Source organism: Lepidochelys kempii, chromosome 5 (assembly GCF_965140285.1).
Source record: "Lepidochelys kempii isolate rLepKem1 chromosome 5, rLepKem1.hap1, whole genome shotgun sequence".
NCBI lineage: Eukaryota > Metazoa > Chordata > Testudines > Cheloniidae > Lepidochelys > Lepidochelys kempii.
Genome location: NC_136384.1, coordinates 25,518,443 through 25,806,800, shown reverse-complemented (window position 1 = coordinate 25,806,800; position 288,358 = coordinate 25,518,443). Strand labels below are relative to the sequence as shown.

The 288,358-nt window shown below is 42.1% G+C and overlaps 5 protein-coding genes and 1 long non-coding RNA gene across 22 annotated transcripts; 5 read left to right on the top strand and 1 right to left on the bottom strand.

The window, feature by feature from the left end:
- The first annotated feature begins 18,198 nt into the window (after positions 1–18,198).
- RANBP3L (RAN binding protein 3 like) lies at positions 18,199–74,893 on the top strand. Of its 3 annotated transcripts, XR_012158866.2 has the most exons (16): positions 18,199–18,833; positions 35,581–35,639; positions 35,912–35,948; positions 37,008–37,082; positions 38,458–38,532; positions 39,801–39,869; positions 40,489–40,634; positions 41,211–41,314; positions 50,245–50,329; positions 51,338–51,440; positions 53,129–53,259; positions 54,259–54,379; positions 54,977–55,119; positions 58,414–58,609; positions 62,599–62,717; positions 74,243–74,893. XR_012158866.2 is itself a non-coding variant. In XM_073343767.2 (15 exons), exons 1-15 carry the CDS (start codon positions 18,566–18,568, stop codon positions 74,284–74,286), a joined length of 1,656 nt encoding a protein of 551 aa, XP_073199868.1. In that variant the 5' UTR covers positions 18,199–18,565; the 3' UTR covers positions 74,287–74,893. The 3 variants fall into 3 exon arrangements, 2 of the variants coding, with proteins under 2 accessions (XP_073199868.1, XP_073199870.1); XM_073343767.2 differs by lacking the exon at positions 62,599–62,717; XM_073343769.2 differs by lacking the exons at positions 35,581–35,639; positions 35,912–35,948; positions 37,008–37,082; positions 62,599–62,717.
- A 21,775-nt stretch (positions 74,894–96,668) lies between these two features.
- Positions 96,669–160,378, top strand: NADK2 (NAD kinase 2, mitochondrial). Of its 6 annotated transcripts, none has more exons than XM_073343761.2 (12): positions 96,669–96,739; positions 116,400–116,488; positions 117,446–117,534; positions 119,537–119,618; positions 132,792–132,875; positions 136,333–136,469; positions 137,745–137,823; positions 144,149–144,292; positions 146,164–146,219; positions 146,310–146,363; positions 146,855–146,978; positions 157,061–160,378. In XM_073343761.2, the coding sequence occupies exons 1-12, from the start codon at positions 96,728–96,730 to the stop codon at positions 157,197–157,199; spliced, it is 1,089 nt and encodes a 362-aa protein (XP_073199862.1). In that variant the 5' UTR covers positions 96,669–96,727; the 3' UTR covers positions 157,200–160,378. The 6 variants fall into 6 exon arrangements, with proteins under 6 accessions (XP_073199862.1, XP_073199859.2, XP_073199858.2 ...); XM_073343758.2 differs by lacking the exon at positions 96,669–96,739 and adding an exon at positions 96,768–97,440 and having other exon boundaries at positions 144,197–144,292; XM_073343757.2 differs by lacking the exon at positions 96,669–96,739 and adding an exon at positions 96,768–97,440.
- Positions 160,379–164,416: 4,038 nt separating this feature from the next.
- On the bottom strand, positions 164,417–186,892 carry SKP2 (S-phase kinase associated protein 2). Of its 3 annotated transcripts, XM_073343765.2 has the most exons (11): positions 186,679–186,686; positions 184,386–184,645; positions 182,884–182,995; positions 182,046–182,189; positions 181,339–181,473; positions 178,987–179,085; positions 175,037–175,164; positions 173,349–173,400; positions 170,368–170,475; positions 169,766–169,800; positions 166,594–166,664 (listed from the first exon to the last, which is right to left on the bottom strand). In XM_073343765.2, exons 1-10 carry the CDS (start codon positions 186,684–186,686, stop codon positions 169,782–169,784), a joined length of 1,065 nt encoding a protein of 354 aa, XP_073199866.2. In that variant the 3' UTR covers positions 166,594–166,664; positions 169,766–169,781. The 3 variants fall into 3 exon arrangements, with proteins under 3 accessions (XP_073199867.2, XP_073199865.2, XP_073199866.2); XM_073343766.2 differs by lacking the exons at positions 169,766–169,800; positions 186,679–186,686 and adding an exon at positions 186,740–186,892 and having other exon boundaries at positions 164,417–166,664; XM_073343764.2 differs by lacking the exon at positions 169,766–169,800 and having other exon boundaries at positions 164,417–166,664.
- LOC140911210 (uncharacterized) lies at positions 167,758–180,902 on the top strand. Of its 2 annotated transcripts, XR_012158865.2 has the most exons (5): positions 167,758–171,186; positions 172,434–172,580; positions 175,645–175,788; positions 176,521–176,904; positions 179,757–180,902. It is a non-coding gene; the product is annotated as an uncharacterized LOC140911210 (long non-coding RNA). The 2 variants fall into 2 exon arrangements; XR_013635765.1 differs by lacking the exon at positions 172,434–172,580 and having other exon boundaries at positions 167,763–171,186.
- Positions 186,893–186,953: 61 nt separating the features above from the next.
- LMBRD2 (LMBR1 domain containing 2) lies at positions 186,954–243,532 on the top strand. Of its 3 annotated transcripts, XM_073343754.2 has the most exons (18): positions 186,955–187,239; positions 203,736–203,965; positions 204,526–204,626; positions 208,713–208,808; positions 209,806–209,973; positions 211,588–211,798; positions 214,868–214,942; positions 215,816–215,929; positions 223,341–223,524; positions 225,187–225,368; positions 226,392–226,525; positions 226,775–226,880; positions 229,997–230,094; positions 231,153–231,256; positions 232,334–232,380; positions 233,959–234,064; positions 236,378–236,513; positions 239,285–243,532. In XM_073343754.2, the coding sequence occupies exons 2-18, from the start codon at positions 203,792–203,794 to the stop codon at positions 239,343–239,345; spliced, it is 2,097 nt and encodes a 698-aa protein (XP_073199855.1). In that variant the 5' UTR covers positions 186,955–187,239; positions 203,736–203,791; the 3' UTR covers positions 239,346–243,532. The 3 variants fall into 3 exon arrangements, with proteins under 3 accessions (XP_073199856.1, XP_073199855.1, XP_073199857.1); XM_073343755.2 differs by lacking the exon at positions 208,713–208,808 and having other exon boundaries at positions 186,954–187,239; XM_073343756.1 differs by lacking the exons at positions 186,955–187,239; positions 203,736–203,965; positions 204,526–204,626 and adding an exon at positions 206,387–206,471.
- Positions 243,533–268,586: 25,054 nt separating this feature from the next.
- Positions 268,587–288,085, top strand: CAPSL (calcyphosine like). 5 transcript variants are annotated; one of them, XM_073343753.2, is made up of 5 exons: positions 268,587–268,664; positions 272,785–272,921; positions 274,435–274,612; positions 275,453–275,662; positions 279,837–281,768. In XM_073343753.2, exons 2-5 carry the CDS (start codon positions 272,785–272,787, stop codon positions 279,936–279,938), a joined length of 627 nt encoding a protein of 208 aa, XP_073199854.1. In that variant the 5' UTR covers positions 268,587–268,664; the 3' UTR covers positions 279,939–281,768. The 5 variants fall into 5 exon arrangements, with proteins under 5 accessions (XP_073199854.1, XP_073199853.1, XP_073199850.1 ...); XM_073343752.2 differs by having other exon boundaries at positions 268,604–268,697; XM_073343749.1 differs by lacking the exons at positions 268,587–268,664; positions 279,837–281,768 and adding exons at positions 271,856–271,963; positions 287,598–288,085.
- Positions 288,086–288,358: the final 273 nt, after the last annotated feature.

Here is a 288,358-nt window from a genome sequence, read left to right as displayed (position 1 = left end):
TTTAAAACTAAGGCCAAAATACTTGGACTTTCAGACAAAAGTGGACAGATAGTTCTGTGCAGATTGGTGGTTGGATATGGCCCTAAACAAATTTGTTAGGAGAATGTTACATTTGTAACACGCTAGTAGCATTTCCCTGAAACACCACACCCTGTTAGTAGGAATTGGTCTGCTACAAAAGGTTTAAGTGGGTTTTGTTGACTCTTTGGCAGGTGGCTATTACCTGACCCAGAAACAGTATATAAAGGGAAGTGAGAGAGGATCTAGGGTATGGGCTGAGCAATCATGACATAGGAATCCTAGACACAGCAAGCCTTGTAGAAGTCTTAAGTTGAACTTTATCTTATTAACTTCTTTTTTAACAAAGCCAAGCCCCGGGAAGGGGGTTATTTGTTGAGTTTGCACAGTGTGGCATCTAATTGTGTTTTGGGTTATTAAGATGTTTTCTTAAATTATGCAACATAATAATACATAGCTCTTAAATAGTACTTTCCATTGATAGGTCTCAAATCACTTTACAAAAGAGGTAAGTGTATCTCCATTTTACAGATGGGGAAATTGAAACATAAAGAGATGAAATAAGTTGCCTAAGACCACCCAGCAAGCTAGTAGCAGAGCTGGGAGTAGATCCTGGGTCTCCTGAGTAGAGCCGGTCAAGAATCTTGTGATGAAATTGTTTTTCATAGGAAGATATCAATTTGTCAAAACCAGAAATGGTACAGTGTTGACAGACTTCCTCCCCAAACCTGCCTGGCTTCCTGCCAGCTTGCTTGGAGCGTTCCTGGGGACCCCAGGCTTCCAGGGTCCATGGATTTGAGGTAGCTTTGCCTTGCTTACTGCTGCAAAGTCAGGGACCACAGAGTTTCCAGGCTCCTTGCTGTGAAGCCAGCAGCCTAGAAACCCTGAGATCCCCAGCACCAGCCAGGGTTCCAGGTTCTCCACTCTGTATGGCAGGGAACTCTCCACAATCCCGCCCTGGGTTTTCTGGGATGAAGGCAGCTGGCTGCTCCATTTTGTTTTGAAAATATTGAACCAAAAGGGCAGGGGGAGGTGTCCCAAAACTAAAAATTTCAAAATTTTCTTTCTACAGGAAATTTTGAAAATTAGTTAGTTATTTCCAAATACAAGCAAACACTTTTTTTTTTTAAAAAAATATCAGAATTTCTTGTGGGCTGGAAACTAAGTTTCGAACAGCTCTGGTCCTCTTTTTCAGTCCGTTTTCTGTTCACTAGGTTGCACTGCCATAATTTGCACAATTTCAAAACTCATAGTAGAAACCGTAATGATGGTAATAAATCATGAACAGACACAGCTGATGCACTTAGCATTCCTGTTCTGTTGCCTGAAGAGTCCTTCCTGACAGTGTCAGCTCTTCTGGGCTCACTGACTGGATTGTGGAATTGACCACACAAAAATTACAGAACCAGATAAAGTAGCTAAATGTGTAGAATTAAAAGTTGTTACATTGTGTTGTTTTTTCTGATGTCCAACATGTCCTTCCATCCTTGATCACAAAAAAAATTGGTGTTTAGAATAGCAGAGAATGTTGTCAAAATATGGCAATTTGAAGGAATGATATTTCAGGATGTCTGGTCAGATTCATCCCTGATGTAATTAGGGGGAAACTCACTTAAAGTCAAAAGAGTTGTGCCAAGTGAACTGATCTGAATTGACTTGTAGATTTGAAGAACTAAAGCTAAAGACCTGAATCCAGGCTTAGATAGCTAAACAAGTTGTTTGCTTTTTTCCCCCAAGGCTGCTGAACACCTAAAGTTTCTATTGATTTAATCGGTAACTGTGGGTACATGTTTAGCACCTCTGAAAACTAGATCTCAGATATTTCTGTGCTTTGGTCTCAATATAGGTGCCTAACTTTTGTCCAAAATTTTCTAAAGGATCCCGACCCAGCCCCTAAATTTGCACCTGCACCTTGCACTGACAGTTACTTGTGCATACAATTTAGTAGCTTCTATAACCCAGGGAAGTATTTTAAATACACAAATGAAAGATGCTGCATGTATATACTTGCAGCCACGTATTGAGAAATTAAAATCTTTGAAAAACTGTGGTCCTAAAATGAAACACACATGCCCCAAACTCTTTCACGCTAATAAAAGAATACTAATAATGGATTGTATTTCTGTAGTGTCTTTCATATGAAACCTCAGAGTGCTTAGCAGGTGATACCTTAACTGATATAAAATTCATCCTGATTGGGCAGTGTCTCTCCATCTCAAATGGCAGCACTGGAATAGAAAGCAATTGTATACGTCCTGCATGAGCAAGATGCCTGGGAAGCGTAGTCAGTCAGTGACAGTCCTAAGGGTTCAGTCAGTTCAGCTTCTAGATCTGTTTACCACTTGTATTGGCAAAATGCCAATAGGCCTCCAAATCTGTAGCAACCACTAGCTCTTGTTTTGCATCATGTGTATGTGTTTGTCCTGGAATCCCAGAGGGCAGAGTAAAGCAGCAGCTCCTGTGACTCTCTCCAGTTGGTAGTGCCAAATATTGCCCTCTCTGCTTTCAACAGGCTTCCTCAAGCCTTTTGCCTCCCTACAGCCTCTGGCATGCTGCTGTGCTAAGTGACCCAGGGCCAGCAGGGCTCAGAGCCTATCTCTCTTCCTCCTACGTGACTTTGCCCATGTTCGGAAATATATCCTGTTTCAAGCCCTGGGGCTGCTGCCTGTATCCAGTAAATCGGCTTTCCTTGTGTACTCAGGCAGTTACTGGAGATGGCAGTAATGTGCATTTTCCTTCCACAAACCCCTCCTCCTCCTTTTCCCCATTCAATGCCTGACTGTGTTGTAATCCCTAGCTGTAGTCTTCTTAGCCCTTGGGGGCAGATGGAATGAGAACATGTTGTAAGTGTTAGTGATTTATCAGGCACAGATTGTTACCCATCTGAGCTTTCCCTCCATTCCAGCTGCCCTGCCACATAGTTAAACAGACAAGCATGTCACGGAGCTGGCACACGGACATGGCCTATATTCCCCCTCTTAAATCAGGGATTGGGATTGGGAAAAAAGTGTAGGAGCAGGGGGAAGAACTGGTCAAATCCATCACTACACAGGGTCTGCACTGAGAGGAGAGTGCATACAGGATTATAGGAAGTTATTGGCAGTAGACAGTAACCACAGGAGCAAACTACACTGCAACCAGCCTGATACAAATGCCTGGGCGGATGGTTGGGACACATGTTGCTTGGAACTAGAGAGGGGTTTAAACCAAAACTTCAGATACAAACTTTGGTGGTTTGGATCTAGAAAATGGAACAATTTTATCTTGGCTGCAGGGTGGCGTTATTATTGATCTTACATCATGTAGGACAGAATATTATGTTGCTATATGATATGAAAATTTTGAGCTTATAAAGTGTTGGTGTTATAAGAGCACCCAGAGCATGGGAAAGATGCCTGTTGGCTGACTGATTAATATCTCTGCAAATAAAATTTTAAAAAAGGACTTTCACATTAAGTAGTAAATTACTCTGCACATAAGGATGGCAGAATGTGGCCCTGAATAAACAAATAAAAAGTGAGAGCATCATGTTGACATACACCAAATCTGCCCTGTTCCCTGAAACCTCTTGGTGTTGTCCTGCACCAATGAGGAAGAGGCCAACAGGGGTAGTGCTAATGACCACAAGACTCACATTGCCACTTCTGCAATCCTTTGTTTGAACACTTTTAGCATATGCTTAGTTTTGTTATAACTGAATGTTACTAAATTGTTATGGCTACACATAAGTTATAAGTTCTTTGGGCCAAGGATCGTGATTATTTTCTCTGGAAAGCACTTGGCATTATTTGGGTGCTGTAGAAATAATTAATTTGATTTGTTATATAATTAAAAGGCTATAGTGCAATTAACTTCTTTGTTCCTCAGTTTTATTTTATATTTCTCTTCCATGTTGTTTCTTTACATTATTTGGTTCTGTTAAGTGGAACAGTAAAGAGATTCCGTTTTTCTTTTTAAATTCAGGAAAAGTGATGGTCCTCTGCCTTTGCAGAGGAAAAAAGCACGAGGGCTCAGGGCCTGATCACTTTGGGTTAAAATCCACCCCTGTGCAGAGGGCAAGCACAAAGCCCTCTTATGAGGATTTGTGTGGGCCTTTGGTGCATAGTTTTCGTGCTGGCCCTCTACACGGGGTAGATTTCCCCCTGTGTCCTATGTTCATACATTCCAAGGCCAGAAGGGACCATTGTGGTAATCTAATCTGACCTCCTCTATAACGAAGGCCTTAGAACTTCCCCCAAATCATTCCTTTTGAACTAGGGTATATCTTTTAAAATAAATCCAATCTTCATTTTAAAAACTGCCAGTGACAGAGAATCCACCATGACCCTTAGTACATTGTTCCAATAGTTAATTGTCCTCACTGTTAAAGATTTACACCTTGTTTCCAGTCTGAATTTGTCTAGCTTCAACTTCCAGTCATTGGGTTGTGTTATACCTTTGACTGCTAGATTGAAGAGTCCATTATCAAATGTGTTCTCCAAGTAGGTACTTATAGACTGTGATCAACTTTAACTTTCTCTTTAAGGTAAATAGCTTGAGTTCCTTTAGTCTGTCTCTATATGGCATGTTTTCTACTCCTTTAATCATTCCCAGGCCTCTTCTCTGAACCCTCTCCAATTTACCAACACCCTTCTTGAATTGTGGGTGTCAGAACTGGACATGGTATTCCTAGTGGTTGCACCCATGCCAAATACAGAGGTAAAATAACCTCTCTACTTCTCCTTGAGATTCCCCTTCTATGCATCCAAGGATTGCATAAGGGCTTTTTGGCCACAGCATTGCCCTGGGAGCTCATGCTCAGCTGACTAGCCACCATGACACCCCTTCCCAAAACTTTTTCAGAGATACTGCTTCCCTGAATAGAGTCCCCAGTGCTGTAAGTATGGCTATATTCTTTGTTTCTAAAATGTGTACATTTATATTTAGCCATATTAAAATGCATGTTGTTTGCATGTGCCCAGTTTTCCAAATGATCCAGAGCTCTCTGTAACCTGTAGTCTTCATTATTTACCCTCCTCCAATCTTTGTGTTGTCTGCAAACTCTATCAGTGATTATTTTATGCGGATACAAATGATAAACAGTGCAGGGCTGATCCACTGATACCTCTGCGCCCCCGTAGAAGCACACTGATTCCATCAGTTAAGCAGTTTTTAATCAATTTAATGTGTGCCATGTTAATTTTGTCATTCTAGCTTTACAATCAAAATATCCTGTTTTACCAAGTCAAAAACCTATCAGATGTTTAAGTATATTACATCAACACTATTACCTTTATCAATCTTGTAATCTCATAAAAATCAAGTTAGTTTGACAGGATCTATTTTCCATAAATCTAACTTGACTGGCATTTCTAATTCTTTATTAGTGAAGTCCTGTGTCAGCTGCTCCATGCTCTAAGCTGGAATCGATGTCCAATTGACAAATCTGTCACTATCTGTTATAATGTTAAGGCTATAATACTATTTAAAAACATCCTTCTCTGCTGAGTTATTTCTGATAGTGGTGTTGAATGTTTTAAAAATTAAACTGAAATTAAAGATGATCTGCTCATCTAAAAAATCCAAAATAAATATGAGCCTCCCCCAGCCAGGGCTCTCAAATGTACAGGATTTGCATGATTGTCCATCTTTCATGCGAATCAGGGAGGCTGTTCTGGCATACTGCCAAAGCAGGCATCATGCTATGGACAAGAGAGCTCCTCTTCATCTACATACATTGTAACCTAGTTAAAAGTGCATTGAGCTAGAGACCATCAGTTCTAGTCTCGTCTCTATTGACTCCTGTTTATATGTCTGTACCTTCAGTCATTATGATTAAAAGCAAGGCCTCATACCTTACCCTAGAAGCCATTATAATTTCTCCATTTTACAAATAAGTGAAAGGTAGCACAAGATTACTTCAAGAAGAACTGGGAACTTAATATGGCAAACCCAAAATTTATCTGCATAGCACACTGACCTTCAGAATGAATGTGCCAAATCCACTGGCTTGGTTCTCCTGTCTCTAGCCACTGTTCTTGCTACTAGATTAAAATCCCGTTCTAGAGCCAGGAATAGAGAACCCAAGATCTGATCTCTAACACTGTACAGATGTCTAGCAAAGAATTATATAACCACTGGTAACATGTGTGTCACATCCTTCTCTAGGGGTTGTTCCAAATAAAGAATAACAGTTATTCCTTTAGATCAGGTGGTAGGGGATCTGAGTTGTATATCTGTAGGTTGGGAGGAGGATGTTACACCTACTGATGAACTATGAGTGTGTGTGTGGGGGGGGGTCCTTGTGGATGTAAATGGTGGACATCTTCTTTCTTTCTTAAAAAAAGATTTATTACATTCACACAGTGGAAAAAATATTCTTAAAACTTGTTTTGATTGTTTTTAGCTATCTTTCAATTATGGCACAATGCACAACAAAACACAGGTGGTCCATGTTTAGTTCGTTGTGACAAATTTTCATTGCTTGTGTCACATGTTGCCATGTTTAGAGGTTGAGAGAGATGCCCCATAGGTCATCAGCAGAGATTAAACCAAGGATTTTCAGCACCAAATTGTAGCCCTTTGCCACTTGAATTAAAAGAGCAACTGCATTTGTTGGTAGCAGTAGTAGATTCTTATTCTCTGTTGGAACAAGTCACTAGAGGCGGATACAACACGTGCAACCAGGGTATTAAAGTAAGATTTTTGTTGTTGTTGAATAGATAACATAATCAGGTTATGAGGGCATTCTACCCATTTACTTCAACTGAGGTTGTGTAGGCTTACTAAGGGTAGCATTCAGCTCATTAATTGTCTGGTCCAAAGCCTATTGAAGTCCGTGTGAAATCTTTACTGGGGTTTGCATAAATCCCTCAATGTTGACTTCTATACAGAAAGTTGTTTACTCGGAATGGCACAGCTGGGTATGAATGCTGTCTGCCAGCATTGTAGAGTAGCTTCTTTGGAAATCACTTTTATAAAGTATGTTACAAAACAGACTTTGAGCATATAACACATAATTACAAACAAGTTTGTATCTGGCAAATTGTTCAGAGTGAGGAAACCCACAACGTTTAGTTTGCATTATATCAAAATTAATAATAGAGCTGTTTGAGTAATATTCGTTAAATTAAGACTTCTGTGGGTAAAATATTCAACCAGGAGGTGCTGGGAGGGATGGCGAGGAGCAGGGATGGGGCACGCTTGGGGATGGGGGGTGGGAAGAGGTAGGACGAGGTGGAGCAAGAGTGGGAAGAGGCAGGGTGAAGATGGGACCTTGGGGGAAACGGTGGAGTGGGTGGCGGGGGCGGGAAGAGGCAGGGTAGGGTGGGGATTTGGGGGAGTGGGGACGGAGCGGGGATGGGAAGAGGCGGGGAGGGGATGGGCCTGGAGTGGAGGTGGGGGTTGAGCACTCCCCTGGGTAGAGTGGAAGTCCGCGCCTATGAGGAGGGATATTCAGATTTGGGGTTTGGGTTTATGAACTTTTCTATATTCAATTTTAACATGAAGTTTATGAAAACTACATAAAATAAGTTGTATAAGAAACAAACCTCTAGCCTTTCAATAGTCTGCCTTCAAGGAATGCTGTTAAATCATGCTTCTAGAGCATTCGTAACAAAACAGTCTGCAATCATGGTACATGAACTCTGACTGCGCCATCTAGCCATTTGCTGCTTCTGTTAAACATGACCTGCAGAAAAATTGGACTTATGCTATATTTTGTTTCTTTATGATAGATTTAAAAAAAATACCCATTATGTGAAATACATTAGAAATGCAGGTATCTGTCTTGGCTATAAGGTTCTATGCTGAATGATATCTCATGACTGGTGATAGCACAAGAGATAACAGATAAGCTGAGTTGGCTCACAGAATTCTCATTAAAGTCAAGGACTACACAACAGCTTTGTATTGTAATACAGCATCACTGATGACTTTTCATTTTATTATAAATTCAAAACTCTTTAAAGGAAACATGTTTTGTGCCATTCCTCACAGTGTGTGTATAAATCCAGGGCCAGAATCTGGAAACCACCCCAGGTTATAGGAGTTCCCACAATCTAGACCATGAACATCTCCTCTTCTTCGGGCATCACATCATTCACTATAATCTGCTGTCAGGTGTCAGGGTGCATGGGGGAGCACACATAACATTCAAATACCACTGTTTATTTACCTCTGCTAGGAAATAATTAACCATTATCAATCCCATTTTTGCTCAACTCACATATTGCATCATACAAATATCAGAAAACAGCCTAATGAACTATGAGTGTATGTGGGGCAGTCCCTGTGGGTGTAACTCTGGACTGTCTTCTGTCTGCTGAATAACCTGAATAGCCCCAATATCCTTCCTTCCCTCTCCCTCACAATCTTTCTGCTGTCGTCCCCCTCCCAGTTCTGTCCTCCTCTTTCTCCCCTGCGGTTTTCCTTCTTCCCACTCCATCCCTTTCTTTTATCTACTGTTTTCGCCTGCCAGTTCCCTCCCCCGCACTGTATAATATTTCTATGATGCAATATGTGAATTTAGCAATGAAATAAAATAAAAGCAATAGAACTAATAAGCTGTGTACCAGGTCACTCTGATCCCTTTGCCTTTCACCCACCCTTTTGTTTGTTTTTTGTCTTTTTAGATTGTAAAATCCAAAAACGGCTTTCAAGCATGCCTCTTCGGTGCCTCTTTAGCTTGCTTTGTGTTTGTGTGGCGCCTAGCATAGTGGGGGTCCCAATCCCAGCTGAAGCCTTTGGAACCTATTGCAATATTCATAGTAACGGTCAAGCAGTAAGAAGAGGTTGGCAGAGAGAGAGAGAGAGGTTGACAATGAACACGCAAACAACTGAGAAGCAGAGCACACAATGTCTGAATTTACCCTTTGTTACACCCTGTCGATTTAGAGTGGCACAGGTATAACTGAGGACAAATTTGGCAGACTAATTTTTAGCAATACAGAAGAGAACATAAAAACTACAGGCCAAGTACAGTCAGTTTGACATTGACATTCTGGGGTTATTACATTTTCTCCAGTGTGAAATTACCTTTCTAACTGTAAATGAGTTACATTCTACTTTCATCAGGAACCATAACATTCAAAAACCCATAGGAGAACACTTCAATCTCCCTGGTCACTCAATAACAGACCTAAAAGTGGCAATTCGTCAACAAAAAAACTTCAAAACCAGACTCCAACGTGAAACTGCAGAACTGGAATTAATTTGCAAACTGGACACCATCACATTAGGCCTGAATAAAGACTGGGAGTGGTTGGGTCATTACAAAACCTAAACCTAATTTCCCCAATACTAATTTCCCCCTACTGTTACTCACACCTTCTTGTCAACTGTCTTTAATGGGCCACTCTCATTACCACTTCAAAAGTTATTTTTCCTCCCTTGGTATCCTGTTGTTAATCGATTGACTCATTAGACTGACCTCACACTTGGTAATGCAACTCACATCTTTTCATGTATTTATACCTGCTCCTGTGTTTTCCACTCCATGCATCTGATGAAGTGGGTTCTAGCCCACGAAAGCTTATGCCCAAATAAATTTGTTAGTCTCTAAGGTGCCACAAGGACTCCTCATTGTTTTTGCTGATACAGACTAACACGGCTACCACTCTGAAACCTATAAACAAATACATTCGTAATGAAATATGACACTGTAGAGAATCCTGCCTGCGTTGGATTTTTATTACACTTGAAACTCAGCACAGGTTCATTGAAAGCTTTCCTAAATTTGTGATTCTTCTGAGCAAATTTGGGTCCAATTTTAAATGAATCTGGGACCATTTATAGTTTTACATCAAAATCAGGTGCAATTCTTGGCTTTGCCTGATTGCAACAAGACACTGTTTCACCTGAGTTTGGCTTTGAAACATGTAGGGTTTTTTTTAACCAAAATCTCAATTATCAAAATATAATTATGGACGAATGAATTGATGTCACCTCAGGACAGGATGCAGAGTTTAAGTTTCTTGACACCTTAAATGACTGCTTCTTACATAGATCATAGAAGGTTAGGGTTGGAAGGGACCTCAGGAGGTCATCTAGTCCAACCCCCAGCTTGAAGCAGGACCAATCCCCAATTTTTGCCCCAGACGCCTAAATTGCCCCCTCAAGGATTGAACTCACAACCCTGGGTTTAGCAGGCCAATGCTCAAACCACTGAGCTATCCCTTGGAGCAGCTGGTCCTGGAACCCAGCAGAGGAGAGGCAATTCTTGATTTATTCCTAAGTGGAGCACAGGATCTGGTCCAAGAGGTGATATAGCTGGACTGCTTGGTAATAGGGACCATAATATAATTACATTTAATATCCCTGGGGCAAGAAAAACACCACAGTGGCCCAACACTGTGGCATTTAATTTCAGAAAGGGGAACTACACAAAAATGAGGAAGTTAGTTAAGCAGAAATTAAAGGGTACAGTGCCAAAAGTGAAATCTCTGCAAGCTGCGTGGAAACTTTTTAAAGACACCATAATCTAGGCTCAACTTAAATGTATACCCCAAATTAAAAAAACATAGTAAGAGAACCAAAAAAGAGCCACCGTAGCTAAACAACAAAGTAAAAGAAGCAGTGAGAGGCAAAAAGGCATCCTTTAAAAGGTGGAAGTTAAATCCTAGCGAGAAAAATAGAAAGGAGCATAAACACTGGCAAATGAAGTGTAAAAATACAATTAGGAAGGCCCAAAAAGAATTTGAGGAACAGTTAGCCAAAGGTTCAAAAAGTAATAGCAATTTTTTTTAAGTACATCAGAAGCAGGAAGCCTGCTAAACCATCAGTGGGGCCACTAGACGATCGAGGTGCTAAAGGAGCACTCAAGGATGACAAGGCCATTGCGGAGAAAGTAAATGAATTCTTTGCATCGGTCTTCACGGCTGAGGATGTGAGGGAGATTCCCAAACCTGAGCCATTCTTTTTAGGTGACAGATCTGAGGAACTGTCCCAGATTGAGGTATCATTAGAGGAGGTTTTGGAACAAATTGATAAATTAAACAACAATAAGTCACCAGAACCAGATGGTATTCACCCAAGAGTTCTGAAGGAACTCAAATGTGAAATTGCAGAACTATAAACTGTAATCTGTAACCTATCATTTAAATCAGCTTCTTGTACCAGATGACTGGAGGATAGCTAATTTGACACCATTTTTTAAAAAGGGCTCCAGAGGTGATCCTGGCAATTACAGGCCTGTAAGCCTCACTTCACTACCAGGCAAACTGGTTGAAACTATAGTAAAGAACAATATTGTCAGACATATAGATGAATGTAATTTGTTGAGGAAGAGTCAACACGGTTTTAGTAAAGGGAAATCATGCTTCACCAATCTACTAAAATTCTTTAAGGGGGTCAACAAGCATGTGGACCAAGGGGATCCAGTGGATATAGTGTACTTAGATTTTCAGAAAGCCTTTGACAAGGACCTTCACCAAAGGCTCTTACACAAAGTAAGCTGTCATGGGATAAGAAGGAAGGCGCTCTCATGGATTGGTAACTGGTTAAAAGATAGGAAACAAAGATAGGTATAAATGGTCGGTTTTCAGAAGGGAGATAGGTAAATAGTGGTGTCCCCCAGGGGTTTGTTCTGGGACTAGTCCTATTCAACATATTCATAAATGATCTGGAAAAGGGGTTAAACAGTGAGGTGGCAAAATTTGTAGATGATACAAAATTACGAAAGATAGTTAAGACCCAGGCAGACTGCAAAGAACTACAAAAGGATCTCTGAAAACTGGGTGACTAGGCAACAAAATGGCAGATGAAATTTAATGTTGATAAATGCAAAGTAATGCACATTGGAAAGCATAATCCCAACTATACATATAAAATGATGGGGTCTAAATTAGCTTACTACTCAAGAAAGAGATCTTGGAGTCCTGGTGGATAGTTCTCTGAAAACATCATCTCAATGTGCAGCGGCACTCAAAAAAGCAAACAGAACGCTGGAAATAATTAAGAAAGGGATAGATAATAAGACAGAAAATATCATGTTGCCTCTATATAAATCCATGGTATGCCCATATCTTGAATACTATGTGCAGATGTGGTCGCCATCGGCACCAACTTTTCCCAGCGCCAGTGGGTGCTCACCCCTGCCCCGCCCCCATTCCAACGCCTTCCCCAAAGTCCCCGCCCCAACTCTGTCACCTCCCAGCCCCTATTGGACTCCTTCCCCAAATCCCCATCCCAGCCCCTCCTCTTCCCCTGAGCGCGCCTCATTGCCCCTCATCTCCCCTCCCTCCCAGCACTTGCTACCACAAAACACAAGTACTGGGAGCTAGGTGGAGAAGCGGGACGCGGCGTGCTCATGGGAGGAGGCAGAGGCAGAGCGGAGGTGGAGGCGAGCTGGGGTGGGGCAGGTAGCTGCCAGTGAGTGCAGAGCACCCACCAATTTTTCCCCGTGGGTGCTCCAGCCCCGGAGCACCCACAGAGTCAGCGCCTATGGTGGTTGCCGCATCTCAAAAAAGATATATTGGAATTGGAAAAAGTTCAGAAAAGGACAACAAAAATGATTGGGGTATGGAAAGGCTTCCGTATGAGGAGAGATTAATAAGACTGGGACTTTTCAGCTTGGAAAAGAGACATCTAAGGAGAGGTCTATAAAATCATGACTGGTGTAGAGAAAGTAGATAAGGAAGTTTTGTTTACTACTTCTCATAACACAAAAACTAGGGGTTACCAAATGAAATTAATAGGCAGCAGGTTTAGAACAAATAAAAGGAAGTATTTCTTCACACAATGCACAGTCAACCTGTGGAACACCTTGCCAGAGAATGTTGTGAAGGCCAAGACCATAACGGGGTTCAAAAAAGAACTAGATAAATACATAGAGGATAGGTCCATCAATGGCTATTAGCCAGGATGAGCAGGGATGGTATCCCTAGCCTCTGTTTGCCAGAAGCTGGGAATGAGCGACAGGGGATGGATCACTTGATGATTACCTGTTCTGTTCATTCCCTCTGTGGTACCTGGCACTGGCCACTCTTGGAAGACAGGATACTGGGCTAGATGGACCTTTGGTCTGACCAAGTAGGGCTGTCTTTATGATGTGGTTTGGAACTGAAGAAAGTGTTTTCCCAAACTAGTTTCAGAGTAACAGCCGTGTTAGTCTGTATTCGCAAAAAGAAAAGGAGTACTTGTGGCACCTTAGAGACTAACCAATTTATTTGAGCTCATGCTCAAATGAGCTCAAATAAATTGGTTAGTCTCTAAGGTGCCACAAGTACTCCTTTTCTTTTTCCCAAACTAGTAATGGGCCCAATCCACAAAGTTCATAGCTGGATTTGTATCTAGAGCCCCAAACTTTTCCGATGCTTTGGGATGCTTGGATTCAAGATTTCCCATCTCTAGTACCAACACTGGTAAAGAAAATCCCTCACACTGCACCCAGCTCTAAGAATGGACACTTTTATTTTACTTGGCCAAATTTAGTATTTGTATATTAGTACATTGTAAACCCCAGTTCAAATAATTATGTAAATAATCATTGCATACATTGGGGAAGACTGTTTATAAAGCAACTGAAATGTACAGAGCAAGAGCTGAACTGACACTGAGGGAGGAACAGAATGTTCAGAATCATAAGGGATGACCTCATAAAAGTTTAGAAGCTCTGCATGACCTCAGCTGCCCTGCACAACCTTAGTTGATTTCAGAATTCAGAATGATATTACTCTTTCTTCTTAGAGACTATAGTAGTTTCCTATGACCATTTTTTCAAAAGAAGACACTAATGTTGGGTGTCCAGTTTGAGATACCATCCTTAGGCCTAATTTTCAGAAGTACTGAGCACCCACATCTCCATTTGACATCATTAGGAGCTGATGTCTCAGATTGAACATCCTGACAACTAAGGCACACAAAAACTAACTAGTTCAATCAATCTTATAATCTGAACTGCTAACATTGAGCTAAAGGTAAATAATAATCCCTCACTCTCACAAAGTGTTTTTCATCAGTAGATCTACAAGCATTTTACAAAGGTCAGTATCATTATTCTCATTTTACAGATGGGGAAAATGAGGCACAGAGAGGTGAAGTGACTTGTCCAAGGTCACACAGCAGACCAGTGGCAGAGCTAGGAAAAGAATGCAAGTCCCAGTCAGTGCTCTGTCCAGTAGGCCACACTGCCTTCACTGTTGAACTGTGACTGCATTGCTATTAAGTGAGGTTTTCAATTGAGCTAAATTAGAAAAACTCTCTTATGAAGAGAGATTGAAAAGGTCAGAATTGTTTACCATAGAGAGGACATGGCAAAAGTATACAAAATAATGAATGGTATAATAGGTAAGGTAGATTAGGAGCTTCTGTTTCCCCTGTCTCATAACAGAAACAAGGGGACATTCGAGGAAACTGAGAAGTGGCAGATCCAAACTGCTAAAAAGAAACACTTTATCATATAACTCATAATTAGATTGTGGACCTTGTTGCAACAGGATGTCACTGAGGCCGAGAATGTAGCAAGGGTCAAAGAAGGATTGAACATTTATATGTATAACAAGAATATCCAGTAATAATGGTTAATGTCAACAAAAAAAGTACTGGAAATCTCATGTTTCAGATTCTAGCTATTAGGGATTCGGACAAAACCTTTGTGTGTATGTGGGGAGGGGGAAGGGCAGATTACCCCACATTTACCTGCTGTTTGTTTTCTTGCACCTTCCTTTGAAGCATCTGGTGCTGGCCACTGTCAGAGACAGGGCACTGGACTAACTGGACCATGGATCTGAGCCAGTCTGGCAATTTCTGTGTTTCTGTGGTCTCTTACAAATGGACAAGGTTAAAAAAAAAGAGAGATGGGAAGTAAGTTAGTGTGCAGTGAGGTTACTCCATGCCACATGGGAAGTATACAGGGTATTGACCCCAATACAGATCATCAGCAGGACCTTCCGTACTAAAGCACAGACCTCTACCACTGGCACTAAAAGAGTAACTCTCTTAGTTAGCAGTTGTTATTCTTTATGTGATCTAGCCACTAGCAGGGGACACAACCCAGACTTTACAAATGTGTTGCATAGTGTATTTTGAAGGAGCCGGCCATTGGTGCATTTTTATGGTCAAACTGTAGTTTGATCATTTGAATGCCCTGGCACACATTATTCAAGCATGGGAATAATCACAACTCTTGGTTGTTTTACATGTTTCCTTTACTTTCCCTTTATAAGTCAGTATATATTGAAAAAACAAATAAGGAATTCTATGCCAAGAGCTATGTTGATCCAAAGAGATGGTTGCTAACCAAAATGCACAAGTTCTGCAGGCACATTAAAGAGAAAATATGTCCTTCTAGTGATTAAAACATCAGTTAAGTAGTGCATACTTATGGATTTAAGGAGTTCAGCATAAAATCATAAATACTATTTTTATGATTTATATTTTTCAGAGCCCACTACACATCAAATTCTGTTCTACCCCAGGTCGCCAGTGCTACAGTGACTTCTTGTGCCCTTGTTGCCAAGAAGGCTAATGCATTTTGGACTGTATAAGTAGGAGCATTGCCAGCAGATTGAGGGACGTGATCATTCCCCTCTATTCAGCATTGGTGAGGCCTCATCTGGAGTACTGTGTCCAGTTTTGGGCCCCACGCTACAAGAAGGATGTGGAAAAATTGGAAAGAGTCCAGGGAAGGGCAACAAAAATTATTAGCGGGCTGGAGCACATGACTTATGAGGAGAGGCTGAGGGAACTGGGTTTATTTAGTCTGCAGAAGAGAAGAATGAGGGGGGATTTGATAGCTTCTTTCAACTACCTGAAAGGGGGTTCCAAAGAGGATGGATCTAGACTGTTCTCAGTAGTAGCAGATGACAGAACAAGGAGTAATGGTCTCAAGTTGCAGTGGGGGAGGTTTAGGTTGGATATTAGGAAAAACTTTTTCACTAGGAGGGTGGTGAAGCACTGGAAGGGGTTACCTAGGGAGGTGGTGGAATCTCCTTCCTTAGAGGTTTTTAAGGTCAGGCTTGACAAAGCCCTGGCTGGGATGATTTAGTAGGGGATTGGTCCTGCTTCGAGCAGGGGGTTGGACTAGATGACCTCCTGAGGTCCCTTCCAACCCTGATATTCTATGATTCTATGACTCCATGTGAGGCATAGAAGATTTCAAACTGATGCATATTCCAGGGAGGAAGAACTTTTCTAATTTAATTTCTTAGTCTGCTCTCTTCTTGACACTGCCCCTTTAAAATGTCCTCTTTTGCACTCCACATCAGTCGCAAGTTAAATCATGCCTGAGATTACCACATATCCTGCTTGGTGGTGGTGCTTATTCTTCAGAGAGAGATTGCTGAGACTATTCAGCTCTGTGCAGCACAGAGGTGCCCATGAAATTAAAGACTGTATAGGCAGCTGTGCTTTTTACTGTTTGCTACTTTTACTGTGCAGTTTTCACAGCTTGTTTCTGTGGTTTATTACTGCTTCAGGAGTCCAATGTTAGTCTGTACTGTCCTTGCAGAACTCAAACTCACCTGTCAGTATTGTAGAAACACCTAATTGGTTAGACATTTCTATGTGTGCTTATACATAAGGGAGGGTTCCTAGATGACATAAGAAAGAATTAACTGAGATCCCATGTTTATCCAAATGTTTAGCTGTCTCTCTGTCTGGTGACATTGTAAATTGGTTCTTCTGACTGCCATAAATTCCTGCTTTGACCATAATATTATATACTATCACAGACCACTCAGATATATGCCATAAAAAGCAACTCTCTTTGTCTTTAGCTGACAGTTCTTTGTTCTAGTGAATAGGATAGATAGCATCTTTGTGCCATAAAAGCTAACCTTCTGTCTTACTTTAATCTTAGTGAGGAGGTGAAATACCTCTAGGATTCATTGTTTTATCATTATAAGATAGGTCATGATCCCCTCTAATGTGGCTGCACTGTGAGAAAAGGGAATAATACACAACTTGTGTAAGAGCCACCTAGAAAAGTAGTCCCTAGGTTTGTGGGAGCACACAAGCTAATATTTTGTAAGCAAAAGGGCCAAATCTTGCAGCCTTTGGTGACCGCAGTAGTCATTAGTCACAGAAGTAGTTTCTTTGGGCCATTCAGTGGTGATATGTAGCATGGTGTAAGTCAGACTCTCTTATACTTGGTTAGATTCCCTGAGACATACTTACAACCATTTATCAATGTGTAAGGGAATCCAAGTTAGTGTAACTTACATCTTTTGCAGGCTGTTTGGAGTGTAGGTTCGAGCAGTGTGTGGCTATTTTAACTTTCACATTCTTATACTCTCCCGTTAGTTACTTGCCTGCTGCATTCCTTTCTTCTAGCCCCTTAGCAGGCATATTACATCAGTTTAGATTCCGTTACATTCAGAGGGTCAAAGTTAGACTCAGTGGGACAAGTTCTGAGGTGATGTGAGGGAAGATGTAAATTACACCTTTGTAAGTGGGTGTGAAACTAAGTAAGTGTGAGCACCAGGGGGTCTTGGTGTAACATACATGTTGTAGGGGCTGGAAGAAGGTATGAATTACACAAGTGAGGCTCTTAATAGACTTCTTTAGACTCTCCTTTGTAGTTGGCCATTTTAATAGGACTACCTGCATGAGTAAAAATACTTGCATGAGTAAGAGTTGCAGGATTATGCCCATAATGATTCTGCATATCTTCAAGTTTTTATAACATGCATGCTATTCTTTATAATTTTCTAAAAATTACTGAAAAGGAAGAATAATATAATTGGAGATGTATTCCTGATTTAGATTGGGACTATGCACTTTCCTTACTCAGCTGAGCAAAGTTGAGAAGAATGTTGATATATTCCCCTAATTGAAGGAAGAACACTGTTTTTGTTTCCTTTTATAAAAGAACACCCACTAGAAACCTTTGCAATCGTACAACATGCAAATCATGCAGTTTTCTCTATGTTCTGCTTGGAACTGCATTTCTTTTGATGAATGGCAGATATATAAACTTTCATCAAATCTCTCTTTCACACACACTTACCCTCACACACCTAGTGTTAATTGCTAATTTGCTCTACTGTTGTCATTAAAACGAGGTAATCAGGGTTTATGTATGAAGCTGTTCTGCCTCTGAGGATCCAATGACTAGAAAAACACAGAATCTTTTGAAACCATTCTCTATCCCCTTTTTGGTAAGTGCTATGCAATGTGACTTTAGCGTCATTCACTGCCCACCCCATTATGTTAATCTTTCTGGCTTTACATAATCTCCCAAAGACCAGCCTGTGCTAGGAACTCTACACTTAGCTGTCAGAGACAGTAACACAAGAGCGTGCTCAGTAAAGGCTTGCTTTATTTGATCTACAACATTTTGTGCAGGAGCAATGTTCTTTGAATCTGGTGTAACTGCTTTAACAAGGTGTTACTTTTGAATTTCTGCATTAGAAGCTCATGTCAACAGTAAAATGCAAAGCAGGAATTGGTAGCAGTTAGACAGCTATTTGGAAAACATAGTTTCTATGCAGGATTTTAAACTACTGAAATTAGGTTTGGGGTTTTTTTATCTTCAAAAGAAGAGCTAGTAAGACTAAACCACAAGTTCTGGGCCAGATAAACTGAAGCTTACTGTATTTTTTTTTTTTAAACTGTAAGGACCGTAAGTATGAGACACCAAGAAGTTCCTGCTAGTGAAGCAAATGCATTATATACAGGGATAGGACCTTCATGTACAGGTAACAATATTACAGTCAGCTCTGTGCATCACATGAAGGACAAACCTTACCTCACCAAAAGAAGAGGATGTCCCAGTGATATTTGGACTGTGAACCAAGCTACTGGTACCAGTACTCATGTGCATAAACAAACCATCAGCAATCAGTTCCCCAGCTTGGGTAACAGCGAATTAAACTGCAGCGATGAATGCTACACAGGTAGGTTTTGTATGACTAATGTTTTGTATATGTGTGCTCCCACAGCAAACATATTTTTGATGAATGGGATAGTTGTAGGCATAAAGGCCAAACTCTGTTCTTAGTTATATGCATGCTGTCCCAGCAATATTAATGGGGTTGCAAAGGTGTAAATGAAGACTGAATTTGGTCTGAAATGCTTTTCATCCTAAACTCTTAAAATTATGATTCTACCTGCAGGGATCTGTGGTTTGTGCTTCCTGCTGAGTTAAAAAAGACTGCATGTTCAAGTGTTGCATTTTGAAATCCCAGAGGTGTCCCGGGTCTAGATTTTGCTATAAATTTTAATTCCAGTTAGTCTCTTTGTTCCTAAGGATGCTGAGTTCTGTGTCATTGAAACTTTTGCGGCTTTCAGAAAGGCCTGGCCTAGCATAGCTCGTGGAAGTGGCACTTGCTCCTATGGCTGTACTAAATGCTATGTCCTATGCTGAGCACTTTGGCAATAAGAGCAGGGCTGTCTCATTTAGGCTCACCAAAGAGCCCCAAATGGAGGAGCAGGAAGAGGAAGTATTTGAAAGTGATTTATCTGAAATTATTAACAGCAGCTCAAAAGGAGGAAGGACACTATCAAGAAACAGTTTCTGCATAATTGACCAATAAAAATACGAGTGTGTGATTAGTACAAACTATTGCTAAACCAAGAGCTGGTCTAGTGCACTAAGAACAGTGCTAGGAGTAAGGCACTTCTGAGGTCTAATCCTGGTTCTGCCACTGATTTAGTTTATAGTTCTGGACAAATTACTTAGGCCCTAATCCAGCAAAACATTTAAGCAGGTGCTTAATGTTAACTACAAGTGGTCCCATTTATTCACATGCTTAAAATTAAGTATATACTTATTTGCTTTGCTGGATCGAAGCCTTAACTTCACTATGTCTGTTTCTCCATAAGTAAAATGAGGAAACTAACACTTAATTAGGATGTGGTGATGTTGAATATTTGTATGCTAATTGTTATGACCCTTCCTAAACTGACCGCTGCATGGGCTGGAGTGTTAGGTTATATATAATAATAGTGAGCATGGGGATGTCAGAGAGTCTCGAGTGTTTATTAAGCAATTCTTTGTTCTTGGCACAGTCTCACTGGTTTAGTGGCACAGTTACTGCTGGCATAGCAGCTCTGCTTAAATTACATTATTGTGATGTGACTTCCAAAAATACTTACGACACGCACTTGTTTGAAAGGAGGCATAATGTTTTTTCACAAACTGTAGTCTTTGAGGTTTTAAAAAGTCTTTGTTAAGCCTATCCAATGCTCACATTGTGGTTGGAACTGTGCTGGCCAGTGCTGTATACATAATGTATCTATGTGCTGGGTTTGTAAACATCACAGGGACCAGGCTTCTAGCCAAGTTATTATGACCAGTGTGAACAAGGATATTTTTAGAAAAAATCCTTCATAGATCTATGCTATAAAAGCATGCTCAAGGCATGGGATAATAAATAGCACCATTTGGGTAACTTCAATTCCTATTCCACTGCACAGATGGTGCTTGAGCCCTATAGTAACAAAAGTTGTGGCTAGTACAGGATTAATGTAAGGGTGAATATGGCCTAACAAGTAATGGCCCAATCCCGCAAAGTCTTGGTCACATGATTGTCAGCAGTGAGATTATTCATGTGAGTATAAGCTATTTGTGTGATGAAGGATTTGCAATCTCGGACCCTAATAACATAGGAAAGATATTATAAAAGTGTGATTCTAAGAAGCGTTATTTGGCCCTAGTTAGCTGAACATGCTCTGTCCTTTTCTTTTTCCTAAATACATTGGAAATGGAATCTAGGTTTCCTGAGCAAGCTTGAATCATTGTTGATCTGAGTAGGGCTGTGTAACTCCCTATCTCATTCCAGTCACAACTTTTCCCACAAGTTGTATCTATATCATGCAATTTGAAACTGAGGTTGACAATGTATATTTGCCTTTTATATAGTGTCTTTGATCAGCACATTGTATGGTATACAGGAATCTCTTCACTGAAATGTAGGGTATGTCTACACTACAATAAAACACCCACGGTTGGCCTCTGTCAACTGATTTTGGCTTGTGGGCTTGAGCTGCGGAGCTATAAATTGCAGTTAAATTGCAGTATAGACAATTAGGTTCAGGCTCAAGGACTCTGCCCCCTCACAGAGTCCCAGAGGTCAGGCACTAGCCTGAGCCTGAATGTCTGCACTGGGATTTTGCAGGAATTTTACAGCCCTGTAGCCCGAATGAGCCTGAGTCAGCTGACACGGGCCAGCTGTGAGTGTTTAATTGCAGTGTAGACTAGTGTAGTTTGGACTAGAGCTGGTTGAAACCTGAAATTTCTGTTCTGCTGGAAATTCCGGCACTTAAAAATTTTCTGTCATCCCAATTTGAAACAAAAAGTCAACATTTTTCACAAAACAGAAATTCTGAAAAAATTGTTTTGGAAATATTGAAACAGCCTTATTGAAATGTTTTAATAAGGTTGACGTGCTTTGTTTTGACTATCATTTTTACTTAAAAGTCAAATGATATGATTGAAACAAAGCACTTTGACCTTAAAAAAATGAAGTGCTTTGACTTTGTTGAAACAAAATATTTGTTTTCATGGAAAATACATTCCTGCTAAATGTTTAGATTTTGTCAAATCAGCATTTCTTTTTATGGAAAACTGTTTTGTTGGAAAAATTTTGACCAGATCTATTGTGGACATCTCATTAAGACATCAAGTTTGAATATTGTGCATTACCAACTAAACTACCAAAACCACGTCCTGTTGCACCTTTCAGTGTCCTTGGATGTCTGCTATCCAAGCACTTGTCAGACCTACTTCTGCTTAGCTTGTGAAGTCTGACAGGACCACAGTTTGATGATGTGATATGGCTGGAAGATAGTCCCTTCTAGGACTGCAGAGTCAAATTTACCTCCATGCTACTACTCTAACCTGTTTTATATTTCATGGTTTTGCTTTTTTTGTGACTGATAAAGGGAATACAGTAGGTGTAGAGTATTTGAACTTTAATAAAGCGTTTCTTTGTGTCACAAAATCTTAATAGAAAAATATATTTAAATTAGCTGGGAGAGAGTTGCTATCGTATATGGATTTAAAACTGGCTGTGTATCAAGATGGAGGGGGACTATTTTAATTTTTCTGGGATGTGATCCTGTAGGTTTCACTTCTGAGGACTCTCACCTCCTTTTAAATTGAAGTCAATAGAGTCAAGGACATTAAGGCCAAGATTTTTTTTTTAAACATTGGAGTCTAAACTTAGAGTCCCAGGTCCATACTTAGGTTTCTAAATAACTGGTCTCATTTTCATAAGTTTTGAGCAACCAGCAGTTTCCAGTGACTTCATTGGGAGTTTATGGTTGCTCAGAAATTAAAAAACAGACTTGTTATTCAGGAACATACATAGAAATTTAGGCCCCTAACTGTAGGCTACTATTTTTTTAAAGTCTTTGTCTAAAAGTCTTGCAGGAGGTGCTCTGCATTTTACAGATTTAAACTACTGTTTTTCCTGTATCTCTAATTTCGTCCCATGTAATGTTCCTCACTTGAGTTTTGGCAATGAAAACTAGGATTATGCACTTCAAAGGGATAGGAAGGGACCTGAGAGCTTGGCTGAAATCCTTGCTGCACACCCACTTGCCTGAGAGCACATGTAAATTTTAAATTGTGATGTTTAATCAGATCTATAAAATGTAAACCACACTTCGCCCAGCATGTTTTGTCCTGTTTTTAGCCATAAGGCTTCATTGATTTTTGGCTGAAATGTATCTATAGGAATGTAGACAGTTGTTTCTTTGTATCCAAAAGTAATGTGCTAAGAAGCAGTTTTAGAACTGAAACAAAATAAGTTTATATAGAAAAACATCACGCTGGTTTTGCACTATCGTGTGTTTTTTGGTCTGCTTCTGTAATTTATGCATCTGAAGGGAGTTACTTTTTTTCTGATAATAGACAATAGTGAAGGATGGAAATATCAGTACGTAGCTTAACTCTGATGTGTGCTTTTCTGAGACAAATTTAGAGCCAAATCCTCAGCTAGTGTAAAGTTAATGTAGTTCCTTTGACTTCACTGGAGCTATTTCAATTTATAATAGATCAGAATCTGTCCTATATTTTAGACCATATTTGTTTTATTCTGTTCTTAGCATTAATAGTTTTGAATATCCTGCATGACAATAATATTGTAATGCTTTTTAAATGTGATCAATTACTCTAAATTTTACAAATTTTAATAAATGGTAGGGCAAACCTATCTGTCTGTCTATTTATGTCTCCTGTGAGTGTCCATCACTGTAATATCCAAGTACCTTTGAAGAGGTAATAACCAAAATGACAATAAGCGAGGTATCTAATTTTCCTCTCTGCTTCTCCCAAGACATTCACAAGATAGCTAAATAGTATATCACTTGAAATAATATGTCTGCAGAATATTAGCATTAAAACTTTGCAAAACATGCCACATATACTCTAATTTTACTTCTTGAATGTTGTTTCCTAGGAGCTAGAAAACATAAAATCCCAAACCTGATTTACAATAGCTGTACTTTTCTTTCAGGTTTACAGTATTTCATCTAAGTGCTTTGGCTGCTTGTTTATGAGGGTTAGCAATCAAATTATTATCACTACGTTTTGAAGTTTAGTAACCCATTAAGGTGAATATAGTCACATATCTCCTGAATGTTGACACTGTTTCTGTCTGAAAACTCAGCAAAACAGAAACATATTGACATTAAGAAAAAGGCAGTCTTCACAATCATAAGGTGGAGCTGAATGGTGAGGGCAATTGTGGGGATTCCATTTATTTTTAGAAAAAGTATGTGGACAAGGCCATATTATACTATACTTAACAGTACACTATGCAGATTGTACTGCAGCGCTGACGGGCCTAACTTGGTTCAGACAATTTTCTGGTTACAGTGTCTGTGGTTTGATGCTAAAAGTGGCAAACAAAAATGTCCCACTGCTATTAAATGTCTTTTTGCGCTAGAGAACATTTAAACTGGTTCTGATTTTTTTCCTCTAAGGAGTCATCATACAGTTAAATAGTTTTTACAGTAGCTCATGTAAGTATTGCTGTACTAATTTCTGCAAATAATAATCAAATGTTAGTGAAAACATGATACAATATAAGTGGAGCGCATAAGCTTGCTAATACTATACAACACTGTACCAAAATATATAAGGGTAGAAATTATATTCACAGACATTGATATTCTCATTTAATAGTTTTTGTGTTTAAAAACTGGTGCTTTCTGCATTTCACTGAGCCCTTATAAAGACCAAAATTCTGAATGAGAAAGAATAAAAAATCCAAGGAAGATGTCAGGCAGCAGGATTCCACTTACTTGTAAAGAGCCACATCACAAAATATATACAATATAGGGGAAAGACTTCTAACAGTAGCAAAGGCTGTGGCAGATCGTGATGGATTTGCTGGCCATTTTAAGGCCTCTCAATTTGTGAACTGGGTGAAAGACAGCAGTGAAAATTTGAGATACTTGCCTTACAACAGGGTCAGTAGCACAACATCAGCAAAACAGCCTGGAAAAGACTGGCCAGCTGTGTGGGGAAACTTTTAAAATACAGATTTTTCCAGTTTTAGCCTAATTTTGAATATTCATTCTGTAAGGTGTAGCCAGTATCTAGCATTCATGTTCGCTTTCCTGGAAGATTAATAATGACTACTAACATTTTACTTTCTTCAAATTTGACTGGCTGGCTCCTGAATAATATTTGTCATGCAAACTGTAGTACAAAAGCTAGGTGTTGGTACATCCCTAGTAAAGTAGGGAGAACCTAATTGGTCTAAGTAATTCTTCCACTCTACTCCGCGCTGATTAGGCCTCCGCTGGAGTATTGTGTCCAGTTCTGGATGCCATATTTCAGGAAACATATGTGGACAAACTGGTGAAAGTCCAGAGAAGAGCAATACAAATTATTAAATATGTACAAAAATATGACCTATAAAGGAAGATTGAAGAAATTGGGTTTGTTTAGTCTGGAGAAGAGAATACTGAGGGTGGACATAGCAGTTTTCAAGAACATAAAAAGTTGTTACAAGGAGGAGGGAGAAAAAATGTTCTTATTAACCTCTGAGGATAGGACAAGGAATAATGGGCTTAAATTGTGGCAAGGGATGTTTAGGTTGGACATTAGGAAAAGCTTCCTAGCTGTCAGGATAGATAAGCACTGGAATAAATTGCCTGGGGAGGTTATGGCATCTCTGTCACTGGAGATTTTTAAGAGCAGGCTAGACAAACACCTGTCAGGGCTGGTCCAGATAATACTTAATCCTGCCTTGAGTGCAGGGGACTGGATAAGAAGACCTCTTGAGGACCTTTCCAGTAGGGTTGCCAATTTTGGTTGGATGTATTCCTGGAGGTTTCTTTGCATGACATAATCTTTAATTAAAGATTAATCTTTAATTCCTGGTGACTCCAGGTCAATCCTGGAGGGTTGGCATTGGCAACCCTACTTTCCAGTCCTATGATTCTATGTCAGAATTAACTGGTTTCTTGGTTTTCTAATTCACCCAAAATGGAACATTAGCAAGTGGGATGGACTGGAATGGAATGCAGAACTCTGTATGTGAAAATCAATTATTTACTTCCTTTATTTAAGAGAGACAAGATAGGTGAGGTAATATCTTTTACTGGACCAACTTCTGTTGGTGAAAGACAAGCTTTAAAGTTTCACAGAGTTCTTCTTTAGCTTGAAAGCTTGTCTCTTTTGACCAACAGAAGTCAGTCCAGTAAAAGATATTACCTCACGCACCTTGTCTGTCTAAAATCCTTGTTCCAATATGGCTACAACAGCACTCATTAACATAAGGCAGCCAGCACTGATTTATAATTACAGTCAAAGTTGGCAAAGAAAATACAGATTTTGAACTACCCAAAAAAACAGAACTGACGTTTTCAAATGCAGATGCCTAAATTTAGGAATCTTAATCCATGTTAAAATTGGCCTCATTTTCAGAATTGCTGTGCACTCACAGATGCTACTGAAGTCAGTGGAGGCTACTACAGTACAACATACAGGAGATACAGGCACTTCTGTTTAGGTGTATAAATATATATTTAGATACCTAACTTTAGGTATCCACATTTCAAACTGTTGTTTTTAAAAAAGTTTTCAAACAGCTGCAGAAATGTGAATCTCAGGACACTGAAGGTAAAACAATTTTTTAAATATTTTCAGATCCAAAAAACCCCCCAAATTAATTTTGCAAACTGCAAAGAGAAAACAATTTGTAACTGTTGTCTTTTTTCCATGAACCCATCTCTCATCCTTTGTTTTTTAGGTTTTTCTCATGCTTTGGGATGTCTGAAGCCAGGGCACTGACAGCAACCTTGGTCTTTGCTTCTGACCAAGAACCTGAGCTGGACTTAAGTTCAGGCCTCCCTCCAATCTGTCCTCCGAGGCCACGGATCATTTACCTGTCCTCAGGACAATATGCAACAGTAATCCCAAACCAGCCAAAAACTTCCTTAAATTAAAAACCAAAAAACTTCAACTTTGGGAAAACAGAAAATCAATAGAAATAAAAGTAACCCTTACAGTTTTGCAGGTTGAAATTACCACACACCTAGCTGGGTAAACAGACTTTTTCACATTACGGGTAGACTTAATGTAGCCTTAATTTTACATCCTGGATTCAGCTATATCCTTGTTGTCTTTCTGCTTAATGCTTCCTGTGCTCACTCAGCATCCAGCAGTCATGTTTTTCCAAGTCTGATCTTCTTTTCTCCCCCGAAACAAATTTTAAAAACACGATCTCTATTTGTGCACGTGCAGTTGATAGAACCTATTACCTGCATGCAGAGGTGACAGTGCTTAAACAAATGTACGACAAGTGCAAGACCAGGTTGAAGTCTGAAAATATAGTCTGTATACTGTAAGTACAATATTACCCAACATTTCCCAGCATCCTCTTTTCGTCATCCTATTTTGGTTGTTTTGTTTAAGGAAGTAAAAGCCACAGAGATTTTTTTCATAATGTGACCTACGTTTCATTTTTAACATTTCAGTGCTTTCTAGAAGTGATGAAATAAATGACTGATTTAAAAAAAATCATGAATAAGAATTTATATTGCACAATCCTTCATCAAAAGTGAGACTCTTTAAAAACTGCCATAGGGAAAAATACTCCTCGGAGACCCACACCGCCAGTCTCAGCTCTAATATTCCGCCCTCGTGTATGTGCACAGAACTCAAATGTCAGCTCAAATATTCTGCTTTCCCCTATATGTGCAGAACTCAGAGCTCATGTAGGGAAGAGCAGAGGGATGGTGCTGGGAGCCATGATCTGAGCAGATGGAAGAGAACAGAATATTGTGGCTAGGATCCATGCTCTACACACATAGGGAAGAGTAAGTTTTAGACCAGATATCTGAATCCCTCATATGTAAGGGAGAACAGAATATCAGATCCAGGTTTCAATTCCTCACATGTAAGCAGTATATTGGAACCAAGATTGGCCATCCAGCTGATTCACAAATGAGTTAACCAGGCAATTCTAATACTTGCCGTAGGGCATGGGATCATCCTACAACTCTCAAGGCAGGAGACATTAGGCCAGGTCTTTTCTAATTCAGCAGCTTCAGGGGATTTGTAGAAAGGGAAAAGGAGTCTAGTGGGGATTATTTATGGGCAGGCACTCCTTCTCGTGGCTGAGAGTGGTGGATTATTCCTGTCCTAGTATTCAGAGGCAACTCCTTTGGCAAGCTTCTGCGGTGACTTTTTTTTCCCCAACAGCTTCCTTCACCCAAAATTAGTTGAACTGCTCAGGACTGGAGCAACCTGGTTTTATCCAGCCTCTCACCAGACTCTGTCTGTGTGTCCTCCTCCCTGTAATGAGGAGGTGGGCTGCCAATCCTACCCCTCCCCTTTCTTGGCCTTTACTCATTGTCTGTGTGTATGTCCGTGACTACTGCTGCTAATGACAAAGGGCCACCTCTTCCTTGGGACACTATGCCAGTCACTGTGCCTGTTTGTATGCCCCCTGCTGATGCTAAAGAAACAAAGAAGCTGTCCATCTCTTCCCTCTTCCTTTCCCAGCATGCAGCAGCACTGACAGTGTCAACCCTGTTCAGCAATGCAGAAACCACAAATTAAGCCAAGACCTTTATAATTAACATAGTCATTTGAGTGTGCAAATTCCCCAGTGTTACTGGCTGTACAGCACTGATTAGTTAGGTCTGCATCACTCATTCCTAGTTAGGATGTCTGTACAATATTTTTATTTAAACATGCTAGAAATTTAAAAAGTTTATTATAATTTGATACATAGGATTTTATTTTTTACAAAGATTACTAATGGGTTCACTCCAGGAGAATGCTGCATGGCCTGAACACCCACAATACCCACACTACTGGGGATACACGGGGTTTTCCCCTGTTTTTGGTAGCAGCAGCATAGATCCCTGAAAATGACATGACTTGATCCAGGTGGTATCAGTAACCTCTCATTAAATGCTCTGAGAAGAGCTCTTTCCTCAGGCACAGGAGTTAATGGTGATTCTATTTTCTAAAACAGAATACACCTATTAATGTCTTAATGAGCACTATTATATCCTAGCTCCACAATTTTCTGCCATAAACCAACCAATTGTAAATCTTTCCTCAGTAATTCCCAGTTTAGAATTGTTATTTCAATAACAAAAAGTTAATAGTGTTCTGGCAAAGGGTTTTCTAACTCCTGCAGCCTTCTAGCTCTAGCCAGGGTGACTCAGTGATAGCTGATGTGGAATCAGCGAGTTCCTTTCTCAATTCTTTCTTTGCTAATGCAATATGCTACAGGCTTTAAAATGGTAAATGTATCTTAAAAATATTGTGCTGAATTTTACATTTTAAGAGGTAACTTGAAAGTGTCCTTTAGTATTTAAGCTCGAACCTTAATAAATGGGGGGTTGGGGAGGTAGGGAAGAGAGAAAAATAGTTTGTATTTAATAAATGAATATCTCAATGAACTACTGTTGTTTATATCAGTGGTTCTCAACCAGGTACATGTATCCCTGGGGGTACACAGAAGTCTTCCAGGGGGTACATCAACTCATCTACAACAAGGAATCTGGTGGCACCTTAAAGACTAACAGATTTATTTGGGCATAAGCTTTCATGGGTAAAAAAACCCACTTCTTCAGATGCAACTCATCTAGATATTTGCCTGGTTTTACAACAGGCTTCATAAAAAGCGCTAGTGAACTCAGGACAAACTAAAAGTTCATACAGACAATGACTTGTTTATACTGCTCTGTGTACTACACTCTGAAATGTAAGTACAATATTTATATTCCAGTCGATTTATTTTATAATTATATGGTAAAGTGAGAAAGTAAGCAATTTTTCAGTAATAGTATGCTGTGACACTTGTATTTTTATGTCTGATTTTGTAAGCAAATAGTTTTTAAGTGAGGTGAAACTTGGGATATGCAAGACAAATCAGATGCCTGAAAGGGGTATGGTAGTCTGGAAAGGTTGAGAGCTACTTCCCCCTCTGCTGGATAGAATTGGAATTGCTCATCTAAGTGCTGCAGCATTTGTCTTTTGCTGCTATCAGCTAACAGATTTTCCTTTAGCTGAAGTTGTAGGGGATTGTGCTTGTGGAGCCAAAGCTCTCTTCGTGCTCTCACTGTGAAAGTCTATGGTGGGCAATATAGTGACAACCATGAAATCTTTGGTGATCGCAGATGTGTCAGCATTTCATTGCCAGAAATACTGATGTGACTAAATTCAGCTCTTGGGTAAGCAGGAGTCAAAATAAGACTAAGGACTGCAAGATGGGCGACAATATTTGTAAATTACTTTGAAAATTTAAAGAATAACTATAGTAACACTCACTATTAATTATTACAATTATTACCTTGTTTTTAAATTACTACCAGTTCATTTCAGTGATAAATAATCAGTTTCATGTTTTTGCACCTGGTTTCTGTGAGCAATACTTATTTACATGGGTAATTTAACAATTGTTCAAACATTTTATTACTAAATGTTAAACTTTTTAATGCAGGGGTGGCCAAACTTACTGACCCTCCGAGCCACATATGACAATCTTCAGAAGTTCGAGAGTCAGGGTGCATGTACCGGGGCTCGGGGCTTCAGTCCCACAGGAGGACCTGCCAGGACTCAGGACTTCAGCCCTGCAGGGAGGGGGGTTTTAGGCCTTCAGCCCTGTGAGAGGTGCCTGCTCAGGGCTTCAGCCCCGCTCCTGCTGAAGTCCCGAGCCCCAGCAGGCACGCCCTGCTGGGCTGAAGCCCTGAGTCCCTCTTCTGCTGGGCAGAAGCCAGAAGCAATGTGTGTGTGGGGAGGCGTGACCTCCCCCCAATTTGTCAGGGTTTGCTGGCCTCGCTTGGTTACATGGTGCAATTGGGCCCCATCACTGCTCTGCAGCTGCTGGAGCCAGCATGCTGGGAGCTGTGGCTATGGGGAGAGGCAGCGGCAAACAGCTGGGAGCTGCAGGGATAGCTGCTGCTTCTCCCCATGGAGCTAAAGCAGCAGCCCCTCCCTGCAGCTCCTAGCTGTTTGCCAGGGCCTCTCCACAAGGGAGCTAACACCTGGGGGCTGCAGGGAGGGGCTACTGAGAGTAAGGGGGAGGTCTGGGGGGGCGTGACTTAAGCTGTTGGGGGGAGGTGAATCTTTAAATTATGCCCCTCCCCCCCTCAGCAGACACCAATTGTCTCTGGCAGAAACCCCTAGCCCAACACCCCAGCGGAGGGTGGCAGAAGCCCTGAGCTTCCCGCCCCTCCAGTCTGGTAGGTAGAGAAGGGGGGCGGGGGCTCTGTGAGCTGCTTTTTAACTGTAAAAGTTGGTTTGGCCACCCCTGCTCAAATGGAAGGCTTATTATACCATTAAGGGACTTTTGATTGTGCAATTAGAACAGTTTGACCACCAATGGGTATGCAAACCAAGATAAAGATGTCACTCTTATGTTTGCAGAACTCTGGGGGAGGGTAGATATTTTAATGTGTTGATCCTGTGGGAAGTCCCAGTTATAAAAATCACAACTTTTGTGAGGTTTCAGCCATCTCAATGGTTTTTAAATGGTGAGTGGCAAGTAGGGTGATCAGATACTCTGATTTTATAGGGATAGTCCCGATATGCGAGGCTTTGTCTTACATAGGTGCCTATTACCCTGATCCCTTGTCCCGATTTTACATTTGCTATCTGGTCACCCCTATGGCAAGACGCCAAATGACTGGAGTGGGCCAAATTTTGCCTCTTTCTTTGCAATTACATCGGGCCTTTCATTACTGAAAGCAAGGGTTTTTTTCAGTCTGCTTGCTGCACTGGGGTGGTATAAAGGCCTGAGCTTGAGTAATTGATCCCAGGCAAATCGCGGGTGAAAGGAGTTGCAGAACTGGGGTCTTGAGTCCACTGGTTGAAATAACTAGAAAATGTTGGGGGCGGGGGAATGAAAATGGGGATCTATTAAGAATAGACTACAACTCAAATCAGCTTGTCCCCACTGCACAGCCCCTTCTTCCTGGAAAGGGAAGACGAAAGGTCCTGAACCAGTAAATGACCAGGTTCTATTTGAAAACAGTGGCTGCATGGCTAGCCTGGCGCTGCAGAGAAGCAACCCCAGAAACTGTGTACAGAGCCACATGCAGAACAGACTGTGACTGCCAGATATCACACTGGATGCAGCTGTGTGTGGGACTGATTGGGGGGCAGGGGGGGACAGCAGCAATTGGGCAGGGAGCCAGTGCAGAGGGGCCCCGATCAGAGACACTCTGCTAAAACTGATCCTGGCCTGGAAACCTGTAAGCCCCTATTTGCTTGAATAGAGACTGGACTGGAGAGGGCATCCCAGGCACTAGGCCTGAAGAGTCCCAACTCTCTATTGGGCTTCCCCAGGGACCCAAACAAGAACCGCTATTGCTCACTTTGAACTGTAACTTTTTAAGCCTCTGTACCTAGGGTGTTTGCACCTTTCCTTTTCTTGCCAGCCCTGGTACATTACCTTTCACTAGGCCAATGCCTACCAAGTCTAGCTGCTGAAGCACATAAAGCATTTGCCTCCAAGTCACTGACATGTTACTGGCACGGTAGGGGCTTGACGTTCTCCAGCACTGAGCAGCCCCCCTAATTACAGAATGCAGAAGAATGGACAATAAAACTGTGGTAGTGGTGCCACGTAGAGTTGCCAACTTTCTAATTGCACAAAACCCAAACACCCTTGCCCTGCCACCTGCCCTTCCCCTTCTCTGAGGCCCGGCCCCCACTCACTCCAGCCCTCCCCCCATCGCTTGCTCTCCCCCACCCTCACTCACATTCACCAGGCTGAGGCAGGAGGTTGGGGTGCAGGTGTGGGTGTGGGCTGCAGCTGGGCGGCGCTTAACGCAGGCAGCTCCTGGTTGGTGGCACAGCAGGGCTGTCAGGCTCCCTGCCTGTCCTGGCTCCTCACTGCTCCTGGAATCGGCCGCCATGTCCAGCTCCAAGGTGGAGGCTTGGCCAGGCGGCTCTGCATGGTGCGCGCTGCCCGCGCCCACAGGCGCCGCCCCCGCAGCTCCCATTGGCCGAGGAAGCAGTGCCTGTGCACCCCTTAGTACAAGGACCGCAATTGTCCCAAACACTTGTGGGAGGTTTCAAGGGTGGAGTAAACCCTCCCCCCTACACCCCTATGTTATAGCCAGAAACAGTTTGGCTATAAACTAGACAAACACTGGACATGAAGATAACAAACAAAAGAAAGGGTTAGGAAAAGGGGGAACAAAGGTTAAACCAAATAAAAATAATGTGAGTTATATTAGGTATAGTGTCTCATTCAAATCATTCTTAAAAACTGACTTCTGAAGATAACAAAAATTGAGTATTTGCACTTAAAAACAAACAACAAACCTCCCAGTGCTTTTGAACCATCAAGAATTATATATATCTTAATTCAGTGACTATGCACGCTCATTTCTGTAACTCATGTACTTTTTCCTCCTTCTCCTTCCTAGTGTATATTAAATATTCATATGTCTGTCATGGTCATCATTTTAGTTCCAATCCGGCAAACACTTACACACATGCTTAACTTTACTCGCATGAGTAGTCACATTGAAGTCAGAGCCTTCGACTGTGAGCTCTTCAGGGCAGGGATGTGTTTTCTGTGTATTTTCTATGAAGCACATAGCTGTCACTACAAATACTGATCCATAATAATGTAGAAAATCTTATAAACTTGAATCTGTTAGATTAGAGACAGATAGCACAGGAAGTGGGGATTATGGGAGGACTTGAATGAGAGCAAGGATATTTGGCAGAGAGGAATAGAGATGACTTTCCAATGATACAGAAGAGCTCCAAAAAAAAGGCACCCAGGTGAGAGTGGGAGGAAGCAAAGGATGGTGAGAAGAGTAGGCAGGGTGAAAGGACAAAGGGCTAGATTCAAAGCCACTGAAGTCAATGGAAGTATTTCATTGACTTCAGTGGACTTTGGATCTGGTCCATAATGATGAATGATAGGAAATATGAGAGATGTTGTAGGCTGGGGCAAACCAGCATGTAGTCTTGAAAGTTATGACAAGGAGTTTGAATTTTATGTGGGAAGAGATCCTGAGCCTGTGGAGAGACTCAAGGAGGGAGAGGTGTGACCTGGCCAAAGTGGTTGCAGGGGAGCATTTTTTAAGCTACTGAATGCTGGATGAAATTTAGAGATGTTTTAGACAGGAACTCAGCTACTACAGGGATGAGGCTAATTGATGTTGCTAAAGGAGTTGGCGGATGTGATTGCAGAGCCATTGGCCATTGTCTTTGAAAACTCATGGCGAGCGGGGGAAGTCCCGGACGACTGGAAAAAGGCTAATGTAGTGCCCATCTTTAAAAAAGGGAAGAAGGAGGATCCTGGGAACTACAGGCCAGTCAGCCTCACCTCAGTGCCTGGAAAAATCATGGAGCAGGTCCTCGAGGAATCAATTCTGAAGCACTTAGAGGAGAGGAAAGTGATCAGGAACAGTCAGCATGGATTCACCAAGGGCAAGTCATGCCTGACTAATCTAATTGCCTTCTATGACAAGATAACTGGCTCTGTGGATGAAGGGAAAGCAGTGGACGTATTGTTCCTTGACTTTAGCAAAGCTTTTGACACGGTCTCCCACAGTATTCTTGCCAGCAAACTAAAGAAGTATGGGCTGGATGAATGGACTATAAGGTGGATAGAAAGCTGGCTAGATTGTCGGGCTCAACAGGTAGTGATCAATGGCTCTATGTCTAGTTGGCAGCTGGTATCAAGTGGAGTGCCCCAAGGGTCGGTCCTGGGGCCGGTTTTGTTCAATATCTTCATAAATGATCTGGAGGATGGTGTGGATTGCACCCTCAGCAAGTTTGCAGATGACACTAAACTGGGAGGAGAGGTAGATACGCTGGAGGATAGGGATAGGATACAGAGAGACCTAGACAAATTGGAGGATTGGGCCAAAAGAAATCTGATGAGGTTCAACAAGGACAAGTGCAGAGTCCTGCACTTAGGACGGAAGAACCCAATGCACCGCTACAGACTAGGGACCGAATGGCTAGGCAGCAGTTCTGCAGAAAAGGACCTAGGGGTTACAGTGGACGAGAAGCTGGATATGAGTCAACAGTGTGCCCTTGTTGCCAAGAAGGCCAATGGCATTTTGGGATGTATAAGTAGGGGCATTGCCAGCAGATCGAGGGACGTGATCGTTCCCCTCTATTCGACACTGGTGAGGCCTCATCTGGAGTACTGTGTCCAGTTTTGGGCCCCACACCACAAGAAGGATGTGGAAAAATTGGAAAGAATCCAGCGGAGGGCAACAAAAATGATTAGGGGACTGGAACACATGACTTTTGAGGAGAGGCTGAGGGAACGGGATGTTTAGTCTGCGGAAGAGAAGAATGAGGGGGGATTTGATAGCTGCTTTCAACTACCTGAAAGGGGGTTCCAAAGAGGATGGATCTAGACTGTTCTCAGTGGTAGCTGATGACCGAACGAGGAGTAATGGTCTCAAGTTGCAGTGGGGGAGGTTTAGGTTGGATATTAGGAAAAACTTTTCCACTAGGAGGGTGGTGAAACACTGGAATGCGTTACCTAGGTAGATGGTGGAATCTCCTTCCTTAGAAGTTTTTAAGGTCAGGCTTGACAAAGCCCTGGCTGGGATGATTTAGTTGGGGATTGGTCCTGCTTTGAGCAGGGGGTTGGACTTGATGACCTCCTGAGGTCCCTTCCAACCCTGATATTCTATGATTCTGTGATTCTAATTGGTCTGATCCTGCACCCACTAAAGTCAAAGCAACATCCCCATTAACTTCAGTGGGTGTAATATCAAGCCTTATATGAGAAGGTGGGGTGTAATAAGGTACTGTTTACCAAGGACTAAGCAAAAACTGAGTAAGGACATTAGTATTTGGCCCAAAATATTATCTGTTTAATCTATCTAGCATTCTTATTGAAATGAAGAGAGAATTTTGGGTGTGCTTAGAAATAGACTTAATGCCATAGTATGTAAAGTATTTGGGAATCTTGCTGTATGAAAAGCATTATTTTTGGTCTAAAAGAAGCTTAAAAATATGGGGCCGAATCCTGCAGCCCTAACTAGGTACAATTCACAGTAGGCTTAATGGGAGTTTTGTTTGAGTAAGGACTGCAGGACCAAGCCCTGTATTTTTAGAAGATGAGAAATACCTTGATTTAAAATTTTCAGTGGATTCCAGTTTAGTTTTAAATGCAGCATTAGGATAAATAGTTTAATTCACATGTTCTAAAAGTGACCTCTTTCCTTTTCCAGAGACATCAGTTATTGCTCAGCCCATATTTGTTTTTGAAAAGAAAGAACGACCTTTTAAGGTAACACTTAAGCTTCTTCCTTTTGCTTTTGTCATAAAGCAGCCAGAAAATCAGGAAATAAAGGGCCTGATTGTGGAGCCTTGACTCCACGAGGGGGAAGTATTTCACAGCCCGGGCGCCAGCTTGAGCCCAAACATCTACATTGCAATTTTATAGCCCCGAAGCCCGGAGTCCCATGAGCCTGGGTCAGCTGACACGGGCCTGCCACAGCTCTTTTACTGCAGTATAGACATATCTATTGATATGTTTTGTTTTGTTTTTCTTCCCCCCAGAGGCCTGCAGAAGACCTGGTTTACAAGGCTGAGAATGGTAATTGCATAATTAAAACCCTTTATAATAAACTTGTTATAAAGGGTGTATTTATTTGTAAGTGCTAAGTCCATTGCATGCATTAGTAGTGATTAGAATTTCACTTTGTATGTAACAGGGCAATTTACCATGGGTGGATTAAGACTATATATGGGGCACAGAGTCACCACTTTTGTCCTCCTTTGTCACACACACACCCCATCCAAATTTCAGCTCCCCTGCAGCACTGACACAACTATTAGATTTTGAATGATCTCTTCACTTCCTTCAGGTCTTGTTATAAGGTGACCCCATAGAGGGAAGAGTGCTGTGGATCCAGAGTCCTATTTCAGCCGTCTCTTTAAAATCAGTTGAGTGCCATACAGCCTGATGCAGAGTGAAAAAAGGGCTGATCCAAAGCCCAGTGAAGTCAGTGGGAGTGGAACTGATCTCAGTGGGCTTTGGATCAGGCCATTACTGAGGCATCAAGAGCCCCTTCCATAAGTAGATTCTGCTAGAGCCTTGCAACCTGACCCAAACCCAGTGATATCCAACTACAAGTGTCGGGTTTGGGTCAGGTTGCATCTAAAAACAGGCCAAAACCTCTCAGGTCAAGTTGAGTGTAGTCAACTGTGAGCACCTCCTCCTGTCCATGAGGTCAGCACAGTGGGTCGTGCCACTGGGTTGCAGTGCCTCTCACTCTGCAGCACACGCAGCACAGCAAGGCAGCAATGGCCGGCAGGATGAGGCATGCAGCCCCTGCTGCACCGACCCCATGGGCAGGAGGCAGCCGGAGACTATTTGCAGACATGAGATGTGGGGAATGGGAAGCCCCCAGCAGGCCAAGCCCCAGGGACGAGGCAGTCACACTGAGTCAGGGTCAGGGGGAAGTGTTGGGTTGGGTTGGATCTAAAAATGACTCAACACTCTTGGGTTAGGTTGGGTTGTCTGTAGTCAGGTTGGGTCCAGGTCAGGCTTTAATATGAGACCTTTAATATTAGAATTCTGTACTGCAATAATTTACTGAAATCTGTTGGAAAATTTGATTTTACAGTACATGATATGTTATGTTTCTCGTAGATTTCATTGGTTCCAGGAAACGGGCAAGGTCTTCATCTTTTACTTTCCAAACGTCTGACTCGCAGTTCTACATGGGTATGGCATTTAGATCAATTACATTATAATTGTAATTATATTTTCTAGATTGATAAGCTAGAAAAAATATTTTTCTCGTTATTCAGATACACATTTTGGTTTGAAGTGATCACTCTCTTGTTACAGTATGTATGGTAACACCCATTGTTTCATGTTCTCTATGTATATAAATCTCCCCACTGTATTTTCCACTGAATGCATCCAATGAAGTGAGCTGTAGCTCACGAAAGCTTATGCTCAAATAAATTTGTTAGTCTCTAAGGTACCACAAGTACTCCTTTTTCTTTTTGTGAATACAGACTAACACAGCTGCTACTCTGAAACCCTGTCATTTTGGTTTGAATAATTCCAAGTCAGATAAACTTTTAAACTTCAAGGTTAGTCTGCAAGTAATGCTCAGTGAGGAATTGCACCTTCCTAAGTCTGAAAAAATATTGGTTTTAAATTAGCAGAGGGCCCCAGGTCCATGTACGAGTTATTTCCACATAAGGCTGTGGAAAGTCCATGTGTCTCAATCATGAGTTTCCCTGGAATTTTTTGACTAGGTCCAGGGAAAGCAGGATTTCCTACCCTGTGGAAGATGTTCATGGTTCAACCCCAGGAGGACCCATGGAATTGAAAAGCCATGCTGACAAGGGCTTTCCCCTCCAACCAGTTATCATCCGACTTGGAAACCCCTTCAAGGTGGTAGGGTTATTTCCACAATATTGAGGGGAACACACACACAAGTCACTGCAGACCCCTGTGTACTGAGCATGTGCAGTAGAAATTCTATTTTAAAATGTGTCATATGCTTTCTTCAAAATTTGGGCCTTAATGTAGGTAAATAATATTAACCCATTTCGTTAAAAGAGTACAGTTAATCTAACTTTATCTACCCTGAAAATTACATCTAGATCATTCCTACATCTACTTAGACCTGAACAGCTCCATACAAAAAAAAAAAAAAAAGACTGGTTATAACATGACCAGAATTTGTGTGTCAGAATTTTGCTATAATAACCCCCTTCGCCTGTGCCTGTACTATATTTTTCCCACCTTTGTGTTCAGTATCATTGGTGTTAGCAACACTAGGAGTACCAGTGTAGACTAGTCTCTGGCACTTGAACAACCATGACATCTAGCTCTAATTTGAGAAGATCTAGATGATGGGATGGTCAAAAATGCTGGCACCTGCCAGCTTTTTCTCTATGCTGAAGCTGCACTAGTGCTAGCAGTGGTTGGAAATTCGAAGTCTACACTACAAAGCCTTAGTAGTTGCCTGATACAGGTAGAGTCTGCTCATCCGTGACAAATACATTTTGCTAACATGAAAAATCCATATTCAGGTACTGTGCTTTGACCAAAGGATCATTTCAGTCTCTTATGTTTTCAGATACAGCAATCTCTCGGAAAAGAGTGAGATCATCTTCCTGTACTATCCTTCCTACCTTTCCTCCATCACAGCCAGGTAATTAAAAATATTATTCAGTAAATATTCACATAAAATCAAAAATCGGTAAAATAACAAAATAAAACAGCTCTTTTTGTGGGACTGAGCTAACTGGGCTGGGCCAAGTCAGTATGTGAATGTGAGAAAGGAACTTTGCGATGTTCAACAAGATGTGTTGGTGATTCAGTAGGTGGCATTCATTTCTGTCAATGTTGCACTAATGTCTCCTTGTGCTAGGGAATACTCTGCACATGGGAGAGCTGCTGTTTGGATGGGATGCAAGCAGCCTATGCCATATGCTCCTCTGGGTTGTGCAGAGTCTACTCACTGTTGCAACTCAGATGTTTTTGAGATTTACAAAGGCTTGTAGCAAGTAGGTGGAAGGTTATATTAACCTATAAAATATTATGTCAAATATTATGGACAGTAAACACAGAATGGAGTTGAAGAAATGGTGTGAGCTAGATGTGCTCGGACTAAAACAGTGATTCACATATTTATCCATACAGACACACCATTTTCCATTCTGGGAACACCCTGCATTCTAGCCAAGATTTAGCAGGGATCACCGTCTCATTTATCAATAAGGGAAGGGCAGGGCGGTCACAAACCCTGACACCTGTTTATAACTCCCAGATTGAAAACCTTTGGATTAAAGTAATTGTTGATGAGGGGTTTCCAAATAATCTGGTAAGTGTACAAAATTGGTATAGCAGCAAACTAGAATCATCTTGGAATGGAATGGGGGAGTTCATATATGGATTATGAGACATGTAATTTTGTAGCACGCTATTGATGGGACAAGGCTGGCAGCCCTTCTGAACATTTCTGGGTAGCATTTGGAAACCATATAAAAGCAGCGGTGCCACACATGGACCATCATTACACTTATCATGGTGGTCATCACTACCAGCACATGCTGGATCTCCAGCATTTACCATCATGCTCTTGGGTCTCTTTTTTTCCTGATCTGAAAGGATATTCTGACTTGGTGACATTATCATGCCTGTGAGCTGTAAAACTAAAGGACAGTTTTGTGGTTAAAGTAGTGGCTGACACCCAGGATGTCTGGGTTCAATTCCTGGCTCTGTCTTAGAGTTCCTGGGGAAGTCACTCTCCCTGTGCCTAAATTTCCCCTGCCATAAAATGGGGATCATATTTTCCTTCCTTGAAGAGGTGGTGTGAAATAAATTTAATGTTTGTGAGATGCTCAGATACTGCAGTGATGGGGGCTACAGAAATGCATATAAACAATTAAGCACTGTGGATAAACAATTCTTTTGCAGTAAAGAATAACATATTCATGACCTCAGCTCTTCTCCAGAGAAACCATGACATCACAAGAACAGAAAAAGGTAACTATTTGTTAATATCGCAATATTTATTAGTTGTTGATCCACAGTGTCCTCAACACTATACAGAGCAGGTAAAATATAGACAGTCCCTGTCCCGGCCAGTTTACTCTCTACAGCTGATATTCACCCCCCTGTGCAGAAGGCCTATATTATAAGCCTGTAAACCACTTAATTCCACTTAAAGCCCTATTTTGAAAACTTAAGTGGTTCATGGGTCATGTTTAGGGCCACTGCTCAGGAATGAATATCATCCTGAATAAAAATTTCTGATACATAATGTTAACAAGAACTGAACTTTGCTCCCAGTGAAGGCAAGGCAAAACTCCTGTTGACTTCCATGGGTGCAGGATCAAGCTTCATATAATCAGAAGATGGATTTATCACAATCAGTGCAGATTTATTTTATTAAATATTACATCACTCCTTTATTTGGCAGGGTTTTTAGAAGGGACTTAAAATAGGAAAGGGAGGCAGGTATTAACAATAACACTTAAATACAATTAATTTAAAACTCCACCACACATCCACATTATGAGTCAGAAAAAGCAAGACCAAAATTTGTTGTTTAAATGTAAAGGAAAGATTGTATATATTAATCTTTTCTTTTGTATTTTGCAAGGACTCTCATCACCAGTTCAGCAGTGGACTGTCATAAGACCTGCCGTTTTACAGCCACCACAGTCTCAGATATGTGAGGAAAGAAGGCAGATGTGCACTGAAAATACACTGGCATCTTCCAAAGCTAAAGAGAAAGCAAATATTCAGGTAAAATGTAACTTCAATGTCAAATATACATGTCTGGGTTTTTTCCCATGTGCCTGAGCTTTAATAATATTTCACTGAAATTAAGTATTTTACAGGGAAGTCTTCAGTATTAGTTTAATTCTGTTCCCATTGAAGTCAACAGGAGTTTTGCTTTTGACTTCAGTGGAGCAATTGTGCCAATGCTGAGCGCTTTGAAAAATCCAGCCCTTGCTAAACTGCCCATATGGCTGCTTGATGAGTGTGCAGATGCTGTAAACTTGTAATTCAACCTGAATTTAGGGTAGAGGGTTGGGAAAACTTTTTACTTTCTAAGGAATTTTTTTAAAAATCTGGCTAGGAATTGCACTGGCTTGCTTCACACAATAAATATGGGCCTGTCTCTGCAAACCACCACATGAATTATCTTAACTCATGCAAGTGGACCCATCATGCATGGACTTACTCTTGTCAGTAATACTTTCTCACATGCATTTAGCTTTGCAGGCCCTAATTTCTGGTAAAACTATTTATAGTGCAAGATGAGCCACAATTAATTTTTTCCAACATTTCTGAATTGATCATATTAATTATTTCCAGTTGTCTGAAGAGAGCTCTCGTTGCCCAGCAGAGAATTCAGCAAGTTCTGAGACAACAGTGAGGCCATCTATCTCCATGCACCTTACTAGCCCTAAAACAGTAGGGTAAGTTAGTTAAAGTGTTGTGAGTTTTTTAATGCGTACCTAGAGAATAGCAAGTGTTTGGTTTTGTCCTCTAGCTTGTTGCTCTATGTGTGTCTGTGTAGCTGTTAGGTGAAAAAATGCACACATCGGCCAAAAAGGAAAAGAAGGCTTATGGGCAGATTATAACTTGAACTTTTCCTTACACCTCTGGATGAGTTACCTGGACTTGAAGGGTATGTCTACCCTGTAGTGTAAGCCCAGGGTTAGTGGGATTCAAGTCAGCTGACCTGGAGAACCCAGGGCTTGAGTGTCTACACTGGATGACCTTGTAAACTGGAGTAATAGTAATAAGATGAAATTTAATAATGAAAAGTGCAAGGTCATAAATTTAAGGATTAATAACAAGAATTTCTGTTATAAACTGGCGACACATCACTTGGAAGTAACAGAGGAGGAAAGGACCTCGGAGTATTGGTCGGTCACAGGATGACTACAAGCCACCAATGTGATATGGCTGTCAAAAAAGCTAATGCGGTCTTGGGATGCATCAGGTGAGATATTTCCAGTAGAGATAAGGAGGTGTTAGTACCATTATACAAGGCACTGGTGAGACCTCATCTGGAATATTGTGTGCAGTTCTGGTCTCCCATGTTTAAGAAGGATGAATTCAAACTGGAACAGGTACAGAGAAGGGCTACTAGGATGATCCGAGGAATGGAAAACCTGTTTTATGAAAGGAGATTCAGTGAGCTTGACTTGTTTAGCCTAACTAAAAGAAGGCTGAGAGGAGATATGATTGCTATCTATAAATATATCAGAGGGATAAATACCATGGAGGGAGAAGAATGATTTAAGCTCAGTACCAATGTGGACACAAGAACAAATGGATATAAACTGGCCATCAGGAAGTTCAGACTTGAAATTAGACGAAGGTTTCTAACCATCAGAGAAATGAAGTTCTGGAACAGCCTTCCAGTGGAAGCAGTGGGGGCAAACAACATATCTGGCTTCAAGACAAAGCTTCATAAGTTTATGGAGGAGATGATATGATGGGATAGCCTAATTCTGGCAATTTACTGATCTTCCACTACTAGCGGTAGATATACCCAATGGCCTGTGATGGATGTTAGATGGGATGGGATCTGAATTACTTCAGAGAATTCTTTCCTGGGTGTCTGGCTGGTGAGTCTTGCTCACATGCTCAGGGTTTAGCTGATTGCCATATTTGGGTTCGGGAAGGAATTTTCCCCCAGGGCAGATTGGCAGAGGCCCTGTGTTTTGTTTTTTTTTGCCTTCCTCTGCATGGGGCGCAGGTCACTTGCTGGAGGATTCTCTGCACCTTGAAGTCTTTAAACCATGATTTGAGGACTTCAATAGCTCAGACTTAAGTTAGGGGTTTGTGACAGGATTGGTGGGTGAGATTCCGTGACCTGCGTTGTGCAGGAGGTCAGACTAGATGATCATAATGGTCCCTTCTGACCTTAAAGTCTATGATTCTAACCCTACCTTAAGGATTTTCTAACCTGGGCTTCAGTTTGGGGCTCTGGCATCCACAATGCAGCATATAGACCTGAGTCAAACCATCCGTATCCCAGGCTCCCTAGTGCCCTCCTGAAATGTGGCCACTCTAGCTTGTTGTCCATGGTGCACTGTGGGAAAACTTTACTGCCCACCCTGCATGTTACAGGAAGGTTGAACAGCCCACCAACACAGCCAGCTGAGCAACATTTCAAGAAGTTGTCTGGCTTGCACTTTCACTCTTGAGACAGTAAACAGGCAGAGCTTCCATGAGGCACTAGTGGACATTTCAGCAACGTTTTCTGACCCACCAAACGCACGAGATGGACCAGGAGGAAGAGGTGAACCATTTCCCCCTGAATGGACCTATGACAGCAAGGGGCCACTGAACGCTAAGCCAGAAAGTGCACTTACCACAGCTGGAGCTAGATGCACCCAGGCAACAGCATTCAGGGATGCTCTGTGCTCCTACGTTATGGGCTTCCATAGCCCGATGGAAGAGCGGGGATAGTACCTCTATGAACCTGCTTGTGGGAGTTAAGGGGCTAATTGATTTGGGGGTTCACTGCATGGGGAAGGGTGCGAACTTGATCGTCATGCAATGTACTTATGAATGACATGCTGAATTATGAATTGGGGATAGAATGGGGGATGATTCACAGTATAGATTCACATCAGGAAGTTATTGATGTGTGACTTGCTGTACCTAACTGTATAGAGGAATAGCATTTGTGTAGCAATTCCTAATTGTTCCTGATCATGTGTTTAGCTTTGTTATTTCAAATCATGATTGTATGATGAAATGCAGTATAGCAATAAACTTTCCTGATGACATAAAAGGCTTTACTTATAAATGTGTTAAAACAGTGCAACAGTCACCCACTGCCATTAAAACACCGAAACACTGACAAAAAAACATTTCCAAAACAAACAAATGAAGTGTATGAACCAGTGCAAACACAACAGAATCACCCTACCACTGCATGTCCCCTGGCTTCTGTTCTCCTTTCTCTTCTTTCCTTGTTTTCTGTGCACTTGGTGCCGAGGCGGAGGTATCAGTGGGAGAGGGGGCAAGATGGAGAGCTGTATGGTGTTTAGCTGTCCTGCCCAACTGTTTTTGGGGCCTGATTGCATGAGTCACCCAGATGTGGAGTTTTCCAAGTTGTTTCTGGACTGAGAATACATCGCAGAGGAATCAGGCGATGGTGTGGGAGAGGCAGCAGGAACCGATAATCTTGCAGCCCTGACTGAGATGACCTGCTCAAACAGTTCTCTCTGCTGAGCTCTATGCTCCTCCCTTAGCTGCTATTCCTGTTCCAGGAACTGTGAAGCAAGTGCCTACTCTTTTGTTAAAACCCTGTCCTCAAGCTGTGTGGTAAGCCTCAGCCTTTCCTCCTGCCTCTTGGCATGCCTCTTCTCCAATATTAAGACCCTCTGCTTCTGGTACTGGACCTGCTGGTTGGCCCACTCAAGAACTTCGTCCAAGTTCACCATGGAAACGCTCCTCTTGGAACAGTCTGTGAAGGTACGTTGGGCCAGGCTCGTACTGCACTGAGGTTGATCTGTGGAGATATAGCAGCCAGTAGAGGTCAAGGGGCCTGCAATAGGACAAGACACTGAAGGTTATTGTCTCAAATAGCTCACTGGAGGAGCACAGAATTAATGCTTGTGGAATTTCAAGGACATAAAATGTTACATTCAAAACTGAACTGCAATATATTGTGAAAGGGATGCTTCAGTCCACAGAATGTCCCTGGGCACAGCCCGGTTAATCGCAGTTACAGTAGTACACAGATAATGGTATGTTAAAAATTCCAAGTTGCTTTTGTTTTACAAAAAATTCCTAACTACTTGTGTTGGGGGTGGGAGGCCGGTCAGTGGCCTCGCAACAAAAGGTTTTTTCTATCATTTCAGGTCTTTCACATTTTGGATGACATAACTGTGAGGCAAACCCAAACTAGAGCTGCTCACTCAGCTGCCCCTCCAATGGAGCTGAACTGTGTCACCGCTCAGGCATGCAATAACTTAGCTTCACTGATTTACTTTTCCAGCAGTGAATCAACCATCAGGCATGCAGTAGCAACCTCTCCCTGAACTGAGCCTGGGTCAGATGACCTCCAGGCTCAGGTATTTCTCCAACCCCGCCAGATCATTCTGTGAAATAGCACTATCTGGCCAGGAAACACACTGCAAGGAAGCAGGAGATCAGACTCTCGAGGCCAGGAAACACACTGCAAGGAAGCAGGAGATCAGACTCTCGAGACTCCCAGCCGGCTCTTGATCCTGTTCCTGCCCCAGCCTTGCCTGAGCCCTGCTCCTAGACCTTGCCCTACTCTGATCTTGCCCTGTTACAAACACGCTCCAGCCTTGCCTCCACCTCTTGACTTTCCTTGGTCTCTGACTATCCGGCTTTGACCTTTGGCCTGTGTCTCCACCCTGGCTATGGTACTGACTTGGTTTGTCTCTGGTCTCTGACCACCCGGCTTCAACCCCTGGCTTGCACCTGGACTTTTGCTCTGGTACTGATTCTGGCTTGTCTACAGCCTCTGATCTTGGTTCTGGCCCTGGCTTGTCCCTGGATCTTGATTCCAGTGTCACCCTTGGCCCAGGCCCAACACTACATCCTGCTTTGACCTCACTCCGACCACTAGGCCTGACTACTGGAAGGTAGTGCTTGACAATAACTAACTGTTCTTGTGGTGCCCTATTGACAAAGGGAGATGTTATTCTAAGCTGCTATTGAAAAACCTGCAGTGTATGCATCCGAAGTATTCAAACGAAAAGTGACTGAACATCATATCTGTGAGTGGAGTGGGTTGGTCAGCTACTGAGGTGGCCCTGGAAAATACGTCTTTCTCTGCAATGTGACTACTGATCTGGAGTTCCTGCTTCAGGAAAAGTTTGCAGCTATCAGCATTTGGGAGTGGGTCAGAATCCATGAGGGAATCAACAGGATGCTGTGTTAGCTTCCACGTGGCTTAGAGAGCATCACAGCCTTCCCCCTCCCTGCCCCCTGCACTTTTCTGAACAAAAATTCAAACCCTGGTCATACTTGGGACAAATGATTTTGTCCCCTATGGACTACCTCTCACTGAAATGGGATAGTTTTGGAAGTGAAACACGCTTCCCCAAACACACACACAGAGTTCAGTGTTCCCAGGCAGCTCCACAGACTGTTGAGTGATTATAGAGCAGCAAACTTAAAGGCATGGCAATGTAATGTTGTTTTTAAGAAACAGGAATGGCCCTAGCAAAAATCTGTGCCTTTCTGGTAAAAATACACTTTAAAGATGTTCTTTACTATTGGCATTTCCCAGTCGCCATGTTGAATTCCACATGGTGGCAGGGAGTGGGGATGCCAAGGCGCTAGGATACAATCCACCAGTAGTGGATAGATGCTGCTAGCTGGGGAGTCTTATAACTTTTGCATTAGTTCTTAAAGTGGAAATCCCTCTGATTCTGTAGCAGTACATTTTAAATTGGAGGCAGAAACTTTCCAGGCTCAGGGGCAGCTTCTGTCCCTCCCATGTCTGCTGCAGGCTCGGCAGTGAGCTGTTCCATGTGGGGACAAAAAACAGCTCCTCTGAGTATGGACCCAGAATTTGCTGCTGATCCTGTTCTAAAGCATGATCTGGGACTGGTTTCAGCAAGAAAATTACTTCATGGTCCTCACTTGATCATAGAATCATAGAATATCAGGCTTGGAAGGGACCTCAGGAGGTCATCTAGTCCAACCCCCTGCTCAAAGCAGGACCAATCCCCAACTAAATCATCCCAGCCAGGGCTTTGTCAAGCCTGACCTTAAAAACTTCTAAGGAAGGAGATTCCACCACCTACCTAGGTAACGCATTCCAGTGTTTCACCACCCTCCTAGTGAAAAAGTTTTTCCTAATATCCAACCTAAACCTCCCCCACTGCAACTTGAGACCATTACTCCTCGTTCGGTCATCAGCTACCACTGAGAACAGTCTAGATCCATCCTCTTTGGAACCCCCTTTCAGGTAGTTGAAAGCAGTTATCAAATCCACCCTCATTCTTCTCTTCCGCAGACTAAACAATCCCAGTTCCCTCAGCCTCTCCTCAAAAGTCATGTGTTCCAGTCCCCTAATCATTTTTGTTGCCCTCCGCTGGACTCTTTCCAATTTTTCCACATCCTTGTAGTGTGGGGCCCAAAACTGGACACAGTACTCCAGATGAGGCCTCACCAATGTCAAATAGAGGGGGACAATCATGTCCCTCGATCTGCTGGCAATCCTCCTACTTATACATCCCAAAATGCCATTGGCCTTCTTGGCAACAAGGGCACACTGTTGACTCATATCCAGCTTCTCGTCCACTGTAACCCCTAGGTCCTTTTCTGCAGAACTGCTGCCTATCCATTCAGTCCCTAGGCTGTAGCGGTGCATGGGAGTCTTCCATCCTAAGTGTCGGACTGTACACTTGTCCTTGTTGAACCTCATCAGATTTCTTTTGGCCCAGTCCTCTAATTTGTCTAGGGCCCTCTGTATCCTATCCCTACCCTCCAGCATATCTACCTCTCCTCCCAGTTTAGTGTCATCTGCAAACTTGCTGAGGGTGCAATCCCCAACATCCCATCAGTCCCCATTCTGGATTCTGAGGCCAGCAGGGCACCATCCTGGCTGACCAGGTCATCATGCACCACGGTTGACTCTGTATTGGGTGCAGTGCCCAGCACCCAGTCAAAGGCCTCATAAAATGGGCACAATATTGGCAAGTTGTCTGAGGTGCGGTTCTGGTCCCTGGTCCACTGGTACTAGCTTTTGAGCAACCTAATCTGTTCCCCGTATTGGTCAGTGATCCAGTAAATTTGCAAAGCTGCCATCTTGTTTGCTATCTTCACGTATGCATGATCATTCCTGGTATTTTTACTGAAGGTCACAGTTTTACTCGCCTCACACCAGATATTCACCAAAGTCTGGGTACATTCCCATGACCATGAAGCTGCCTGCTTTGCAAAAGGCTTGTTCTGTTGAGTCTCCATTGCAAACACAGAAGCCTCTCGAACAGTGTGTTTTCAGCTTAGAATCATAGAACCACAGGGTTAGAAGGGACCACAAGGGTCATCTAGTCTAACCCCCTACCAAGATGCAACATTTGTTGTGCCTAAGCCATCCAAGACAGATGGCTATTCAGTCTCCGTTTGAAAACCTCTAGTGAAGGAGCTTCCGCAACCTCCCTAGGCAGTCTGGTCCATTGTCCTACTGTTCTTACAGTTAGGAAGTTTTTCCTGAGATTTTAATCTAAATCTGCTATGCTGTAGTTTGAACCCATTGCCTCTTGCCTGACCTCTATGGCACAAGAGAACAACTTTTCTCCAGCCTTGTTATGGCAGCCTTTCAAGTATTTGAAGACTGCTATCATATCCCCCCTTAATCTTCTCCTTTCCACACTAAACATACCCAGTTCCTTCAGCCTTGTTCATATGGCTTGATTCCATCCCTTTTATCATCTTTGTCGCTCGCCACTGGATTCTTTCCAGTTTCTCTGCATCCTTTCTATAAATTGGTGTTCAAAACTGGACACAGGACTCCACCTGAGGCCTAACCAGTGCTGAGTAGAGTGATACTATCACCTCCCGTGACTGCTCTGTTGATGCAACCAAAAATTGCATTTGCTTTTTTTTGTAACAGCATCACATTGCTGACTCACTTTGAGGTTGTTATCCACCACAACTCCCAGATCCTTCTTAGCAGTGATGCTGACAAGCCATATCCCCTATTCTGTATTTGTGCACTTGGTTTTTCTTCCCTCAGTGTAGCAAACTTACATTTGTCTTTGCTGAATTTCATTTTGTTGTCTACAGCCCAGTTCTCCAATTTATCAAGATCCCTCTGAATTTTAGCTCTATCCTCCAAAGTATTGGCAAACCCCCTTAACTTTGTCATCTGCTAATTTGATCAGTCTGTTCTCTACACCTACATCCAGCTCATTAATAAAGATGCTAAACAACACTCTACCCAGAACAGATCCCTGTGGAACCCCACTTGAACCCTCCCTCCAATGTGACATCATTCCATTAATAGTTATTCTTTGTTTGTGGTTGTATAACCAATTATGTATACACTTAATGGTAGTTCCACCAAGCCCACATTTCTGCAGCTTATTTTTCAGAATATCATGTAGAACTGTGTCAAAAGCCTTGCTAAAGTCCAGGTATATTATGTCCACCGCATTCCCCCTATCCACCAAACCAGTTACCCTGTCAAAGAAGGCAATCAAACTAGTTTGACTTGATTTGTTTCTTAGTAAATCCATGCTGTCTGCTTGTGATTACCCCTTCATCCTCCAGATATTCACTAATTGAATGTTTTATACATTTCTCTAGTAGCTTCTCAGGTACTGAAGTCAGCCTGACTGGTCTACAGTTCCCCGGCTCCTCTTTTCCCCCCTTTTTAAAGATGGGCACTACATTAGCCCATCTCCAGTCTTCCGGGACCTCTCTTGTCATCCATGAGTTTGCAAATATTGCCAGTGGCTCCAAGATTTCTACACTAATTCGTTCAGTACCCTGGGGGTGAACAGCATCAGGCCCGTTGACTTGAATTCATTCAAATTGGTCAAAAGATCTCTGACATGTTCTTTACTTATCCTGATCTGCATCTCTTCCTTTTAGTGGTTAGAAGAAAATGACTCACTGAGCTCTTGCTGTACGCCAAGTGGGGGCGTCCATTTTCAACTGAGTCTATTAGAGATTTTTGCAATAGAGAGGACAAAAGAAGATGGCCTGTGGGATTATGGGATACTTTTGGCAGACTCCCAGGACCCAAGTTAAGCAGGGCTGCATCTATACTTCAAAGCAATAGGGCTTGGCTTGACACTGGCTTCGACCCTCCATCCCTGCAGGGTCCTAGAACCCTAGGTCTAAGCCTGAGTCTGAGAGATTTGTGTGTAGACAGAAGGAGGATTTGGGCTCAACCCAGAGTCTGAACCCACGCTTACATTGCAGCATTGACATAACCTATATCTAGGTATGCTGAAGTAAGCTTTGCGCCTGCCCGTCTGTGTTCCCCAAGCAGATGGACAAGGAGTAGATGAAGATAGGGGAGAGGGTGGATCTGGTGGCTGGCACAGCTAAGCCGACACAGCGAGGGTAGCAGTTTGCTGGAGTAAGAGGAAGTAGGGAGAGAAGTGTGCCTCTTTGATGCAGGATTCTTTCCCTATACTGCTCCTGGGGTGCTGCAACAGTGGCTTGTGGCTTTGCCACTATCTAGGCTTTAAGGAACAATCTCATTATTCTACATGAAATACAAAGCATCTCCCTAAATTCCTTTAATGAAGTATTCTCTGTGGTTCCCAGTAGGCCAATATTTTTGCTTTAATGTAGGATTTGGAAAGGTAAATGTATGCAGTTATAGATGTTATATTTGCATCTCTTACAAAGTCTAATTGATATTTTTCACATATTCCTCTAGAAATCAGCCAGTTGAAGATGTAACTTTTTTAAACAACAGAAATTCTACTTTTGTGTTTGGAGAAAACATGGTAGAGAGAGTTTTGGTAAGATTTGTAAATATTGAAATTTTTCTTTTTTCTTGTTTCTAAAAAAGTTGGCATTTGAATGCTGAGGTCACATTTTCAAAGATGGTCACCTAAATTGTGACCACAACATTTGTCTTATGTTCATACAAAGCCCCAAGTCCTGCAGATGCTTATGCACATGAGTCATCTCTTTGAAGTCAAGTCATGTGAGTAAAGTTAAACATGTATTGCTGTTCACAGGATTGGTCCAAAATGAGTAATTATATATGTTGGTGCTCATCTGCAAAGGCAGTTAGTTGTTGGGTATGCTCGGCTGGCTTGTGCGCACATTTCATGGGCACAACTTAGGTGGCCCAAATTTTAGATTTGGCCCTTCAGTAGGAAAATCAATTCTAGTAATTTTCTGTTATAGCACAAACCATTTTAGACTTTTTAACATTCAGAGCTGTAGGCTTTCTCCCCTCTGACTCCCAAGAAAATATTTGATTAGCAGTATTCAGATATACAGGAGATGTGAACAATGAGAAAACTGTAACTCTAAACAGCTAAATGTAATAGTTTAAAATATCTCAGAGTGATTATTTCTAAATTCTGCAATGCCTTTTTTAAATTTTTGGTATATATGGTGGTCCAGTAAAATGAGGAATTAATTTGGAAAGATATCTGGTAAACTTCTCCACTTCTATTATCAGATCACCTTAAACTTAAATGGAAAGAAGCTTATTCTCCTAGCCCAGAGTCTTTCTTAAGAAGAGACTGCAGTTCCTGCTTAATGAAGGCTTTTATAATAATGGACAAAGTTCCACTATTGACTGAAATACCAAACGCTTGTTTATTTATATCCTATGTCAGTATTTGTATGTAGGAGTAAAGTTTGCATGTTAACCTATTATTTCAACTAATCTTCACCCCTGCTGTGTATTTTATGATTCAATATATTCCTGATCTTTCAGCTTGCTGCTAATGTCAAACATATAAACGTTACAATTTCTTAATCTGTTTTTCCTTGTTTCTTCAATTTTTTAGAGCCCTCAAAAATCTCCCAAGCTGCATAATGAAACTGATCTATGCAAGAGAGAAATAACATCCACAGATGCCAAAACTTTTCATACTGGTTATTCACATACAAGTAAGCATTACTAGTTAGCAAACAAATACAGTGAGACTCTACCAATAGGTCAATTTCAGTGCATCATAGAGGACATCAAATTAGTGGTGGTCAGTAATTATAATCTATTTACTTTAAATAGTTAAAAGTTTAAAGGTTTCAGAGTAACAGCCGTGTTAGTCTGTATTCGCAAAAAGAAAAGGAGGACTTGTGGCACCTTAGAGACTAACCAATTTATTTGAGCATAAGCTTTCGTGAGCTACAGCTCACTTCCTCAGATGCATATCGTGGAAACTGCAGCAGGCTTTATATATACACAGAGAATATGAAACAATACCTATTCCCACCCCACTGTCCTGCTGGTAATAGCTTATCTAAAGTGATTTCCAGCACAAATCCAGGTTTTCTCACCCTCCACCCCCCCACACAAATTCACTCTCCTGCTGGTGATAGCCCATCCAAAGTGACAACTCTTTACACAATGTGCATGACAATCAAGCTGGGCTATTTCCTGCATAAATCCAGGTTTCAGAGTAACAGCCGTGTTAGTCTGTATTTGCAAAAAGAAAAGGAGGACTTGTGGCACCTTAGAGACTAACCAATTTATTAGAGCATAAGCTTTCGTGAGCTACAGCTCACTTCGTGAGCTGTAGCTCACGAAAGCTTATGCTCTAATAAATTGGTTAGTCTCTAAGGTGCCACAAGTCCTCCTTTTCTTTTTGCATAAATCCAGGTTCTCACATCCCCCCCACCCCCATACACACACAAACTCACTCTCCTGCTGGTAATAGCTCATCCAAACTGACCACTCTTCAAGTTAAAATCCAAGTTAAACCAGAACATCTGGGGGGGGGGGGTAGGAAAAAACAAGAGGAAACAGGCTACCTTGCATAATGACTTAGCCACTCCCAGTCTCTATTTAAGCCTAAATTAATAGTATCCAATTTGCAAATGAATTCCAATTCAGCAGTTTCTCGCTGGAGTCTGGATTTGAAGTTTTTTTGTTTTAAGATAGCGACCTTAAACCTTTAAAAGTTTAAAGTTATCCAGTCATTAGTATACTATTGGGATGCGCACCATAAATTTAAGTGTCCAGAAAGCAACTGCCATTTGGTTTGTGACTCAAAACTAGAGCTAGATTATCATCATAGCGAATGATTTATTATTTGATTAATTTAGACTATTTTTTATTTGTAAGTTTTCCTTGAATAGCCTTAGAGTTTTACAAATTTATTTGTTATCCAAAACTGTGTGATGAATACTTTGTGAACACATTTCAGCCTATAGCTTGTTTATGAACAAGTCACTTCAGCTACAATTTTAGCTAGTTATTCATGTTATTTCCTGCTAAATATTCACACCGCTCTTATTACCATTATGATTTATGGGACTTATGTTTTTCATGACTATGACTTTGAGCAGCAATATCTCAAAATAAATTTGATTTGGAAACTCAACTATTAACTAGTTAGGGCTTGATCCTGCTAGTTGTTCCTTGTGGACAGACCAATGTGCCTATACAGAAATGCTGGATCGTGGTCTTATTCTTTAAAAAATATACTGGAATGCCTGAAGTTTATTAAAATGTTAACTGATATCTAGCACTAAGACGAATGTACAAAGACCTAGACCATACAAATAGTCATACTGTTGACATATTCCCGCTGTAGAAGTTTTAGAATTTTCTATTGTTTTTATTTCTCCTTTAGAAACATTTTTTGCAAAGAAGTCAACACTAATTGAATCAGCTGCAGCTTACATTTCCAAACCAGCACAGAAATATTTGTTAGATAAAGTTGAAGTTATAACAGGGGAAGAAGCAGAACATAACGTGTTGCAGGTATATTTTCCTAAAAACTGCATGATGAGCCTTTCTGCTTATGTTTAGAAAGCACATTATGGTCTACTGTAACTTATAATTCCATGAATATGTATGTACTACTACTTGTTGGACAACTGTATATGTTTTTTTTCCTTTTTTTAAAATATGCTTCTGTTAACTAATTTCTTTTCAAGCTGATGTGTAGCTTTTCATTGTATATTCTCTGTGCTGAATATAGAGAGCTCTTTCAACCTCCAAAATCATGCTCCAAAGCCTCATTCTGCTATTGTCTGTTATAACTGTCTTCACAATAAGTCAGTGTTCCCTAACACCAATAAATAAAACCCCAAATTATAAGTACTCTTAAAGTTACTTTATAAACACAAAGGCTTGATTTTTTTTTTAACTAAGGAATTATCAAAGTAAGTGGTTTTATAATAAAACTAAGGTACATTGTAGTAATTTTAGGCCAGCAGGATAAATCTTGCTACTCGAGATTCTTAAAACTCTTTATTTTCTTGGAAAATTAACACTTGCATATATTACAAAAATCTAAAAATGGAAAGAAACACAATTGTAAGATTGTTTGAATCCACTCTCCCATCCATATGTGGGAAATTTGTATATGGATGGGTCATTAGCTTCAGTTTATGACAGTACTGGTACAATGGGTTGCATGAAACTTCTGATATCAGTGATGTCATAGGATGATGCATTCTAGGACATCTTCAGGAAATACAGAGATGTTGGTGGATTTCACAGAGAAGGATTAAAATAGAAAAGGTAAAAGTGAAATGTATTTCTATGCTAAACGTTCCCCATACCCTGATTAGTAGAGGTACTCAACATAAATCTGGGGTTAGTGCAGTTTTCATTTCACTTTTAAAATTGGTCTTAATTTTATGCAAACTGTAAAGTAAAAAGTTATAGCACAGAGACATCAAACGTATAAATTGCATTCTCCGGCACAACAGAATTCAAATCTGTTGACGCTTTCCATAACATTTTCCCCTTTAGATCAGTTGCAAGCTTTTTGTATTTAATAAACTCTCTCTATCCTGGACTGAAAGAGGAAGAGGATCCCTGAGGCTTAATGACACTTCAAGCAATAAACATGGAACATTACACTCAAGGCTAGGTAAAAATTAGTTCCACTTCTTAATCATGCTCTCAATTGCTATAGTCAATTGGATATCACATCATTGTAATCCTGCAACCAGGTTTGTTTATATCTATATCCAGTTGCTCAAAGCCTCTTCATTATTACTCTATAAAGTTAGCTGCCTTCTAAACATCCCTAGGCACTGCAGCTTTTGTGAGCTGCAGGTACTCACAGATGTCACTAAGCACTATGTATTCTGCTTCCAGATTTCTTTAGCACTTGTTCTGTCTTTTCTGACGTGGCTTTTCCAGAGGCGCTGCTTCTTCCAAGTGACTTATGGGATGTTCTGTTTATTGAGCAGTAGTTTCTTACACTTTATTGTGTAGTTTTGAAAGATTGTTTCATTATATCATATGGCAAAAAGTATAAAATATTGAGAGAAACTTTAAAAATATCAAATCATAATAAAGAAATTTAAACCCCCCACCTCTTTCAAAATGTTAGGTTATAAATCCCCTGAAATGCAAAGTTAATAGAAATATGATTTTTTAGCAGTACTGAATAAATCCGCTGCAACAACAGGGAGGTTTCAATCACCATGTAATGTCTAATATGTAAGCATTCCTGTTTTAGTTATGCGAAATCAAGGCAGTTTGAGACTGATTCTCAACACCAAACTCTGGACTCAGATGGCGATAGAAAGAGTAAATCGCAAGAGTTTGTGCATCACTGCGACAGACCTAGAAGACCATTCTGTTAAAGTATTTCTAATACAGGTAAGAAAAAATTGAAAAAGGACAAGTATCTAGAACTTGGCAATTTAGCTCAGATTCCTTGTTCTAGCAAGCCTCCTTCTGGTAAAAAGTGTAAGGCTATAACATGTACAGAATTACCATTGAGGTCAATTGCTGTTTTTTGTGCAAAAAGCTGAAGGTCTGATATGGCCCAAGGAGATAACCAGATCACTGTATTACACAGCCAGCAGGGATCACTAAAGCAATGGTATACAAGTTGTTCCCAAACTGTGGTCTGTGGACTATCAGTGATCTGTGGAACTGGCTACTCCATGAAGCTAAATAACATTAAAAGATGCCTAAAATATATCAACACACTTTCCTGATTTTTCCTTCTGCATCAAAACAATTGCTATAGTTGCCACAGGGATATTATTCAAAGTGATCATTGTGGTTTATGGTGGGTCCATGCAATCATGACTAGAAGGGCAGGTGGTCCACAAGGGTCGCCCAGTGGCCTGTCTTCCGACAGTGGGAAGTACCACAAGCTTTACAGGGAATGTTCAGAACAGGGCAATTATCGAGTGATCCACCCCCAGTTGTTCAGTCCCAGCTTCTGTCAGTCAGAGGCTTCAGGACACCCAGGGCATGGGGTTACATCCCTGGCGAACTTGACTAAGAGCCATTGATGGACCTATCCTCCATGAACTTATCTCATTCTTTTTTGAACCCAGTTATAGTTTTGGCATTCACGCTATCCCCTGGTAATGGTTGACTATGCATTGTGTGAAGAAGTATTTCCTTATGTTTGTTTACTAGGCAGCAGGTTTAATTTCATTGGGTGACTCCTCATCCTTTTCTTATGTGAAGGGGTAAGTAACACTTCCTTATTCACTTTCTCCAGACCATTTTTGGTTTTATAGGCCTCTATCATATCTCCCCTTTAGTCATCTCTTTTCTAAGATGAACAGTCCCAGTTTTTTAATCTCTCCTTATAAGGAAGCTTTTCCATACTAGGGTGACCAGATGTCCCGATTTTATAGGGACAGTCCTGATTTTTTGAGTCTTTTTCTTATATCAGCTCCTATTACCCCCCACCTCTTGTCCCAATTTTTCACACTTGCTGTCTGGTCACCCTATTCCAATACCCCTAGTCATTTTTGTTGCTCTTTTCTAATACTAATATATCTTTTTTTGAGATGTGCTGACCAGAACTACATGCAGTATTCAAGGTGTGGGCATACTATGGATTTATAGAGTGGCGCTATGATATTTCCTGTCTCACTCACTATCTCTTTCCCAAGGGTTCCCAACATTCTGTTCGCTTTCTTGTCTGCTGCTGCACATTGAGCAGCTTTTTTCAGAGAACTATCCAAGATGACTCCAAGGTTTCTTTCTTCAGTGGTAACAGCTAATTTAGACCCCATCATTTTGTACGTATAGATGAGAGTTTTTCCCAATGTGCACTACTTTTGCACTTATCAACATTGAATTTCATCTGCCATTTTGTTGCCCAGTCATCCAATTTTGTGAGATCTCTTTGTAACTCTTCAGTCAGTTTTAGACTTAACTCTCTTGTTGTGTAATTTTATATCTTCTCCTTTGCCACATCACTGTTTACCTCCTTTTCCAGATCATTTATTAATATGTTGAACAGCGCAGGTCCCAGTACAGATCCTGCTGTTTATCTCTTTACATTGTGAAAACTGACCATTTATTCCTACACTTTGTTTTCTATATTTTAACCAGTTACTGATCCATGGGAGGACCTTCTCTTATCCCATGACTTCTTACTTTACTTAAGAGCCTTTGGTGTGGACCTTGTCAAAAGCTTTCTGAAAGTCCAAGTACACTATATCAACTGGATCATCCATGTCCACATGCTTGTTGACACCCTCAAAGAAGTCTAATAGATTGATGAGGCACGACTTCCCTTTACAAAAGCCACGTTGACTCTTCTCCAACAAATAATGTTCATCTGTGTGTCTGATATTTCTGTTCTTTACTATAGTTTCAACCAATTGCTTGCTATTAAAGTTAGTCTGTAATTGCCAGGATCAGCTCTGGACCTTTTTTAAAAATTGTCATTATATTAGCTATCCTCCATTCATCTGATATAGAGGCTGACTTAAGTGATAGGTTATGTACCCCAGTAAGCAGATCTGCACTTTCATATTTGAGTTCCTTTAGAACTCTTGGATGAATATCATCTGATAATGAATATTATCAATTTGTTCCCAAACCTCCTCTATTGACATCTCAATCTAGGACAGTTCCTCAGATATGCCTAAAAAGAATGGCTCACCCATGGCTCAGGTTCAAAGATATATGACAATTTGAGAACCAATGAAAAAGGCAGCTGCTTGAGTCTAATCTACAACATTTGCAACCCTAGGCTGACTTTGTCCCTGAAAAGCTGCGTATTCCTGTGATGACAAATTACTCAGTTTACAGCTGAGTTAATTTCTGCTGAAACACCAACTCTGAATTGCACTCAAGGGCTTTCTATTGTGCATGGCTATAGTGAAAGGAAAGTTTTTGGCTGCTGCAGATGTGAGCAGCATGGAAGAATAGCCAGATACTCTACTGCTTCACAACTCTTGCAGTCACTTACACCTGTGCAAAGTGAGTATAAATTGGATATAAAACTACCAAATCAGACTAGTATCTTTCTACTCCGAATTTTTACAGGTGTAAATGAATCCACATGGTGCAAAGCAGTGGAGTATCAGGCCCCAGAAGATCATGTGCTTTCAACTACCCTCTGGTAATGATTTCCTTCCAACTTTACCAGCTGAGTTCATGGCACCTTTTCATTTGTTAATCAGAGAAAACTTATCTTTGGTTATTAATTCTGTTTTTACTTACTTCTAACCAGAAATATTACTAGGAATTTTCACAGTCCATATATGTTTTATTATTGTCAGAAGTACATTTTGTTACGGAGGAGTTGCACAGAGTCGAGACTATTAAGTATTCAATAAAAGAGTTATTCACTAGATGAATCATAATTTTTGTTTTAAGGTTGCATCCATTATATCAATAAGGAAAACAACCAACAATTATTTTTTAACAAATTCTAAAACACAGACCATTAAGACAAACTTAATATTATTTGTATTTAAGTTGATTTTCTCAAAAAGTTACTAAATTGGAATCTTACATGCATTCTTTTGACTCTGAAGGACAATAAGTGTCTGATGAAGGGATTTTAGCTCTTTTCAGTCCTTTTGAAATCTCTCCCTTTTACATCTGCACTTCAGTGGTTGGTTGGTATGCAGTCAGAGTTATTTTGCAGTTATTTTTCAATGGTTGTATGCACTTTATTTTCTACAGGCAAGTTCAAAAGATACTGAGTACCTGTCTGCAGCAATACATCACCGTCTTGTTGCACTGCGAAGCTTTGCTGAGCAAGAATTGGATGCAAATCAGGTTGACACAGAGCCAGAAACAGCCTTTCATTCATTAAATTGTGATAGTGATGATGATGAAGAAGATGAAACAATAACACAAGTGAGCAGCAATGAATCAGGTAAGTAGCGTTTTTCCTGGGGCTTTTGTGCTCCTTTGAACTTCTCTTGGTGCCCTGAGAATCCCATTTCTACTCCCTTTTATTAACCTCTACTTTCCAACCAAGTGCCTATGTTATGGTGACCATCTCTCCAGCACTGAAGTAAGGTTTTAATATTTTGACAGGCTTGTGTCAACAGTGCCAAATTCTTTTAAAACAAATAATCAGAGTAGTCTTTTGACACAGGAATGAGTGTCAGAATATCTGGGTTAAAAATTTTCAAGCTTAAAGTTAAGGCTCCTAAACCCAGACTTGGATATCTCAGTTGAAGTAGTCTGTAGTGCTGAGCTCAATTTACACTTACTTCATTGGAAGTTGAGTCCACTTATACCAGTTCTGCATACAGCTTATGGTAGTTAGTCTACCTGAACCATAAAAATGGTCATTAGAACCAAACTTACGTAACGGCTGATTTCTTTTAAACACCAACCTATGCTGACAGACTGTAACAGTCATTTATGAATGGTAAAACTGGTTGACAATGCAAGTACCAGGAGATTTTATATTGTTACAGGACATTAACAACTTTGATAAAGTGATAGATTCGGTCTACCAGGAGATTTGTGGGGCTAGACAGCCTGCCCAGGTTTAATCTGCTTTCACCAGTGGAATGAAGACTACAACCCCCACTGGTGAAGAGTCCACCTAAAGCAGGGTGGATTGGAGCAGGATGCTCACAAATCCCACTCCAGTGGCAGTTAGCATAGCCCATAAAGTGGCTGGGGTCAACTGTGGAGAAGTCAAGGGACTCTAGAGATACAGTGGCCAGAGCTGAAAGTTGCCTTTCCTTAGTGGAAGGCAGGCACTATGCTGCCCAAGTGGGGAGATTCACCCCAGGAGAGCTGCCATTGTGCATGTAGGGGTTGTAAATTGCATTTACGTCCTCTCTCAGGAGGAATACGGCAGTGATGTTTGAATTATCATCAGCCACATGACACTTCTCCTTCCAGTGGAGCTGCAGGCTGTTCCCTTTTTAGTTGTTAAAAGAACTCTTCAGCAAGGATCATATCACATACAAATAACAGTTTTGAGTGACTGTTTACTTTAGGAAACAAACATACATTTTTTCCTGTTAGCAAGAATATGACAGTTTACAATACTTTTCCCATAATCATTTGTTGTATCTCTATAATATTCAGTTCACAGAACAACACGTCATTATTATAAAACAAAACTTTTTTCCAAGTATCCATTTGCAAATATTATTCCATTAAACAAATGGGGAAAATGTTAGTTTTGGGGTTTTTTTTTTTTACATTAATACATTTGGTATACAGAATTAATTTAAATGAGTGTCAGGCTTTAGAATTGGTAAAATAATTGAAAATATTAACATTAAGCCCTTTTCCAAATGACTTAACATGACAACTCACTTGTTATCCCCAAATAGTCAAACCCCCTCTGTGTTCTTCCAAAAATAGTCTCCATTGGCTTTAAGAAGAGTTTCCGTTAATTTGAAAATGTCATGTGAAGCTGGATTCCTTTCCAGAATCATTGACAATAAGGACTTCTAGTTCTTGCACAGAGCCAAGGTGAAAGGTAATGTCAAAAATGTATAGGAGAGTGGATTTACATTCAAAGACTTCTGATGCAGAAGCTGAGATAGCAGGTGACAAATAGAATCTGAGATCTGTGTTTTAGGAGCACAAAAATAAGAGAACAATATCCTTCTGCTGGTTACTCCTGGATCCTTAATCCAAACCTCTGTCTTTCATGTACAAGTGATCATTGACAGTAGTACTCACAGTCCCTTTCAGCAAATCTTTGGATGGCCTCTAGCATTTACTGCTTTACCTTCATCTCTCCTTTTATCCTTATACCCATTAGATCTTCATCTTGCATAGGTTTTGCCTTCCAGTATTCTGTTCCCACTTTACACTCACACAGTCACATCTAGTCATGCAACCCAATCTTGCAGCACACTCACCCCTGGAACTCCATTTCTAAAATGATTCATGATGCCCTGCTCTCTCACAAGCAGTTAGTATTTGGCTCACTTGTGGCTCTTCTGGTTGAAATACACAGTAAGCAGTTTCTTTTAACAATGTGTAGAAAACTGAGGATTGCATAAAGTATTGCTTTCGAAAACTGGTAGGCTAGATGCTCAAAGTGCAGTGAATTCTCAAAATTTCCCTTTATCTTTCTCTTAAAGTTTTTTCTGATCTGCAGAATACAAGGTTCTCCATCACTGGCTACACGCAGATACAAACTGGCTTTGTATCTGGGTGTACAAACTGGTTTTGTTTACATACTTGGGTCCTCATTCTGGGCTCACGGATTCATAGATTTTAAGGCCAGGAGGAATCAGTGTAGCCATCTGGTCTGAGTTCCTGTATAACTCAGGCCAAAGAACCTCACCCAGTAATCTCTGCATCAAGCCGATGACTGCTGTTTGAGCTATGTTTTTTAAAAAGATATTCAGTCTTAATGTAAAGACTAAGTGATGGAGAATCCACCATGTCCCTAGGTAAGCTGTCACAATAGTTCTTCCCTGTTCATATCTCTTCTTCTCATCAGGCAGAGGGAGGAACTGACTTGGGGGTCTCCCATATCCTGGATGAGTAACCTAAACACTGGGCTAATGGCTATAGCTAGGGCCCTACCAAATTCACGGTCTGTTTGGGTCAATTTCACGGTCATAGGATTTAAAAAATCATAAATTTCATGATTTCAGCGTTGTAACTGTAACTCCAAAAAGGAGTTGTGCGGTGGTCGGAAGAGTATTGTAGTGTGGGTTGTGGTATTGCTACCCTTACTTCTGCGCTGCTGCCGGCAGCAGTGCTGTCTTCAGAGCTGGGCAGCTAGCGAGTGGTGGCTGCTGGCCGGGAGCCCAGCTCTGAAGTCAGAGCTGCTGCCAGCAGCAACGCAGAAGTAAGGGTGACATGGTATGGTATTGTCACCCTTATTTCTATACTGCTGCTGGTGGGGTGCTGCCTTCAGAGCTGGGCAGCCAGACAGTGGTGGCTCTGGATGAGGGCACAGCTCTGGAGGCAGCACAGAAGGGTGGCAATATTGTGACACACACCCCCTTCCTAAAATAACCTTGCAACTCCCCCACAACGCCCTTTTGGGTCAGGACCCCCAATTTGAGAAACACTGGTCTCCCCCATGAAATCGGAATAGTATAGGGTAAAAGCACACAAAAGACCAGATTTAATGGGGGGAGAACAGATTTCATGATCTGTGACGTGTTTTTCATGGCCGTGAATTTAGTAGGGCCCTAGTTATACGGGAGTCGTTATCCTCATTCTCCTCTGCTTTGTGTGGCATTAGGCAGGCGTCTAAGCCAGTCTTGCAAGAAATGGCTTAAGTGTTTAAGCCACCCAGCTCTAAGAGAGGGGTTCCTGGCTGCGGATTTTAAGCAGAGATGGGTACCTACCTGCAGCCTGGACTTAGGTGCAGAACTCCCTGAGAGGGGCAGGGCTTAGGACACACCCTCTCAGAGGCATCTCCTATTGGCTTGCTTAGGTGACTCCCTGCCTCGCTGGCAGGCTTTTGTGGATTGCAGTCTTAGATAAATATTTCTCCAGGATCCTAGTCTCGTCACTCAGGCTTTGTGGATCCTAGGGATTTTCTAGGCACCTAAAAATTAGGCATTGCAGTGCTCAGCATCATAGTGCCTAAACCCCTTCGTGAATTCAGGCCTGGGAGTAGTAGCAGGCCCCCTAGAGTGTAATTATCTCATCAGCTTGTGGAAACTACCATTAATCTGTGAGAAGCAGGGGGCCAGGGATCCTGAGGATTTTAGAAAAAATGGTTCTTGATGAAGTGTCGTAGTTAGAGCTGTTAGGCCAAAATAAGACACTGTGAGATAGAATATTCACATCCTAGAATCTCACATCTGATGCTTTCAGAAGAGAGGATGAAATCCCAGTGATTCCTTGCTGGGGGGCCTTAGAAGGGATGCTTCCCTTCACTTCCATCATTCCTTTCTTCCTTGACCCCCACAGAAGTCTATTTGTGAGGATCCAGATCTACAAAGGAGAAGAGATAGGTATGGGGAATATACCTGTGGGGCTGGGGAGACAGATGCTACCATCAGATGATGGCAGGAGTCAAAAGCTTACAGGTAAGTAAAAAACATGGAGACCTGGAAGAAGGGTCAGAATCTGATGGGGAACATGGGCTGTTTATAGCAGGGATAAGAAAGGGACAAGAGACAACATAGTGGGGAAATCAAATCAGTATCTTAGATATCTGTATACTAATGTGAGAAGTATGGGGAATAAGCAGGGAGAACTCAAAATGCTAGTAAATAAACACAACTACGACATCGTTGGCATCACAGAATTAATACGCATGACTAAAATACTGGTATAGAATGGTACAGCTTGCTCAGGAATGACAGGCTGGGAAAAAAGGGAGGAGGTGTTGCCTTATATATTAAAAATGTATACACTTGGACTGAGGTTAAGATGGAAACAGGAGACAGACTTGTTGAAAGTCTCTGGGTAAGGATAAAAGGGGTAAAAAACAAGGGTGATGTCATAGTAGGGGTCTACTGCAGACCACCTACCCAGGAAGAAGAGGTGGATGAGGCTTTTTTTAAACAACAAACAAAAATCATCCAAAGCACAGGACTTGGTGGTGATGAGGGATTTCAACTACCCAGACATCTGTTGGGAAAATAACACCGCAGGGCACAGATTATCCAACAAGTTCTTGGAATGTATTGGAGACAATTCTTTATTTCAGAAGGTGGAGAAAGCTACTAGGGGAGAGGCTGTTCCAGCTTTGATTTTGACAAATAGGAACTGGTTGAGAATTTGAAAGTGGAAGGCAGCTTGGGTGAAAGTGATCATGAAATGGTAGAGCTGATGCTTCTAAGGAATGGTAGGAGGGAGAACAGCAAAATAAAGATAATAGATTTCAAGAAGGCAGACTTCAGCAAACTCAGGAACTTGGTAGGTAAGAGCCCATGGGAAGCAAATCTAAGGAGAAAATAATTGAAGATGGTTGGCTGTTTTTCAAAGAGATATTATTAAGGGTACAAGAGCAAACTATCCCACTGTGTAGGAAAGATAGGAAATACGGCAAGAGACCACCCTGGCTTAACCAGGAGATCTTCAATGATCTAAAAATCAAAAAAGAGTCCTACAAAAAGTGGAAACTACGTCAAATTACAAAGGATCAATTTAAACAAATAACACAAGTATGTAGGGCCAAAATTAGAAAGGCCAAAGCACAAAACAAGATTAAACTAGTTTGAGACGTAAAGGGTAACAAGAAAACATTCTACAAATACATTAATAGCAAAAGGAAGACCAAGGACAGAGTAGGCCAATTACTCAATGAGGGGAGGGAAACAATAACAAAATATGTGGAAATGGCAGAAGTGCTAAATGACTTCTTTGTTTCATTTTTCATCAAAAAGTTTAGAAGCAATTGGACATCTAACATAGTGAATACCAGTGAAAATTAGGTTGGCTCAAAGGTTAAAATAGGAAAAGAACAAGTTAAATGCCTTCAAGTCACCAGGGCCTTATGAAATACATCCTAGAATACTCAAGAAGCTGACTGAGGAGATGTGAGCCATTAGTGATTATCTTGAAAAAGTCATGGAAGACAGCTTCTTGCTGAAAAACACTACACGGTGGAATTCTTGATCCGGTCCTTCCTGCATTAAAACTGCTCCCACACCATGCTCGAACGCATCTGTGGTTACTAGGAACGGTTTGTCAAAGTCTGAGACCCTTAGCACAGGGTCAGACCTGAGTGTTGCTTTAAGCTGGTTAAAGGCCTTCTGACACTCTTCGGTCCACTGAACGGCATTTGGCTGTTTCTTTTTGGTTAGGTCTGTCAGTGGGGCGGTGATTTGGCTGTATTGTGGTACAAATCGCCTGTAATATCTGGCCAAACCTAAGAAGGATTGGACCTGTTCCTTTGACTTTGGGACAGGCCACTTTTGGATAGCATCCACTTTGGCCTGTAGGGGGTTGATAGTTCCTTGAGCCACCTGGTTTCCAAGGTAAGTCACTCTGTTTAGGCTTATTTGACACTTCTTAGCCTTAACAGTTAGTCCTGCCTCCCTTATACGCTCGAAGACTTTTTGTAGATGTTCCAGGTGTTCTGCCCAGGAATCCGAAAATATGGCCACATCGTCAAGGTAGGCGACTGCATATTCTCCCAATCCCGCTGGGAGACCATCTACAAGTCTTTGGAAGGTGGCGGGTGCATTCCGCAGCCCAAAAGGGAGTACATTAAATTGATACAGCCCGACATGTGTGGTGAAGGCTAACCTTTCCTTGGTGGATTCATCTAGCGGTACCTGCCAGTACCCCTTGGTTAAGTCCAAGGTAGAGATGAACTGGGCCCGTCCCAGTTTCTCTAATAGTTCATCTGTGTGTGGCATTGGATAGTTGTCTAGGCGAGTTACAGCGTTTAGCTTATGGTAGTCCACGCAGAAACATATCTCCCCATCTGGTTTGGGAACTAGAACCACTGGAGATGCCCATGCACTGCCAGATGGGTGGATTACCCCCATCTATAGCATATCCTGGATCTCCTGTTTTAAAGCAGTTTTAGCTTGAGGAGACACCTGGTAAGGTTGGACTTTAATTGAGTGAGCATTACCTGTGTCAATGGAGTGGTATGCCCGTTCAGTCAGTCCTGGGGCGGTTGAGAATGTCGGCGCGTAGCTAGTGCGTAGCTCCTTGATCTGCTGTTGCTGCATATGCCCAAGGGTCATGGAGAGGTTCACCTCTTCCACGCCACCAGCACTTTTCTCTTCGTAGTAGACACGTTCAGGCCACTCAGCGTCATCTCCTCCCTGGGCTGTAAACTGACAAACCTTTAATTCTCTGGAATAAAAGGGCTTTAGAGAATTAATATGGTACACCTTAGGCTTTCGGTTGGAGGTGGGGAATGCTATGAGATAATTAACAGCTCCCAGGCGCTCCTGGACCGTGAATGGCCCTTCCCACGACGCTTCCATTTTATGGGCCTGGAGCGCCTTTAAGACCATGACCTGGTCCCCTGCTTTGAAGGAACACTCTCTGGCATGTTTATCATACCAGGCTTTTTGCTCTTTTTGAGCATCCTGTAGGTTTTCTTTAGCAAGGGCTAAAGAGGTTCAGAGGGTGTTTTGTAGGTTGTTTACAAAGTCCAGAATGTTAGTTCCTGGAGAAGGTATAAACCCCTCCCATTGCTGCTTCGCCAACTGTAATGGCCCCTTAACCTCACGGCCATATACAAGTTCAAATGGGGAAAACCCTAAACTGGGATGTGGTACAGCTCTGTAGGCAAAGAGCAACTGCTGCATCACTAGGTCCCAGTCATTGGAGTGCTCATTTACAAATTTACATATCATGGCCCCCAAAGGCCCATTAAATTTCTCCACCAGGCTATTTGTTTGATGATGGTAAGGGTTGGGAACCAAGTGATTCACCCCATGAGCTTCCCAAAGGCTTTCCATAGTTCCTGCCAGGAAATTAGTTCCTGCATCTGTGAGGATGTCGGAGGGCCAACCTACCCTGGCAAAAATGTCTGCTAGTGCCTGGCACACACTTTTAGTCCTGGTGTTGCTTAGAGCTATTGCTTCCAGCCATCAGGTGGCAAAATCCATGAAAGTCCATATGTACTGCTTTCCTCTGGGTGTCTTTTTTGGAAAAGGACCCAGAATATCCACAGCTACTCGCTGAAATGGAACCTCAGTGATGGGGAGTGGCTGGAGAGGGGCTATGACCTGGTCTTGGGGTTTTCCTACTCTTTGGCATACCTCCACAAGATAGGACACAGGTAGAAACATCCTTGCGCATTCCCTCCCAGTGGAATGACCTCCCCAAACAGTCTTTGGCCCCTGTTCACCCCAGCATGGCCACTAGGATGATCGTGGGCTAAGCTCAAGAGCTTTACCCGGTACTTAGTTGGAACTACCAACTGTCTCTGAGGATGCCAGTCTTCCTGGTGTCCACCAGAAAGAGTTTCCTTGTATAAAAGTCCTCTTTCTACAACAAACCTGGATCGATTAGAAGAGCTGAGAGGCGGTGGGTTGCTCCATGCTAATGTCCAAGCTCTCTGGAGGCTTTCATCTGCTTCCTGTTGGGTCTGAAACTGTTCCCCTGATGCTGGAGACATCAGTTCCTCATTGGATTGTGGACCTAGGCTTGGTCCCTCTGGAAGCGATGTAGGGGATGGGGCTGTTTCTGTTGACTGTGAACTGCTCTCCGCTGGTGCACTATGTTGGTGGTCAGGCTCCAGCTGAGCCTCTTGTGTAGAGTTATCGGCTGCTGCCGGTTCAGGTTTGGTGGTGCAAGTATGGGATTCAGTGCTGGCAACGGGTCTGGTGCTGGTTGTTCCGCCGGTGCTGGTTCTGGGGCTGGCTCTGTCTGGGTCTCTGGGACTGGATCCACTACTGCTCTTGCAGACGTTGGCATGGGGTCTGGTTCCATCACCTCTGACCGGGTCCTGGTAGAAGTTTCCGGAACAGAGGTAGGCGTGACGGCTTGCTTAGCCTGGCTGCGAGTGACCATTTCCACCCTCTTGGCCAATCATGTGAAGCTAGCCAAGTCTTCCCCCAACAGCATGGGGATGGGATAATCATCATAGACTGCAAAAGTCCACATTCCTGACCAGCCCTTGTACTGGACAGGCAACTTGGTTGTAGGCAAACTGAAAGAGTTGGACTTGAAGGGTTGAATTGTCACTTGGATCTCTGGGTCAATTAAATTGGGGTCCACTAAGGAAGCATGGATAGCCGACACTTGTGCTCCGGTGTCCCTCCACGCGGTGACCTTCTTCCCGCCCACTCTCAGAGTTTCCCTCCGCTCTGAGGGTATCTGGGAGGTATCTGGGCCTGAGGACCTCTGGTGTGATTCCGGTGCAATGAACTGTAATCTGTTGGGGTTCTTGGGGCAGTTGGCCTTTACATGCCCCAGCTCATTACGTTTAAAACATTGTCCAGCTGACGAGTCACTGGGGTGAAGTGGGTTGCTGGAGAACGGTGTGGCAGAACGATAAGGTGTCTGGAGCATTCCTTGGTGTGTAGTTGGGGCCTTGGTCTGTCCCCGGTAGTAGGGTGTGGTCTGAGGGTGTCCCTTCTTGTATCCACTCCAACTGCGACCAGGGTTGTTCCTCTCTCTTCCCTCCACCCCTTTTGTTCCGGCTTGCCCCACCTCTCTGGCGCTCTGGGACTGCTCGTATATATCAGCATAAGAAGCAAGACTTTCTGCTGAGTCCATTTCCTTATCCCATAAACACTGTTTTTTATTTCCTCCTTGGACGTATTCAGGAATTGCTCCTAAGCTATCAAATCACACATTCCGTCAAAGCTAGTAACATCCCTTCCTTGCACTCATTTATCTAACAGATCCTTCATCTGGTTTAAATAAGCCACATTACTTAGTCCAGGCCCTCTCTTAAGGGTTTTCTTAGCTTCTTAACCCTTTACAAGTGAAAGGGTTTTTCCTCTGGCCAGGAGGGATTTAAAGGTGTTTACCCTTCCCTTTATATGTATGACAACCCTGGACTGCTTTCTCAGTGACGGGCACTCCGCCTTCCTCCCTTCCTGAGGAGATGATGTCTTCATCTGCAGTGCAGGAGCTGGTCTCAACCTCCTCCACACTTGGAAGCATGCTGCTTTCACCTGCTGCAGAGGAATCAAAGAGACTTTCTCCCTTTTCCTTCAGCAGTTCCTGGGACTTCACTCTTTCCCTCTGGGGTCTCACCATAATATTCCTTCTTGCTGCAAGCAAACACCTTAACAGCTTGAGCTATATGGAAAAAAATCATTCCCACTAAGTATGTCAATTGAGAGACCTTCTATTACCCCCACAGTCGAAACACTTTCCAAATTTTCCCACGCCAATGAATTCTAGCCAGTGGCACAGGGAATCTGGTTCCACCCTGTGATGTTGTTGACATAATCTGGGACCGTATAGATCATTGTTGTAACCAAGGTCCTGTAGTGGCACCAAATCTTGTATAAAGGGGGTCAAATGAAGTGTCTTAGACAAGGTTATGATTTGCTGGTTATGATTATGCTATCTGTTTGCATGTATCATTTTTGTATTTAAAGATATAAGTATTGGCTCTATACTGTCTGTATTTCAAATTTATGCTATGCTTCTGGGTGACACCCCAGACAAGTTGGTGTCCGCTTTGCCTAGCCTGCTTGATGGCCCATTAAGGACCTTCAGCTATACAACTGACCCATTGAGAGAAGGCAGACACGCCTTGTGACTCAGCAAGGATGCAGGGACATGCCTATGGACAGAACTCTGAAGGTTTTTCCATCCCATGTGATGGACAGCTTGTCTTTGGGACAAAGAAAGAAAGACCACATGGCAAGAGAATATAAAAAGCTGCTGCAGCTCCTCCATCTTGTCTTCAATCCTGCTTCATACCTCTGGAGGGACTGTGCTATACTGAAGCTTTGAACCAAGAACTGAAAGACCTATCCCAGCTGTGGATGTACTCCAGAGACTTGATTTGAACCTGGAGTTTATTCTATCACTGCTGCAAGCCTGAACCAAGAACTTTGCCATTGCTGTATGTAATTGATTCCATTTAACCAATTCTAGCTCTCATCTATATCTTTTTCCTTTTATGAATAAACCTTTAGATTTTAGATTCTAAAGGATTGGCAATAGCGTGATTTGTGGGTAAGATCTGATTTGTATATTGACCTGGGTCTGGGGCTTGGTCCTTTGGGATCAAGAGAACCTTTTTTCTTTTACTGGAGTATTGGTTGTCATAACCATTTGTCCCCATAACGAGTTGCACTGGTGGTGATACTGGGAAACTGGAGTGTCTAAGGGAATTGCTTGTGTGACTTTTGTGGTTAGCCAGTGGGGTAAAACCAAAGTCTCTGTTTGGCTGGTTTGATTCACCTTGGTGTGCATAGAAACCCCAGCCTCAGGCTGTAACTGCCCTGCTTTAAGCAATTTGTCCTGAATTGGCACTCTCAGCTGGGTCCCTCCAGAGCCAAGAATCGTTACACACCCACATCTACAATTTCTGCCATTTGACCAGGTAATACATAGAGTGTAGCACCAAACACCAGATTAACCAGAGAAATCTGTGCCCCTGTATGCTTCCACCCTAAGTATTCCGTGTCATTAATTCTGACAACATTAATGTGCTCCATGTCTGATTCTGCAGAGGCTAGTCTCACAAAACCAATATGATAAATCTCAGGTGCCTGAAACATTCCTGTCTTGAGAAGTATTAACTATTTGTTGCCTGCTTCCTCCCAGCACAGGGCATTTATTCCTCAGGCGATCAGTAGCATTACAGTGATAGTACCTTTTGGGCTCTTCTGGTTTCACAGGAGATTTGAGATAGGGATTGGCAGAATGATTTTGGGGAGGTGAGTGCCCAACCTCCCAGCCACCCTCCTTTTTTCCAGGGGTAAAACAGGAACACTGCTTTCTACAAAGTTTAATCCCCTCTTCCTGTGGTTTAGTCTCTATAGATGCCTGGGTCTTCTCAAAGGCAACAGCTAGAGACGCCATCTCATCCACAGTTTTCACATTTTTGTCCCATAGACACTGTTTCACTTCATCTTTACATATGCTTAGGAAGTGCTCCTAAACAACAAGGTCAAATATTTCTTCAAAGCTTTCAACCCCTTTTCCCCCTCACCCATTTTCCCATCAGATCTTTCATGCTGTTTACATATTCCCCATTACTCATACCGGCATTTTTCTTAAGTTTCCTAAATTTTACCCTATATGTTCCAGGGATAATCTGGAACTGTTCCTTTGAATTTACAATAATTTAAAGCATCCTGAGCTTGCACTTCATTGAATATATTCAGCGCTTTACCAGTTAACTTTGCAGGCAAAGAGGGGATTTTCTTGTCCTCAGGAATCTCTTTAATCACACACAGCCTCTCAAGTGCCTATACACAAATGCAAGAAGCCTGGGAAACAAGCAGGGAGAACTGGAAGTCCTGGCACAGTCAAGGAATTATGATGTGATTGGAATAACAGAGACTTGGTGGGATAACACACATGACTGGAGTACTGTCATGGATGGATATAAACTGTTCAGGAAGGACAGGCAGGGCAGAAAAGGTGGGGGAGCTGCACTGTATGTAAGTGAGCAGTATGACTGCTCAGAGTTCAAGTATGAAACTGCAGAAAAACCTGAGTGTCTCTAGATTAAGTTTAGAAGTGTGAGCAACAACTCGTGGTGGGAGTCTGCTATAGATCACCGGACCAAAATGAGGTGGACGAGACTTTCTTCCGGCAACTCACGGAAGTTACTAGATCGCAGGCCCTGGTTCTCATGGGAGACTTCAATCACCCTGATACCTGCTGGGAGAGCAATACAGCAGTGCACAGACAATCCAGGAAGTTTTTGGAAAATGTAGGGGACAATTTCCTGGTGCAAGTGCTGGAGGAACCAACTAGGGGCAGAGCTCTTCTTGACCTGCTGCTCACAAACCGGGAAGAATTAATAGGGGAAGCTAAAGTGGATGGGAACCCGGGAGGCAGTGACCATGAGATGGTTGAGTTCAGGATCTTGACACAGGGAAGAAAGGAGAGCAGCAGAATACGGACCCTGGACTTCAGAAAAGCAGACTTTGACTCCCTCAGGGAACTGATGCGCAGGATCCCCTGGGAGAATAACGTGAGGGGAAAAGGAGTCCAGGAGAGCTGGCTGTACTTTAAAGAATCCTTATTGAGGTTACATGGACAAACCATCCCGATGTGTCGAAAGAATAGTAAATATGGCAGGCGACCAGCTTGGCTTAACAGTGAAATCCTTGCTGATCTTAAACATAAAAAAGAAGCTTACAAGAAGTGGAAGATTGGACAAATGACCAGAGATGAGTATAAAAATATTGCTTGGGCATGCAGGAGTGAAATCAGGAAGGCCAAATCACATCTGGAGTTGCAGCTAGGAAGAGATGTTAAGAGTAACAAGAAGGGTTTCTTCAGGTATGTTAGCAACAAGAAGAAAGTCAAGGAAAGTGTAGGCCCCTTACTGAATGAGGGAGGCAACCTAGTGACAGAGGATGTGGAAGAAGCTAATGTGCTCAATGCTTTTTTTGCCTCTGTCTTCACGAACAAGGTCAGCTCCCAGACTACTGCCCTGGGCAGCACAGCATGGGGAGGAGGTGACCAGCCCTCTGTGGAGAAAGAAGTGGTTAGGGACTATTTAGAAAAGCTGGACGTGCACATGTCCATGGGGCTGGATGTGCTGCATCTGAGAGTGCTAAAGGAGTTGGTGGATGTGATTGCAGAGCCATTGGCCATTATCTTTGAAAACTCATGGCGATTGGGGGAAGTCCCGGACGACTGGAAAAAGGCTAATTTAGTGCCCATCTTTAAAAAAGGGAAGGAGGAGGATCCTGGGAACTACAGGCCAGTCAGCCTCACCTCAGTCCCTGGAAAAATCATGGAGCAGGTCCTCAACGAATCAATTCTGAAGCACTTAGAGAAGAGGAAAGTGATCAGGAACAGTCAGCATGGATTCACCAAGGGCAAGTCATGCCTGACTAATCTAATTGCCTTCTATGACGAGCTAACTGGTTCTGTGGATGAGGGGAAAGCAGTGGACGTGTTGTTCCTTGACTTTAGCAAAGCTTTTGACATGGTCTCCCACAGTATTCTTGCCAGCAAGTTAAAGAAGTATGGGCTGGATGAATGGACTATAAGATGGATAGAAAGTTGGCTAGATTGTCGGGCTCAACGCGTAGTGATCAATGGCTCCATGTCTAGTTGGCAGCGGGTATCAAGTGGAGTGCCCCAAGGATCGGTCCTCGGGCCAGTTTTGTTCAATATCTTCATAAATGATCTGGAGGATGGCGTGGATTGCACCCTCAGCAAGTTTGCAGATGACACTGGGAGGAGAGGTAGATACGCTTGAGGATAGGGATAGGATAAAGAGGGCCCTAGACAAATTGGAGGATTGGGCCAAAAGAAATCTGATGAGGTTCAACAAGGACAAGTGTAGAGTCCGGCACTTAGGACGGAAGAATCCCATGCACTGCTACAGACTAGGGACCGAATGGCTCGGCAGCAGTTCTGCAGAAAAGGACCTAGGGATTACAGTGGACGAGAAGCTGGATATGAGTCAACAGTGTGCCCTTGTTGCCAAGAAGGCCAATGGCATTTTGGGATGTATATGTACGGGCATTACCAGCAGATCAAGGGACGTGATTGTTTCCCTCTATTTGACATTGGTGAGGCCTCATTTGGAGTACTGTGTCCAGCTTTGGCCCCCACACTATAAGAAGGATGTGGAAAAATTGGAAAGAGTCCAGCGGAGGGCAACAAAAATTATTAGGGGACTGGAACACATGACTTATGAGGAGAGTCTGAGGGAACTGGGATTGTTTAGTGTGCGGAAGAGAAGAATGAGGGGGGATTTGATAGCTGCTTTCAACTACCTGAAAGGGGGTTCCAAAGAGGATGGATCTAGACTGTCCTCAGTGGTAGCTGATGACCGAACGAGGAATAATGGTCTCAAGTTGCAGTGGGGGAGGTTTAGGTTGGATATTAGGAAAAACTTTTTCACTAGGAGGGTGGTGAAACACTGGAATGCGTTACCTAGGTAGGTGGTGGAATCTCCTTCCTTAGATATTTTTAAGGCTCAGGCTTGACAAAGCCCTGGCTGGGATGATTTAGTTGGAGATTGGCCCTGCTTTGAGCAGGGGGTTGGACTAGATGACCTCCTGAGGTCCCTTCCAACCCTGATATTCTGTGATTCTATGATTCTGTAACATTGTCTGTCTCTTTGTATGCAGGACACAATTGTTCCTATTTATGGATTTTTGGAGAGGTGGGAATCAGTGATGAGGAAGGGTTCTGGTTCTCCAGCAAGGCCAGTTGGTGTCTCCGCTCTTTTACCTTTTCTCAGCTGCTTTGGCTTGCAGTTCTAAGGCCTGCTGGTGTGCTTACTCCTCAGCTTGATTCTGAGCCCCTATTTCCCATTCCCTTAGCTCCAAGATTTGCTGATGTACTTTCTCTCACCTGCAGTCTGAACAGCTCTAACTGTGCAACCTGGACTGTGGGACTGCTGAGCCCTCCAAACCCAGCAGCCTGGGTTGTCTCTCAGAGTGTGATGTTAATATTAAACTGCAAGCCTCTGACAGGCACTGCACTTACACAGCCATCCACAGGCAGGGACACATCCAACTGAGTTACATGAATGATCTACCAGCCAGTCATGAACCAGCAATGGAGAGGCCCCAGGCATTTCCCCCAGCTCCCCAGCCTTGCATCCCAGAACTGTACTATCTTGCACTGGTCAGAAGCCTGGCCAGCATAAGCTTATTACCTTGTTCACCACTCCCTCAGTGTTGAATGGATTTACACTAGCCTTTGTAGTCTGAACTGAGATTTCCCAAACACTTCACCCAAAACCACGCTGTTTTAGGTAAAATATAAAATCAATTTATTAAATACAGAAGAATAGATTTTAAGTGATTATAAGTATTAGGCATAGAGATCAGAGTGAGTAGTCACACTGATTTACCTAAAAAGGTGTGTATGGCTGTTCCAGGGTTAGCTAGTTAAATTATATGTATATAACCAATGAATATATCATATCCAGACTTTAACCTATTATTCTGTTATGAAATACTGATTTGATTTAGAATGAATATACTGAAATAACCAGATATATTTAATTCTATTTCAGATCATTCTAGATGGATCCGCAGACAGCCTGTTGTTTGCTCATGACAGTTACCTATGATTACAGCAATACAGTTGGTAGCTCATCTTGCTGAAAATTGTAAACCATCTCAGCAATTCTTGGAGTAAGGAAATCCTATGCATTCACATTCTATGATTTTTCAAGCAAAGATTAACTTTCAGGTCAACATAAGTTTAATATAGCAGAAATGGACTTCAGAAGCACTTTAAGGATTCCAATCTTCATTCCTTGTGCTGGAATGGGGATGACAGGATGGCCTCCAGTATTCAAGAAACATTACAAAGCCTTCAGATTTGAAATTAATCATATATAGAGACATTAATAATGTGATGGATTTTATATCTAATCAAAGTTCATTCATCATATTGATGGATAGAATTGTTTAACCATCAAATAGTGATATTTCTAAAAGAAGATATATTTATTGATTGTTGTGTAATGTCTGTCGATAAAAAGATGCATATTATGAAAACTTTAAATATAGTTTCATTGGAAAGAGCCATTGTAACTGATAACATTCAAGGTTCTATGCTGCAGTCCGTATTCATGCAGAACTCCTTGTGTATGAGAGTTTCATATGAGTGAAGTCTACGGAAACTAACCTTTAATTAAACAAGATCTTTGTTTTGAAAATATCTCATATTGTTGATTGGAGTTAGGATATCTTTTTTAAAATGGTAAGAGACAGGGGTCAGATTCTGCTCCCACTACAGTAAGTGAGAGTTTTGTCACCAACTATAGTTGGATCACAATCAGGCCTCAAGTTTTAGGAGGCATCTGAAAATTCAACTGTAATATGTTTGGGCACATCTGTTTGCACACATTAAACTCCCTTTGCCTATACAAAATAAGTAATTGCACAGATAATTGCCTATTTTTCATGTGCAAATGGATGCACATACAATATTTCTGGAGACTGGCTACAACTTTTGCCTTAAACCAGTGAACTAAACTACAGTTAAATATAATAACTTTATTATTAAGTATTGGTATTCCTGAACATTGGTATTGGTATTATTAAGTATTGGTATACCTGAATATTGGTATTCCTGAATTGCTTCCTTTGATGATAAAAAGAAAAGGAGTACTTGTGGCACCTTAGAGACTAACCAATTTATATGAGCATAAGCTTTCGTGAGCTACAGCTCACTTCATCGGATGCATACCGTGGAAACTGCAGAAGACATTATATACATACAGAGACCATGAAACAATACCTCCTCCCACCCCACTGTCCTGCTGGTAATAGCTTATCTAAAGTGATCATCAAGGTGGGCCATTTCCAGCACAAATCCAGGTTTTCTCACCCCCCCCACTCCCATACACACACAAACTCACTCTCCTGCTGGTAATACAGGAGAGTGAGTTTGTGTGTGTATGGGGGTGGGGGAGTGAGAAAACCTGGATTTGTGCTGGAAATGGCCCACCTTGATTATCATGCACATTGTAGGGAGAGTGGTCACTTTGGATAAGCTATTACCAGCAGGAGAGTGAGTTTGTGTGTGTGGTTTTTGGAGGGGGGTGAGGGGGTGAGAGAACCTGGATTTGTGCAGGAAATGGCCCACCTTGATTATCATACACATTGTGAAGAGAGTGGTCACTTTGGATGGGCTATTAGCAGCAGGAGAGTGAGTTTGTGGGGGGGGGGGTGAGAAAACCTGGATTTGTGCTGGAAATGGCCCAACTTGATGATCACTTTAGATAAGCTATTACCAGCAGGACAGTGGGGTGGGAGGAGGTATTGTTTCATGGTCTCTGTGTGTATATAATGTCTTCTGCAGTTTCCACGGTATGCATCTGATGAAGTGAAGCTGTAGCTCACGAAAACTCATGCTCAAATAAATTGGTTAGTCGCTAAGGTGCCACAAGTACTCCTTTTCTTTTTGCGAATACAGACTAACACGGCTGTTACTCTGAATCCTTTGATGATGGAAGTCTACCAGCCATCCTGACACATACAATAATCCAACCAGTATTAAAGAAACCATCACTTGATGATAGCAACTCCACCAACTACTGCCCATTGTCTAACCTCTTTTTCTAACTAAACTGATTGAGAAACTAGAAGAATACCTGATCCCTCTCAGGCCACTGCATGTTAAAAAGACAGCATTTGATGCATAGGTGCTCTCTGCTCTTCTTGCCAACAGACAAAGGAAAAACCCAGACCTTACTATATCATTTAATACCATTGATTACCATGTATTTGTTTCCTACCACCGACAGTTGCAGATGTGAAGAAAATGCCCTGAAATGGCTCAAGTCTCTTTTTAGACTAAACGCTGAGGCTTGTTATGGCTTCTCCATCTGAAAAGATGTCACCCGCGGAGTCCACTCAAGGCTCAGTCTTCCCGTTTCATTAAACATCTGTATGAAGTAGTTGGGAGAAGTTGTGAAATATGGGTTTAGGTGCCAGTGCACCATGAACATTCAGCTCCACTTTTTAAAAAAATCATAAACAGCACAATCTCCCAGAATTCTCAGTGCCTCACCAAAATTAGCACCTGCAGGAAGAGCAGTTGGCTAAAACTGAATCTGGGCAAAGCTGAGGTGATGCTAATAGGAAAAGGGAAATGCCACTGTAAGGACATCTGCCCTCAAATTAAGTTAGGCCACTGCTTTGGGATCCTTTTGGATCCAATTTTATTGATGTCAAATAGCCATAAAAACAAAAAATGCTCTTTTTTTATCTGTGACTGACTGTGACCCTGCCGATCAGTTTTACACCTGTCAATGGAGATCACTGTATTACTGACCTCCAGATTTTATTATTGCAACTCATATCTAGGAACAAAGCTACACATTCTGAAAAAACTTCAACTGCTATAAAAGGCAGCAACCCATGTACTTAGCAACAGGTCATGGTGAGAATGTTGGCCAGGCACTCCCACTCTCTGAACTGGTTTTCAATTGAATGCAGAGTTTGATTCAAGATCTATCCGGATAGCTAGATCCTGTTCTTTGGAGAGTTTTGACTATCTCAAAGATTTGCAGCCATGACTTCCCACAACAACTATGTTCTTTTACAACCACAAAACAGTCAACAAAGGAAGGCTCAGGAGTGAGATAGAAGCTGGCCCAAGATGTGTTCCCAGAAGATATACAAAGAAGTTTGTGATCATTCAGAATTAAATGAATAACCTGTCTCTTGTGAGTTTGCTTTCTGCCCTCTGAAAGTCTACACACTCACATGCGCGCACACACTTGATAACTAATTGAGCTACATCTCCTTTGAACTGGAAAGGAAGAAAGAGGTGTTGTTTCTATTTTTAACTACTTTGGAGATGTTCAGATATAATGGTGATGGGGCCATATAAACACATAGGTAGAATTAAAAACATATTCATGGTGAGTTTTTAATTTTGAGGTCTTTTTACATTAAATTATTTGTGCTATTTTAGTATTGTTGCAATACATACTTTTTAAAAGTAACCTATTACTATGAAATACTTTAACTCAGTATTGAGAAAGTATTTGAGTTTATTGCAGCAAATAATAAAACAATATTATAGTCAAACATTTACTGATAACTTGCATTTTCAGTCTAACTAGATGTCGTCTTCTGTGTCCCAACTATAGCTCTAAATAAAAATAAATATTTTTTTTAAAAAGGAAAGCTGTCCCTTTTATTTTTTTATTCAGGGTCAATAGGGGCCAACTTATTTCAGTTCTGAAAAAAGTCAGTGCATAGCTTGTGCAGACAAAACTTCCATTGAAGCCAATGAAATATTTGAACATACAAGGAATGCAGAAGTGGACCCTTAATAATTAACTCAGTTACAATTTTCAAAAGAAGCTGGAAGCTAACATTTCCTGGAAAAAGAACAAATATATGAGTAGTCAACATTAAAGATTATCTGCTTCTGGTAGATTGATAGGCAATCTGATAAAAATTGTTTGATGGACAGCGTGGCCCAAGTGATTAGTAATGGAATTTAGAGCCTTTCACCTTCAAGTCAGCAGGCTGAATCCCTACCTCAATCTTGTTACCATTTTATGTCTTTCAGTGACCTATTTAAAATGAGTTTATAGTTCAGTGCACGTCCTAGTGAACATGAGTGCACATCACCAAATCACCATCACATTAGTCACTAATTTTTCACTGCTACTGGCAAGCTATGCAGAGTGGCCAAGGACTGAAACCATTTGGGGACTGAATCCCCTTTCCCCTTGAGGTAGTTTTTCTGTGACTTAAAATTGAGGCATGTTGGCAGGGAAGATTGGGAAAGTTTGGACTGCTACTCCCTCTCCTGTACCAGTTCTCTTGCTAAAAAATGCGGCCTTCAGAGCTATGTTATCTTTCACAAACACTACAGTCACTTGAAAAATTAACTGTAACTATTTCAATGTATCTATATTATTTTTAATTTTGTAGTCAGTGAAGTTAATTGACCTTCGTGCTGAAGACGTTTCCCTTTGTATAAGCATTGATTGTCAAGGAGAGAAAACAGACCTGGGCTCTGAGGAAGTTAATTAAACTAAACTAAGACTTGCTCCAGGGGAAATCTGGACCGGAGACGTGCCATCTCTCTGAGGCCTTCATGCTCTCAATATTTTTTTTCTTCATATTAAAAGTTTTGGCCTTCTGCATGCTTTTTGTTGTTTGACTAAGCAACCTTCTTTGGAATCTGTGAAGTAAACTCTGTGGGCCAATTTCTGTCCTGATTTTCAACTCATGTAGCCACGCTGACTTCACTGGAACTGCATGTAATGTAAATCAGGACAGAATTTGGCCACAAGAATTCAATTCCTATCTATGCCAATTAGTGGGGACAGAGCATAGGACTCTGCTTTCTAGGTAGGGGTTTCTAATGTGAGTCTGGAGCTTCTTCAAGATTATTATAGTAGTAAATTGAAAAATGTCTGTGGTTTGAATGACCTTGAATACTGCAGTAATAGAAATAGGATGAAATTTAATAGTGCAGGATGCAATATCATGCATGTAGGGATTAAACAAGAATTTTTGCTATAAGCTTGAGATGTTTTAGTTGGAAATGACAGAGGGGGAGAAAGACCTGTGTGTATTGGTCAATCACAAGATGACTACAAGCCGCCAAAGTTATGTGGCTGCAAAAAAGCCTAATGCAATCCTAGGATGGATCAGATGAGGTATTTCCAGTAGAGATGGGGAAGTGTTATTACCATTATACAAGGCAGTGGTGAGACCTCATCTGGAACACTGTGTACAGTTCTGGTCCCCCTTGTTTAAGAAAATGAACTGAAACTGGAACAGGGGCAGAGAAGGGCTGCTAGGATGATCAGAGGAATGGAAAACCAACCTTATGAGAAGAGCCATAAGGAGCTTGGCTTGTTTAGCTTAATCAAATGAAGGCTGAGGAGAAAGATGACTGTTCTCTAGAGATACATCAGAGGAATAAACACCAGGGAAGGAGAAGAGTTATTTAAGGTAAGGGTCAATGTTGACACAAGAATAAATGGATATAAAATGGATGTCAATAAATTTAGGCTTGAAATTAGACAGAAGTTTCTAACCATCAGAGGAGTGAAGTTCAGGAATAGCCTTCCAAGTGGAGTAGTGAAGGCAAAAAACCTAACTAACACAGGACAGAGCATTTGATGTCCATTGTTTCACAACCTCCCTCCTTTTATTTACTTAAATTTGATTATTATTTTTCCTTTTCTTTCTCTAGTTATTTAGTTTATTATTTTCCTATTTTTCAGACAGTTGTGCTTCAAAAAAGGGGGTTCCCTGCCAATGTATGTTCTGCTAGACTTTTGGTTTAGCTCTCAGGCACTCCAGGTTACGGTGAAGACCTTGGTGTTTAAACCCCAACAGACCTGCAAAGTCCTTTCCCCATAGCGACAGGCATTCTAGCTGCTTCCAGTGTTTCAGAGACATCCATGTTCCGTCAAAGTGCAAAGTCTGCAAGGGGTCCAAAGGCAGGTCTTGAAAGGACAGAGAGGCTATGTTGAAGCTCTTTGTGACAGAATGTATCAACCCTGCACTGGGCAAACGAGGGCTGACCATGCCCCCTTATTCCTGCTGTGCATGCTCCAGGTGGAAGAGACTGATAAAAGGAGGCAGCCCTGCTAAGTTGGGGCTGGCGGCGGAGGAGGAAGGACATGTGTTGTAGGCTCCTGCCAAGGAACCATCAACTCTCCAGGCCGTAGAGACCATGGACCTAGACTATGCTGTGGACAACCAGCCGACCACAGAGACCGACTGGGATGCCGAGCCGCTGCCAGCCGAGGAGATGCCCAAGATGGGCTTTTTGGTAGAAAGTGACCCAGGGGATGTGTTAGGAGCCAGTGCCTGAACTGGGGCCCTAGAGCGAGTATTTGCCTTGCTTTGCCCCACCCTAGGAGCTATGGACTGCATGGTTGCTCTGCCCTGTCAGGGGTCCTGAAATACCCTAACTGTGATTGTTTGACCCAACAAGGAATCCGGACAAGCATGTGGCGGGGAGTATCAACCCTGCACTGAGCAAACAGGGGTGCCCCGCTCAACAGAGGCAGAAGCAGGAGCCCCCATGACACTTCTCTTAATGGAACCCTCTCTATCTCCAGTGAGGTCTGCCCTCCCCCCTTACCTTGGCCTCAATATCTCAGGTCGCTCTAGTGGCCATTGGAACGCCAGCAGCTGCTCCACAAATGAAGATAATGGAAAGAAAGAAGCCTCTTTCTCCTACTAAGGAATATAAGCAAAGGGGTAGATCACCTCATAAATCTGAGTCGGAGAGTCCTTGCTTCCTGTAAGGAATACTACTGAGGCTCTGGCTCAAATTGGTACCAAGGCATCAGTGTTGCCTAAGAAGACTCGATCAGAGAAGTCTACCAGGCAGCACAAAGAAGCATCTACCTTGCTACCACCTAATATATTGAGGCACCAAGATCCAGCCAGTGCTTCCACACTTGCCTCCGTACTGTTCCCATCTCAGAGCCATAAATATCATCCAAACTGGCACTGGAATTCCTCTTCAGTATTATCATCTTCATCATGTTCTGAGCTCAGAGATATCATCCAGATCACCCAGTATCATCCAGAGCCTCTCCATTCCCACATGCTCTCCAGATATGTGCCGATTCCTGTGCCAGACCCCAGTATCAACTCAGGATTCTGCTTCAGACTATCACAGTCCTCCAGCCCTCCCCAGATTTCTCTTCCGGAGGACCTTCTTATATCAGAGGAACCAGAGTCCCCTCTCCTAAAGAGCTCCACAGAAGCCCCTTGTTTGAGAGCTTATTCCTTCACTCTCCCACTTCCCTGGTCTTTCTCGCATGAACAGAAAGCAACAATACCTGAAGTCCAAAGGTGCAAACAATTCAATGTTTATTGGGGTGAACTTCCAGCAAGCTTAAATCCGAGTTCCTTTTTCCTTATTTTTGAATCCCAACTTACTTCCCGTTTGCCCCTAATTTATATAGTAATATTCTTAGCTATACCTTAACCAATCAGTCTATTGAAATTTACCAACCAATCCTAACATATTGTAACATAATTAGCTAACCAATTATATCCCACCACCTTAGTTTACACCCAGCAAAATTAATTATACAACAGACAGAAACAATCACACAACCAGACAGACACTATGCCAATAAACAATAGCAAAGTGGGAACTAAAATGACAAAACAATACAAAAGTGAGGATTTCACAACTACATCGATAAAGACATAAGGGTTTCCTAGCTGTGTCTATTGATAAGTGAGTTCTTACCAGACACAAAACTATCAAACTAGATTTCCTTTTACAGCTTCTAGGCTCTTCCCTTTCTCTGGAGGTGATAAAGCGGACCACCTTCCTATCAGCCCCCTATTGACTAGTTTGAAATGTGAGGATGTGACCGTGTGCTTCCCAGCTTATGGCTGCCTCTGCTGCTTAGCCAAAAGCATTGGCCTAAGAACAGGGCCTCAGACTGTCACAGTGAGAGAAGGCCCTTACCCAGATTCTTTCTTGTATACCTCTATTACTAGCTAAATGATAAACATATACCTAAATTCTTAAAGTACAGGCCTTTACAGGCAGGCCTGAATATCTATATCCTAACACCCCTTCCACAGTAACACTGTAACAACTGCAGCCTGAACCCTCTCGCATTGGACCAAGGTTAGAAACTCCACCCTCAGTACCAGCATCAATACCTGAGGCACTCCATTTTAGCCCAGAGAAGAATACTTATTCTTCTGGCTCTGATGTCTTGGTACAAAACTCTGCTTTGGTATCATACCATCTGAGCCTACATACTGAAGAAAAACACCTAGTCCTCAAGGTTATGAATACCCTTAGGGAGTCTTCCCCTATCCACCTCCTCAGTGTGCTTACTGGAATACCAAGTGACACCTCAGCAAGCAGTTTTATACAGTACCAGCCAGAAAAAAACCCCAACAGCCGCTGGTAATGCATCATTCACAAGCACCAATAGACCATCCTCTAGTACTGTACACCACCTTGGTACCAGAAGAGATACAAGATGAATAAGAGCCACAAACTAAGGAAAGCTCTCCCCTATCAGCCAAGTCCCCCTCCTTCTCATATGAGGCAGTAATGCCACCACCAGCAACTTATGCTGATGACTTCAGGACCTTCCAGATCCTAATGAAACGCATAGTGGAATCCCTCCAAATCCCATTAGAAGAGGTCCAGGAATCTCAATGCTCCCTGGTTTACGTTTTCAGTATCACCTCCCAGGATAAAATAATTTTACCAGTTAATGAGGCTCTGTTATCACCTACATGTACTTTATGGCAAACACCTGCCACTATTCTGTCCATCTGCTAGTGGCAGATAAAAAATATCATATTCCAACCAAGTACTTCTTTTCCCATTCTGCCCCCAATGATTGTAGATGTGATTAATGAAAGAAATTGCCATGCTTATGCCAGACCCTCTCCTTCTGACAAGGAGTCCAAATGCTTAGACCGCCTGGGTAAGAAGAGTTACCTCTTGGTGGCTCTTTAATTTCAAGTTGCAAATTATCAGGCCTTGATGACTAAGAACATAAGAATGGCCCTACTGGGTAAGACCATGGGTCCATTTAGCCCAGTATCCTGTCTTCCGACAGTGGACAGTGCCCTGTGCCCCAGAGGGAATGAACAGAACAGGTAATCATCAAGTGATCCATCCCCTGTCGCTCATTCCCAGCTTCTGGCAAACAGAGGCTAGGGACACCATTCCTGCCCATCCTGGCCAATAGCCATTGATGGACTTATCCTCCATGAATTTATCTAGTTCTTTTTTGAACCCTGTTATGGTCTTGGCCTTCACAACAGCCTCTGGCAAGGAGTTCCACAGGTTGACTGTGCATTGTGTGAAGAAATACTTCCTTTTATTTGTTTTAAACCTTCTGCCTATTAATTTCATTTGGTGACCCCTAGTTTTTGTGTTATGAGAAGTAGTAAACAACACTTTCTTATCTTCTTTCTCTACACCAGTCATGATTTTATAGACCTCAATCAGATCTCCCCTTAGCCATCTCTTTTCCAAGCTGAAACGTCCCAGTCTTATTAATCTCTCCTCATACAGAAGCCTTTCCATACCCCTAATCATTTTTGTTGTCCTTTTCTGAATCTTTTCCAATTCCAATATATCTTTTTTGAGATGCGGCAACCACATCTGCACACAGTATTCAAGATGTGGGCATACCATGGATTTACATAGAGGCAACATGATATTTTCTGTCCTATTATCTATCTCTTTCTTAATTATTCCCAGCATTCTTTTCAATTTTTTGACTGCCGCTGCACATTGTGTGGATGTTTTCAGAGAACTATCCATAATGACTTCAAGATCTCTTTCTAAATATGATGTCAACAGTTATTCAAAGTTCACACACTTTATTGAATATCTCCCACAAATTCAAGCCCTAATTTTGGAGGGTCAGTTAATTGTGAAAGATTCTCTGAAGGCAGCTCTTGATGCCACTGACAGCTTCTAGATCCCTAGCCACTGCTGTGGTCATGCAGTGAACATCTTGGCTACAGTCTTCTGGACTTCCTAGAGGTACAGAATACTGTTGAAGACATCCCCTTTGAAGGAACTAAGCTAGTCATTCCCAATTTTTTTTCTTGTGCCCCCCTTACCTAGTTCGTGCCCCCCAGAGCCATGGTTGGGAGCCTTGGGAAAACTGGTGCCAGGAGCGGGGCTGCAGCCTAGAGTGGGGCTGGGAGTGGAACTGTGGCTGGGAGTGGGGCCATGGTCAGGGCCAGGGCTGCAGCTGGGGCTGCAGTTAGGGCTGGGAGCCAGGGGCTGAGGTCAGGGCTGGAAATTGGAGGCCACGGCTGGGAGTGGGCCCACGACTGGGGCCAGGAGCCGGGGGCCACGGCCAGGAGCGGAGCCACAGCTGCAGCTGGGGCTGCAGCTGGGTCAGGAGCAGACCTAGGGACAGAGTGGCTCTCCCCACCCCAATGGGGGCTAGTCCAGGCCCAGCAGCACTCCGCCGAACATTCCTCCATGGCCCACAGTTTGGGAACCACTGGCCTAAGCTCTTCAGTGCAGACACAAACTTCTTGCTCCACACCCTTAAGGATTTAAGAGTAATGCTCAGGCCTTCATGAGCCTGCAATAAAGAGATGATTTAGCAGGTCCCAAACTGCACAGTTTTGCAGATCATTCCAACACCCTGCAAGAGACACTTCCCAGATCTTCAGAGCCTCCAAGGATACCTAGACCTCCGAAAACAGAACAGACCTCCTTTCCTATCACTCTGTCTGCACCTCCTTCAAGAGACCATCTTGACACTTAAGTCAAGATCCTGAGCAGCCTATTTCCCTGTATCATCATGCCCCTACCACCAGGCAACCCCCCCTTTTTCTCTGCAGCTCCCAGCTATTCCTCCTGCCTCTCCCTACCCGGCACAGATCCCCTACAGGGAGGGGGCCCGGCCACACCATGTGACCAAGCAATCGGGCGACCAGGGGGTGGGGGAGGAATATGACTCCACATGCTCCCACCCCCCACGCATTGCCTCTGCCTGGAAGCAGATAAGGTATGTTTGGTAAATGTTCCATGTTGATTCAGAACTACCACATATAAAGATGTAAATTCCAAATAAGAGGTATTGTAAGAGCAAAAGTGGATAATTTATGCTTAATACATTTTCACAACTAGTCATGTGAAGCCGGCATAGTACATTGACCAATGAGATAAGTAAGATTATGCTAAATCCTATGAATCAGAGAAAGTTTGGCCTTTCAGCCAAACACAGGATTGGGGACTATGTCAGCAGTTCTGAGTTTCATTCCTTCTTCTGCTGTAGACTTCCTTGGTGATGTTGGGCAAGCCATTTAACTCTTTGCCTCAGTTTCCCATGTAAAATGGGAATAATGTCACAGTTGTGAGTTTTAATTTAGAAACGTGTTTTGAGAATGTTTAAATTTATTCAAGTTTATATAAGTGTAAAGTAATATTATTATTTCTATAAATTCAAAGGGCCCAATACTTGATTTTCTAGCTCTAGAATACTTCCCATGACTCAAAAAAAATAAAAGTGCACCATTATACACAAGCATATACCCGCAACAATAGCTTAAGTTAGATCACCTTGCAGTAGGGAAAACATCACCAAACAAGTTGAAAATAGTCCAAAAGGACTATGTAACATTATGTGAATCATCAAGTCCTACAGGAATAATAAATCAAATGTCACAAAGGATCCTAAAGCAGGTACCATTTGGAAAAGAACCATGGAATATCTTACCTGTTCATTACCACTCTTATATCCAGTTGGTCCAATAAACGATATTATCTCACCCACTTGTCTCTCTAATAAAAATGTATACAAGGATTCCCCTGGGTGCTCTTAGAATGGGGAAATGTCTTAGCTCTCTTTGTAAGATGTAAAGGCAGCTCATATCTTGATTACTACAACATGTTTTTTTCTGGCTTGACAAATGCAATCTTGTCCTGCTCCTACCCATTCAGTGTTGCTGGCGTGACCCGAGGTGGGGAGGCAGCCCAGGCTATGTGGAGGGGGTCATAGCATGGCCTGGGGGCAGCCTGGGGCACAGCAGGGAGAAGGTTGTTGAAAAGACTGGGGTATAAGATCTGAGGCCTTCTTCTGCAGTAAAATCAGCAGCCCTGAGCTAAGTTGCAGAGAGTCACATCCTCAGTTTCTATCTAAATTTCACCAAAACAATGTAATATCAGGCTGTTAAGAAGGCACTGTTACTATATCAGAGGATTTCTGTATGATTTTTAATTTTGTATAGTTTAAAGATCCCAAAGTAATGTTAATTAGAAGGCCTTTTCTTTTTCCTTTCTCTGTGAGCAGTTTGCAAGGCCAAACTGCTCAGCACATCCTGGGACAGAGGGTCTGTTCTCAGAAGAGATAAGACTTTGCAAAAATAACTGTTCCTCGGAACAGCACACAGAGATTCCCACCCTTCTCGCGTTCTTTATCTTGCTTGTTATGTATGTTATATGGTAAGGGGGTTAAGCAGTTTCGTTACACCCTAAGAGTTGTTAAAGTCAGAAGAGATATATGTTGAAATAAAGCTCGAGAATGCATGTGAATGGATGTTGTGTGTAAATAGAAGATGAATGGTTAGGAGTGCCAGCCTAAGAGTTACCACTTCAGTATCGACTGGCCGAAGAATGCGCTAAGTGGAGATAACCGGATGAACCCCGGAGCGAAGACTGAAATCCACCCAACAGTCTCAAGGATGGGAGAGCCGAAGAACAAGATAACATCTGGCAGCATGGAGCCGTCAGGGATGTGCCATCTGCTGGATTGATTCAGCAACAGCATGATGAAGCCATCTCCACAGACTGGCATATGAATAAACTCCTATAAAAACAGACCCTAAAGACTAAGGACTTTGAGTCTGGTTCTGCAACCACCCTCCAGAAGCATCAGATGCGCATCTATCAAAGACTCGGCTCCACCCCCATGCCCAGGTTACCTGGCCAGTAACTTGGCATGAGCAACCTCTAGGCTGGTAACTATAACAACTTTGCAGAACTTGTACGTGTATGTGTGTGGGAGTGAATGGAATGTAGTAAATATGACTTTTTACTTGCTTTGCTTCTTTTGGTATTTTGTGTGAGTACATGGGATAGAATATTTATGATTACTTGTTTATTGTGCCTCTTTTTGTATTCACAATAAATGTGGCATTTTGCCTTATCCTCTTTTAAAAGATCCTGTTGGGTTTTATTTTATTGGTATAACAGCACTCCTGTTCTAATAGTACCCACTGTGACTTTATTGATGTAAACTGTGACTGTATAGATCATTGTTGCAACCACGGTCCTATAGTTGCACCAAATCTTGTACAAAGGAGATCAAGTAAGAAAGGTTGTAATTTGAAAAGATTGTAATTTGCTGGTTATGATTATGTTGTCTATATGTGTATATCATTTTTGTATGTGAAGTTATGAATATGGGCTATGTACTTATATCTAAATGTGTCTGATTCTAAGTAGCATTAGTGAAGCATTTGGTCAACTTCTTGAGAAAGGACTATTCAGATTAAGTGCCCAATTAAGAAACACCTGACAATGGACCTTGGGAGATTCCAATCCACATATGAGGAGCCTTCCTGGGAACATTCAAGGTAGCATGTGAGCAATGCCTGTAAAGAACTGAGTCATGCAGGGACTTGTGACTTGCCCATGTGACTCTAAACTCCATCTTGCTTCTGTGATTTTCCACAGTAAGAACAAAGGGGCCTTTCACATGGCAGAGGATATAAAAGGCCCTGGAAACCCCTCCATTTTGTCTTCAATCCTGTTTCTTATCTCTGGAGGAACTTTGATACAAACTGAAGCTCTGAACAACGGACTGAATGACCCATCCAAGCTCTGGATGTACTCCAAAGACTTTACTTAAGCCAGCAGTTTATTCCATCACTGCTACAAGCCTGAACCAAGAACTTGGCCATTACTGTATGTAATTGATTCCATTTAACCAATTTTAACTATCATCTATATTTCTTTCTTTTTATGAATAAACCTTTAAAGGATTAGCAACAGCGTGATTTGTGGGTAAGATCTAACTGGTGTATTGACCTGGGTCTGGGGCTTTGTCCTTTGGGATCGGGAGAACCTTTTTTCTTTTACTGGGGTATAGGTTTTCATAGCCATTCATCCCCATAAGGAGCGGTGCTGGTGGTGATACTGGGAAACTGGAGTGTTTGAGGGAATTACTTGATGACTTGTGGTTAGCCACTGGAGTGAAACTGAAGTCCTTTCTATTTGGCTGGTTTGGTGTGCCTTAATAGTGAAGGAACCCCAGCCTTGGGCTCTGACTGCCCTGCTCGGAGCAATTTGTCCTGAATTGATACTCTCAGTTGTGTCCTGCTGAAGGCCACTTTGTTACACCCACCATCACCAGATAAAGAAACAGACCTTAAGATGTTTAAAGAAAATGTTGCTTGATAGCATTCTGTCTGGCAAGAAACCACTTATCAAGTTATGACAGTGAAATCTATACTTGTCTATTGTTTTGCCTTTATGGCCCTGGTTTCTCTATTGTTTATCTGTATAGTCTCCAGGCTGGATTTGATTTAAATCATAATTTAAATCACTAGTCAGGAAGACTCTATTTAATCATGGATTTCTACATAAAAGTGCATTCTTGTTGGTTGTTATAACCCTAATACATATTCTTCACAACTCAGAGATAGATGTAGGTTTCATTTTTAGAAGGTACACACCATACATTTTTAAAGTGATTTATTTTGAAAGCTTTTCAGATTAGTTTTACAGCTATATCAGAAAATGAATGTTTGTTTGGTTATTTCATTTACCAAAGGTAATTGAAGCAGACAGTTTACCTCCCAATGACTTCAGAAATATCTCCAATTCAACAGGTTAATCATTAATATTTGGAGAATTTTCTTGCCATCCTGTATTAGGAGGAGAACATCACCAGACAGACATTTAAATTGTTGTATTTAACTAAAACAACAATGTTATGTATTCTGGATTTTTTTCTTCAACAGCAAACATATAATATTTTAACAAAACAAGCATATGATTTTTTGAATTTAGTTAAACATTCAAACTTTTTAAAATCAGGTTTGTTTTTGTTAAAATTGTTTTTAATTAAAATAGTTAAATGAATTTTTAAAAAAAACAACAAAAATTAAATCAACCATGTCAGCCAGGTCAACATGAGAAACTTAAAATATTGGCTTCTGCAGCTAACTCAGTTGTCTTCACCTTCATTTTCCTGTTTGTTTATAATCTGGAAAAGAAAAACAAGCTTTCCTGCTTTTTCAGGTCCCAAATGGTTTCTCAATTTGGAATTTTAGTCCAAAGGAAAAAAATATTCTTTCTACCCAGAAGAAGAAGCTACTGCTGTTAAAAGTGAGATTATCACTTCAACAGTCTCTGAATCCAAGTGCTAAAGTGACTTCCACCAGTTCACTGGTATGACTTTCTTTTAAAACATAATCAGCAAACCTATATTTCTTGAATGGTTCACCCTTAGCCCTGAAGTTTATTATAGTTGGCATTATGGAGGGATGATTGCTGGATGTCCATGTCATAGGCAACTCCTCTTCTTCAGCAATTAAGGTTTGACCCTGGTACCAAGTATTGAGAATATTTGCAAGAAAATGAGCTGGATATAGTGCTTGTCCCATTCGTTTTTTTAAGGCTTGTAATTTAACTTTGTCATTGCATATTTCTCTTTTTAAGATCTCACTCATTTCCTTCCAAATTTCAACACCGTCAGCAATAAAACAGCTATTTCCCTGCGTTTTGTTCAAGGCTACAGAAATAGGCTTCAGGGTACTCGGCATGTGTTCAACATTTCTCTTAAGCCCAATGTTGAGAACCTTGGCTGTGGTAGTGCCATATATTTTTTCATGATTTTGTTCACAAACTGTCATCAGATTAGACCAGTTCTTGATCTAGCGCTCAAAACGGTCCACTACTGAGTTCCATCACACATCTTCTGGGAGTGTTAGCTTGGTTCTTCCCACTTTTTTCAGAGCAGCTGCGGCAAAGTGGTTGTTACAGAAGTATTTTGCAATTTCAACATTAGCCTTTATTTCTGGAACACTGAAGTCTTTGGCTAAGAGGTGCATCAAATGAGCACTGCAACCGTATCTTATCGCTTGGGACTCTCTGCTAAATAATTTCTTCTCATCTTGGATATATTTTCAGCATTGTCTGTGACCAAGCTGTGTACTAGACATTTGAATTTTTTTCACAGTTTGTTATAGCTTTTACTGATACTTCTTGTAAGTATTCTGCTGTGTGTGCATTTTCTGATGTATCAATTGTTTCTGTAAGGAAGACATTCCCTTCTTCTGTTGTCACACAAGCACATACAACAGGATCGCTGTGGACATTACTCCACCCATCAAAACTCACGTTAACAATTTTACCCTCTAGACCTTTTGCACACTGCTCAATTTCTCTTTCATAAAAACACTTTATCTGGCAAGTTGCCTGTGACATCTGCTCTGTTGGGTGGACTGTATCCTGGTCTTAATGACCAAACCATGTTAATGAAGTGTGGGTTCTTAATCATACAGAAAGGAGAGTTTGTTGAATATACAAACCGGGCAATTTTATCATCAATTACCTCCTTTTGTAATCTGCTGGTTCTTACCACAAACTTATCCATGGTTATTTCTGGATGATGGAGATTTTTTTTTTCTTTTTGCTACAGGTGATATACTGTGGCTATGTGACATACATGATGTGACTGAAACATTATCATTGGCAGATAACTCTGAAACTATAGAAAATGATAGTGATCTTGAAAGTGTGATAGTCTTCAGAAGCCTGTATGTTGACGATGGATTCTCCTAAACAAAATAAGTCAATGCGGTTATTTAATTATTATTACCATACTGCTCATTTAATATTACTCATTGCATTAACTGACACTCAGTACTACTCTAAAGGTGAAATTGTAAAAGGAAGAGCTGCCTATTTCAGCTATTTATTTTTTATCACAACTGCATCTAAAATGATAGTACCATACAGTAACAACTATATTTTTTCCTCAAACATGAGAATTCAAGAATAGTCCAGAATGAAGACAGGCAGTCCTTAAGAAAGAAGTATGAAATAAAAAAGTTTACCAACCTGAAGATCCGGCATGTTCAGACAGGTTCCTTTCATCATCTTCAACACAGCTTCCTCCTGAGAAGGATCACTTCTCATGATGTTGTTTCATTTGGGCAACCAGGTCTTGCATTTCTTTGTTGCACATTTTGCATGCATGCCTGTCTTACCCACAGGTAGAGGAACTTCATTAAAATATTCCCAAACTGGGTTTTTTTTTATGGCCTGCTGCCATTATAGGTTTTCCCTTCTAGTGAGAGAATGGTGTGGAAGATCTCAAATCAATGAAGGCTACGCTCAGAAAGACCTCAAGACTTCTGGAATATGCTGCTCAAACAGCTTCACTTTTGTTTCTACTGCCTGTCCCTCCCTTCTCACATTTATCTCCAGACTTCTCCTTGTCCAGATCTATTCTGACCCCAACAATCTTCTATTCATTGAACTTTTTGAAACTTTGCACTTTTAGAGAGAGGTAAGGGATTGACTCTCTGTACACAGATTTGCAGAGGGACAATAGAGTTGAGGTCTGTTATTTCTCACCTCTATATATTTATTTATTTAAAACCTTTTTTCTGTTAACAAGCATGTTATCTCTGGAGACACAAATCCAGTTTGAGAACTGCAAAACTAAGCATCTCTGATGGTATCTTCTACCATCACTGAGTCATAGATTCATAGATATTTAGGTCAGAAGGGACCATTATGATCATCTAGTCTGACCTCCTGCACAACGCAGGCCACAGAATTTCACCTACCACTCCTGCAAAAAACCTCACACCTATATCTGTGCTATTGAAGTCCTCAAATCGTAGTTTAAAGACTTCAAGGAGCAGAGAATCCTCCAACAAGTGACCCATGCCCCATGCTACAGAGGAAGGCGAAAAACCTCCAGGGCCTCTTCCAATCTGCCCTGGAGGAAAATTCCTTTCCGACCTCAAATAGGGCGATCAGCTAAACCCTGAGCATATGGGCAAGATTCATCAGCCAGATACTACAGAAAATTCTTTCCTGGGTAACTCGGATCCCACCCCATCTAATATCCCGTCACAGGCCATTGGGCCTATTTACCATGATCCCACTGGGTAGCTAGAAAGATTAACCTAAATAATCTATACAGAAGCCCCTGGAACCCCCCAAAATTGGGTCCCTAATCCATGAACTATTGGAACTCATTTACAAAACTTTTCTTAAATATTACATGACTATATTGTCTCATACTATAGAATTAGTATAATCCCTATTCCATGATAAACTACATTATAGCTCAAAGATATCTCAATTAAAACTATCTTTAGATAGGCTTTTCTCTTCAAGCATTTTATCAAAAAAACTTTTTTTTTTTAAATCATTGATTTTTAATCCACCCTGACGGTCTCTGTCTGATTCTTTAATTGATTCTGTCTGTTGCATAACTAATTTTGCAAGATTGGAACCAACTCAGGTGGTGGGGCATGACTGGTAAACAAGTGTTTCACAGTGTTAGGATATAGATATTCATGCCTGTCTGTAAAGGCCTATACTCTAAGAATTTAGGTGTATTCTTATCACTTGGCTAATTATAGAGGTATAAAAGAATCAAAATCACTATCTGCTGGTGTAAGGGCCTTCTCTTACTGTGACAGTCTGAGGCCCTGTTCTTAGGCTAAGGCCTTTGGCTAAGCAGCAGAGGCAGCCATAAGCTGGGAAGCGAACAGTCACATCCTCACATTCCAAACTAGTCACATTGAAATAAGGTGCTATTGGGCTGTTAGGCACTATCAGGACAGGATTGTATTCCTATCACCTCCAGAGAAAGGGAAGTGCCTAGAAAATGTAAAAGGAAACTTAGTTTGATAGCATCCTGTCTGGCAAGAACTCACTTATCAATAGCTGGGATGTGAAACCCTCACTTCTGTATTGTCTTGTCATTATAGTTTCCACTTTGCTATTGTTTGTCTGTATAATCTCTGTCTGGTCCTGTGATTGTTCCTGTCTGCTGTATAATTAATTTTGCTGGGTGTAAACTAATTAAGGTGGTGGGATATAATTGGTTACATAATCATGTTACAATATGTTAGGATTGGTTAGTTAAATTTCAGGAAAATGATTGGTTAAGGTATAGCTAAGCAGAACTCAAGTTTTACTATATAATCTGTAGTCAATGAGGAAGTGACTGGGTGGGGGTGGGCATGGGCATGGGGGTAAGGGAGATGGGAACAGGGAATGGGGGTAAGAAAATTGGAATCATGTTTTGCTAAAGGGGGAAATGGGAACAGGGAATGGGAGTAAGGAAGTTGGAATCATGTTTGGCTAAGGGTAGGAATGGGAACAGGGACACAGGTGTAAGGCTCTGTGGTGTCAGAGCTGGGAAGGAGGATACTAAGGAAGGAAACTGGAATCATGCTTGCTGGAAGTTCACCCCAATAAACATCGAATTGTTTGCACCTTTGGACTTCGGGTATTGTTGCTCTCTGTTCATGCGAGAAGGACCAGGGAAGTAAGTGTGTGAAGGACTAAGCCCCCTAACACACTATGTTAGGACTGGTTAAAGAATTATTTCATAATACTTTAGTAAAAATAATCAGATCACATACAGATCGTCAGGACTCAAGTTTCAGTATAAAAATTGACAGGAACATCAGCCACACTATCAGAGGCTCGTATACCTGCACATCCACCAATGTGATATATGCCATCATGTGCCAGCAATGCCCCTCTGCCATGTACATTGGTCAAACTGGACAGTCTCTACGTAAAAGAATAAATGGACACAAATCAGATGTCAAGAATTATTTCATAAACCAGTCGGAGAACACTTCAATCTCTCTGGTCACGCAATCACAGACATGAAGGTCGCTATCTTAAAACAAAAAAACTTCAAATCCAGACTCCAGCGAGAAACTGCTGAATTGGAATTCATTTGCAAATTGGATACTATTAATTTAGGCTTAAATAGAGACTGGGAGTGGCTAAGTCATTATGCAAGGTAGCCTATTTCCTCTTGTTTTTTCCTACCCCCCCCCCCCCGCCCAGATGTTCTGGTTTAACTTGGATTTAAACTTGGAGAGTGGTCAGTTTTGAAGGGGTTTTACCAGCAGGAGAGTGAGTTTGTGTGTGTATGGGGGTGGGGGGGATGTGAGAGAACCTGGATTTGTGCTGGAAATGGCCCACCTTAATTATGCACATTGTAGGGAGAATGGTCACTTTGGATGAGCTATTACCAGCAGGCTAGTGAGTTTGTGTGTGTGGTTTTTGGGAGGGGGGTGAGGGGGTGAGAGAACCTGGATTTGTGCAGGAAATGGCCCAACTTTATTATCATGCACATTGTGTAAAGAGTTGTCACTTTGGATGGGCTATCACCAGCAGGAGAGTGAATTTGTGTGGGGGGGTGGAGGGTGAGAAAACCTGGATTTGTGCTGGAAATGGCCCACCTGATGATCACTTTAGATAAGCTATTACCAACTGGACAGTGGGGTGGGAGGAGGTATTTTTTCATATTCTCTGTGTGTATATATAAAGTCTGCTACAGTTTCCATGGCATGCATCCGATGAAGTGAGCTGTAGCTCACGAAAGCTCATGCTCAAATAAATTGGTTAGTCTCTAAGGTGCCACAAGTACTCCTTTTCTTTTCACTATAAAAATTGGGGTCCAAGAAGAAATGGAAGAAGAACCTAACTCCAGAACACAGTCCAACATCAAAGCTGCCAAACACCAAAGCTGTTCCAAAACGCTGCCAACTATATACTGTTCAGAAGCTGGAGTCCTGGACTACCTGATCCTGACTGGCCACCAGGAAAAGTTTGTTAGCCTTATTGGGAGTGGTGAGCACTGTACATTTAGCATGTGTATTCTGTCAATCAATTGTTAATAAATATAGGTTAAGGATATTATTGTGTAAGACTCTTACACTTGGAAAAGGCCCTGCAGTCCGTAAAGCCCAAAGCCCACTGGAATGGGTGTTAGCCCGGAGCCCATGGAGGGGTAAAGTTGGGTCCCTTACTTCCTAAGTACCCAAAAGAGAGGAGGGGGAGTGAAAGCCCTAAATTGTGTGTGTAACAGGGGTAGCCTGGGGCACAGTGCGGGGTGGGAGGGCAGACTGGGGCACAGCAGGGTAGGATTGTGGCACAGCCCCAGGGGATGTAACTGGGGCACAGTAGGAGGGGGATTGTTGCATGGCCCGGGGGGAGAGGAGGGCTGACTGGAGCACAGCAGGGCTGTGTGGCCATAGGCAGTGTCTTTATGAGTTAGTGGGGGGGAGCTCAATCCCCTGCCCCACTCCAGGCCCTGCCCCCACTCCACCCCATTCTGCCCCCTCTCTTGAGCACACCCTGCCCTCACTCCTCCCACAAGCTGCTAAACAGCTGATCTGCAGCAGATGGAAGGTGCTGGGAGGGATGGGAAGGAGCTGATTGGTGGGGCTGCCGGTAGATGCTGAGCTGCCTGTGGTTATGGCACAGGCCAGGGGAGGCAGCCTGGGCTTTGTGGACGGGGTTGTGCGTGTGGCAAGACCTGGGGTGGGGGGTCAGTCTGGGCTTTGCCAATGGGGTTGTGGCAAGATGGGGGGGGGAGGGTCAGTCTGGGTTTTGTGGGGAGATGAGATGTGTCAAGACCTGGGGCGGGGGGAGAGCATGTTCAGCCAAGAGCACAGTAGGGAGGTCCTGGCACAGGTCAGGGGCAGCCTGGGGCACAGCAGGGATCATGGCCCTCAGGGCAATTTACGGGCAGTTTACGGTACACAATTGGGGTCGTGGCGTAGCAGTCGGCGGCCCAAGGTACTCAAGGGGTGGGTGTCACAGCGCACAGCAAGGTTTCACTGGGGATACGGGGGGGTTGTGATGCAGTATGGCAAGGTGGGGTGGGCATGGGGGTTTGTGGCATGGGGGGCACCATGGGGTGTGCAGGGGATTCATCAGAGGGTGTGTGTATATATATATATATATATATACACACACATATATAGGTTTTTAGCTAGTGCTAGTCAGAGCCCGCCCGTAGCACGATGCTGGGGTGACACGGTGCTCTCTGTGTACTCTGCCTCACGTCTCGCAGACAGGGAGGCTGCCCTGGACAGGTGGCAGTTTGACAGCCCAGCGTTCCCTGCCTCCAGTCAACAACTCCCCTCAGGAGGGGCGCCCCGCCCCCTCCGAGCCAGTTCTAACTGGCTCTGTGATGGCAGTCACTCTCCAGCTCGCGCACCCAACTTCTCAGTTCGAATCCAATCGCTATCTCTTGACCCCTCCCAGGCTCGCTGGGCTTCAGGACAGGCTGGTGCCAGGAGGGGGAAGCGCATGCGCACCCCTCAGTAATCCCAACAGGACGGAGAGACAATCTGTAGGGGTTGACGTAGATAAGCACCCCACGGCCTTTTCCTCCCGCCCTTCCTCGGTTTGGCGTTCTTTTCTTCCTGATTGGTTGAAATGCGCTGTTCGTCCTGTCAGCAGCCGGGAAAAGTTTCCCCCTATTGGTTTGATTGAGTCGGGCGCATGCGCAGTCCATAGTATGTTTTGGTGGGTGAGTATGTCTCTCTGTCCTAGCCCTTGTGTTGGGCGCGTGCGCTGTCTGTTCCGTGAGCTGGGTCTCTAGGCTGGCGCGCACGTACCATGTGTGTTTAGCGCTTAGGAGGCGGCGGGCTCTGGTTTGCCGGATCTGTCTCCGCCCCCCTCGAAGAGCTGCGCGGTTGGAGCGGCCAGGGGTGGGCTCCCGGCCATTACGGGTCCGGGGGTAGTGAAGCCCGGGCTATGACCTGCTACCCGGGCTTCCTGTGCGGCTGCCGCTGCGCAGCCAGCCGGGCGGCCGCCCTGCGCTCCCTGCTGAAATACCAAGCAGCGCCTGCGGCTTCGTCTCTCCTGGCCGGGCTGCCGCTGCCCGGCGGGCTTCAGCGGCGCCTCCTCACGTGCAGCCGGCTGAGCCGGGCCGAGTCCTTGCTCCCCTCCTTCGCCGCCGCCGGGTTCCCGCCCCAGGGGCTCCTCCAGCAAGAGCGCTCAGGCTCGCCTGGACCCCGACCCTTCGCGCTGGGCCCGCAGAACTCTTCTGGGTTCGCCCTGTCGTGGCTGGATCAGCGGCGGGGGAGGAGCGCGGGGAGCGCGCGGCTCGCTTGTGGCGGGGGGTTCCGCCCCTCCCGGGTCGTGGTGGTGGCCAAGACCACCAGATACGAGTTCGAGCAGCAGCGCTACCGCTACGCGGGGCTCTCGGAGGAAGATCTCAAACAGCTGGTGAGTGCGGCACAGCTCATTACCCCCAGCCAGGCGGGTACCCTCGCCCCTACGGTCCTCAGCGGGCAGGATGCCCACCTAGGGTAATCTCAGCCGCTGCCACCTGCTCCAGCTTCACCCGTTCAGGGAAACAGGCCAGATTAGCCCCTGATAAAGCTCACTTTTCAGGAAGCACAGGCAGGTCTATAGGCACCTAGAGTCAAATAAATGTGAGATCCTTAACACTAAATAAACTTTCAACAACATTGCCTTGGCTCCAGCCCCACAGGTGGGGGTAAGGAGGTGCACTGTTACCATTCAGTTTGAGAGAAACAAGGTGGATGAGGTAATATCTTTTATTTGACCAAATTCTGTTTGTGAAAGAGGCAGGCTTTCTATCTCTGTGAAGCTCAAAAACTTGCCTAAAGAAAAGGAGTACTTGTGGTACCTTAGAGACTAATCAATTTATTTGAGCATAAGCTTTCGTGAGCTGCAGCTCACTTGATCGGATGCATAGTGAGCTGTAGTTCATGAAAGCTTATGCTCAAATAAATTGGTCAGTCTCTAAGGTGCCACAAGTACTCCTTTTTGCGAATACAGACTAAGACAGCTAAGCAGACTAACATGGCTGCTACTCCAAAAACTTGCCTGTTTCACCAACAGAACTTGGTCCAATACAAGTTGCTACCTTACTCACCTTATCTATCTTATTTCCTGGGACCAACTAGGCTACAACAACACTACAAACAACCATGCAGTTTCACACACTGTTTTCAGATGTTAGCACAGGGCTGCAAAGCTTGGGTTACAAATATGTTAGGTGACCAGTTTAGATTTAAACACCAGTGTTACTAATTGGTTTAATGAAAACAAATTATATAAAGCCTCTTTCAGCAAAATCTAGACTATGTGAAAGTATCCTGATAGTAGGAAGTTGAATACAATTGAACTGACCATCATTGCTCAATACCAGCTAGGAAAATCCTTTATGGATTATTCACCAAAGTAACAGAAAGGGAGATAGTATGTCAAGGTAGAAACATTTGCTGGCAGCAGCCACACAGCCAGGCACACAGTACAGTCTTTGTGCACTTGTTCTTAAAGTTTGAGATTATTGGGGCCAGCTCCATCATACAGTGATTCCTAATCCCTAGTATTCTAGGTGTTGGCCTGCCTAGTTCATTCATGAGCATATGCGTTGAACTAGGTGCTCGCTTCCCATTTATTATTTGTTTGAACTCCCTATCAAGCTTGGGCTGTCCTAACTTCTTAGTGACACTGTAGGCTGGAGTGCAGACGTTACATGGGAGATGTTGGATATTAGCTGATACAGCTTTGGTCTTAGGCCTTGTCTACACTGCCACTTTACAGCGCGGCAACTTTCTTGCTCAGGGGTGTGAAAAAACACATGTTAATGTTAGCATTTCAAGAGTCACTGCTGATGTTCGAGAAAGAACTTTGGTTATGGCTACACTACAGCTTATGTTGACCTACATTGTCACTCAGGGGTGTGAATTAGCCACCTCCTTGAGCAATGTAATTTATGTCGATTTATGTGCCGGTGTGGGTATGCTATGCCAGTGGGAGAGCTTCTCCTGCTGACACAGCTACCGCTGCTCAAAGGGGCTCGAGTAATTAACACCCTCACACCCCCCATCGGCTTAGAGCAGCTACACTAGAGAGTTTCTAGTGTAGCCATAGCCTCTGTAGTGCATTTTGAAAATATAAAGTAATTAACTGTTACAACTGTATTGCTTTCCTACTTCCTTAACAAGTGGGATGAATATAAAAGCGCCTTGCTCCATAAATAGAAGTAAAGCCTCTGTTTTGGGTTAGTTGTCTTTACCTTTTTGGTCTCCAAGGCTTCATTTGCACTGGAGAATTGAACAGCTTTAAATTGAACTGGTTTAAACACAGAGACCAATCTTGCAATGACTTAAGTACATGCTTAACATTTCCCACTAACTGTGAAAATCTTTGAATCTAGAACTGAAAACTTACCATAATACCATCTTTTAAAAATCAGAATGGAGCACTCTAAATCACTATACACTGTGAGCAGTCCCACCGAAGTCAGTGCATAAGTCCTTGCGGGATCCAGGGCAAAAATACAGCATACCTTGTCTTTCAGTTTCCCATTGCTTGCTTTCTACCCCTTGTCACAGAAAACTGCCAAGAAAAACTAAAAGTATTCCTTCATCATAACACTTTAGAAAATGAAAACTGTATTACGCCAGTAATAAGTGATTCTGACTTCAGAGGGAGAAATGACATAGCCACAAAAAACTGTTTAAAGGAGTCCTGCATAGTGTGTTCTCCTGCTTGCATGTTACATTAGAAATATCGGGAAAGTCAAGTCTGGCCTTCCCTTTTGCTGGAGGTAATATTGGGGATCACTTAGGATGGGTTTTTTTTGTGATTCCTTGCCTTAACTTATGTGGCAAATAGTTTTTGAAAGTGCCTGAGTGCCACTGAAAGTCAATAGGACTGAAGAGCGTAAGTCACTTTTGAAAATTTCCCCCTGAATATTTAATTTTTCTTTGTCCATTGATTAAACATTAAAGTTAAATGCTTTTAAACAAAATTTTTAAACAGTGTTACTAAAATTTTTTCCTGTCATTGTTCAGCTTTTACTTTCTTGGCCTTTGTCATCATTTCACTAGTCCTCCAGTTATCAGTCTTTAAAGCTAGATGGGACCTGAATTTCTAATGTAAATTAAACACATACGAAAAAAGTTCAGGAAAAAAACCTTTCAAGTCTTCTTTATCATTTGTTCAAAAAAAAAAAATAGCATCCCCCAAAAAAGGGCACATGCCCATTCCAGCCTCCCCTACTGTGCCTTGCTGCTGTGATGCCACACGAAGCCCTGTACATGGATGGGTTCACTTGTGTATTTGTTGACAAACTACTTGTATCAAATTTTTTCCAGCTGTCATTGCAGTAATAGGCTGATATCCTTATACGTTTGTTTGCATGACCTCCCCATATGTTCTGTACTTAACTGTTTATTCAAGCATTTACATTCCTGTAACTATCCCTTTAAAACCCAAATGGTTGTAAAAAGGAGAAATCTTCTACATTTTTACCATTCTACTTTTCCTTCATCTTGAACAATGGAATTAATCACTTTCACTGTATTGTGATGGTGGTCTTAAAAATGTACTCAAGATGATTTTTTGCTCCTTACTGAGTATGTCTTACATGAAGTAAATATCTCCAGAAAGCACTTGCTTGAGAGGATTTAACTGCATGTTGGACATATGTATGCGAATTTCATTGCTTCTATGGAAGGTGACTTCGCAACCTGAGGAAATTATGGTTGTCAGCTTGCCCTTAATCCATTTTCCTGTCATCTCAGGAAGAAAAGCATTCATTGAGATAAGTAAGGGTTTGACATGAATGAGCAAAAATAAAGACACTAGATTTTAGGCTTCCTGTTCTAGCTCTTCATTGTGTCTAATTATAAACTTGGTATCAGTTTTATCCAATATTCAAGAACAGTGTGTATTGTCTAGGGGCTCCGTTGCAGGGAATGTATAAACTGTGGTATCTGTATACAAAGTAGTAACAAACTCTTTCTCGGCATTAGTAGGTTTTTTTAGAACCATGTATGCTTTTCAAAGCATTCCATGGGATTTAATCATTCAACTCTCATTAATATCAGTGGGGCAGTCTTCAGTATCTCGGGGCATCGGTAGTCCCTCCAATCACAGTCAGGAGAACATTGCAGGTGCTTCCAAGAAAGACAGTGTTCTTTGGCTCTGCCTGCCTGCAGCATCTGCTAATGGATAATTATTTTGATGATGAGCCCAGAACCCTGAAGTAGATCTGATTAAATCCACCTTTTCAGGGACAATCTTTTGCTTTTTCTTTCTGTATGTAGTTGAATTCATTTGAATTGGGTGTTGAAAATGGAAATAAAAGTATTTGATTTTTGTTTCATTTGTATAGTTTCCTATCCTACTTCCATGAGAAAATGCTGAGGTGAAAGTTTCTTTTCTAAACAAAGTAGGAGAAACTAAATTCTTGCACCAGTATAAGGGAAATACTTACTCCAAGTTCTTCTAATTTTAAAGATAAAAGGTCTGTCTCTCTATTGGACTAAAGAAATCTGAGCAAATTCATTCTGAGGTTCAAATGGCACAATTGCTGCTGCTATCTCTTACTGAGTTCAAAGAACTGGTTCAGGGTTGTTTACCTGACAGTCATCTTTAAGTAAAGTTTCACACAGGAAGTACCTCAGATAATGAATAGAGAATGATTACTACCAATACAAGGTTTCAGAATAGCAGCCGTGTTAGTCTGTATCCGCAAAAGAAAAAGAGTATTTGTGGCACCTTAGAGACTAACAAATTTATTTGAGCATAAGCTTTCGTGAGCTACAGCTCACTTCATTGGATGCATCCGATGAAGTGAGCTGTAGCTCACAAAAGCTTATGCTCAAATAAACTTGTTACCAATACAAGGTATTACTGTTTGGCTTTGCTGATGGCTTCCTGAGACTATACCAAATACCTGGCAGGCGTGTTAACTCACCTAAGAAGTACAAATGCAGCCTTGTGGTTCAGTTATAAACAGAAGCTTTTGGCTATCAGGGCTCTATGCATGTGTACGCCTCTTCATCAGATTGTGAATAAAGTTCTTAAAGCTTTTGTGAGGAACTACAGTTATCCCTCACTTAACACTGCTTTCTTGATTTAGAAGTGAAGTCTAATCCTCTTTGGAAGTACAGTCCTTCAGTCTTTAAATGCTCTTCATGTGCTTTCTGTGGTCACCGCCAAGAGTGGAGATCCACTTGAACAATTCACACTGGAGAAGAAAAGGCTACCTGCCTGTCACTTGAGTTCCCCAAGCCTATGCAAATCCTCACTCTGCTTCTTCAGTCATCAGATGGTAGTTTTCTTTGGAAAGGAACTGCAGGTGATTAGTACTGCAGTCGCTCATATGCTTGCACCAGATATTTGGGTCTAAGATTACGGCTACACGCACAGCTTACAGCAGAGCAGCTGCATTGATGCAGCTATGCCCTGTAGCGCTCGCTGCTTGTGCAGATGCTCTAAGCTGATGGGAGAGGGCTCTCCTGTTGACTGATTACTCCAGCCCCCACGAGTGGCAGTATAGCACTGTTCACACTGGCGCTTAGGTTGGTGTAACTTATTTCACTCGGGCTTATTCACACCCCTGAGTGACATAACTTATAATGATATAAATAGTAGTGTGTGTACACAGCCTTAAAGAGAGTACAGTAGAACCTCAGAATTACAAACACCGTGGGAATAGAGGTTGTTAGTAACTCTGAAATGTTTGTAACTGAACAAAACGTTATGGTTCTTTCAAAAGTTTACTACTGGACATTGACTTAATACAGCTTTGAAACTTTATTATGCAGAAGAAAAGTGGTACTTTTGACCATTTTAATTTAAATGAAACAAGCACAGGAACAGTTTCCTTACCTTGTCAAATCTTCTTTTAAATTTCCCTTTTTTTTTTTTTAGTAGTTTACCTTTAACACAGTACTGTGCTGTAGTATATAGTATTTGCTGCTTCACACACCCACCCTCCCACGCTGCCTGATTGTGTACTTCTGGTTCCAAATGAGGTATGTGGTTGACCGGTCAGTTCATAACACTGATGTTCATAATTCTGAGGTTCTACTATGTGTGGGTCGCTCTAACAATTGCATTCTAGATGGATCCTGGTGGCTCATGACACCAAAACAGGCACTCAAGAGAGTGCAGATAAATGCAATATGCTTGGATTCCTGAGACACATTCTTGTTCAGTAACTTTCCTTTCTTACAAACAGCTTCTGGCTAGAAATTTAAGTTAATAATAGGGCAATACTGGAATTCTTTCTGGAAAGAGGCAACTGTAGCCGTTATAGACTTTAAGATTGTTTGAAGAGTTATTCCCATTTCCCACTAACTACCAAAATCTTTGCATCCAGAGCTGTAAACTTACCATAATGCCATCTTTTAAAAATCAGAATGGAGCAATACTAATCACTTCAAAGCTTAGCAAAATTGATATGAAAATTTGTGCTGCTGCAACTCTAGATCAGCATTCATAATGAACTAAATTATAAATGCTGGCCTCTTTTTAAAAGCCACAGTGGTAGACTATCTTACTCAAATTTTACAAAAGTGCTATAGAGAAAAATATTGAAGATTAAGGTCCTGATTCTGCAACCACTTAAGCAGGTGTGTAATTTTAGTTGCATGAATAGTCCTGTTGTCTTCATTTGGACTACTCATGCTTAACTTTAAGCATGTGCATAAGTGTCTGCAGCACAAGTGGTTAAAATAACATTTTCATTAAACTTAATGGCATAAAATCTTTGTAAATTAAAACCAAAATTGTTTGTGTTAGAAATAATTTTATTTAGCCTTTTAATACTTTACAGTTATAGTGAAGTTTTTTTTATACACTTGCTAAAATTATCAAGTAACACTGGAACACAATTCCTAATGACTTCAAACCGCAAATCCTGATGGAGTGTACCTTGGTGGAACATTTCAGCTTTCTTGACTTATGGAAATTTTAATATCAAATTCAATTCTTGACATGAAATTTCGTAGTGAAAAACTATGTAAAATCTAAAATTATAACAATTAGGAAACTAAAGAAAGAAGCATAAAACATGCACTTTAATAATTTAAGATAAGTTGGGAAGGCAGTAAAGAATTAGCAAAATGTTAAAATATTACATTTTAATAATTTTTGTCCTTTTTAGGAAAAAAAATTGCTTTGATTCAGTGTTTAGAAAGAATTAAAACAGCCAGCCTGATGACCGCTCTTGGGACATAACATGTAAAAATTAGGACTAATCTTGGTCTACCTGGGATTGTTTTGCTGTAATTAATAAAACTACTGCATATTTTTTTTACAAGTGCAAAACCTTTTTACAGGACCTTCATAATTTTTGTATTTGACTTGTAACATTTTTCTTAAGAAGTTAATCTCTTAAGATTTGCTCAGTAAGAGCATTATGTAAAAGGCTTTGCCTGGCTTAATTTTGTTGACTAGCTACAGGCGTTTCTGGCAATGAGACATTAGGAAAGATTTACATCAGTAACTGTCAAAGAAAAGAATAGTTTTGTAGCTAAAGCGCAGGACTTAATCAAAACCTAATTTCTTTACTCCAACCAGTAGTGTAACCTTGAGTAAATTACTTCTGTGTCTGTGAAATAGGGGATAAATGATGCCTGCCTTACATGGGTTCTCTGAGGATCAGTTAATTGTTTTGAGGTCCTCTGAAAAGTGCTAAATAAATGCCAACTATCAGTGGACCAGATTGTTGGTCCATCTAGTCCAGGAGTGGGCAGACTATGGACCGCGGGCCATTTTAAGCTGGCCTGTGAGCTGCACCGCGTGGCTTAGACCTGCTTCAGCCGGGGCGCTGGGTTGGGGGCCGGACCACACGGCTTGGCCCCGCTCTGGCCGGGTTGGTGGCCGCACCACGCGGCTCGGCCCCGCTCCGGCCCAGGTTCCGGGTGGGGGCTGTACCACGTAGCTCCTAGAAGCCACGGCATGGCCCCGCTCTGGCTCCTACGTGCTCCAATGGAGATTCAGGGGCGGTGCCTGCGGATGGGGCAGCGTGCAGAGCCGCCTGGCCACTCCTTCGCATACAAGCCAGAGAAGAGACATGTCACTGCTTCCGGGAGCCGCTTGAGGTAAGTGTCGCTCGGAGCCTGCACCCCGTGAGCCTCTCCCCACGCCCCAACCCCCTGCCCCAGGCTTGATTCCCCCCGCTCTCCAAACCCTTCGATCCCAGCCTGGAACACCCTCCTGCACCCCAAACCTCTCATCCCCAGCTGCACCCCAGAGGCCGCACCTCCTCCCACACCCAACCCCTATTTTGTGGGCATTCATGGCCTGTCATACAATTTCTATTCCTCGATGTGGCCCTCAGGCCAAAAAGTTTGCCCACCACGATATTCTGTCTTCATTGGTGTCCCATGATTGATTCAGAGGAAGCTCAAATTACCCACTGATCCCAGCAAGCAGTTAGCCATTCTCATATTTGAGCATAAGCCATCAGATATTTTTGGCTGTTAGAGCAAGAGTTCTTGTGTTTTTCATAGTGTTACAATTGCAATCATAACATCCCTGTGAAAGTTATTACAATTGCTTATGTCGAAAATGATGAACTTTTTTCAAAGAGGATGTATTTATTGCATTAATAAGTTTGTTCACTCTTCTCCATCTCCCCCTTCCATGTGTTCTACTTCTCTATCTGGTCCCTTTCCCCATTTCGCTTTCCTTACTCTTTGTATGTTTCCTTCTCCCTCTCCCTTGGATATGTTGACTGATGGTCATGTTTCCTTTTCCTTTAGATGCTCCTCTTGCTGATTTCTTCTCTTCCTCTTATATACCAGCGGCACATACTAGAAGCACCTAGGCTGGCTCACTTCCAGCTGCTCAATAGGTCTTTAAGCTCCTTGTAATGAAGATGCTGTACACTTCTGGAACAAGGCTGAAATCTAGTACAGTGATCAGCCAGCTCTTTGTGCGTGCCTACAGGTTCTCTGTGAACCTTAGTTTTTATTTATAATATTATTTCAGTATGATATTGTAAATATTCTATTATGTGCAGTATTCAGCCCATTTGAACAGCCAAGCATTTGAACATTCTGGTCTTTACTCTTGTCTTTGTACTGTTCACCTTGATAGACCCAAAACATTCAGTTGTTAGTATGTTCCAGCACTCAAGTGTTATCATTTATGAAGAATTTCCAAGTTTAGTACCTGAAGTCTCTGCTAGCTTTTTTAAAATATATATCTATCTATATATCTATGCAGTACTTTAATTTTCCTGTAAAGACATGGATTTAAAATATAATATCTGATCTGGATTGAATGATCTTTTTGGATTTAATGAAATCCACAGATTACCCAGGTTGTAGAATCCAATATGTCCTTACGTTTTTAAACTTGTTACCAAGAATTGGCCAGTTTTTACAGACTTAAAATACTTTCTAAGTATGCTTTCTAATAGAAGCCATCTTTGAGACAGTTACTTGATAAAAAAACTTTCTCTTTTTGTTCTGAACTGCAAAATCAGAATAGAATTAGATCAACTTGAATTATCTCCTTAGCAATATGTTGGTTCAGTGTGCCCTGGTGACAGAGTTCAACCGTTGCTTTTTTCATATTTGAAAGAAAATTCAGTGTGTAAGGAAGAGGACAGAACATGACTTCATTGGTACTTAAAAGGCCTAGGATTTTAGCTGGTATGATTTTAAAGACAATCAAAATCTAGAGGAAGAACTGTTTAGATATCTTTCTGCTTGTGTCGTTAAAGGTGGCAGTGCACTGTGGATCCTGTAAATAGCTTATTTTTATTTCTTGATGCCTAAGTGCTGGTAACACTAAGTACTAAGATAACAAAAACAACCTCTTCTCCTCCCACCACCATGTACATGTATGTATTATAGGTAAGGCTACAAGTTGATCACGGATTCCATGATTTTAAGTGACCTCCATGACTTCAGCCCCGGCAGGGCTTGGGCTCAGACTGTCAGCCCTGGGCGGCGGTGGGGCTCAGGCTTCCATGATTTATTGTTTATTGCCCACGACCTGCCTGTGACTTTTACTAAAAATACCCATTACAAAATCTTAACGTTAATTATAGGTGGTTCAGGTAGCAACATATGTCGTTAAGTTTGCCTGACGTTTACCATTGTAAGACCGTGTTTTCAGTTACTTATAACTGCCAAATTTAAATTGTTTGGGCTGAAATTTTCAATGTCAGGTCTGACTCTGGCTGAATGTTCTTGGAAAGTTTCAGATAAAATGGTTCGCCCATTTCTGAGAATAAGATTAAGGAAAAATACTTTACCTATTTTACAAATCTTACGTCTGTTTCACTGAAAAGCTTTAGTGCCTATGCTTTGGAGAAGGGACTTGATATTTGGCAAGGGGGTGGCGGTGTTTGTGGCAGGATGTGCTTCTTAGTATTCCTGTGGGAGAATTGCTCAGATTTGGCCAAGTTATAAGCCTCTGAAAAGTCTGTTTGCACATGTTCATAGGTTTGTTGGTTCAGCTGCTAAATTGTGACTGTACCATTCCCTCAGAGCTCCCACATGACAGACCACATGTGCCATCACCTCAGAGTTACTGAGCATGCTCCAGCCCAGGGCTGCAGGGGCTTTCCCCGTACCTTCTCTCAACATTTGGGGACCATTGTGGTGCCAGTACTGGAATTGAGAGCAGACAGATTTTTCAGTGTTCTCATTGGTCATGGAGCTGGTGCCCAGGCATTGAGAAGGAGGCATCCTGAATCTAATTTAGAGGTGTGAGGGGAAAGGGACAAGAGATGGGGGTGTGGATCAGCAGCTGGGAGGGATAGCAGCAGGGATGGGAAAGGGCAGGTGCAGTGGAAAGAAGAACATGGACTGGGAGGACAGGACCAGAGGTGAGGGTCGTTATCGTTCTACATGATTAAATTTTTTTTCATTTATTTTTCTACAGTGCTCTTTTGTAGTTTTTGTTCTTTACAAACACTGACGAATTTACCTTCAGAACACTCCTAGGAGGTGGTATTGCTGTGCCCCATTTTACAAAGAAGTGTCAACTAATTTTGGTTGCCTGATTTGACAAGCCTAGGAGCTGATTTTTCGGAGTACTTAGTATTTTACACCACTTCATATATTCAGAGCAGAGCTTGCATTGATCTTAGTTGCAGTTCAGCACTTAGCATTTTCTGCATCAGACCCCAAGTGTTTCATGTTCGGTAACCAGAAAATGAGGAATACACAGAGGCCTGCTGTGAAAATGTTTGTTTACATGTCATATCCAGCTTCACATAAAAACCCTGTGGCAGAGACAGGAATAGAAACCAATTCTCCAGGAGGGCAGTAAACTCCCTAAACCATTAGGGGGAGAGTTTCTCTTCCTGCCATCTTCTCCTTCTTTACTTTCCAAGTTTTGCAACAAATGATGCAGAGGCGCTGCAGACAACAGCCTTCTTTATTACACAACCCTGATTCATTCCCATAGTACCATCTGTTGTGCCTCTCTCTCTCACAGGACGTGTGTCTCTGTCTCTCTCTGCCATGCTGTCTCCTCTCCCTCCATTGTGCTGCCTTGTAGAGTGTGAGGCTACGTTAACAATGTGTTAACCCTTGAGGGCTCAGCCGAGTGCAGTTCATCATTTAGCAGTAAGGCATTCCCTGGGAAATATCCCACCCTCTCCCACTCCCTGACTTCACCACCTCAACCAAGCTTCACAATCATTGTTGTGTACAGTATTAAATTGTTTGTTTAAAACTTATACTGTGTGTGTGTATATGTGTGTATAGTCTTTTGTCTGGTGAAAAAAATTTCTCTGGAACCTAACCCCCCTCCCTCCCCATTTACATTAATTCTCATGGGGAAATTGGATTTGTTTAACTTGGTTTCGCTTAAAGTAGAATTTTTCAGGAACATAACTACAATGTTAAGCGAGGAGTTACTGTACTAAAGGTAAGGCCTGGAGACCTAAATACTGGTCAGAAGAATCAGCAGAAACTTCATAGGTTAGTTTCTCTGACCTGCAAGGAATAATCTGACCCAACAGCCTTAATTGAATATTGTGTACCGAAAATAATTAAAAGGCTTTAAATAGAACTTGTATATTCTGCCTAGGTATATTAGAAATCCTTATCTTCACTGCATTATCTAAGTGTTAAGATATTTAGCATTCCTGTTCTAACAGGTCTATCTAAAATAAGACCATTATTACTTTAAAAGTTCTCATCGGCAAGTAATACAAGTACTCAGAGAAGCATTAGTTCAAAACCTCATTCACCAGACTGTTTGATTGTTCTGGAAAAGGAATAAAAATTCTTGCACTCTATTGGCCTATCAAAATAATTAGTGATTGAAATAGGCTCTTGTACCCAGCAATATTAATTGCAATACAATGGAAACATATTTGATCTAGCAAGAATAGTGAGTAGAACTTTTCAGAAGATAAAGCTCTATTTTCTTTTCTAAATGTTTCTATTTTACAGTAACACTGATTACAGGTAACATTAGCTCGTCAGTATCTTTAACATTAACATATTTTTATTGCTCTTCAGTTTAAAAAAACTTCTATTTATATCACAATATACGGGCTCCATGTACAGTAACTGCTTCTGTATTTTAACGGCTTACTTCTGTCACCAATTGCTTGGTTCCCCTTTCTGTTAGGAAGTAGGGCAGTCGGCGAGTAGTCAGCCTTTATATTTTCCAGCTGTTAGCTTTCCATCAGGATTTTTTTCCCTTGAGGTTATTCACATCCAGCTCTGTCATCTTGTACATCCTGTCAGGAGTCTCACTTTCTGCTAATTATTTAAAAGAATTTATTAGTCAGACAAAAACAGCCAGAAAAAAATGTGTTCAGGCATCAGCCCTTTTTGCTTCCCCAAAGGAGAGCTTTAGGACAGCATGAAGATAATGTGTTACCCTGGATGATACAGCCTACTAATAAGAGTACATATTTCCAACATGCCTTTTAATTCCCCCACCACCTTCTTAACTTTGTGCACATTGTCAGTCAGAGCAAGTGATTTGCCCAAGTTCTTGGGAGGTTCATGGCAAAGCTGTGACTGGAATAGAGATCTCAAGACTCCCAGTCTTGCTTTGTCTAAAAGCACATTTCTTCCTCCTTATGCTTAGACATAGAATATGAGGGTTGGAAGGGACCTCAGGAGGTCATCTAGTCCAACCCCCTGCTCAAAGCAGGACCAATCCCCAATTTTTGCCCCAGATCCCAAATGGCCCCCTCAAGGATTGAACTCACAACCCTGGGTTTAGCAGGCCAATGCTCAAACCACTGAGCTATCCCTCCCACCTTAAATTGAGTAAGCACATTTGTGCTTAAAGTTTCCACTCAAGCCTGTTGTTTGACAAGCTGAGGTTAGTATTGCACTAGAGAGAGCACAGAAAAGAATAAGTATATTACAGATATATTACCAACCTTGATGTAAGGTAAAGAGCTGGCCTCTGTCTCTCTTCTGTAACTGGTGGGAAGCCAGCAGTTTGCACTTCCTGAATTTTATTTTCATATGGTGTGAGACAAAACACCTCCCTTTTGGAGGGAAAATTGCTTTCCCACGATTAATTACCAATCATGGAACATAATTAAATCATAGGCACCCTTTATAAATCACCCAGTCTTGTTTATACCAGACTTCTATAGACACTTTTTTATCAGTTTGAGGGGTTTTTCCCTAGACATCTGTATTCCCACAGACTTGGAGGCACCAGTAACAATGAAGTACATCCCAGCAGGACAGTGGGGTGGGAGGAGGTAATTGTTTCATATTCTCTGTGTATATATAAAGTCTGCTGCAGTTTCCACGGTATGCATCCGATGAAGTGAGCTGTAGCTCACGAAAGCTCATGCTCAAATAAATTGGTTAGTCTCTAAGGTGCCACAAGTACTCCTTTTCTTTTTGCGAATACAGACTAACACGGCTGTTACTCGGAAATCTGATCCCAATACTTGATCACATGAAGTTCCTCAATACAGGTCACTCAGGATATGTCTATACAGGGATAAAAGACTCTCAGCATGCCTATAGTTGTCCTGTGGCAGCTAACTCGGGTTCGCAGGGCTTAGGCTCCGGGGCTAAAAATTACTGTGTAGACATTGGGCTATGGCTGGAGCCTCAGCTCTGGGACCCCCTCCACCCTTGTGTTAAACTTTATTTGCATGTCTTTCATTGCAGTATAAATACTGGTTATTCTGGTTAAGCTGTCTAATAATGCCAGATGGGCAAAATATTCCTTCATTTTTCCTAATGACCTAAATTCAAGGTTTTCTTTTGCATCAAAGTGTTTGAAATTACCAGCTCCTGTAGAAGAGAGAGAATGCAGGTTAAACTCAGGTTTTAACTGACAAGACTTTCTCTGGGTTTTTAAAACAAAATACATTTATAGAACATTTTGGTTCATGTTTGTGTGCACTGAAGTTGCCTAGTAAAGAGCAAATATGTACATGCTCCAAGCTTGAACCTATGAAATAGTCTTAACCAAATACTTTTTAAAAATTAAAGAATTTTTAGTGCAATGCTATTCTTTGAGCTATACCTCTAAGAAGGTACAGAAAAGCTTAATGCAAGGCAGTGGTACTTTATATTAGTATTGTTGAGCTTCATCCTAGTTTCTGTGCTGTTTCACTAGTGTTATGTTGTAGACTGGCACACAGTCTTATTTTTTCCTGTAATATGTGTGAAATTCATTTCCTCTGACACCAATTCCTACTTTTAAAAAGCACTAATACTTCTACTAACAAAATACATTTGATAGAACTGTTGGCATATACCTTCACCCAGCCCCTAACGTGCTCTCCATTGTACTAAGATACATAAATCAGTTGTAATGGGTGGGTACTTTAGCTTGCTTTTTGCAGCTTGGGGGCAGAAGTAGATCTGGCAGCTTGGAAATGCCCTGGCCTCTAAAGTTCTCTCCAGTTTAATCTGCCTCTGCAGGGACAGAGAGATTTCCCAACTGCAGAGCTTTTCTGAGGGAAATTCCAAACTTATTTCAAATTTTTGATTAACCATTTGGCTCAATATGTTTGTCTGACTTCCAACTGTGTCTCAGGGCTGCGATTACCTTTTGGGAAGATTGTCCCCTCAGCTCTGCTTCCCCTTTGAGGTGTTTGCAACAGCTGGAGACAGCAGGCTTCATGGAGAGAGCTGGTTTGAGAAAGCCAAAGACAAAAGGGAAGGTCTGTGTGTTCTGCTTCACCCTCATCTGGTTAGAGAGCTCCAATGGCACTGTGGGCAACATGTAGTCCCTCCCACCCTCTTAGCCCAGTCTGGGTGAGGTCACATCAGCTGCCTTCCCCTGAACAGGAAAGGAGGCAGGATTGGAATAGTTGGTTTCAGGGTGAGAAGCTCCTTGTCCCCTTGGGAAGCAATGCTGGAAGGCCAGTGCTTCAGATGGAAAATCATGGAATTCTCTGGAACCCACACCAGCAGTCAGTGCCCCTGACTGCATAGCTTAGCAGTCTTTGCCTTCTCTTGGGTCGTGGATGGAGGGTACAGGACACAGCGCAAACACTGCAAATGCAAGGGTGTTGTAAAGGGCTTTCAGGCTCAGCTTCCTCCCCTTTTACCGCCTCTGTAACAGGTCTTCCAGGAGAAACACAGACCCTTCTGGCCTACTGTAAATCCCATACAGTGGAAGGTGGTAGAACCTCAGGAGAGTCCATCCTTGAACCCCAGTACCCTAAAGAGGCCCAGAAGGGGCCTCTGTTGTGAAGAGAAGCCAATAAGACCAGCTTCCTTGGGGGCAGGGAAATCACTAGCCACTTGAAATAGTTTTGGAGCAATATCTGAGCCTTATTTTGCTTTCCAGGATCATGAGGACAAACTCCCCAAGAAGATGTAAATAAAATCAGGTCTTGGTTTCCTAGCTCAGAAGGCTGCATGGCAGATTAATGCAGACACAAAGGAAATTCTTTGTCCTTGGGGAAGGAAGTCCAGCTGTCCAAATCACAGCTAGCGGATTATGTAATTTTCTTTTTTAAAGGGAAAAGTCCTATTCCTGTATTGTATCCCCTTCTATTTATTTTATTTCATGTGGGTTTTATTGAGAATAGCTTTTGTATAATGTCTGAAGACACCTATTCAATGCCCTTTAGGGTGTGTTGCAAAATCTTTAGATACTTGGACTAGCTTCCTGTTTCTTTAGATTCTTTATTGACTTGAGCTGTTAAACTGTATGGAGTAATTAGACTGAGATTGTGACGTAAATAGATCACAAGTGTACATGTCACAATACCAGTTTCCGCTTAATTAATTTTTAGACAAAAAGGTAATTATTTAGAGTAATGCCACCAAATCGCTATTTAAGACACTTTTGCACTTATAAAATATTACATTCTGTAGTAATTGGCTGCCTTAACTATGCAGTGGGTCTTCAGATGCCCTTTCATAGGGGAGGTAAGGAATAGCATACCACACGGTGAAGTGTGTGTTGAGTTCTGTAGCCATCAAATGTGTAGGGAGACAGTGAATGACTGGCACCATATTGGGTCTTGACAGAAATTACTATTAATTTTTATGATAGAGCCTAGAGGCACCAGTCTGGATTTTTGCATCCCATTGTGCTAGAGACTGCACAAACACGCAGTGACAGGCCCTACCACAAAGACCATGCAGTCTAAAGAAATAAGATAAAGGGTGAAGGGAAAAATTGTGGTATACTTATTTTACAGTTGGAAAAACTGAGAAAAAATGACTGATTTGCCCAAGTGTGACATTCCCCTGATGTCATCTGGACCGGTGATCTGCTAGGTCATTCCAATCCTCAACTCTGGGAGCCAGCCTTACCCTGCTCTTCTGTGAGAATCCCCACTCCCGGGCTGTTCACACACAGCTGCTAGCATGTAAGCTGCTCCCGGCTACGCGAGTGAGCACTTTTGGCCAGCCGCTGCTTGGATTGTGCAGCCGAATGACACTAGCCCATATCTCCGGTCCCAGACACAACCCTAGGATCCTCCGTCCTGTAGTGTCCAGTTATGCCCACTGGACGCTGCCAGCTTATATGAGTTTGTCAGTTTAACAAAGAAATTGATATGCACCGGGCTTGTTATCCCAAGGGGAGTCTCTGATGCGCTTCAAACCGAGCGCGCTGTTTCAGGTAGAATAAACAAACTTATTAATTACAAAAGACAGATTTTAAGAGATTATAAGTCAAAGCACAACAAGTCAGATCTGGTCAAATTAAATAAAAGCAAAACTCATTCTAAGTTGTTCTTAATACTTTCAGTGCCCTTACAAACTTAGATGCTTCTCACCACAGGCTGGCTGGTTGCCCTTCAGCCAGGCTCTCCCCTTTGATCAGTGCTTCAGTCACTTGTTGCTGGTGCTAGATAGAGGTTGTCAGGACTGATTCCCCGCTCTGACACTTTGAGTGCAGAAGGTGGGGGCCCGCAAGGATTCTAAAAGTTAATACTGGCCACTCCAGGCAGGTACTAAACTCCCAAGGTCACAGTTTTTCTCTGACCTTGGATGGGTAGATGCTGCCACCACCCAAGTGCAAAAAAACCCCCTTGAGACCAAGGAAGGCGCACTTGGGAATTCCTCCCTGTGGGGTAACCCCAAGCCCTTTCACGCCCCGTCTGGGGAAGAGCTGAGAAAGAAAACAAAGGAAATCAGCTGTTGCCACCAGCTAATTAAACAACATGCACAAACCTCTTGGGGGGGGGGGGGACCCAAATACATTCTTGTTCTTAAAAAAGGTAAATTTTATTAAAAACAAAAAGAAAAAAATACATCTAAAACTTACGCGTTTTGCTAGATCTTAAAAAAACCCATTTACAAAAATTAAGCTTTAAGATAGCTCTCTTGAGGTTTATCTTAAAGGTTACAAGCAAAACAAAAGCATTTGGGGATTAGTACAGAGGAGTCCATAAGCCAATAAGACATAACTCTAATTGCGTCTTCCTAGACATTCTCTGATTTACTTACATATGGGGGGTTTCAGATAAGCAATCTCCAGGTATGATCTGATGGCTTTTCATACCAGTTTTAAAGCTTCACAGCATAACTGTTGCCCTGTTCCTCTCTTCCTTGGAGAACCACAACACATAAACAAAGGGAGTCTTTTTCCAGTTTTAAAAAGTTCTAATCCTCCCATTGGCTCTTTTGGTCAGGTGCCCACTCACTTCCCTTTACTTGTGGACTTGTTAACCCTTTACAGGTAAAGCAAGTAGAGAACATCTACTATCAGGGGTTTTATAGCTAACTGGCTGGCTGGGTGCCCATAAAAGGGAGCTACCCACCCCTTCATTTATTACAGAGGTGGAAGAGAGAGCATGGCAAACGTGTCTTCCTTTTATCATGTTCTTTCTTCCCTCTTGGCTTTGTGCCCCCCTCTCCTCCCCCCCCAGGCCTTCAGAGTGGGTGAGCATTACCTCATTGTAGTCCCAAGCTGACCAAGGGAAGGGACTCACTCGAGAGTCCAACAGATCCTTTGTTGCTGCCTAGGTCAGTGTCCTTTATTCCTGTGAGGCTGGGCTGGGTTTGTCCCATACATGCCCTGATGAGGTGTGAACTGCCCCTCTACTCCTGGAGAGTTTTGCCTTGGCTTGTTTTAAGCCAGAAGGACACATTTTCAGGCTCATAACTATATACATGAAATTACAACCTGTAACATTACTATAACAACAATGCTCAGTGCATCATGAGTCTTCCGAAGACACCCAACATGACAAACTTTGCATTGGATACCACACAGTTATATTATAAGGATGAACATGTGGGTGCAGGGTGTTCCCCTGAGGTACAGAGCGTCACACCAAGATCACATGGGAAGTCTTTGACAAAGCTGGGAATTGAACTTGGATGTCTTGAATCCTCATTCTTCATCACAAGACCACCCTTTCTTGCAGCTGGGTGTATTCCTCTGTAGTGTTAAATATCTGAACTGTTCTTCAAAGCATACTGAAAAGAGATGCTCCTTAATAAATCCCTTAGCTGCTTTTGAAGGAGAGAGTGATGTTAGAATGCAACGGTTAACTATTTACTTTATCTTGTATTTGGTACAGATTGTTTAGAAAATCTGTTATGGGTCCCAGGGACAAATTTCAAAAGCTGTTTTTTAAGACTGTACGTTTTTATACTGGAGGGAATGTTGTTTATGACTGTTAGGCAACTTTGTTCTTATCTCAAACATAGCTTGAAGAATATTGTCTCCTTTTGGCTAGCCATGCCAAAAATAATATAATTATCAGCTGTACAGAGCAGGATTGTTTCAGAGTTTCATTCTTTTTTTTTGCCCTTTCCTCCTGTTCTGCGGACAGGTTTTATAGCACAATATTCAATTTAACTCTCTTCAGATTTAACTGATAATCGTACTCCTAATTCTCAAATGCATTCTGGTTTGTTAGTCTTAAACTAGTACTTTAAGTCAGCATGTGTTCATTTTCTGTTTACTTTATCTAATAGCATTCTTTATAATGGTTGGCTGCTTCAAAGTCACTTTGTCTTCTACAGCTTGCATTGAAGGGATCTAACTACAGTGGACTACTGGAGCGACATCATATTCATACAAAAAATGTGGAGCATGTTGTAGACAGTTTACGGTAAGAGCATACAGATTAGTGATGGTCTGGAGAAGTTTGGTTTGTGACAGACTAAAATAATTTTTCACTAAATGTATCTGGGGTGACAAAATGTTCCTGAAGTCTGGGAATGTCTGTTTTCAAGGTCTATACTGGATTATTTTACAAGAATTAGCATCCTGTATCACAAACCCTTACTCACTCCAGCTGTCTGCGCTGGTGATGATGACTGGCTGGCTGCCTGGTTACATGTTTTCGAAGACCATTCCTACCAGGTCTATAGCATGTTGTCCCATCCCCGCTCTACCCATGCAATCTGTTTCTTTAGATTCTTTATTAACTTGATCTATTACTCCATATGGAGTAATTAGACTGAGATTATGATGTAAATAGATCGCAGGTGTACAGTGTATAGTGCAGCCTTGCCCCAGGAGTTGTAAAGTAAATAAGACTGATGATAACACTTCAAATGTACAGCACATTGGTTGATCAGAAGTCAAATTGCGGTAAATGCAGATAATCTCTTTTAAAAATGAAGGTTGAAGTGAGGGTTTTTTTAATGAAGAGTTTGAGTAAAGAATGTTGTGATATCTGGTTAGACCAAGTGTATATAGTGCATGAAGTTTCTGGCTAGAGCGAACAAATGACATAAATGTTAGTGATTGTGTACAACAGTGGAACAACTTAGTGAAATACCTTTCGCAAAACTGATTTAATTAAAATGTTGTATAACTAGCTTTTCATACACAAGGCATTTTAAGTCTTAAGTATTTTATACTTACTCCCCCAGGATAATAGCTAACTCTCATTAACTGTGTAGTACTAGTTCATATTATGTAGATCATGTCAGAGTACATTGACCAACAATATTCATAAACTAAATATAATTGTAACTTAAAAACTGCCCTTCATATTCCCCTGAAAGCTTTAATTAGTATGCTGTGTGGTTCCTTGTCAAACTATCTCTGTATCTTTTAGGAATGAGCAGATCGAGGTCCGTCTTGTTAAACGCCGAGAATATGATGAAGACACAGTTCAATGGGCAGATGCTGTTATATCAGCAGGAGGTATTAACTAGTGCCTGGGGAAAGGTGTCTTGGATTTAAGTAAATTTTAGTAGATACGTTTGAAGCAGTATGAAGAATTAAAATGCTTTATACTCATAAGAAAGTATACCTATTGTATTGGAAGTATATCTGCTATGATTAATTTGGCATTATTGAATGGCTTGGCCCATTTATTGTCTTTTTACTCTTGCTTTAATTTTAAGATTTTTAGTAAGTGAACACACATGCTTAGTGGCTTTGGGGAAGTTTGTGATACAGCATGAAATATGTAAATTGTAGAATTGAATAAATGCTCAGCTTGTGTAAAAAGCAAACAGTATGTTCTGCTGGAGACCCTGTCATACTTAGGTGTCTGTGTTAGTAAAGATGAGCAATTTATTTTTCTCCTGCTACTTTCGCTTCCCCCCCCCCCCCCAACCAAATCTCTTGCTCACACTCTCATTCATCCAGTTAGCTTGATCATTGAACTAAAATAATAGCCATAAGACTAAACCTACTAGTTCAAAGACTGATCATAAAGAGGGGGATCCCAGTGCAAAACAAATACCCTGCTAGCTGTTGGGATTCTTTCCAGGCAGTTGTCCCTAGATGGTGCTTGTGGGTTTCATCGTTAGTGTTAGCCTAACATCGTTAGGATAGTAGGTGTTCGACAAATTCAGAGACCTCCAAATCCCCTCTCCTGCAAGTTGGGAAGAACAGTCTCCTCTTCTTCTTCATCCATACAAAATGTATTTGCTGCTGCAAGGGAGCTCTGGTCTCTGCTGCTCTACTTCTTTCCAAGTTGCTGCTTTTGAGGGAATGTCTGTTATTTTTTCTCCTTCCCTTAACCTCTGACTTTTGGTGTTCCTCCCAGTGATATCTCCACTACCCACCTGTGCTACTGCTTATTGCTTTCTAAAGTAGCAACAGAGAAATTGACCTGATTCTTGTCCATTTCAAAGCTGCCTACACAATTCTGAATAGCAACAGTGAAAACTGATGGAATTATGTTCAGTTTTTACTTTGTTGGCAAAACTATAATTATCAGGAGAGATACTGGAGCTGTTTGCAGTGTATTCTTGGGTCTATATTAGTTCACACTTGCTCACGTTTGGAGATCCTCTTTGCAAACGTGAGGGCTAGAAATTTAATATGTATTTTCAAATGAGAGCTTAAAATTTAAAGAAGTTGATGGTACTTACTTGGAAAAGATTCCTACTTGACTGAGTAGTTGATTTTTAAAGCCCTGTTATTAGGGAAACATCTATGTCCTTTGTTGGATAATAAACAACTGGAAGTCGTAATTTAAAAAAGAGAACATCACGTACAGTTGAGGCAGAACTAAAACCCAAATGCTATTTCTGAAGTGCATGATGGATGTTAAGAGTTGTATTACAGATGTACCTTATTCCCTTCTTGTATTGGTTGTAGTTCTGATAAAAAAATAATTAACAGCCCCTTTTTCTTAGAAAAGGTAGCCAAAGAAGTTTGGCTTTTCTTAAAATTTCAGTTTTTGTTAATGTATAAAAACCTCCAGATGCTAATCTAAGATTTGCCAATGCAAAATGTGTTGTCCAAGCCTCAGATAAGTGGTGCTTTCATTGCTGCTCCATTGTGCTGCTTATAAATCTTTTGGATTTTCACTGCAATTCTGAATTCATTTAATATCTTGGTAGTATCCAACATTTAATTTGAAGGTCAGACAAATGTTTTCAGTGCAGAATAACAATTCACTGTTTTATTTTTGTGCAACCTATTTAACCTACTGTCTAGCAACATTACAAATGTGATTGCAATGTTAATGTCTATATACGACACTGAATGCATCCGATGAAGTGAGCTGTAGCTCACAAAAACTTATGCTCAAATAAATTTGTTAGTCTCTAAGGTGCCACAAGTACTCCTTTTCTTTTTGTGGATACAGACTAACACGGTTGCTACTCTAAAACCTGTCAGTTTAGTTTGGAATACTTAAATTCTTAAGTAAAAATAATCAGCTGTTCTTCATGCTGTTTTTCTTTAGGTGATGGCACAATGTTGCTGGCAGCTAGTAAAGTCTTCGACAGATTTAAACCAGTTATTGGAGTAAATACTGATCCAGAAAGGTAAGAACAGTCTCTCTACTTAACGTAAACCACAGTACTGTACATACTACATAGAGTACAATTATTACTCTGTGTGCAATTTTAGTTATCAGATTAAACTGTTGCCATTATTAAGGTGAACAGTATTATCAAGCAGAAATGTTTTCACTTATATCTATAGTCAGTAGCTCTTTCCATCCATGTTCATGTGAGCCTAGCATCATTTGAATCCCATGCTGGCTCCAAAGCAAAAAGCAAGCATACACTTGATGAATGGAGATTAACTACTATTGTTTCAAGGTGAGAATATTTCTTGTTTCCTGAAAGTCTCTTGACTGCTGTTGGGCTTTTCCTAGGCTAGAGTTGTTGGTCTTCTTGTAATGTGAGTTAATTGACAGGTGACTCAAGCTAATAGAATTGTACATGATCTAAATACTCCACAAATGCTTTTCCAGGATACACGCATTTGTTCCCAGCTATGGGACCAGGAACAAATATTTGCAATCATGTAAACTCAAGTTAATTGTGTCAATTAACTACTCCTAGGGGGATTCTGTGTTTAAAAAAAAAAAAAAATTAAAAATTCTGTGCACAATATTTTAAAATTCTGCCTATTTTATTTGTCCAAATAACACCATATGGTCACACCATTTTCAATTATTTTGGTAATTTATTTCAAAATACCTGTCAGTGGGTATGTCAGTAGCAAAAAAGATTCAGGAATTTTTTTTGACAAATAGATTCCTTACTAGGCATATTAATACAGAACCTTAAGTAATAACTCATTTAAACTACAATAAAGAAATGTATGTCCTGCACCCCTCAGAAACATTGCAAAGGCTTCTGGGGGTCAGAGGTAACAGAGGAGCTGAGGGAGAAGCAAATAATTCCTGGGAAGGAGCCTGAGAGTGAACCTGGAGGGTTGTTGGGTGACAGTAGGAGCAGTACGGAACAGGGTTTGTTTTTTTTTTGGGGGGGGGCAGGGTGGAGAGGAGTTGTTAGAGTTGGGGAGCCTCCCTCATGCAGAGACTGATCCCTAGCCTCTCCCATTCAGTAAAGCACATCTGCCTCTGTCCCTCTGTGTCCCTGCACCCCCACTCAGCCACCCCTCCTCCTTGTCTCTGTGTGTCCCTGCACCCCCACTCAGCCACTCCTCCACCCCTGTCTTCATGTGGCCCTGCATCCCCCTCCTACTCAGCCCCTGGCTCAATGCTGTCATCCCACTAGCTCCTGTGACCCCCTCCAGCAGCCCCCTCAGTCTGCCCCCCCCATATCCTGTGCGGGGGGCAGGGTGCTGTGAGGAAAGCAGCTTCTCCTCCTCCTTCTCCAAAGCTGTCTGCTCTGGTCCTGAGCCAGCTGCCCTCTCTTCTGGAACCACAGCAGCCCCTCGTGGGTGAAAGGTGTAATTGCAGCGCGTCTCCAGTAGAATGTATTTTCTGCAGGCAGGGGAGAATCTTCAGGGGGACATGAATTCTGCACTTGCACAGTAATGCAGAATTCCACCAGGAGTAAATTAACAGCAGGACAAAATCAAAATCTCTAGTCTAGACAAGGCCATATGGAGTTAGTTGAAGACCAAGATCTTCAAAAATAGGAGTCTTAAGTTAGGCATTCAAATCTGTGTTTAGACACTTGTCTGATTTTTTTTTTTTTTTTTTTTTTTTTTCAAAAATGGCAAGCACCCAACAGCTCCTGTTGAAAATCAGGCAGGTGCTTAAACATGGTTTTCCTTAGAGTGACTGTGCACATCTGCATTCCACTGAAGATGTGTGCATCCAGTGTACTCAAGTTGGAGACTTTTGTCAGCAGTACAACTAGGTCGACCGTGTGCCTCAGTTCTCCTCCTGCTCTCAGGTGAGGGTATAAATGGGATGTGTCTGCCACCTACCTCTCAGTTCCTTCTCATGCCTGTGATGAGAGGTGGAGCCCCTGTAGCATTTGCTTCAGTTAGCCAGTGTCTCTAAAACTTTTAGTATATAGTTAGCAGTGGTTAGTAGTATAGTTAGTTAGAAAGTTTCAGTTTTTAGTAGCTAGCCTGGATGATTTTGGTGTAGAAAAAATTCCCAGGTTTTAAGCTGTATGCCACATGCAGGGCTGTCATCCTTGTCACAGGTAGGCGGAATTGCTGCTTGATTTGTCTTGGGGAGGGCCATGTGAGGGACAGATGCTCTATTGTATCTCCTTCCCCACCATAACTGAAAAATAGAGGGCTCCCCTCATGAAAGAGGTGATGTGTCCGCATTAGAATTGAGCTCTGGTTGTGCGGCCGGGGACTCAGAATCAGACAGAAATGACCCTCCAGCTCCTTCTGATTCAAAATGCAAGTCTAGTGACAAATGTCATGCTTCATCTTTCCTGTCAGCTTCCTCGAAACAATGCAGGCATTCTGATGCTGATGAGCTTGAAGTCTTGGACTTCCCCAGAAAATTTCTGGGAAGGCCTCTAATACCAGTTTGAGATACACTCGTCCTGTCTGAGGCTGCACTTCTGACTTGGCACCTTCAGGGCTGTTGAGGCCCCGTATCTTTATCTGTGCTGGATTCTTAGTCCTCCTTTCACCCATTTCAGTCTGTCTTGGCTCCATCAGCACCATCCGCTTCACTGACATGCTTACCTGAGGTGCCTTCCACTGTGTAGGCCGTCTTGTCTTCTCGGAGTGTGTGTGGGGGTCCTCCTTTGTTTTCCATACTAGACTCTCCTCTGGTGCAACCAGTGTCAGCTCCCTCATGCACCTGGCACCCTTGGCTCCATCTGTTAGTCATCTCTCCGACCAATTAGGCTGGCACCAATCATTTTGTCTGCATTCCCTCCACCCTAACCCTTGCTTCCTTCGGACCTTAATGTGTCTCCTATACTTGGGTCATGTAGAACATCAAGGGGAACTGCTCCTCCATACTCTGAGGATGTTTGTTTTTTCTTCCAACTCTGAAAGAGGAGCCTGTCTAATCCTCAAGGTTGTTTAGGTTATCTTACAGGTCTTGTTCTACTACAAGACCTCAGGGTCAGCACTGGTCTTCCTATAAGGAAATCCTAGCATGGGGTCTCCCACTGTGGATGGCTTAACTCGTGCAGAATCTTCCAGGACTTACTGGTCCAAGAGACTGTAGACGTCCATCACAGTCACACTCTAGGAGGAAGTCTCCTACTTCCTAACTGAGGAAAATTTCTGCTCGGTATCCTGCTACTATCCTTCAATCCACTGAACTGGACCTGTGGAGAAGGAATTAACAGAGGAGCCCTTAGATCTTCCTCCCCATGTTTTTCCATCTTCACCAGATAAGGCAATCACTTCAGAGTCCTGCCCTCCCGCGATTTCTTCCTGGAGGAATTCAAGTCTTTTGGGACCTCATGAAGAAGGTGGCCTCCTCTTTAGGGATGCAGGCAGAACTTGTGCAAGAGAATCCACATACTTTCCTAGATGTTTTACAGTCTCCTGCACCAGGAAGAGTTGTCCCATCACTGAAGTCTTACTACAGCTGGTGAAAACTCTCTAGCAGACTCTGGCCTTTATACCTCCTTTGGCAAAGCAAGTGAACAGATGATACAAAGTCCCTCCTGATTTTGACTGTTTCTTTATTCATCCAGTTGATGATTTTTTGGTGATCGCAGCTGCTAATGACTATTCCAGTCAATCTCACCCAATCACTCCCAAGGATAAGGAATTTAAGAAGCTGGAGTTATACATCCAAAAGGTTTATTGCACCATCACTCTTCAAATGAGCCTCACTAACTCTCGGGCTCTTTTGTCAAAATATTATTTTAATAATTACTTTGCAATTTCCAAATTTGCTGACAGGTTGCCAGAGGAATATAAAGAACAGTTTCTAGCTCTGATTTCTGAGGAGCGTATTATAGTTTGTACATCCCTTCAGGCAGCCATGCCACTGATACAGCTTTGTGTTCTGTAGCCACTGCAGTCATCATGCAGCATGCTTCCTGGCTGTGGCCTTCGGGCATTCCAGGGGAGCTTCAGAACACAATAGGGGACTTACCTTTGCAGGGTTCTGAACTCTTTTCTGCTGAATCAGATGACGCTGTATGCACACTGAAGGACTCTTGCATAATACTTTGTTCGTTAAGAGTTTATACTCTGGTTACAAAGAGGAAACAGTTTAGGCCCCAGTCTTACTCCAAACCCTATTTCCAACAGAAGTCACAATATGCCTCTAAGAGAAAGTCAAGATCTCTTTGATGTCTCCAACCATTTTCATCGGAAGGAGGCCCTTCTTACCAGACAGTTTCATCCTCCAAGCAGTCATTTTGACTTCTTGCTCAAGGACAACACACCAGCTATATTTGCTCCCTTTTGGATCATGCTTACCCTTCTTTCACTGTGCTTGGGAAAGCATCATATCAGAAAAGTGGGTGCTCAGTACAGTGAAGGAGGAATATATTATCCAATTTACCTGAGCCCCACCTCCCTCCATGTCTCCGTCTCTTCCCCACGCCCCATCCCTTTTCAGGGACACTTCTCACGAGACTGTATTACTTCAAGAACTACAATCTCTTCTAGAATTGGGAGTGATAGAAGTTCCTCACCAACACAGAGGAAAAGGCTTCTATTCCTGGTATATGTGCACAGTCACTTAAAGGAGAAAAAAACATTTGCCTATATAGTAACTGTTCTTCAAGATCTGTTGAGCACATATACATTCCATGACCCTCTCACATACTTTGGACATTACATACAGTGGTGTGAAGGAACAGAGAGGGGGGTGGCAGCCATATCCCTTTTATGCCCTCGCCTGATAGGACTAGTTGTCCAGTGGTACTGCTGGCAAAAGTCTCCAACTCAAGTGCATTGGGCACACTTATACCTGTAGGGGAATGTATTTGTGCACAATGCATCTCGAAGAACAACAGTTACTCTGCAGGTATGTAACAGTTTTATTTAGGATTTTAATTTGTCTCCTAATTTTGAAAATCTTGGTCTCTGTCTCGTAAATCATATAGAGTAATCTGGAGTATAAATTTGCATCTCTCTGCCACCAATGAACTGTGATTAAACCCGTCTTATGAATGAATGTTGGGTGTGTTACGAATTACACCTGGTAGGACACGCACACCAATGCTGCGAATTACACCTGGTAGGTCACGCACAGTTCGAATCTAGGCTGAGGCACAGAAACAAAGTCCACAACTGCAGAGTTCCCAAAAAACACTAAGTTTATTACGCTCGAGCGTGGTGCCCCCCTGCTAGCCGGGGGGGACCCTGAATACAGATTATACAAAGGTTATATATTTTTTAGCAAAGCATGTTGCCCTCGTGCATCGGAAACCTTAGCCAATAAACAAACCCTTGTCTTATCTACCACCTATCCCTGCTTGGTGCATTCCTCGTGCTATACCAGTATGTTAATTACACAGCATGGTCCTAAAGCCATGCATCAGTAACTTTTATTATCAGAATGGGAGGCCTCACATCAAGGCCAAGAGACAGGGAGTTAGACTGACAAAAACCAGATACTGGGAGTCAACGCAGGCTGGAGACGAGGAGGATTTTCACAGGGATTCAGTATCTAAGGATCACTCCTCCTGGTGTATGATGTGCTGGCATTTAAACAATGGTGGGCCCCAAACCAAAATGGACTCACATGTGCTAACTTTTCCTTAACAGGTGCATGAATTTGCCCACCTCCCTCCCCATGTGGACCTTTTCCCTTGAAAAAAGAAAAGAGGGGATGGAGACATATTTTAGATCTAATACTTTTAAGCAACTTTGTGAAAGCACAGAAGTTTGGGGTGCCTCTTGTAGGAATAAGAAAAGGAGTACTTGTGGCACCTTAGAGACAAATTTATTTGAGCATAAGCTTTTGTGAGCTACAGCTCACTTCATCGGATGCATTCTATCATTGGGTCCAGGGGATTGGTTTTCAGACCTTGATCTTCAGGATGCATATTTTCACATTGCAATTCACTCCTCTCACAAGAGATGCCTTTGCTTTCTGGTCAGGCAGGACCACTTCCAATATAGGTACTCCTATTCAGATTTTTCTCTGCTCTGAAAGTATTCTCAAAGGTTCTGGCAGTGGGCACTGCCTGTCTTAGTTGAAAGGCAATGATAATTTTACCATACCTTGATGACTGGCTATCAAGGACCAGTCTTACAAAGTTTGTTTTTCTGTAAAGATAGCCTTAGCCTTTTTCCTCAGGCTTGGTCTCCAGTTCATCAACAAAAAGTCCATGCTGACTTAGGGGCATCCTTAGATGCAGTATCAGCAAGATTTTACATCCCCACAGAAAGATTCATGACTATCATACCTCGTTGCAAAGATTCAGATAAGCCAGCAAACTTTGGCAAGAAACTGTCTCCAACTCTTGGGACATATGGGAGCTTGTACAATTGTAACACATTATGCAAGGTTACACCTTTGCTGCTTCCAGGGGTGGCTCAGAACAGTTTATTCATGGAACAGAGTCTGGATAGGTTGATATTAGTCCGTCATCAAGTATGAGACTTCCTCACTTGATGGAAGGACCCTCATAACATCTGTGTGGGTGTTCCCTTTATCCAACAATTACCATAACGACAGATGCATCTCTGTTGGGAGGAGGGCGCACCTAGGGACACATACCATTCAGGGAAGATGGTCTATTCAAAAAGTGCATTTGTACATCAACCTTTTGGAGCTGAGGGCAGCTAGGAATGCCTGTATTCACTTTCTTCCAGTTATCAGAAATAAATCTATCAAGATCATGACAGACAACATAGCTTGCATGTTTTACATCAATCCACAAGGGAGAGTGAGATCCTCTTCTCTTTGTGCAGAAGCAATAAAGCTCTGGAACTGGTGTATAGTCAGTCACATCCTCATTATGGCGACGTGTCTTCCAGACCTACAAAACAGCAAAGTAGATGCTCTCAGCAGACTCTTTTCCTAAGATTACAAGTGAGAGTTGGATTCTTGACCTCTGTCACATCTTTCTGGCCTTGGTGTTTCCAGAGTTGAGCCTTTTTGCCACTGCCACCAACAGGAAGTTGAGATAGTATTGTTCAAGAGGGGGGCTTGGCCTTCATTCATTGGGAAAATCTTTTCTCATTCCATGGATGAGGAGCCTTCTGTATGCATTTCGCCCAATGCTTCTAATATTAAAAGTGATGAACAAGATCAAGCAAGACAAGGTCATACTAATAGTTCCAATGTGCCCAAGACCATTCTGGTATCCTTACCTCGTTCACCTGGCTGTTTGTTGGGTAGTAAGTCTTCCGACCATTCCTCATCTCCTCTTTCAAGATGCTGGTCAGACCTTCCACCCCAATTTAGGAATTCTTCAGGGCTTGGCTACTCCATGGTTTGTAGAAATAGAAACTTCCTGTTCCACAGAGGTACAACAGGTGTTAAACAGTAGGAAAGGATCCATGTGAAATATTTAGCTCCAAAAGTGGAAGAGATTGAACCATTGGTGTGACCAGCATTGCCTTTCCTCCATTCATTCTTCCCTCTTGGCTTTTCTTGACTGCTTTCTGAAATTGAAAGTCAGGATTATCTGTGAGTTTTATCAGAGTCCACTTGGTGGGAATGACTGTTGTAGCCCAGTTGAGGGATTTTCTGTTTTCACTCATCCCATGACATTGAGGTTTATCAAGAGATTGAAGAACTATTTCCCTCAGATTAAAGAATCCATTCCTGTATGGGATCTAAACTTGGTACTTTAGGTGTCCTATAAGACCTCCCTTTGAACCAATGGCTCCCTGTTACTTCCTTAACCTTTCCATGAAGATAGTCGCCAAAAAGGCCATCACCTCTACCTAAAGAGTCATGGAATAGGGGGTCTAATAGTGTGCTCCCCCCACTCCATTTACAGTATTTTTCAAGTATGAGGTTTTGTTACGTCCACATCTTAAATTCTTTCTTAAGGTGTTCTCTGAATTTCACATCAGCCTGGTCATCATTCTCCTAGTCTTCTTTTTTCTGAAACCGCATCAGACCAGGGAGGACATTGCAAGGGTGTTAGCCTTCTGTCTGGACAGAACCAAGCTGTTTTGGAAATCTCCCATCCTGTTCATATCAATTGTTGACAGAGCCAAAGGGACCACGGTTTCCACTGAGAGACTCACCAGTTGGATTTCTGTATGCATTATTTCTTGTTATGAATCTGCTGATATACAGTCTCCTCCTACCATGTATAGCCCATTCCACAAAATATCTATCTTTCTCTTTCTCTCTCTCTCTCTGTCATTACTCAAACATGTTCCTATTGTGGAGATTTTCAAGGCTGCAACTTGGACTTTGATACACACCATCGCCAATTATTACATGGTGGTCCATTCTTCTAGATCAGATACTACCCTTGGAAATCCGGTCTTGTCTTCGATCTTGAACTCAGCTCCAAAGCTCCTACCCCTGGCTGAGGGTACTGCTCGGTAGTCACATGAAGTTAAGCACCCAAAGGGGCAGTACTCGAAGGAGAGATTTACTTCATTCAATAACTGGAGTTCTTAAAGATGTGTCCCTATGGTTGCTCCACCACCTGTGCTGCCTCCCATCTATTTTGGAGTTTCCTCTAGGGACTTTGCAATGGAGAAGGAACTGAGGGTGGTTCGCCTGCACAGCCCTATATCACCTCAGTGCTGGCAATGAGGATGTGTACAGCAAGCACATGCACGGGCCAATGGGCACTGCTACTGAAAATCTCCAATCAAATGTATGGATGCATGCACATCTGAAGTGAAGCACCTAGAGGAGAACACCTCTCAAAGAACTCCAGTTACTGCACAAGGTGAGTTAACCTCTTCTTCTGTGGTCTGTTTAGAAGTGTGCATATGCCAGATGGTGAAACTGATGAGGTTCATACCTGCTATAGTGTACAGACAGCACTGGAGATCTGTTCAGCTCCCAGAAAGAAAGAAGGGGTTGAAAAACTTTGGTCTGCTATCAACAGGCTTCCCAAAAGTACCTGACCTATTAGTATGTGTTAGGGGTAGCCAACCGGCGGCTCTGGAGCTGCATGTGGTTCTTCAGAAGATAATATGCGGCTCCTGTTAGGAGCCAACTCTGGGGGGGGGGAATGGTGGGTGTTCAGCAGCCCTATCAGCCCTTCAGTGCCTCCTGTCTGCTGGCAGCCGCCCCCCCCACCCCCCATCAGTGCCTTCTGCTCCCTCCCCATGCCTTCTGCCCTCCACGATCAGCTGTTTCGCAGCATTGAAGAGGCTCTGGGGGGGGAGGAGCGAGGATGCAGTGTCCATCCCCCAGCGCCACCTCCTTCCTCTATGCCTCCTGCCCGCTGTGATCAGCTGTTTTGCGGCTAACAGGAGGCTCTGGGAAGGGGAGGAAAGAGGACACGGCTCACCTGGGGAAGGGGGTGGAATGGGACAGAGGTGGGGCAGGGGCAGGAAGAGGTGGGGTCGGGGTAGGGACTTGGTGAAAGGAGTGGAGTGGGAGGCGGGGTTTGGGGCAGAGCCCATGCCTGTGTCTCCTTGAATAAAGCACACAGTGACTAGCTGGTGTGGAAATTTTTAATGAAAATTTTTCTTACGCCATCTAACAATGGAAGGCAAGTGCAAATGGAAAATAAAGTACACAGATGAAAATTGAGGCTTCCAACAGGAGTGGGAGAATAAGTACTTTTTTGGTGAACGTACTGGTAAGACCGTGTGTCATCTTTGCCAGACGTGTGTATCTCAGTTCAAATCTTCAAACTTGCAGCGTCATTTTGCTTCTAGCCATGCATGTGTGGATCAAGAATTCCCACAAGGTTCTGAACCCTGCACTTTAAAACTGAAAACTTGGAAAAAGCAAACACGTGTAGAAGCCCAGTTCTTCACCAGATTTGCCAGCTGATCGCAGACTATAACGTTAGCCTCCTATTATGTGGCTGTCAAATAGCCCATGCAAAAAAGCCCTACTCTGAAGGCGAGTTTATAAAACCATGCCTTACTGATACGATTTCAATCCTGTCACCAGAGAATGAGAATCTAAGGAAGGAAATTCCTGGCCTACAGCTTTCATGCCACATAATAGAAAGCAGAATCTCCAACTTGAATAGTGACATCAAATCACAACTGCACTTGCAACTTCAGCAGTGTGAGTATTTGAGCATCACTTTGGATGAGTCATGTGATGTACAGGATAAACCTCAATTATCAGTATTTTCCCGGACTGCGTCTGATGACTCTGTAAGGGAAAAACTCCTTGATATCGTGCCACTAAAGGATAGAACTCGTGGATGAGATCTAAAGGAGGCATTGATGATGATAGTTGCGAAACACCACTTCCCTTTACAGAAGCTCACTGCCATTGCAACGGATGGGGCTCTGCCCATATGGGGATCTGTGAATGTATTAGTATGACGAGAGCTTTCCTGAACTTTAGACATTTCACTGTAATATTCTTCGGGAGCAATGGTATCTAAAAATCTCAAATTTGATCACATCATGAAACCTGTCTTGCACATTGTGAATTTCATTTGCTCAAATGCACTCAATCACAGACTATTTCAAACTCTAATTGAAGAACTGGATGAAGACAACTTCCTTGCCGATTTGCCATTTCACTGCGCAGTTCGATGGCTCTCGAGAGGTAAAGTTGTTTCTTGTTTTTTCAAGCTCCTGGAACCAGTCATATTGTTTATGGAGGAGAAGCACAGAATACACCCTGAGCTTACAGAAACTGGGTGTGTTCTAGATTTGGCATTTCTTGCAGACATGCTGCTGCATTTGGATAAGCTAAATGTAGATTTACAAGGAAAATTCCAGTTGCTGTCTGATCTAGTGCAAAGCGTATTTGTGTTCATGAACAAACTGCAGTTGTTTCACAGACAAATGGTTGAGGGAGCGCTGACGCACTTTTTCCCTCAATGTAACAACTTCAAGCCAGATCAAAAGAGGATGCAGCCGAACCCCTAAAACGGAGCGCAACTAGGTATGCGAGCATGATTAAAGATCTTAAGGACACTTTTGAGGAAAGATTCCAAGATTTGCAGCGGAAAAGATCTCAGATCAGATTTCTGATTGACCCTTTTAGTACTGAAGCAGATTGTTTGGAGCCCCCTTTAGTCACTGATGAAGAAACATCCCGGAAGGAAATAATAAAACTTTTGGAAGATGGCAGATGGAAATCTGCTCAGAAGACAGAGGGGACCCTTAATTTCTGGAAATCTGTACCAAAGGATAAATACCCCAACATGAGAGATGCAGCCCTAAAATTAGTCTTGATGTTTGCCTCGACCTATCTTTGTGAGTCTGTTTTCTCAACATTCAAACATGTGAAATACAAACACTGATCCATTTTGACAGACAGCCACTTAAGAGAACTGCTGTGTGTGCGCACAGGTGAACACAAACCAAACTTCAAGGGAATTGTTGAAAGCAGTGATTGCCAGAAGTCCCACTAAGTAAAAAGTTAAGACAAATTGTTATTGTTAACGATACATTATAAATGCATAATAAGTATACCTTATCAAATTATATGATTGTGCATATATATAGATATCTATACGCACACGTACGTACGTTCCTCCTCTGCCTCGGTGGGTCCTGCGCTTATTGGCGGATTGCCTTAGAGATTCACGGCAGCCCTCAGTTTGGCCACTCTTGCTAGTGGCTCAAACCTGCTGTCCACTCAGCTAACCTCATCACTGGCCAGCATGAGGGAAATGGAGAACAATCTCTGCAATCTCTGTGTCCCACCTAGTGGGTCGGGGACAGGGCAGATCCCTTTCCAATTTAGATCTTCCCTTCTGGTGTTTCTCCCAGACCAGGTTAAACTCCTCCTGTGTCCGATCAGGGGATGGGGGGGTACCCGGGCCCACCCTCTACACCGGGTTCCAGCCCAGGGCCCTGTGGATAGCAGCTTTCCACAATGTTCCCTGTATCAGCTGCGTGACAGCTACAACTCTCTGGGCTACTTCCCCATCGCCTCCCCCCAGCACCTTCTTTATCCTCACTGCAGGATCTTCCTCCTGAAGCCTGATCACTCTTGAACTCTTCACTCCTCCAGCAGCACACCTTCTCACTTCCTGCTCCTGGTGCACCACCCTACTAACTGATGGGAGGTCCTTTTTAAACCAGGTGTCCTGATTAGCCTGCCTGCCATAATTAATCTAGAAAGTTCTTAATTAGCTCCAGGTGTCTTGATTAGCTTGCCTGTCTTAACTGGTTCTGGCAGGTTCCTGATTGCTTTAGGGCAGCCCCTGCTCTGGTCACTCAGGGAACAGAAAACTGTTCACCCAGTGGCCTGTATATTTGCCTTCTACCAGACTCCAGTATCCCACTGGTCTGGGTCTGTCTCACAATATATAATCATTACATATTACTGTGGCGCTTCAGCAGTGTACATTGGTAAATTCTGGTTCTTTCTCAGGCTCGGGTTGGGCACCCCTGTTATATATGTACTCATGTGGCCCCCTGTCAGCATATTATCAGAATGCCTCACAAACAGTTTAATCTCAACAACCCCTATGAGTAGGGAAACAGTCTCTCCATTTACAGAAACACAGATCAAGTGACTTGCCCATGGTCATAGTATGCTTGTGTAAGTAAATCCTTTTCCTCATTTCACATAAAATATTTGGTAGCCTAAGGCATTCTGCTCTTTTGCACACTCTTAGTCAGAGCTGCCATGGCAGAAAACAAAAACAAAACAAATACTTTTCATATGCCAGTTCAGATTGAGGGCAGAGAAATACTGCTTAGCTGTCAGTTTTTAAAAAACATGTTTGAATATAGTACTGGTGAAAAGTGGTTCGACAGCCTTCGAGACTGAAGTCTGGTAGCCCCAGAGCAGGTACATATCAGGCAGTGCAAGTTTGCCCACACTTCTTCCATTGTGCCTCAGTCCTGTTCTTCAGGGATAATTGCGTAGGTCTGTTTCTCTGCTGTGTAATTGTTTGCTTCTTTGCAAGAATTGCCAGCAGGATTGCCTAGGTGTACTAGTTGTGATTTTGAATGTATACAACTTGTTTGTTGAGATGAGTCATATTCTGTTTTCACATAGGCTACCAAATAGCCATCTGATAGCAGTAACTGCCAGTAGCATCCTTGTCTGGATTTGACTCATCTACCTACAGGTGAAGGGCTCTATAACCCATTGCCATGGAATAATGCCGAACTTCCTAGTGAGAGAGATTACAACTGCTTTTAGGAAATGAAAATCTAACTTTGCTTTAATGTAGCTAGCAGAGCACTCCCAAAAGGGTCCTATTCTCACTGCTTTGACTGCCAGCTCAGTTGTTCTGTCTTCTTTTCACTTTTAGATCTGAGGGCCATTTGTGTTTGCCTGTACGATATACACACTCCTTTCCAGAAGCATTACAGAAGTTTTATCGTGGTGAGTTCAGGTAGGATTCTATCATCTTTGTTTTTACAAAATATATTTCCGAAGGAAAGCATGTGTAATGATGGCAGTTGTACAAATAAGAGAATAAAATTTAATAAAATAAATGCATTAAATCGTGAACTGAATTTTGAGGCTTAACATCTTGAAGGATGACCATGAGCCGTGGTGAAGACATTGAACTGGGGTTCGGGAGACCTAGGTTCAGTTTCGAACTCTACCAGAAACTTATGATGTGCCCTTGGGCAAATCACTTAAACTCCCTATCTTGGTTCCCCATTTGTAAAATAATACTTCCGTCACAGGATTGTTGTGAAAATAAATTCATTAATGCTCGTGAGGCACTCAGTGCAACTATAGGGCCATATTCGTATCTAGAGGGATAGAAAGGTAACTAATTCCAACATTATACAAATTGCATAGTTAATCAAAGCTAATGTGAGGGTCTTGCAATTGTTAATAGAGTGGCTTAGGCACAAAGTAAAATGGGGGAAGCATTTTAGTGCTAATGCTAGCTTGTTAGCTATAGCTACTAGACACTTGTACAAGAACTGATGAGCAGGTAACTAAAACTAAGCATGATCTTATTGCAGTTTACATTAGAGGGCAAGCTCTAACTGTGGAATGAACAATGCTATGAAACAGGATAAGAATTGTTCCCTTGTACATACCAAATTTGAGGCAGAAAAGGGACAAAAGGGACAAAATATTTGTGGAATTTTAATATACCCTAAAACATAATTTGTATGTTAATGTTTTTGCTCAAAAAGAAAAGTAGTACTTGTGGCACCTTAGAGGTGCCACAAAGTACCCCTTTTCTTTTTGTGAATACAGACTAACACGGCTGTTACTCTGAAACCTGAGTTTTTGCTCAAGAAATTTTACTAGTTATGAAAATAAATCTCATAGTTGCGATGTATTATTGTAATGTATTGTAATTGTATCTAGGAGGGCTAGACATAGAGCCTTTTGTACTAGGAACTTTACATGTTAATATTTGGTGCATTTTATTTACTGTCATAGACAAATTCAGTTTGTAGTTGGATTATAACGTAAACTAGATCTATGGCATGGCAGAGTTGACATGTAGCATCGTGACTGAAACAAACTAATATGGTCAGTTTATCAAGACTAGGTATGAATAACTAGATGATTCGATCTGCATGGGTAAATGGAGTATCACTTCAACACTGGTAATTCCATTCGTACTCTGACCTGGTCTGTAGTGAGGAAGCTTTCTAAACTTTGCACCATTTTAAGTGGTTCAGTTCTACTGGTGTTAATATTGGAGTCCTGGTGTGGATGGCCTTCATGCTGCTGCAACAATTGATCAGACCTGGTCACAGCAATGTTTAGATGACCTGGTGTTAAAAAGTTATTGCAGCTTGTAGACTTGTATGCTAGTGCTCTGGAATTGATGTTAACTCTGGAAATAAACCTATTGTGATGAGGCTTTAGCCTCTCCACAGGTAAGATTCCAGCTTGGCTTTTGTTATAAGCCCAATTTTGCCCTCTCCTGCAATCTAAAATCCTCCAAGTTGTTATACTAGATCTTGTCTAAGAGAGAACTTTTCTATCAATTCTGAAGGAAATGGTACAAGAGATTCTTGAATTGTCACTCTAAAAATACAAGTGATTGCTGGAGTCCAATATCGCATTTAATATCTAAAAAGCTATTTTGGCTCACCTCAGGAGGTGGCTTACATTTATTTTTTTAATTTTCTTTGTCTGAATCCTGTACCTGTTGGACCCATGGTAACTTAGACACATATCTTTACAAGTGGAATAGTGCCAGTAAGACTCCCGATCTGTCCTCCTCCCCCCCACACCTAGTCTGTCTCCTTACCCAGCCAGTCCAATACCCCACCCACTCGTTTAATCTCCTTGCCCAACTAGTCCCAGCCTCCACTTCCCACATCCCTTGGCTCCTAGTTCTAGTTTCTCTTCTCCAGTGCCAGTCTCACCAGACTTCATGTCTCAATCAACTCCTTTTCCTCACCCCTGATCTGGCTTCTGTCCTGTCTGCATTCGAATCAGGTGTCATGTTGCCTGGATGTCACGGGGGAAGAGTGCGGGGATGGACGACACAGAAGAGAGGCTCCCTGCTCTCCCTTCCAGTGTATGGCCCTGGTCCAGAGCTGCCCTTAAAGACAGGGAAAGTCTGGCTTCGTCTTTGTAGCCGTGGGTTGGAGGGAGCATGTTCAATCTGATCAGAGCTAGGAGCTGTGAGAGGTTCAAGCACATTCAGTGAGGATGAAATCTTTGGGGATTTTAGGTGTTAAAGTATAACAAGTCTCCACTGATCATGTGTGACTTGCAGTTTTTCAGAAGCTTATAACTTGGCCAAATTTACATGGATTTTCATGGGGGACAGCAGAAGGCACATCCATGACAGAAAAGGATACCACGTGACAAATTCAGCATTCCTTCTCCAAAACATGGGGGTATTAGAACCGCTCAAAGAAAAGGTCACTAGAATTTTTTAATGTGGGCAAAACGTATTTTCCCCTAATCTCTCGCACAGAAACCTCTGAACAATTTTGGCTGGAAATTTCTCCCAAAATTCTACCGGAGGCAGACACCTGGCACGTAAAATTTCAGTCAGATGATTAGTTTATAAAGCAGGGTCTTGTAATGGGAAGTGTGGGGCAACCTTAATAGTTTGGTGCCACCAGCCCCACCTACAGCACATAGTTCAGTGGGATGGTATAAAGGTTCCATGAGCGCATTCACTTATGTGCTGTCGTGTATTTTTTCATGTCTGGGTCCTTTATTGTTTTATTTTGTTCCTCAAACAAGTTGAGCAGTCTTGTTTGAGGAACAAAATAAAACAATAAAGGATTTTATTTCAATCTATAGTCTCTTTTTTTAAGCCTATCCTTAGAGCCTTCTGAGTGAGGGATGTTGTGATTTGATAAGCAAACTGTTTGCTGCTAAATTGCCGTACCTAATTCTCATCACCACCAAGTGGGTGGCACTGTGTTTCAATTATCTGTTTGTAACTGCTGCAAATATTCAGGCTTTCTGCTCAAAACTGGAGAAGAAACTGCTGTAGTTTCTTCCAGGTAAAATAGGAAAGAGTGAGGAGGAATTATTTCTTTTCTACTCTGGGGAATAGACAGAATGTTGCAGCAATTTGGGGGGGAAAAAAGGGAAGGACATGTAAGTAGCGTTCTTCTTTGAGTGCTGGTCCCTATCTGTATTCCACTGTGGGTATGCCCAGACATAGAGAATTTGTCAATCAGCATTTAACAAAACAGAAATGGATGTGAAATACATGTTTGTATCAGTTCTGTAATGAATTTGAATTATAATTGATAGATTTGGTGGTTGAAATTGGTAAGCTTTTTAAACTGACTTATGAATTTGGACGTCTCCTGCCTTTTTAAAAAAAAATTGCTCTATCTGATGAATGGTTTGACTGCTCCAACACTGGTACCAGTCTCTTTTCCTTTTCTAAGGTGGCAGTGGCGGCAACGAATTCGGATGTATCTTGAAGGAACTGGTATTAACCCTACCCCTGTAGATTTGCATGAACAGCAGTTAAGCCAGGAGCAGCACAGCAGGGCCCTCGTTAATGGAAGATTTCATGATCAAAGTAGGTTGAAGCTGATACTAATGAATGTAATCAACAAAACTTAGCAGTGATCACTTGAATGGTCAGTTGTGTAATAAAATAACTCAAATACTTTCCTGATGAACTCTTTCTAAATGGACAACCTATTCTAAATTCTCAATTACTGAGGGACAGTCTTCACTCATTGATATATTTTGCTTTCCGCCACCAACTCTCTGAATAACATTTTTCATGAGTAGTGTACCCAAAGACTTGGATTCTAAATATCTAAACTGTATTCTTAAATTCATTCACCTAAATTTGGGTTATTACTGATTATGCACTATATGCATCTTATAACTTTAAAAACAAACCTTGTATTTGTGGATAATCTAAGCACTGTACCCAGATGTACAAACACTCTTTTCTCAACCTGTATATTATATAATTTTAACATTAGCTTTAATAATTTTTTGGGGGAATGTAGTTATTATAGGCTTGTAAAATTGTCATAAATGTAGCAGCACAAGCTCATGGAGATGGGGTTTGGTCCGTTAGATCAGGACCCAAACTTGGAGCAGGGACTCTGTCTTGAGTGTTGAAATATGTCTACCTGTCACTATGTACGTGTGACCTTCTAAAATTGTTCATATATATTCGTTGACTGTCTATCTTAAAAATTTCATCACTGGTCTCTGGAAACTTGGCTAGATGGACCACTGCTACATTCCAGTATAGCTCTACCTGTTCATAGATTCTAAGGCCAGAAGGGACCACTGTGATCATCTAGTCTGACCTCCTGCATGATACAGTCCATAGAATTTCCCTGAAATATTTCAAGTTTGAAATAGAGCATATCTTTTAGGAAAATATCCGTTCTTGATTTAAAAATTGCCAGTGATAGAGAATTCATCACAACCCTAGGTAAGTTGTTCTAGTGGTTAATTACCCTAACTATGAAGAGAAGAATTCAGTTTGCCTGGTCATCCACTTGTCTTTTGACATGACACAGTCAAAACTTACTTTTTTCATTCTCAGATTCATATGTCCAAACTGGCTTTTCTCAGCTTTCCTGGAAGAAGTCTGTCTGAGTAGAGACCAAGCCTGAAAAGTCTGTCAGAAAAATGAACTCTTCAGAAAAACTATGAACAACTGAATAGATATTAAGAGTGCATAAGTTCACATTCTTAATTATAATCAGTTACTGCTTTTTTAATGGATTGAGAAAATTTTGAGAATTCTGTTTTTAGAAATGTAATTTAAAACTCACCCCACTAATTCATGTTTTAGTAACTGTCATTTGCCCAATACCTGCAGAATCTGAAGTTTCTGGACCACATCTTTTGCCAGTGAGAGCACTAAATGAAGTCTTCATTGGAGAGTCTCTCTCATCCAGGTACACTTAACTTCTGCATTGTTAAACATTGAGGTGTGACACAGTCTGAATTTGTTTTCATTTAAATATCAATTTTATGAAAATTCAGCAGGTAATCTTTGTGTTTGTTGCCATATTTCTTTTCAGCCTATGAATATTAGACTTTCATCGGTTACAAAAATAGATATTTGCTAAGATGTGGGAGAACAGTTGAGTGACATACCTCTATTCCTGATCGTTGTCCTACCTCTCTAGCCAATCCTTCAGATCTGTTCTTCCTCTCCTTGTGCCTGTGGGGTCCCACAGGGCCTTGTCCTGGATTCTCATGTTGCTTTATACCCTTCCTTTTGGTGGTTTCATGTTCTCACCTGCCTTCAATTGCCATTTTTATGATGACTTGATCTACCTGTCCATTCCTAACTTACTGAGATATGAGACTGGATAGAGATCTGTCCAACATCTCCTCCTAGATGTCTTGTCATAACGTTAACATGGTCAAAACCAAACTTCTGATCTTTATTTCCACAATCTCCATCACTAGCAACATTACCATTCTCCCTGTCATTCAAACGTTTGTGTCCTAGGAGAATATCTGAATTTTCACTCCCTTCCCCTACAAAACCAATCAGTATCCAAAGCTTGGTGCTGCTTGCTCCAAGATATCTAATTACTTTTTGTCCCTAGGTTTAAAATTCTTGTTTCAGGCCTTTATCTCCCATTTCTGTTCTTCGAGTGCTTGCACATGTCCATTCCACTGTAGGTGTGTGCTTGCCTTGTGCACCATTATCAGATAATTTTTTTTCTCTCAACTGTACCTGTCGGGGCGACTCGAGCGCCCTCTGCCACCTCACACCACTGCATGCTGGTATAAGAGATTGGAGCTGCCCCGACTCCCCTCAGTTCCTTCTTACCACCAGTGACAGTTACCAGAACGATCGTAGACTAGTTATCGTAAATGCTTTCCTCGCTCCTTTGTACAGATATACCCTCTTGTTGTTAGGAATTAGTTAAGTTAGTTTTAGCTGTTTTTACTGATAGGTCTTTTGGACTAAGTTTTTTTTTTCATTTTTCGGTACCAGGTTGGGTGCCAGAATGATGCTTTGCTCACCGGGGATTGTCCTGCTGCACTTGCGCTAAACCCCTGTCAGTCAGTTACCCACACCTGGCCTGTTTAGAGTGTTTGGGAGAATCCCCTATCAGTGAAAAATGTCACACCTTTAAGGGATTTAAGCTCTGCTCAAGAACAGAGTGGAGAGGCTCAAGTGTCTACTCATGGAGGCAGCGCTTCAGCCCAGATCAGACTCATTACACAGGGAGAGTGCCCCAAGCTTGTCGGCCTCGGTGTAGCGTGCACCAGAGATGTCTGTGGCTCCACAGTCCCACTCATTGGTACTGAAGAAAAGAATTAGACCTTCCTCAGACTCAGTACTGTGTTCTGTTGTTTTGGTTCCTAAGCCTAGTAAAGGCAGAGACTCTAAGAAATATGCTGTGAAGAGTCTTTTGCAGGAGCAACCTTCAGCTTTAAAGAAGGGATTGCTACTTCCAGAGCCTGTGCTAGCTCCATTGGGGGCATCCCCTGAAAGGTGTCTGAGACAGAGCCATCAGCCACTTCTGCTCCCAAGCTCTCTGGAGGTGTATTCAGCCACGAGAAACTTACTTAGCCTCTCAATACCAGTATCCCCGGCAATGCAAAAGATTCACAAAGATCTCTTTGAGCTAGAATGTGTTTTAATTAAAACTATCTTTAGATAGGTTTTTTTCCTCTAAGCATTTTATCAAAAAGATCCCATTTAAATAAAAAAAAAAATAAATCATTGATTTTTATCCACCCTGGTGACCGTTGCCAGGGTGGCTCTGCCAACTAAGAAAGCCATTATGAAGTTAGTCAAGGTGCTATGGCAGATGCTGTCCTCCTTACCTCCTGTAGCAAAGCGAGCTGAAAGGAGGTACTATGTCCCCTTTAAGGGATATGAATATTTGTATTCCTCCCCTCCCCTTGGTTCCTTGGTGGTGACAGTTGCTAATGAGTGAGAGGGGTAAGGTCACCAAGCATTGATGCTGAAGGGCAAAGAAGTGAATAGGCTGGACTTGTATGGACACAAGCTTTATTCTGCAGGGAGTGTACAACTCAGGATTGCAAACCAACAGGCACTCCTGAGCTGCTATGACTTCACCCTCTGGGAGAACGTTATAAAATTTAAAGACAAACTGCCAAAGGACTATAAGTAAGAGTTTGCAGTAATGGTAGATGAGGGCAATCTGATTTCCAGAATTGTTCTCCAGGACAGTTTGGATGGTGCAGATGTGACAGCTTGAATCATGGCATCAGCTATTACCATGAGAAGATGTTAATGGTTACAGTCTTCTGGTCTCCCTCTGGAAGTCCAGCAGACCATTCAGGACCTCCTTTTCGAAGGTCCCTCTTTGTTTTCATATAAGATGGATGATAGGCTTCATAGCCTAAAAGGTTCCAGGGCAACACTAAAATCTCTTGGGATCGCTATTGTTACAAGAGAGGAAACAGTTCCATCCTCAGCAACCATATAGACATCATGATCTTCTCCCCAGTCTCAAGATCCACTGAGGAGAAAGGGCAGGAGTTAGAGGAAGTGTCTTCCACTGCCCTCCACTCCTTCTTTGAGTAGTGTCCCTATGGGTGCTCCACTTTAGGTGTCTCTTTGCCCCTGCACCTCTAATCTGAGATTTTTGGTAGCAGTGTCCCATTGAGCCCACGCATGTGCTCTCCCTTCCTTGTGGTCTGCCTCAAGGCACTTTAGCACTGCAGGGGTGAACCCCCCTCACTTCCTTCTCTACCACCTTTGGCCTCTGACTGAACTAGCAGTTGTCCCTTCCTTATCTGTGTCATTAGCATAAGTAGTGTTTGTTTTGTTACCTTTGTTCTCCCTAAAAGTACTCAAGCTAGTGTTTTTGTTTTGTTTTGGTTTTATTTTATTTTATTCCTTTTGGTTTAAAAAGGAAAAGAACTTCTTTGCTTCCCTGTGGGGGGGGGGGGGCATCCAGCCCTCCCTCCCCCCAGGCATCTAGTAGACTCCTAATTATTTCTTTTTCAGTTTAAAAAAAAAAAGTAAAGACAGTGTTCTTCTGCATATTCCTCCCTGCTAGAGGATGACAACCCCCTGCCCAGGGGCTTGCCTGCTCTTTCTGCTCCAAGCCCTGCCTCTCCTGCCAGGAGTCAGTTCCTGTAATGGCCAGACACTCACTGTGCTTGGGAGACCCTCACAGAAGTGCTTTATCTGCCACACTTAAAACTGCAGCGTCACAGGAGCTGGGAGCTGAAGTAAAAATTCCTCCATATAGAGAAAACACTTCAGTCTGCCGGGGACTCCGGTGGGTGTTGACCCTGGGTCATCCCCGGAGCCTTCACTTCAAAAGGGGTCCAGTGGTGGGGGGAGAGAGAGAGAAGAAGCCACCAGCAGACTCCCCCTGGAAAGGCTCTTCCGAGCAACTGGCCAGCCAGAGGGGTGTTCTCTAGTGCGGCCATGCCATCTCCGTAGCACAATACCAGCAGAGGAACCTCCTGCTGTGAGCTCAGCTGCCCCATGATTGGCACCGAAGCTCTGGAAGTTGAAACTTCAGAAGGGGCTTCCTGCTGTGAGCTCTGCTCTCGACACCAACAAGGGGCTTCTGTAAGCTCTGTGTTGCTCTGAGTTCTACTCTGGGCAACTACTGCACCAAGAGGGCACAGTTACTATACTATCTCTAAAAGAGCGACACAGAAAAGCCCTGCTGTCAGCTCTGCTTCAGCACAAAGACACCAGAGGCTTCCACCATCATGCTCTGAGGCTACAGTACAGTCCCCTAGGGAGAGGGGGACTGTAACACATCTTGAAGAACAACAGTTATAGAAATGTAGGTAACTGTTTTTTATTATAATCTTTTGCTCTATCTTTCCTGACACCTAGGTTTGACCCTCTTCAGACTAGAAAATCCAGCTGATAGGATCCTCTTTCTTACTCATACATTTGACATTGTTCCCTCCTCTTAGAATTCCTATCTCCCCCTCATCCCTGTATCCGTTTTAAACTTCTTGTCCTTGCCTGGCATAAGTTTGCCTCTCTCTATGTGCCCTCATTTATTTGCATTGCCCTATCCTTTGCATGCTACCATGCTAACCTCAACATGCTCTTTGTTCACTTCTCCCACACTGCTTCCTAGGCATGAATATCCTTTCTGAGCAAGTCCACAGGGCTGTTGCTTTTTCCACATTCAAATCCTTCCTGGAGACCTACCTGTGATACCCAATCAACTGATCATGGCAGTGTTGTGGGATGGGCAGTTAAAACATTATCATAAATCATGATCTGATCAGTTACCACGTGGTCACTTTACTTCTATCTGTAATTTTTTACCTTTAGAGTGTAACGTCTTGTGTTTGTACAGTGCCTAGGACATTGGTACTGCTGAAAACAGTATAAATATTTCATGAGTGCTTCCTCTTCCATCTGAACCGCAACCACAGACTGGCTGTAGGAACTTGATTCAAAGCGTGAAATGTTTTGCATTCTATAATTTTGAAACCTACTTCCACATGAAATTCTAAAAAAGTTTCCTCATCACAGTCTCTGTATAATCTTGATAGATATAGGCACACACAGACGCATCCCAATACTTTTCAGGCACCTTTTTAAAAAATAGTACTTTTGCTCATTGACTATACATTACGTAGAAAACACTCTTTGGTTCCGTTGTATTCCACAAACACAGTTGCACATGGTCTCCCTTTAGGAACATGTCCTGGATCAAAGATTCTTATAGCAAAGATAGTGTGACTAGGATTGACTATTTTCTGTACATTATATTGTAATCCTATTAGTAGTAATACTGGTATTTATGCAGTGCTTGGAAGATCATTTAGAGATTATGCCTAGATGCCGCAGGGATGGTTGCTTTACAAATACCAAGAAAGACAAATATACAAGTGCTTATTTAATCTTTTGTCGCAGTAACAGTGGAAAGAACCTACTAGGAAAGGCTTTAAAGTTCCCTACAAGAGCTTACTCAGCAGGTCAGTAAAGAAAATGAGTAATGACATTGGAATAATTGTCTATTCTAAACTTGCTTTGAGGTGCTTGTCACGTCTTTGACAAGTTAGTCCACTTTATCTGTGCTCCATTTCTTAATAACTTGGTTTCAATTTCCTCCATCTTTCTATGTTGAGTTCTTTAAAAATGTGCTCATCCAAAGCTCTGGGTTCATGTACAAAAATGAAGCCAGTTAGGACCAATTTTCAAGGTATAGTCTTCCTAGCCTATCTAGGTAAGAGCTTTCGTCATCCACACAGCTTACTTTCTAATAAGAGCTTTTGAAGTGTGACTCAAATGTTACTATGATTGTGTGCTGCTGACATACTCTGTTTATCAGGAAGCTAGATTGCATGATCTAGATTGGATTTTATAAACTAACTCTCATATTTCAGCAGCTCTAGCCAGGGAAGTTTGAGACTTAAAGAAAAATGCCACTCTCAGTGTAGCTTAGCAGATGTACCATAATGCATTGCACAGAAAAATGATTACTTTCCAAGACAGTCATGTAACAAGACTACTACTTTACTACATTTATAGTTTAGAAGGAATTTGTATAGAGCAGAAACAAAGCTTGGTGATTTTACTTAAGTCAAAGCTCTTTGAAGAATCCAACTGTATTTATAACTTGCTATTGAAGTGATCACAAATTCAGTTTGAAGCTTTGCTCTTACTTACTGGCATTAGAATTTTTTTGTTCATTGGAATTTCCTACCAATTTGAGTTTTCTGATGTAATCTGGTAACATGAGACCAAATGACGGTATTAGCATGGTTTATGCAGTAGTTCAAGAACTGTACAAGTAGAGATAGTTGCATATGTAATTTCATTTCTGAAAGCACAGAAATCCCAGCTGTACACAAGGTTGTGACCAGTATATAAACTATAAAGAATTTCTCACTTGCACAGAATGCAATATGAATGGTATCAACAGTTGAAGAATCTGCTTAGAAAAGCTCATGTTGAAATATGGAAAATACTAGTATCTTCAAAACATGTCATAAGCTATTTTGTAGTAGAAACACAATGTTTAAATTTAACATTTATGTTGATTGGACAACTTTGAAAGGTTACCAAAATAGTTTAACTTTGTGATTTCCTGCAGGTAACACAATGCAAATTATTTTTTATGCTAGAAAAGTAGTTTACTTAATAAAACTGTCATGAGACGACAAAGCAATACTTACCTCCATATCAAAAGTTACTGTACAAAACTCTATTGTGAAATTGTCAGCCATATATGAAACCGGTCCTTCTAGATTTATACATGCCTGATATAGGGCTATGTGTTCTGTCTTATTCAGGGTGAACTATAAGTCCTGCAAACCCAGTTTTAAATTCTCGCTTCATAGGGCCTCCTACTATGAGGTATCAGTTGATGATGGTCCATGGGAAAAGCAGAAGAGTTCAGGGCTCAATGTATGCACTGGAACAGGATCAAAAGCCTGGTAAGTTAGTTTCACAATTTTAATATTAAAGTACTAAATGTTTCTCATCTGAAACAAATTTTGAATGACTTAAAGTTTGTAAAACTGTGTTTTCTGATATGCTCATTTTCTTTAGCTTGTAACGCATCGGGTCAATTATTTTGAGCAATATATGTTACCATAAACAAGTTTCTATCTGATGAATAACTAATGCATAATTTAAAAGAAAAATTGTTGACCAATATGTGCTCAGTTTTTCTGCCTATCGTGGCTCTCGTGGCTGGGAAAGGCAGACAGACAACCACATGATGTAAAGGGAAAGTCTTGGAGGATCTGGAGAGTGAAAACTACATTGGGGACACAGGTTGTAGTCAGGAGAATGTGAGGGGGAAGCCACCTGGAGGTGAGAGTTGGCCTAGGGGGGATGGGAAAGAGCCAGCCTCTGTTGGATTTGCAGAGTCCACCAAATTTCATGTCACTCATTGCAGTGTAGCCCGTGTGTTTTTATATTAAATTGTTGTTTCACAGTGGCCAGACATTTTTTCAGTTTACATTGTGCTGTAGACTATTGTATTGGAAAATACATAATTTCAGGTGGTAGTTGTTGAGGATGAGCATGGAGGGCTTGGCAGCCAGGCAGGGCGAGCCGCTACAGTGTTTGGCAGCTGGGAATGTACATTAGGCAGATGATTCTGGATGGGTGATGGCAGATGGATAGCAATAAAATAGTTGTCACTTAAAGACAACTCAATTTCAAAGTTAAAAATCCAGTGAGATGAATGGGGCAGGTCACATGGATGCTTCCTGCACACAAGAAGACAACACTGCACTATTCCTATTTTCATGATTATCTTCACAATCTCAAGTGTTAGAAACATCAACTTTTAAAATGAATCTGGAGCATAAGATGGCAAGGGTTGAAGTTTATAGCAGATTCTGTGGCTTTTGTTCCAGTAGTGCCCAAATCCTAACTGGGCTTTTTTCTTCCTTTGGTTCAACAGCTAAAAAGAATGAGAACTTGAATCTTCCTTTGAGCAGGAATTTAATACAGGATCAAGGCCTTGTGCTACTGTACTGTGTAAAAACATAGTAAAAGACAGAGCCTTCTAATCTAATTTAATATAAAACATAATGGGCCTGATTTTCATTTACACAAAGACTCTTTTACTTTGGTATAAAAGGGCCTTAAAGCATAAATATATATTTGTTTCAGTGGTGGAAAGCCTGCCTCAATGAGAATCCAGCCCACTGGGTCTTCTATTAAATTGGAAGACCTAATGGTCCTGATTCTAATTTACGCTCAGGCACCTTTACATTACTCAAGCATAAATATATTCCATTTTGAGTCCCTTTTACACTTCCAAAGTAATGGAAAGAAGTCTTTTGTATATGACAATCGGGTTCAATTAGGGTTGCCAGTTTTGGCTGGACATATTCCTGGAGGTTTCATCACAACGGTCTTTAATTAAAGATTAATCTTTCGTTCCTGGAGATTCTAGGACAATCCTGGAGGGTTGGCAACCCTACGTCCAATAAGTAGGTGGAAGAATGAGGGTAAGAGGGATATGCACATAGACTAACTGTGCTCAATTTGCAGGTTTTGAGCTGATTTTTCTTTTAGATATAAAGAAAACAATTGCCAGCTATTGCTTGGTGGATCTAAGGATGGCGACAGAGGCAGAATTAAGTTTATATAACTTTATTTATGTCTTTCCAAAATGTAGATGATTTTTAATCCAACAGTTGTGTTAAGGCATTTTCTGAAATGGTTATCATCTTTACTAAACTTTGATTACAAACATTTTTTCTGCTCGATAATTTTGAAATCTTTATGGAAGAGATTTTGTCAGCTCGTGTTACTCACCAAACACTATCTTTACTTCCGTGTTTAGGTCCTATAATATTAACAAGGTGGCTACCCAGGCTGTTGAAGAGATCCTTAAGATTGGTGAGTTGACAGCACGCACAGCATTACATGTTAATTTTATCTGAAGATGATCATGTCTAATTGGGTCCTTTTCTTCCTTTGGTTCAACAGCTAAAAAGCATGAGAGCTTGAATCTTCCTTTGAGCAGGGAACTAATACAGAAAGGTTAGTGAAAATAACATTTTTAGTAGTTTTATAGCATTTTTTAAATAATTCATATTTATTGTATTCTATTACTTAACAATTACAGCACTTAAAAGTGCTTCATTATGCTAAAGATTAGTTTTTCCTTAAGAGAAAGCACATTTAATTAAATATAATGTACCATATGATCTGCAATTCAAGAATCTTTATACTTTAATGTGTAACAGGCATAAATATTTTGGTAGAGAATTTCAGATCTTTACAATTGAGAACGGATACTTGGAATAATGGTTCTGAATTGAGAGAGCCAGTCAGTGGTTAGTCATGCAGTGGAACTATAATGACTCCTCCTGTAAAGATGTATCCTTTTAATTTTAACTGGGTACTTCTAAAAATCATAAATGCTTTCTAAACAGTTTTATAGTGGAACTGTTTCCTCTGCTTGAAATGTGAAACCTTGAGAATGACTAACTCCTTTAGAGAAAGTGATGGTCCAATTTCTGTATTTACAGTAACAAATGAATATAATGACTCCCTGCTGTATAGTCCAGAAGAACCAAAGATGTTTTTCAGTATTCGAGAGCCTATTGCAAACCGGGTTTTTTCAAGTAGTCTGCAGCGTGGGTTCTTTTCAAAGTAAGTATTGCCTATAAATGTAATTGAACACTTAGCATTTAACTGATATGTAGAATAAAATAGGTAGCCTGAGAGCTTGTCTTAAATGTGCTTGATACTCAAGTTTTTGTGTCCATACTGAGTGGGAAGCAAGTGTCCTCCTTTCTCTTAGATGCTTTCAGGACTAATAGTGCAGACCAAGGAAAGAATTTCACTTCATCTGAATAGATCACATGAGATGGACAAAAATATAAACAATATTAAAGTGAACAAAACCATGGAGTTTACTCAAAGTGCTGAGGTCTGAATGTGATCGAGGCCCCCAAAAAAATAATAGTAAAGGAAAACTATTAAAGCAGGAAGCTTTTGATATGGAATGTGTTCTTAACAGTGTTCACCACCAGTTGCATATTTTGTATTGGAGACATTCTATTTGAGTATAAATTTACACTAGGTTTGTTTGGTAGAAAGTTAAAGATGGGACAGTGGAGAGGTAAAATGCTGGATAATCTCATTCCAATTTAATAGATTAAGCCTTGAAATTCCACACACACACCCCCACATCCCCACTAAGATTGCTTTGTTTCTATGAAATTCTTTCCAAAAGTCACATCACAGTCACCCTCACTAAAGGAGTGAGTCACTGTTTCTTTTCTCCCAGCAATGGACACTGTTCATACAGCCTTTAAAACTGACTCTGCCGCCTCTTTCTCCCCATTCCTCTCTGCACACCAGTGCCCCCTTGCAAAGGAATGGCTGATCCTGTCTTTTTGTGGGCTAGTTAGAAACTCCTTTTCTTAGGAAGTTGGACAGAACCCTTGCCTAATGGGAACTATGTAGTAGAATGAGACTTTGCTTGCAGGAAATGCATGGGTGGTAGCGGAACATAAGGGTCTATAAAATGTCATCCTCATCCCCATGAAAATATTGAAGCTTTTAATATGACAGGTCTTCCTCAAACTGTCCAGATTAAGGCTACGCCCACACTGCCCAGTTTACAACAGCACAGCTGTGCCTCTGCTGTTTATCGGCAGGAGAGAGCTGTCCATACTGGCGCTTTTTGTCGGTAAAACTGTTGTCGCTCAGGGGTCTTTTTTTTTTTTTTCATACCCCGAGCGACAAAAGCTTTACCAATGAAAAGTGGTGAACTCTACCCCTGCAACAGCAGTCCACCCAGGCCAGAGATTGGTAGCATTGTTTCTGAGGGTGGTGCTTTGGAACGTTTAAGGAGTTACCATTTCGTACCAGAAAAGATTGACAGGGACCTATTCCTTCCATCAGAGGCAGGGGGCAGGACATTTGACTGTACCTCAAAAGTAAGAGGATAATCAAGTAGAAATATAAAAGCTATGTTTAAATTAACCTTTTTTGAGATCACATGAAGACCAGGATTGGTCTTTGGCTTTACTGGAGCTTTTTTCCTACTTTAAGCATGGTTGGAAGAAGGTGTCTGTTTCTGAAGGCTTTTGGCCTGAAGTTTAGGTTATACTGAGCTATTGTAATACTTGAATATATTTATGTTATAAGATATGAGCCGTGATAAACAGACATTAATGACATTCATTGGTTGTCATTAGAAAAATGATATTTTTCTGAATATTTATCTGAAATCATCCACTCCGTGTGCAGCGGCAGTCAAAAAAAAGTGAACAGAATGTTGGGAGTCATTGAGAAAGGGATAGATAATAAGACAGAAAATATATTGCTGCTATATAAATCCATGGTATGCCCACACCTTGAATACTGCATACAGATGTGGTCGCCCCATCTCAAAAAAGATATATTGGAATTGGAAAAGGTTCAGAAAAGGGCAACAAAAATGATTAGGGGTATAGAACAGATTCCGAATGAGGAGAGATTAATAAGACAAGGACTTTTCATCTTGGAAAAGAGATGACTAAGGGGGGATCTGATCAAGATCTATGAAATCATGACTGGTGTAGAGAAAGTAAATAAGGAAGTGTTATTTACTCCTCCTCATAATAAAAGAGCAAGGGGCCACCAAATGAAATTAATAGGTAGCAGGTTTAAATCTAACACAAAAATATTTTTTCACGCAACGCACGGTCAACCTCTGGAACTCCTTGCCAGAGGGTGTTGTGAAAGCTAATACTATAACGGGGTTCAAAAGGGAGATAGGTCCATCAGTGGTATCCCTAGCCTCTGTTTGCCAGAAGCTGGGATTGGGTTATGGCATGGACCACTTGATGCTAACCTGTCTGTTCATTCCCTTTGGGGCACCTGCCATTGGCCACTGTCAGAGGACAAGATACTGGGCTTGATGGACTTTAGGTCTGACCCAGTATGGCCGTTCTTATGTTATATTAATTCATTCTTCTAAATGGTTGCATTGTACTTCTTATTACAGATGGCAAAGTTCTGGGTTCTAGATAATGTACAATAGAGCAGTGTTTCAAAATAGTTTTTACTACATGCGGATTGTGCATGGGGGTCAAAACTAGATTAAGACGATCTGGGGTGCTAGTTATACCCCAACACAAGGCCCCCTGAAGCCCTCTTTTCTTATTGTGGTCCTGCCACCCCATCTGAAGTGATGGTGATGGAGAGGCTGTGGCAGTCGCCCCATTAACATCCCCCAGGAGTGGCAGCAGGAGCCTCCCTCTCCCTGGGAGCAGCAGGGGTAAGGGCCAGTAGGAACTTAGTAGTGGGGGTGAGTCTGCATGGGTGTGTGGGCTGGGCTTACTGCATTCTTCTGTCACACTCTCATTCCAGTTTCTGGGGGTGATACATAGGCCAGTTCACACCTCTCGGAGCTATTGTTTCAGACTTTCTGCACTCTCAGGCAGACATCACTGCATCAGGTATACTTGAGTCATATTTTCCTTGTGACGGTAAGGATAGAAACTTTCCTTTTTTTTAAATGAACATTTACATTCTGACTTTATTGTGTTGGATCTGGGACCAGGGCTTGTGACTATAGTGCTCATCTCTGCCTTAATCCATCCCTGCTCACAGAAGTCCCCCATATGCGTAAGTGTAGATTTATGGCTTTAGGATTCTTCTTGCTTTAATTGCTGTCGCATTTTTGGTCAGTGTGACATTTTTGAAAACTTATTTTTTATTTATACCACTCTCACTTTCTACACATTCTGAAGGATAAACCCCAACAGTTGAATTCCTTTTCATTTTAAAGGTAAGTTAACTGGAAGAATATGATAGTGGCAATGTCTGTTGGTGTTTTGTTCAGTATTAGAAGAGGGTGCTTCTAGAAAATTTATAGGTAAAGTTTTAGCTTAAAATACATGTAGTCAAACTCATTTAATATTGACAGTAATCAGCCAGTTCTACATAAGGGATTTTCCAATAAGCAATATCACTTTCAAGCTTGCAGTTCTTTAGTGGTAAAAGGCAAAATCATTCCCATCTGCCCACATCTGTTTTGCATACAGTGAAGAATGTTTAAACCTTTCACCTTGTTTGAAAATCACTAGTGCTGCTGATTAGAAATACTGAAATTGCTTGTGCGGTATGCAATGATGAATTGATGCTCATGACTTTAATTGGACATCAAATAGGTAGCATTGTGCTGAACTGGTTTCTTACAAAACTACACGGAACATAAATCTTCCATTAAGCAAGTCAGTATTAAATGGGTTTAATTGTAGCTTCCTTTCAAAACTTAACTGAGCAACAGCATTCTCATTATTTGATCAGTCGCACTATGTAGGCTGTCTTCCTTTTCTAGCAGACAATATAATTCTGGCTGGATGGCATTTGGATGGCTACTTTCATCCTTCATGTAGATTCCTTCCCTCTCCTAAGCAAAGTGCTAATACTGTAAATTTTTTACTGTTTAGTACAGTTTGAAGTTCGTTTGAAAAGATGCTTAAAGGATAGTACATTCTTTCAGTGGGATTCTATATGGATGGAGACAGGGAGGATTGATTTAAATTGATTTAATTGAATAATTGATATAAATAATTGATTTTTAACCTTGTTTTGCATTTGTAGTTAAGTTATTTTCTTCAAGTGTAGTTGATTCTTCTTTGAGTGATTGCTCATATGTATTCCACAATAGGTGTGTATGCTCACCATGTGCACTGGTGCCGGAAGTTTTTCCCCTAGCAGTACCCATAGGGGAGCGCCCCTAGCAACCCCTGGAGTGGCACCTCCATGGCGTGGTATAAGGGGCGCTGCGCGGTCCCCGCACCCTCAGTTCCTTCTTGCTGCCAGTGAAGGTGCGTCAGGACTGCTCTGCTCCAGCTTTGCTGTAGCTCGTCCCCAGTACTTCTTGTTTGTTCAGTGTTGGTACCTGTAGGTAGTTATTTAGTCTAGTTTAGCCAAAGCGCCTGAGCGCATCCCGGGTTTTAAGTTGTGTGACACTTGTAGGCAATCTATGCCAGTGAGTGATCCACATGCAGACTGTTTACGCTGTTTGGGGGGAACCCATCTCAGCGATCACTGCATGATTTGCAAGTCATTTAAGCCTTGGACCAAGAGAGAAAGGGACATTAGGCTCCGGGCTATTCTTACGGAGTCGGCGCTGACCCTGGCTCCGGTGCACTGCTCCAAGTTGGCACCGGGTACCGCGGTGTTGGTGCGTGGTGACCCATCAACTAACTGGCACCACTCCCTGTTCGTGGGACTCTCCGAGAAGCCTAGGAAGAGGCTTTCCTCGCCACAGCACCAGAGTAAACCTGGGACAGGGGCTAGACCCATGTCGGGCAGTCCTCAGTCCCAACTGGCCCCTAGACCTCTGACTCAAGTCGAGTGGAGTAGCCTGGCCCATTCGGAGCAGGCCTCCCCAGATGTCCTCCACACTGGAGGCCCTGCAAGCGGCCCGGGATGTTATGTCCATGCCGGTACCAGGAGCACCACTGGTGTCGGCCCCGCACTCCAGAGGCAAGCTGCCACTGGGATCTCCACAGTCGCCCCGGCTCAGTACCGGTCTTGGTCGAAGGAACGTTCCAGATGCCATTCGCCACCCAGCGACCGTTCAGGGCAGAGTCCACGTGGATTGCCCTCAACTTCCATCAGCCTGTCTGGCTGGGTTCCATCCGATCAGGACTCTCCGCACCACTCTGCCTCGAGAAGCGAATACCAGCAGGACCGAGGCAGACAACGCCATAGGTCCTCACCTACGAAGGGCTATCGCAGCCTGTCACGGCACGGGCGTCGACGTCGTTCCCGTTCGTCATCCTGCTCCAGGACCCCGCCTCGGCACTGCCTCTGCAGTCCCGGGCGTCGATTGCCGGCGTCTCGCCATTGTGGGTCCGCCTGTTGGAGTCAATCGCAGTTTACTGATGGTACTGGTCCTTCATGTTGGGATCATGGTCCCATGGTCAGCACCGCTCCCGGCTCTGCCACTCCTCCAGGTCCAGGACAGCAGCGGGTCATATGTCAGCCCGGCCTCCCTTTGTAGTCGTCCATCGATGGGCCAAGCCAGCCAGACCGAGCAGCTGGCTCCCCTGGTGCTGCAGCAGGTGCAGTGGCACCGGGCCCCGTGGTCGGCCCAATGGTACCAGTGGGCGCCGTGGCCCCCGACGCAGCCCCCGGTGGGGGCTTGCTCGGTGGCCGGAGCCTTGGAAGGACTATCGGCCTCCCTCTCCAGACCCCCGAGGAAGGAGTTGGTGGGACGTACATCCTTGGGACTGTGCCTGGAGAGCTACTATGTGGTGGACCCTCCGGTGCCAGTGGACACACAAAGTACCGCACCGGCCTCCTCACCCTCCCCAGATGAGGCGATTACAGCCCCTTCTCCCTCCGTTCCGCAGGAGGACTTTAGGGCCCACCAAGAACTCTTTAAAAGGGTGGCATCGAGCCTCCACCTCCAAGCGGAGGAGATGGAGGAGCCCTTGGGCTCCCTGTTTAACGTGCTGTCCTCCTTGGCACTGGGCAGGGTGGCCTTGCCTCTCCACGAAGGGGTGGCAAAAATTTCAAGTGCCCTGTGGCAAACCCCGGCCTCATTGGCCCCCATCTCTAAGAGAGCAGCACACAAGTATTTTGTACCCACGAAGGCACATGAATACTTATACACTCAACCACAGGGATCGGCAGGGCCAACCAGCCTCTACCCCGAAAAATAAAGATTGAAGGAGGCTGGACTGATTTGGAAGGAAAATTTATTCGTCCTCGAGCTTCCAGTTATGAGTGGCGAACCACCAGGCTCTCCTAGGCTGGTATTAGTTCAATCTGTGGGGCTCCTTGCCCAAGTTTGAGGACTTACTCATGGAGCGCAACACGAAGGAGTTCAAAGTGCTGGGGGAGGAGGGCACAGCGGCTGCCAGGGCAACCCTGCAGGCAGCTCCAGATGCAGTGGATACGGCCGCGCGGTCCATGGCCTCTGCGGTATTCATGAGACGAGTGTTGTGGCTCCTGCTCTTTGCACAGCGATGCGCGGACCTCCCATTTGATGGCAAAGCTCTGTTTGCGGAACAAACGGATACAAAGCTGCATGGCCTGAAAGGGAGCCTCCCTCCCACTGGACAGGTTCGAGAGCCTGAAAGGGCTCATCGACACGGTCACAAGGTTTCCAGTGATAACAGCCAGAGCGTGCCTCCAGGTCTTGGGTCACATGTTGGCGTGCATGTATGTGGTCTGCCACACCAGACTCAGGATGAGACCCCTCCAGTTCTGGTTGGCCTCGGAGTTCTCCCAGGCCAGGGACAGGATGGACAAAGTCCTCATGGTGCCCGAGCCAGTGCTTGCCTCCCTAAGGTGGTGGTCCTCCCTGAGAAATATGCTCCAGGGGCTCCCATTCAGGGTCAGGGCCCCGAAGGATCAGACCTGGGGTAGGGGGCCCATGTGGGGAGCGTTCAGACCCAAGGTCTGTGGTTGGCTCAGGATTTGACCCTACACATAAATGTCAAGGAGCTCAGGATGGTGCGGCTGACATGCATGGCCTTCCGTTCGCACCTGGAGGGCCGGGTGGTCAGGTTCCTCACAGAAAACACGGCCTCAATGTTCTACATCAACAGGCAGGGCGGGGACAGATCCTCTTCCCTCTGCCGCAAAGCTCTCAGGTTGTGGGACTTTTGTATAGCCCACATCATCTGCCTACAGGCCTTCCATCTGCTGGATGCCCAGGTGGATCACCTGAGCAGGAACTTCTCCTCTCAGCACGAGTGGTCTCTCCACCCAGAGGGGGTACACCGACTTCTCCAAGAGGTGGACCTGTTCACAACTCGGCAGAACCATCGCTGTCCCCGGTTCTGCTCAGGGGGGGCTGGGACAGGGCGCTATTTCCGATGTCTTCTTCCTGTCCTGGTCAAGCCAGTTTCTCTGTGCCTTCCCCTCATTCCTGCTGATCAGCATGGTCCTGGAAAAGATAAAGACGGACAAGGCCTGGGTCTTCCTGATTGCCTGGCATGGCCCAAGCAGCATTGGTATGGGACCCTCACGGGCCTGGTGGTTGCCCCGCCGTGGTTGTTGCCAGCCTGCCCGGACCTGCTCTCCCAGGACCAGGGCTGCCTCTTCCACCCCAACCTTGTGGCACTCCACCTCACGGCGTGGCTGCTCAATGGTTAGGTAGGGAAGAAAAGACGTTCTCGGAAGGGGTTCAGCGCGTCCTACTGGAAATCAGGCAGCCCTCCACATGCCGAGCCTACTTGGCAAAGTGGTCTTGGTTTTTCCAGATGGGTGGACGAGCGGGGAGTGTCCCCAGTGGCTGCCCCGATCCAGCTTATTCTGGACTACTTCCTTCATCTTAGAGCCCAGGGCCTGGCACCCTCGTCAGTCAAGGTGCACCTGGTGGCCATATCGGCCTTCCATCCACCGGTGCAGGGCCACATGGTATTTTCCGATGCTATGACTGGCTAATTCCTTAAGGGGTTGGATAGTCTCTTCCCGTACGTTCGGCCCCCAGTCCTCCAGTGGGACCTGAACCTGGTGCTGGACTGCCACACGGGCCCCCCGTTTGAGCTGCTAGCTACATCCTCCTGGTCACACCTCTCGTGGAAGGTAGGCTTCCTGGTGGCGATCACGTCGGCTAGGCAGGTCTCAGAACTCAGGGCCCTGACCTCCGAACCCCTGTACACGGTGTTTCATAAAGATAAGGTCCAGCTCTGCCTACACCCCTCGTTCCTCCCGAAGGTGGTCTCCGCCTATCACATGGGTCAGAACATTTTTCTACCAGTCCTCTGCCCCAAGCCCCATGCATCCAGTGAGGAGCGCCGCCTCCACACGCTGGATGTGAGACAGGCTCTGGCTTTTTACCTGGAGCGGACTAAGCCATTCAGGAAGTCCTCACAGCTCTTCATCACGTCGGCCGAATGCATGAAAGGTTGGCCGATCTCCACTGACCTCGTGCATCCATACCTGTTATGACCTGGCGGGAATTCCTCCGCCACCAATTGTAAGGGTACACTCGACTAGGGCGCAGGCCTCGTCGGCTGCCTTTTTGGCCCATGTCCCCATTCAGGATATTTGTAGGGCTGCCACATGGTCTTCAGTTCACACATTAACCTTGCATTATGTGATAGTCTCCCAAACCAAGGAGGACGCTGGGTTTGGCCTGGCCAGCCTCCATCCCAAGAGTCTGTGAACTCCTACCCACCGCCAACAAATATAGCTTGGAATTGCCTGTTGTGGAATACACATAAGCAATCACTCAAAGAAGAAAAGACGGTTACCTTTTCCTTAACTGGTGTTCTTCGAGTTGTGTTGCTCATGTCTATTCCACATCCCGCCCTCCTTCTCCTCTATCGGAGTTGTCTGGCAAGAAGGAACTGATGGTGGGGGGAGTGCACAGCGCCCCTTATACCGCCCCGTGGAGGCGCCACTCCAGGGGTCGCTAGAGGCGCTCTCCTACGGGTACTGCTAGGGGAAAAACTTCCAACACTGGTGCACATGGTGAGCACGCACACCTATTGTGGAATAGACATAAAGAATACATCTCAAAGAACGCCAGTTATGGAAAAGGTAACTTTCTTTTCTTAGTGGTTGGTTTGCAATTAAATACAGCATTTACACTAAATTTACTGTTTCTTTTTGCTAACTAGGAACATATATTATATCTATATACCTTTTTTTATATAGCTTATTTTACACTTATTAGGATTATTCGTTTTCAACTTCTAATTACGTTGCAAAATGAATGACGCATTTCTTATTTACTAAATCACTGGTTTTCAACCTGTAGTTTGCAAACCTCTGAAGGGTCTGCAAAGTATGCCTTAAGATTTCCAAAAGGGTCCGAAACTCCATTCGAAGTGCAAGGGTCTGCAAATGAAAAAAGGTTGAAAAACACTGTACTAGATGGTTAATTATTTTACTTGTGATTTGTGCCAAGCTCTATTTGGATGGAAATTCAAATTCAATTAATATACAAACAGAAACATTGTAAAATGATTTTATTAGTTAAATAAAATTACTTTAAATGTGCTGGATACATACATTTTATGATAAACTTTTTTCTTATCAAAACATGTTTTGCATTTAAAACTGATTTATTAAAGTAAGTGTCATCTGTATGAACTGAGTTGAACAGATTGTTTCTGGTCACCATGTCTTACAAGATTTTAGAACTAGTCGATCTCATCTAGTTTTTATTTGTAGATTGGAAGAGGGAAAACAAGCTGTCCTGCTTTTCTAACTTCCAATTAATGTCTCAGTGTTGGATTAAGTAGTCATTTAATTGAACTAGTTGAATAAACTGAAATAAATAAAATATTCTTTATGTACAGAAGAGGCTGCTGCTGTCAAAAGCGGGTTCTGCAGTTCAACCATTTCTAGTTCCTTCTGCTGACCCAGTGACTTCCACCAGTTCAGTGCTTTGACTTTATAGATGTTTGCTGGCAAGTTTTAAACATACTGCTTAATATTTTTTATTTAATTTAAATTATTTTAATAGATTATAGTAAATTTAGGCCTTAAAGTAGACTGTCAGTTTCAAATGTAATTTTAAATAGGTTTATTTTAAAAAAATTGATTATTTTAAAATAAACGTATTTAACTTAAATTTTAAAAAATCTATTTTTATCCACCCTGGCTTGCGATGTTTTTTCTGATTTACTAACACATAAAACAAAAGGGGCTATTCAGTCTATTAGAACTAACCCTTTGTCCGATACTGTAGTGTATTTTCTAAATATTTTATAGGAAATCTGAGTGTAACACTTGATGACTTGTCTCTTTTTTTGCAGGGTTTGTGTCCGATCACGTTGTTGGGATGCCTGTATGGTGGTAGATGGAGGAATTTCTTTTGAGTTTAATGATGGGGCAATAGCTTCAATATTGATCAATACAGAAGATGCATTGCGCACTGTTTTGCTAGAAGAATGAAGAAATGTCATACATTCTGTTGAAATCCTACTAAATCCTGCACCCAGAGAAGGGACTCACTGCAGAGATAGACAGTACATCAGAATGCTGCATTATTTTGTGTTGGAAAATTTGCTTCTCTTGATGCAAGAATATTGAGAAAAGTGACCTGAAATAATTTCCCATCCCTGGGATGGGGAAGTCTTGGAAAAAACTGTTTTTTGAGCTTTATTGCACCTGACACAAAGGAAGTGTATCCAACTTCAGTGAAATGTGATTTTTTTAACCTTTTAAGATGAATGTGACAGAACACTTTTTTTAAAAATTAGGTAGATGGGTTCAAATGAAATAAAGTGGTTAGCCTTGAATATTCAACTGTACAGGTTTTTAATAGCAGTCTGGAACTGAATGAACCAAACACCTCAACTGTTCATACATATTATACTTTTACAGAAAAGTACGCTAAGATTCATTGAGTTGATGCAAGCATAAAGAATAGACTTTGGAAAATAAATGCTGATGTTGGCCTAACTGAAATGGAGATTTTTTTTTTACCCTCTTCAAAATTTTATAACACTACTTTGTGGTATGGTTTGTGGTAGATGTTTCAGCTCTTCCAGTGATTTTTCTACTCTTTTGGTATTTACTTCAAGACTTTTTTTTGGAAAGTGTTTGTTCCAGTGACTAAAAAAACTAATTTATTTTGAGTGAGGTAACTCTTCCCTATGTTTCATCTGAAATCTAGATTTTTGTTGTTGTTGCCTGCTATAAATCTCTTTTTTTAATACAAATTATTTTAACTACAATAAATTATGCTGCTTCAATGAATACATTAACTGGCCAGCAAGTGTTCTGTCAATCAGACAGTTGAAGAGAATGGTATAGAATTATATAGTTTGGGTTTTAAAAAGCGGTATTTGGAGTTAGTAAGTAAAGTGACTTGGTTTTAAATTGAGTACTTGATCTGCTTCATAGCTATACTTCTGAAAATGCAGAGAAATCACATACCATTCTTTTTGTATGCCAAACATGTATGGGAGACATTAGGGTCTAATGGAAGAGGCACAGGATTAACCTCTATACCTGTTTTCCCCATTTGTAGAATGGAGATAGTATTTTGAAGGGAAATTAAATACTTTGATATTTATGCATAAAGAGCCCTATATGAGTGCTAAATTATTCTGCTGACACTCTCGACTGACTGACCAATTTATTCTTTTGGTCCCATACACACAACTTCATTATGCAGATAAGTATTTAAGCACAATGTGTCTGCAAAAGGGAAAAGCCCATTGTTAGCCACAGAAACAGTAAACAACTCCATGATCATCTCTGGAAAGGTGGTGTTCTGAGTAGCATGTGGATTGCAGGGCAGAACTGGGCAAATAGCAGTTTGAATTTTATGCATGTGACTTAATAGCAACAAAAAGGGCTTGTTTCTACTGTAGAATTAACTTTTATTTCAGAAGTTACTCTTCAAATGATTCTTGTTTGAAGAAATGTATACTGCAGATTTACTCAGAAATTCTAATGGCAGTCAATGTATTTATTGTTTACATTTTGAAATGATAAACTCTTACTTTACAGGTGGAGCAAGTAGATGAATGATTTTACCCTTATTATCAAATAAGTAGTTTAAATAGGCTTATTTTTTCTGTACTCAGCTTGAAAAGTTAAACTCCAATTAAATGTTAAGAGGATAGCCCTGAGATGGTTGAACCAATGATGCCATTGTAATGAGATCAGTTATAGTTACAGGTTTATGTACACTTTAGATACAACCTTTTCTTTAAAAAAAAAAAAAAAATGCTGTAGGCTGAAATGTGGCATAAATGTCCACTTGAAAGCTCTTTGGGCTGCAAGTGGGAAGGTGGAGTCAGAATAGCCCAATAAGCTCTTTTGAAGCCATTGAAACTATTGGGCTTTACTGTTACCAAACTGATGCTCTTCTACATGTCTAATGCAAAAAACCTGCAAATTTGTTCTAAAACTGAATGTTAGTACACATTGTGGATTAATCCCTTTTTCAAAAGAGAGATGTGACTGTGCAGGAACCAGAGTATTCCAGTAAATTCATTGTTATGTAAAAAAGAATCCCCCTTTCAACAGTAGTTTCTGCATTCTGTCAATGGATAGGTTGTTTGGCAAATATCCACTGCTGCTGATTGAAGTGTTGCAACTCCTCCATGTAAATATGCACTTTAAATGCGCTAACCCCAAAATAGCTCTTTTAAGTATTTAAATACCTTTTAAGAACACTTTATTTTTATGGCGTTTAAACTAAAGTTAAATAATAGTATGATTTAACTTACTAAAGTAAGAACACTGAAAAGTAGGGCAAAAACTATATCTTCCACTCAGCCAAAATTGTGAAGACTCTCCAAACAAATGAGGATAGATATCATGTGCTGTAATATTTAGAACGGGATGGATGGATTAAACAAAATGAGTTTTTTTTGCTTTTGAGTTTCAGACCCTTAAATTGAGAATGCTGTGTCTTAAAAGCAACACTGCCAAGTAGTATAGTTCCAGTCTTTGACCTGCTTTTAAGCTTTGGTATGAAATATCAGTTGGATTCATAACTATTAAAAAAGACCACCGAATGAGTTAGTGGACCTGAACTGCTCTTTTGTGCCCTCTACTGGCTTTGTAGCTGAAGTTAATCACTTATTGTATTTCTGCTGCTCTTGATGCTGGTGCACAAACTTAAGTAATGAGACGGAACTGTTAGTTTGTGCTCATTAGAAATACTAGCATGGGGTCAAAAATCCATATTGGACAAATCAGTAGGAAGAGCTTATGTGTATTATACAAATTAAGTGTAAACATCCCTTTAAAATTTGGTAAATTCTAGTGTTTATAAAGGAATGTAATATAAACAACTGATCTGATAGTCTAGGATACTTCTTTGACAGAAGTCACACAATCTAACTGCTTTGTCCATCCAAACAGGTGCTAACTCCAAAATCCAAAGGTGTTTTAGCAGCCTGCTCAATCCAGAACGTTTCGGTTAAGCGATAGTTAACACCACTTAACGTTTTGCTAAACTAAAATTTGACATTCTTTGCTTTTTAAAAAGAAAGTGGTATGTTGATACAGACATGTAATAAATGAAATCTGAAGAGTTACATGAAACTGTTTAACGCCTTGTACTTATCTGTATCTTGCAAGTGCTCTTTTAAATATTTATTGAAATCTTTTGACTTGATATGCAGTTTTTCCAATGTTCATTAGTATTTGGCTAAGCAGGAAACATTTCTTTATAGCAGGGGTGGGGAACCAATTTTCAATCACGGGCCACTGACCCACAGAAAAAAATCAGTCGTGGGCTACACACAGCACTGCGGGGGGGTGCAGAGGCTCTGGACTTCCCCCCACAGCAGGGCAAGCTGATGCTTGCGGCTCCAGGCCCCCAGAGGGCATGGAGGCTCTGGGCTTCCCCTAGGCTCTGGGGTGGGGTTCAGGGTGTGGGGGGGGCTCTGGGGTGGGGAGTGGGTTGGGGTGCGGGAGAGGGTTATGATCTGGGGCAGGGCGTTTGGAGTGCAGGCTCCGGCTGGGCGGAGCTCACCTCAGGTGGCTCCCAGTCGCCGGGACAGCGGGGCTAAGGCAGGCTCCCTGCCTGCCCTGGCTCTGTGCTGCTCCCAGAAGCGACCACCATGTGCAGCCCCTAGGCGGAGGGACCAGGTGGCTCTGCGTGGTGCATGCTGCCCACACCTGCAGGCACCGCCCCCGCAGCTCCCATTGGCTGCGGTTCCCAGCCAATGGGAGCTGCGGAGCCAGTGCTGGAGGTAAGAGAGCTCAATCCAATATGGTGATTATAAATGTTTCAGGATTTCCTGTAAGCGACTACTATGGTTACAGCAAGCTTTGCTTGATTTATATCTACATAATAGTACTGAATCTTTTTTTTCAAACAATTAAACTATCTTTACACACTTGTCCATATAATGAGAGCTAGATTTTTTTGTTAATGTATGAATGGCTGTCCTGGGTCAGACCAGTGGTCCATCTAGCCCACTATACTGTCTTTGACAGTGGGCAGTGCCAGATGCTTCACAGAGAATGAACAGTACAAGGCAATTATCGAATGATCCATCTCTTATTGTCCAGTCCCAGATTCTGGCAGTCAGAAGTTCAGGGATAGCCAGAACATGGAGTTGTGTCCCTGACCATCTTGGCTAATAGCCATTAATGGGTCTATTCTCCATGTACTTATTTGATTCTTTTTTGAACCCAGTTATACTTTTGGCCTTCACACCATCCTGGCAATGAGTTCCATAGGTTGATTGTATGTTGAAGTACTTTCTTATGTTTGTTTTAAACCTGTTGGCTATTAATTTCATTGGATGACCCCCTGGTTCTTGTGTTTATATGAAGACATAAATTCCCTATTCACTGTCTCCACACCATTCATGATTTTATAGACATGTCTCATGCCCCCCAACCCCCCGGTCATTTCTTTTCTAAACTGAACAGTACTAGTCTTCTTTAAATTTTTTCTCATGGAAGCTGTTCCCTGCCCTTTTTTAATTCTTGTTGAACTTCTCTGCACCTTTTCTAATTCTAATATCTTTTATGAGATGAGTTGACTAGAACTACACACAGTATTCAATGTGTGGGCATACCATGCATTTATATAGTGGCTTTTTTATTTACTGTCATGTCTATCCCTTTCCCAATGGTTCCTAACATTGTTAGCTTTTGTGACTGCTACTGCACATTGAGTGGATGTTTTCAGGGAACTATCCCATGATATCCAAGATCTTTCTTGAGTGGTAAGTGCTAAGTTAGACTGCATTTTTGTATATATAGTTGGGATTATTGTATTTATCAACACTGAATTTCATCTGCTGTTTTGTGGGAGCCCTTTAACTTTTTGTAGTCTGCTTTTGACTTGACTGTCTTGAGTATCATCTAAACTTTGCCACCTTACTGTTTACTCCCTTTTCCAGATCATTTATGAATATGCTGAACAGTATAGATCCTTTGTGGACCCTGCTATTTACTTCTTTCCAGTGTGAAAACTGTTGGTTTTACTCCTGCCCTTTGTTCCCTAGCTATCCTCTCCAGTTACTGATCCATAAGGACCTCTATCCCATGACTACTTGATATTGCTTTAGAGCCTTTGAGGTGGGACCTCACTGAAGGACTTCTGAAAGTCCAAGTACACTGGATTACCCATATCCACATGCTTGTTGAGACCCTCAAAGAGTTCTAATGGGTGAGGCATGATTTCCTTTTATAAATAGTCATGTTGACTCTTCCCAACATACTTATCTTAAATATTTAATTTGGACAGGATTTAAAGCATTTTCTATTCCATCACCATGCTGTGAGTTTAATTTCAGTGTACAGACTTGTACCTCACTTTAGGTTGTATGGACTTCAGGTTTTTCTCCCATGCTCCATTTTCCCCCAGTCCCTTGGTGAGGGTGTGGAAGAGCTCAGTTAAAGTAGGTTTTTGCATCTTACTCTGACAGATTTGCACCATCCCGATCTTGATGAACACAGTAGCATGTTGTGAAAGTCTTCAAATAAGACAGACCTAAAGTAAGAGTGTAGTCCAAGTATACTTATCCATAGCTACAGCTTTTAGTGCACTTCAAGTGTATCCCATTCCACAGGTAACTGATATTTTATTCAAGTTACTTTCCTGTTACCACAGCAAGAGGGGGGTTGATTTTTTAAAAATTAGTTTATTGGAGTACAACAGTGAAATGCTGTAGCTTTTGCTAGTACAATAGTTATGGAGAGAAATACAAGTTATAATACTCTTCTGTATTCCAAGCTTAAAGACTTTTACTTGATCTAGATTTATTACTTATCAACTTTAGTTTTGTTGTAGTTTCCTAAACTATGAAACACATGCAACTGTGTTAAACCTAAGTTTTTTTTTAAATGTATGAAGTTATGCAGAGAACACTTCAGCCCTTAATGCCTTTGTCTTTATAATTATAAATTAAGTCTTTAGGATCCCATGCTATGAAGACCTTACTCAGGCAGGTATTTCAAAAATGTGAGGCTGCTTAGATATGAAACTTGGCTGTCCTCAGTAAACTCAAAGCAAGATGTCAAGTGGGAGAAATAGTTTGACTGGAAGTAATAGTGCCAACACAACCCCACACTGTTATATGTGATAGTAAAGGGTCTAATTCCATACCTTAATAAGTGATTCACCTCCAGCTGGAGATGTTTAAGGACTTTTGAATGGGTTAAGAGTCATCAGATGAAAGAAAGCGTATCTATCTTAGGCCTGGTCTACACTAGAAAATTAGATTGGCATAACTGTATCACTCAGAGGTGTGAACAATTCAAGCCCCTGAGTGGTGTAGTTAAGCTGACCAAAGTCCCTGTATAGCACTAGGTTGACAAAAGAATTCTTCCATTGACCCAGCTATGGCCTCTTGGGGAGGTGGATTATCTACGCCAACAGAATCCCTCCTATCAACATAAGTGATACAATAAGTACAATATAATACAATATAATAAGTACAAAATACAATATAAGTTACAGCAGTGCAGCTGTAGTAGTAAGTGTAGATGTACCCGTAATGTTTTATACTGCTGCTCCTCACTATAGCACTTGATCACCTTCCATGTAAAACTGATTAGCAGTAGCCATCTCTAGTAGACTGGATGGTCCTGTTGCTAGTTGGAGGAGAGGGGGTTCTTTTTAAACTCCCTACTGGGGACAGACATAGAATGGGGGGGTTAGTGCTGAGTGCCATATCTTGTCACACTGGTTCCAAGTATAAATTCAGAAGTGAGACTTAATGGAGTGTTACAGCAAAAGACTGACCAACTATGGTGAATCTGTGACCAGATTGGTGGGATATAGAAATGGGAGTATCCAGGAAGACTTAGATTGGTCTCAACTTCTGTTAGCTGCTTAAAGTGAAAGCACAGTTAAGGATACCTAGGATATGTGAATTGGTACATAAATGTTTAAGCCTGCTGCAAATTTGTCACCCCTTCCACCTCCAAGGGAATAAGGGTGGGGAAAAGTTAAAACCTAGGTTCTCCTCTTTCTCTGTTCACACCACACATTCGATTACTGAAACTACTTTATGGTTTCAGAGTAGCAGCCGTGTTAGTCTGTATCCGCAAAAAGAAAATGAGTACTTGTGGCACCTTAGAGACTAACACATTTATTTGAGCATAAGCTTTCGTGAGCTACAGCTCACTTCATCGGATGCATCCGATGAAGTGAGCTGTAGCTCACGAAAGCTTATGCTCAAATAAATTTTAGTCTGTAAGGTGCCACAAGTACTCATTTTCTTTTTACTTTATGGTTGTACAGTAGAATCTAAGAGTTACGAACATCTTGGGAATAGAGGTTGTTCGTAACTCTGAAATGTTCATAACTTTAAACAAAACATTATGGTGGTTCTTTCAAAAGTTTACAACTGAACATTGACTTAATACAGGTTTGAAACTTCATTATGCAGAAGAAAAAACATGCTTTTAACCATTTTAATTTAAATTAGAAGCACAAGTTTCCTTACCTCAAATCTTTTTTAAAAACTTTCCCTCTTTATTTTAATAGTTTGTTGTTTAACACACTTCTGTACTTTTTTTCTTCTTCCCATCTCTGCTGCTGCCTGATTGTGTATTTGCGGTTCCAAATGAGGTGTGTAGCTGACCAGTCAGTTTGTAACTGAGCTTCTACTGTACATATATTTTTTCTGAAGGTAATCTTATGGCCTGGGTACCTTTCTGTCTAGCCACCTCAGTCATGAATAAACTTATTCTCAGCACCTCAAACATAGGGATGTACTACATCCATTTTACAGATGGCGAACGGTGGCCCAAAGAAGCAGATCTAAGACTTACACCTGTGCCTTAGGCCCATATCTATCCTTTCCCTTCTTATGGGCTTGAATAGTTATCTAGTTGTTCATTTCTATACTTTCATATTTTTCTTTGCTGAACTACGATCAAAGTTGCTAAGTTTTTGGTGGGTTTCTTTAAAATACAGGAACTGGGACAACAGAGCCTAGAACCTTAAGGTTTGCCACATTTTCTGCATTGTAGAACTTAAGGGAGTATGTGGGGACCTATATCTCCCTTTGCTATAGCAAACATATCTGCAAGACTGCTGCTTCTGTACTGTGGAGTGCTTGACACCCATTAGATCCCAGCAATCCCTTCCTCTCCTTGCCCTGAAGAGCTCTGGAGTTCTGTGTATTTCCCTCTTTATTGCTCCTTAGCCCTCCAGTGTCTCAATGAAGGGATGTGAATACAGGGCTATATAAAAAGAAACATCATACTAAGCTTACCTATGAAGAGATTCTTGCATTAATAATGCATCTTTAGAAACTGTGGAAATCACAAAAAGTTAAATACTGATTAAGTAGCACAGAACTGGAATGTAAGTCAGACAATACCCAATGAAAACTTCACCCTGACAGGTGAGATCTTGGTTTCAAAAACTTGCAAAGGGGTTTCAAGTTTTAAACTACTCAGCACAGTCATTTTGAGCCAGTGAGGGTCACTTCTGTAATTGATAGGAAAAAATGCACTGTAGCTCTGTTCTGCTGCCTTATAACTAGTGTCCGATTCAGCTTCCTCATAGCTCCTTTTGTGTGGATCTCCCTTCCCATGGCTCCTATTGCATTAAATTTCAGTGAATTTAGTGTCCAAAGCCATGGTTCCTTCCCGGTCCCTCCAAAAAGTAGATAGCACCAAATATTCCATCCTGTTCAGTTAAGAGTCTAAATAGACTTAATGCCCTTACTCATTCTAAACTCTGAAACAGTCAGGATCGTACTGAGTTGTAATGAAATAAAACAGTTCCTTAATGACTGAGCATCACTCTATTTTGCAAGGGCTTTACTCAAAGCTGTGTATTTAGAAAAATATTACAGAAGCACCTTTGGACTCTCACAGTTCAAATAAAGCAACATCACAGACTGCAGAATTAAGCACATTGCCAAATAACTAGAACAGCTGCAATATTTACCAAACTTTCTAACTTAATCATGTTTAGCATAGTTGCAATAGTCACTTGGCTTTTGCAAACATCTTTCTAAAAGCAAGATTGACTTAAAATGCCTACAATTACTCATACCTGATTAGATTTCGGGACACATTTCTGAAGGCAGTAAGAGAAGGACAATATAAAAATATACTTATGAAAGTAAATTATAGCATAAGACCACGTTGAAACACTTTTTACAAGAAGAACTAGAGTGATGCTCCAGTGTTTGGGTTTCTTGATGAAGCATACCACGCTTGGTGCCAACAAAAGAAAACATCCAGCAAACTCTGTATCACAAACCACTAGGATTTCTCAGTGTCAGTCTGCATTTGATGCCCCAGATCTCCTGGTTCTTTTTGCTGCCAACAGTTGGCCGTGCAATGGTTGTAAAATGTGAACAATTGATCTTTATGTGGGGAAGTGTTTCTTTTAGGAGCTGTAGGGAATTGTCAGTCACTATTCCAAAAGCTTGAAGAGTCTTTAGTGTGGGAAGTTCACCAAGCTCACTATAAGGAGAGAAACAAAAGAAGCAGATCAATGAGCTGCAAAAATGGCTTAAACCTTTTACCCAAACTGAATACTACAATTTTTTTCATGAAAGTCTGGAAAATAGTTTTTGGATAAATGTTTGCTCCTATCTAAAAAAATCTGATTTTAAATATACTTAATTGAAACTTTATGCTCTGTTCTGGTCATTCAGTAAGAAGTTCAATTGCCAAGCCAGACTGAATAGAGAAATAGGAATTTAAGTGCAGTGAAATGTAAGTAACTTTATTCATAACTAATGACCCTCACACATGCTAGGTTATTGCAGGAAACGGTTGGTTTGTTTATTTAGTGTCTCTGCAATAGCAACGGACTATTAAAATCAACATTCAGAATAAGTGGAGCAAATTGTGCCCAGATGGCAAATCCTACACATCAGTCGTCTCCTTAGAAATACTTTTAATAATCTTAGTTAATGATTACCTATTCTTCACTGTATGGAATATTCTATCATCATCAATGGTGTGCTAAGTCCTTTACAAGCGAGAACAGAGGTAGACAAGAATCAAAATGCTCAGGGTGGAGAGGGTAAGGAGCTTAATCCTGATAACACAGGGCAAGAAATAACCAGTGAACAGACTCTGGAGTGGCCAAGGTTTGTGACTTTTGTGGTGGCGTTTTGAATGGATTGAAGGGTTGTGGTAACAGGCCAGATAAGGTGATAGTCGCAGTAACAGGGCTGAGATTACAGTCTGGACAAGGAATCAGCAGAATGGAATTTGTGGTGATGTTTGAACTGGTCATACAGACCAAGTTCCTTGTGTTTCTCCAGCTATCATTTAAATGTGTATTTGCAAGTACAGTCAGGGACAGATGGATTCATCAGAAGGAACAAACACTACAGAGCTATCCCATAGCCGCATCACTATTCCAGCATTAAACGTCTTCCAATTCCCATTTTAACAGCCTAGGTTTAGGAATCAATATAGATCTGTTGCAAGTTCTTTTTTTTTAAACTTTGACAAACAATTTTATTGTACATAAATTGTTTCAACGAGTTTTATATTATCATTAAAGTAACAGATTTGGATTTCTTATACATCCAACCATTTAATGCTTTGTTTTACTAAATATTGTTTTTTCACAATTTTTTGTGGAGCCTAGGTAAGGGAATCTATCTTGTTTAGAAAACAGAAATGGCTTAATGAATCATTTCCTTAAGGATATTATACTTCAACAGCCCCTTCATAGACATCAGAGGCTGCAGTACCCCTGTACTACTGAGCAAATTATCGGAGTTTTAAAATTCTTTCAGAGCAGCTACCTAATATCCCTTTAAAGAGTATGTAAATATTTACAGAGCTATTAGTCTGTGATAAGCTTTCACATACTTACTCCCTTCTCACTACTACTGAGAAAAGTGACTAACATTGACATAGCTGACCCAGTAACAAACAAGGAGTAAAGTGACAGGTTTCAGAGTAGCAGCCGTTAGTCTCTAAGGTGCCACAAGTACTCCTTTTCTTTTTGAAAGAGTAAAAGGTTTCACCAGTCATCCTTAAGTCTCTCCATTACACATAAGTACTGAAGGAATCTCAGATCAGTGTAATGTGCTGTTCAAAAGTTCTTTGCACTTCTATAACATCTTCCACCGGAGAATATCAACATGTCTTTGGAGGAGATTTTTAAATGACAGGTACCCAACTCCTACTGAAAGTCAATAAGAGTAAGATGCCAAACTGCACTTGGCACCTTTGAAAACTGCTCCATTTGCTAAAAATCTTCACGGACCACCCTGAGACAGATGTTCCCATTTTACAGATGGGGAAGTACAGTTAATTGATTTGCCCGAGGTGTCACAACAAAGCTGTGCTAGCCTACACAGATTCTGACTTAAAATGGAGTTTTAACACTCAAAGCATAACTTCCTTTGATATTTATTAAGAACAGCAATGTGGCCCATCATATATTTGAACTAAAACCCAAAATGTTAAAGAGGAACAAGAGGGAAAAACAAGAAGTTTCACCTATTGTTAACTTTAAACTTTAGGGGCAGATCCTCAGCTGGTGTAAATGGAAGTAGCATAATTCCACTGATGTCAGAACCATGCTGATTTATAGGAGCTGAGGATCTGGCCCTCTTTCTTTGTTTTTGGTCAGTTTGACACAACCATAATTTTGTATTAGTTTTTTGTTTAAGTTAAAAGATGTTCAGGTTGCAAAATCAAGCACTCAAAAGTTAGGAAATGCTAAAGTTAAGGTTGCCTGTGCAACTTTAATTCATGCATTGACAGTCTTTAGTTAGATGACTGCATACTACTATTCTCCACAACACTTGCCCCATTCAGTTCACAGGATGGTCCTGGTGTGAGGGATGACTCAGGGTTGAGTAGTGAATGAGGCTGTGGCTTCAGAAGTTTTTGAAGGTGTGTAGCGAATGAGGAAGGGTATTGCAAGAAGAGACAAGATAGTCTCGTGGTTAAGGCGGTTGAATGCTGCCCTGGAGAACTGGATTCTATCTCTGCCTCTGCAACAGAGTTACTATGGGATGCTGAGTAAGTCACTTAAACCAAACTTGTCACAGGTGGCCACCGGTGTCTCATTTTCTAAGTGCCCGATGTGAGACTGTTGTCTGCTTTGCAAAAATGCTATGCACGCACAACTGTAACCAAGTCAACGAGAGCTGTAATTTGACCATGTAAAAAGATATATAATGCTAACTACTCTGAAGAAAAAATAATAATCAGGTCTTAGGTGTCTCAAATCCAACACCCATTAGTGGACACTTCTGACAATCTTTTGGGGACAGATTTTTAAAGATATTTAGGTGCCCAGTTAAATTTTCAATGAGTGTTCAGCAGCTAAATATCTTTAAATCTGTCTCTCTATGCCTGAGTTGTCCATCTGTAAAATGGGGATAATACCCTCAGACCTCAGAGGTTTTGTGCAAATCAATTCATTAACGTTTGTGAATCATTCAGATACTGTAGTAATGAACATCATAGAAAAGCCTATAAGGAAATGAATTTTATATTCAGAGTCTTTTTGAATGGTGTGCAATAAGTAAGGCATAGGGCCACAGCAAGAAAAAAATAAAATAGTAATTAGTTGCTCAGAGTACCATCCAGGTTGTACACTCAATGAGGCAGGGGTCCCCTGGAAAAGACAGTACATGTAATTAGATTCTATCAATGCATATACACACAAGGGAGGCAAATTAAGGTTATATAGGCAACCTTAATTTGGGCAATTCCTAACTGTTTTTTTTTTTTTTTTTTACTTTGAACCTTAATATTCTTTTTAACTTCCTCAATATAAAAGGTGAACTTGGAAGAAAAACAACACCCAGGAACTCCATTAGGTGGAATCATATTTACACTCTCATGGTGCAATAAGCAGAGCTGGAACCTTTAGATCCACATCACAGACCTATGCCACTTGAGCTAATGGATTCACTGATAGCAAGTTGTCATGTGCATGCACCAGCACTAGAGGGAAATGACACAGACACTTCACCAGTGGGTTCATAGATTTTTGCTGATGTCAGAGGAGACCCAGTAATCATCGGCTCCATCCTGCCTTTTAGTCCCAGCCTTCCTCTTCTGTTTTTAAAGATATTATTTGCAGTTCAGGATCTTTAACAGTTTTTATTAAGTATTTCTGATCACCTTTTAATTCAGTTTTAATAGTAAAGAACTATAATGGGTGTAAGACATTACTCACAGTAAGTCAGCAGGAGATATCTGATAACATCTACTAAGAGACAAATGCTGTAGGTAGATGAGCTGATGAAAATATTGAAAACATTCAGGCTTCAACATTGCACTGTCACTGTAATAAAAGGGATATATAAGAGTTGGATTAAAAACGTTCCTTTTCAAGAACACAAAGCTTAGAAGCAAAGTTTCAAGTGTTTCTGAAATTTGGAGAGAAAAGTTTTGCACGCATTAATATTAAACACTTATCTGCCTTCAAAAGCTTTCTTCACTAGCTTATTAACTATTTTCAAATTTAACATGTTTTCTTCCTTATTAGAAATTAATCACCAATTTCCATCATTTTTATTTTTTGGAGGAGGGAAAACAGTAGCTTGTTTTGCAGGAAGCTGTTTTGGCACAGGAACTTAGGTCACAAAAGGAAATTGCTCTACATGTCAAGAGTTCTAAGCAGTGTTTAGTTGATATGGCAAAAATCAACTTATACTTTGACATTTTATAATCCGGTTACAAATGCACGACAGGCAAGAGAGTCAGTGACAGCAGATGTGGTTTATTACTCCTGAGGGATTCTGCACACATTTTAAATGTTTTACAAAATTCTCTATATTTTAGTGGTCAACTAGAGGTGCAGGCTCCAGCATGGCAGTGGGGAGCACAGATCCTAGCTGCACGGAGGTGGGAGATCACCCTGCAGTCCCACCCGGACATGGAGTCAACCGTAAGGCTGCACCCGACCCTGACACACCCCAAGGCCCTGTCTGTCCACGTCAGGCACACCGAGATAGCAAGCGAGAGGGACAGAGTCTCGCGGCCTCTGATCCAGGTGTGGGGCAAGTAGGCTCAGCTCAGCAGGATCCAAGCGTGGAAGGGCTTAGTGTGGGTATGTGGGGTGAGAAGGTTCTGTGTGGAGCAATCTCAATGCAGGTGGCTCAGTGGAGGATCCGGGTATGGGGGGGGAGGGGGGAAAGAGCTGGATGCACAGGAGCTTGTTGGGGGGTTCTGGGTACAGGGGGAATGGGACTCTGCAGGAGGTCCAGGTGAAAGATGAGGCCTGGGGGTGGTGGTGGTGGAGCGACTGTGTGCTCAGTGGGTCCAGGTGCTGGGGGAAGTGGGGCTTGGTGGGGTGGAGATCTATGTGAAGCTGATTGGGTGATCAGTGAAGTAGGGGTCGCTGGGCCTGCTTAACTGGGGAGCCTGAGCTGCGGCCGAGGGAATACCACAAGCTTGGCTCCCGCTTACCACCTGAGATGCCCCTCCCCACTGCTCTGTGCCCTTCCCCATCCCACCCCTCTTCCTTCCCTACTGCCTCTTCTCCCTACCCCACCCTCTTTACCCTGCCCCACCGTGGGTCTTCACTGTTGTACAGAAAACAGGATGGGCCCCAGCCCGCAGAAGGGGAGCATGACCAGCACTAGGACCATGAAGGTGGGGGTCTAGCTGCAGCAACAGTAGAGCAGAGCAGCGCAGCACTCTCCTTCAGCTGGGCAGCTCAGTGCTCTCAGCTATTGGGAGCAGAGGGCCAGTGGCATGTGACACTGTGTGCCCCCCATGCTTTGCCTCTGTTTGGGGGGCAACGCCCCCCCACCCCGCCAAACTACACCATGGGTGTTCTGACCCCCACGCAGCTTCCCTTTGCTTTCCCGTCATTTTCTGCAGTGGGGACATGAATTCTGCATGCAATGGTGCGGAATTCCCCCAGGGGTAAATGAGTTTAGCTTATCCCTTCCAGAAAAATATTTTTTCCTATCTTGGTAACTTGCATATTACCCTCAAAGATACTTCAAGCTGTATACCCCCTGTGACTTACAGTCAGCAGCACTTAAGACACTGAGATCTAATATATAAGGCTACCATTTTCTCATCTGGAAGTTATTGTACCTTAAGTCTATTAACTTCAAGCATTCATAGCATTTCTCTTGACAGCCACCCCTGGCACACAGCATACGCCCACAGCACTACAAGGTTTCTCGGTAGCAGTGCAGCCCCTTGTCAGCTGCCCCAAGCGAGAACACCCCCGAACCCAAGTAGCACAAAGGCAACTTAAGATACCTTTGCTTCTGCCCCTTTCAGGCTGCCACTTCTATCTTGTTGGGGTTCCAGCACAGAATTTGCTCCCTGTGCATCTGGATTTCTGCCAGCAAAAGCTACAGGAACCTATGAGTGAACCTAGCCTAAAGTTTATAGCACAACTGACCAGACAGCTGGAAGGGGCAAAAGGTAAGAGAGAGGGGGGTGCATAACCAATTCTCAAATAAATTCCCCTTTATTAAAACAAGTTTTAGATCTTGTACTAAATTCTATGTATTCCCCCCTTTTATATAACTTGCTCAATATCAAAGTAAGCAAACTCTACAGTAACATCGCAAACTGGTTTCTATTTTCACACTCAGAACTCTCAGCCCAAAAGGTGAGTTTCAGAAACTTTCTGTGAACAATTTCTGTCTCAAGGAATTTTTTTTTTTGGTAAAAAGTTTGAGCAGAATACCTTCAAAATGTTTGAGCCAGCCACAGTGTATTTGGGGAGGCAAAGAGGAGGCAAGAATCCTTTTATCATTAAGAAAATCCCAGCATATTGTGATAGTCGGTACCACAGTAAACAGGTAACGATGGGCACAGTTTAAGAACCTGATCAGAACAGAACCCAGCTGAAGCCTGAAATTTGGCAAAGAAATAAATCTTCCAAGGAGTGACATCTGTCTATGGTGGGGGCGGGGGCAGCGGCAGGCGTTTCTGAGCACCTTCAGATCTTGCCTGAAGGTGCTCAGAAACAACAGTGATGAGCTTGGTATGAAAATGTATGTAGATATCTATCACTCACTGGTTCCTCTAGCTTCTGCTAGCACAAACCCAGATGCACAGGGGGCAGATTCTGTGCTATGGCCCCAGAGAGACAGAAGTTGCAGCCTGAATGGAGTAGGGGCAAAGATTTCTTGATACTGTTTGGATTCAGGGCTGCTGAAGAGTTTCTGATGCAGTTTTTTTTACCTTAAATCTAACTGGACGAGATAAGGGCATCTTGTCACCAATGTCTTAATATCTGGAGGCGGGGGGAAAAAAACATGTATATAAATCAGCCAGGCATTTTTTTCCAGCAATATTACAGCTTCTCCTGACCAGTAAAAGCTACCTTTAAAGTTATATGTCGTTTGAATTATTCACTGCTATGAAAGTTACATGTTTTCTACCAACATGAGTTCTTGAAAGAAGGTTGTACTTGTTTAAAGAACACTTGTACTGCACTTGAAACATATACCAAATCTTTTTCACCTAGTGATGTTTGGTGCAGACCCTTAAAGGATTTAAATTCTTAGCTTTGTCAAGAAAAAAAATATTTTGTCCGCAGAAAAAAAAAGTGCCCCTGAAATGCCATTTGCACCATCAATATATAGTAAAAACTTTTTTAACCAGTATGCTGGGAAAACAGGGGATGCCAGTAAAGTAAAAATGCTGGATAACTCAGAGGGAGGGGTTTGGAGTGCGGGGCGGGACAGGGGCGTGGGAGGGGTTGTGGGGCACAGGTTCTGGGAGGGAGTTGGGGTCCAGGAGGGAGCTTGGGTGCCAGATGGGGGGGAACGCACCTGCAGCAGCTCCCCGTCCCTGCTGCTCCTGGTGGAGGCGTGGCCAGACAGCTCTGCAAGCAGGCACACTGCCTCCAGCTGCAGGCACTGCCCCCCCCGCCCACAGCTTCCATTGGCCGTGGTTCCCGGCCAATGAGCTGAGTGCCATGGAGTCCGTGCTCAGGGACTCGAGGGGGGTACAGAGGAAGCATGCCTGCAGAGCCGCCAGGCCGCGCCTCTGCCTGCAACAGCAGGAATGGGGAGCGGCTTGGGGGGAGCTGCTGGAGGCAAGCGCTCCCCTCTGCATCTGACATCTTGAGCCCCCTCCCACGCCCCATACCCCCATCCCATCCCATGCCCTTCCTGGCCCCACACCAACCACACTATAAACCGGACTTTAAGTGCAGATCAGAAATGCCGGTTTATAGAGCTCGCCAGTTGGTGAAGTGCTAGATAAAAGAGCTTTTACTGTACCAGCCGGAAAAACATTTGAATTTAGTCACTGTTTTCTTAGTAGGAGAAATTTACGAGGTTTACAGGCATTCTGAGGTACTCCAAAGCTCATTCATGCAACTGAAAACCACTACATGACTTCCATCATGTAGAACACACTCATCTTTGTAGTGTCTGGGTTTTTTGGATACCTGAAGTTTTTCCTCTGTAAATCGAAGTCTTGTAATTTCTAAGTTCCTTCCTCATGACTCAAAATTATATTGTTTGATTGCCTTTAAGTGTAAGGTCCGTAAAACAGGGATAGTCTTTTCATTATTTATGTGTATAGCACCAAGCCCAGTGGGGCTCGGATTCCTGATTGTGGTGCTTAAGTGCCAATAATAATAATAATAATAATAATAGAAGTGGTTACCAATGTTTCAGAGCTCATGTACAAAAATTAGCAATAATGCTGGTTAAGTTTCCGGGTTAATGTTTTGTTTCATGAATTGTACTACATAAAGCGTACCTTCATGTAGGCAAAGGCACCATTGCATTTGAAATCAATACTCTGGGTCTGAAGGACCAAGAGGAGATGCAAACAGTTAAACAATCACAGCTACACTTAATTAAGGTTCCACATATCATTCCACTAGACCACCAGTTTTCAGTGGTGCTATTTACCTGGTATCTGTAGATTTTGTCTGTATCCGCTAAAATTTAGTTGAGTTACATTTGTAGAAATGTGGCTGACTGCTGCTTTAATGTGATCAGCTGTGAAGTCACACCAGGACAAGTTCAACTCTTCCAATCTATGCACAAATAAAAATACATCCATTTGGAAGCATTGCAGAAACATAGGTTTGGCCTTAAAAGCATCCACATACTGTTCAAATACCAAAAATATCAAACTGTACATGAGATAAGATATATACCATCAAGTTTCTTCATTAATGACACCAAATTTTGAGAGATCAGATTAAATAGATGGCATAGAGGAATTATAATGGGATAAAGAGCATCTTGGTTGCCAAAATGCATCAAGCCAGCAATGGCAAAGTAATCATCATTTGTTGTTGCTGTGAAGTGGGGTATCTGCCATAGTCTGGTTCCTAATGGATAGGACTCCACCTTTAAAGAAGAAAAACACAGCTGTTTGCTCCTTAATCTATCCATTATTAACTGGCCACCGGATTTAGTTTGTGTGTATTTTTTATAATGTATAGAAATATCATACATGTTTTGAGTGCAACCCTCTTCAACCCTTCACAAATTGCTTGTGTTGTCGGTAGCTACCGGTGAGGTGCTCTGCTCTGGTTCGATGACGATAACAGCCGGCTGCGTGCGTGTTCCCCCTGTGTGCTGCCCCAGCTCCGCGCAGATGGCTGACACAGCAGACCCCGAGAGAACCCTCAAAGACCACAGACTCTCGTAAGGTACGAAGGCACCCGGCCAGGTTTATTGTCAAACGAAGCACAGGAATAGTTTCCTATAGACTCTATAGGACATACTACGAATATGTGCCCCCTGGCAATGGACACAGCTCAATCAGTGGCGGGACACTCCACTGCCCCCTAGGCTGGACAAAGATATGCGCTCCGGGACCTATTTTTATACAGTTGCAGAATAGATTACTCATCCCTATTGATGTACTGAGATACAGCCCCTGGACTCATTAGGGTGCTGTCTCCCCCTTCGATCATGTTGGTTCAAACAAACAGATCTGTCCATCATGCTGTCCTTTTGACTCTGTCTTTGGGATGCACCTGACTGTTCCTTGTTATCTCTGAAGTGTCCTCGTATCGGGATGTCCAGGTGCCATCTTGGCACACGTTCCTCTTATTACTACTTATATCATTAGCCCATGCTTTCTAGGAGCGCTGTTCGTGCCAAGTTCTGCAATTAGGGCCTGCCTCTGGCTCACAGCCCAGCTTTGCTTAGCAATTCCTGGAAGTACTTTGGTTCAGGCTTTAGGCCTCATACCAGGCGTCTGATACAAGGGTTTATGTTTTAGGGCCTCTTACTACAGCTTGTCGTAGATTGTAAGCTGCTTGGGGCAGGGACTGTGTACTCCTTTGTGTGGACAATGTGTAGTACATTGTGGGTGCTACCAGATTACAAATAAATAACCAGTACTGCTGAATTTTTTTTTGATTGTCTCAACGTAGGTCAAAGAAACAAGTCACCCTCCCATCCTTACGGGTTCCTCAAAAACAGGGTTAAAGCATGTTGGCGAGGCAAAGAAACGTGCACTGCTGCGTGACAGGATGTATCAACCCCGCACGGGGCCAATGGGGGCTGACCAATCATTGTGGGCCCAGGAAATGACACCCCCACACCCCTACTGCACATGGTCCAGGTGGAGGGGACAGATAAAAGGAGGCTGCTCAGCTCAGTCAGTGCTGGTGGAAGAGGAGGAAGGATGTGTGCTGCAGGCTCCTGCAGGGGAACCATCGACTCTCCGTGGATCTGGACTATGCTGTGGATGACCAGCTGACTGCAGAGACGCCGAGCTACTGCCAGCTGAGGAGATGCCCGAAATGGGCTTTATGGTAGGAAGTGACCCAGGGAATCTGTTAGGACAGAGGTGGGCAAACTACGGCCTGCAGGCCACATCCAGTGAACTAGGGTAGGTGTGGGTCCCCCTGTCCCACACTTGCCACTAGATGTGACTACTCGGGTCTCCTGATATAAACTGAGTGTTTGCTCTGCCTCGCCCCAGGGGCTACAGACTTATTGATTGTTCTGCCCCGACTGGGAATCCTGACAACCATGTGACTGGGTGTGTCAACCCCACACTGAGCAAACAGGGACAGCTCCCACTCAACATGCCAAGCCTTCGTGACATGCTGTGTGTCACCAGTTCTGTTACTTACTATCAAAATATACCACCACCTAAAGCAGTGTTTCCTCAACCCGTGGGTCGGGATACCAGAATGTTTCAAAGGGTTGTGTGGCAGCTCCTGTCCCATGGGGCTGGCAGGGCTCACCACCCTGCTCCAGGCACTGCAGCCTCTGGGGTCCCAGCACCACTCAGGTTTGGCCCAGCCGTCATGGTGACTGGAGTCTGAGGAGGCCACATCTGAGTGAGTGGCACTGAAACCTCATGAGCCAGGTCACAACTCTACTCACAGAAATTTGGTCCATTCAAGGGGGTGTGGCTGAACTGAGTGGTGCTGCAACCCCAGAGGCTGCAATGCCTAGAGTGCAGAGCCAAGCCCAGCCAGCCCCACAGCAGCTGTAGGAGCTGCCACTGTGGGGTGAGTGCCAGGCAGGACCCAACCCTCCTCCCCCAGGGTGCGGGATCCAACTTAAGCCACCCTAGCCATAAACTTTTACAAATGGGTCCTGAGCCCAAAAAGGTTGAGAACCACTGGCCTAGACGTCCCAACCAAGATCAGATCCTCATTCTGCTAAGCAGTGCATATACATATAGTAAACAGGGACAATCTACAACCTAAGTTGATAAGACAAAGAAAATATTATCCCCGTTTTACAGACTGCAAAGTGTGGCATAGAGATTAAGGTTTTGTCTACACAATTTGCACTGGTATAACTGAGGAAGTATGTTTAAACCCCCATAGTTAAATCAGTACATGTTAAGCTTGCCTTTGCATTATGTAAAAAGAAAAGGAGTACTTGTGGCACCTTAGAGACTAACATTTATTTGAGCAAAAGCTTTCGTGAGCTACAGCTCACTTCATCGGATGCATGCAGTGGAAAATACAGTGGGGAGTTTTATATACACAGAGAACATGAAACAATGGGTGTTACAGTGTGTATGGTAACAAGAGTGATCAGGTAAGGCGAGATATTACCAGAAGGAGAGTGGGGGGCGGACACGACACGACGACGACACACCGTAGTGATAATCAAGGTGGGCTCCCCACTGTATTTTCCACTGCACACATCCAATGAAGTGAGCTGTAGCTCACGAAAGCTTGTGCTCAAATAAATTTGTTTGTCTCTAAGGTGCCACAAGTACTCTCTTCTTTTTGCAGATACAGACTAACACGGCTGCTACTCTGAAACTTTGCATTAAGTAGTTTCTCCAACATTACACTTGAACTCTGGATTCATTTTCTGCCACAGATCTCCCAAGTCCCAGTTCAGTGCCTTAACCACAGACCATCCTTCTTCATGTTGGCAGATCACAGAACGTTAGTCTCCACAAGCTGTCAAATTTTTATAACAGTACTACATCAGTTAGAACGACTCTGTATGTTTTTGAAGGATTGTTTTAACATGAAGTGATCTTTTCTACCATCAAAGTTGCACACACTGTGTAAAGGGGGCTCATCAGATATCATTTCACAATTTTTAAAGACACACTTTCACTTTGACAGAGTTTGACTTGTCACTCTTTCAATAAGGAAATCAACTTTGCATGAGGATATTCAAAACAGACATAGTTAAACTCCCTCCCCCACCCCAGATAAATGTACCCATCTTTAAGGAAGATAAGTTTAACAAAAACATGAATTCTCTGAATCTTCCGCAGAGGAAAATACCCTATTTAGATGTTCAAGAACACAAATTATAGTTCATAAAAGTTATACACTCATGCCAGGGGGTGCTCAGATGATCATTTCTCCCAGGAATATCAACAGGTACATAAATTAATTCGGTCTTACCCAGAACAGTTGATCAACATCATCATCAATGCTTCTGCAGAAAATTCAGAACATCCAGAGAGATTTAATCGCACCAAACTGGAATTCTGAGCGATGCTTCTGTGAAGACCATAGATGGAGTGTCACAATGCTTTCACATCTCTCCTGGTATTATCAATTTTATGGTTTGTTTTCATAACTAAGTTCCAGGCTCAAGATGGCCTTAATTTAGTAAAGATACATTTGTGCATCTCTGCCTAGTGAGCCCTAGGTTTTCAATTTAATGGTTAAATAGATGTTCTGTAACTGTTTACCTGCTGCATTAGTGTACTTGATAAATCATACACTTGAAAAGGGCTATTATCTCTAGGGTCCTGGCCAAATTCCTATTTGGATATTTACATTCTGCCTAATTGAATATTTCCCTTGCAGTTTTAATGTTCCTCTGCCCTGTTAAACAGCTGCCATGTTTCACCTCAGAGGTGGCTGCATTTCTGTGATGGATAAAGCAATTATCCCATTTGTAAAATAAGCCTCAATCCTGTAAGTAGATGTGCCTATGCAGACCCCTGCACCCAAGTGTGATCTTGCTGAAGTCTGTGCTACTCTAGCTATTTACAAAATGAGGGCCTGCATTTGTAAGTTGTCTGGGGAGCCTTCTGCACACGAGAAGGCAAATAAATAAAGTTATTATTGAATACTTCTTGTGACCTCATTCCAGCACAGAGGAGGTTAACTCACCCTGTTGGGCTCAACTAAACCAGTCCCTTCTCTCTCTCTCTCTCTCGCAGGGGCAAGTAGTACAAGAACAGGGCCCCACAGCTCAGTTAAGAGTCAGACCAGGGAAGGAGCAAGACGTCCGTCCCACTGTGGCAGGCGATGACCCTCCAGAGCCAGCTTGGAGGGAAGGAAACTGCTACCGCGGAAGACTGAGAAACCCAAAGAGGGAGTGGAGAGCAGGTCGTCTGACAAGGAGAGGGGGAACCAGGCCCCGGTGGCCATGGAGCAGCCCCACCAGATGCTGGTAGGAAGAACCCTAGTGTTGTGTTCATATTAAAGAAGTTTTGTATTAAAATCCCAAATGAATTTGATTCCCCATAGTTTAAATTCCAGGATATTACTAATTAAGAGGTCTCTTGGTTTTTGGTACTGTTTCTCTCCCTCTGTGTGAAACTTGCAAGCTGCTAATTGTGTTAGTACATTCTAAGACAGAGTCTGTTCTCAAAGCAATTCTTTGTAACAACAACTACACACACAGAGAGAGACTCAAAGCAACACTCTGTAACAACAGAAACAGCACCGAGAGACTCCCCGCCCTTTTGTTGTATTCATCTCGCTTTGTTAACAATTGTGATTAAAATAGAGACAGAGGATGTATCTGGATGGATGCTTGGTGTAGATAATAACTGAATGATCAGGGAGGTGCCAGCCTAAGAATCCAGTGTCCATTGACTGAAGAAGGCATCAGGTGGAAATAACCAGAGGACCCCCAGAGGGCAGACTGGAATCCACCCAACAGCCTCAAGAATGAGAGAACCAAAGAACAAGATAACATCTGGCAGCACGGAGCCGTCAGGAATGTGCCATCTGCTGATTGATTCAGCAACAGCATGATGAAGCAATTCCCATAGACTGGCATAGGAAGAAATTCCTATAAAAATGGACTCCAGAAAGTGAGAACTTTGGGGTCTGATTCTGCAAACCAACTTCCAGGAGCATCAGATGAGCATCTGACAAGGCCCTGCTCCCTCCTCATGTCCAGGCCATCTGGCCAGTGGCTTGGCATGAGCAACTCTAAGGCTGGTAACTATGATAACAACCTTGCAGAACCTGTGTGTGTATGAATGAATATGAAACTGAATGGAATGTTATAGCTATAACTAACTGCTTACTATGATTCTTTCTTTCTGTATTCACAATAAATGTGGCATTTTGCCTTTTCCCCTTTAATAAGATACTGCTGGTTTTTATTTTATTGGTATAACAAAGGAACCAACACATTGGTCTGTTGTGTTGCTGGGAGGCAAGACAGTGACCCCACTTTCTCCCAGCAACCCCAAGATGGAATCACCTGTCGTTTCTAGTGCCCTGGGCTGGGACCTGGTGGAGCAGGGTGGGTCCAGGTTCCCGTGCCCCCGACCCTCCACTTTGGGCTGGAGGAGTGCTAACCCTTAGGTCAGAAGGCCAGAGCCATTAACAGTTGACTTATTCGGCCCTCATTCAGGAGGCCTAAGCTGCTACTTGCTCAGTTGGAAGCTGGGATGCCCAACAGACTAACCAGGCATAAGTGCTGATGATTCACTGATGCCACCAAAGGAGGTGCCCATGGTCCTGAGATGCAGGAACCTTACACTTTTGAACATGCCCACTCACCTAATTATATCATCAGAAAGCACCAGTCCTTCTAAGCTGAGGTTCTGTAGTCTATCACAACGACAAAGAATAGTATGGAGATCTGCAACATTTATTGTGCAGTTGGATATGTCCATATGTTTCAGTCTAAGAGGTCTAAAGAGGAGAAAGGAGAAAGGCAGACCATAAAAAATGGATTTTAATATTTTTTTAAAATTCAGGTAGCATACTGCATTTGTATACTACAAATGAATGCACAGCTAGTAGAAAATGTATACGCTTTAATGAATGTCTGATCCATCATTGCTACTAAGCTGGTTACCAAAACTGCAAAATTCTATGTACTTTGAGGCATACAAATCTTTAAGACTCATAATATCTCTGTCTATGCTAGAGTTAAATCATATTTCCTTTAACTTTGCAAAGAAATATACTTCAGTGGTCAGTAGTTCTTGGTTCTTAAAAAAAAAAAAATTACTGAATGGTAGTAAACTATACTCAAGATTGTGTTCATCAGTTCTTGAACAATTTTGAATCAAGAACAGAATGCAGCTCCCCTGATAGTCAGCCCAGTGCCTTATTCCCTGCTCCATGCTGCCTCTATTCCAAAATTTATAGATGCCACAAGTGACAACCAGAGGTGCTAAATCAAAGAGATTGGTTGAAATATATGAAAAACTGAAAGAAAGACTTTGTTCCAGGGCACCAAAAGATGGTGACAGCCTTACCGGTTGTTTTTAAACAATGGTTTCCCAATACAGGATCTTGGACAACGGAATACAGTTACACCCACAGGGAGCAACTGCCCAATCACTCCTGGCAGCAGATTTTTACCAGTCAGATCAAGAGTCTGCCAGAGCGATTCATCAAACCTAGGGAGGAAAGGAGTTTGCTGGTTAGTAAGTAATGAAAGGCCAAAGCAAAGGACACTGTCATCAACAGGTTTTAATATTACAAATGAATGTGCAAAACAAGGAAGTCAACTCAGCAAGGATTTACTTATACAAACATTACTGAGATTTCTCACTGATCTGACAGCAAAGTGCATTCATATTCCTGAATATGAAGAGCCAAGATACTGCATGAAACTCACTGCAATAGGCTGTAGTCTCCTGCAAGTACTGGAATTCTGTGGGAAAGGGGGCATTATTTGTTTAGTGGGAGGCAAGACTTAGGGAATTTGGGGGAAGATAGGAGCCTGGAATCAATTAATGGAATGGGTGGGTGCATGATGGAAGAGCTCAGACTACACTACATACTGGGGGGAGGGAGTGAAGGAGTGGGCAAGACCCCAGGTCTCATTATTGGGAGGCCTGGAAGAGAGCAGAGGCTTTAAATTAGTTAGGGGCACAGCCCAAATGTAAAATTTCCAGATAAGTGTGGTTCTCAAGTGACAGTCTCCATTTAAACATCAGGAATCAGAGTCTAGAGTCTCTTAATGCACGTGTAACCCACTTTCAGTGTAGACAGAATTATACCTGCACATCAAAATGAGAAAAAGACCATTTAACAACCTTTAAAAAGCACCGCTGTTCTCAATATCTACAAGTAAAAAGCAATACTCACGCTAGGCGTTGCCATCTCTTGCAAATCTGGGAAACTTTTAGCAGGTCAATTAGGGGTAAGTACGCCAAGATCCCTAATAGTAATTCATCTGGTAGAGCATCCCAAGAAATACCTTTAAGAAAACAGTCAACAGGTTTTACGTAGATCAGATTCATTTTTGTCCACTGATTAGCCACTTCAACAGTTTTGCCATTAGACAAAAATATTAAAGACAACAGACAAATTCCCTGCCCTACCATCACTACCTTATTCCTTTGTTGATCTAGGGATACACTAGTCCACTACTTAGGTACTTACATTTCCTTATTGGAAAGGTATTATATTACTACTACTACCATCTCATCCAAGATGTTACTAGGTGCTGTGTGCATAGGTGCAAAAATAGCTGCCAACAGCATTGTCCCACATTTGTCTTCTGAAGCTTGTTTGTCCAATCCATCGTCTTCTGAGAAAGTGTATAAAGAGTTCCATAACCAGAATCTCTTTCTGAAAGGGATGCAGCTATTCTGCTCTTGTGCAATTAGCCCTTCTTAAGATTCATGACTCTACCGACTGCAGCCCCTAATGCATATTGAGCTATTGCTCTGCCTAAAATCCAAACATTCTTTTCTTAAGCAAGTAAATTTTCAAGTCATTATGTACATCTAGAAAATGCTGTTACTGCTCCAAAGAGGTCTGTGGAACAAGGAATTACCTCCCTAAATGAGATGGGAGACCATGTACATTTTAGATAGGAACCCCAGCCAGCACTTCCCAGATCACAACTTTATCTGAAAAGAAATATTTGACAGGTTGAGCACAAATGAGATGGGTGACCGTTCAAAAAACAGCCCCTGTAAACTCACCAAAATACCATAAAGAAAGTCATAAGCATTAGTAAGTTACTAGATGGTAAGGAGGCGGCTCAAACTGAGGTTTTATGAAGGCTATGAGAATATTCATCTCTTGTGACGTTTAGATCAGAGGTCTTCAGATAGATTCAGAAACATCCCTCCAGCAACAGATTATACTATCTGAGTTGATCTCTTTTTTAATCCACCCTCTGTTGGCCAAAACTGCTGTACTACAGATCTGGGAAATGGGCGAAATCCAAAATCCTATTTAATCCTTATTGAAGAAAACAGAATAGAAGAAATGATAGGCTGCATAGTAGCTATCAGTCTCTATGACTTATGGGAAATATTTTCTCCAGAGACGATAAAATACTATCCATTCACAGGTCTCCTTAAAGGAAACAATAGAGTGAACCACTTCCTTACAGTAATGCTCTCTTTAGGACATGCAGGCTTGTCTAGATGTGGGAGGGGAAAGTCAAACTTGTGGGAGATAAAAAAGAAAGACTTGAAAGAAACACACACGATTCACTAGATCCAGGGACTAGAGTTTGCTCGGAGAGACCAAACTATGTAAGAAGCAACTAAACTATTAGTGATTTGTAGTACCCAACCTCAGTCATTGTCATTCTTACAAGCTGACACAAGCTTGGGCTGTTGTTACTCTACCTGACTCTGTCTCTCGAAGCAGCCTAGGCCTGCGTGCAATCACAAAGTCCTTGTCCTTCTCTTTCACTTTCTGTCGTTTCTGAGGAGGATAAAGAGACACTAGCAGCTCCTGAGGGGTGTTCTCACTGCCCAGCTTCTCTTTCTTAAGGACAGACACTCCCATGCCCGAGAGTAGCTCTGATGTCTTGGTGGGGTCCCATGACCATGTGAAGCTTGTGGAAACATTGCTGTCTGAAGCTGGGATTTCCTGGAGATGTCTCCTGCAGGAACAGCACAAGTTACACCCCAAATGTTGGAAGACAAAATGGCACAGGTGCCTGCACCTACATCCCCTACAGTAAGCAATACAATTCACAGTGAAAATCAATAACACTTTGTACTTCTATAGCATTCAAAAATCCTGTAGGGTTTTACAAATGTTCACAACACCTCCAGACCTGGGATACATATAAGAATCAAATTGAACAGATTTATGTGATACTCTGTGGGGGAAATAGTCAGAAACACACAAACTTAATGGAAAGAAGTAAGCTGGGAAGCAGAAATGCTAAAATGGACCCACTTAGGGTGACAAGAGTAAATCAGACTGAATTTACAGCATGATATGATTGCAAAAAAGAATATTACAATTTTGAACTGTGGCATCAAAGGGATGGGAATCTAGTCAACAGCAACAAAGCAGAGATTGTGGCTCTGCGGTCAGTTAGAATACTGCACATTATCATAGATAAAACCGTAGGAAGAAGAAGAAGAAGGTAGAGAGGAGGTGCGGGAAGGGCCGGTCAGAGAAGGCAGCAGCAATGATCAGGGGCCATGAGAACTGATTTAAGTAGAAAGATTAAAAAAGCTAAATATATTTAATTTTGTATTGTTTGTTTTGTTGGACAGAAAAAAATAAAAAGCGAAGGGGAAACTTCAGTCTGAAAATTAGGACAATCTTCCTAAAATACCTATCATGCTGCAGAATAGTGTGCCAAAGAAACTGGTGGAAATCTAGTTGTTTGGGACTATTACAATGAGACTGCACAAATAACTGGAGGAAAGTTCTGCAATGGCTGAGGTTACAATGAATGATCTAACAGGTCTTCTCCATCTTTCATTGCCAGAATTGCTTCATCCACCTGTGTGAACTCTGTGCAATTTACAATCTATAGTCAAGTATGTGACCTGGTGGTTTAAATAAAGAACAGGGAGTCAAGACATTGAATTCTAATACTGCCTCTGAAATGGACATCTGCTTTCAGGCTCTTTTGCTTCAATTCCCTCATGTATAGAATAGTGATAATAGTGATTACTTATCTATCTCACCGGGGAATTAAATTACAGTGTTTGTACAGCACTTTGAGATACTGCAGTGAACTAGTTAGTGCGTACATGTACCCTTATCATTTACTGTATAGAATTAGCACTGCTCAAAACTGTGTATCACAGGCCTTGTACCGCTAACAGGGACCCTCAGTTAGCACAAGTGATAGGCGTTTGTTCTCCATTTTTGGTCCTATTATCATCATAGAGTTCTAAATAGCCATGGTGTGATGCAGTGACATCTGTGAAGTCCCAGAAGGCCAAAGACACAACCATCAACAATGAGTATGAACTCAGTTAACCTCAGATGCTTCATTTATAGAGGGGAATATAATGAACTGGCCAATAGCTATATATCTCTGCCCTACACTACAGATAATCAGAACTAGAAAATTATGCCCACACTGCTATCCACTAATGGAGAGTGTTTTGGCTCAAGCAGTAGAGCCTATGTCTTCGAAGCAGAGGGGATCTAGCCGCACTACCGCTATGAAGTTCCAAATGGCCATAATGTGCAGCACAGTAAAAACTGCAAAATCCTCCGTGAACACTGGTTTGTTACAGGATCACTGTATTTTGGACAACACTACATACACACACCCCTCCAAGTCACTACCATCCAGGCTACTGGCCCCGCTCAGATTTCCGCCAAAATCACATGGCTACCTGCTATTAATTACCCTTTAGCGGTCACACCAAGACATGTATGACTTGTGCTCACCAGGGTAGCCTTGGGGGATGCAGATGCGGTTTCCCATCCCCTGGGTAGAGGTGAAAGGGGCAGAAGGACGTACAATGTACTGCAGCGTTAGAGACTGAACACCGCGTGGACAGACAGATAACAAAGCCCAGTGCAACACTTTGCACGCACCCCCCCCGCCCAACACAGCAGCAGCCTACGCTTTGGGCGGCAACTACCACCACTCGCCCCTTCCCGATGCAATACCCCACGCGGACTCCGGCCAGTTGCCCCCGGCCGCCGCATTACCTGTGCATGGTGGCCTGGCGCAGAAGCATCAGAAGCTGGGAGCCTGGGTCCCCGCACTAACCAGCGGCAGGAGCGACCGGCCCTTCCCGCGCCTCCTCTCTGCGCAGCAGCAGCACCACCACCAAACTGAGCGCGACCAGCACAACGTTCCATTCCCCAGCGCGCGCTACTCCTAACGGAAGTGAGGCTAGCAGCCGGTGAAAGGGGCAGCCGCCATGCCTCCTGGGATTTGTAGTTCGTTCAGCGGCGCCGGAGTCGGCCTACCCAGAAGCCCGTGCGGCCCGGCTGGGCGTCGGTCGATGACGTGGTTGGACGGCGAGCGATTGTCCAAAGGGAAATGTCAGGCGCTGGGGAACCGGCTGCCCCAGTCGCGGTGACACGGAGGAAGCCGGGCCTCAAGGGAACTGTGGCCGGCTGCTGTGGCGCAGTTTGAAGCCCCGCTTCGGCCGGGGCCATCGCTCACGGAGCCAGGCGCCCGGGGCAGCAGCCGCAGCAGGGGGAGGATGGAGGAGGGCAGAGGCCGGCGGAGGCCCCGGTGCTGAGAGAGTGGCTCAGCCCCAGGTGAGCCAGCGGGGTGGCTTGTTCCTGAGGGATCGCCCCAGACACCGTTCCCCTCAGCTGCCCCCTTCCCCGCGCTGCGGCCAGAGAGCAGCTCCTGGCAGGGGTGCGGGGCGGCCTTGGGAGAGAGGGGCCAGTTTTGTGTCACCAGGGCGGGAAGGGGGCACAAGGGAGCATGACAGCGGGGGGTGTACGGGGGCGGGACGGCGGTAGGGGGAGGGGTGTAGGGGGGGCGTAAGGGGGCGGCATGGCGGTGGGGGGGGCGGCATGTGGCGATATCTTGCTCCCCCCCCCGGGTGATCTCTGGGCCCAGAGCACAGGCCTGTATTCCATGCCGGGCCCCACAAACGAAGTGGGCTCAGAAAGGAAGACGCACTTATAAAGTTCAGAATGTCTGAATAATAGGCACCCTTCAGATGGGACCTTAAAAACTGAGCTGTGTCTGCTCTCAGGATAGGTTTGGAGGGTTTTTTGGGAGGTAAGAAATAAGTGTGGTTATTCTGCGGTCGACCAATTTTCCCTATCTTTCCAAGACCCACAACTGCTGAATAACATTTATTATTCTGCCCCAAAGTGTGTCAGATGCTTAAAGACAAATAGACAGATCCCTGCGCCAAAGAGCTTACAGTCAGATTATTTTCTGTTTTACTGTCAACTTCTTGTTCCCAAAGAGAGAGAGTTATTGTGCTAGTCATGTTTCAGAGTAACAGCCGTGTTAGTCTGTATTCGCAAAAAGAAAAGGAGTACTTGTGGCACCTTAGAGACTAACCAATTTATTTGAGCATGAGCTTTTGTGCTAGTCATATTACAAATTACTAGGTTACTTCTCCAAGGTACTGACAAAGTGATTGACTAGTCGAGTTTAGCATATTTTATATAGCTACTTATTTGTAAAATCTGCTGACGTCTGCTTTAGCAATATTTCTGTGGGGAAGCACAGGCAACAAAGAGAGGGTTTGTGGTTCAGGAAGTCTGGCACCATGTTGACAAAAGGATTTGTTCTGTTTCCCTTTGAAAGGCTTTTCTGTTTTTTCAGAAGCAGTTCTAAAGCACCTTTGTAGAGCTCAACTACTCCACCCAAGTGTTTTAATTGGATCATTAATCACATCCATTCAGACTTTGTGCAAGGTTCTTACTAAAACCTTCATAATAAAATCTTTTGTGGAGTTTCATATGAGATTTACATTTCAGTAATGCAATTTTTCATCATGTTTGTCCTAACAATATGTTTTAATATTGGTGATGAAGGGGGAAATGACTCGGATTTGAATATTTTTTGGCAATTTCTCTCCCAGTCAACAACTTGTATCCAGCCTGATCAGTTGCACACTGGATTCATTTTATAATGGCTGATTGATTATGTAGAAAAATTTAATAAGCTCACAAAAGAACAGAACTATGTGGAACTGTCGGCTCTGTCCAGTTCATGTTAAATCTCATTGCACAGTAAGATAACAGCTGTAAGTCTTGTGTAAGTCATTACCAACTTATCCCTCCAAACCATGAATTTTATGTGAAAGGGTAAAGGAGCTTTTCCTATTTCCCATCTGTCTGATTCCTACTTTATAAAAGATTTACTATTTGTTTGCCTCTTTGGAAATAAAGCAGTATGCAATAAGGAAATAGATTGTTTGTTTGTTTTTTTATTTACTTTTTAACTTGATTCAGATATTAAGATTTGAACTCTTTTGAGGATTTAAAAAAAAAAGTTTCTCAGACTAATATGCAATTTTTCTTTCTTTCCTGTAGTTTATAATTAACCAGTAGGTACTGCGACAGACTGACAATATCCTGTATTACCCGAACACACCTTCTGACTTAAGATAAACTTTATTGAATTCAATTAAACCTTAATGTACATCGAAGGTATTAACCCCAATTCAGTGTGTTGTTGTGGCTTTGTATGTATGTCCTCTAGCAGGAGGGGGATGCTAACGTACTTACTTTATCAGCCCTTTGAAGCCATCCTGGAGAGGTATGCATTTAGTAGTTCAAACTGGATTCTCCAGGGACCAACAGACAAAGAAAGGATTTTTGGATAAAGAGCCTGGTTTAAACTGGCTCAGGGCCACTCCTTGATTCCGTAAATGGACAGGACTCTGATGACCATGGAGGGCCTCCATTTTTAGAGTAGGATTGGAAGGACTTGGTCTACTGAGGCCCCATAAAATGGCGTGCTTGTGATCAGTTGAAACTGTGATGAATTTTCAGAGTAACAGCCGTGTTAGTCTGTATTCGCAAAAAGAAAAGGAGTAACAATAAATTGGTTAGTCTCTAAGGTGCCACAAGTACTCCTTTTCTTTTTGTGATGAATTTGTGACCATAAAGTTAAACCCCTTGGGTGGGGCATTGAAAGACTGCTGCTCCTGCCAGAACCCATGTCAGAGCTCAGGTGATGTCTGGTAAGCTTATTAGCATGTGTATAGCTTCTGTTGTTTTTAATGTGTTCTCTCTAGTGCTTTTAGCCTAATAATAAAATAGGTTTGCATAAAAAGAGGTGTGGTGATACCAATGACTATGGGCAGTCAGTCTCACTGAGCCTGGGCAGACTGTCTCTGCTGGGAATAACACAGTGAAAGCAGGGAATTGTGAAGTCTGGTGATACCCCAATCAGAAGGGAGTGAGATGTGGGTCTTTACTCAAAAGTGCAATTGCTGGGTAACTGGAAGCCTGAGAGTGGGTGCCCTTTGCTGTACCACTGAGGGGAAATACAGCTGAAGTTCCTCTGAACAGTGACCGATGCCTCTTAAATGAGAAACCAAGAACAGGTCTATACTAAAACGTGTGCCATTTTAATGGAACCAGTATACTTATGCTGGTAAATCCCTCCTGGTGTTGACATTTATACTAGTATATAAATGTTGATACTGGTATAGCTTAATCACTTTTATATTGATAAAACTGTGGCTTCCCTAGTGCTTTTACTGGCATACCTATGTCAGCAAAAAAAAAAAAAAAAATCAAACTCCTAACTGATATAACCATGCCAGTAAAATTTTTAAGTGTAGACCAAGCCCAAGAAGTCTCTAGATATTAAAATTCTTCTGGAGTTAATTCTTCTGGCTATGTTGCAGATGGTCAAAACCAATCTCCTGAGGCTGAGATTTTCATTCAAAGCCAGGGCACGTCATTCTATCCCAACCTAGGATACCTCTTCTAGCTAGACAGGCTACTGACAGGACAGAGGACCATAGTTCCGTTTTCAGGTTGGTACAGGTCTGGTACTTTTGAAAGCTCTCTTTGTCATGAGGTATTAATGTATTCCTGGTAGAAGGAGACTCCTTTTGAACCAGTCATTTCAGCTGAGTTTAACTTTCTGACATGTGAAGTAATTTTCCTGGTGGCAGTAACTTTAGCTTGCAGTGTAAATGAGCTTTCATGTTTTAATGACTTTCATCTTATTCTAAGTTTTACAAGGGTAAGGTGGTGACAGAGACGAATCTAAGATTCCTGCCAGAGTGTGTTGGATTTCCACCTGAATCAGACTAAGATCTTCCTAGGCACATGTGCCTATCCCATCAAGATCCTTCTCCTGCACCCAGTGTCAAAAGGCACTAGGATTGTATTTGCATAAAGCATTTAGAAAAAAGGACATGCATATAATCTGGCTGGCCTTAAACCATCACTTTCTTGAAATGGGGACACCATGATGTAAGCTTACCACCATTCCTGTCTCAGGTGTTTCCATTAAAGATACAGGAACTCCTCACTTAGCGTTAAAAGAAAAGGAGTACTTGTGGCACCTTAGAGACTAACCAATTTATTTGAGCATAAGCTTTCGTGAGCTACAGCTCACTTCATCGGATGCATACTGTGGAAAGTGTAGAAGATCTTTTTATACACACAAAGCATGAAAAAATACCTCCTCTCACCCCACTCTCCTGCTGGTAATAACTTATCTAAAGTGACCACTCTCCTTACAATGTGTATGATAATCAAGGTGGGCCATTTCCAGCACAAATCCAGGGTTTAACAAGAACGTCTGGGGGGGGAGGTGGGTAGGAAAAAACAAGGGGAAATAGGTTACCTTGCATAATGACTTAGCCACTCCCAAACTCTATTCAAGCCTAAGTTAATTGTATCCAATTTGCAAATGAATTCCAATTCAGCAGTTTCTCGCTGGAGTCTGGATTTGAAGTTTTTTTTGTTGTAATATAGCAACTTTCATGTCTGTAATCGCGTGACCAGAGAGATTGAAGTGTTCTCCGACTGGTTTATGAATGTTATAATTCTTGACATCTGATTTGTATCCATTTATTCTTTTACGTAGAGACTGTCCAGTTTGACCAATGTACATGGCAGAGGGGCATTGCTGGCACATGATGGCATATATCACATTGATGGATGTGCAGGTGAACGAGCCTCTGATAGTGTGGCTGACGTTAATAGGCCCTGTGATGGTGTCCCCTGAATAGGTATGCGAGCACAGTTGGCAACGGGCTTTGTTGCAAGGATAGGTTCCTGGGTTAGTGGTTCTGTTGTGTGGTATGTGGTTGCTGGTGAGTATTTGCTTCAGGTTGGGGGGCTGTCTGTAAGCAAGGACTGGCCTGTCTCCCAAGATTTGTGAGAGTGTTGGGTCATCCTTCAGGATAGGTTGTAGATCCTTAATAATGCGTTGGAGGGGTTTTAGTTGGGGGCTGAAGGTGACGGCTAGTGGCGTTCTGTTATTTTCTTTGTTAGGCCTGTCCTGTAGTAGGTGACTTCTGGGAACTCTTCTGGCTCTATCAATCTGTTTCTTCACTTCTGCAGGTGGGTATTATAGTTGTAAAATGCTTGACAGAGATCTTGTAGGTGTTTGTCTCTGTCTGAGGGGTTGGAGCAAATGCGGTTGTATCGCAGAGCTTGGCTGTAGACGATGGATCGTGTGGTGTGGTCAGGGTGAACGCTGAAGGCATGTAGGTAGGAATAGCGGTCAGTAGGTTTCCGGTATAGGGTGGTGTTTATGTGACCATCGTTTATTAGCACTGTAGTGTCCAGGAAGTGGCTCTCTTGTGTGGACTGGACCAGGCTGAGGTTGATGGTGGGATGGAAATTGTTGAAATCATGGTGGAATTCCTCAAGGGCTTCTTTTCCATGGGTCCAGATGATGAAGATGTCCTCAATATAGTGCAAGTAGAGTAGGGGCATTAGGGGACGAGAGCTGAGGAAGCGTTGTTCTAAGTCAGCCATAAAAATGTTGGCATACTGTGGGGCCATGCGGGTACCCATAGCAGTGCCGCTGATCTGAAGGTATACATTGTCCCCAAATGTAAAATAGTTATGGGTAAGGACAAAGTCACAAAGTTCAACCACCAGGTTAGCCATGACATTATCGGGGATAGTGTTCTTGATGGCCTGTCGTCCATCTTTGTGTGGCATGTTGGTGTAGAGGGCTTCTACATCCATAGTGGCCAGGATGGTGTTTTCAGGAAGATCACCGATGGATTGTAGTTTCCTCAGGAAGTCAGTGGTGTCTCGAAGGTAGCTGGGAGTGCTGGTAGCATAGGGCCTGAGGAGGGAGTCTACATAGCCAGACAATCCTGCTGTCAGGGTGCCAATGCCTGAGATGATGGGGCGCCCAGGATTTCTAGGTTTATGGATCTTGGGTAGTAGATAGAATATCCCAGGTCGGGGTTCCAGGGGTGTGTCTGTGCAGATTTGTTCTTGTGCTTTTTCAGGCAGTTTCTTGAGCAAATGCTGTAGTTTCTTTTGGTAACTCTCAGTGGGATCAGAGGGTAATGGCTTGTAGAAAGTGGTGTTGGAGAGCTGACGAGCAGCCTCTCGTTCATATTCCGACCTATTCATGATGACAACAGCACCTCCTTTGTCAGCCTTTTTGATTATGATGTCAGAGTTGTTTCTGAGGCTGTGGATGGCATTGTGTTCTGCACGGCTGAGGTTGTGGGGCAAGTGATGCTGCTTTTCCACAATTTCAGCCCGTGCATGTCGGCGGAAGCACTCTATGTAGAAGTCCAGTCTGCTGTCTCAACCTTCAGGAGGAGTCCACCTAGAATCCTTCTTTTTGTAGTGTTGGTAGGAAGATCTCTGTGGATTACTATGTTGTTCAGAGGTGTATTGGAAATATTCCTTGAGTCGGAGACGTTGAAAATAGGATTCTAGGTCACCACAGAACTGTATCATGTTCGTGGGGGTAGAGGGGCAGAAGGAGAGGCCCCGAGATAGGACAGCTGCTTCTGCTGGGCTAAGAGTATAGTTGGATAAGTTAACAATATTGCTGGGTGGGTTGAGGGAACCGTTGCTGTGGCCCCTTGTGGCATGTAGTAGTTTAGAAAGTTTAGTGTCCTTTTTCTTTTGTAGAGAAGCAAAGTGTGTGTTGTAAATGGCTTGTCTAGTCTCTAAGGTGCCACAAGTACTCCTTTTCTTTTTGTGAATACAGATTAACAGGGCTGTTACTCTGAAACATTTCCCCTTTAAGTATGAAGAGCGGGGTCAGAAGTACACTGGCTTCTTAATTAGATCAGCAAGCAGAGACCTGACCAAAGCTGCAGCTGCTGCCTAAGGCAGCAGCTCCCTCCGTCTGTGTGTTCCCCTGCTCTATGGAAGATGGGGTAAGTGGGGTGCAGGAGCAGGGGGGAGGGGGACACCCTGACATTAGCCCCCCCTTCTTCCCCTCCCCCCCCACAGCAAGCAGGAGTCTTGAGGAGCAGCTCCAAGGTAGAGGGCAGGAGCAGCACATGGCAGTGGGGGGAGGGACAGCTGAACTGCCAGCAGTTGATAGCCTGCTGAGCAGCTGCTGTACAGGGAACTTAGGCGAGTGGGGAGCTGATAGGGGGGCTGCCTGTCCACTTTGGTTCCAACCACCCACCAGCTAGCTGCAACAGGCTGCTCTTCCTGCAAGCAGTGGACAAAGCAGGCGGCTGCCAAACGATGTTAGAAGGAAGCATTGCACAACTTTAAATGAACATGTTCCCTAATTGATCAGCAACGTAACAACGTTAACCGGGACAATTTTAAGTGAGGAGTTCCTGTACGGTACAGACCTGTTTACGCGCGGATGTTGGGAGTCAAGCCATCACGACTGCATGTTAACGGACCGCTGGTTAAGAGGGCCATGCTGAAAAAAGTGTCTACTGTTCAGTTAGAAAAAAAGATGTTATTTTCTGCTCTTTCTGGCTCTCATTTTCTTTCTTTCTTATGAAGTCTGTCATTCGCCGCAGATGAATGATTTCAATATTTTCTGCTTTTTGCTCCTCCATAAATCTTACAACAGTTTCTACAGCACTAAGGGCTTCTGTGGGCCAAATTTTAACCTTTTCAACTACATCCTCACCATCACTTTTGCGGTCCAACATAGCCTCGCAACCTGTTAATATTTTTAACTCGGACAGAAATTCTGAAGTCGGGCAGTCTTCATGCATCTCCAGCTACTCTGTAATGATTTCCGGTGACGTATCCAAACTAAAATATTTTATCATTTGAAAGAGAAATTTACCTTTATCCTCTTTTGTCTGTGTGCGTGTTTGTAGGAGGTCTTCTTTCGAAAATCCTTCAAAGTCTGGCTCTGAATCTGTGCCACTGCTGGAGTTTTCAGAGTCTGAGCCGTCTTTGACAGAAAAAACATTACCGAGAGCCTTCATCCAGCAGTTTTCAATGGACTTTGTTTTACTCCGTCCCAAGCTTTTTTAACTAAATAAATAATTTTCTTCATGTTTAACTGTTTCAGGAATTCTGAAATGCCTGAAGACGTGCATGACATGATTGCTGAAATCAGCTCCCATCGATAATTGTTTATTTTTAAAATTCTGAATAATGCCCTGGTCTAAGGGTTAAATTTTTGATGTTGTGTTGAATGGTAGGTATAGCACTCAAATTTTTCCATCGCTCGATACCAGTGATTCAGCTGGAAGATAGGTTGGACAATTGTCAAGTAGAAAAAGTGCTTTGGCTTCCAGTTCTTCGACCGCAGATGCTTACAAACAGCTGGAACAAAGCTGTTGTGGAACCAGTCGTCGAAAATGTGTCTCGTCATCCACATATTTTTGCTGTTAGCATATATTACTGGCAGTTTGGCTCTATTGAGGTGATTAAAGCAGCAAGGGTTATGAAAGCGGCCAACGAGAAGAGGGGCAAGCTTATGGGTGCCCGTCTTATTACTACAAAAAAGAAGAGTCACACGATCTTTATCTTTTTAAATCCATCTGTTTTTTGTGTCTCGTAATTAAAGGCTAGAGTCTTATCAGGTAGCAGTTTTGCAAATAAAGCTGTTTCATCACAATTATAAAGTTGTTCTTCGTGGTAGACTTCATTTTGTAAAATAGATTTTAACTCGGCGGGAAACATGTTTATGGCCAATTCATCAGCTGATCGGCTTTCTCTAGAAATCGATATCTGTGCTATGCCATGAAGCTTTTTAAAATGAGTTACAAACCCCTTGCTGGCTTGGAATGATTCATCCCCCTTAAATTTCCAAATTTTGTTGCTTTGGCTTGAAGAATTGGCCCACTTAGTGGCATTCCTTTCAGCCATTACTGAGCAAACCATGTGTTCATGGGTTTGTCTGTTTTGGGTTTTGCTGAATAGCACACACATTTTTGCTTAAGCCCTGCGGCAGAATCAGTATTTTGTACAAAGCTATTCAGTTTAGATTCGTTTTTTAACCATCCTCGGAGAGTAGATTCGGCAATCCCAATCCCAATGCATCCGATGAAGTGAGCTGTAGCTCGCAAAAGTTTATGCTCAAATACATTTGTTAGTCTCTAAGGTGCCACAAGTACTCCTTTTCTTTTTGCGGATACAGACTAAAATGGCTGCTACTCTGAAACCAATATCTTTTGAAACTTTAGTCTGGGTTTCTCCGCTATTTACTTGATCTATTCAGCTAGCTTTTCTTCTATGGTGTAGGAACGCTTGCCCTCTGCCGTTATATTAGGCCTAGAAAATTAAAATTTTCTAATGTAGTGTGTGTGTGTGTGTATATATTACTATATAACTACTATATATTATATATCTCTCTAGCGTGACAATGACTAAGTGTGCGTGATACGTCTTTACCAATATCGGTAAAGACGTACAACGTATTTCCACTCCGCATTTCCTGTCGATTTCTATGTCAGTGAGTTAGTGAGCAAATCTGTACTGCTACATAGCAAGTTCCTGTACCACGTGTTAACAAGTCTTGCGTGTTAAATAGGTAGCACTGGGAGGCATGGCACTACTGTGTGTTAAGCGGATTCGTGCGTAAATGGGTCTGTACTGTATCCGTAAAACAGTGACCTGATCCCCTCTACACATATTGGCAAAGCATTTTTGCTTGGATTTGGCCTCCAGGAGAGAATCTGTTTTTGGATTCACAAGAATTCCAGAACTTGTTTCCTAAATAGCGGCAAATTCTCCTCTGCAATATAAATTTTATTTATTCAGTGATGTCTCTTACTGACCATTTTTGGTATGCATAGATAAGTCCTCTCTTCTGTTTTATATGTGCACATGTGTGTCCACACACTTCCTGTTGATGTTTTTGGCACTGGCCTTGTACAAAGTGCTTCTGATTGCAGCCTTCCGTACCTTTTCTTTTGGGACATCCCTCAATCTTCTTACTCTCAAACGTGAAGAATCCTGGTAAATGGTAACTTTTTAGACAAAAGGAAATATATATTTTTCTCTTCAGTCTTGAATTTTTAAACTTTGTCATCATGGCAGCATCTCTCTCTGTGCAATTGAAGGAACTGATTGAAATGTTAAGAAGGCAACATTTGTACCCTGCAGAGTGATTCACTGCTGGTCCTCTGCCCTGCTACTTCTGTCATCAGGGCTCAAAATTCTTCAAGTGTTGGGAATTTCAGTCATCTGATACTAAGGAACCCCTTCAAGCTGAAGTGCCTTACCCAGAGTGGGGCAGTCCTGGGGGCAGCTCCACCCCGCCCCTCTCTTCCCCTCCCTGACCCCGAGGCCCCAGCCAGGTTGGAGCCGGGAAGTCGGAGCTGGGCAGTGCAGAGCGGCTGCTGTTCTGGCTGATGCCATGGAATGGGCAGCTGCCGTGCTTTGCGGTCTCCTCCTTCTGCTGGTGCCCAGAGCTGAGGCTGCTCCTCAGCTTCCAGCCCCCTTTTGACTGCTTGCACAAGTAGTAAGAGCCACCTGAACGGGTGGACCTGGCTCTTGCGCTGGCAAAGTCCTCAGAGGAGCAACCACAGCCCATAGCTGCCTCTCTCCCTGCACCCGGAGCTACCCCCTGCCTGCACACAGCCCCTAGCTAACCGCCTGTCTGCACCCTGAGCAGTTTTCAATCTTTTTGAACTGAGCCCTCTGACCTGAGTTATAATTTTTAGTTGCACCCCCCCCCCCCCCAACCTAAACAAGCTGGGTGGTCTGCTGAGGTGAGTCAGAGGGTGGAAGTGGTGCTCCCTCCCTGGGCCCCTCCATGTGGAGCTGAACTGAGCCCAGCTGGGCCTTACACTTCCAAAATAGAAATCAAGCTATGCCAATGCATGAGGACCCCCTGCCCAGCAGTTGCAGCCTCGGTGCACTGTGGGGCTAATGCCCTGTCTTCACCCAGCAGCTGAAGCCCTGAGGTGCGCCTCTTCCCCCCAACACACACTGGGTCCTGGAGGTTTTTATAGAACGTGGGCTGGGCCTTACAAAGAAAAAAAAGGTTGAGAACCCCTGCTTTGTCCTGCGTTGGAGGATAGGATTAAAATTCAAAATGATCTGGACAAACTGGAGAAATGGTCTAAGTAAATAGGATGAAATTCAATAGGGACAAATACCACATACTCCACTTAGGAAGGAACGCACAGAAAATGGGAAATGACTACCTAGGAAGTACTGCAGAAAGGGATCTGGGGGCGATAGTGGATCACAAGCTAAATATGAGTCAACACTGTGACACTTGCAAAAAAAAGGCAAACATTCTGGTTTGTATTAGCAGGAGTCTTGTAAGCAAGACACAAGAAGTAGTAATTCTGCTCTACTCCATGCTGATTAGGCCTCTACTGGAGTATTGTGTCCAGTTCTGGGCACCGCATTTCAGGAAAGATGTGGGAAAATTGGAGAAAGTCCCCAGAAAAGTAACAAAAATGATTAAAGTCTAGAAAACGTGACCTATGAGAAAAGACTGAAAAAATTGGGTTTGTTTAGTTTGGAGAAGAGAAGACTGAGGCAGGGGGACATGAACAGTTTTCAAGTACATAAAAGGTTGTTACAAGGAGGGGAGAGAAAAATTGTTCTAATTAACCTCTGAGGATAGGACAAGAAACAATGGGCTTAAATTGCAGCAAGGGAGGTTTAGGTTGGACATAAGGAAAAACTTCCTGTCAGGGTAATTAAGCACAGGAACAAATTGCCTAGGGGTTGTGGAATCTCCATCATTGCATGTTTTTAAGATCAGATTAGACAAACACCTCTCAGGGATGGTCTAGAAAATATTTTGTCCTGCTTGAGTACAGGGGACTGGACTAGAAGACCTTTTGAGGTCCCTTCCTGTCTTGTGATTCTATATTTTCCACAGGACCCCGTCTTACTCAGTGACAGGAAGAATCAGGGTTGGGTAGTGAAGGAGACAATTGTCCATAGGAGACAGAAGGTGTGTAGTGAATGAGGAAAGGGCTTGCAGGAAGAGAAAGGATGGTTTTATGCTTAAGCAGTTAAATGCTGCTCTGAAGAATTGGATTCTGTCCCTGCTTCTGCCCCAGAATTCCTGTGTGATGCTAGGCAAGTCATTTAAACCAAACTTTTCCCAGATGGTCACTAATTTTGTTCCTCATTTTCAGGGTGTCCAAGTTGAGACCTTTAGGGTCTGATTTGCACAAGTGCTGAAACAGTGAGTGCATAACCGAAGTCAGTGGGAGTTGTGCTTTGGACATTTAAAATGCTTTATAATGCTAAATATGCCGAATAATCAGGTCCTAGATGTCTCAAATGGGGACACCCAAAATTAGTTGACACTTCTGACTTTAATCTGCCTCTTCTTCCCAGTTGCTAAAGTGGGATAATAATACCCATGCATCTCACAAGAGTGTTATGAAAACAAATTAATGCGTGTGAAGCAGTCAGATAATATAGTGATGAGTGCCTTAGAAAAGCCCATGAAGAAATCCATAATTATGTCTTCAAAGCAGCATTTGAATAATGTTCACTAAGGCGTGGGCCACACGTTGAACAAGGAGAAAACAAAATATTGAATAGCTGCTCATTAAGTGAGTACCCTTTGCTCACTGAATGAGACAGGACTTCTGTGTCAAAGTAGTATGTGATAATGTAATTAAAAACTCATAATGCATATGCATAAGGAGCCAAATTAAGGTTCCATAGACAACCTCAATTCTGAATTTCATAACTTTTGAGTAACTTTTGTCTTTGCAGTCTGTGTTCTTTTATTGTAGGTTTTTTGTGTGTAGCTTTCTAGATTTAAAAAAAAAAACTGTAAAAACAACTTCCATCACATGGCATCATATTGATGCCTTCCTCTAACATAGAATAAGTAACTGGGAAAAGTGAGCACAGCAAAAAAAAGATTGATGAATGTAAGGGACAAAATTATTCAAGATAGTTAAGTCCTAGGCAGACTGCGAAGAGCTACAAAAGGATCTCTCAAAACTGGGTGACTAGGCAACAAAACGGCAGATGAAATTCAATATTGATAAAGGCAAAGTAATGCACATTGGAAAACATAATCCCAACTATACATATAAAATGATCGGGTCTAAATGAGTTTTTACCACTCAAGAAAGAGATTTTGGAGTCATTGTGGATAGTTCTCTGAAAACATCTACTCAGTGTGCAGCAGCAGTCAAAAAAGCTAGCAGAATGTTGGGAATCATTAGGAAAGGGGTAGAGAATAAGACAGAAAATATCATATTGTCTCTATATAAATCCATGGTACACCCATATCTTGAATACTGCATGTGGTTGTGGTCGCCCCATCTCAGAAAAGGTATATTGGAATTGGAAAAGGTTCAGAAAAGGACAACAAAAATGATTAGGGGTATGGAACAGGCGCCATACGAGTGAGGTTAATAAGATTGGGACTTTTTAGCTTGGAAAAGAGACGACTAGTGGGGAATATAATAGAGGTCTATAAAATCATGATTGGTGTGGAGAAAGTAAATAAGGAAGTGTTATTTACTCCTCATAACACAAAAACTAGGGGGTCACCAAATTAAATGAATAGGCAGCAGATTTAAAACAAACAAAAGGAAGTATTTTTTTCACACAACGCGCAGTCAGCCTGTGGAACTCCTTGCCAGAGGAGCCAAGACTATAACAGGGTTCAAAAAAGGAACTAGATAAGTTCATGGAGCATAGGTCCATCAGTGCCTAAGGGTGGGCAAACTTTCTGGCCTGAGGGCCACATCTGGGTGTGGAAATTGTATGGTGGGACATGAATGCTCATGAAATTGGGAGTGGGGGTGAAAGCTCCGGTTGGGGGGTGTGGGCTCTGGTGTGGGGCCGTGGATGAGGGGGTTGGGGATACAGGCTGGATTCGAGAGGGTGGGAGGGGGCTCTGGGCTGGAGCAGGGGGGTTGGGAAGGGGGTGAGGGATCCGGCTTGGGGTGTGGACTCTGGATGGGGCTGGGGGGTTTGGGATGCAGGAGGGTGCTCTGGGCTGGGACCGAGGGGTTCGGAGGGTGGGAGAGGTCTCAGGGCTGGGGCAGGGTGTTGGGTGATGGGATGGATCACTTGATTACCTGTTCTGTTCATTCCCTCTGGGGCACTGTCATTGGCCGCTGTTGGAAGACAGGATACTGGGCTAGAATGACCTTTGGCCTGACCCAGTATGGCTGTTCTTATGTTCTTAAGGGACAGTTGTGTTTGAAGACAGGATAGAAGAGCATCTAGAAGAGATGGAAGAGAAGGAAGGATTTTAAATTCTATCATGTTGCTGTTTTTTTTTTCTTGTACTGAAATTACATATGATGAAACACAGTAGATTTTTCCATTGTATTAAAACCTGTAAGCATCAGTGAGAAAACACAGATACTGATAAAAAGTAATGCTACTCCATTAAATTAAATACCCCAAGAGGACCTGCTTCAGTACAGGAGGAGAAAAACACTATGACTGCACACCCCTAGTTGTTACTTATCACCCCACTTGGAACCCATAGAGGGTATCATCAAACTACTACAACCCATACTTGATAGGGACCCCATCCTGAAATAAATCTTTCCTGAATCCCCTCTTCTGGCCTTCAGACCCCCCAGCCTCTCCAAGTTCATCCCCAGAAGCAAGTTCCCCAGAGACCAGCACACACCAAGTCAAAGTGGCAGCAGGCCCTGCCAGAACAAGATACAAAACCTGCAGATGCATCTCCGCTGCTACAATGATTAACACCCCCAAAATACGCCTTTCAAGATCCATGGGTCCTATACATGCCTATTACAACCAGGGCTTTGGAGCTGTACTCCGGCTCCGCTCCAGCTCCAGGCAAAAACCTGCAGCTCCACTGCTCCGGAGCTGCTCCATGCTCCAGCTCTGCGCTCTGTTCCAAAGCTCTGATCACAATGTGTGGTGTACCTCATCCAGTACACTAAATTCCCTAGTAGCAACTATCTGGGTGAAACCAGACAATCACTCTGCTCTCAAATGAACTCGTACAGAAAAATGATAAAAGACAAAAACATCACATCACCTAAGGGTGAACACCATCACTCTATATCTGACATATCAGTCCTCATCCTCAAAGGAAACTTGCACAATGCTTTCAAAAGAAGAGCCTGGGAGCTTAAATTTGTAACTTTGCTAGACACTAAAAATCATAGACTGAATATAAACAGTAGATTTATGGCTTATTACAACAATCTATAACCCACTAACAACTCCCACACCCATTCCTTTCCTTTCCTCGCCTCCCTATGACTGAAGGGATGTTAACGGGGTGCTTCACCCTGATTGGTCCTTTGAAATATGTTAAATAGTTCTGCTAAACAATCTGTTCTACCTTGTATTTAGCTGTAACACTCTGAACCATGGCCAAAAGCAGTGGTTTTCAAACTTTTTTTCTGGTGACCCAGTTGAAGAAAATTGTTGATGCCTGCAACCCAACAGAGCTGGGGATGAGGGGTTTGGGCTGTGGAAAAAGGTAGGCACTAGCCTGCCTTAGCTGAGCAGCACCACCTATGGGACTATTAACTAGTGCCTGACATGCTGCGACCCAGTACTGGGTCGCGATCCAAAATTTGAAAAATGCTGGTCTACACTACAGTTGATATAACTGTCGCATACAGGGTATGGAAAAGTCACATCCATGAGTGACATAGTCATACCGGCCTGACCCCCTGGAGTAGACAGCACTATGTTGATGGGAGGGCTTCTCCCGTCAATATAGTTGCCACCTTTTGAGGAGATGGAATACCTATGCTGTTGGGAGCAGTTTTCCCATTGGCATAGGTAGCGGTTTCACTAAAGCACAACAGCAGTGTAGCTGCATTGTAAATGTAGACAAGCCCTGAGTACATTTCCCAGACCTGAAGAAGAGCTCTGTGTAAGCTCAAAAATTTGTCACTCTCATCAACCTAAGTTGGTACAATAAAAGATATTACCTCACCCACCTTTGTCTCTAGTAAATAACTAAATATACGATCAAGGTATATAGCATTAATTTTAAAAATTCTCAATATCTTGCTGAAAATGAAATTGGTATCTTACCAAATCTTTTTTTTTCTTTGTTCAAGCTCTCTAGTTTCTTATGCTAGAGATAAATAAAGGTAAAATAGTATGTTTTAGTGTTAGAAATAAGAGCAGAATTTCGTATTGGATTGTTACTGCTGTTAATCGAATTGAAAAGTTAGGGCTATATTCTCATCTAGTGAACAAGAAGTTGTCACTCATGCTATCTGATATCAAGTACTTGAGACCGAGAAGGGGGAGCCTTATAAATATATTACAAAATGTGACTGGAGGAATGCATTATTTTTTCTAACAGAACTGTGGGACAATGTGTTGTTTTGTGATTATAGTAAATGACTGTAAGCCAGGTGAATCTTAGTGTCCAATACCAATTGTGCCATTGACTCACCATGGAAGTTTTTGGACAGATGACTTGGTCACCTGCCTCAGTAAAACTATATGGAAAATTAGGTGAAAAGTAGGATCCTTCTGAAAGTCATATGATTTATCTACGCTGTTCTTATATAAACTTAAAAAGTGTGTGTCAGTAAGCTTCCATAGAAACATAGTTTGAGCATTCAGAGCTCATTTATTTCATATGTATCTTCTAGAGGTTTTAATGCAGTGGTCCCTATACTTTTCAGGATTGCACCCTCCCTTACCCTTGTCCACATTCCCCAGCGTCCCTGGAGCTGGGAGCAGGGCCGTGGCTCGGGGCAGGGGCGCGGTGTGAAGTGGGGTAAGGGGGCCAGGAATGGAGCCATGGCCAGGGGTGCAGGTTGAGAATGGGGCTGTGGGCAGGGCCGGAGCAAAGCTGGGAGTGGAGTGGGGCTAGGTGGTGCTCCTTCCCCTCCCCCAGTGGGGCTGGCCGTCCCCTCCACTCCCCTCTAGGGGGGCATGCCCCACAGTTTGAGGACCTCTGTTTTAATGTAATGAAATGTGTTTTTGTCTTACAGTTATGATCCACTTTCATAAGTGAGCTGCATTGGCTGGTTGGAGTGAATATATAATAATGAGTGGTGCAGCTTTGGGCATTGAGATAATATTTGTCTTTTTTCTGGCTTTATTCATACTTCATCGGTATGGAGACTTCAAGAAACAACATAGACTTGTGATCATAGCAACCCTGCTGGCTTGGTATCTTTGTTTTCTTATAGTATTTATATTGCCTCTGGATGTTAGTACGGTAAGGTTTTCCATTTTTGTAAAGCTTAGTACGTTATTGCTCTATTTAAAAAAAAAAAATCACAAAATACACTACACACTAAGAATACAGTTGTGTAAATCAGTAGAAAATATCTCTATAAGACAAAGAATTTTCAATTAAAAAGGCATCTTTTAAAAATTGTAAAGTTGAATAAAATGTCCTGTTAGTTCTGTCAAGTTAAAAATATATTTAAAATCAGCTAACTGAATTTTAAAATTCACTATTTATGTTGTTAATTTTAGTATTTCTCTCAACTTGAACAATGAACTAATAGAGTGAAATCAATTTTTTCTGGTCAGTTTTTCATCAATTTCACTCTCAATTTTTTTATGCACTAATTAAGTGCTGGGATGCAAATACTTAGGAATTTTTTTTTTAAACCTGCCTTACAAGAATTAAAAGTGAAAAGCCATGGAAATATTAGCATTTCACTTAATTTTGGTGCCAAATTTGATTTGTATCCCTATTCTTGTTTTTTTCAATAACTGTTTCACCTTGTTCCTAATAGTTGTTTACATGATGATTTCATTGTCTTCTAGACTATATACAATCGATGCAAACTTGCTGTTAACTCCAGCCCTTCAGAAAGCAGCAGCAGCAACATCATCATCAATGGATCTTACCCTACTTCTGCTCCAAGGTACAAAGAATGGTCTTATTTTTCTGCATCACAATATTAAAAGCATTAGTATACTTTTTAAGTAGGCAAAAATGTGCAAATAAAGAACTAGTACCTGTGCTGGAGAGAGTGCACTCTAAATTGAACATGACATGGTGATTGAAAGCTGTTAACAGGCACTGTTGTGAGGAGGGACAAGCATGACAATAAGATCTTGTGATTAAGGTATCTGCAGATCTCAATGCTTCTATTTTTGTTTATTTTTAATTGTTTTTAATGTTGTTACCTCCTCCACTTTGTCATAGACAAGACAAGAGAACTGAGGTTTTTAGAAGGAATTTGAATATACCAAGAGAGGAGCTTTTGTGAATTTCTTTTATTATTCCACAGACCTAATGCTTATTAGGGTTTTTGACCTTGACAGTATGCTTCAGAGACACACAGTCTTTCCTTTGTTTATGTATTCGTTATATCCAAGACTGTAGACCTCTGTAAATTTCAGACAACTCAAAAGTTATGATAGGTGCTCTATATCTGTCTGCTGGCAGAGAAGAAATCACACTTAGATGTCTGAGTTGTAGTGTGATGATTGGAGCACTGAAATCATAAAATCCGGATCCTCTTTCTGGCTTTTCCCCATTTGACCATGAACAAATCTCTTAACCTTTTTGTGCTATTTCCATGTTTGAAAAATTAATGTCATACTCTTACTCATCTCACAGAGACTTGAGGCTTAGTTAATTGTCAGTAAGCTATTTTGAGATTCTAGGATGCAAATTGATGTGTATGTGCAAAATTTTTGTTATTTCATCACCCCAAAGTGGAGAATATTAAGATTGTTTAACACCCAAAAGTCAGGAGATACCTGCATTAAGGTGGCATGCACAACACTTTTCCCCTTGATGGGTATGCATTGCTCAACAGTCTTAAATTATAAGACTTTCTGTTTCTCAAATAATGCATTATCCTACTATCTCTTCTACAACTTTAAATAAACCACTATCACATCTCTTTACTATAGTACATACTATACATACATACTCTTTACTGTACATAAGAATGGCCATACTGGGTCAGACCAATGGTCCATATAGTCCAGTATCCTGTGTTCCAATAGTGGCCAATGCCAGGTGCTTCAAAGGGAAGGAACAGGACAGATAATCATCAATTGATCCATCCCCTGTCACCCATTCCCAGCTTCTGGCAAACAGAGACTAGGGACATTTTAGAGCACGGTTTTGCATCCCTGCCTATCCTGGCTAATAGCCACTGATGTACCTAACATCCATGAACTTATCTAGCTCTTTTTTGAACCCTGTTATAGTCTTTGCTCTCACAACATCTTCTGGCAAAGAGTTCCACAGGTTGACTGTGCATTGTGTGGAGAAATACTTCCATTTGTTTGTTCTTTAAACCTGCTGCTTCCTATTAATTTCATTTGGTGACCCCTAGTTCTTGTGTTTTGAGAAGGAGTAAATAACTCTTCCTTATTTCTCCACACCAGTCATGATTTTATAGATCTCAATCATATCCCCCCTTAGCTGTCTCTTTTCCAAGACAAAAAGTCCAAGTCTTATTAAACTCTACTCATATGGAAGCTGTTCCCTACCCCTAATAATTTTTGTTGCCCTTTTCTGTAACTTTTCCAATTCCAGTATATCTCTCTTGAGATGGGACGACCAGAACTGCAAGCAATATTCAAGATGTGGGCATACCATGGATTTATATAGAGGCCATATGATATTTTCTGTCATCTTATCTATCCCTTTCCTAATGATTTCCAACATTCTGTTAGCTTTTGTGACTGCCGCTGCACGTTGAGTGGATGTTTTCAGAGAACTATCCACAATGACTCCAAGATCTTTTGTGAGTGGTAACAGCTAATTTAGACCCCCATAATTTTATATGTATAATTGGGATTATGTTTTCCAGTGTGCATTACTTTTAATTTATCAACACTGAATTTTATCTGCCTTTTTGTTGCCCAGTCACCCAGTTTTGTGAGCTCCCTTTGGAACTGTTTGCAGTTGGCATTGGACTTAACTATCTTGAGTAGTTTGGTATCATCTGCAAATTTTGCCACCTACTGTTTACCCCTTTTTTCCAGATAATTTCTGAATACATTGAAGAGTACTGATCCCAGTATAGACCCCTGGGGGACAGCACTATTTACCACTCTCCATTCTGAAAACTGACCATTTATTCCTACCCTTCGTTTACTGTCTTTTAACCAGTTACCGATCCCTGAGAGGACCTTCCCTCTTATCCCATGACAGCTTACTTTGCTTAAGAGCCTTTGGTGAGGGATCTTGTCAAAGGCTTTCTGAAAATCTAAACACACTATATCCACTGAATCACCCTTGTCCACATGCTTGTTGACCCCGTCAAAAAATTCTAGTAGATTGGTGAGGCATGATTTCCCTTTACAGAAAACCTGTTGCCTCTTCCCCAACAAATCATGTTCATCTATATGTTTGATAATTCTGTTTACTATAGACTCAGTCAATTTGCCTGGTCCTGAAGTTAAGCTTACTGGCCTGTAATTGCCAGGATCACCTATGGAACCTTTAAAAAAAATTGGCATCACATTAGCTATCCTCAAGTCATCTGGTACAGAAGCTGATTTAAATGATAAGTTACATACTGTGGCTAGTAGTTCTGCAATTTCACATATGAGTTCCTTCAGAACTCTTGGGTGAATACCATCTGGACTTGGTGACTTATTACTTTTTAATTTATCAGTTTGTTACAAAAGCTCCTCTAATGATACCTCAATCTGGAATTGCTCCTCAGATTTGTCACCTAAAAAGAATGGCTTAGATCTCCCTCTTATTCTCAGCCATGAAGACCAATGCAAAGAATCCATTTGGTTTCTCCTCAATGGCCTGATCACTGTTGAGTATCCCTTTAGTTTAATCTCAATTGTCCAGTGGCCCCACTGGTTGTTTAGCAGGCTTTCTGATTCTGATATACTTTAAAAAAAATTGATGTTACTTTTTGAGTCTTCAGCTAGCTTTTCTTCAAATTCTTTTTGAGCAAAACAAAGACATTAACTAAATAAAACTTTTTTTTTTTTTTTGTCTGCAATCATGTTAGTCATGCAGCCTATCTTAATTTGGGACATAGGCAGATTGTTAAAAATATCTCTGATTAAACTACTCTGCATGTGCAAATTGCTAATAATTCAGGCAAATCAAAAGCAACTTTTCACTGGAACACTCCAAAACACTTCTCAATAACTGCTATCTCTGTCAAACAATGTAACTTTCTTATCCCTTCTGTTCCTACTGCTTTGATACACAAGCAGATAAAGTTATTCTGTAGTGAGGAATGTGTTGGTGATTAGAAGCATTTGTTTTTCACACTCCTTGTACTCAGCAGTTTGAGTGGTTTTGCTCAAAGTTTCCAGCTTTCTCAGGCAAAGACTAGATTTGGAAAGTATCAGCCCATTGAGTGAAAGTTTTTTTTGTAAAGATGACTGACTCTCAAACTGAATTATAATGGAAATGCTTAGGTAACTGCACTGTTAGTAATGACTGCTCTGGGTAGAATTTTCAAAAGCTTCTAAGGAAGTTATGCACCCAAGTTCCATTGAAAGTTAATGGGAGTTATGCGCCCACTCCTTTAGGTGTTTTTGAAAATCCCACCGCTCAGAAACAATTACAGAATACGTAGAAGGGAAAACAACCATTTACTGTTTTTCACTTTGGCTCTTCCTTTTCTAAGATCTTGTTCTCTGAAAAAGAAACATTCTATGTAAGAAAAATATGAACATGCTTTACTGAACACAACCAAAAAAATTGCCTTACTAGTTGACTTCTGGTGAGTCTCTCATGGAATGCCAGTTGGGACTACCCTTTTTTTTTTTCCCCTTAAGAGAAATTGTCTTGTTCAGATATGTGCTCTTTTTGGTGCCAGTATTTATCAGCATAATTTTTAAGTGGGCTATAAACTAAATCTCTTACGAAACAAGTTAGTCATGCAAAAACATTTAATTAAAACAGTTTTCTGCAGTGGCAAGACTGAAAATAGTTTCTGGATAGAAGTGATGAATATTATGATATTTAGATTTTACAATTAACATGTGGCTCTCTGACCTTTTTACAGAAAACATAAGTGTTTCAAACCATGGAGTTATATTCCCAATGGAATTATGCCAATCTTCTGGCGTGTAGTATACTGGACATCACAGTTCTTAACCTGGTAAGTGAGGGAACTAGATCGCAAAGACCACAATATATATTCTGAAAATAAAAGTTGCTAGTATTTACAAATACCTTTAAGATTTCATTCCGAGAGATTCTTACATTGTCATCTGATGGTCTGGCAGAAGAAAATTGTTTTGAAATCAAATACCTTCTAACGTAGTTTCAGTAAAGCATTTAAACATGTTTAACTCCCATTAACTAATGGGGATTTAATGAGGAATATATCCAATTAAAAACCCAAGCACTGACAGTAAAACTTAATACAAGACAAATATACTTAACTAAATTCAAAATTAAAGAGTTTTGGTGTAGCAGACAGAATATTCCTTACTCTGGCCACTCTGAAGCTCATAAAAATGTTCTTTTATTCTGTGCTGCCATTGCTTCTGTATACTCTTGGGGGAGCAAGCGGCACAATCTATATCTAATATTCTGAGTCAGAGATATAATCTTAGCACAGATCAAAATAAGCAAATAAACAAAACCATTCCTGCCCAAGAGCAAAATGTTACAAGGTCTCTCTGTTCAGCAGTGCTCTCTTTTTTGAGGGTGAATTCTTCCAAGAAATGTGTGTAAGAACAAATCCTACATTTCATCATTATGAGAGGCTATAAAAAGGACTTAGCGGAATTTGAGAGCTACATAAGAGAAGGCACATGCCTGCAGTAGCTGCAACCAATATGTTTAGAGGGAAAACAATATGTGTATGCCTTGTTTTAGATATATTGGTTAGTGTATTAATGTGAAACTACGACCAAGAGGAGCAAAGCCTGTAGTGCTCTTATAAGTGGTGGTTTTTCATACTAAAGCTGTCTATAGATATTAATCTAAACACAAGTTATTTCAAGGTTTACTGTCAACTAGATGTATCTAAAGAGAACACAAATGTAATAGGTAACAGGTTTTGCTAGGAGAACTCTGCAAGTGAAAACTGGCAAATAGGGTAAAATGGAAAAATCTTACATCATTAATGTGTTTTTGTTTGATTCTAGGATTCTCTTACCTTTCATGCAGTCATATGCTAGATCAGGAGGATTCTCCATTACTGGAAAGATTAAAACTGCATTGATTGAGAATGCAATCTATTATGGCACTTACTTGCTGATTTTTGGAGCATTTTTAATATATGTGGCTGTAAATCCAAATTTCAATCTACAATGGTAAGAGTAATACTATTGTAAGTATTTGTCTTTGTTTTTTAAACTGTGTTTGTATTTCTCACAATATCTCTGCAATGGAGAAGTTGGGCAGTACTAATCTAACCTAGAATTTGGACTTGCTCTAGACCAGGGGCGGGCAAACTTTTTGGCTTGAAATTGTATGGAGGGCCAGTTAGGGGAGGCTCTGCCTCCCCAAACAGCCAGGCATGGCCCTACCCCCATCCACACCCCCTGATGGACTCCTGCCTCATCCACTCCCCATGCTCCCTGACCACCCCTGGAATTCCCGCCCCTGACTACCCCTCAGGACCTCTGCCCCCATTTCCCCCCTGTTCCCCACCCTCTGACCGCCCCCCGAACTTCCCTGTCCTCTATCCAACCCCCCTACTCCCTTACCGCACTGCCTGGAGCACCGGTGGCTGGCAGCCTGGCTGCACCAGGACAGACAGCCGCACCGCAAAGCACAGAGCATCAGGTCAGGCCGGGCTCTGCAGCCACGCCGCCCAGAGCATTGCGCCAGCGGCATAGCAAGGTAAGGCTGCAGGGGAGGGGGAACAGCTGGAGAGGGGCCAGGGGCCAGCCTCCCAGGCCAGGAGCTCAAGGGCCAGGCACGATGGTCCCTCAGGCTGGATGTGGCCCACGTGCCGTAGTTTACCCACCTCTGGTCCAGACTTTCCCTGAATATACTACTATTTCTGTTGATTTTTTTTTTCAAGACGTGTGTGTGTGTGTGTGTGTGTGTATAATTTGTATATGGTTTAGTCTGATTTCCAATATTTTCTCTCTAGCACTTGCTTTTCAGATGGCATTTCTGGAAAAACTTTTATTGGTCAGGTTTTTTTAGGAAGGCTTGTGGTAGTATTGTCTGTTTAAATGTTTCTGGGATCACATTTAAATTTTTGATCTGGGCCTTTATCTGCAGTTAACTTTGAAATGGAAGACTTCAATCAATAAACGTCTTTTCAAATCCTGGAATGTAGTATTTACAAAGAAACTTGCTAGCATTAAAAAAGACACTTGAAAATATGGAAAATAGTACAAATTAATATAAACCTCTACCATCATCTCTGGTATGGTAGTCTATTGTTCCAGCAAGTTTGCTGCTGGATTTTCTGATTTATTCTTTCCCCTTGCATGCCCCTGCCCCTTAAGCTTCAGAGGCAGGAAAAGGTGACTCTTGTATGTTGTTTTTCCCAGTATAGTCTGCCTCTCAGCACTCTGTATGAGTGCACCTGGTGAACAGCACTCACGTTGCTCGTTTAAGGCAGAGGCTTCTTAGTGGCTTTTTCTGGGGTGTCTCGTTTCAGGATATCTTTGTCATCTTCTCCTTTTCTCCCCAGCTTAGTCTCTGTATGATAGACAAGAAGATCTTCCGGGGCAGCATGTTAAGGAAAGCTGGGGACTGCTCTAGCCTAGTGGTGGATACTCAACCCTTTCAGTGCTTCAGCATGGGAGGTGGCCTATCTGCAAGAGAAACCTTTGGCTTATTTCAAAGACTTGAAAGATATAGACAATGCCAGCAGTTTCAAGTGTGACATAGTAGATAGGAAACTAATCTTGGTTCTGTGTATGTGAAAACGTAATTACTTACTGGCGGTCACTCTTCTGTTTTAGGAACCAGCTTCAGACAATTGGGATAGCAGCTGCCAACACATGGGGTCTTTTCCTTCTTGTGTTGTTGTTGGGGTATGGTTTGGTAGAAATTCCACGCTCTCACTGGAATGGAGCAAAAAAGGGGTACCTTCTCATGAAGACTTATTTCAAGGTTGCCAAACTGATGACTGAAAAAGCAGATGCAGAGGAGAACTTAGAAGATATTATGGAGGTGAACAAGCTAATTTTAATTAAGAAATATAAAGTGGGGAGGGTTTAATTATTCATCTTCAATTCCACATTTCCTCAAAAGGAGGAACATCTTAAGTAACACGAGCCTACTTTAGAAAGTTACTGTCATGAAATTATGGAAGTGGCCAGAGGTCCCAGTCGGGGTGCTAATTATTGTATAAAATCAGAAGTAAAAACAGTATCTGCTCTGAAGAGCTTACAAATGGCTACATGGTGGTAATTTGATGTGGTGCATCAGCAACGAGAACAGCAATCATCAGGTGTTGACTCTTGGATCAGTGCTGATCAATAAGGGGTGCATGCATAAAGATTTAGTGCACAGACCCCATTAATGCTCATGCAGCTTACACTGTTAACACTTCTGTGCGCTACTTAAAAACTTTCATTCTTAAAAATCTATCTTGTAATAATATATTCAGGATCTGTTTCTTGATTCTATTTATACTTCTTTTTGATGAGTGAACAGAAGGTATATTTGTTTTCCAAAGAGATTCTCTTGAGAAATGCACTACCATTATTCTTCATTCCTATGATTTGCCAGTGAGCAATAGAATCAAATCTTCTATTAAGAACAAAGTGTGAATCAAAGAAATTCAGCAATTAGTATTTACTGTCCTGTTCTAGTGCCCATGACCATAAAATTATGCATTTGACACTTGTGGGGATTTGTATGGTATGGTAACTCTTCCTACATATATACAGTGTGTTAGGGGGCATATTCCTTCACCCACTTACTTCCCTGGTCCTTCTCGCACGAACAGAGAGCAACAATACCCGAAGTCCGAAGGTGCAAACAATGGGATGTTTATTGTGAACTTCCAGCAAGTGTGATTCCAGTTTCCTTCCTCAGCGTCCCCGTTCCCAGCTCTGACACCACAGAGCCTTGCCTGTGTCCCTGTTCCCATTCCCCACCCATTAGCAAAACATGATTCCAATTTCCCACCCCCATTCCTTGTTCCCATTCCCCCCTTACTTCCTGATTGACTGCAGACTATATAGTAAAACTTTGTTCTGCTTAGCCATACCTTAACCAATCATTTCACTGAAATTTAACTAACCAATCCTAACATATTGTAACACGATTATCTAACCAATTCTATCCCACCACCTTAATTAGTTTACACCCAACAAAATTAATTATACAGCAGACGGAAACAATCACAGAACCAGACATAGATTATACAGACAAACAATAGGGAAATGGGGACTACAGTGATAGAACAACAAAAAATGAGGATTTCACATCCCAGCTATTGATAAATGAGTTCTTGCCAGACAGGATGCTATCAAACTAAGTTTTCTTTAAATCTTCTAGGCTCTTCCATTACTCTGGAGGTGATAGGCATTATCAGGACAGGAATGTATTCCTAACAGCCCAATAGCACCTTATTTCAGTGTGACTAGTTTGGAATGTAAGGATGTGACCGGTCGCTTCCCAGCTTATGGCTGCCTCTGCTGCTTAGCCAAAGGCCTTAGCCTAAGAACAGGGCCTCAGACTGTCACAGTAAGAGAAGGCCCTTACACTGGCAGACAGTGATTTTGATTCTTTCTTTTATACCTCTATAACTATCTAAGTGATAAGAACACACTTAAATTCTTAAATTATAGGCCTTTGCAGACAGCCCTGAATATCTATATCCTAACACAGGTGTGATAAAATGGCAGTGGAAACTTCATCTCCTTATTCTGGGGATGTTTTGGTGAAAGAGATACTGACAATTTTGCAGATCTATGAACTGAAAATTATGCTTTCTGAGCCTTTAGAACTTCCGATATTCAGTCATAGTTTATTGCCTGAAAAGCACTCCTGGCTGGAGGGATTGCTCACAGATTGAGGTCCAATATCTGCAACCCACAAGAACTACAATACTCAGGGAGGGCATCATTAGTTCTAGAAAGTAAAACCAGTGCTAAAATGTCTAGTATCTGAAAGCTTGTTGTGATTTTAAGGTTTGAAATGTTATGAACTTATTCTGAAAGTGAATGCACTATGCTTTGGATATCTGTGCATCACATGATATAATACATTCCTTGACATTGGTGAAATTCTCAAGGGCAATAATACCTGAGACTTCAAACAATGCTGACACCAGCTCAGCGAATTCAACTGTAGATCTCCAGATAAATTTGTCACTAGTACACCAGAAGAACTGTAGATTTCAGTCTTCCTGTAGGAGCACAGAAAACACCCAGATCCTTGAGTAAACTCATATAAAATAGTTATCTCATGCATTACCAATTGGATGGAGGAAGATATATGATTCTCCCCCATCTCTTTGACCTGTCCAAGCCTGGTGCATCACTGAGTTCTTGGCTGGAAACAGCTGTGACAAAACTTGCCTGTGTGTTAGGCAGCATCTTCCGTCTACTCGGCTATTATTGATGCTTGTCAAACATTCTTTGAAATGTGGCAACCAGAGGTGAGAGGGCAATACCTAGGCAGAGGGATTACAGGATATTCAAAAAATCCTTAATGGCAACAAGGGGATTCTCTGAAGGAACCTGGGATGAGTCACTTTCTGCCACTTCCAAGTTTACTTCCCTCGTGAGTCACCACAACAAATATCTAAAGCCACTAGCATTGCACCCTGGATCATTTTACATGTCTTATAACCCACTCACATTGAGTCACATACCAGTATTAAACAATATGTGACAAAATCAGGCAAGAATAAAACTTATTTCCCATCCCCAAATTAAAACAAAAAGCATTTTCCCGTCAATGTGCCTGATTAAAAACAGACCATCAGTTTCTGTTTTGTGTGCATGCACAGACATGATAGCATTTGTAGGTCTATTTGATGCCGAGAGTTTTTCTGATTTACTTTCCTATACTATAGGGAATATTGTGAAATTATTTTATATTGTTGATTTGCGTAATAAAGCTCAGCAACATTCATTGGTAAGAAATTTCAAAATTTTTGAAGAATCATTTGGGTTGGCGAGGACCTCTATTGGGTCACATAAGATTTCCACTTAAGAGCTTTTAGCCACTTCATACACTGAAATGACATGTAATGTTTCTGGGTTGTTTTTTTGTTTTAAACAGGAAGTCCGTAAAGTGAATGAGGGTATCAAGTATAATCACCCTTTGAGAAAATGCGTTGATACAATATTGAAAAAGGTAATTAATGAATTCTACAGTTTTAGAGATTCTTGCTCTTTTGTAAGTTCCTGAACATATTAAAATCTGACTTTAGCCCTTTTAAGACTCTTGTCCAATGTGAGAATTTCTTTTCTCGTAGTTTATTTTGTTTCAATAAATGAAAACCTTTTGAAAGCTGTTATTCTTTAAAGCTCAGTTGAATACCAGCTGTCCTAATTATGTTGTTATGAAATGTGAAATTATTAACTTGGGATTCTGTTTATAGTATTAGGACTTCTTCTAGAATATGGAAAGCAAGCACAGAGCATTTTTGAACATAATGTAACTTTTAAAAAAGATTTTCATCTTGATGATCTGCTGACCTAACACTTGAGTTATAATTTATAATTTCTTCTTATGAGAGTCAACCTCTCAATGCAATCACATCTGTTTAGTATGATGTATATAATTGCTTGTCTTCTATAAATTTAGTTTGAGCTATTCTTTGGTGGTTGATGTATAGTTTTTTCCATATCTAGCAATAAAATTACATTGTAAAGGATAACTGAAAAATAAGTATTCTTTCTGCTTCTATGTACTGTATCCTATTCTGAATTTATTCATACAAACTTGAATAAAATACATTTTTCTTTAACAAGATATGTCTTTTTTTTTTATATTCTTCGAACGTGATCGTTTACATACAGGGAAATGCAGACTCCACTTTTATAAGTGAATCCTTTGCAGTATCGGAGGGGAAAGAAATTGAATATTTTAAGTGAAATGCATTTCAGTTGCATCTACTCTCCAAAAAAAATATTTTAAGACTTCAATAAAAGACCATATCCTACTGGTAATGTATGCTCTGCTTCCATAAATGAAGTATTTCAATTATTTTCCTTTTCCTACCAGTGTCCTACTGAATACCAGGAAAGAATGGGTAGGAATATGGATGACTATGAAGATTTTGATGACAGGCAAAACAACTATCCAAGTGAGAAAAGTCTGGTCAAACTTCACAAACAGGTAACTCGATAAGTTTCTGTTGCAACATCACTTCTCTTGCTAACTTATTCATTTAAGACCATTGTTTGTTCTTAAATAGTTGACAAATAAACTGAGATCCTTAATTTTCATGATTTTTTTTTTAATTCTGCTCATAAAACTGTACCTGTTTGTTCTATTTCTGAAAGTGGAACAAAACATGTATTAATGTATGAAATTCAAAAGGAATATCTATAGGAATAAAAATTGCTTATCTTATGATTGTTGTAGCATGTTTTAAATAGATGTGATGAGGCATAGCACTATATGCGCTCTAATGAAGAATCTCAAACAGAAATCGTAGTGAAAGCACAAGAAACTCATTGGGGAGATAAAGAAAGAAAATGGTGGGGGAAAGAAATGCTCAGTTTTGAAATACTCCTTTCACGTCTCTTTTTATAAATAGAATTAAATACACACGATCAAAAAATAGGCAGAAGTCATCTTTGTACCTGTTACTCCTTTTTAACTTTAGCAGCTAGTCAAAGTTCAGGGCCTTGTAAGTTGTTCTAGTTGGGAGTAGAAATTGATGACTGAATCTTATTCAGTGCAATCTTGTCTGTTTACAGGGAATGTACAAAGTTCTGCTTCTCCAAATGCAGGAGAAACTAAAAGCAAAAGTAGTAATTTCTTAGTTAACAGGCCTAAACCTCTTTCAGTCAGGACTCCTGACTCAGAACCTCTTTCTAGGCTTTTCCCAGGGTCACGTCTTTTCCTAGGGCTTACGGACCGGTGCTTGGCTTTCTTGCTCTCCTTCTGAGGATATGTCTACATTGCAACTGGGAGGTGTGATTGTAACATATGTAGGCATTCCACAAGCAGAGCTCCACCCAGGACCCATACATGAGTAGCTATCCCGTGGTGCCACAACTACACTGCTGTTGTTACTCAAGGTCGCTTTGATTTAACTAGATGAAAGCTAGCTTGGGTATGCATACATCTGCTACAGTCACACCTCCCATTTGCATTATAGATGTACTCTAAGTCCCGCTTAGGCCAAATCTATGTTACAGAGTTCATTTGACACAAGTTACATTGGCATACTGTTGCCAGCTTTTGTATATCACTTGGGTGCATGTACACTTGGCTGTTGGTGTCGTTGCTGTGCATTCTCACACCAGATGGTTGAATCAATGGAAAATGTGGATATCCCAGCATTCCCTGCACCGCCATCCAGTTCAATGCTTTGTTAAACATTTTTGCAGTGCTTTGTGGGATAGCAGCAATTTACCCAGGGATTTCTGAGAACTAAAGGTCAAGTTCCCATCCCATAATGCTTGTTCTATCTCATAACTTTTGTACTGTTTTTTAAAATTCCCACAGTCCTACGTGCTGCTTTTCAGTCTCTGCCATCTGCCTGACAGAAGCATGGACCCTGTAGAGCACAGCAAAATTTTAATGACCCTTGCTAATACAGGATGCACTATTCTCCTTTGTGGAACTTGAATGAGTATTACTACAAGTGAGGATGTGATGAGGAAAAAGAGATGAGGAATATCACAATAACTGGATGTTGGGCACAGTGAATAAAAATGTCAGGTTACTGCTGGCATTCATGGACTAGTTCCACGCTGTGGTTTGCCACTTCTGGGCCTGAGAAACGAGCAGTGATTGGTGGGATCACATTGTAATGCAGGTTTGGGATGATGAGCAGTGGCTGCAGAACTTCCAGATGTGAAAGGCCACGTTCCTGGATCTGTGTGCTGAGTTTGCTTCAGACTGAGTTTGCTTCAGTTTGGGTGGTGAAACACTGGAATGCGTTACCTAGGGAGGTGGTAGAATCTCCGTCCTTAGAGGTTTTTAAGGTCAGGCTTGACAAAGCCCTGGCTGGGATGATTTAACTGGGAATTGGTCCTGCTTCGAGCAGGGGGTTGGACTAGATGACCTTCAGGGGTCCCTTCCAACCCTGATATTCTATGATTCTATGACTTTGAGTGCAGGACACCAGAATGAGATCTGCATTGACAGTGGAGAAGCAAGTGGCCATCAAGTTCTGTGGGTTTGCAATGCCAGATTGCTGTCCGTCAGTGACCAATCAGTTTGGAGTTGGAAAATCCATAGTGTGGGCTGTTGTCATCCAAGTTTGCAAGGCCACTAAGCATTTCCTGCTGCATAGGACTGTAACTATTGACAATATGCAGCAAATCAGAGTGGATTTGCAGCAATAGGACACATATCCCTGTTCTGGCATCACCTCACCTTGCTAGTGGATACATAGAAAAGCATCTCTTTCTGTTGTTTGTTACGAAAGTGCTAGTGGATCACGGCCGACACTTCACTGATATCAGCATGGGCTGGTCAGGGAAGTTGCATGAAACTCGCATCTTTAAGAACACAGGACTTTTCCAAAAGCTATAAGAAGGGGCATTCTTTCTTGACCAGCACATTACCATTGGCGGTACTGAAATGCTTGTAGTGATTTTGGGGGACTCAGCATACTCCTTGTGCCCCGACTTATGAAGTCATACACTGGCTACCTAGACATCACCAAAGAAAGATTCAACTACTAACTCAGCAGGATGACTGTTGAATGTGCTTTTGGTAGATTGAAGTGTTGCTGCTCTTGTTTACTCACTAGCTTGGGTATCAGTAAGGCAAAAATACCCATCATCATAGCTGCATGTTGTTGTGTACTGCCTGATATCTGAGAGGCAAAGGAAAAAAGGCTGCCGGAAGGGTGGAGGGGTGAGGTGGACTGTTTGTCTGCTGAATTTGAATAGCCAGACACAATGGCTATTAGAAATGCCAACCATGTAGTCAGCTCAGGGAGGCTTTAAGAGTCTATTTTAGCAGTCAGCCACGCCAGTATTATGTGATGCTTTTATGAACTAGTGTGCCTTTGAGTGTATGGTGAGTTACTGACTCCCATTATGAATTCTGTAATGCAGCAGTTGTGCTTGGAAGTTAACAAATATATTGAGTTTCCAAAAATAGAACCTTATTATGTGCAAAGAAACAGGAAACAAAATTAAAGTGCAAAAACACAAGGTAAAGACATTTTATCAGCGCTGTAACAGGGTAACCGGTACTGTAAAAATCCAGATAAACAATAAACGTTTACATTTACATATTAAAAATGTATGTTTGTCATGTTACGAAATATGTAGTGCATTGTGGCTGATCTTGTGGTTTTCACACATTGTTATATGTATGGTTACGATTCTCCTCGTTTTTCCTCTGGCATGGAGTGGTAGCGGTAAGGGTTCATACCATGCTGCAATCTGTTATGAAGTGTGTGGAGGGTGGGGGAGAGAGGTAGGGGTGTGTGTGTGTGTGTGTAGAGGAGTGACCAGGGATTAGAAAGGCTGCTGAGTCTGGGGTCTTTGGACATGTAGATTGATAATGCTCTGCAACATCTGAGTTGCTTAGCAAACCCTTGATATCCTGGTACACTTTTCAATGCACCTTTCAGACCTTTTGCCTCTCTTGAAGCAACTGATCTCTTCATTCTTGGTCCTTCTCCATGGCCATATGGCTCCTTCCAACCCCTTTTTTCATTGCCAGTAGCCGTAGAGGACTGGAGGATCTCACAGAACATATCCTCCTAGTCCACTTCTTTCTCCTCTTGATAAGGTCAGATGTTCAGCGGGGGTGGAGGGAGCATCTCTCAAGCCACCACACCAGAGGGCTTTTGATTAGAGCAGGTACCTTTTAAGATTTACAGTCGCAACAGAAAGGGAAAGATAAGTCTCAACACTCCCTTACATTATTCCTCTAAATACCTTTAAAAAGAAATGCCAATTGTCACTGTAGTTTTGGAGTGCCTTATTACCGCACCGCTCTGTAGGTCAAACCATGGTGAGCAGGCCCTGAAGGAAGAGGGTGTACTGTTGCATAGAATGTTTTAGATGCTATAGAGGGAAAGTGTGGTGAATATTGCCAATATCTTTGCAGGCAGTGGTGATTTTGGCTGATATCTCCCTCCTGGGGGGTGACCAATACACAGAGAGACAATCTTCAACTGGTGTTCTGAAGCCAGCCCAGGCCCATATGCTGCTAGCCTATTTACTGTAATGGTGGCAGTGCAACTCATTGCAGAGTGGTGTGGGAAAGTGTCCTATTGCAGGGGAAGAAACAAACTACAATGCCTTGAAATGTTTGGGAGACTATTCCAGAGTATCTCCATGAAAGTTTCATCAAGATCACTCAAGGATAAAAGGGACATTCTTGTTCAGATAACCAAAGTATTCCATGTTGTTAGAGGGCTTATTCCTTCACCCACTTACTTCCCTGGTCCTTCTCGCATGAACAGAGAGCAACAATACCCGAAGTCCAAAGGTGCAAACAATTCGATGTTTATTGGGGTGAACTTCCAGCAAGCATGATTCCAGTTTCCTTCCTTAGTATCCTCCTTCCCAGCTCTGACACCACAGAGCCTTACACCTGTGTCCCTGTTCCCATTCCTACCCTTAGCCAAACATGATTCTAACTTCCTTACCCCCATTCCCTGTTCCCATCTCCCTTACCCACATGCCCATGCCCACCCACACCCACACCCACTCACTTCCTCATTGACTACAGATTATATAGTAAAACTTGAGTTCTGCTTAGCTATACCTTAACCAATCATTTTCCTGAAATTTAACTAACCAATCCTAACATATTGTAACATGATTATGTAACCAATTATATCCCACCACCTTAATTAGTTTACACCCAGCAAAATTAATTATAACAATCACAGAACCAGACAGAGATTATACAGACAAACAATAGCAAAGTGGGAACTACAATGACAAGACAACACAGAAGTGAGGATTTCACATCCCAGCTATTGATAAGTGAGTTCTTGCCAGACAGGATGCTATCAAACTAAGTTTCCTTTTACATTTTCTAGGCACTTCCCTTTCTCTGGAGGTGATAGGAACTATCAGGACAGGATTGTATTCCTAACAGCCGAATAGCACCTTATTTCAGTGTGACTAGTTTGGAATGTGAGGATGTGACTGTTCGCTTCCCAGCTTATGGCTGCCTCTGCTGCTTAGCCAAAGGCTTTAGCCTAAGAACAGGGCCTCAGACTGTCACAGTAAGAGAAGGCCCTTACACCAGCAGACAGTGATTTTGATTCTTTCTTTTATACCTCTATCACTAGCCAAGTGATAAGAATACACCTAAATTCTTAGAGTATAGGCCTTTACAGACAGGCCTGAATATGTATATCCTAACACATGTGGTCCCCTGTCCAGCCCAACAAACCAAAGAATGGAAGTGCAGACACCACCTCTGCCTTGTTCTTTTACCTCTCTGAGCGCAGGACAGTGATTGGATGTGGATTGTGTATTTAGACTATTATGCTACTTATTAGTAAAATGTTAGAGAATAATTTTTTTTTCTAACATATTACAAGTAAGCCATCAAAAGTCAGTGTTTGTTCTTTATACTTGCAGATGGGATGGGCACCATTTTTAAATGGGGAAGAAGGGCAGGTGGGCAGCCAAGGGAGGAAGGGAGATGAGATTTTTGGGAAACAAAAAGGTAAAAAATTCTTACAAGGCATAGTGTATGTTCATGGTTACCAGGGCTCAGCTGCACTCACCAGGTGGGGCTGGCTTGAGTTCAGTGGAGTTTGATAACTCCTGACTCACCACATGGTTTCAGTCCCCCTCTTCATCGCTGCCACCATCCCTCCACCTCAACATGTGCCTTGGGGGTCTCTGTCTCAGGGTCCCACAAAGTATCCAGTCATAGGCAGGAGGCTAGTGGGCTCTCCTCCAAGTATGGCATGTTCTTCATCATAGAAGAAGCAGGTCTGTGGAAGTACCAGATTTGTTGTTTGCATCCCTTGCCTTCTGGTTTGCCTACTGGAGTTTCTTCACTTTCCCATGACACCACTTCCATCCACGCTCTGCCCCCATTTCAGCATCCCCTGTGCAATCTGCACATAGATGTCTATATTTCTTTGGCTGTTTCTTAGCTGGGTTTGCACAGTCTCTTCTCACATGCTGAGATGCTCTGTGACTTCTTTCCTGCTTCAGGCAGGAGTTCATCTGGTAGTCTATATGCATGCTTGGAGCCAGCAGGGTCAGATGCTTGCAAAAGTGAGCTAGTGGGTGTGCTCATCAAGCTAGTCAGTCAGGAAAAATCATTTCAGAAAGACTGTAGGGGTTTTAAAGTGGGGGGGGCGGAATGTGGCTTCTGGTTTCTCTAACCTTGGGCAGTGGAGTTCAAAATTGTGACAGGATTGGCCACTGTTGCAGCAGTAGGGGCATCGTGGGACAACTGCTGGAGGACTATTAGGGTCAACACAGTTGATGCAGTATCTACACTCACAGTGCATTGACCTAAGTAGGTCAACCAGGCCTCTGCATTGCTCGGGGAGGTGGTGATGCTATTGAGTTGCTGTAATGGGGTGCATATGGTTGCAGAAGACAAATACAGGGAGTCCTTGGACTTAGGACACACAACGCAATTCTGAGGAACGAATTAAGTCAAAACCGCTTTCCCATAGGAATCAATGGTATGAAGAGGGGATTGATTCCTGAACCAAGGCTTGACACACTATTTTCACCACAATAACCCAGTTTTTTGTATTAACTGAATTATAGATGACTAATGTTGCAATATCAGTGTATTTACTGTACACTGTATTTTGTAAACAGAATTCAAATAAACATATAAACTCGCATATGCTGCTCAGAATGCCGGCAACACAGGCCCTGAAAGCCAGGGAGAACGGCACACTTGCTAAGCCTCCGCCAATCAGTGTTCAAGCTTTCTGATTGGCTCCCGGCCCCGGGCTCAGCCAATCAAAAATAAGCAGCAACAACTACCCGGCAACAAGCTACCCTGCTGCCTCAAAGCCAATCAGAAGTGACCCCTTCCAGCTCCATACCAGTATAACACAACCAGGGAGTGATTTCAAGTGAACTTTATGCAAATCGAGCATCGTAAGGGCGAAACGGGCAGTCAATTGAAAAGCAGCGTAAGTGGCGTCCGATGTAAGTCGGGCATCGTAAGTCCGTGGACTCCTTGTATAAGAGTAGAGACATGCACAACTAGGTCAATGCAAGTTGACTTAGATCAACTTAACTTTTTAGTGTAATCCAGATCTCAGTTTCTTATCTGCCCTTCTCCAGCTAGTCTTTTCCACACCCACAGACAGACCTGGTCAAAACAACACCCATTAGAACCCTCTGCCCACATGATCCTAGTTTCAGGGCAGACTCTTTTAGGCTTTGTTTTAGGTGTGGCCTCTTAACTGTCTCTTACAGCTCTCTTATGTTCACACCCATTCAGCTCCAAATTGGTTTTAACTCAACCCTTAACACAGTTTAACTCAGCTCAAAATACACCTATATGAGGTGGTGAGCAGTCAGTGTGGAGTTTAACAATTTTCTCCTATTTCTTGGAGCAAGCATTCTGTAACTGAAACTTTGGGGTTTGTTTACTATAGGTAATTTATTCAGTTCAGAGACACCGTCGTACGCAGGTGCAGTGGCGAATTCTTTTAGAACAAGCATTCTACTTGGAGGATGTGGCGAAAAATGAAACCAGTACAACTCGTCAGTTTGTTCATACTTTTCAGTTCCAAGAACCTGAAAACAGAATTACCCGATATTTCTATACACCAGCTGTTGGTAGGTGTTGTCATACAAATGTTGAGTACCTAAATGACTATAACTCATGCTTTCCTGTAGAGAGCATGGCATTTTTTCTCCTGTGTGAGTAATATTCATGTATACTAGTAGCAATAGGCAAATATACATCCCTTTGTGCTTGTGTGATGGAATAGACACGCTCCCTCCCCCAGTTGCCAAAAAGCAGTTGTATTTCTGATAATAAACTTAACGTGAAGGCAAATTAAGAACACTTAGATACAACATAATGGCCACCTCCACAGAAATTCCAAAAGATTTTTCCTGGACACTATAGGAACAAAAACAATTTGCAACATTAGCAAGCAACACAACTAGAAAATTATCCAGCAATAACTCATTCAGTGCAGGTCATCCTGCCTTCCATAATCTGTAACACCTTAGAGAGGGCTGCCTTCAGCTCTCCATACCTTTAAGTTGGCCCAGTACCATTGCTGTGACTCTTCCACCGTCCTCTCCTAAAACAGTTGAGGGTATGAGGAAAAGATGTTGTTTTCTCGCTGTACCAGACAGTTGGAACCCCAGCCCCATTCTGCTCCTTCTTTAGGAGATGCCTTCTCGTAATCCAGCTTCCATTTCCAGTTTATCAGGGAACTAACCCACTATAGAATGATGCATTGTGAACCTGCCAAAGTGCAACAACATTAATTAAATAACCTAACCTACTCTCTAGGTCCCTGAGCTGTGGAGAGAGAGGCAAAAAACCCCATACCAGGCCAATCTGGCAATTTGGGGAAAATGTCTTCCTACTGTCAAAAAGGTGACTAGCATGATGCCCACAACAAGGGGCAAAAACCCAGTCTTACTCTTATTCCAAAGGGAGGAGCTGCTGCTCCTGGATGAAGAATAGTTCCTCAAGCAAGAGGAAGGGTTAATAAGCCCTCCCCTTGGGTGGCAGGAGCCAGTAGTCTTCTTTGGCAGCATTCTGATCAGCCAGTCAGCTAAGGAGTACCTCCCATTTCACCTCTCCAAGCCCATGAGGAGGAGATGAGAAGAAAGGTGGAGTGCACTGCAGTCATTAAAGGAACCCAAGGTTTTCTTTCCTTTGTTGGCCCAGACACAGGCTCCCCAAGTCTGGGGCTGTGAGTTGTGGGAAGCACTAGCTAAACTAGCAAAGACATGAGTTATAATTATGCTAACATATATTGAAGCATACATCTTATGCACAGAGAGTATCTTCACAGTTGAATATTTAATATTCAACCATCTTAATTGAAAAACTGAAAATCAGTCATTGCTCCAAATATACTGTCTAATTCCTATAAGCAATGTAAACCACAGAATCTTTGTTTTTGTTTATTTTTTGGATGGAGTAGTTCTTCCTGTTACCAGCCCAAAGTTTATACATGTATGCATACTTTATTTTTAAACGTGAAATTGCCTTTTTCTATATATTTGTTGCATTGTTTCAGAAATAATAATTTACGCCTGAGACAAAGTTACAGGCATCACAAAATCAATGAGTTCTTAGATTACTATCTCCACAGATTCCACTCTTAGTGCAATTATGCTTGAGATAGGATTCTTTTCAGCTAGCCATGTCAGTTGGCACCGTGCCTCAACAATACTATTTTGAAAATTTCCATCTCTCCCTATTTCTTATATAAATTGTATTAATCTGCTATTTATTGGGTTTTTTTCCAGAATGGTACTGGGAATGTCTCCTTCGACCATGGTTTTACAGAATTCTTGCTATTGTTTTGGCCACATTCTCTGTAATTGTTGTGTGGTCAGAGTGCACGTTTTTCAGCACTGAACCTGTTCTGTCCTTGTTTGCTGTCTTCATACAATTGGCAGAAAGAACGTACAACTATATTTACATAGAGGTCAGTTTGGAATGTTCATTTAATAATCTTATTGTACAGATTTTAGTTCCTACAGTAATGAAAGAGACCAAGTTTATTAAACTTAGCCCTTGTAATCTATTATCTATGAAAAATTAACCTCTGACTACTGAACCACAGAAGCTCTGTAAGCTACCCAGGTACTAAGACTAATTTGGTGGCAGTGTCTCCTCTTCTGTGCACCACTCTATTATAACCGGTGGAGTCTGACCCAATTCAGTCATCTGCAGGAACATAAAACTGGAGTAACTTGATCTAGTTATGTAGACATGGGTTGTTGGCATGGTATATGGGACTCCTCATTCTCTTATCATCTGGGCTAGTTTCTTTTTCAAGGTTCTCATGTGTGCAATATTTGCTCTGAATATACCAAACTGCCACCAAACGGCAAGTCCGTAGTCTTAGGAGCTGTGAATTACTTGAGAGACATACCTCATAGGAAATGAGCCCAACATATGCAGACAAAAATACATGAACTTTAAAATGCCTATTTTATTATTAGAGGGTCCTGTATAAGTCAAGGAAGAGCTTCCAAGCTACTTATGGTAGTGTAGTATTAATCTATTTCTTTGTTTGTTCAACTCATCACCATTGTCTAATTGCAGTTACCCGATTTAACTGCAACTATATCAGTAAATGCAGCCTATAACATGCTTTATTTTACACTGTGGAAATAGGAAAGGAGCCCTTTTAAATCCTTCTTAGCTGTTTGAAAATACACTTCATACTTTTGCAACTTAGTGGAGCTAACATGTTTGTTTTTAAACAATATGATTTCATTGCTGTATTTATTTAAGTACATCTTGTATGCAGTACATTGACAGCATTGTATATAGGCCTGTATAGGCTAAATTTATGCATTAGTTATGTTGTAATTCCATGACACAATAGAAATAAACAATTTTGCCCTAAGTCTTTTGTTGCTATAGGCTAGTATTGCAGGAGTTATTCTGATATAATTATAAATTTGAAAGAAATAGTAAAAAATGAATATTTTGTTTCTAGATGGCTTGCTTCCTTACCATCTTCTTCTTAAGTATCTGTGTTTACTCAACTGTCTTCAGGATTCGTGTATTTAATTATTATTATTTAGCTTCACACCATCAGACTGATGCATATAGTCTCCTTTTCAGTGGCATGTAAGTACACCATATATTTTGTGGGTGTGTATATATAGATTGTTTCTGGGACTGCCTCTTTTTAAATAATAAATTAATTTTAAATCAATAGTGTTTCAGATATAACCCTTGATGATCAGATAGGTGTAATTTATTCAGCATTTCATCTTTTAAAAGCCACTTCATATCTAGTTGTGATATTATTCTTTAGATTTTATTTTATTAAGGGGGGAAATTGCTTAAAAGCTGCTAACTGTTAAATTTATACAGGTTATTCTGCCGTTTAACTCCACCATTGTGTCTGAATTTCTTGGGTTTGACTCACATGGATTCATCCATCTCTCACAAAAACACTCAGGCAACTGCATATACGTCAGTAAGTATAGAGAGAATTTATCTTGATGCAATATAGCTTAACAGTCAGAAAAACAGTTATGAAATGAAATGTTTACTGTATAAACATAGTTCTTCATTTTGTTGCTTACTCAGTATTAAAGCAGGATAGAATTAATAACTCCTGAGAGAATTCTGTGCCAAAAAAAATAATTCTGTGCCCAATATTTTAAAGTTCTACATATTTCATTTGTCAATAAATGTGGAGATACCCTGCACATGGATTTGGTGGTGAGACTGCACCCAGCCCTGACACAGCACAGGAGCTGGCCCTCCCCAGATACACCCCGGGGCCCTGTGCCACGTACGCCAAGATAGCAAGCAAGAGGGACAGAGGCATGCATGCACGCCCAGCCCTGGCCCCCGATTTTGGTGTGGGACATGCAGGCTCAGCCCAGCAGGATCCAAGTGAGGAAGGGCTTAGGGTGAGGGGATCCAGGTGTGGAGTGAGAGGGGTCTGGGTGAGGGCAGTTTGGTGGGGGTTCCGGGTGCGTGGGGGAATCTGGATGCACAGGGATTCATTGGGGGTTTCCAAGTGCAGGGGGAATGGGATTTTGCAGGGGGTCCAGGTGAAGGTGGTTGGGGTTCAGAGGGGGAGTGGGGTCTGGGTGTGTGTGACTTACCGGGGTGGCCTGGGTGCTGGGGGAATGGGGCTTGGTGAGTTGGGGGTCTGGTTGCAGCTGATTGGGGCTTAGTGTGCTGGGGATCCTGGTATAGAGGGTTCGTCAGGATGGTTCAGGGGCAGGGTGTACCCTGCGGTGATTTACCTCTCCACTAGCTGTTTTAGGCGCCCAAAATGATGCACCCACACAGCTGGGCAGAGGCGTATGACCAGTTTTGCAGCTTCCCTTTGCTTCCCTGTCAGAAGTCATTTTTTCTGCAGGGAAACAAAGAAATCTGTGGGGGACATGAATTCTGTGCACATGCAGTGGCACAGAATTCCCCCAGGAGTAATAGAAACTGTTCTCCAGACTTATTCATTGGGCAAGGTCAAGATACTCATTGTCCCTTCTTATCATTATCACTGGCAGGCTTGTACTCAGTTTGACTCTCTGAATAGTGTGTGCTGTGCTGAGCTAAATGAGTGCAACTTACTTGTAACTTCCAAGTGATATTTGTTTTTGCACATGGACTCCAAATTTGTAGATATCAGTAGCAAATATAAGTTGAGAATGAAGATAGTAAATCTGGTTTTTGTTAAGCAATCAGTGGTTTGACATTGGTAGAATTATCATTTTGGTGGTAGACTATAATCTTGTGGGCGTAGTTTATTTATTGATTTAGATTGAAGACAAGATTTCTAACCATGGCTGTATGTGCCCTAAAATAATGAATCATACAATAAATGCAATTAAATCTCAGCTGCATTAAAATCAGTTGCACAGTAGGGCTGTCTGTTAATCACAGTTAACTGATGCGATTAACTAAAAAAAAAAATTACTGTGATTTAAAAAAAATTAATTGCAATTAATCGCATTGTTAAACAATAGAATACCAATTGAAATTTATTCAATATTTTTGGATTTTTTCTACGTTTTCAAATGTATTGATTTCTATTACAACACAGAAGAAAAAGTGTATGGTGCTCAGTTATATTATTTTTATTACAAATATTTGCACGGAAAAAACGACAAACAAAAGAAATAATATTTTTTCAATTCACCTCATACAAGTACACTTTCATGATAGAGATTGCACTATAGTAACTTACAAATGTAGATTTTTTTTTTGTTACATAACTGCACTCAAAAACAAAACAATGTAAAACTTCAGAGCCTACAAGTCCACTCAATCCTACTTCTTGTTCAGCCAATCACTAAGAGAAACAAGTTTGTTCACATTTACAGAGATACTGCTGGCTACAAAAGTGCCATGCGAACACCTGTTCTCAATTTCAGGTGACATCATAAATAAGAAGCAGGCAGCATTATCTCCTGCAAATTGTAATCAAACTTGTTTGTCTGAGCGATTGGCTGAAGTAGGACTGAGTGGACTTGTAGGCGCTAAAGTTTTACATTGTTTTATTTATGAATGCAGTTATTTTTTTGTACATAATTCTACATTTTTAAGTTCAACTTTCATGATAAAGAGATTGCACTACAGTACTTGTATTACAGGGGTGGGCAAACTTTTTGGCCCGAGGGCCACATCGGGGTGCAAAACTTTATGGAGGGCTGGGTAAGGAAGGCTGTGCTTCCCCAAACAGCCTGGCCCCTCCCACTTCCCGCCCCCTGACTGCCCCCCTCAGAACTCCCCATCCATCCAACCCCTCTTGCTCCTTGTTCCCTGTCCGCCCCTTCCCGGGACCCCTGCCCCTAACCGCCCCCCCGGGACACCACCCCCTATCTAAGCCCCCTGTCCCATGCCCCCACCCCCCAGAACCTCTGCCCTATCCAACCACTCCCTGTTCCCCATCCCCTGACTCCCCGGCCCCCCCGAACCTCTGCCCCATGCAACCGCCCCTTCCAGGGACTCCTGCCCCAACTGCTCCCCGGGACCCCCTGCCCCTTATCCAACCCCCCAGCCCCCTTACCATGCTGCTCAAAGCAGCATGTCTGGCAGCCGCGCCACCCAGCCAGAGCTAGACACGCTGCCGCCCAGAGCGCTGCCCACGCGGCGGTGGGGCAGTGAAGGGGGTCAGTGGGGGAGGGCCCAGGGGCGAGCCTCCCTGGCCCGGAGCTCAGGGACCGGGCAGGACAGTCCCGTGGGCCGGATGTGGCCCACGGGCCATAGTTTGCACACCTCTGTTGTATTAGGTGAATTGAAATATACTATTTTTTTTTGTTTTTACAGTGTAAAGATTTGTATTCAAAAATAATATAAAGTGAGCACAGTACACTTTGTATTCTGTGTTGTAATTGAAATCAATATATTTGAAAATGTAGAAAACATCCCAAAATTGATTAACTCATTTTTCATTTGTCAACATTCATTACAAATTAGTTATTACAAATAGAGTTATGTAGATATTTAGAGAATGGATAACTTATTGTATTGTGACTGGGTCCTATGGGTGCGAAGGTGGTAAATTCTAGACAGAAACAAAAAGAATGGATGCAACTGTCTTATCTTTGTACTAATCAGTATTTTTCTCTTCAGATAATGGGCTCCATGAGAGTGTTGTCCGTCATTGCAGATGGGTTTTATATATATTATCCCATGCTGGTTGTCATTCTCTGTATTGCCACTTACTTCAGGTGAGTAATTGGCAGATCTGTAATCCTTTGCATTTATAATTTACTTAGCACTGATTTCAAAATGTAAGACATTCTTTCTCTGCTCCTCCCCACCCCCCCCCACTCCCCCGCAGCATCATGTTAACTCAAACTATTAAAAATGAGACTGTAAGTCAGTTTAGCATTTTAGAATCTGCAGCTTTTAGATAGGAATACATTTTTTTTTAATTCTTAAAAAGCTGAATGATTCAATAAAATGTTGAACCATTCGCCAGAGCTCAGCAGTCTGAAAGTGCAAAAGTTACATTAAAAAGTTTTTCACACCATGAATAAACTGTTAAATCTACTTAAAAACAAGCAGATATTCTCTCTGAGAAAAGAACAACAGTTGTCACCATGGAGAGAACACAAAGATGGTTTCAGGCCTCCTGATTCCAGGGTCAGACCATTCCCCAATAAAAGTTAGAGCAGCCTTCTCATGTGGTTGCCCATGACTCCATGAGGCTGTATTAGCAGCCAGAGGTCACTGTGGCATAAGGATACCTGGGGCATGACTCCTGCACTGGAAGCCAGAAGTGAGTTTACATAGGCTCCTCTATAGTAACTCATCCTCCATTACTTATCATCTACACAGAGGGGAAATCCTCAGTGTTTTTACAGTAGTATCAAAGATTTGACACAGCAGCTATAATTTTGGTACTTGTGAGATTACTGCAAGCAGGTGCATTTCTTCTTTTAAGTTACTTGCAGTAGTGATAGGAGGGAACACTTCTAATAAATTGTAAGCATGCTTCCATTCTGCTGTATTTCTGATTTAACATAATTGAAAGGACTTTTGTGGGGTGATGCATGCCTTTCATTCACAATCTCAGTCTAAGTACCTCCTTAGTGCTCTGAATTTTCATCTTGCTTGCTCAGCAAAATAAATTATGTCCTTTTTAAAATGTAAGTTGCCAGTATGGTAAGCTCTTCTCCCTGCATTTTGGGGATAGCTAGCTTTGCATGCTGCAGTGCAGTTAGTTTCAACTTCATTTTTATGAATTAAAACTTTTTTCTTTTATCCTTTTTGTTTTTGCCAGCTTAGGAACTCGTTGTTTGAATCTGCTGGGGTTCCAGCAGTTCATGGGAGACAATGAAATGACCTCTGACTTCATTGATGAAGGAAAGGAGTTAATCAGAAGAGGTAATATGGGTAAAATCAATGTATCTAAAATTTTGTGATAAAACTGAATATTGTTTATGGCTTTTTAGTACTTAGACCCAAAATCTAAAATTGCAAGGATCATTTTATAAACTAAATGTCATATTGGTTTAAATCCCACACCTCTCACAATTTGCACACTATAGGGCTTCATCAGTACCTGAAAGAGAGTCTAAGGAAACCTTAGATGCTGCAGGAACCGGTGTTTGTGATTCAGTAGGCCATAGTCTTCTCTTGGAATCCACACTGAACTAATGCCCCAACTTGGTGGTAAGGGGTAGTGTAGAAGTGAAGTTTTTCACATGAGATCCCAGTTTGTGATACCCTTCGGGGTATTTCAGGGCCACTGTGATTCTTAATTAGTTAAGATTTATAAAGCTGAAATCCTCAGCTGGAAGGTGCTATAGTAATGTGTAATCGGTTTTTAATAAGTTACGTAAAGACTTTATATCAATCATAAAGTATAAAATGAAGTTACTTGTACTCAATTTTTATTGGAAAGGTGCATACACCGCCACCCTTAAGCAAGCAATTATGACACCATGCATTTTACAAAGAATCTCTTTTGAAAGGACCCTTAAACATCCCATCATTAAGTTTACAGAGCTGAATATTGATTGTCATTGTCCCATTAGTTCATTTTTAGAACTGCCAGGCCTTCAAACAAAAACAAAACCCTTGTGTATTTTAGGTAACATTTTAGTTTCTCTTTGACAGAGATCCTTCTATCTGGCACATCGTTATAATTTTAGATTGATTCATTCTTCTTCCATGCCCCATCTGTTGATACGCCATGTTGTTAAATATTGGGGAAGTTCATATTAAGCTTCATTCAAATTTATAAAAGTAGGCAAGTAGTTAATTTAAAACTTCAGTGTTTTTCCTCAGGTGAGCCCCTTCGTGAAGAATGTATTGGTTTTGATTAAATTTAATCCTTTTAAGAGTATTGGTATAATTTTATTCCAGTGCCTTTTTAATCCTTGGTGCTTTAACTGTTGTATAATCACTGATGGTTTTTATTACTCTGTAGTTTAAATACAAATATGGTTCCTTTTCTAGAGAAAAGAAAACGGCAAAGGCAGGAAGAAGGTGAAAATAGAAGAAGGGTATGAGAATATTTTAGAAAGTATTATACTAATTTTCTATGTACTGTATGTTGGTATGTATTACAACTTTCCATTAGGACCTTGGTTTTCATTCCATTATAACACTAGTGTGGAATTTGGCATATAAAGTCATAATCCCAGAAGAAATATGTCAAAATAGTCTATCCCCCTCCAGTCAATTCATTATTGTAGTCTACAGGAAATGAATTAGTACCTATGGCATGCTTTTCAAGCCCAAACACTATAGAACTTTATTTTTTTAATTCAACATGAATTAAAAATAGAATCTGGTTTATTGCAAATCTGCAGCACTTAATTTTACATGTTTTCTTCATGTGTGTATGTGTTACATTGTCACTGAACTTAAATTGACATGAAACATTTTGGTCTTTCCAGACCATTTTCAATTAATGGTTCAGAAAGGTTGGGTAGTTTTTATTCTGCAGACTAGAACTGAAGATCTTGCTCTGTTGTAAATGGGTATATTGTCTTCAATGGAATTATGCCAGTTTACGCCAGCTCAGGATCTGGAACCACTGAGCTGACTTTGAGCCATATTGAATGTAATTAAATAGTGTCCAATTGGTTTTAATAGAAATTGAATCCGATCCTGCCTCTCTTTTACATAAACCAGGGGTTTTCAAACTTCATTTCACCACAACCCCCTTCTGACAACAAAAATACTACATGACCCCAGGAGGGGGAGGGAACCAAAGCCCAAGGCCTATAGACCCAGGTGGGGGGCCTGTGAAGTGAGCCCTACCACCCAGGGCTGAAGCCCTGAGGCTTCGGCTTCAGCCCTGGGCAGTGGGGCTCAAGCTTGAGCTTTTATCCCCAGAAAGTCTAATGCCAGCCCTGGCAACCCCATTAAAACGGGGTCGCAATCCACTTTCAGGTCCCGACCCACAGTTTGAGAACCGCTGATGTCACTGTAATATTTTCATATTAGAGTTTACAAGAACTTTTACTGTAAGCATCATATGACTGTGTGGCTATTGTATTATCCTACCAACAGGTGGCATCTCATTTCTACTGCATTGACTATAGAGATATTGAGCATATTTTGTATGAATAGATTTAATACGAAATTAGTATAACTATGATACAGCGGACCCTCGCTAGAACTCGTGTCTATATAGTGCAAATTCGCTTATAACGCTGTCACAGCCATGGATCCCAAATTTAGTAACTTTCGTTGGCAGTCATGATAACGCGGTCCTGGCTATAACGCAGTACTGCGCATGGATCCCGAATCCTGCCTTCTAGCGAGGATCCAGTGTACTTACTTTTAAAAAACTATTGGGTGGGAACAATTGCTAGTAAAATATATTTTAGAATGAAAGGGCACATTCTGATTAAAATTTTTTAAATTGAAGAAGACACAGGCACACAATCTCACAGCCTGTACTCAGTAACACCTAATGTATAAAGTTACTGCTCCTCTAGTTTATTGTGTGAGGGTGAATATCCCAAGATAATGGATCTAGAATTTCAGAGGATTCCAGATATGATCCGAGTAAGTAACTTTGTTCATATCGCTGATGGGGTGTATTTTGTTGATTTTGTTTTTTGGGTCAGGAATGGAAAGAACGATATGGAAACAGCCGAGAAGATTCCACTAGAAATAGAAATGTTCACCCAGACCAAAATGAATCTAGTTTCTCAGAGACCAGTGCAAGCAGACGTAAGTAATATGCTTTTTTCTATACTTTCTAAAACCTTCACTAGCATAATTGTAAAAGTAGCAATAATTTGTTTTCTGCTTATCACCTCAGCATGCTGAGTTTACCCCTTTTTGTCTCACGAAGCCATGCTGTTCACTCCAGGAGGGACAGTAGGTCTCCACGGGGCTGGCAATCTTTGATATTTCTTCTTTCCACTCCATGGGAAGGTTCTGAGAATAATCACAGATTCCTAGGTCATTTATTGGACTCTCTGATTTGACCTGTAGTCCTTAACAATTTGAGCCGCTGTTCCCAGCTGTGGGATTGACAACTAAGGGCTTATCTACACATTTGGCTAAATCAGCACTGCTGTGATCGATGCAACTGTGTTGATTTGACCCGCTAAGTCGATGGGAGAGCACTTTCCTGTCGACATCTGTATGTCAGCTCCCTGAGAAGCATAAAGTAAGTCAGCGGGACAGCATCTCCCGTCGACACAGCACGGTATAGACACTGCTGTAAGTCGATCTAAGTTATGTTGACTTCAGTTACATAACTGAAGTAGTGTAATTTAGGTTGATTTACAGCTTTAGTATAGACCAGCTCAAAGTGGATTGTTATACTGTGTTCTGAGAGGTAGGGATGCTTGCAATTTTCTACAGAGTCTAAGATTTTAAAATCTGTAACCCTTCTAGTTGCCCAGATAATCTTTCAAATGTATATTGTCACAGTAATTAGATTTATAGAATATTAATTAAATATACTGAATATATAACCTATTATACAAACTCGTAGATTACATTTTTTATAATGTGTGAAACTACCATATGTTAAGTCATTTGAAGTGATATATTTCTTGAGGGAAAATAGTAAAATATTGGTCAAATTTTCAGTGGGCAGGTAATTTGTTTTTATGCTTATTGGAGAGTTTTACCCATCTTTTTTTTTTTTCTTCACTTGTACATATTTCTGAATTTTTGCATGTTTTACATGTTTGCCCATGAGCTTCTCGGAGCTGAACACAAATAATAGTATGCTAATTTATGAAACAGAAAATACAGCTGACCCATCAATACAGTGAAACTGAGTATGCACAAAGTGCTATTAAATTAATAAATATATTGAGTAGAGAGAGATAATTTTCCCATGTAACTACTTTCAATTATAGTAATCTTATGTGTAACTATGATAGGTACAAATTTTGAGGAAGAAATGTGGCGGGTTATCTCTCCACCCCCCGCCCCACGTGGAAATCCAATATTTATAATAATTAACTGAAATTATTTTAACAAGGAGTCCAATGGCTCCTTAAAGACTAACAGATTTATTTGGGCATAAGCTTTCGTGGGTAAAATACCCACTTCTTCAGATGCATGGAGTGAAAATTACAGATGCAGGCATTATTATACTGACACGTGAAGACAAGGGAGTTACCGCACAAGTGGAGAACCAGTGTTGGCAGGGTGGATGTAGTCCACTCCCAGTAATTGATGAGAAGTTGTCAATTCCAGGAGAGGCAAAGCTGCTTTTGTAGTGAGCCAGCCACTCCCAGTCCCTATTCAAACCCAAATTAATGGTGTTAAATTTGCAAATGAATTTTAGTTCTACAGTTTCTCTTTGAAGTCTGTTTCTGAAGATTTTTTGTTCAAGTATGGCTACTTTAACATCTGTTATGGAATGTCCAGGAATTATTTTAATGATACCCAAATAATATGCAGCATTCCAATATTATAATGGGAAGCACACCAACTGGTATTGTGAAGACTGCATAACAGATTGCATTTTAACACTTGTTCCCAGTCATTAATAACTTTTTGAAATTTTGGCATTTGGGTTGATTTTTTTTTTTTCCCCCCTGGCATGGTTTTTGCCCAAATGTTTGATTTGGATTTGATTTGGCATTTGTTTTAAGAAACATAGTTTCAACCAATATTGTCTAACTTTTGAATCATGGTGCAGGAGGAATATATTTTTCCAGTTACAAAAGCTCATAATTTTAAACTCTGTGTCAAAATAGGTTTAACTGAAAAGTGCTTTGAAGTTTTCTGGTTAGATTTGGCAATCTATACCCAGTGTTGGCCCTTTTGAAAAATTGCAAGTTGTACATGCAGAGTGAGTGCATTTTTTGCAGGGGTACTGGTTGGAACTGTGAGCATCCAACTAGGATTAACCAAATATTGAATCTAGCTATAGTCAGGCTTACTTTTTGAATGACTTACAAGTAATATGTATATTAGGTTTGTTTGTTAGAGAGAGAGCATTTATAAGACATGGGATTTTAAGATGTTTAATGATATTTGCTTATTCTATACTTTTTTAAAAAAAATATTCAGCTGTGTCTAAGTATACCAGGTCAAATGGCAGGACCGAAAGGGACAGAATAGAACTCCTCCAAGATGCGGAACCTTTGGATTTTAATGCGGATTCAGTTAGTGATGATCCTCTTGATCATCCTCTTGACTCAGGAAGGTGAGAAATTTTCAGTTTTATCTAAATGAAGTGTTTGGACTTATTATGTCTTTGATCCATGGCAACTATATTCAGTTCACAGGTGTATCATTGATAAACAGAATTCAGAATCTCCCCTAGTTTTTGTGTCTTCAGATGACTAGGGCAGTATTTGAAACCACTTGAAACTTAGTGCTGGTGATTTCTTCTTCATCTCCCAAACGCCTAATGGGTCAGACTTATTTATTTCAGTCAATATTTTTGACATATATGTAAAATATATTGGATACATGTGAAAAATTTATTTCATAGAGGCAAAAGTGAAGGAGTCAGCTTCTGTGAAATCCTGTAAAGAATTAAGGACATTGCAGGGGCTGACTGTGGCTCAGCTAATTGTTTCCCACGTTGCTGGTGATCTGTAATTAGCAGATGATGAAGCAAAAAAGGATCATGAATTGTGTTGGAGAAAATAAACAAGCAGAAGTGAAAAATGTGTGTGTGTATGTATATATATATATATATATGTATGTATATATATATATATATATATATATATGTAGCCATGAATTTTTGCTGTTCAGTCATAGTTACTGAGTTCATGTTCATCAACTTTGCATAAGTTCACATGAGCAGAAATTCTGGCACTAGTGAAGTTAATTGCAAAACTCCCATTGAGTTCAATAAGGTCAGGATTTCATCCATGATTGGTACCTAACTATAGTCTTGTAAGTTACTAAATTTGTTTACAAAGACACAGGGCCAAATTATCAAAAATCTCATAACGTGAAAGTGTGCTATTGAGTAGTAACTCATTAACTTGTACTCTCTAACCCAGTGGTTCTCAACATGGCCCCCTGGGGGTCTGCAAGCCCTTTCAGGGTGGATGCAGGGCCCCACAACTGAAGCCCTAATCCCCAGCACCCCCCGAGGGGCTGAAGCCAGGAGGTGCAGGGCTGAAGGCCTGATCCCTGAGCCCTGGTGCTCTCTGTGGGGCAGAAGCCCTGAGCCCATGGGCAGAGCTGGGGACATGGAGGGCATTGCCCCTCCCGCTCCAACTGCAGCGCAAGAGCATGGCAGTTCCAGGGGCAGCCCCACACCTCTCTTCTCTCCTTACCCCCTGGCCAGGTCAGAGGTGGGAATCCAGAGCCAGGCAGTGTGGGGCAGCTGTGGCTCTGGCCGATGCCATGGAGCAGGCAGCGGCAGCATTCCCTCCTCTCCTGCTGGTGCCCCAGGTTGAAGCTGCTCCTCAGCTCCCAGCCCCCTTTGCTCTCGCAGAGGCAGCCAGTAAGAGCCCCCCCTGGAGGGGAGACCCGGCTCCATGGCTGGCAGACCCCTCTGGAAACAGGGACTACAGGGGAGTTCTCCCAGCCCACAGCCCCTAATATCCCTCGCCCTGCACCCTGAGCTATGCCCTCCCTGCACCCTGAACTACCCATTGCCCACACACAGCCCCTAGTAACCCTCTCCCTGCACCCTGAGCTAACCCCCTGCCTGCTGGCTGACTCAGGGGTTGGAGGTGGCACTCCCTCCCTGGTCTCTGCCATGTGGAAGTGTCTCGAGCCCCACTGGCCCCTGCCCCCGCAAAATAGAAGTCAAAGTACCGCCTATGCCCAAGACGCCTGCCCTGAGTGCCGCCACCCCTCCCCTGCTGGGCCCTGGAGTTTTTATAGCATTTTGAGGTGGGCTTCAGAGAGAAAAAGGTTGAGAACCCCTGCTCTATCCCATGCATCATATAATTTACACACACATAATTCTTGCACTTGTCAAATGAACACAGGACATTGTATAATGCATTATTTCTGCTTCTTTAATATGTGTTTTCATCTACTTGCTAAACCTGTAAAATTGAGTAATTTTCAATGGGTCTAGCAGCCAGAATGAACTAGACTCTAACACACTTGTTTTAAAACAACTTAACCAATTCTGTCTAAGCAGTAAGAATTTTTTCTCACACCAGTGTAAATCAGGAGTAATTCTATTGAAACCACACTGGTTAAAACCGATATCAGGGGAGAATCAAGCCCTGTGTTTTTTTCCATGGCAGCAGTTTAAAGCATCTTAAAACATGTAGAACAGTGCTAGAAGGGCAGGTCCCTGCTTTGCGTCTGTTCAGGATTATTAGAGAGAGAAAAACACAGTTGTGATGATCTTTTCAATATATTTGTGTTTTTAAGTCTTCATATATTTGGCTACTAATTTGGGGAAACATATTTTTTCCCCTCAAAAGCTGCTGTTCACCTCTTAATGGTGTTGGGTGGTGCTATTTCACTGGATATCATGTAGACTCTCTTGCTGCTTATCCAACCTGAAAACTGTCAGATACCAATAAAAGTATTTTTCCTTACAATTTAACAAAAATATAATAGTCTTTGGTTTCTTCATGGCTAATAAGAAAGGTAGTTTAGAAAAAAAGACCTCCTCAAATATGTTTAAATAGTCTCTTGGTCACATGATATTTAAAAGATTTAATTTTGGATAGCTAACTGCCATGCATAAAATTCTTATACACATATTTTTTAGATTACGAGAATTTCAATTTTAGTGTAATTTTATTGTACAGATTTTTAATGTATTTATTTTATTATATATAAGTGAATAAAGTGCATTGGGATCATCCAGGATGAAAATCACTCTAAATGTAAGTTATTTTGCAGTTTAGATATTTCATGTGGCAAAATGGGCAGAATAGATTTCTTTTTAATACATACTAGATGTGACTTTGCTTCTATATGTTACTGATGTTTTCTTTCTTTCCTCTTCTCTTATACAATTTCTTTATGTATGTCCTACAGGTATCAGCCTGGTGGAAGGTATTTATCAATGTCACGAAGCCGAATATTTGATGATGTCTAATCCCTTCATAGCTTATGAAAACTTAATAGAAATCAAAGTCTGCTACTCATTATTTGGAAAATACTGTTTGTAACATTTCTGAACCAAAAAAGACATTTTTCTCTTTAAAAAAAATTGTGGAAAATAAAGGAACAATAATAGTTAGAAATGCACCTTGTATAGTAACTCACTTATCACGGCTAGAGTATACTTGTATTAACAGGCATTGTTACACAGTGTGGAGTGTTTTTTGTTTTTGTTTTGTTGTTCTTGGGGAGGCTATAAAACTATTTAAAAATCCTAGTTTAGTTAGTTAAAGGTGAATCTAGACTAAATTTTATACATGCAAATAGGGCTCAAATTGAACTGTAACTTAAAGGTTTGGGATGGATTTTGTTGTTTTTGTTTTGTTTTTAGTTTTGGAAGGAATCATTTTTTTTAAAGATGCTCTGAGAAATATAATATAGTTTAGTCATCCAAAGTGAAGTTAAATGAATTACTGTATTACACATTATTATTAAACATCTTGCTATTTGAATTTTGAGCCTGAACCGGAGTCCGCTGAAGTGAAAAGTCTTCCATTGACTTCAGTGGCCTTTGGATCAGGCCGTTTATGAGTAGAAGGGATCAAATGTCAATTCTGTATACACACGCTGGCATAAAATGTGGAAGGCTTACACATCAGTCATAGAATTGGGATTTTTTTCTGTTTCAATATTATATGCAGATAAACAGTAGCATGTGTAATTAAGATTAAATATAAACATAACTATTTTTGCTATCAGTGTCATTCAAGTATTTGTGCAATGACAGGAATGCATTCTCTAAGGTCTGGTGGCTGTTTAAGAAGACTTTTTACAGTAGTAGCAGTTGAAAATCTTTATGTAAGAGAAATTTTAATGTGAAATATATCCATTTTAAATTTTAAATGTTAGTTTTTCACAAACTTCTAGCACAGCATAAAACTCCTGGAGCTTTCCATTTGAAAAAGTGAACTATGTAGCATGAATCATTATTGGTAAATGCTTTTGACATCCCAACTTGCCTTGCACAAGGTATCTGTGTTTTTAAGGTGCCTATATTTTACAATATGTAGGCTTTTCATTGCAAAAAGAAGAAATGCTTATTTTATGCAAATAAACGCCATCAAAAATGCCAATGAATAACAGTGGAAAAAATGCTGTTATGCAAATGATTTTTGGGGAAATATGCTCAACTTCAATTTTGCTTTGTTTGCAATTTTCAGCCAAAGGTAGGTTTTAAGTTGACATTTTTTAATCACTTAGGAGTTTTCTCATTGCAAAGTGGGGGTGAAAGCTGAAGCATTAGATCTCAGAACTATTTTTCTTTTTCATACTTGAAAGATGGGTAACTCCTAAAGCATCTAGAAATGGAGTTACACTGAAAAATAGGTTTTCACAGATGAGGTATTCCATTTAGTAATAGTCTGTTTTCTAAAATCTGTGCTAATGTGATTCTATCCTGCTTTAATGAATAATAATTCAGAAGTTCAGAAAATAATGCTACTTGTCGTGTATTCTCTGCTGATTTACAATGATTTGAGTAACTATTTTGAAGGATAGTGAAATTCTGGTCCACTTCTATAGAACCCATTAGATAAATAAATAGACATATAATAGCAGATTAAACTCTGAATCCTTTCTTTAGATACATGTACTGTTCCTGCTGAAATCAGTGGGAACCTCATTTGCATCCAAGCGCATAAATTCTCTCTTAAAAGTGGGCCTGTGAGAATTTTTTTCAAAAAGCATTCTGGAGTTTGGGGAGTTCCTGCTCTTGTGTGTGTTTTTTAACTTTAGAAATCCAGGTCTTCTGTGCCCTGGAAGACTGATCATTGGAGAACTAATGACATCACCAAAGACTAAAAGCTGAACAATTGAGAGGAAAGAAATTTTTATTCATACTGTTTAAAAGTTCGTCGGTCTTTATGTTAACACCTATTTAACTCCAATAACAAACATTTTGGAGAAAGAATCTTTATTAAATTATTTCTATCCCTCCTCTTCAATCAAAGTATGATTACTGAAAATACACAGGCTCTTAGGCACATTCTCCTCCTCCTTTAAGTCTTCCAGAAAAACCATGCGAGACTAGATTTGGCATTCCAATTTTTTTTTTTATTTTAAAAAAATTGATACCTAAAGACCTGAACGCTTGTTTTTAAACTTCATAAAGAAGCCTTCCTACCCCCTCCCCCACCCCCAAAGGCACAAGCTCTTCATTAATACGTTACAAGTCATATTGAAGGGGCTCTATTCTTAGCTCCACTGCTGTTAAGGAGAGAGAGAAATTCGAGGACTTCAGTCGCTCAGACCATAGGTTAGAGGTTTGTTACAGGAGTGGGTGGGTAAGATTCTGTGGCCTGCGTTGTTTGGGAGGTCAGACTAGACGATCATAATCGTCCCTTCTGACTTTAAAGTCTATGATTCTGTGATTCTATTATAAACTTCACAGAAGGAATGCTGGATACTCATGAAGAGCCTGATCCGCTTGTCATTGTGCAAGTAGAACCTAGCCCTAATAAGAGCTGCTCTTGCTATCATTTAAGTCAATGGAAGTTTTCTTTGAGTTCAGTGGGAGCATGGTCAGATCCATATAATAAGAAAATGAGCTAGACCCCATGTCTGGATTCCCACTGATAATTTTCAAAGTGGAGCATAAGGATTTAGCCAGGTGACTCTAATGTTAATGGGACTCCGGTGACTAAAATACAAACCCCAACATGGAATTTTAACCCCCTAACTGTGGTGGGAATTTCTTAGGTTTTGTGGTCTACTCCAGGTGATGATGCAATGAACTGATTGTCTAGGGATTGTCCATAACGCATAGGAGTAGTTGTATCATTAAAATGTTGCTTTCAGCGTTTCCCTAGGTTTTGATTTGTTAGCTAGATGACTGGGGTGAGATCCTGATCTCATTGAAGTTAATGGCAAAACTCTCATTGACTTTTAAAACCAACGGTTGGATTTTTAATAAGCGTTCTTGTACTAATTAATTTACACTCTGAAAAAGAATCCTGTATGGTTTCCTGTGAATGTAAACCTGGAAGATTTATCAGTGTTATCATTTTGTGAGAGGACGCAATTGTGTAAGTACATGCTGTTTACTGATATAGTAATTTATTTTACTTGGTAAATCTCACAAATATGTACCTATTATGTTCCTGCACCGCTAAGACTCAAAATTAGAAAGTCCAAAAATAATTGCATTGTAAACTGTACCGTGATTTGGCAGACTGAACAATAACATGTATTTATGCTGCCACTATATAAACATACTTATATGCAACTAAAGAGTATGTAAATCATATTTTCTTATAAACTAAAATGTCACTGTATTAAATTACAAGTAATATACACTTCCTATCTTGCATCATGTTTTTCACACGGTTTGATTTATAATTGTGAAATATGCCAAAAAAGTAGCAAGTTAAATAGAAACTATGTTTGGATGCTGTCATGTCAGTGATGTACTAGTAAACCCATGCAAATTTTGAATACATTTTTAAAAAATCAGAATGCGCAACATAACTGTACTAATAACCCAGAACTGTTGTGTTGTGTGTTGTTTTTTTAAAGTATGGGTAGAGAAACTGTTACAACCAATGAAACTTAATGTCTTTGCTAGACATGAAAATCTGTATTATCAGGTGTTTAAAAATGGGTGTAGAAATAGCTACATTCTGAAGTGAGTTCTGTGCACTTTATATTAGGTCTGGCGTGTAGCATTCAAATGTAGAGAATCACTTAACAATTTGGGGAGGAACTATAGAACTTCGTTTTTACTGTATATTAAAACCAATATCTAATGTTGGGGCTGGGGAGATGTAACATGTTATCCCTGAGGTACAATTTTAAAGTGCTAAGGAAAAGGTCTTTTTGGAACAAACCTTATACTGCTGTAATTCACACTACTGAAGAATGCTTAATGTCTTCTGCATTTGTGTTTGTTCAAATAGTAGTCATGTAAATTTAAGTAGCTATGATTACAGTATTAAGAGAACTGGGGAGAAGCTGCTATTTTTTTCACTATTTATGTTCTTGCGATTGCAAAATATAGCCCTAACAATTATTTGTACAATTGAAGGTGTAATAATTGTGGTTTTCCACTCCAATTCAGTGTAATTATGGTAACTTGTACTTTTATTAAATTAAACCTGGAATATTGTAGCTGTTCCATGAGAACAAGTGAAGGTTTCCTGTTCTTTTCTTTCACTATCACTGTTAACTACTTGAGACCTAACGTGCACTTAAAATATTAGAAGCTTATGAAAGAAGTTCTCATTGATTCATTCATTATAATCAAATGAATATATCGTAATTGTTAACAAAAAACACTAGTTTTGAGGCTCTGTATATTCGGTGTCCTAACATTTAATTTATCTAAAATGCAAGAAAGTCATTGCAATTTTTACAGAATATCGTCTTGTAAATAATAAGTTGTAACATTTTGACTGAGATTTTGAAACCCTCTTTCTGCAGTGTGCTGTAGAGGGCTATCTACTGCCTCACAGCAGTACTATGCCAATACTACTTGTGCCTCTAGCAGACTAGTCTAGTCTGAAGTTGAGACGCTCCTACGTTTCTCCATTCCCTTAATGTGGACCAACCGTTATCTACAAAAAAGTTTCACCTTAAACCAGACCCTCACTCTACTGTATTAACTGTTGGTATGAATTATGCTTCATTACATCCAATAACTTTTGTTTCAGTCATAAAGGAAGATGAGCGAGTTTATTCTTTGTAGGTGTGCTCCTCACTATGTTAATGTGTCCAGGTATTTAGATTGTAACAGATAAGCAATGCCAGTTTTCAACTTTTGGTTATTCATGACTGTGTCTTACTAGATGACATACTCATATGAAATGTAGTAACTGGAGAATGGTGTCTCAAAATTTCTCTCTCAAAACTCTTCCTATAGACCAGCTGTTCTCAAACTGTGGGTCAGAACCCCAAAGTGGGTTGTGACCTCCTTTTAATGGAGTCGCCAGGGCTGCCATTAGACTTGCTGGGCCCCAGGCCGAAGCCTGAGCCCCACCTCTTGGGGCCGAACCCCAAGGGCTTCAGCCCTGGGTGGCAGAGCTCAGGCTTTGGCTTCAGCCCTGGGCGGCAGGGCTGAAGTTATAGGCCCCCCGTCCAGGGCTGAAGCACTTGGGCTTCAGCTTTGGTCCCCTGACTTGGGGCAGTGGGGCTCAGGCTTTGCCTGGCTCCAGTGTGCTCAGGCTTCAGTCACCCTCTCCTGGGGTCTTATAGTAATTTTTGTTGTCAGAAGCAGGTCATAGTGCAATGAAGTTTGAGAACCCCTGCTACAGACATAAGTGGAGGGGCAGGGAATTAATTTATTTCTGTTGGTACAACTTTAGTAATTGCAGACCTTATTCCATTTTCAAATGTGTACTGTATTAAGAATTAATAAGCATTAAGAATGCTGCTTATGGATAGACTAGGTTTTTGCCTTACGATACAAGTATAAGTGTGCATAATTTCATGCTGTGTTGTTTTGACCCTCACTTAATTGAAGTTGTTTTTGTGTAGTGTTCTAAATTATTGATGTACTGGATATATTTTTTAATTGTATGTTTGAATATCTAGTGAAATAAAATTGTTTGCATGAAATAAAATGCATTTCTACAATACTACTTGTATGTGCTTATACATTCAGACTTCCTCTAGAAATGCTTTTGTTACTAATCTTTTTTCAAATAATTTTACTTTTTCCCAATTAATAATTGTGAATTGATTTAATTGAGAGTATAACCTTACTTTGTTTTTTTTAACTTCCTTCAAATAGCAGACTAATATTAAACTTACAGGATTTGTATGTACTCATCACACATTTTTAAGAGGGGGAGGATACTTTTTGGAATAGTTTACCAAGGTATTCTGAAAAAGAACAGTGATATATTGGGTTTGTTTTGGTTTTTTCCTGCAGCCCAACTGGTTAAACATAGGAATAAACTGTGTTACCTCCCATCTTCGTTGGGAAGCTTTATCTTCCACACTATGATCATTAAGCTGCTGAAGTATGTAGTTTCCCTTGTAGTCCATCCAAAGTGCACTATTAAAGATTGTGATCTGAACCTCTGCTTTTTGCAGACCAACATCTCCCATGATTCTGATGTATAGTAGGCTGCTTCCTTCCTCTCTGCAGTTCCAGAGTCATTGCAATGTAGTTTCTGCTGGCCATGCCCCCTTTTCTGGTTTTCCACCAGAATTTCTACCTCCGTGGCAGCATTTAGTGGCTGTTTGCTTTGCTCCTCACCATTTCCTTTGTCAACTTTGCTTTTTCAATTCATTTTTTGAGGAATAACATGCAACTTTATAATGCTTGTTCCTCTTACTTTTCCTCTTCGTCTTCCCCGGATCAGATAATTGGCAGAATGATGGTTTCAGCCACCCAGATCCACCCCTGTAGCAACCTCCTCTCTTGGACTCCTCAAACAATGGCAGAGCATACGAGCAGGAACCTGGCTAAACCTATGCAGCATCTCCCTATGTGAAACAGTATTTACAGGTTCTTCAGGAGTAAAATGATGCCCTCCCTGTTCACAACAAGCCGACACTTGCATTGCACCTTCACAGGGCTCAAGCAGACTGGCATATTAGATACCCCTCCTGCCCTGAGGAGCCACAACTCCAATGCAGAAAAGCCCAATCAGGAGCTTCCCAGACTTTCAGGGGGAGAGTATAAGGATGATGATGCTATTATCACAGTTATGGGAGTAAGTCTTACAAAAGACCTGGGCTGCAAGGAAAAAAAACCCTTGAGCAATCCAAAGTCCCTCCCAGAACTGAAGGAGGTCCTCAGATACCTGGGGAAAGAAGCAGGACTCCTACACATCTCTTCCTTCGATGTTTGGCAGAATTCTTAAAAAGAGACTGTCTCACAAGCAGTGGAAATGGGACCCAGAAAGTTAGTACACAGAGGAAGACCTATCTAGAGGGCTCAAGGCTCTCAATAAAAAGGGTCAGGACAGACTGTACCCTGCCCATCGCATTGCAGGGACCTTTGTAAAAAAGGCAAAAAGAGACAAAACACCCTAGAAGCACAAAAAGGGAAAGAAGATATAAAAGATCTAAGAAATATTTGTACACACTCTCCCTTCTCTATTGAGGAGGGAGAAGTTCCGGATTCAGACTCTGAGCAGGATAAGGAGTTAAAAACAAAGGTTTCCTCCCCCTCCCTCAATGAATTTGATACTATGTGTAGGAAAATGGTATCTACTGTATATATCGAACCAGATGAGATATTAGATGAGAAGCTTAAGAGCAAATACCCGCCAGCTTAATTCTAGCTTGAGATGGCAGTTCTGCTGTACTCTTCCCTTATAGATGTAATCAGGGATGAATGGGAATACCCTGATGAGGGAAAGGGTATAAGCAGTCACACGCTTAGATACTATAAGATGCAAGAGCCAAAAATGCCATCACAGAAATATTGAATGTTGATGCTGTGGGGGTGGTATTGGTAAAGGATATGATGATCCCATCAGAAAAGAATATCTTCCCTAAAGATACAGCTGACAGAAAGATGGAGGTTAACTTTAGGAGGAATTTTGAGGCTTCCTTGGCCACTAAGCATATTCCTGGTCATTACCTGCTTTTCAACAGCTGCAGTGTCTTCTACAACATGCACCCTCCAAACCCTCAGGTACTAATGACAGAGGTCAACCTATTGGGGTGGGGAGCACACTGAATCACAGAAATGTAGGGCTGGAAGAGACCTTGAGAAGTCATCAAGTCCAGCCTCCTGCACTAAGGCATTACCAAGTAAACATAGACCATCCCTGACAGGTGTTAGTCCAGCCTGTTCTTAAAAACCTCAAACGCTGTGGATTCCACAACCTCCTTGGAAGCCTATTCCAATGCTTAAAGTTAGGGAGTTTTTCCTAATCTCTAGCCTAAATTTCCCTTGTTGCAGATTAAGCCCATTACTACTTTTCCTGCCTTACTGGACATGGAGAACATTTGATCACGTCCTCTTTATAACAGTCCTTAACATATTTGAAGATTGTTGCCAGGTTCCCCCTCAGTCATCTTTTCTCAAGTATAATCATGCCTGGTTCTTTAACCTTTCTTCATAGGTCAGGTTTTCTAAACATTTTATCCTTTTTGTTGCTGTCCTCCGGACTCTCTCCAATTTGTCCACCTCTTTCCTAAATTGTGGTGTCCAGAAGTGGACACAGTACTCTAGCTGAGGCCTTGGTGATGAGTAGAGCAGGACAAATACCTCTTGTCTTACATACAACACTCCTCTTAATACACCCCAGAACTGCATTGGCTTTTTTTGTAGCTGCGTCATATTGATGATGACACATTCAGTTGGTGATCCGCTATAATCTCCAGATCCTTTTTGGCAGTACTACCATCCCCATGTTGTGCATTTGATTGTGCAGTTGTATATTTAATTCCTGGTCACCTGCTGCCAAGTTATCACAACAGAAGTCATGGAACAATCATCTGTTCCATCTTTCAAATGTAGATGCTTAAATACAATACAATCCCTACAACTACAGTTGCAACCATTCAGTTGCATCTGAAGTGGGGTTTTTACCCACGAAAGCTTATGCTCAAATAAATCTGTTAGTCTTTAAGGTGCCACCGGACTCCTCATTGTTTTTGTGGATACAGACTAACACGGCTATCCCCTCATACTTAATCCCTACAACTGTTCAATTTAATCAAAGTTTAAAAGTCAAATAATTGATTCAACTTAGAAAAAGAGCATAATCCTAAGTAAACAGCACCAATCCTGGGACCTGCTTCTGTATTCCCTATTCACCCAAAGCTCCCATAGACTTGGGAGATTTGCCTAAATGAGACTGCTGGAGTTATGATGTACTGTTTATGTTGTAGTCAGAACCTAACGTCCCAAACATGATCATGGTCCCATTGTACTCAGTGCTATAGAAACATACAAAGATAAGGTCCCTGTCCTAAAGAAATCTCAACAGGTAGCAGTTAATCTCATGAGAAATCACTAAGCCAGCAACTAACTTTTCTGGCTGCACTGCCTCAGGAACAGGACAAGGACCCCATTGTGATTCTGAGAGTTACAATCTGCTCCCCCAGTTTTGTCAGCCTTTGCTTGTGGTGTAGCTTGCTTTTTCCTCTGCACCACTCTTCTTCATGGGAGTATGATAAGCAGCTGCTTTCTCTCCTCCTGTGCAGAGTTTGCTGTGGGTAGTGCACAGCCGAGCTCACGATTGAGCCCTAAGGGGCAGGTTCATAATCATGGCCAGCGTCAAACTTCAGAGATCAGTTCACAAACACCAGGGTGCTACAACATTGTGATATACTCACAGAGCTCACACAGCAGGGAAAGCTCAAAATCGGGACACAGGTCATGGCACATAAAACAAAGTAAAATTCAAATACTTTATTTCATACTGTGTCGTTGAGTCTGCCTGTCTTGCCTGTTAATCACTGAGACTTCAAAACAGTTTTCTGTATTTGTTTTGAAATCATTTGGCTCATTTTTAAGTTGCAGGCTCAGAAGCTACCCTCCATTCAACTGTATATGTCCCCTTTTAACTTCTCACAAGTTATCTGGGATAGGAAGGATTCTGGTTCCAGTCATACAGCATCACTCACACACTTTCAGAATCCCATTTAGCAAAGAAATAAATGCTCCAGACAGTATCATCCCTCCACTGAGGGCTCAATCCTGCAACGTGCTGATCACTCTGGGTCTAGTCAGCAAAGCACTTACTTATATTCTTCACTTTAAGCCAGGTGAGTAGGCCCATTGAAGTCAATGAGAATACCAACATGATTAAAGTTAAGCAAGTCTTTAAGTTCTTTTGATCCAAGCCAGAGTGCTCAGCACCTGGCAGGATCAAGCCCTAAGTGATGCCTTAAAAGAAGGAACATAATTTATAAGAGTGTGAATTTAAAACAAAACAAACATGCAGCTCATTTTGTTTTTTCATCAAATGTTTATTACATTATTCCATTGCAGTTAGGTCATAGAGAATGCTTGGATTATCCAAGAAATGTATCATTTCCCTCAATCAAGATCAGGGCCTTGTGCTAGTGTAACGCCGAGAGACCGCAGTTGTCGGTGGGCGGGATCAAACCTGGGACTTTTAGATCTGAGTGCATGAGCCCCCCCTACTGCTTGAGCTAAAAGCCATATGGCAGTAGAGCAGACTCATTAATCTCTAGTCTTGGTGCCACTTGATGGGACAGAGCACCACACCTAGGAGGTGTGTGGGGTACACTGGGTACTGTACAAACACAGTATGAGACAATTCCTTACCTTGAAGAATTAATAATCTAAACAGACACGACAGTCAAATGGGGCAGGGGACAGATAGAGGAACTATAACCGATAACTGTGACTGTTTGGGAAATCTGTCTCTGTAAAACTTGTGAACTCTAGTTAGACTTTGTGAACTTTGTATCATTATGCCTCAGTGAATATTGAATCAGCCCTTTGTCAACAGGGACTGTCACCTACAGATAGAGAACTGTTACAGGAACATCCAGGCTCATTAATATTTGAATACATCTACCCAGTGATGAGCTGCCAAAATCTTAACAACGGCTTCCCTCCTCACCCCACGAGGAGGTTGTTGCCCACCCGGGACTCCTGCCCCGTCCAACTCCCCCGTGTTCCTTGATGCCCCTCCCTGGACCACTGCCCCCAGAACCGGGCAGGACGGTCTCGTGGGCCTCATAGCGCACTCCTAAGAGCCAGAGGCACCTGCCGGGGGGCGAGATGGGGAGTCCCCGCGGTGCTTACCTGGGGCAGCTCCCAGGAAGCATCTGGCAGGTCCCTCTGGGTCCTAGAAACGGGGGAGGGTAGCAGGGTGAGCAGCTGCTCCCCCACTGATCGCATCAAAAGTGGCGCCTTAGGTGCTGACTCCCTGGGTGCTCCAGGGCTGGAGCACACACGGGGAAAAATTGGTGGGTGCAGAGCACCCATCAGCAGCTCCCCAGCCCCAGCTCACCTCTACCTCCTCCCCTGAATGTGCTGCACCCCACTCTGCTTCTCCGCACCCCTCCTGCCCCCGGCCCGGCTTCCCGCGCATCAGCTGTTCGGCGGGAAGCCTGGGAGGGCTGAGCAGCAGGCCGCGGCTTCCCGCTCAGGCCGAGGGAGGCGGAGGTGAGCTGGGGCGGGGAGCGGTTCCCCTGCGCAGCCCTCCCTAGGTTACCTGCTGCAGCGTGGGCGGCCCTCCTCGCGCCCCCCGCCCCACCTTCCTGGGCCTCATCTCCACCTTCCTGGGCCTGAGCGGGAAGCCGCGGCCTGCTTCTCAGCCCACCCCGGCTTCCCATGCAAACAGCTGATTCGCGGGAAGCCTGGGGGGGTGGAGAAGCAGAGCGGGGCGGCGCGTTCAGGGGAGGAGGCGGAGCGGAGGTGAGCTGAGGCCGGGGGTGGGGCGGGGAGCTGCCGGTGGGTGCTCTGCACCCACCCAATTTTCCCCTTGGGTGTTCCATGGCTGGAGCACCCATGGAGTCGGCACCTAAGGTGCCACTTTTGGCCGGTTAAATTTAGAAGCCCTTTTAGAACCAGTTGTCCCTCGTGGAACAACCGGCTCTAAAAGGGCTTCTAAATTTAACAACCGGTTCTAGCGAACCGGCTCCAGCTCACCACTGGGTCTACCTTGGCCATACAGTGAGTTGGCTATATAGAGTAGTTGAAAGGCAATAAAGTAGTTTTTCCAGTTTGGACTTGAGCTGAGAAGTAACCAAAAAATGGATCACCTGATGGCTCACGTTGATAAGATGATGGGACTTTGAGGCTGACCAGGAGGGTCACCTGACAGAAGGGACACAAAAGTTATAGGAGACAAGGTCTGCTCTTAGTTGTGACACACTCTCACTGACCAGAACAAGAGAACGAGACTCGAAAGGAGGAAGGAAAGAGGAGAGAAGGGTCTTGGAACCCTGAAAGGACTGACCAAAACCCAAATGGGTCTTGAACAGGTGAGGACGCTGAAGGCATGTTTTCTGTGTGCAGGTTTTGTTGTATTTCTGCATGGATCTGTAAGTCTCTATGCTTTTGTATGAGTAAAATGTGTGTGTTTAAGAGTTTACTTTTCAAAGCCTCTGAGTTTCTTGCTTCACTTGTCACATGTCTCCAAATGGGGTAAGTTGTAAACTGGAATATCCATGTGGGTGGAGCTCTGGGGAAGGTGAGTTTCAGCTACTGGAGAGACTTGAGTGCCTCAGCACCAGTCTCGTGGATTTGCTTTATATAATGAAGAAGATCTGACAGAATAGCTGCTCTTTGTACTGGATGTTTTATCCTGTTCCATGCACTAAGCTGGAGGGAAAGATACTGCAGCAAATCTTAGATACTTTTGCATGAGCTGATATGTTGTAAGAGTGACCACCTCCTACCTGCCCCCCATGTGGCCACCCCACCTCCTCTGCTGCAGTGGCCACTCCAGCCTCTCCTCTGGGTCCCACTCGTATCTCATGTGTATGGAGGGAACCATAGTGGTGTCCTTCTCTTGCTTCTGCAAGAGTGCTGCGGGGGGGGGGGAGGGGTTGTAAAATATCAGGGGTGATAGAAACAGGGGCACTAGCTTGCTCCTGCTCTCCCCTCCCCCTGGTTCTGCCACCCCATTGCTCTTTTGCATTGGTCTGCTCGTCCCATGCCCACTGACGAGCTGAGTGTGGCATATTGAGGATGGTGTTGGAATTGCAGTTTATCATTTTGAGGGTTGGGGTGTGTGGAGGATGGTGTTCCTTGTTCTGCTTGCAGGTTAGGGCACTCTGTAGTAGAGCATGCAATCTGGGATGGAAGCAGCAGTCAGTCTGGAAAAAAAATAGCTTCAAACAAGGTGAGGTGAGTTGTGCCTCTCTGCTGTACAAAGCACCCTGCTTTGTGTGTGTCCTTGTTCTGTGTTCTAAGAATAAAAGAAGCACAGCCTTCCAGACAGTATTTCGTGGTTTTTTTTTAATTGAATTTCTCTGTTGTGAAAATAATACTGACCCATGCCTTCCTCCTCCAAATCAGTGGATTTGCAGAAGAGACTCCTAGCAGCATTTCTAGCCCTGAACCTACAGGATACCTACTTCCATATCTCAATACAACCATCGTATAAGAGATTTCCTACGGCTTACCTTTGGGGCAGGATCATTATAGGTACGGACTGCTCCACACAGGTATTCTCCAAGGTTCACTTCATTGTAGTGGCATATTAACCCCAGTACAGTGATGGACTTTATCAGCACCAACCTGATGCAGTACAAGCAAGAGCGCTCCTCTCACTACCCACATTCACCACCCTGGGACACATCTCCCTAATATGCTGGGGAGCTCACCTACACGACAACAAGGTTCAGGACAAATGATCTTCCACAGAAATGACCTTCCATATCACTCTTTTGGGGTTAGGGGCTGTCAGGAGTGCCTGTGCACAAACTCTGCCTTTCATCAAAAACAACACACAAAGGTTATGAAAGACTTAATGTAACCTGTATGTTTTGTATAAACTGCCAAGAAGCTGCCAGATCTCCCTCCCTCTGCAAGACAGCAATCAAACTTTGGAATTGATGCACCCATCCCAATGTGCTCATCTCAGCTGTCTGTCTACAAGGGATACAGAATGGGATAACCAACAGTCTCAGTTGGAATTTTCTTACAACAACGAGTGTATACTGAATTCAGAGGTGCTTCAAGATATAGCCACCCTTTGGGGAACCCGGCCTATGGATCTCTTCGCTACTTATCGGCACAAGAAAGGTCCTTGTTACTGCTCCAAGGCCGGCTCGGGGAAACATTCACTGGCAGTTGCCCTCATCTTCCCAGCGGACAGGGCCCACGTGTATGTCTTTTCCCAGTTTCCTACCCTATCCAAGATTCTGTTGAAAATTCAGTGAAACAAAGCGAGAGTTATTGTGATTGCCCCTCTTGACTATGACAAGTCTGGCTCCCTTACCTGATGCAGATGGCAATGTGCCCTCCTGTTCCTCTGATGTCCGCCCATTCCTCACCTGCTCTCTCAAAACAATGGGCTGACCCTTCACCCCAACCCATGGGTCCTCCGCCGACAGGCTTGGATCTTGCTTTGTTCCATGGCTTAGAAGCAGAATGCTTTGACAAGCTGAAACATATGTTGTACCACAACCATAAGTTGACCACATATCTACAAAATGGAAATGACTCCAAGTTTGTACCATTCCAAATGGACAGGCCCAACCTCATCTTTCCTCCCTCTGATTTTTGCACTACATTTTAAACGCTCACTCAGCTCCCTTAAGGTACATCTCATGGTGAAAATGGCTTCCCACTGGGAGTTTGCTCAATGACTAAGGCGTAGATTCTTTAAGGGCATTGGGACTCTCTTCCCCCACCATCCGCTCCAGCCTGGGACTTTAATCTAGTTCTCAGGGCTTGGACTAGACCTTCCTCCGAGTCCAGGGCAACTTGTTCTCTCTTACACCTGTCCATGACAACAGCACTTCTAATTGCCATCACCTCAGCTAGGCACATAGGAGAAATAGCGGCCCTGATGGCACACCCATCATTCACGCCCTTTGTCTTTTAAAAATAAAAGAATAACTTTAAGACCATATCCCAAGTTTCGCCCTACTTTTTCTGCACTTGCTATATGAATCAACAGATCCATCTCCCTGTTTTTCCCCAAAACCACATTGTAACAACTGGGAGACAATTGTGCATATGCTAGATATTAGAAGGACATTAGCATTCTACTTAGACAGGACTAAGGACTTGAGGAAATCCCCTAAACTCTTCCTTTCATCGACAGAAAGATCCAAAAGCTCTGTGATATCTCCTCAAAGACTATCCAAATGGATCTCTAGTTGCATTAATCACTTAGCAAGGGCGCAACTTGCTTCCATCCATACGCACTCCATGAGATCAGTTCCTACCTCAATCACATTCCATAAGGATACCACATCTCCTCAATCTATAGAGCAATGATTGGAGTCTTTGTCCATACTTTTGCAGAACATTATGCGATCACTGAAGATTTGGCTGCTGACACCATCTTCGACTCCACAGTACTCTCTGTAGTAAAAGTCTCCGCTCCAAAGTCCCAGCCTCCAGTGGTGGGTACTGCTCCGGAGTCACCTAAAGTGGAGCACCCATAGGGACACTACTCGAAGAAGAAGGGGAAGTTACTCACCTTGTGCAGTAACGATGGTTCTTCGAGATGTGTGTCCCTATGGATGCTCCACAACCCGCCCTCCTACCCTCTACTTCACAGTTCTCTATAGGGCTCTGTGGTAGAGAAGGAAATGAGGGGGGTTCGCCCGTGCAGTGCTAAATAGCCTCGAGGCAGACCATGAGGGAGGGAGAGCACATGCCCAGGCTCAATGGGACACTGCTCCCAAAAATCTCCAATTAGAGGTGCAGGGGCACAGAGACACCTAAAGTGGAGCACCCAGAGGGACACACATCTCAAAGAACCATCATTACTGCACAAGGTGAGTAATTTTCTCTTTCTGAGGGGCTCATGTTTTTTAGTGTGGATTCATCTCAGCTCTCTCTCTTGTGGGGCCTCTGAAAAACCCACTGAGCTTTGACACAGGCTTAGAAAGGGGGAACATGGACAGACCCCTGATTCCATTCCTGTGTTCCCCTACAAGCTGCAGAATGGAAGGCCCTGAGTCTTTACTCAAGCAAAACTCCCACTGAAGAACTTCACAACTGAATCTGGTGTCTTTGTAGTTGGTCTGGGTGGGGGAAAAGAAGATTGTGAAGGGGTTAATTTGTTTTTATCATCTCCATTCTTTTTCACTAATTAGTACATGAAGTAACAGAGAGAGTGCTTGCTGTTCCTGAGGCTGAAGTGAGGCATAGCCAGGGGATATTTCCTTACAAGTCTAACCAGCTGGTTATAGGTTTCAGAGTGGTAGCCGTGTTAGTCTGTATCAGCAAAAAGAATGAGGAGGACTTGTGGCACTTTAGAGACTAACCAATTTATTTGAGCATGAGCTTTTGTGGGCTAAAACCCACTTCATCAGATGCATGAGGTGGAAAATACAGTAGGAAGATAGATATATACACAGAGAACATGGAAAAAATGGGTGTTGCCATACCAGCTATAACAAGACTAATCAATTAAGGTGGGCTGTTATCAGCAGGAGGAAAAAAAATTTTTGTAGTGATAAACTGTCTGTTGAATAACTAATTTTTAAGATTTAAATCAACTAAGGTGGTGGGGTATGATTAGTTAAAGAATTGTTTTGCAATATATTAGGACTGGTCAATGAATAATTCTGTAATATTTTAGTAAAATGATTGGCTAAGTGCGATTCAAGTTTCACTATATAAACTGGGGTCCAAGAAGGAGAGCAGCTGGAAAAAGAAGAATATGAAGAAGGAACAACCTGGAAGAACTCACCTCTAAGACACAGCCTAAGATCAGAGCTGCCAAGAATCCCCTGCACAACTGTGACATGCAGCAACCAGAATCCAGATGAGACTGACCTTTGCCTGGCCAACAGGGGAAGTCCACCTGCATGATCAGGATAGGTGAGCATAGCATTGTATCGTTAGCATATATATTCTGCTTGGTAATTGTTAATAAATAGAGGATAAGGATATTACTGTGTAAGGCTCTTTCACTGGTAAAAGGTCCTGCAAACCCACAGAAGATTGCGCTCTGAGCCCTAGGAATTGGACTCTAAAAAGGACCCTGGTGGCTCTGGTCAGCACCGCCGACTGGGCCTTTAAAAGTCCGGTCAGCGGTGCTGCCCAGCTAAGGCAAGCCAGTCCCTACCTGTTCTGACACCACACTGTGACCCGAAAGTGGCCAGCAGGTCTGGTTCCTAAGCAGGGGGGCCACGGGGCTCCGCGGTCTGCCCCCACCCCAAGCATCGGCTCCGCACTCCCATTGACTGGGAACCAGGACCTGCTCCTGGCTGCCTCTGGGTGCAGCGTGGTCCGTGGTGCCAGGGCAGGCAGGAAGCTTGCCTTAGCACTCCCGCTGCACCACTGACTGGGAGCTGCTGGAGGTAAGCCAGTGCCCCAACCCTGCACCCCCACCCCAGCCCTGTGCCCCCCCAAGCCCGGAGTTCCCTCCAGCACCCCAAACCCCAAAGTCTCTACCCAGCCCCATCCCAGAGCCTGCACCCCTAACCCAGAGCCCTCAGCACCCTGGCATCCCTACCCCAGCCCAGAACCCCCCCTCCCACACACTGAACCCCTCATCCCCGGCCCCATCCCAGAGCCCGCACCCCCAGCCCAGAGCCCATACTCCTTCCCACATCCCAACTCCCTGCCTCAACCCACAGCCCCCTCCCACATTCCGAATCCTTCGGCCCCACCCCCCAGGCTGGAGCTCCCTTCTGCACCCCAACCCCTACCCCAACCTAGACCCCCTCCCACACCCTGAACCCCTCATTTCTGTCCCATGCCTCCAGTTCGAGCCCTCAACCCCTCCTGCACCCCAACCCCCTACCCCAGCCCAGTGAATGTGAGTGAGGGTGGGGGGGGACAGCGAGCCACCGAGGGAGGGAGACTGTAGTGAGTGAGGGGTGGGGCTAGGGTGTTTGGTTTTGTGCAATTAGAAAGTTGGCAACCCTAGGTGGCCCTGAGCCCTAGGAACTGGGTAAGGGTAGGTGCCTTTCACCCAGAGCCCTAGGAACTGGAAATGGTGGGGGGGCCTAAATCAACTGGGTTATGCCTTGAGCCCTAGGAACTGAGTAAAGGTGGTGCCCTAGAGTGTGTGGGTATAGTCACCTCTTGGACCAGATCCTGTGCTCCACTTAGGACTAAATAAAGAATTTCCTCTCCCCTTTTGGGTTCCAGGACTAGCTGCCTAAGAAGCAGTTATTAATGGTGTCTAGGAATTGTATCTGATTAAGTTGATTAGTAATTTTGTACTTTGGATGTGTGGTATATCCTGTACCCACTCCCTACGTGTGAGTCCAATCAGCTCCGTGTAGTTTGATATTACGCCAGTAAAGAAACCTTAGTTATGAGTTTGGAGTTGAGCTGAGTTCTTAGGAACTGAGTGCATAAGGTCTCTGAAGCCACTCAAACATAATCCTGAGTGAATAAAGTCATAGGGCTATCCCCAACCTATTGTAAAATAACTTTAACATGAGGCTGCACTGTAATAATTCTACCTTGTGGGAAAGAACAAAGCTATTTAAGCTTGACAAAACATTTGTAGGTATTAAGACACATTCTTCATGTTGTTCTGTTTTAAATTCAGATGCAAAAAAAATCACATTGAAACATTTTTCTAGAGCTGGTAGAAAATTTTATGACTGTATGTTTTAACCTTGAAACATGATATTTCATCAAAATAGAAACTTTCTGTGGGAACATGTTGATTTCAACAAACTCAGAAAAATTAATGAAAAAAGCATTTTGATTTTTGTTTTGAAATTACTTTTCAGTTATAATATAGAAAGTAAATATGAACTCAGTAAAATATTTTGATTTTATCATAATGAAATGTTTTGATCAGGAATGAATTTTTTTCAGAAACTTTTGTTGTACAGGAGATTTTGGATTTTTTTTGTTTTCATTCTGATTCAGAATGCAAACAGATTTTGAAATGTTAGACTGTCTCATGGAATGGATATTCTGAATTTTAATCAGCTCTACATTTTTCACTGTAACATTTTAGCGAACTATCCCCTATGGGCAACTTCAAAGCAAAAGTGTCATAAAATACTAGGATTTTAGATGACATTTGCAAATAAGTTAGTTTTTAGGCATGCCAGTGGGAGTTGGCCATTTAACTCCCTTGGGTCCTTTGCAAACCCCAGCCTTTATGTTTCATGCATCCTTGCATCCAGAGGAAGTTGGGATTAGAATGTTGAAAGGATTGTTACTCTTTTTCATTGCTTGAGAAAGGTGCCAGACAATTAAATCTTGGAATGATGGGCAGAGCCCACCAATGCAACAAACAACTCACCCCCCATGTGAGGGAGAGGATACAGAACCCAGAATCTAAGTGATTATGGGGGGACAAAAATGAAAAAACTGGGAGACAGTGCAGGTCACAGCGTCAAAATGAGGGACCTAAAGGGGGACACCGAGCAGAAAGCATTGATATTTCAGCCAATCACAGTCCTTCCCATTTAACCACAGAATAGCTACAGCATGGGCAGCAGCAGTACAGACTTTATTCTTTGCCAACCCAGCTCAGCCTTAGCCTGGAGGGATCAGTCACTGTGACCTGTGCGCCCTGTGTGGGGGTGTTAAATTTTTGTCATCCTAAAGGAAACTATATTTTTATTTGAAGTAATTGTAATCATGAATCCCCAGGAAATGCCCTGGACCAATGGTTTTTATAGTCGTTGTAACAAAGATGCTCCAACGTTATCATTGTTCAGAGCTAATTACAGGAAAGAGCTCCATCATGCTGGGCATTATGATTATGTATGGACCACCTTCTATAAACACCCTGCTCCTCCAGGGCTTGGTTTCCAAAATGTTTAGTTATGACTCTTGCAATGGAACAGCCATAATTGGATCTATAAATCTGTGAATTACCAGGAAGAGCTCCATGGGTCACTGACAGGCCACAGAGCACAGTGTGAATCCAACTGTGAGTGGCACAGACCATGGAGCTGTCATTCTATTTAGTCAGCTCCCGCTCTACCTTTCACTGCCCTGCTTGTGTATTACAAATAGAGGGAGCAGTGAAGCCATGTTGGGCCATGATGTGGTTACAGCTGAACTGAGTGCGGCTTCATTACAGGCTTTGACTGTGGTATTCTGTTGTTCATGTGTCCATCTCCCCCATCCCATGGAGCTATGGAAAGGACAACTAGCTGCTGCTGCTAGCCACCAAGCAGTTCACTGGCTGATAAGCTGGCTCATCTTTTTGCTCGACCTACACTCAAACTAAGAGTCCCCCTCTGAGGGCTGGTCCATATAAAAGGTTTTTGAGTCTACTACTTGTGGCTCCAAACGGCTATTGAAATGAATCCTTTTGCTCAAGCCATAGCCACACATGCATGTTAACACTGAGGGTCCCTGAGTCAAGCTCTGCAGTTGGCCCAAGTGGGGTTGTATATGCTTTCATTTAGTTGCGGTCTGTTTTACACAGAGTTTAAAAAAAAAACTCTCTACCTTCAGACAGTCTGGTCAGTGTGTCTTGTTTTGTAGAGGCCAAGGTGATGGGCTGCCCTGGAAGGCTTTGAGTCAGAGATGTTCAGATTGCTTCTCAAGGCTACTTTTCTTCTGCATATGGGCCTCTGATAGGGTATTTGTTTTTCCTCTGGTATTTTACCTGATGCTTTACTTACATCCAGCGCCTGATCCTGTGGTGAGAGGAGCTCTATCAATGAGAGATGAAGGTGGTCAGAACCTCACAGAATTGGGCCCTTTTCATTAATTAAGCTTTACTCTCTTTGTGGACTTAGGCACTTCTCTCTAGCTGTGTTCGCAAAGCACTGTGTACATTTACAGCACTACCCTATGTAACAACAATGGAAGCTGGTTCTTTTGCTTTCTGTTACTTTCTGTACAGTGATTAGAACTTTCCGCCCCATCCCATCTCAGATTTCAGCATTCCAGGAAGAGATGCACGATTCTGCCTGCACTTGGCCCTCCTCACAAGGGCTTTGCCTGGGTTGTGTCTCCTTGCTGGCTCCTGGGTTGTTATTCTGAAGGAATTTCTTGACTCTCCCTTTTCTCAGAAATGCTTTAAACTCCTCACATGCCTCATCTGAAACTTGTCAAGAAACTGGAATTTCTGATCACCGGCCAGCACAGGCACTTCAGGTTTATGTTTCATGGGAAAATCAGTTAAATGAGGCCTTGCTGATTCTCACTTGACAGATCCATTGAATTGAACAAAAATAACATTTCGGAACAGTCGATTAACATTTTTTTGTAGCTGTGCACTTGTATGTCAACACAGTTAATAGCAGTTAATCTGGGTTTTTACACAAGTATTAGCCCCAAGCCCCTACTGTCCACACAGAAAAACCTCTGACCCATTTGGAGGTGCTTTTAAACTTGGGCTAGCTTACTTGGCTGTGTGTACAGGTTTGAGCTGGGCTCTGGTTTAACTCAGGTAGAATCCATCTACTTTGCAGTGAAGATGTAGGCAAAATCACTTACGTGCTGAGAATTCTTCAATGCCCATCCCACAATTCCCCACAAATTCTTCAGCAATTGACTGTGAAAGAACCTTACAGCATCTCAGCACAAAGAACCATGGGCTATGTCCCCAGACATATGGGTGAATGCAGAAACAGTGAGGACACAGTAACTTGGGTAGGGGTTTGCAGTGGGGACACTTACACCTGGGCTAGGCTAACCCAGATGTTCAGACCCTGGTGCCAATCACTTATTTATTTAGGTGCACAGTAAAAGCCTCTGAACACTGGTAAGGGTGAGAGCACCCATTACAATAAGCAACAACCCATCTCTTCACCCCATAACACAGCAACATCTTTTCTCTTTACTTACACAAGTTTCTGGACTTTGCCTAGGTGATCAGCAGATAGACCTGCTTTGCAAAGTGATCAATTTTGGCTGTTTTGGGTTAAAATTCACTTTAGCAGGAGGGGTAATGATGCCCAGTTCAACTGGAAGTCAGGGGGGGCGGGGCGGGGCACAAGAGGTGTTCCTGCCTGGTGGTGTGAACTCTGTTTAAAGAGTCCTAAATACCATTTGAAACCCGCTGCTTCAGTGTTTAAGCACAGAGCCGATCAGACTCAATTTAGAATCCTTGCTTTTGCTCAGTAATTACTAGACCTAAAACCATTGATAAGCAGATCTAGGGGGCTGAACCTTAGACCTCATTTGGGGAGTGTTGTGGTGAAAGACAGTGCAGAGGGCGCAGCAGCAGAAACAATGGAGGCAGTTGTGAGCAGCAGCAAAGGCGGCCGCGAGTGGCAAGAGGTGACAGAGACTGATGAGTGGAAGCAGCAGGGATGAGGGTGAACCCCCTTGAAAGCACCCTTGAATTCTGGGACTTTGCTGACTTTGGACACCAACTTTGACTGGGGTGCAAGGAAAGGAAAGGGGAGTGGCGTGTTAAAGGTACATTCACCTGTTGGACTTTCACACCACAAGGTGGGAAACTGAAGGAAAAGCCTAAGATACTGTAGGGTGTGAGTGTTTACTTCTGTCTTGCATACTTTTGAATTATTGTTGCAGTGTTTTCCCAAATGAATGCAGCGTTCCATCTCCCTTTTAATAAAAGTTTTCTTTTGTTATAGACAGACTCAGTGCTTGTGAATGGGGCGGTATTGCCTTTTGGAGGAATCCAACGGTGATGATGAGTTTTCCCAGTTTTTGGGGTGGGGGCTCAAGCCGGTTCTGTTTTGCAATGTTACGAGGAACCTCTAGATACCCTAGATATTGAACCTGGTCCTTGTTGCTGCCAACACACCCAGGCAGAAGGGTTACATTCTGGGGGGCTATTTAGAAAAGCTGGACGTGCACAAGTCCATGGGGCCGGACGAGTTGCATCCGAGAGTGCTGAAGGAATTGGCGGCTGTGATTGCAGAGCCATTGGCCATTATCTTTGAAAACTCGTGGCGAACCGGGGAAGTCCCGGATGACTGGAAAAAGGCTAATGTAGTGCCAATCTTTAAAAAAGGGAAGAAGGAGGATCCTGGAAACTACAGGCCAGTCAGCCTCACTTCAGTCCCTGGAAAAATCATGGAGCAGGTCCTCAAAGAATCAATTATGAAGCACTTGCATGAGAGGAAAGTGATCAGGAACAGCCAGCATGGATTCACCAAGGGAAGGTCATGCCTGACTAATCTAATCGCTTTTTATGATGAGATTACTGGTTCTGTGGATGAAGGGAAAGCAGTGGATGTATTGTTTCTTGACTTTAGCAAAGCTTTTGACACGGTCTCCCACAGTATTCTTGTCAGCAAGTTAAGGAAGTATGGGCTGGATGAATGCACTACAAGGTGGGTAGAAAGCTGGCTAGATTGTCGGGCTCAACGGGTAGTGGTCAATGGCTCCATATCTAGTTGGCAGCCGGTATCAAGTGGAGTACCCCAAGGGTCGGTCCTGGGGCCGGTTTTGTTCAATATCTTCATAAATGATCTGGAGGATGGTGTGGATTGCACTCTCAGCAAATTTGCGGATGATACTAAACTGGGAGGAGTGGTAGATACGCTGGAGGGCAGGGATAGGATACAAAAAGACCTAGACAAATTGGAGGATTGGGCCAAAAGAAATCTGATGAGGTTCAATAAGGATAAGTGCAGGATCCTGCACTTAGGACGGAAGAACCCAATGCACAGCTACAGACTAGGGACCGAATGGCTAGGCAGCAGTTCTGCGGAAAAGGACCTAGGGGTGACAGTGGACGAGAAGCTGGATATGAGTCAGCAGTGTGCCCTTGTTGCCAAGAAGGCCAATGGCATTTTGGGATGTATAAGTAGGGGCATAGCGAGCAGATCGAGGGACGTGATCGTTCCCCTCTATTCGACATTGGTGAGGCCTCATCTGGAGTACTGTGTCCAGTTTTGGGCCCCACACTTCAAGAAGGATGTGGATAAATTGGAGAGAGTCCAGCGAAGGGCAACAAAAATGATTAGGGGACTGGAACACATGAGTTATGAGGAGAGGCTGAGGGAGCTGGGATTGTTTAGCCTGCAGAAGAGAAGAATGAGGGGGGATTTGATAGCTGCTTTCAACTACCTGAAAGGGGGTTCCAAAGAGGATGGCTCTAGACTGTTCTCAATGGTAGTAGATGACAGAACGAGGAGTAATGGTCTCAAGTTGCAGTGGGGGAGGTTTAGATTGGATATTAGGAAAAACTTTTTCACTAAGAGGGTGGTGAAACACTGGAATGCGTTACCTAGGGAGGTGGTAGAATCTCCTTCCTTAGAGGTTTTTAAGGTCAGGCTTGACAAAGCCCTGGCTGGGATGATTTAACTGGGAATTGGTCCTGCTTTGAGCAGGGGGTTGGACTAGATGACCTTCTGGGGTCCCTTCCAACCCTGATATTCTATGATTCTATGATTCAGGATCCTGAGTCAATACCCCTCAAAGCACATTTTGAGTTTACCCATTACTTCTGGGAAACAATTTTGTTATATTTTGGGGTAATTACAGTTTGTGTAATAGCAGTGTACATGTTAGAGGATTGGTGCAAGGGGATGAATATTGATCCTGAGGCCTGCATTCTAATAATAGGGATATCTGAGGCATTGGATGAATCCATTTTACCAAGTGCCTGGGCAAGTGCACAGTGTGTGGGCAGGAGTTCATCAGGGCGGAGGGTGCCTTTGCAGCACTGTGTGGGTTGCCAGAGGCAGTGGAACCCATACAAGTTCCAAGCGAGACAACAGTAGTGGACGGCATGTGAAAGTTGATAGCCTCTGGAAGCCGCCACACCACCCCCTGCCTCAAATGTAGAGTTTTTAAAGAAGATGTTGGCCTTCTTAGGAGCAGAGGGAAAGATCATGGCTGATGTACCAGGTTTATTGGGCCTTGACCCACCAGCTCCAAGCCTGGGGGATGCAGCCTTCCCCAATGTGAGGGCAAAGGCTCTGGGACCAGCACTGGAAAAAGTTATGCAACACCATCCTGAGTGAAGTCCCTATCATAAATTAAGGTTATTCTCTGAGGATGTGTTTCCAATAGCTGGGGAAGAAGGCTTTGTACTCTGGCTGGAACACACCCCTGAAATGCTGCAAGAATGGGCAGTACAAGATGATAGACACTGCTGTACTAGAGAGTTCTTTTATCTAACACACAACTCTGAACAATGCCAGTGGGCTAAAACAGTGATTTTCTGTGTGGACATGAGACACAATACTGGTAATTATGTGGCCTCCTCAGACTCTATAGATTCTTTATGCTATTCTTCTTTTTTATAGATCCTTAGATTCTAAGGCCAGAAGGGACCATTGTGATCATCTAGTCTGACCTTCTGCATGACACAGGCCATAGAACCAACTCAAAATAATTCCTAGCAGAGATCTTCTAGAAAAACATCCAATCTTCATTTTGAAACGGTCAGTTATGGATAATCCACCACGACCCTTGGTAAATTGTTCAAGTGATTAATTACTCTCACCATTCAAAAACAGCTTATTTCCAGTTTGAATTTGTTTAGCTTCAACTTCCACCCATTAAATTGTTATACCTTTCTCTGCTAACACATGCCAATTGTAAAGCACATATACACTTCCAGTGCTGTTCAGACATTTCATCTATGAATTATGTTACATTTACCTGCCCATGTGTCTTCTGCTAGATTATTATTACTATTAGTTGTCACTGATTTTATCTTATTACAAATTTCTGTTTGGTCCCATTATTGTGGTATCAGGGCTCTTTACTGGGCTAAACTGAGACATTCAAGATCTGACAGGGATCAAACAAATACCATGCACCCTGACTGAGGGCAGCTTTACAGGTATCTAGGAGAGCAGGATTAATCATTTGGGAAGGCTTGAACAAAGAGCTCTTTCTAAAATTAGACAAATTCTTGCTGAGTCCTATTTCTACAGGGAATTAATTCCATAGGTGGCGAACCTGTTACCAAGAGAACTGTGCCAGCACCAGAACTGTAATTGGCTGGCAGACTTGTACATGAGGGATCATCTCTCCATCCATTGGCTACATATTACCACAAAGCTACAGCCCTGACATTTCTAAGTGTGTGCAATGACATTACTCCTATTTCCTGTAGCTTTCAGGGGCTATAAATCTTACTGCTGCACAAGCATGAATGTTTCATGGATTACCACTACTAATAGATAATAATAATAATAATAATAATGCCTGAAATTGTGAAGCTAGGGGGATTTTTCTTCTATGATTTTGTATCAAGACTTTTAAGAGCATATTAGTACTACTTTGTTGGAGATCAAGCAACATACACTATTAGCAGAGTCTGACTTGCAAGCCTCTCATACAAACTCTTTTTAGATTGTAATTTTATAAGCTACTTGAAAACATGTAACAGTTTCATAGCTACAAATTCCTCAGTTAAACATTGTAGTTTACAAAAGTTCTTTCTATCTTAGTTTTTTATAATAGCATCCACCACTATATTAGTATCTGAGCACATAATAGGCTCCTGAGGGAAACACTGAAGGAGAAATTTTCTCCTGTCGTAAAATATTAAACATGTTCATGTAGACCTCTGTAGAAAGCAATAGAGCTTGCCCATGAAGGAAGGCATTGGGATCTGGATGAATTTGTGTTCATTATTAGGGTGACCAGACAGCAAATGTGAAAAATCGGGGAAAGGGATGGGGGGTAATAGGAGCCTATATAAGAAAAAGACCCAAAAATTGGGACATCTGGTCACCCTACTCATTATAGTGAACTTTGGATAGTCCTGTTTACAGCCAGGCATAGAGAGGGCAGGCCGTAGGCAAGCTTCCCAACAGACATGTCAGTGCATCACAGCACATCCCTCTCTGAATCTTGAGCCTCTTCTGAACACCGACTCCCAGCTGTGCAGTGACTTTGTTACATGAGCAAATTTCAATCAGGGAATAGAATGAGATTTTCAGACTCATTTCATTTGTGAGCTTTGGAAAGATTTAAATCCATCTATGAACACACTGTGCCTCTTGAGCTCTATACAATAATTAAAACAAAGATTTTGTGTGGGACTATATTCTCCTTTGGTCATACAGCCATTGTCTGTTAACCCATTGTTTAGGCTACTAGGCTAAGACTGGGACTAGTTTTTTCTGTCCCACTAACACAGTTTGTAATGCCTCCCTAGCTCTGGCCCAGAATCTGCAGTCATGGATTGCTCTTTGAAGTTTCAGGGTAGAAGTTAAGGAGGGTGTTTGTTGCTGCCTAAAGTAGTGAGACTTGCTCGTTGTGAGTAAAAATGACATGACATATGTGCATGCAGAGTTGTAGCCGTGTTTGTCCCAGGATATTAGAGAGACAAGGTGGGTCAGGTGAATTCTTTTATTGGACCAACTTCTGTTGGTGAGAGAGACAAGTTTCCAAGCCTACACAGAGCTCTCTCTCTCTCCAAAAAAGTTGGTCCAATAAAGTATATTATCTCACCCACCTTGTCTCACGCATAAAATATATGGCATGTAATGACTGAGAGTCAGATCCTGCTGGCTGCGGAATGTAGAACTCCCATTGACTCAATGGGAGTTACACAGAAAGGACCAGCAGGGCAGCTTGCTCTTGTTCTCTGCCTGCTCTCGATTGTGTGCAATGGTTAATATATATTTAGAGGTTGTTAGCAAATGAGGAGGAAAATCTCCAACATTTTGGTGAAATCTTTCCCTTTTTTGATGAAAAGTTGGAATTTTCCAGCTGGCTCTGTTATGGACAGAGTCTACAATGGCAAGGCAGACAAGGCAGGTATGATGACATACTTTATGTCACAGCCAGGTCTTACACAAAATACCATGTAAACACTCTAGTAACTATCCAAATTTAGGTTTCAGAGTAGCAGCCGTGTTAGTCTGTATTCGCAAAAAGAAAAGGAGTACTTGTGGCACCTTAGAGACTATCAAATTTATTTGAGCATAAGCTTTCATGAGCTACAGCTCAAATGCATCTAATGAAGTGAGCAGTAGCTCACGAAAGCTTATGATCAAATAAATTTGTTAGTCTCTAAGGTGCCACAAGTCCTCCTTTTCTTTTATCCAAATTCATAAATCATTAACCGGGATTTTGCTTTGAAACCAGGAATGTGCAAACTATGTGCTGAAGGTAGATTGAACAGCAGGGCTCTGGATGTGAATGTGTGCAGTACGTGTGCATTGCGGGGGCACAAGCTGTTTAAAGGTCTGTTCCTTCTGTCCTAACAGACTTGCAACTCCTATTGAAGCGAATGGGAATTTTGCATACAAAAGAATTGCTTTTCTGAGGCAGTGGCTCTGCATTTTATGGGCCATGTTCTCTGCCCATATACATAGTCACCAGCAGAAAATTTGGACTTAAATCTTAGTCTCTGTCTCTATTTATTTTTTAACTCATGCTTTTGCTTTGATACTCCATTCACATGCAACACATGCTTGAAGCCATTTGGGGGCATTCGTAGTGCTGTGGCAGCTAAATCAATCTTCCTTTAGAGGTTTTTCTCCTCTGTCATATTCCCAGAAGATAAATCTGAAAATAAATCCAGAGCTCTCATGGAGGCTAAAGATTAAAAAAAGTTTTACATTGACTTAGAATTAATACTTTTCTAACTAGTGAATGATTAAATGCGCATTGCTTCCTGGCTACACAACAACTTAAAATCAATTGCCAGGTGAAAAAAACAGGCATATTTTTAAGTCTTACTCATTGTGTAGCTTGGTACCAGGATGTACATGTTGATGAAGGACAAACTATCTGTCAGGATGCAAACGTCATCACACTAGTGTTTGTGTGCAGCCTAAATCATTTTCTGCTCTGGTAATTCGTTCTTAAAGTCTGATCCTCTGCTCTTTACATATCCCACACTTGTATTGACTTTAAATGGCTTGCATTGCCTTCAGTGGACATTTTGAGGGGGTTCAGGAAGCTATTGCAGGAGTCTATCAGCCCTGAATATAACATTGCTGGTTTACTGGGTTGATTTATTTTCCAAACACTAGGTCTCTACTGTAACTTATGGTAAATAGAATAATTGTGTCTAAACAGAACGGAGCATGATTTTGTATCATTCAAATTTTCTTTTCAGTTTTCTTTTTTCAGTGGATTAATGAAATCCCAGGATTTCCTTATACAGATTCTTCTTGAATAATTCTTGGAAATAGTGAAATAATCAACTGCAGAGAATACGTCTGCACCTTGATTTTTGTGGAACCAAAATGACTAATTATTTATTACTTTCTCTCATCTTATTTGGACACAGGAATTACACCAGTGAGTTTTTTTAATCATATCAAGTCTTGAAGAGATGTAATTTTTTACAAATGCATGTTTAGATAGAGCACTATCTTGTAATCTTTACATAACCCTTTTATTAAATAGGGAATTTGGATGGGCAAAGAAAATGGAGTCAAACCCTCTATTATTAATCCATATGCTGCAGGAAGATCTGCATACAGCCAGCATGGGCAGAAAGGAGAAGGGTGAGGCAATTTAGAAGATGAAAAGAAGAAAAAACCAACAACAAATCTGCTAATCGCACAACACAGGCACAGCACAACTACTCCTAGCTGGTGGCTCAGTCAGTAAGGGAAGGTTTGGCCTGTCACAGCGACCAACGTCTCCTTGGAAACACAGGAGGGTAAACTCCAATCTCCTGAAAAAGTGGGGGCTGGGATATGTAAACAAGTAAAATGAGATAGATGGACAAGGAATCCCTCCAGTCAGTTTGGGAGCTTCCTAGAGCCCTGCTTCAGTTACCATGAGCCATCCAATCAAAGCAACAGGGGTGTGACCTGGAGGAGAGGAGGAGGAGGTGGTGGGGACAGAGACAGGACCAGTTTTCCAAGCTGAACGAGAGAGCGTCCATAGTTTCAGGTAGAAGTAACAGGTTACAGATTAACATTAAAGGTAAAGAATTTAATTTAGGAATTTAAAGGTAGGGGACTGGGGAATTCAAACATTGCAGTTATATATGAGTCTATGGTTTCAGAAAGTCATGCTTTTAAAATTGCAAGTAAGAAACTTGGCAAACAATTGTGAGGTTTGGACGTTCAGATTATTAGTAGGGGTGCTATTGGGGAAAAAAACAAACGAAAGAGATTGGCATGAGTTTCAGCTTTTAGTCTCCATGGAGTGGGACTCTTTGGGACAGGGACAGTGTGTAATTACGTGTTTTGACAGAAACTAGCACCTTGTGGGCACTACTATAATCCAGAGAATGATGTGTTCTTTCACCTTTCATACCATGCACTTTAGAGTTTTTCAGAGAAATAAGGCAGGGGTTTTTAACGGGTTCTGTTGAGCTCAATATAGGGGTAACTGGGTGAAAAGTAATGGTATGTGATATACAGGATTTTAGAATAAATGATCTAATTGTTCCTTCTGGTCTTAAACTCAATGACTCTAAGGGTTAGGCATCCAATTTTCATTATATTTCAATGGGATTTAGGTGTCTAACTCCTTAAAGTTTCTTTGAAAAATCCAGCCTGAAATTTCATTTTTATTTTTACAATACAAATAAATCTTATTTTATTTTTACTCTGGCCAATTTATGTGAAGCACCATAGCCAGTAAAAAGTTAACTCAGGCAACTGTAATTGCTAAAAACTTTATTAATTAAACAAATTAATGACCATGTTGTCCTTCTCTTATGGGAGACAGCTGATGATGTTGTACAGTTGGGGTAGGAAGCAAAGACATATGAGATTAGTAGAGTGCCTTTTCCTTGCTTTATCAATGGCTATTAATGCATGTTTATAAGGCACCTGTAGAGCTGTTGTTTAGCATGTCTAAAGAGTTTATAGTCACTAAATCTTTTAGTAATCATGCATATTTTTAACCTTCAGAACTCCGGGATAATAAAGTTATGTGTTACCCATAAATCCTTGCCCGCTCTGTTACCCCTTTTTGTTTTATGTGCTACATCAGGAAGGCAGTGTTGTAGCAGTCATGTGATTTTTGAAATATCTACAAGGCTGTGAATTCATCACATGCGCAGAAAGAGGTCATACTACTGCGTGGGCCTGGAAGATCTACCATAGAGAACAACTCTGACCCATAATGTGTCAGATTTAGAAGGGCTTTTCTATCCTTCTCTATGCTACTATGGAATAAAACAAGTGAAACAAAATGTCTAGTGTAAGGTCCTGATCCTGAAGATTCACTAACATGGACTCTGCATTTGCATAGACCTCAGTGGGAATCACATGGACATATCAGTGTCTCCAACGGCAGGTTCATGGCCTAAGTTGTCATATTTATTATTCATTTGATCAGTTTTTACTGTGCTGTTACTTTAATCCAGTTTCTGCTGTGAATGTAAAAGGGCCAGATTTATCCCTGGTGTAATTCTACTGATGGTTGTGTCTAAAGGCACTGATTGCAAAGGGTGTCCCAATAGCCAGCAGACTGGATTGGCTTGTCTGTGGAAACCTGGTTTAGCACTCCCCCAGGTGCCACAGAGGTCTGGGGAGCAGAGTAATTAATGCTGCCCTACCCTTACACCGTCAGAGAGGAGAAAAGTGATACAGAATAGGGGAAGGGAATGTGAAGGGCAGAAGCAGCAACTCCACTCCTATTTGGAAATTCCCTGAGCGAAATCAGCTCCTGCTCCATGCTCACTCCAGTGTATACATGGAGAACGTGGCATAGGCACAATATGAGTGGCCTCATGAAGAAGCCATGCTGACACTGGGGATGAGGCCAGATGCTCTGCAGAGGGGTGCCTCTGGGAGAGACTGGAATTTCCTTTCCCCACGGAGGGTCCAATTTTGGAAGCACCATAATTTATTGCAAAATGGTATGATGTGGTCCTAAATCTTTCAGGTATCTCTCACCCCTCATCAGACTGTTGCTATGCCCCTTGATGGGTCACAAGACCCATATATAATATAACACTTATATTATTTTTGGAGATTTGCATCCATCACCCATTCAAACATAAGTTATTTTAAGTATCGGCTAGTGGATACTTTAACAACAAGCAGCTATTGGCTTTGCTGCGATCATGTCTTTCAGAAGATGATGGTCTTTTTGTTTTACTTTGACTTGGCTCTATAACCTTTGTCCATTCAAAGATCTGGTGCTCGATCCTGCTCCCACTGAGGTCAGGCAGAATGTTGCCATTAAGGTGAACAAATACAGGATTGGTTGCTTTATTTGCTACATATTGGGAGTCTGTGAAAAGGGAACTTTAGGAGGTAGCAGTGCATTGAAAGCAATATTTTGAGAGGAGGGGAAGGATAAGGAGTTGTTTAATTCCTCTCATGCTAATGTCTTAGTAGTGATTCAGAACCGGGCTTCTTGAAGGAATGTCCATGGGTTCCCAAAGACAGAGCAACAATCCTCAATAGGGCAACAAAAGTGCACTTCCTACAGGACTTTAGGGCTTTGTCTACACCGTATACCAGCATGATGAAGCTGCACTGGTCCTAGCAATGGCATAAGCAGTAGTGTAGACAGGGTTCAGGCATTTTTACCATCAACTTCTCAACTGGATACATGCTGCAGGATGTATTCTGTTGTTTTGATATATGTTTATTGAATGTCCAGTAAAGATTTTGAAAGGACTATAGTCCTAGCGTCCTATATTACCTGTAAGTCATATCCAAGATGTAAGTGTTTTCTCAGTGTAATGTGTTAGTTATGCAGAAGAATATCTTTGTGAATAGAATTCAAACAATTGATTTCTTCAGCCTTATCAACGTGTTGATAATTGTGGTGCTGTGAAATTATGTAAGTGTGTGCAGGCCTTACAAGTTATAGTAATATTTAGCACTTGCATTTTTAACTATAAATGTTAAGAGCTGGGAGGTGGAATTACCTCTGTATACAGCATTAGGGTGAACATGACTGGAATACTGTGTCCAGTGCTGTCCACAATTCAAAAAGATTGTTGAAAACTTGGAAAGGGTTCCAAAAAGAGCTACAGATTGTTTTGAGGTCTGGAAAACATGCCTTATAGTGAAAAACAATAATTTCAATCTATTTAGTTACTCTATCTAAGAGAAGGTTAACAAGTAACTTAATCATGGTCTAAAATCTCTAAAAGAGATTTCTGATAGTAGACAGCTCTTTAAGCTAGCAGAAAAAGCATAATGAGATCCAATGATTAGAAGATGAAGCTAAGCAAATTCAGACTGGAAATAAGGGTGTGTACATTTTTAACTGTGAAGGTAATTAACCATTGGAACAACTTACCTGGGGATACGATAGATTCTCCATCACTTGAAGCCTTTAAAACAAGACATGCTATAGCTAAAACAGAAGTTCTGGACATGATGCAGAAATTATTGAGTGAGGTGTAATGCAGAATGTCAGATTAGGTGCTTATAATGGCCCCTTCTGGCCTTGAAATCTATGAATTGTGTGATGTTTGTAATGAATGTTGTAATATGTGTTGTTGTTATGAAATGTTGGAAATGGATCCCTTGAACAAGAAATGGTTTGTAGCACTAGTAGGATCCACCTGGTTTGGCTGCCTGGTAGAGTTAGTAGAAATAACTTTTCATTTTTACACAGGGTCCTACAACCTCAGACCTGTTATAATCCTATACAATTGCTAAATATTATTGTTAAATATTTGCTCACATGTGGAAGTATTAAGCTTATCTGAACAGCCTACATTTGTGTAGGTTTTTGCAGCATACCACACAGCTACATTAGGTTGTCATTTGTCTCAGAGAGAGAGCTAGCATTTGCACATGGTTAGTATAGATCAGACTCTTGCTAGCTGTTTATTTCCTCCCAAGGGCAGCTTGTATTTCCAGTTTTGTGCAATGATATTTTTGACTGATAATATCAAATGGCCACAAAAGTCGTTCATTAACAAGCAGAAAGCTCTTACAAGTGAAGTATTTGTGCAGTCTGAGGAAGTAAGATAGGTTTCGGTATTCAAGAACATGTTTTAAAGACCGTACTTGGTAATCAGTGCCAATCAGATAAAGCCTTTTTCAGCTCTGTGAATCTTTGCTAAAGGGGGAAATTCTTGTTCTAGATGCCTGGTACAGCGAGGCATGACCGGGACATGGCAATCCAGGCCAAAAGAAACTTGGCCAAAACCACAGACCCAATTGAGAGGCTTCGGCTGCAGTGTCTAGCAAGGGGGTCTGCAGGCATCAAAGGACTTGGCAGGTAAATCCAAGAAGCCAAATACATTATTAAAGCAAAGAACTTGAGTAATAAGATGCTATATCAATACGGCTAAAATGGGCCTAAGCTGCAAAATATCAGCTATTGATTGAAGTCAGTGGCAAAACTCCAACGGACTTTCATGGAGCCAGGATTTCAAATGCTCCAGAGTTCAGGGGTGTTTGGATTTGTGAAGTGCAACTGCAACTCCAGTACTATTGTTTTCTTCAAAGATTTTTCAATAAAAATGTAAAACTAACCAACTAAACAAAGGTTTCAGAGTAACAGCCGTGTTAGTCTGTATTCGCAAAAAGAAAAGGAGGACTTGTGGCACCTTAGAGACTAACCAATTTATTAGAGCATAAGCTTTCGTGAGCCACAGCTCATGCATCTGAGGAAGTGAGCTGTGGCTCACGAAAGCTTATGCTCTAATAAATTGGTTAGTCTCTAAGGTGCCACAAGTCCTCCTTTTCTTCTTTCAACTAAACAAAAGAGAGCAATGGAAAGAACAAGGAATTGAAATTAATGCAAGCATCTGCATTGCCAACATCAAAACAAAGGGATGGAAAGGTACAAGGGCCAGATCCAAATCCTTATTCTTCAGTGAAATGACACTGATTTGTACCTGCTGATGGTCTGGACAACAAGCTTCCTGCTTTGCACATTTAACTTCTGTTTTCCTATTTAAAATTTTGATATGGGACAGGGCTTGGGTGTGAGGTAGGACCATTAGACCAAAGTGCATGGCTATAGGATCAGTGTGCACTAGTTACATGTGTATATTAGTTAATGAGCTCACAATGGAAGTGGACTAGAAAGACAAAGGAAGTATTATTATCCCCATTTTACAGATGGGGAAGTGAGGCACAGAGAAACTAAAATGACTTGCACGCATGGCCAGACTTCCTTTGTGACCCTGGGCAAGTCATTAAATCTGAAAATGTTGCTTTAGTAATTACATCATGTATGAGTCATGTTCTATCACAACTGCATCTATGTGTCACCAATTTTAATGTAGTTTTCTGTTTAGTCACTGATTATAATTTTTTCTCCATCTCAGCTGAGTTTGACAATTCTTTCAACCATTCCCAACGGCTATGATTTACCAGACGGCTCAGTTTCAATACAATAATAATAATTATTATATTGGGGTTGGATTTTTAAAAATACTTGTATACTTCCTTTACTGCAGTCCTATTTAAAAGTAAAACATCTTCCAACTACCATCTTAGCAGTTTGTGTTTTGTGAAGGTCACATTTCATGTTCAGAGAGAGGGAATGGAAAATAGGTCTTGCCAAACTGACTAGGTGGGGTAAGCAATGCTGATTGACAGGCATTGCTCATTACCACCTCAATACCGCCTTTTCTCTGAAGAGACTTTACGAAGAGGAAATGTTATCCCAATAAGGTGTCCCTTTCAAGTCCTAATAAACTGTCATTCTTCTATGTAAATTCTGCCTCTTGTACTACTCTCATTCTTTATTTTATTTATTTTAAACACACATTTTTCCACAGGGTATTTCAGATTATGGATGATGACAAAAGCAGAACCCTTGATTTCAAAGAATTCTTGAAAGGGTTAAATGATTATGCCGTGATGATGGACAAGGAAGAAGCTCAAGAGCTTTTCAGGATCTTTGATAAAGATGGCAACGGAACAATAGACTTTGATGAATTTCTTGTAACGTTAAGAGTAAGTTTCCAAACAACGTGCTTTTTTGTTATCTAAATGAGAAAAATCCTGTTCCATGACTAGCTAAACAGTCAAGTAATAGGTCAATGCAGTTCTATTTTATCAGTAATACTGGTATCTACATAAATATCAAAGGGACAACATCAGTTTGAAGAATTTCATTTCCATCTAAAAATGAGAAAGGAAAGGTGGTATTTTGGGTCAGTCTGTGGACTGGGAGCCAGGGTTCTGGGGTTCAGTTCTAGGGCTTTACTACAGACTTCCTTGGGAAAATCACCTACTCTCTCTAGGTCTCACTTCCCTATCTAAAATGGGGATGATAAATGTCCTTTGTCTTGCTTGTCTGCTTATGCTGTAAACTCATTAAGGCAGCATGGTCTTCTCTTTGCATGTGTTCATATAGTGCCTAGCACAATGTGTGTGTGTGTGTGTGGGGGGGTGTTAATCTTGGTTTGGGCCTGTAAATACTACTAAAATACAAATGTAAAAAAAGAGAGATCTTATACCTATTGTTGTTACAAGTGAAATCTAATATGGAGAGAACAGAAAGATATTCTAAAAAACATTTGTACCTGTTTTTTCAGTTTGTTTCTCTACCTTTGATAGAAGTCTGAGTCCAATCAGTTGCACTATTTAGTCAATGGTGAATGGCATTTCCTGTCTCAAGCTCTTGTCCAACAGGATGACTGTCACACTCTTCTCTGGGTAGCATTTATGTGCACACCATGTCCCAGGCTCTCTGAAAGTGGGTTTACTAGTAACAGCAGCAGCAAAGCTTGAAGCTGAAACTGGACAGACAGCAGACAGACATAGGATTAATCTGTTAATATCTGCTTTCAGCCTCCAATGTCTAATGCCAGAAAAGACATCATCATGCAAGCGTTTCGGAAGTTTGACAAAACCGGTGATGGTATTGTAACCATTGAAGACTTACGGGGGGTGTATAATGCAAAGCATCATCCCAAATATCAGAATGGAGAATGGACAGAAGATCAAGTTTTTAGAGCCTTTCTAGATAACTTTGATTCACCGTATGAGAAAGATGGGAAGGTAAGTGGAATAGCACAAGGCAACTGAAGGGCGCTCCATTGGAAAACAAGCCCAATATCCAACAATTAAAAGCATGTACAGCACATCTGTGCCGTGCTTATTGATACATCCTTTGCATTAATAGTAAAATGGATGTACAGCCATGAGGATAATGTTCTTTTGTTTCTTTCCCTCCATTAATACCCAACTGCTTTTTTAATGCAGAGACCTATCTTTTTGAATAATTTGGGCAATCGAAGTATAGTGGGCTAAGTCCTGTGTCCTGCACTCATTGGGTCAGGGCTCTGTTACCTGGAGTGAAGGATTGGACTGGAGACGCTCTGCAGCTGCTTCTGTACCTCTGCTCTACCCACGGCACAACTGTGCCAATGGTTGGTGGTATCACGTAGCAGCAGATCCACTGATTTCACCTCTCCAGCCTGCCTGTGTCACACCCCCAAGCCCACTGCATATAGAACAAAATTTGACCATATGCAAAATCATAGGATTTGGGGTATTTTTGTAGTTACTTGTGATTGATTTGCAAATAATGGGATACGGCATCAGACTATGCATTCCACCTCAGGGCAACAGCACACTACATAATTAAGAAAAGTGCAATTATTACTAATAAACAGGCCTTGATTTTCAAACCCCTTGTGAGGAGAAGATTCTCCACCTGCTAAAAAACTACAATGCATGGTCTAGTTTAAGCACAGAGTCCCTGATTCAGGAAAGCATCCCTATTCAGGACAGTATTTATGCATGTGCTTAGCTTTAAGCACGTGCTTAAATAACTTTGAGGTGAATTGGCATTGAAGTCAGTCATGAATAAGGAGATGGACTTCATAGAAGATTAGGATTGGAAGAGACCCCAGGAGGTCATCTAGTCCAACCCCCTGCTCAAAGCAGGACCAACACCAACTGAATTATCCAAGCCAGGGATTTGTCAAGCCGGGACTTAAAATCCTCTAGGGATGGAGATTCCTCCCTAGATAACCCATTCCAGTGCTTCACCACCCTCCTAGTAAAATAGTGTTTCCTAATATCCAACCTAGGCCTCCCCCACTGCAACTTGAGACCATTGCTCCTTGTTCTATCATCTGCCACCACTGAGAACAGCCGAGCTCCATCCTCTTTGGAACCCCCCTTCACGTAGTTGAAGGCTGCTATCAAATCCCCCCTCACTTTTCTCTTCTGCAGATTAAACAAGCCCAGTTCCCTCAGCTTCTCCCCATAAGTCATGTGCCCCAGCTCCCTGATCATTTTTGTTGCCCTCCGATGGACTCTCTCTAATTTGTCCACATCCTTTCTGTAGTGGGGGGCCCAAAACTGGATGCAATACTCCAGATGTGGCCTCACCAGTGCTGAATAAAGGGGAATAATAACTTCCCTCAATCTGCTGGCAATGCTCTTACTAATGCAGCCCAATATGCCGTTAGCCTTCTTGGCAACATGGGCACACTGCTGACTCATATCCAGCTTCTCATCCACTGTAATCCTCAAGTCCTTTTCTGCAGAATTGCTGCTTAGCCAGTTGGTCCCCAGCCTGTAGCGGTGCATGGGATGCTTCCATCCTTAGTGTAGGACTCCACTCTTGTACTTGTTGAACCTCATCAGATTTCTTTTGGCCCAATCCTCCAATTTGTCGAGGTCATTCTGGACCCCATTTCTACCCTCCAGCATATCTACCTCTCCCCCCATCTTAGTATCATCTGCGAACTTGCTGAGGGTGCAATCTATCCCATCGTCCAGATCATTAATAAAAATGTTGAACAAAAACGGCCCCAGGACCGACTCTTGGAGTACTCAATTTGATACCAACTGCCAACAAGACATTGAGCCATTGATCACTACCCGTTGAGAACGACAATCTATCCAGCTTTCTATCCACATTATAGTCCATCCATCCAATCCATATTTTTTTAACTTGCTGGCAAGAATACTGTGGGAGATGGTATCAAAAGCTTTGCTAAAGTCAAAATATATCACATCCATTGCTTTCCCCATATCCACAGAGCCAGTTATCTCATCATAGAAGGCAATCAGGTTGGTCAGGCATGACTTGCCCCTGGTGAATCCATGTTGACTGTTCCTGATCACCTTTCTCTACTCCAGGTGCTTCAAAATGGTTTTCTTGAGAACTTTCTCCATGATTTTTTCAGGGACTGAGGTGAGGCTGACCGGTCTGTAGTTCCCTGGGTTCTCCTTCTTCCCTTTTTAAAAGATGGACACTATATTTGCCTTTTTTCAATTGTCCAGGATCTCCCCCATTCGCCACAAGTTTTCAAAGATAATGGCCAATGGCTCTGCAATCACATCAGCCAATTCCCTCAGCACCCTCGAATGCATTAGATCTGGAGCCATGGACTTGTGTATGTCCAGCTTTTCTAAATAGTCCTTAACCTGGTCTTTCACCATTGAGGGCTGCTCACCTCCCTATACTGTGTTGCCTAGGACAGCAGTGTGGGAGCTGACCTTGTCTGTGAAGACAGAGACAAAAAAAGCATTGAGTACTTCAGCTTTTTCCACATCATCTGTCACTACGTTGCCTCCCCCATTCAGTAAGGGTCCCACACTTTCCCTGACCACCTTCTTGTTGCTAACATACCTGTCAAAATCCTTCTTGTTACCCTTCACATCCCTTGCTAGCTGCCACTCCAGTTGTGTTTTGGCCTTCCTGATTACACCCCTGCATGCTTGGACAATATTTTTATACTCCTCCCTAGTCATCTGACCAAGTTTCCACTTCTTGTAAGCTTCCTTTTTGTGTTTAAGCTCACCGAAGATTTCACTGTTAAGCCCAGCTGATCGCCACATACTTCAGTGCTTTCCTGAATTGGGGCCAGAGTTTGGATTTTTGTTACCACCTGTGCCACTAATTGGTCTTAACAATGTTTTTTGCACTTTATAAACACTTTCAACACACAAACATATTTAGGAAGTAAATATAATTGTCCCTACTTTACAAAAGCCCAAGGTCATAGAAAAGTCAGGGTCAGAACTTGCATCTCTTGTTTCCAAGTCTTGTGCCTAATCCTCTAGACCACAGGTCCTTCTGAACAACAAACTTGACCTCTCTGAGCTGGAGTCTGATCTAAGCCACACCACTGTTGTAAACTCATGGAGCTTCCAAAGCTTCCTGTTATTTGAAACAAGGACATGTCCCCTGACGTTAGCAGCGGGGATCTGGGCTTGCTTTTGTTAACAGGTGGTTTCAGATAAGCGAAATTCATATAATGGAGCTGGTAAGGATGTCTGGCTTAGTGAGCAGAACTAATTTGTTTTAGCCAATGTGCCTTAACACTGAGCTTCAGATAAAAATCACCTTAGCAAAAGCACCATAGTCTTGCTGAGTCAACCAAGCTTGGGAAGCTGGATGCTTGTTTATAATAAGTGGAATAGGCTTTAAGGTCCAGATCCCCCAGTTATTGAATCATTTTAGGTGTCTCCCAAACACAAGACTGGAACAATGACTGGGAGATATCTTTTTTGTAAATAGCTTTATTCAAAGTACTGTATAAATGGTCCAAAGATTAAAACTTCACAAAAACATTTATATAAATGAAGGATTGGAAAAATATTTCTCCACATATAAAAGGTCAGGCCAATTTAAAAAGTGGATAGGCAGACTAGTTGCTTTTGTAAATGGTTTCAACCCAGAAATGCATATCAAAATAAACAAAACTCAGCTGGGATTTAAAAACTGCTTTCTCTCTTTTAGTCAGGTCTACTCTGAAGAATGGCATCTTTAGCTTGATAAATGGATATAAAACTACAATCTCCCAATAGCAGCAGGAACCCATTCCAATTCATTCATTACAATGTAATGAATTTGCTGTCCAAATTCAGATGAGTCAAAGAGAAAATTAAATGGCAATAGTTGTCTTTTTGAAGGACGAGAGCTTCACTGATTCTGTCTTTCAGTTTTCAGGGAAGATGAGAACTAATTTCAACTAGGTTCACATAGGGAACAGGACCTCTACATTTTAGGACTTTCCACTACTGAAGGAGTTACACCTTCTTCATTTTCCCTCCTGTCTTAGGTTCCTTCCTAATTCAAGATAACTTGAAGCACAACAAGTATATGGCTTAAATCTTGCTCATTTACAGATGTTTATTTACATATAGTATGTATGTGTTATGACATGAAGAATGAAGGTTTCCTTTTCTGTTTTAAAATTTTCTACTTTAGGTTACAACAGAAGAATTCATGAACTACTATGCAGGAGTCAGCGCTTCAATAGACACTGATGTCTATTTCATTATCATGATGAGAAATGCTTGGAAATTCTAACTGTACATTTAAGGAAACAAGACATTATTTCCAGCTGCTTAGCTCCACATGATTAAATATGTGCATAATAATATGGTCACGTTTCCCACAATAGTACCTTGTAGTCACTGTGCTGATTTCAATATATCAGAAGAGACAATACTCACTATACCACATTGTTTTGGCAGGACCATGCTGAGCTGATGGACATCATAGGCTAAGAGGAGATTTGGTAGCACTGCCAATAATCACGCCCCTCCCTTTTCCTCCTGCTCCCCTTCTCTATGTTGTTTCTTCTCTCAGATGAGTAACCAGTTTCTCCTCAGACATGTGTGCTAGGCACCTTTCATTCCCAAACATGTTTCCAAATTCATGGCATAAGCTGCAGCTGTGTTTCAAAGAAGGTACCATAGCACCAGAGCAGAGGATTCTGGGATGTATATACTTAGTATAAATGTATAGGCATTTTTGTAGTATGTATACTGTCCTAAAGCTCCATAGATTTATCTTCCTTCTTTTTCCTTCTATTCCTTTATGAAAGTCACCAGAGGGCATAGATGCTTTACAATGTTCTCTTGTAACTATGCAATTGGAATACCTACCAGTGCTCCACCCAGTGTCTATGCTGGACCTAATCTGAAAGACTATACATATTACGAAGATACTTCTCCTGGGAATTTTTTATGAACTAAAGAACTTCATAATCTTATTTTTTCTTGGCTTTGCTGTTGAAAAAGACTGGACATTAATTAACTGGAAGAGATAATAGGACTCTCCTGTCATGTCAGTGTCTGTGAGAGCTGATGTCTGGTCAGCTACCTGTGAGAAGAAAGGACGGTGAGAGAAGGGGCCTGTCTGAAAGCCATACTTCCTCTAATTATCCTTGCTTTGGTTCCTTTTCTCATTTCTCTTGTGTCAGTTTGTCTTTGTCCCAGAGTAAATTGTTGTCATTGTGTAAATGGTTTACATGAAGCAGAATTTACTCCAATTAATTTGTGCCAGTGTCATATACTTGTGTTTTCAATCTCTCTATCCTTAGTAAAAGACTTGAGGTTTTGACAACAAATCGAGCCATGTTCAGAGCCAACAAAAAGTGCTATTGGCCACATTTTCACAAGCGCTTAACACCCAGAAGTGGAGCTCGATTTTCAAGAGCTCGGCTCTTATTTACATACCAAACTAAGTGGCCTGATTTTCAAAAGTTCAGTGTGTGATTTTGAAAATCTGACCTTAAATGTCACAATGGCAGTTAGTAGCTACTGAGCACTTAAAATCTGGCCCTGAGCTATTTGGAAACATGGCCTTATGGGATACATACTTGCTAGTTTGTTTCAGTATGACCTATCATCACAACAGTAGGTATCTGGAATTCCTCACCACAGCTGTGCAAAGTCAATGTTTGCCTTGATCTGGTAAGACTCTGCACACTTGCGTAAATTAATAACTATGGAAGTTGGTGTAACTGGAAAGGGAAATTATTTTGATTAGATAATGTGTCATCAAGGAAATGAGGACTCTTTACATAATGTGATACTGTTGTGGACCAACAAATAAATTCATGTACGTGAAGTAGAAAGGTGCCTTACATGAAAAATACATGTGCCATTTCACATGCTGGCAGTTATATGTAGCCACTTTCTTATTAATTTATTTATTGGGTCTGTAACAGGTATATTCTATACCTTGCACATTTTAAATAAAGATGTAACGTTAGTGGGCTGTGAGAGTCACAAAGTGAAAAATGATCCCACTCTGGCATATAATGTATCTAAAGACTCCCAAAATCCACAGTGATCTGTTGTGCTGACATTAAATCAAGTGAAGTGAAAAGTTTTGTCTTACTAACCTTAATTCTTGACCAGATTGTCTGTTTAATACTAACCATATAAAATTCTAATATCTATTCAAGGCTAAGTGCAATATGCCTTTTCAAACACAAATTTTTGTTTGTAAATTGGATGAAAAGCTCTGACACTGCAAAACGTATTGTCCCTGATCCTACACTATTAAAGTCAGTGGGAACTTTGCCATTGACTTCAGTGAGCAAAGGATCAAGACCATTGTGATTAATGAAAGATCACTGCTTTGAGATTAGATTTCCCTTCTCTTTCTACACCAACCCTGAGTAATAGAACTTTGTGCAGGGAAGTGAGTGAGGTGAACAGGGACAGAATTGGTACATCCTATTCTGCAGAGAGCAGGACTCTGTGGCCGCTATTGCAATAGGCTGAAAACCAGCTGACCTCCCTTTGGATTCTCTGTAAGTAAGTTCTGGGCCACTAGGGCACATGGTCCCTCCCCTGCCACACCCTTTTTTCTGGAAGTCATTACACATGAATAAAGAACCCTGAAAACTTCCCTGGAACTGTTACTGATTCTAATCCCTCTGGCAATGTTCCCGTTCACTGCAGTAGAACCAGGCCCTCAGTCCGCTTTTTAAATCAAAACTTGTAACTGCAGAAAAGGTAGATTGTATGCGGAGGGGGAAAAAGAGCTGAGCTGAAATATTTTTTTACCCTCTAGCAAATATAGTAGAATTCAATGGGGATCTCTACAATAACAAATATAGTTTTATTACAGGTATGCAAAATCATACAAACAAGCACAGCACATTGGCTGCTAAATTGAAAAAGTTATATACTAAGGACCCGACGCAGCCATCCTTGACCTATGGATAAAACTTGCATTGACTTTAACAGAAGTTCAGTGTACAGATCAAAGGCAGTGTGGACCTAAGGGCTTGAGTCTGGTCTCAGATGCCATTCTAAATAATGCTGTATGCTTGGAGCCAGCAGCAGTGTCTAGCACTGTTGTACACTGTACTGTAAACAGAGATAGTTATAAAATTGCATTGAATGAAGTTGAATCCATTAGACAGCATCTGTTAAACTGTAGTTTCTTGTGCACGTTGGTCTATATGAAGTAAATACTGAAGAGATGCTGTAGAGAGGCTTGTGTGGCTGTATCATATATCTTCTAGAGCTTGATGCTGCAATAGGCACGGCAGCAGTTATTAGAATATATGTGGTAATGCACACCAGTTTTATCTGGGATTAGAATTAAGATTCTAAAATGTTATTTAACACTTTGTTCCATCGCATAATTTCTCATTTCTGATCATGAAACTCAAGCTACACCGCATGGTATATAAATTGTAGGGAACACCTTAGGCCGAAGCATGTAGTGTTTTTGATCGGTATATGGAATGCCTATTGATGCCAGCAGGAGCGATGCATGTGGATCAAGGGCAGCATAGAATCCTAAATTGGAACACAAGCCGCAGTTGAAAACCATTGTAAACAATGAACTCTGTGGTGTCCTCCAGTCTGTGCAGGGGACAAAGGAGCAGGCATTCTGGCCGCATGTTACGCTGATTCATAGAAACAGCAGTCTGCTCTCCTCCCTCTGCCTGAGCCCATAGAAGCCCTCTGGTGCAAACAAGCACCATGTGTTTGAGCTCCCCTGGTGTGTGAGAGGTAGAGATCCAGGGAACAACCACTCCACGGAGCATATTGCCCAGGGGGAAATACTTTTACAGGCAAAAAACACAGCAGAAGTTAATGCTAGTGCAGGCAGACTTAACTTTCATTCTTCGCCTTGTACCGCTGTCAGAGATGAGAATGATAAGCAAATAGAGCAGTGGGAGTAGTGGTTGCTGGGCTGCTAAACAAGCCATTCTACCTGTGGGGTGGAAGGAATCGGAAATTACATTGAGAGGCTAGTCATCCACATGGGAGCCCCAGCATGTGCAGGTTTGGAGTCAGAATTCTCCCACTGATCCTTGGTTCTTATTTGACTGACTTGCCATACACCCTAATTCCTCAACCATATCAAAACTTCCACTTCATTTTTCCTCTTTGTTAGTTTGGTTGGGGCCGGGGGGTGGGCAGGAAGAGAGAGAGAGAGAAACATTTGGGCTGATATGATCAAAAATCCTTGTTTAATTCACATTAACCTCATGAAGCCTGCAGTTAATATGTAAATCATAAAGTCATTCCCGGTTCAAGATAATTAAGTTCTGAAGAACTGGGTAACTAAACATATTCCTAAATGCAGATTGAGAATCTGACACTCTGGTCTGTTTGGGCACCTTTGTGCCAGTCTCCTCACACAAAACTGCCTTAAAACTGGCAGATCAAGCCAGTAGAGATTTCCCCTGCATATGGAAAGCCTTAGCTGGTGTGGACCCCTCATAGGGGCTCCTACATCACCCGCTCCTTGCGTCCAGCTCAGGAGGTAAGGCTGGGAGAAAAAGGATTTCCTAGCAGTCTGTGGCAGATGCAAAGGCACTGGTGGCTGATAGCAGGCAATAGAGAGGTCGCCGAGATATTCCTGGACACGGGGGGTTCAGTGATATAGCATAGGGAGATCTGTTACAATTGGCCGGACGTTTCTGGAAATGAGGGAGTCCATTTGTCAGATGAAGGTGCTGACATATGGCTCCAGGATGTGAGGGAATGGATTGGACAGGAATTGTGATACCAGGCAGTGTGGCAGGATTTGGGAGGGGGAGTGACCAAGCTAGTCACTCAGGTGAACCTACCCTGCGTTATGGGTTATATGATAAGGAGCCTTGTAACCCTGGTGCCAGTGATGGGTTATATGGTGAGGAGCCCGGTAACTCCCCCACACTGGAACCAATTAAATGCCTCGTATAGGAGAGTATGGGTGATGAGTGGATACTGCCCCTCCCTTGTGTTAAAAGTTTAATAGAAGCTGCGGCCTGCCGCTTGACTCCAGGAATGTGCGTGTCCTCATTCTGTAGCTTCAATACTTTTGGTAACTGAAAAACAATTCTATAGCAGTAAATGAGCCCAAAGCCACAAAAGGATGTAAGCATTGTGATGTTACAATTCACAGCACCTAACTTTTTGGGTGCCTAGAAAATTACAGAAACAGCACTATGATCCACAAAGCCTGCATTAGGCACCTAGGTTCCGAAACAGTGAATGGGGGGAGATAGGCAGCTAAAAATGTGATCCAGAAAGGCAGCATGCTGGAAGGAGCGGCCTAAGCTAGCCAGTAGGAGATACTAACCAGAGGCAGGGCCAGATGTACACCTTACACACCCCAAGGCACAGCATCTTCAGCGCCTTCCCCCTGCATACAGGGGACCTTCGTGTTGCACACAGTTTTCGAGAGGTAAGGTGCCCCTTGAACACCGGCGACCCCTTGGCACGTGCCTAGGGTGACCAGATGTCCCAATTTTATAGTTCCAATTTTTGGGTCTTTTTCTTATATACACTCCTATTACCCTCCACCCCCGTCCCGATTTTTCACACTTGCTGTCTGGTCACCCTACATGTGCCTACTGGAAATCCGGCCCCAACCAGAGGGGTGTGTGCTAAGTCCTTAAGTCCAGGCTGCAGGGAAGTGACTATCTCTGCTTGCTATTGGTGAACCAGGGGAAGATAGGCGGCTAAATGCGTGTGGGTCCCGAAATAAAATAGCTAAGGGGGGGCAGAGGTGGCTCTCCCTTAAAACCTTTAGCTTACTGGTTAGCTATTCACCCACGATATGGGAGACCCTGAGTTCAAGTTCTCCCCACATGGGAGGCAAAAGGGATTTGAACAGGGATCTGTCACCTCTCAGGTCAGTGCTCTAACTACTAGCTTATAGTCATTCTAACTCTTTCGCTGGCCCAATTAATATTTAGTTTTTCAATGGCTTAACTAAAGTGGAACAACTTCAATAGGAAAGATTGAGGGAGCCCCACATCAGAACGTTCCATAAGCACCCCCGCCCTGCTCCGCTATTTTGTGTGCACTTACTTGAGGGATTCGATTCACTACGCAGCCTCTGAGCACGCCTACCAGATCAGGCCCTTGCATGTGACTTAGGCTGCCAAATGCCCGTCTTCCCCAGTTTGCTAATTGCTCTGGGGCTTAGGGGGAGATAGGTGCACAGATGCCTAGACTGAGTCAGCAGCATGCATGCACAGAATCAAAAACCATAAGTGTCCAGAGAATGTTTACTGTAAAAACATAGGTGCCAAGTGAGTTTAGGTGCATACAGGGTTAACCAGTGGTAGACTACAGTGGTGCCTAAACCTGTGACGTAGGCTCCAACATACCTCCATGGATCGCACCCATGACATAGAACAGGGGTCAGCAACCTATGGCATGTGTGCCAAAGGTGGCACAAGAGCTGATTTTCAGTGGTACTCTGTTGCTGGCCTGGGGTCCTGGCCGCCGGCCCCCTGCCAGCCCGCTGTCGGCCTCGGTGAACAGAACCCCACAATTAACAAATTAACTATCAAACCCCACCTGTTTAATCAGAGGCCAGCGGACGGAACCCCAGACAGGCAGTGGGCTGAGCGGGCTGGGGTTCCGGCCGCCAGCCCTGCTCAGCCCACTGCCGGTCTGGGGTTCCAGCTGCCAGCCCCTTGCCAGCAGGGGTCCCAGCAGCTGGCCTGGGGGCATTGGAAAACTCAGCAAGGAAAAGCAAGGGCAAGGCTCACACTAAACTGCATTTTAATTTAATTTTAAATGAAGCTTCTTAAACATTTAAAAAACCTTATTTATTTTACATACAATGATAGTTTAGTTATGTAATATAGACTTATAGAGAGAGACCTTCTAAAAACATTAAAATGTATTATTGGCATGCAAAACCTTAAATTACAGTGAATAAATGAAGACTTGGCACACCACTTTTGAAAGGTTGCCGACCCCTGATGTAGAAGCTTAGACATTGTGAGCCAGATTGTAAAGGTATGTAGGCGCCTAACTCACATTGATTTCAATAGGAATTAGCAGCAAAATACCTTTAAAAACCTGGCGCTGTAAATTTTATATTGAACCTAGCCCTGAAGAAGGAAAATACTTTTTGAAATGAACATGGGCACCGCTCTGCTATTGATCTGCATTCAAAACGCCCATTGACGTCAGTGGAAGTTCTGCCTGAGGAATGGTGGCAGGATCCCATTAGCATTCAAAATAGGGGGGTTGAATAATTGAAATTTTTATGAAAAGTGTCTGCTCTTCACAGAAAAAAATGATATTTTTGTTACAAACCAAAAAACCACCAAAAACAAATATTTGGGCTAAACTCCAAAATATTTTGGGTTGTGGCCAACATTTTTCAGTATTTGAATTTGTGCTGATTATTTTTTTTTCATTTTTGACTAAATTATTTTTGAGGGGGAAAACATTTTCGACCAGCTCTAGTTTTATACTATAATTTCTGTTCTTAAACTATTTCTAAAATATATTTTCTCTTAATTGCTCCTTTTGAAAGGTACTGGGTTGCTGTTCTAACCTTATCATTTCTTCTCCATATTCCTGCTGGTGGTGGCATTACTATTGGCCCACTCTACTCTATTGTGATGTCTGAGTTGTGAATTTTATTCCTGTCTTGCTGTGGTTAATAACATCTGGTAACTTTTCTCATATTCACCATTTCAGGACAAAATGTCCTGCTCCATTTCTCATTGTAGGAACTGGGAGTGTTTCAGACTCTCAATTTTGGTACCTATGTGAGCAGAGACAAGCAAAAGTTGCCAGTAAATATGGATTTCAATATTGAAATAGTTGACAATTGGACATAATCAGACAGAGCTGAATGATACTAATCAAATGTTTAAAACATTTTTGGAATGTGTTAAACTTTCTGATTTGGTCTATAGCAGTGTATGGTGTCAGCATGGCAAGTAGTTAACTTTGGCTTTCTTGTTTTTAGGTGACAAAAGATGAGTTTTTGAACTATTACGCTGGAGTTAGTGCATCTGTGGATAGTGATGCCTACTTCAATCTGATGATGAAGAAATCCTGGAAACTATGATTTTTGCTGTTACTACTTTTTGCATCAGAGACTGTAAAGAAGTGCAATGTTTTTCAGGAGTTCAGTGTGGGTTTGATTTGTTTCCAGCTGATTCCTTGGGCTAGATTTTCAGAAACATGCAATGACATTGCACCTGCAAAATCAGTGGTTTCCCAATTAAATAACTCAACCCTTGCACATGCTTTAATATTTTCAGTAGGGGGCTCATAATAGGCAATTAACAAGCAGGGCTTAATGACAGTCAAAAGAACAGCGTGAGCTGGAGATGTGATAATCTATTTAAGCTGGCAATTGCATTTTCAGTGTAATCGCTTGTCTGTTGTATGGCCATTTATTAGATTTGTAATGTAGATATTCCTGACATATATTAAATCACTAATTTTTAATGTTTTGTTCTATTTACTGATCATCATAATAAGGGGTTTATTTGACTCTGAAATAATTTTGAACAATTATTTTTAAAGTTTCCTTTGTATTACATTTTAACAAGTTTAAAAAGACAACCTCAAAGTGCCTGCAACCGAAACAACAAATGCATAAAACAAAGAACAAATTAACTATCAAACCCTACCTGTTTAATCCAGTATAGATCATTTACATTTATGTTTTTACAAACATGAGCCCCAATCCCGCAACTACCTTAGCATGTGAGCAGTACA

Coding starts and splice junctions, on each gene's coding strand:
- RANBP3L (XM_073343767.2), top strand. CDS start 18,566: ATGAGACACCAAGAAGTTCCTGCTAGTGAAGCAAATGCATTATATACA. Junction 37,083..38,457: donor TGACTCGCAGTTCTACATGG/GTATGGCATTTA, acceptor TTATGTTTTCAG/ATACAGCAATCTCTCGGAAA. Junction 51,441..53,128: donor TACTGGTTATTCACATACAA/GTAAGCATTACT, acceptor TTTCTCCTTTAG/AAACATTTTTTGCAAAGAAG.
- NADK2 (XM_073343757.2), top strand. CDS start 96,967: ATGACCTGCTACCCGGGCTTCCTGTGCGGCTGCCGCTGCGCAGCCAGC. Junction 116,489..117,445: donor CATGTTGTAGACAGTTTACG/GTAAGAGCATAC, acceptor TGTATCTTTTAG/GAATGAGCAGATCGAGGTCC. Junction 137,824..144,148: donor GGAGAGTCTCTCTCATCCAG/GTACACTTAACT, acceptor TGTCTTATTCAG/GGTGAACTATAAGTCCTGCA.
- SKP2 (XM_073343766.2), bottom strand. CDS start 186,831: ATGGAACGTTGTGCTGGTCGCGCTCAGTTTGGTGGTGGTGCTGCTGCT. Junction 173,401..175,036: donor ACAAAATCTACAGATACCAG/GTAAATAGCACC, acceptor CCCCGCCTCCAG/ATATTAAGACATTGGTGACA. Junction 170,476..173,348: donor CTCGTCCAGTTAGATTTAAG/GTAAAAAAAACT, acceptor CTTTTATTACAG/TGACAGTGCAATGTTGAAGC.
- LMBRD2 (XM_073343754.2), top strand. CDS start 203,792: ATGAGTGGTGCAGCTTTGGGCATTGAGATAATATTTGTCTTTTTTCTG. Junction 211,799..214,867: donor ACTTAGAAGATATTATGGAG/GTGAACAAGCTA, acceptor TGTTTTAAACAG/GAAGTCCGTAAAGTGAATGA. Junction 230,095..231,152: donor TGTATTGCCACTTACTTCAG/GTGAGTAATTGG, acceptor TGTTTTTGCCAG/CTTAGGAACTCGTTGTTTGA.
- CAPSL (XM_073343749.1), top strand. CDS start 271,907: ATGAAGCTAAGCAAATTCAGACTGGAAATAAGGGTGTGTACATTTTTA. Junction 272,922..274,434: donor GGCATCAAAGGACTTGGCAG/GTAAATCCAAGA, acceptor ATTTTTCCACAG/GGTATTTCAGATTATGGATG. Junction 275,663..287,597: donor CGTATGAGAAAGATGGGAAG/GTAAGTGGAATA, acceptor TCTTGTTTTTAG/GTGACAAAAGATGAGTTTTT.